Below are 252,906 nucleotides of genomic sequence, written 5' to 3' on the forward strand. Positions count from 1 at the left end.
GATAATATTTCTCTGCAATGAGGAGTTACTGTTTTTGAAGTTACTAGGCCTCATTGCTTATAGTGAAAGATGCACAGATGCGGGTTCACACACATGTGTCCATCAGATAATTCTTAAGAAGGTGATAGCAAAACAACACTGGCAACAGACAGCAACAAGCAAACATATTTAATTTTTGTATATGAATATATGAAAATGAGACTGTAATGTATAAAATCTCAGTGTATTCATTATTTTGTTTTCATTTACAAAATAATAAATTACAACATATTGAAATAACCACATTATTTTAATATTTATTTTTGAGTTGAAAATATAACTAATTGAAAAAGTAATGCTTACACTAAAGCACTAAATTTGCAGGCTAAAGACAAAGTAATTAAACCCATATAGCTATTCATACAATAGGAACAATTGTCATTCAAGTGTTTCTAAAATTAATAGTTTATATCTTAAAATAGAGTATAGTATACATACTGTAAGAAAAATTCAAAAGACAGCTGAATATTTTCTCTTGTGTGGATATTATCAATGTGGCTGATATCAGACAAAAATGGTCACAAACTGACACCAAAACACATTTCCTGGCATGTAAATCATGTTTCAAAGTTCTGCGGGAACCAAAGCATCTGTCATTTAGATGAAAATGACTGCAAATAGATCGATCTTTCCATGTATTGTAGAACTAAATGTGGCCTAAAGTCCCGTTATATGATGTTGTGTTGAGAAATATTCCTACTTGACAATCACAAGAGCATCAGAACTTTAAAATAGCATTGAATATGCTTTACTTTACACCAACAGTGACTCCAAGTGTATACAATGAAAAATACATAGATAACATGCATAACTTTTCGAAAAATGGAAAATAGACAGATTTTTTTGCAATTACTACAAACAGTTTGATCATATAAAATTGGTATATTAAATGAATTTTAAGAAAAAGAGAAAAGCATTTTAATAGAGGGATAAAAGGGCAGGGCATAATATAACAATCACCATTTATCAGTTTGATATAGAAAAAAAGGAATAAAAGAAAAATACAAGACATGCTTAGATTGCCTAAATCGCTGTTTGTTTTTGATCACCAAGCTGATGTTTTCTTTTCGCACTGCTTCTCGCATTTGTTGGTAACCTCTTGGCTAGCAGTCATTCCCTCATGAGTACATGGTGAGCCCTATCCACTAAAACACAGATACACAGAAACAGGTTGTAAATCTAGGAACTATTAAGCAAGTGCATGTGTTTGGAAATATATAATATATAATATATATAATATATAATATAAAAAAAGTATCACTAGAATTACCTCACTCTCATCAAGAGTAATCTTTCCATTTTCACACAGTCTCTGGAATATTCCTGATAAAAAGAATAACGATTCATTATTCCCAGGAGTATGTAGCTCATGAGCATGAAAGGATGGAACAAAAACATATATGTAGTTTCTGTCTACTACATGGAGTCCTACTCACTGGCCACACAATTCAAACGCATGACAAGGCATATGAAACCCTCCAGAGAGATCTGTTCAGTAGCCCCACTGTACCGCACAAACATCAGATTTAGGATGTCTTCATTTAGATGCAGTCCTAGGGTATAATAACCATGGCATACAGTAAATACAGTATGCAATGTGTGAATGAACATGTTATATCAATATCAATATTATATTGATACCACTGTGTTCAGTTTTATTGTTCACTGGACACAGAGGGTGGCTATTATGCAGGCTGTGATTATTTATTTACTGTGATATTAAAGGTAATGCAAATATTGAATACTACTAGGAACATTACAATATTTTCAACAACAGTTCACCAAAGCAAAGCATAAACTGTCTCAACCTGTTTTCTCTAATGCATTTTGCAGTTCGCTGAATGACAGAACACCATCTCTGGAAGAATCCATGCTGTAGAAGATATTCTGTGAAAAAAAAAAAAAAAACGCTTTGAAAAAATGTTCTTGATAAAAATGTAATAACTAAATACATAACTACATTACTTTTCTAAATACAATAAAAATCCATAGCTAAATTCTGGACTCGAATCCACTCACCTTGTATGTCAAAATACGGTTCCAAAGACGAATGAACTCTGGTCCGAGGAGTCTTCCAGTAACATTTAACTATTGTTATTGTTACAGTCATGGAATATTTTTAGAGTTTGTAGTTTCTTTACAATGACTAGAAATACAAGCTAAACCTGGATATAAATCATCATCATTCAACAAATTATTTTTATAATAATATTACTTATTATTAAATGACATTCTTAAAGAATAAAGGATACATCTGACATGGCTATTATACTTCTACAGGAATCCAGGCCAAATCCTTCAGGGTTTTTATGCCCTAAAAGGTATAAGCCACAAAAGATACATTTGTAAGATTTTTAAAATCTAGCTACAGACAGTATATTTCACATAGAATGGACAGGGTTTTTAAAACACTCACCTCCAAGTAGGTTTTCATGGAGAAGCCTTTGAAGCTTCTCAGCATCAACAACTTGATACTGTTTCCAAAGAAGACATTAAAGAGCTTGAAGCTTGTTATATTGCAAAGCACAGCAGCAGTGGTTTTTAATGGAATTTTTGATAATATATTAGCTTCATATTTACTTGATCAGAATATTGCCGAAACAGTGCTTTAGTTTTTGATCTTTCCTCCACATCTTCAGTGTAATGGACCTGGACGTGTGAAAAGATAATGAAGAAAAAACTGCTAAAATGGCAACTGGAACTGAACTGTTTCATAAGTTACATACACACACACACAAATGAATGAATGAATGCATAGTTTCGTCATAAAACTGTAGATGGTGCAGGCTGATGGGTTGCTAATACAACTGATGATATTCAGAATGGCACAAGTTGATTTGTTCATGTTCCATATGCACCCAAAGAGCTTACTGCCATGCATTTATAAGGCTGGCTAGTGATCACTAGAGATTCCTGCAGCAAGCTTTCTCTGAAACCCTCCACCTTCCCCAGTTCCACCTGTATAGATCTGCTATGGGTTATTTTATATGCCATTTGTGCAGCCGCAGTATTTCTTAAATACTCATTGCACCGTATCGCCATATCCAATGGCAGTAGCATGTCCCTGTACTTGTTTGCAGTAGCAGCAATATTCTACAACTACAGCAATAACCAACAGCAGCAGCGTAACAGATCTATATACAGTACATTATTATCGTCATATCCAACATCATGCTAGAGTCCTTAAAGCAGAGTTATAATAGATGGTTTTATTTCCATCTTATAGGTGCAATAACAAAAACAGGATTTAGCTGCCCATAATTGCAGATTTGCTGAAAGATCAATTATTTCAGTGTGTAATTATCTAATTGCATTTTACACAATGATTATGTGTATTATTACCTCAGACCCGCCCAAAAGATCCACAAGAAAATCTTTCTCAATTCTTTCTGTGTCCTTTCTAAAAAAAAAAATACAATTAAAAAGTATTTTTTCCAAGCATAAGTAAAAAAGGTCAGTCTATCAGCCCTTCATGCAACTTACTGAATGTGGATCTCATTTTTGCAGAGAATGGACAGGATGAATTCTCCTTTCATTTTGGGCTGGTGTGTGGATGGCACGATGAGATACTCTCCGGGCTCCAGCCTGAAGAATTTCATCACCTGTCTTGCACGTTGAAAGGGCTCGCTTGTTACCACAGGCTTTCTTCCATGGAAAAAGCTTGATCCAAACTTTCCCTCAGATCGCATCTAATAGTTAATGATACAAAATGTAGTTTCCTTGAACATGCGAATGGAATGTGTCAGAAAGGTATAACAAATGATCTGATATGTATTGATACAACCTGAAATACACAGTGCATTTTTTTTAAACCAATGTGATTAACACAAGAAACTTTGATATCATTTATATTTCACTTGCCTCAGGTGGAATCTGTGAAAGTTCAAAATAAAAAGAAATAAAGATTACACTTCAAACACAAAAGAAATCATACACACACAATACAAATATATTTATTTTTTGTTGTTAATACTGACTGCAAACACGTAGAAGCCGATGCCATGGTGTGCAGAGCGGCGTCTGTGTCTCTTGTCAGGTTTCTGTATGAGAGTCACCAGAACATTATTCTGGCCCTGTTCACAGGCCTTATCCAACTCTTCAATCTTCAGCCAGAACTGGGGGTTTTTACAGAAGCTGTCTAAAGTCCCAGAAGAGTGGTGTTAGAAGCAGATTTGATTTCATAACCAGCTTCATAATTTAGGAAAAGCACCTGTATAACTTATGCCGCCTCCGTCTGTGCTCCCAGAAACCCAGCTGCCATGGTGGAACTTGGAAATCCAGTGACAAGCAGACTTCCCCTCCAGAAAATCAGGACAGGTGCAGCAGATATCCATGTTGTCAAATGTTCTACGGAAATCGTTCATTGACATCCTGCAAAATATATATATATAAATTAAAATGATCCTAGACAAAAAGTGTATTTTGTGTTTTAGTACAGTAAATAAAAACATGGTTCATGCTCACCAGAACTCTCCATTTTCAATCACTTGGAGTTGTTTGTGGTCCTCATTGCTCACGGTGTTCCACAAAGGTGAGCTGAAAGATTTATGCAAAATAAACATCAGGACAAAAGATAACTTTGACAATTATAAAATTATAATTGACTGCACGTCTGCTTCCCTTTGCTTTTTGCAGAAAAAGAAATGATGTTTTATATTTTTACTGTCAGTTGTTCTGCTAGTTGCTTATCTGCAATAATGTTGAATAAAAGCAGAGCTTACTTGTCACTCCAGTCTCCGTTCCATTCACTGTCTCCCCAAGGGTTGAACAATCTAACCAGTTTAACTGGGTTTCTACCACTCATGACCTGTTGAGCATGATTTCAACTGCAAATTTGTAGTGGTTTATACATGTGACAGACATTTGTAATATTTGTAATTGCATCTTTAATAGACTATAAAAAAATTACAATTTTGCAATAATTAAAAGTAAAAGTAAAAACTGTAAAGTAAAAAATGCTTATTTTTTATTATTTGTACACTATATTCAGTGGATGATAAAATATTTTTCCTAGCAAGTTCCCACACACTTTGTAACAGGAACAAGCTTGTGAAGTCTGGAAAGGATTGAGAAAAATTTATCGGAAGCAACCTGTGGTTAAAGTCCATGCTTAATATGTTCCTCACACAGTAATAATGAATCTTAATACATAAAAAAATAAAGCTGAATAGAGTCAGGGTTACCTCCTCCCAAATTTTAATTAAGATTAGCCCATTCACACTCATAAAACAATTTGTATTATTATTATTTTTTTTTTTATTGTGTAGTCTTACCTGGTAAACCTTTGTCACAGTGTAAGCGTGGCCCACAACTATGCCATTTGGTAATCGCTCTTCATTCTGATTATGTAGAAACATAAACAAAAATTACCAGGAGACAGATGGCACTGTGTAAGTGTTAAAGATGGCACACAAGTGTTAAAGTTGCTGGATTTTATTTTATTAGTAGTATTATTACTAATAGATATATAATATATATATATTTTTTTTTTTGTCTAGGCATACAAGAGAAAAGATATTGGAGGGGTTTTGCAGAGAGTGTGTGTGTGTGTGTGTGGTTGAAGTAGGGGAATTTGGGGTCTAGATAGTGAACATCTAAATAACAGCATCTTTAAATGTAATCTATACAATCAAAGGAATCACAAAAATAATTTGTACTAATGTTTTTAGTTTAGCATGACCGTGTGCTTAAGATATAATTACTCTTTGCTTACCCCTGCCGGAGTTTCACATCCCATAAGGACCCCTGACTGGTAAGCACGGTGCATTATGTCCCACAGATCAGTAGGAGCTGTTTTCAGTTCATAGTGCATATGAACCCCACCAGTAAAGTCCAATAGGGCCTCAGATACTCGACCAGCATGCATGTCAGCGTAGGAGCCGCACAGCCTGGAACAGACATTATAACTCAAAATCATTTACCATAGTGTAACAAACATATATTAGAGGACGATTACAGCACATGAAGCACAGGCCCAATTACAGCCGTGCTTGTATTGAACACATCAGCACAGTTGTTTTGCTTTATTGATGAGACTTTATAAAGTCACAGAAAAAGATGTACATGCACTTACTTGGCATAGGCTTTCTCCAGCAAGGCAGGCCAGAACTCATTAAATGTTTTTGATTTCACAAAAATCAGCTGGCGGCCGATCGTCGGCAGTTTGTCATCAATCACAACATCGTACCAGTTTCCAAACCGCCAGAACTGTAAAATTCATGATAGCAGAAATGTGATAGAACAACTGATACAATGAAACACAAAACAGGAAGTGCTATGGCTTGCTGTTTTGATGCTGTCAGTTATGTCATGGAAAAGATAGGAACTTACTCTGAAGTGAAATAGACCAGTATAATTGTGGCTGAATGATTGTCCATCAGGAACGACCTTTTGTAGTAATTTGGTTTGAAATGTTAGAGCCCCAACAGAGGCCAGAAACCAACAATTACCTAAGAAGAAGAAAAAAAAAACACCAGTTACCTCAGTGAATTTGATGTCTTTCTTATCTCAACTCACATCTGAATTTTTAGCTTGGCAAGTGAATGGACGTTTTTCATGACTGAGTTTACACTTGCTGTATAGGTTTAAAAATAGAAATACAGTACTTAAAAAGTATCAAAATGGTGTAAAAATTTCCCAGGGCAAACAAATTTGTATTTATAATTTGTCTGATCGCAGGAGTGTCCAAACCTCCTCCTGTTTAGCTCCAGCCCTAATTAAACGCATGCACCTGAACCAGCCAATCAGTGTCTACAGATTCACTAGAAACCTCTTGGCAAGTGTGTTGCTGGACATGTGAGTTAAAACATCAATTTTGTGGTTACCCAGACATACCTACTCTTCCTTGGGCATAGTCAAACCTGGACACTGTCTCTACAATCAATTCAGCTGCGTTTGGACACAATACCTGAAAGAAAATAATACACCTTCGTTATTGGTCAACTGATCCATCCTGTGAAAAGGATATTTTCAATGATGGTGTTTTAATAATTCCTTTCTCTTTTTCATTTTTCTGAAAAGGACCATAATCTGCAGTAACATGTAACTACAGATCAAGTTTATTATGTTTTTTTAAGCATTTAACTTGTCACTGTCAACTGACTTAAGACTCTGAAATAAGACTCTTTTAGCTTTCAACAAAATATTATGTTTCACACTCCTTCTACGATGTTGAGCAACACTGTCAGAACACACCTGCCAAATGCCTCAAGCAAAACACAGGTCTGCCTACATACCGTTGGTCTTATCCACTCCACCCTGGCCATATCATCTGGCTCCAGCAGCCCTTCACCAATAGAACGGGGATCAGGTGGGAAAAAGTCGTCAACAAATCTCTGTTTTGTCTTTAGACAGTAGTCTTGTAAAACGTTGCAGTCCTGATCCATGAACTTCAGAGGATTTGTTTCAGAGCCCATGCCACCCTTCATGTTGCGGTTGTTTATAACTTTTAAGCACATGCCATGGGGAACCGCTGGAGGAGGCATTTTGAAATCTATCTGGATTCATTATTTTTTTAAGAGGGAAAAGACAATAACAGTACAAATATATTATATGTCCAGCAAATTTGCCACATGACATTCCCTGTCGTCCAGAAATCCCAGCCCCAATCTGTTGATCTTCATTTTAAAATCATTTAAGAGGTGTTCATACCCTGACAGCAGACTTGCATGTCTTGCATGTTGTAGTCTTTTGTTATACAGTGCCTTGCGAAAGTATTCATATATCTTAATTTTTTTCACATTTTGTTATGTTGTTGCCTTATGTTTAACCGCTTTTTCCCCATATCAATCTGCACTCATACACCATAATGGTAAAGTAAAAAAATAAATAAAAAAAAAACATTTGCAAAGTTATATAAAAAAAAAAAATGATTCAATTGCATAATTATTCATACCCTTTTCTGGGACAGTTGAAACTAAGCTCATTTAAATTTAGCTCATGTTATTATACTTTGAGTAAAGTTAACCCATAGCAAGTTCTATTGAATTAGCATGATTTGAAAAGGAACATACTCCTCAATAAAATGTTTGTGTCAAGCCACACATGGGGGGGAAAGTTCAGGCGAAAATAAATCTGTTTCACTGAAGCATGTAGTTATGTTACCCTCAAAGGAAGAAGTTTGAAATAACTAGAACTCTTCCTAGAGCTGGCCTCCTGGCCAAACTGAGCAACTGATGGGAGGTTGGTTAAAGTGGTGAAAAAGAAGCTGATGGTCTCTCTAGTTGAGCTCCATGAACATACGTGGAGAAAGGAGAAATCTACAGGACAAACATCATTCCAACACTCCACCAATCTGGCCTTTATGGCTGTGTGGCAAGACTCAATCCTCTCTTCAGTTAATACACATGAAAACCCACTTGGAATTTTAAAAAAAAGCACCTAAAGGACTCACAGACTCTGAGAAACAAAATTATCTGGTCTGATTAACCACAATTCTAAGCATCATGTTAGAAGTAAACCAGCTCTGCTCATCACCTGCAGAGTACCGTCCAAAAAGCAAAGTGTGCTGGTAGCAGCCTCATAATGTGGACTTGTCAGAGTAATGGAACGCTTATTGCAGATAACCTTAATGAAAACCTATTCCAGAGCATTTGGAAGCTGAAAATGCTCTGGAATAGAAGGAGAAAGCTGAAAATGTGCATCTGCCCCCATCCAACCTGACAGAGCTTGAGAGGTGAAGAGGTGAGGAAAATAATTGCAGATAATTGGCAAATGCTGATGTGCAATGCTTGTCGCGTCATACCCAAAAAGACTTGAGGCTGTTAAAGTTCTTCAGCTAAATATTTTGTGTTAAGGGTATGAATAAGTGTAAGGCAGTTTCACATAAGGCTGCTTCATAACAAAAAAAGAAAGAAAGAAAGGGTATGAATACTTTCACAAGTCATTGTAATCATCTACATTTTCTATTAAGGCTAAAAAAAAAACATAATATTATTGATTTTCTGTTAACATTTACATTTCACTTACATTTGGCATTTGAAGCTTTTATCCAAAGCAACTTACACTGCATTCATACAGTAGTATGCATTTTATCTACTGTTAGTTGCATATTCTAATGTTTATGCTTCAGGTATGCACACACTGTGTAATAACTTCTTACAGAAATTTATAGTAAATTTACACAAGCACACAAGTATTTTACTTTGCAAAGATTACAGAATAATAATAAAAAAAAGTAATTCAATTAATTCCAGCATTTATACAATTCAATCAGTTTTCATTAGTATAAAGAGTGTTTTTAACCAAGTAGTTTGTATCTACAAGTAAAATATATACCAGCCATTCCTATTAGGCTAATGAACTTAAACTCATTGCACTGAAATTAATAAAATGTAAACGTACCAAATGACTGGAACAATAAAAGTTTACCCAAAAGCCTGGTTGTCTTCTCTGTCTGTGAGTGGCTTTTACATACGTTTGCCCTACTTCAATCTTTTAAAAAAGCAGAAGCCCCACCCAACTCCCATCTTTTGGGTTTATTAACAAAGAAGTGATTGGCAGCAAGTCTTTGTCATTCTGAGAAACTAAAATCCTTCACATTTACCACAGAAAAAAAAAAAAGAAATGTTGGCCAACATGTTTCACAGCATGCACATTATTATATTCCCCCTCAGAAGAAACAAAAATTGGCAAGATGTGCAGAGATTATATCTGTGTCAGCATTATAAAATGTATGCAGCTTGTTAGGATACAATCACAGTTTAATTTTTTGCACTCTTTTACAGAATGGGTTTATGTACAGCCTCCAAAAATACATTATGTGAGGCACATAGCGGTTCATCATGCCTGGACTTGCTTTGAATGTTGTCTTCTACTCACGTTTCATCATTATAATGATCTTGAATTGCAATTGATATTATCTGCAAATAATTTATGCATGATGTATATGTCTATAAATTATGTCCATATTGGCCCGTTTTATTGTTGCACTGCATAATATGCTGACATGGTTTAACTTGGCCCCAGGTAACCTTAGAGTGTTTGACATTTTCTTGGCAAGTGAACACTTGTGACAGGTAGGTCTACTTAGGTATGTAAATTCTTGCCATGTCAGTGCAAATAAAACCCAGTAACCTCAGATCAAGTATGAATACTGAAAGATGAAATACAGTTTGATAGATCAAGTATGATTACTGAAAGATGAAATACAGTTTGATATTGCCAGGCAGTAAGAATTTGAAACTGTGCACTGCACTGCAGCACATTAAATCTTTATGCATTTTTTGAGTAAAGTTTATGCATATTTGGCATGCTGTCCGGGGAGAGGGCTCCGAGCTCGTTAATTACTCAAGCCTGCGGTACTTTCCCTGTCTGGGGAGAGGGGTCTGAGCTCGGCTTTTAGACCACACTCAGATCGCTCCCCAAAAAGAAGCAATTAGTACAGGACAGCAGCCAGAGAGGGGTTTGCATCTGAAGAAAAGGTGGCTTCTGTGAAAGAGGGCACTGCTGCATCTAAAAAGAAAACTCCTGTGGGAGTGGGAACTGCTGCGGCATCTGAAAAAAAATTTTTGTGAGAGTGGGAACTGCTATAGCAACTGGAAAGAGAAAATGGCTTCTGCGGTAGTGGGGACTTCTGTAGCAATGTGGGAATTTAGGTAAGGCTCCTGAGGGAGTAGGACCAGCAGCGGTGGTGTGGGAATTTGGTATGGCTCCTGTGGGAGTGGGAACTACTGCGGCAGTGGGGGAATACAGAAAAGCTCAAGCGGGAGTGAGCACTGCTGCAGCAGTCTAAAATACAGACATAGGCTCCTACTGGAGCGGGAACTGCTGCGGCAGTGGGGCAATATAGAAGAGCTCTTGCGGCAGTGGGAAGTGCTGCAGCAGCGGGTAAATGTGAAAGAGGCTCCTGTGGGAGTTAGGTAAGGCTCCTGCACGAGCGGGATGCTGCTGCGGCATTGGGGAAATATGGAAGAGGCTCCTGCGGGAGCAGGCACTGCTGTGGCAGTGTGGGTTTTAGGTAAGGCTCCTGCCGGAGTGGGGTGCTGCTGGGATGGCTGGAGTTGGGATGGGCCATTATAAATGGATTAGGTGATGTTAAAGGGGGTTAGCTATGGTGGGTCAGGAGTTCAAGTGACTGGTGTTAAAGGGGTTGGCTGATGAGGGTTTGGTGAGCTTCTTTGATATGGAGGTGGTCTGAACACATATAGATCTTGAAGGTCTCTGGCTTCTCAAGGCTTCTGACAAGATCTGTGTCCTGATGTTGCATAATTTAGTTACAATGTTACTCCCCAAACACTGCAAGCCTCAATGGGGAGCTCTCTGAGCAAAGATTTGCCTTTAATGATTATACAGTATGTTCTGCAAATCCAAATGGATTAAATAGGATGTTAATTGTAGATAAGATTTCATGTTCTGTGTATGGTTTCTCATCAACTCCCCTGCAATGATGTCCTTGCGGGGCCCATGCTGGTATTTTGCGGATACAATGAGCCTTTGTTGCCTAAGACAAAAATTGATTGGACCTAGATTGTTTTGCACATAGAAATTTTTGATGGTTTGTTTGGAGTATGCAAGCTAATTTAATTTATTCTTCCCTTTCTGAAAACATCTCAGTCTATCTGTTGGTAGAGTAGACAATGCAAAAGACCCTTACCAGGGTCTGTATTGTGGCAGCCCATCCAGATACAGCAGCTCCACCAGGGCCTCCCTGCTCAGCTGAATGACAGTGTACACAGAAATGTTTTGTTAAGTTTTATATACTCTTCATTTAAAATGTTGTTAAAATGTTGTTTTTCTGAAGGTTCTAAGTTATGTTGTTAAAAGTGGTTTCAGTAATGTTTTGAATGATTTGAACTTAATTTTCAAGACAAAAATAAATGTATTTGAATGTTTCTATTAAAATAAGAATGTAAGAATTATAAGTTGCAACAATGTACAGAGGAAACTTTTTTTTTGCGTGGAAATAAAAAAAATACAAAATGTAAAGTACTCAGCCTCATTTAAAAAAAATGACATTACAAATGTAAATTCATAGAACTTTTAATTTTTTTATTTCATGGGCAAACTGACTTAAAATAAGACCCATTTTTCCATTCTTTTCTCTTCTTGAAAGAATGGTTAATAAATAATTTATTTGATAACCATTCTCTCAAGAAGACAAAACAGTTGGTCCATTCTCTCTCTGCTCTCTTGGGCTCTTCTCTCCTCCATCCCACTCTGGAACTTGATCTCTTCTCAGAGTAGCTCCACCAGCTCATCCTCACGGCCCTGTTTTTTCTTGACTGGTCTTGGTGCTGGCTCCTCCTCATCTTCGTCAAGATCACCCACTGCACCGTTTCCTCAGTGATGGAGGCAATTAGGACAGGGGGGTTGCTTGAGGACCTCTGCCCTAACACATCATCCATGGGATTAATTGGTGAATGAAAAACAGGCTTTAATTTAGATCCATGGAACACCAGTTGAATTCTCCTGTATGCTGGAGGGAGTTTGAGGCGGACTGCCACCAGACTAATAATTCTGGTGACAGTAAATGGGCCAATAAATTTGGCCTCAAGCTTATTACTGATGGATCGGAGAGAAATATTCTTTAATGAAAGTCACACTTTTTGCCCTACGACGTAGATGGGAGGATCCCTCCTGTGAGGGAGGGATACCCGAAAAGAAAACTAGTGAAATGTGGGACCAGGGTCTCAAAGGAACTAACATCGGTTGAAGGAGTCCAGCAGGGGGTTGATTGGAAGACTTCAAAACAGCACAGACAGAGCAAGCCAAAACAAAAAGACAAATGTCATGAACCATGGCTGGCCACCAAAACCGCTGTTTAACAAGAAATATGGCACGATTAACCCCAGGATGGCAAGCTACTTTGGAATAATGACCCCATCGGATAACTTCGGACCTTAAAGCCTCTGGCACAAACAACTGACCCGGTGGGCATCCAGGCGAGGGCATTACCCCTTGCAAGGCTGTGCGAACCTTCGCCTCGATGTCCCACATGACTGCAGAAATAATGACTTTCTGCGATACAATGGCTTCGGAAAAAGATGGGCGATCCGAAACATCAAAAATACAGGATAGCGCATCCGGTCTGATGTCTTAGAACCTGGACAATAAAAAATAGAAAAATCGGTAACACTTTAGAATAAGGTTCCATTAGTTAATGCTAGTTAATGTATTAATTAACATGAACAAACAATGAATAATACATTTATTACTGTATTTATTCATCTTCGTTAATGTTAGTTAATGAAAATACAGTTATTCATTGTTAGTTCATGGTAATTCACAGTGCATTAACTAATGTTAACAAGCACAACTTTTGATTTAAATAATGCATTAGTAAATGTTGAAATTAACATGAACTAAGATTAATAAATGCTGTAGAAGGATTGTTCTTGCTTAGTTCATGTTAACGAAAGTAGTTAACTAACATTAACTAATGGAACCTTATTCTAAAGTGTTACCGAAAAATCCAAACAACTGAAAAAAAGAGCCCACCGAGCCTGCCTAGAGTTTAATCTTTTAGCGGACTTGATGTATTCAAGATTCTTGTGATCAGTCCAAACAATAAAAGGAACCCCCGAACCTTCCAACCAATGATGCCACTCTTCCAAAACGAGCTTGACTGCCAACAGCTCTCTGTTGCTCTGCGGGGGGACAAACGGTGAGAAAAATACGCACAAGGATGCACCTTACCATCCGTGAGGGTACGCTGGGGTAGAACCGCGCCAACCCCCACCTCTGACGCGTCAAGGGGCAATAAGGATGGGTGCTGAAACGAAACAGCTTTTTAGTTTGGAAAATGCAGCATCCGCTGTACAAGACCACCTGAAGGCAGTCTTGATGGAGGTTAACCCTCTGGTGACGGATTGGGCGGTACTGCCCAAAATGGCATACTTTTACAAATGTGTAGTTATCTCAAAAAGTATTAATACTAGAGAGATGTGGTGTATATTAAACACTTCCCTTATTGCGCAATACCACTGCGTAAACAGGCCAATGAAAACGATTGACTCTGTAGCTCTGCTGTAGCCTTGTAAAAGCTGGATGGACTATTATAGTAAAAGACATAATCAATAAGTGTTCGGAGAATCAGCATCAGGGTGGAGAAAGCAGAAAGCGATCGGAGTGTTACAGAGAGCGATCGGAGTATTAGCGAGCACAAAGAGCTAAATTCGAGAGAGATACAGCATTATTACAGAATTGTTTTATCAAAATGGCAAGCAGTAAAAGATTTACGGCAGAACAAGCTCAGGAACAATTACTGGAAAGGCCTGGGGAGGCCTTGCTTTGCTCACTGGCATGCCTAGGACTGTTTTAAAAAAAAGTTAATTATTTAATTGTTCTTTACACATTTGATTAAACAATAACACATTTCTGCCAAGCAAAGAGTTTGAAAAATATTTACTTTTTGTTCAAAAACTGTTCTATATTGTTTTTCGGTAATAAATGACAAAAATCTAATTTTCGTTTTTGAAATTCTCTAGTTTATTGTACAATTTTTCACTCATATTTCCTTTATAAACATATTGCATGCATGCTTATGGTAGCTTAGGGTCTTCTGAATCCATAGATACCAAACACAGGGTGTTCCATCTCCTTTACATATGATTTATAAGCCCAAATATAAAAATAGAGAAAACAGACCAAAAAGGGCTTAGTCCCAAAAATAAAAAATAAAACGCCTAGGACTGTTTGTAAATAAAGTTAATTATTTAATTGTTCTTTACACATTTGATTGAACATTAACCCATTTCTGTCAAGCAAAGAGTTTGAAAAATATATTTTTGGGTCAAAAACTTTTAACTATTGTTGTGAGAGGTAGGATTTTCAGTAATAAATGACAAAAATCAAATTTTCGTTTTTTAAATTCTCTAGTTTATTGTACAATTTTTCACTCATACTTCCTTTATAGACATATTGCATATTATGGTAGCTTAGGGTCTTCTGAATCCATTGATACCAAATACATGGTGGTCCATCATCATTACATATGGTTTATAAGCCGAAATGTAAAAATAGAGAAAACGGACCAAAAAGGGCTTAGTCCCCTAAGGGTTAAGGAAGTCAAAGGGGCCGCTAGCTGGCTGAAATTGCAAATAAACCATCGGTAGAAATTGGCAAAGCCCAGAAACCTCTGCAGGGGGCCTTACGAGACTCTGGGGTTGGCCAATTTATCACAGCCTGAATCTTGTCAGTTGATCTTGGCTGCAAGAGAATCAGAAATATATTTCTCCAAGACCACCCTCTCCAGATTGGAAAGCGAATATGATTTGCCTTTAGGCAGAGATGTACCTGACAATAATTCTATAGCACAGTCATAGGGACGATGCCGAGAGAAGCAGCCCGAAAACTTACTGAACACTCTCTTCGGATCAAGGTACTCACGTGGCACCTTAGACATGTCAGTGTGATCATCCTGAAACACAGAACAAGACACAGGAGAACATGCAGAAAAAAGACATGACGCATGACAATGTTCACTCCAGGATAAGTCAGAATTCTTTCCCCAGTTTATGTGGGGATTATGGAGCACCAGCAAGGGATGCCCCAAAACCACAGGAGCAGCAGGAGTGTCAGTTAAGAGAAAGTCAATGTTCTCAGTGTGTTGTCCAGAGATGATGAGTTTAACAGAGACTGTGGAATGTGTGATGGAGGGTAACGGCTGACCATCTAGTGCCACCACAGAGATGGGTTGAGAGAGTTCTACCATGGGTATCTTAAGTCTTTTTGCAACAATAATGTCTAGAAAATTACCCTCCGCCCCCGAATCCACCAAAGCCTCACAATCAAAAGTTAGAGAATGGAGTGTCAGCCTTACCGGTAGCAACGTGACAGAAAGAGAGGTCCACCCGTCAGTAACCTCTTACCTACTGGCAGGCACCGGCTTTTACTGGACATTGCTGAACGACGTGACCGGTGGCTCCACAGTACAAGCACAAACCTCTCTCTCTGCGTCTCTGCTTCTCCTGCTGTGAAAGGCGAGACCTGCCCATTTGCATGGGTTCAGGATCTGGAAAAGAGAACTCACTCTCGCCAGTGACTGATGACAAGTTACTATGATGAGTGACGTCAGGGATTCTCCGTAGCGTCTTCTGTTGACCACACCTCCTTAATCTGGCATCCACACGAATGGCCAGTTCTTTGAGTTTATCCACCCCCACAGGTAAATCCAAGGTATAAATCTCGTCTTTGATGATATCCGTAAATCCGTGTAAAAACAGGTCCAACTGTGCCTCAGAATTCCAACCGCATTCCGTGGTTAAAGTACAAAATTCGATAGAATAATCGGCTACAGTGCGTTCCCCTTGTCGCAGCTCCGCGAGAAGTCTAGTTGCTGCTCTGCAATAAGCAGCGTGTTCAAATAACATCTTCAGCTCCTCCGAAAACGTTTGAAAGGAGGTGCAGCACGGAAGTCTATGTTTCCACACGGTGGTTCCCCAGCTTGCCGCTCATCCTGTGAGCAGAGTTATAATGAAGGCTACTTTAGATTCCTCGGTGGGTAACGATAACAGTTGAAGAGAAAAATAGAGGGAGCATTTAGAGGTACACAGCTGGGGCTCCCCGAAATAAAAGGCTGGTGGTGGTAGACAAGGCTTAAGAGAACGGGTGCTTTGATCCATGGCAGCTGGTGGATTGGACACAGGTAGTTGCTGAGAAGAAACGGTCTCTAACTTGAAGTGCTGAAACTGAGTGGTAAGTTCCCGAAACCTGAGGGACCAGGGCTCGGACAGCATGACCCGTAGCCATCATCTGGTCCTCTTGGTGTTCCATGCAAGAGTTACTACTGGTTAAGAAGTCTCATAATTCTGCCAAGCTTGCTGGATCCATTCTTGGTTGGTTCATTCTGTCACAATGATCGAGTCACGAGATTCAAGATAAAAAATGGTTTATTTGTAACTCAGATAGCCAGTAATGAGAACGTAGGAAGATGATGGCATAATCCCAGATGAATCATGTCCAGATCGCTCAAGCTGCAGTCACTCAAACCCAGCTCAGGAATCCCAGGCGGGCAAGGAAGAATCCCAACTGGATGGACAGGAACATGACTAGACAAGAAAGACAGACGAGAAATCAACGAACCAACAACACAAACAGGATGCCAGCCAAACTTAAAGAGACTTAGGTCTCTGCAGAGCAAAAGTGGGCGTTTATCAACATGTGGGTGTTTTCAAACTGCTGGGTGTTTCTAAATCATGCAATCTAAATGATGCCCCTTCCCCAACCCCACCCCTAAACCTAAGGTCACTATGATGTCAACCAATCAGGTATCATGGTGTAAAAACACCCTGATCTGTTAACTCCCATTACTTTCCTGCAGAGACCTATATTTAAACTTAAAGGCAGCGCAAATGAGCTGCAGCTGGTGCTAGTTAACAGACGCACACAATCAGACAGAGACACAAGATGAGCGCACTGACCCATGAACCTTGACAGTTATAGATCAGGGGTGGATTCTATCATGTTGATGTAACTAGCATCAATGCGCCCAGACTGAGTTACTTTAATAACCTATATAAAACCACATATACTACACATCCTGTTCCTAAAGATCTATCTTCCTACAGAGTTCAATTCCAACCCTGATTACACAAACATGTCTATAATTATCAAGTGCTCCTTCAGATCCTAATTAGTTGGTTCAGTTGTATATGCAAACAAAAGAAGTTCCAGTAGTCCTCACTGACAATGAAACATTTGCTAGATGTTAGCTGCTATATGGCAACTTGTTATTTCCTGAAGTGCAGAAACACCCCAAGATAGCCATGAACCCAAGAATCTTTATCATCTTTATTAGTGGTTGTTTTTGTTTCAGCATATGGGTTTGTGAATGGAGACATTACTTGTCTGTTGTCTGTTATTAGGAGGTCTTTGGTGAGGACTGCCATTGTTTCAATATTCTTTGTGCATCATCTTCAGGAAGGCCAGATCTTTCAACAATGGAGCCAGTCTGATGATATCCTTTGTAGACTGGAAGATCAAGTCAAGTTGTTGACTCGAGTGAGGTGAATGAAGCCATATGTTCATTGTAATGGCAAAACTTCTCTTTGATTTTGATATTGATAGGGCACAGTCTCATTTGGCTGTGGCGCCTTTTCATGAAAATACTTGTCTTGAAAGCACAAACCTCAATTGGTTTGTACTACTATTACCCATACCAAGGTTAATTTCAGAGCAAAAGGAGCATGTGGAGGTCCAATGCACTTTTCCAGTACTTTGTGCACCTCAATTATATCTTTTTCAGGAATAAGGAGAATCTCTTCCTTAGAATAATTAGAGCTAATAAATGTAGGCGCAGCCCATGGACGTGTGCCAGCAACAAGTTTACTCCCTGACTCCACCACAGTCTCTCAAAAGTACAAAGAACTGGCGACTGCTAAGAGAGGGGACATGGTTGAAGAAATCAAGGGGGTCATGTCTTTGATAAATGTGGGCATGACAACTGACATGTGGACGGATGATCACCGTAAAATAAGCTACATATCAATCACATGTCACTATGTCACACCACAATTTGACATGAAGGGCAGGGTACTCACCACAACAAGCTTCCCAAATGAGGCCAAAATAGCAGACAATATTCGAAAAGAGTTGCAGCAGCAATTTGTCTCAGTCCTTGGATTTCAAGCCTCAGTGATGAATTGCGATGTCTGGGTAACCGATCAGGGCGCTAATTATGCTGCCACTCTTCGCCCATACCGGCACCTGAACTGTCAAGACCACCTGTACAACACTGCCCTCCAACATGCCCAGAAGTAGCAGAGACCCTGCTAGCCATCAAGGCTTTAGTCTGTTATTTAGGCAGTCAGGTCTGACAAGCCGATTGTCAAAAACTGTCAAACAGATAGCAGAAACCAGATTTAGCACCGTATTTCTCACCCTGGAGTCAATTGAGTCAGTCTACGCAGAGTTACAGGAGATACTTCAGAGCTATGGTGAGAGCCAGCAACTACACGATGTGTCCCCTGATATGCTGGCTTTCCTTGTGCAATTTCTGCGCCCGTTCTACGACGCACAAAGGGAGTTGGAGGGGGATCAATTCCCAACACTGAACCTCGTCGTGCCCTGGCTTCACAAGCTGAAACACCATTTATCCGCCAACTACACCTTGAGTGGATAATAAAGAAAGTCCACATCCAGCCACTTTACAAACTGGCCATATTCTTATAGCCAAAGTTCAGTCAGGGATGAAATCTTTCAGCTGGCCAAACGTCAGGTAGCCTTCTTCAGAGAGGAGGAGACAGCAGTGCAAGATGCGGATCAAGCAGCCGGTGAGTTTTTCTTTTAAGTATGTGTATTATTATTTAATTATTATTATATTTTTGTGATTGTTGAGGACAATAATCCTTGATTTTGCAATTTTATGCAATGAAATTGCATGAACCTCCAAAAACTGTGGTTTGATGAAAAAGAGAAAAAAAGGTGATTCCCTCAACACCCTGTTTCTCACTAGGCTACTACCTTAATGTAAAGAGTAATTTCTGATAAATTCCTATGATAACCAAGCATACTAAATCACAGAATAGTTAAATCCTCGTTGTGTTTTATTTCAGACCTTAATTAACACATGGCTCAAACTCTGTAGCTTTACAAAAGGAATATTCAACCACTTCTGTAAAAATGGACAGATAAAATATAAAAAAAAAAATTAAATGTGTGCTTCCTGTTTTACAGAGGTAGCTATACAAAACAGACATCTTCTGGTAAATTACGTGCTTCCAATGCAGAAAGTGCAATCTCTTACTGCAATGTAAATTATGTTAGATACTACTAATATACTTACAACTGTAAGATTTTGGTACTGTTCTGTAACAAAAAAGTGCAATCTTACAACTGTAAAGTTGCATCAACTTCTGAATGAAACTACAACAGTCCAATGTGAAAATGAAAATTATAACTGCGTAGCCTCTAACACTGTTAGTAGCCTAGTGAGAAAAGGGTGTGGGGGAATCAACTTTTTTCCTCTTTTTCATCAAACTGCAGTTTTCACAAGTTCCCGCAATATAATTAGTAACAAATATAATCTGTAACGAATATAATCATGTAACAAATCAGGAAACTGCTTCGCGCGGTCTTTTGCACTTACTTTTGTCAGCAAAATGAGAATGATTTGCGTGCTTCAGGTTTCACAGCAGTATTTGCAGATGAAGTGACATTCAGCCAAGAATGGTGACCCATACTCAGAATTTGTGCTCTGCATTTAACCCATCCAAAGTGCACACACACAGAGCAGTGAACACACACCCAGAGCAGTGGTCAGCCCTTTATGCTGCAGAGCCCGGGGAGCAGTTGGGGGTTCGGTGCCTTGCTCAAGGGCACCTAAGTCATGGTATTGAGAGTGGAGAGAGAACTGTACATGCCACCCACAATTCCTGCCAGCCTGGGACTCGAACTCACAACCTTTCGATTGGGAGTCCGACTCTCTAACCATTAGGCCACGACTTCCCCAGATGATGTTCACGTCGCGTAATTTCATCACTTAAAAAGGTATCCATGGGGGAAAATAATAGCGCTTTACTTGAGTGAAGTAAACGCAACATTTTTCAACTCTCCGCTAAGATATATGCGAAATACAGGGATTGTGAAATCATGCTTACACCGCATATTTTGCTTGCTGAAATCGGCAATTTATGCGGCGAAAGTGCATTGTATTTGAAAAAATGCAACCCCGCATATATATGCGGTGTTTTTCTGATTATGCATTAAATCATGCGATCGCATAATCGCGTTTTTCCGGAGGGACTGTTATTTTCGTTTAACTGTTGAAAACTACTGATGTTTTTAGTTTGGTTGAACTTTATTTTCGTGTAACTGCTGGAAACTAAATGGAAAAAAGAATGGCCATGTTCTGTGGTGCATTTTTGAGGTAAGATAACCTGCAACTTTGTTTTTAATCGTTTAAACATTTGTCTAAATTAACTTAATAAAGAAATGAAAAGAAACATAACTAACAAAACTGACCTATTTTAATGGCTGCAAATAGGGCAGGCTGTCACTGTGTAATAAAAAAAAGAACGGGCTCGTGTCGGACTCGGGCTGATAATTCTGATGAGCTAACGGACACGGGTCGGGCTAGGGCCTGAGCGTCTCGGGCCAGGGCCGGGCTCGGCCCAGATTTGAGGCCTGTTTAGGGCTCTTAAATGTTTGCCACTGCACAGTTCTGACAGCAAGCCAGCCAAGTACAGTAACATAAAATAAGTCACACAAAATATTCTGAATAATTTAAAGAGTGTAATTAGAAAATGTATCAAGTGAGTCATCTGACTGAATTTATGAACTGATAAATCTAGCTTATATGAAGTACAAACAGTAGGCTGTATGTTGAGCATTTCTTTTCTTCTTCTTTTTTTTTTTTTTTTTTTTACATATTTTTATTGAAAGACATGGGCCATAACAATAACATTTCCAAAAAAAAAACTAAACATTTTATATATATTTTAACTATCTTCCCACTCCCATCCACAGCATCCAAAAAACAAAACAAAACAAAAAAAAAACTGTTACACAGGAATAGTTATTATACAAAGGCTTAAGACAGACATGTCCACATATTTTCAAATAAGCACATCATATATACACATTTGCCCTTTATACTGTAGGTTATTCTTTCCAATGGAATACAATGTGACAGATCTTTTAACCAATGATCAATAGATGGACCTTCTATGTTCTTCCAGTAAAATGCTACTAAACGTTTTGCAATAATGAGACAAATGTCAATCATTTTAGTGTGATAGCCTGATAATGATAGGCTTACAGGAATTAAACCCAAAGCACAAATTTCAGGGGTCATTGGAATTAGTTTTGAAATTATTGAAGAAATTAGTGCTGTCACTTTTTTCCAGAATGTCTTGAACACCTCACATTCCCAGATGCAATGGAAGAATGTTCTCTTATGTTTTTGCCATTTAAAACAGATATCTGGGATTTCTGAATTAAACCTGTTTAACTTTTCAGGGGTGACATATGTACGCATTACCCAGTTGTATTGGATCAGCCTAAATCTAGTGGTAATTGACAAATTCTGGGCTTTAAGACATATCTGGCTCCATTCTGAATCTGGAAGGTCATATTGCAAATCTATACCCCAAGCAATTCTCTTGGAATCAGATGATTCCTTAGAACTGTTTACAAATTTGCAATAAAACAGTGAGATTTGGTTTGTACTAAGTTCCTCATAAAACATAGACTTTTCTAATTCTGTTAGTAGAGGTCTAGGTAGTGAATGATTTTGCTTGACATTGAAATAACTGCAAATTTGCAAATATTTAAAAAAGTGTTTCATTGGGATTCCAAATTTTTCATTTAGATCTTTAAAGGACATCAATGTATCTCCCTCAAACAAATCTCCAACCTTACGAATGCCCTTTAGTGCCCATTGTTTAAAGCCAGAGTCATTTTCTCCTTGTCTGAAGTCCCTATTGCCCCAAATAGGAGAGAGGTAGGAAAGATTTTGGACTACTCCCAATGTGTGCTGAACATCATTCCATACTATCAAAGTATTTTTAACAAAGGGATTTTTTAGATTTTTAAACAAGTCAGAGTACATAAACATATCCATCCCTACACCTTTTGCAGCTATAGATTCTATTTCTACCCAGGGTAATTTTGGCTGTAAGGAGAACCAATAAGTGGCACAAGTCAACTGGGCAGACCAATAGTACCACTGCAAATTGGGTAAACGTAAACCTCCTATGTCATAAGGGAGATATAACAATGTTAGGCAAGGCCTTGCACGTCTGTTATTCCAGATGAATTTGGTTAATTTTTTTTCATATAAGAGAAAAAGACTAATGGTGGAGAAAGTGGAATAGAACGAAATAAATATACAAATTTGGGAAGAATGTTCATTTTTATAATGTTTATACGACCAATTAATGAGATTGGTAAGGAGGACCATCTGTCTACAGTTTCCCAGACTTTGGTTATAACTGGGTTGTAACTGGCAGAAACTAACTTGTCAATTGTGGGGGTCTATTCCTAAATATTTGAAGCCATTAATTGCATTTATAAATGGATGTCCAACTGGTGGTTGATGTCTTTCCTGGGTATTTAAAAACAGTATTGATGATTTGGTCTTGTTAATTTTATAGCCAGAAAATTTTCCAAATCTATCAATCAGTTGGAGCAGTGCTGGAACGGATCTTTCAAGCCTTGTTAGAAAAAGAATAGTGTATTCTGCATATAGTGCTATTCGGTGATCACGATCTTTAATTTGAATGCCCTTGATGATAGAGTTACTTCTGACTGCAATTGCTAAAGGCTCTAATGCAAGAATAAAGAGCATTGGCGACAGTGGGCATCCTTGACGTGTGCCCCTATATATATTGAAAGGTCTTGATACTGTATTATTAGTCCTAACTTCTGCTAATTGTTTCAAATATAAAATATTGACCCATCGTAGAAATGAATCTCCAAAACCAAAACGAGTCAATACTTCATTCATATACAGCCACTCTACCCTGTCAAACGCTTTTTCCGCATCAAGTGATAGGATACATGTGTCATGGGCTTCCCTTTTTTCATACAGAATGTTTAAAATGCGCCTAATATTATGAGTAGCCTGACCATTTTTAATAAATCCATTTTGGTCTAAACCTATTACAGATGGAAGACATTTTTCCAATCTTGACGCCAAGATATTAGCAACGATCTTTATATATGTATTAAGTAGAGAGATTGGTCTGTATGACTCGCAATTGGTAGGAGACTTTTCAGGTTTCAAAATAAAAGTAATTAGGGCATTTCTCAAAGTTAGTGGAAAATAACCATTTTGAAATGATTCGGCATAAATTTCATTCAGGGGGCCAAAGATTTTATTTTTAAAGAGCTTATATATGTCAATTGGCAGTCCGTCAGGGCCAGCTGATTTGCCATTCTTCAGCTTTGATATAGATTCAATGACTTTCTTCAAATGTACGGTCTAAATAATTTTTATCTTCTTCTGATATAAGTGAAAACTGGAGATCATTGAGAAACCGAGTTTGGTCTTCAATAAAATGTGCGTAATCTTTATAAAACGAAACAAAGGCATTATTAATCTCTAAAGGATTAGATGTTATTTCTCCATTCAACATTTGAATACTATTAATGGCCATGCTAATAATTTCCCTGCTTTTTCTCCATGTTCATAGAAAGATGGTTTCAATCTTATTAAACTGTTTTCAGCTTTGTTATGGAGAGAGTGTTATACTGAGCCCTAAGTTTAAGAAGTTCATGATGTATTGTATTTGAAGTGTCTAAATAAGCCTTTCCCTCTGCAATCTTAATTTCTTTTTCCAATAAATCTAATTAAAAAATTTTCAATTTTTGAGCTTGTAAAACAAATGATCTGACCTCGGATATATGCTTTGAATGCTTCCCACCTTATAGTAGCTGTCGTTTCATTTTTATTCTCTTTAAAAAATATATCTATCTGTTCTCCAATAAATTTGATAAAATCACAATCATGTAGCCATTTCGGTTGGAGGGGCCATCTGCGAGTTTCTTTCATATCTTATATTGATTTGTAAACTAAAGTCACTGGTCCATGATCCTTCTTCTTCGTTTTTAATAAATTCTACAATTATCAACAAATATAAAAAGATTAATTACGTATCCCCAAGAAAAAATGCTGCACTGTGTTATTTCTTTGCTATAACGAACGTGTTTGAATGATTTACAAACTGATGTACACAAGCCCATGTCTCCAGTTCTCCAGCAGAGGTCACTGACACTAAATCATTGATATTAAATCCCATCATTATCAGATGTAATCGTCATATCTTCATGACAGTATCCTTTAATGTGACAGTATACTTTAACTTTAATATTTTGAATATTTATGAAACATCGAGACTTGCTTGTTTTGTTTTTGTTTTTTGGAATGAACGTTACTTAATAGTTCCCATTATAAACTGTTACAGAAATCTAACAATAAAGTTTGAAAGTAATAGCCTATTTATGCTCGCTTATATTTGTACACCATGAATTGTTATATGAGTTTTTGGTTAGTTTTTTTTTTTTTATTATTACAACAAAAATGAAGAGTGTGTGATACTTTTTTGTGCAATCATTTTAAAGAGGTTATGGATCCCTGATAAATAAATAAACACCAAAAAGTAAGGAAACTATTAGACTACTAGAATCAGAGCTCATGGGACAAAAGCAAATGTTTCTTTGTCAATGGAAGATTTCTGTTTTAAAACAGAGAGAGGGAGAGAGAGAGATTTGGGGAGAGATAATGGTTAATCTGTGTTCTAACCCTAAATGTGTACTAATTATGATTATGAGCCTGGACTTCACTGCCGTGACTCACTAATAGCATTCACATCCGTCCATCACAGTTTAATATGCGTATAGGCCTATATGCTAACATAGCCAATTCTGTAAAGACAATGCTAGGAAAGCCCACAATTCCCAGTGACTAAGAAAAATAAGCCGATTCTTTCACGTTGACATTGGGTCTAAAGTGCCCACCGGACGGGTGTCTTAGGTCATTTCCTGCCATTCAAACACAGGCGTTGTCCTGCTCAACACAAATACAGGATGTGATAGTTAGCGAGATTTATCAGCAACGGGCAAGCAACAGACATGACATGTTGCATGTTTGTTCCCGTGTGAAATACAGGGAAAAGAAAACATAACTAACTTTTGTGCCATGTAGTCCGTCTTCAATCTCAGTTTGGGGCTACTTGTCACTAGGGCTGTAAATACTAACAATGTTTTTTTATGTTGGTTTCAAACATTTAGTTCATATTTTTGTATGTTATCCTTTTAAATGTCTTTGGTATTTCACAAGTAATTTTGTTTCATATTAGTTTAATTTCTAGAGGTTTCTTTGATGTCTTTGGTATACATATTGTTATATGAGATCAGTAAAATAATTCATCAAGAAATATGTGCAATATAAATACACTGACAATATCATCTTTACAACAGCAATTGTTCCCACTATGTCATAACTTTAATTTGTGAATCATAATCCATGAAAATACATGCTTTTCTACATGTTTCATGCTTCTCTCTTGGTCTTGTCAGGTTCCAAATGATCCTTGTTATTGTTTAATCTTTATTTAGAATGCTATTAACAGAAGAACATCAATATTTCTTTGTTAAAGACTCATACTTGCCAGCTTTTTAATAGGTTAGACCGGGCACTTACAGTAGGCTATATGACTTTTAATAATGTTTCTGTAGTCTCTATTATATAGTAGGTCATCTCTCATGGTTAATATAATGTGAATATGATTCTTCATGATAAACTTTAGCATTGTGAAACTTGAGTATCGTAAGATGAGCTACTAAAAGTATCTGTCTGCTCTATAAAATACGCTTATCGTAAATCAGATTATCAGTGTGCATCTAAAACTGTACTGGTGTGTGTGTGTCACTTCTGAAACATCTGGGGAAGTACTGAAAACAATAAGCAGCTTGGACAGTTGTTTTTTGGTTAGAACTCCTCTGAGAAGAGACAAATGAAGCCTGCTGCTTAAAATTGATTTCCTCTGGAGGTTATCCACTAAACAGGATGCATCAGTTCGAGTCCTGTTCTGACACGAAGAATTTCTTCTCCATTCTCTGAGATGAACTGAATATTTTCTCCTCAAAGCGAGTAGTTTTGACATGAATGATACTGACGGGATGATGCGCCTACTGTTGGTGATGTTGTCCTGTTATGTCGCTGGCGGGACCGATCGAGTGAGCACAACGTGCACCGAAGAGGCTTGCCTTACGCTGCATTTGGAGGAGAGACGTTTTGATAATGCTTCAGAAGACTGCATCAAAAATGGCGGCAAATTGGTTACTATGAGAAACGAAAATGAACTTCAGAGCATCAAATCGGCTCTTTTAGCAGCAGAGGAATTCAGTATCCTCAGCTCGAAACTTTGGATCGGACTTTCGTTGCAGAGAGGACACTGCACTGGTTCCTCTGAGTTACACGGCTTCAGATGGACAACAGAGCCGGCAGATTCCAGATATTCCAACTGGAAAAGGAAACCTTTTAGCACGTGCACAGAAAAAAGATGTGTGTCGATTTCACTGGAAGATGATCTCAAGTGGTCAGATGGCTCCTGTAGAGACAGCTCGTTTTATATGTGTAAATTTCTCTTTAAAGGCATGTGCAAACCGGTAGTGCTGGAGAACCCAAGAGATGTCAAATACAGAGTTCCCTTCTTATCTAAACCGCTCGATCCTAATGAAAGGTTAGCGATGTTACCACAAGGCACAGTGGCTGAAATACAGTGCGGCGGGTCGGAAGATGCAGAAAATGTTTTATCAGTTTGTGACAACAAAAACGGTCTTTTCGGCTGGACAAATTCAGAGAGTTTTTGCGCACGAAATAAAACCTGCAATAACGGAGGCTGTGAACACGTATGTTTTGAGACTGCAGAAGGAGGTGTTCGTTGTGACTGTCATGAAGGTTATTACCTGATGGATGATAAAGTGAGTTGTGCGCTCAGAAATAACTGCGAAAATTCACCTTGCGAATCAAAGTGTGTACCGACTGCCACTGGCTTTTTATGCGCATGCGCGGAGGGATTTTATTTGGCTGAAGACGGCGTCAGTTGCGTTGATATCAATGAATGTCAGCAACTTAAACCTATCTGCGGTGAAAACAGGTGTCACAATACGCCAGGAAGCTATTTTTGTGAGTGTAATCCCGGCTTCAGGTTTGTCGCTGGCAAATGTGAAGACGTGGACGAATGCACTGAACTCAGATGTCAACAGGGCTGTCTCAATTCACAGGGTTCTTTCTACTGTTACTGCCACGCAGGTTACAGCCCAGCATTAAACGATACCGATATATGTGTAGATATCGATGAATGTATCAGCAGACCGTGTGAAGACATCTGCGTTAATACCTTGGGTAGTTTTAAATGTTCCTGTAGGGAAAACCTCATTTTGGCTAAAAATGGCATCAGCTGCGTCCCGGATCCCGCTGAGAAACCACAAAACTCTCCATCTTCAGATCACGGAGAAGCGTTCATCACTAAACTGAATCAGTTTCCGGTCACTTTTGGACCGACAACAGTCTACCCCACTCCAGTTGCAAAAACGGACTTTAGTAAACGCAAAGAAAGTTTTCTCGGAAGTCCTTGGATTTTGCTGTGCGTCTTGGGTTCGGTTATCCCGTTGACTGTGGTCATTGTGGTAATGTCAGTCTTTGTCGTCTACCGATGGAAACGGTCAAGACAAGCCGCTTTAAAAAAATCCACTGCTGACAACTACTGCTGGGTTTCATCTGGATTGGACAAAGAGCAGAAAAAAAATGCAACATTCAACTGAATGATTAAATTAAGCCCAAATATCAATGTTCATTTTCTGTCAGCATCCAATTAAAATGTTATTTTATCCTACTCGAATGCTGTGTTTTCCCGTTGACTTCTAATGTTGGACAGATTAGTGAAAACAATAAAACCACACTTGGATACTAAGTTGTAGACTATTTGTGTTTATGTAGTCGTTTTTTACCACCATTTCTGTTTTATAGCCTTTTGTTTGCTGTTAAACCAATTGGTTTGTTTCATAATTATTTAGCTGATAATGTCAAGATGGGCCCATGTCACATATTATCAGAAAAGGGCAACGTTTGTATAGTAAACATTGTAGCTTATTTCTTTCTGGTAATGGAATAATGGTGGAATGTTACAGAATGTAGGGGAGTGGGGTAAGATGAGCCCACCCCCTGTATGTTGCCAACACTTCACTTTTATTGTCATGTGACCATATATTTTGAAACCACCCATAATTTCTGCCAGACTATGAAAAAAAGAAACACACAGGAGGCACCCAGTTACTTTAAAACAGTTTTTGGCTTGTCGAAGTAAAATTTTAGTATAATGGCTGTTACATGGGATGCCTAAAAAATACCGTAATATAACGGCACATTAAATAACAGTAATTTTCTGTAATTCAAAAATAAAATTTTTACTGAGATTTTCTGTATTTTCTTCCATTTTTAATGTTCAATAGGATTTTTTAACTAAATATCGTGGAAAATTAAGTAAAAACCATTTAATTAACATCAAGTTTGAAAGGTACTTTAATTCAAATAATCAGCCGTTAGTGAAATATCTGCAAGAATAAACCATCTTGACTGCAAAAATATACCAATACAGTTTGTTCAGGACTGTAATTTACTAATATTCTTTGTTCAGAACTTCAACGATATTCCAGTAAATAGATTATAGCACAACTGCAACAATATTCCAATAATTTGTCCATAACTGCAATAGTATAAAAAATATTTTCTACAAACGATCGTGACTGCAACAATATACCATTTCAGTTTGTTCATAACTGCAACAGTATATATATATATATATATATATATATATATATATATATATATATATATATATATATATATATATATATATATATATATAGAAACATAACTGCAACAACACAAAATTAAAATGAACTGTTCAAAATTCTAACAATATAGAAGTTTGGTAAACAAATTACAAATAATAATTAAATTGTCCTTAAAACTGAACCACATGTGAACAGATTAATTCATCTTGACAGCAGATGAGGCATGACAAAAAAATTATTCAACCATGAGACCAAATAATCAGCAAGTATTTTAAGTCTTTGACACTGCCAAGAATTTCTGCTTGGCAATATAGGAAGATCTGACACTCTGACAACCTTTGGACTGACTGCCGATTTCTTTCTCAAAGTGGACTTCTCCACTTTCGATCCCTTCTCAGGGTTCATCTTAAATAGGCATCTGTTGAATGGAAAAAAATCCTTCATGGACTGTAACATATGCTGTGAATATATAAAAATATAAGCAGAACAATAAGAAATTGCAAAGGGCATGTTTGTGGTGGACGTTTGCTATAAAGGGAAGTCGTGGCTTAGTGGTCAGAGAGTTTGACTCCTAACCCATGTGGGTTCGAGTCTCGGCAATACCATGACTTAGGTGCCCTTGAGCAAGCCACCGAAACTCCCAACTGCTCCCCGGGCACCGCAGCATAAATGGCTGCCCACTGCTCTGTGTGTTTGTTCACTGCTGTGTGTGTGTTGCACTTAGGATGGGTTAAATGCAGAGCACGAAATCTGAGAATGGGTCGCCATACTTGGCTGTATGTCATGTCACTTTCACTCTGAAAACGGTTTGCAATGGGGTTTGAGAAGGGCAACATTTTCTCTTGTTCAGTGTGTGTGTGTCAAGCATGTCAGCCCAATCAGCAGCAACATGTTTATAAACCATGTGGTATTAAAGAGACAGCTTGCACAATGTAATTAACATCAAAACAAATTCACAAGAGCAAGTATATTGTTTGCACGTTTATTTACGTTAAAGGCAAAATTTAGAATAAATGCCAATTTAATTAATTTGTGCCAATCTAAATATTTGTTGCATTAACCCATCCAAGGTGTACACACACACACACACACACTTACACACACAACTGGAACAGTGGGGAGCCCATTTACAGTATTCTGTGGCACTCGGGGAGCAGTTGGGGGTTCAGTGGGTGGAGAGAGCGCTGTACACCCACTAAGACTAAAAATCACAACCAGGGGCGACGGACTGGGGGTAAAACCAGTACTGATTATCGGGGGGTGATAATTTGACAGTGAACGTTAAACTGTTGGGACCACAACCACTACTATTCACGCGTCCTTTTCGTCGAGATCATTGTGCGTTTCAGAGAACGCGCAGTGCGTGCATCATCAAACTGTCATCAAACTGTACGTGACCAGTCACTCGGGAGTAGTTCTTGGCTCCCTCGCGCGGAGATTCCTGTTTACCTTTATGTCCGGAATGGGGTTTCAAGCTGTAGAAATATTCGAAGCTTTCAACGCCATATCCTCATTCAGTTCAAGTTGATGTAGCTACCACTTAAAAACAAAATATTATGGATTTTCATAAACAAACGATTTTGTGCATCGTGATCATTTCGTCGTGCGTTGGAATGGTATATAGCTGTGCTTGTTCACGAGATCTAAAACACTGTGCAAAAATTTACCAAATGTCAGTGGACTTTCAAACGGCTCAGCAGAATTGCAGACAAGAGGGCGGTCAGTTATTTAAGCATATCCAGTCGAATGCATCAAATGAAGTTGTCAACTATCTCCTTAATAACCTGATCGGACACTTCTGGACCGGACTCCGTCTACCAAGCGACAAGTGTTTAAATAATACGAGCACATTACGCGAAGGCGAACAGATCACGGAATTCACCAACTTGGAGACCGAAGAAACATGGTGCGCCCCACTCTGCGTGTCTGTCTCCAGCGACGGAATGCGGACACCGAGACCATGCACGGACAAACTGGATGGGTTTTTGTGCGAGGACTCTCAAGGAGATCTTTGCGAAGGAAATGCGGTCGTTCTGGATAATGAGCAATGTATGCTTGGACCCTGTGAACATACATGTACTCCTCTAGAATCTGGATACAGGTGTTCGTGTATAGCAAGATTCCGTCCAAATGCACGAGATCCACGCCGCTGTGATTTCTATTGCTCCACGAGAGTTTGTGAAGCGATATGTTATGCTACGTTGATTGGAAACTCGTGTTGGTGCCCGGCTGGTTTCATTAGAAGCCAACAAAACTGCGAAGATATTGATGAATGTGAATCAAATCAAGGCTGCGCACAGATGTGCCTAAATACGATAGGAAGTTATAGCTGTGCTTGCTACGAGCCGTTCATCCTCGTTAATGGAACTGAATGCATTCTTGCTTCTAGTCGATATGATGGTGAAGTATTCAGAAAATCGTCACATAATTCTATAGCAAGTGGGACACTGTCGACCCCAGGTGCTGGGCTGATAATATTCATATTAGTGGCTGTTTTTGCTCTAGTAGTACTTGTGAATTATCTGCACAGTCGTAAAGCAACTGTACAGGAATGCAATCCACCAGATTATAAAGAGTTTCAAGAAAGTATACCTAAGGAAATAAAAACTGTTACATAAGTGTTTTCTTAAAATAGATAGCTGGTGGTAATGTCTCTGTGTATATATCAATATGTTTGTGACTGTATAGGCCTACATTCTGTGAATAATTACACTTGTTTTTTAGTATTTACTTGTTTGGTCCCACTTTATATTAGGTGGCCATAACTACTATGTACTTACATAAAAAATAAGTACAATGTACTTATTGTGTTCATATTGTATTGTAAAACACTTTTGCTGCTATTGAGGTGGGATAGGGGTAAGGTCAGGGAGAGGGTTGGAGGTATGGGTAAGTTTAATGGTGGGTTATGGTGTAAAGTGTAGGTCAACAGTGTAATTATAAATGTATTTACAGAAATTAAATACAGATGTAATTACATATCGTTTATATATATATATATATATATATATATATATATATATATATATATATATATAAGTACAATGTAAAAACATGTATGTACACAATAAGTACATTGTGCTAAATTATTAATTAAAATGTAAGTACATCTTAGTTAAGGCCACTTAATATAAAGTGGGTCCAATTGTTTATATATTTGTTTATATTTTTGTATTTTCTATGTGATGCCTTATGTTTGTATGGAGTTTGTTATATGATGCTACTACAATACTTTAATTGCCCCTTCTGGATTTTGTATATATAAACTGATCTGGCAGTATTGTGCTCATAATTTAAAATTAATGTATTAATTGATGTATCATTAATGTATTAATGAAAATAAATTATATGATGCTGCTCATTTAGGCCAAATATTTGTGTAGGATGTTGGGTGTTACTAAACACACACACACACATACACACACACACACACACATACACAAGCAAATCTTGTTTACATATGTAACCCTTGACTACAAAACCAGTCATAAGTGTAAATTTCTCGAAATTGAGATTTACAGATGATCTGAAAGCTGAATAAATATACTTCCGATGTATGGTTTGTTAGGGTAGGGCCATAGTTGGCTGAGATAAAATTATTTGAAAAAAAAAAAAAAACCTAGCTATTGAGAAAATCATATTTGAAGTTGTCCAGATGAAGTTCTTAGCAATGCATATTACTAATCAAAAATTAGGTTTTGATATATTTACGGTAGGAAATTTACTTAATATCTTTACTTGATATCCCGGTGATTTTGGGCATAATCCATATCTACAAGGTTGGTTTTTATTTTGTTGGTTTTTTTTGGGTGGGCTATTTCGAAAAATATACCCCGGTGACATAAGACTGATTTTTGATCTACAGGGTCACATATGTTCCCATATGTTATCCTACATATTTTTTCTTAAGTTTTTATTCCTTGATATCTGACAAGATTTTTCCAACTGAATAGCTGGTTTAGCTTTGTTTACCTAAATTGTTCTGGAGTACATTACCAAGTTATTGAATTTTAAAGACAATACATTTGAATGGATGAGATAAAAATATATATATATATATATATTTTGCATGGTAAACATCTTTACTAACAGCTGTTTTATATTTTTGTAGGATGCCCCCTAAATAAACGAGATGCATTTATTATGGGAAATTTTCTTTGCAAACCTTGAAGATTGATCTGCTGCAGAACAATTACGTGTGGTGCCATTAGTTATTTAACTGTCAACAACCTTAATGACGTTACAACTAAACACTGAATGCTTTTTAGTTGTGTGATATATATATAAAGTTCTCTAATAGCCTAAATAATCACAGTATTTATGTTTGCCAGTGATCCATTCTATTTCAGTGGCTAACTATCAGGTGATTTGTCTGTTAATGAAACTGCACCATAAAAGGAATAGGTCTGTATACTTGCGTAAAAAAAAAAAAAACCCCTGAAACTGTCCCTAAGACACTTAGGTGGCAATATAATAACTTAGAACATTAAAGAGACCTTTCTACTGCCTCTGAAAACACCAGAAGAGATGCCTATGGATTCTGATTACCTTCATGAACATGTCATATTACTGCTGCAGATGTGGCCAGAGCAACAAAACTGCAGTGTCTGTAATGTAAGAGGCCTCAGACAGTGCTACAGGGATTAGAATTAAACTCTGCAGGAAAGTGGATCTCGTGGTCCAGATTCAAGGATCCCTGTCTCACAGCAAGAAGCTGCAGATCTGTTTCAGTCCATGAGAATGAGATGCACTCTATATGCTACTGTAGCCTATTTTAAACACTGCAACTTTCAATGTGGACTGCTCCAATAGGGACAAAAAGTTCTCAATTGTTGTATATTTTCATACAAATATCTACCTTTTACTTTTTGTGTTGTTATGCTTGCTTTTGGCAGGTACTCCTCTGTCTAAAAACGTTGTTTCCCTGTTACTCATAATAGGCCTACTTCAGTACATTAGTACTTTGACCTGTATAATAATTCATCAACACATCACGAGATAGCCATGCAGCACCAAAGGCGGGATAATTTTGCTTTCAATACTTTCCAGTGAAGAACGGATCTACAACAGAAGTACGCTATTATTCCATTTATTATCAAGATCGGTTCGACTATCTTTTAAGGAAAAAAAGAGCGAGAGAGACGCCGGCAGAACTGATTTTTAATGCACAGCATCAGTGGGTATAGATTTAAGAAGAAATCATGTGTGTGTGTCTAGAAAACAGCGAGCACTATTTTTAAAACAGCAGCATAGTGTTAGTGGACCTTGGTTTTCAACGGGGAAAGGTAGACCAGTGACGCATATGACGCATTTGACATCATCATCTTGATCATCTTACATTTAGACAGCATCGTTATGTCGCGCGAGCCTTACTCTGATCTGGCTAAGACATTTGAATAATGCTTAATAATGCGTGCTGGATATGTGATACACGCGTTTCCGACAAGACTGTTTTGGTATTTAGGAACTGAAATGGGGATTTACTGCTCATCGTGTCCTGTGCGTCGGCGAGGAGATTCTGCAGGGCTGAAAATCCATGATGCAATCCTAACAGATTTCATATTTTCACGTTTTACATAGCTTTTTTGTCGTTGTCATCATCATTTCAGAGCATTGTGACCCGATGAATTTTATTCAGTGAAAGATGGTTCATCATGGTGATAAAGAAGGCAAGAATTCTGCGTTTGGACATCCTGTCTACATCCAGATTGTTCTCTCGATTATCCTCCTCCTCCTTCCTTTTCTGGTCACCGCCTTTCCTGTAAACACAGTAGGTAAGAGCATAAAAACTGCAATTATAGAATTGATACGAATATGCGGGGCTTAATTCCTTTGTGGTTACACGCTGAAATTGGCTGAAGAACCTGGCCCATCATCTTCATTAGAGGTTCTGTTCCATTATGCCACAACTGTTCCTCCATGACGATGCTGCTTTACAGTAGCTAGGCTATATAGAATAACCTTTGGTCATGACTAAGCAGGACATTTAAAACAAGCGAGAACAACACTCATAAAATTCCAGACATCATCTTTAGGGCACCTCCAGTCTATAATAACATTTTATAAAGGTGATATTTATGTAACACTGAGTAAAACTAACCTCTCAGCAGAAAAGTGTTTTGAGGTAGAATGCAAATGCCATATTGAGTGTGATGTTGGAGAGACTACAGTGACAGTTGTAACACTTTCACCCAACAGAAATGAGCTACGGGTGACATCACTATCATGCGCTCACCACCTCCTGAGGTGATAGTAGTTGCAAGACTGTATGTAAAAATAGAAAGAATAATAATAAAACAAGAAAGAACACATTTCCATATTCATTATGGATTTGATTATTATTTTGTGATCATAATGCATGTTAAGTTACTGAACTGGTAACTTATATGAATAAGCAGAATCGCCATGACTGACCAGACAGGGAGTGTTTTCATACCTTTAGAAGTTCATTAATAATAATAATAATTGACATTTATAATGTTTATTAATTGCTTAAAAATAAATTGAGGATGATGGGTGGCTAAACAATTATTGTGAACAAGTCTTTTTTTTTAAATTCTCCAGAAATATATATCAAATGTTATTTTATTATTAGTATTATTGTTTTTTTATTATTATTATTATTTTTTTTTTTTTTTTTTTGCCGTTTCATTTTTTGTTCTCAAAAATAAGGACTGTCAAACATAAAATAAATAAATAAATAAAAATTAAGACGTCAAGACGTTTTTAATCATTTTAATAAAAAATGACAGAAATGACATAAATTACATAAATATCTGTTATGCTGAATTACAGTGGACCATTATTTCACCATAACATTTTTTTTTTTTTTACAAACGTTAACATTTAAGTAGACATTTTGCTAGCATTTAATATACTGCCTATGTTTATAAAATCACTCAATTCTATTTAATGCAGTCACCAAAATGGGATGTCTTGTCAATTTAAAGTTTTGAGAGGCATGGACCAAAGACTATACCAAGATATTGACACAAGCTTTGCTTTAAATACATGATTTTGTTCTTCCCCGTGAACTTTTAGTGGAGCAGTTCTGCAAGGATCCCGGTGTTCCTGAGCATGGAACCAGAACTCCAAGCAGTGGTGTGTTCTTTGAAAACTCTGTGGCCAGGTTCTCTTGTGTGGATGGTTATACTTTAAAGGGGCCAGCCAAGATTATCTGCACGCGCTTCCATAACGGATCAGTAGGCTGGAAACCAAGCCTTAAACCAGTGTGCCTTTCAGAAGGTGAGGCTACCCCATCTTAACCTTTTAATTATCAGCGTCCTGATAGCGATAAATGGTTCTTTAAATCCTTTTAGCAGGCTCCTACCCCAGTAAATGGTGTCAAGTGTCACATTACCAAATTTGCTACAATATTTTATCATCAAAATATTTTCTAATCTTTTTCAAAACCAATATTGTTGAGTCTCAAGGTTTCATATTTTGGTGCTTAGATGTATGTATTTGTGACAGAAAAAAAAACTGCATCAAAAAATTTAATAAAAACTCTGTGTCTATTTTTGTTTTAATGCCTAAACAATATCAGTTTTTTTTTGTGATGTCAACTTCAAATTTGGAATATAACTTATTAAGACACATGGCTTTGATAGCAATTTTAGATTCCAAAATATTTGGCAAAATATTTATTTTAAATAAAAAAATAAAAAAAACATACCATATAGTACTTTTTTACAGTAAACTTAAACTTTTATAACTTTTTAAACGTAATTTTTTTAAATGTTTGTCTTCAGCAATAATCTGCTGATTGTCTTCTTTAAAAGGAGATTAAGCCTAGGTCTTCCAAAGCATTCACGAACCATAGCAATTTAAGTCTGGATGCATTTTCACGGTTAAGAGGTTATAAATGTTTAAATTCTTTAACTCTTTAATAATTGCTTAACTAATCGAATTACAGTGTCGCAGCATTTTTTATGTAGCTACTCTATCTTTCAAAGATTGTCTTCCTCCATTCATCGAGGATGCTGATGTCACAAATAAGATGTACAGGCCTGGTGACAGCCTCATTATTAGCTGTCATGAGGGATTTCAGATCCGATACCCTGACACAGAAACTATGGAATCAGTCTGCCAGGCAGATGGGACATGGGATAATCAGCCAACCTGTCAAGGTTTGATACAAGCCATTTTTTGCCAATTATGTACTGTGTAACTGACTGTAATTCAATAAACTCCACACTCTTGAGGATAGTTTACATCTGGAGAGGGTTTCATGCACTGTCCTCTGTCTCAGCAGGCTGCCTCCGGCCGCTGATACCTCCACACAGTTATATGAACATCTCGGAAACAGAGTTCTCTGTGCCTGTTGGGACTGTGGTCCACTACCAGTGTTTTCCTGGTTACAAGTTGGAGGGACCTGAACTTCTGGAATGCATGTATAACCTCATCTGGTCGAACACACCACCCCGGTGCCTTGATGTTGAGGGTGAATAGAAGTATCATTTAGCAGCTTTAAGTTAAAGAAGACATAATTTTGTAATTACAATATTTATTTATTTTGGTTTTTAATGTTGTCTATCTTTAATATTATCTTTTATAGATTCATTTTATAATTACAAATCTTTTTACAAATTTTTTATTATTGCACCCTGAAAACTACTTATGGGTAAAGTTTATATACTTTAGTTTTCTCTTAACGAAAGACACGTAAAAAAGCTACAATTTTGCGTAAACATTTGAAATCTACTTATAAAATCTGCAAAATGTAATGTAAAAAGAATATTACTTAATTATGTTATTTAGGAATGTGTAAACAAGTAAAGGGACGAATATTAAAATGTGGTCTGGGATTCAGGGAAAGGAAATCAATAATCAGATTTTTCTGTGTCTCTGGTGTTTTACAGCATGCTCTTTACCCCCGATGATAGAACATGGAGATTACATGTGCCACCCACAGCCATGTGACCGCTACATTCATGGGACGGTCGTAGAATATTACTGTTATCCTGGCTACTCTTTAGCGAATGACTACAAGTACATCACTTGCCAGTACGGACAATGGTTTCCACAGATGCAGTTATACTGCATCAAAGATGGTAAATTAGCCTGCATTCTTTTCAATAAAAAATTACAAACAATTTTATATCATAATCAGATGAACCTTGCACATTAGCGCAAAGACTGTGCAATGAGAAATAATAATCATTTATAATAATGTCGTTAGATTTGAAATTGATACCCCAGTTAAATATGCATAAACTATTTCATTTTATATATATATTAATATTATTTTCTAGTATCCCTTAATGAACCTATAAAAAGTGACCTATTTACTGACCTTATTTAGTTTTATGCACACTCATGGTCTCTCCCTCTCTCTCTCTCTCTCTCTCTCTCTCTCTCTCTCTCTCTCTCTCTCTCTCTCTCTACATATATATATATATATATATATATATACAGACACAATTAAATATATTTTTTACATTATTACAAAATGTTTATATTTCAAATACTAATTTCTATTCTCTTAAAATCCTGAAAACAATCACAAATACATTCAACTGTTTTTAGCATTGATAATAAGGTTTCCTGAGCACCAAATCATTATATTGAAATTATTCCTGGTGTAATGGCTGATGAAAATTCAGCTTTGCATCACATAAATATATTACATTATAACATATACTGCATATACAGTTTTTTTATATAATAATTCACAGTATAACTGTTTGTATTTTTTTATTAAATAAATGAAGCATGGTTGAGCATAAAAGACTTTCAAAAACTCTTTAAAATCTTCTATATACATTTTTTTTTTTTTTTTTTCAGAAAATGTGGGGGTCAGTAAGATAAATGTCTAAAATAATTTGATTCCTTCATATTAAAACGAATCGTATCTCCTATCCTAGACAGAATGTTAAACTTAGCTGTACGAGTTAACAAGCAGAGCTTTATTCCCACAGAGACAACCTGGCCTGGTTTTCAAGACTCTCTTCTAACCACATGGAAAGTAGTGGCTTGTACAGCCACTAGTGTGCTGCTAGCTCTGCTCTTAGTGATCACAGGCAAGGTGTTCCACTTCAAATGCAAATCCCAGCAAAGTCCAAGGTACGGCCAACATTAGAAGCATACACTTTAGATCTACTCTTAACTTAATCAGTAAAACAAATTTCTTGTTTTTTCAGTGAAGAGCAGGATGAAAGCCGTGATCCTAACATCTTGGTTGTAGATGGTGTTGCTGTGCCACTTCCCTCTTATGAAGAGGCTGTTAGTGGTACCTTCTGTCAGCCCCCAAACGATCTGTCCCCTGCTGGTATGGGGAGCTCACAGCATTCAGAAGAACAAAACCCACCTTCATATCCAGGGCATACAGGGAGTCAGAATAGTGTGCCACTGGACACTGGTGAGGCTGAGACCTGTGATAGCATCTCGGACACATCAGAATGTTTTCAAGGCATACAGCCATCTTCCTCCCATGCTGGTGGACTCAATAACATGTCTGAGAAAACCAATGCCATCACCTCTATGGAGGAGACCGCCTCCACAAGCCCCAGCATCGACATTGCCGATGGTAAGGCTGTAGGCTGCTGCCACCTAGTGGTAGAAACACACACTGATTTATCATATCATTTGTAGCATCTATAAATTCAGAGATCCTTACCAATTGTATTGCTTTGAATTTCCAGAAATTCCTCTCGTGGAGGATGGTGAAGCGGACTGCTGATTGTTACCTTTAACTGAAAATGGGACACTTGAGATTGTTTCACTCCACTGTTGGTTATTTCATTGTTCGTTTCTGATTTTGTTGAACAACAAAAAATTACTGCTCATAAGGAATTATTGCACATTTATATTTAATGAAGAGCACACCAGGGAAGGATAGGCAATAAAAAACATAATAATAATAATCAAAAACTAAATAAATCCCCATTTCCTGCTCATGAAAGAACTATGCATTAGACCATAGCATATTGTTGATTTAACTTTCCCACAATAATGGCATCTAAAGTATTATAAATTATTTTTCTTGTGACTTTCACTTGGCAATCGCGCTGCATTCTGGCCAGCTTTCAAATGGACTGTAACAATGATGACTATTTCTTAAATAAATAATATGTTAACTTTACATCTGGGTTTATTTTGATTTAAGTTCAGTGCATTCATCTAGGTGAACCTTGGATGAACCTAGGTACAAGCCAAAGGCAGGTGCACAGCATACATTACGACAAGCTGACAACATAGCCTGCAACGTTGGACTATATACCTTAATGACAAACATTTAAGCTTATTTACTTTTAACAGACCATAAATATAGCTCAAAGCACAGCCCTAACAAGATGACTTTTTAAAGTAATTTGGGAAAGGAAAAAAGCCCCACTGCTAACATGAGCAGATAAAAGTTACATTTACATTTGCATTTTTAGAGGCAGATGAAATACAGAAGTAGAAGTCTCTTTAGGCGCAGCAGCACATTAGACTCTTTCCAGTTCAAGTGGCTGGATTGCTGCATGGATGGATTATGAGGAATGTCATAAACTGAAACTATATCTTTTACTGTGCCTGTCATTGAAGAGCAGCAGATGGCTTATGCATCTGTGATACAGACTTTCTTCTAAAGACATTAGCCTACACAATAACATTGTGCAGCTTTGAAAGTTAGCCAATTAAGCAAGCAAGAATTTAGACAGCTATCAGTCAAAAAAACTAAACATTTTTTTTACTATGCTCCTTATTTTAAAGATCAAGATGGTGAAATAATGTTAAATAAATATTTGTTTAACGGCTGATATCTATAATAGTCTTTCATAGTTTTTGGCCATATATATATATTTTTTTTTTTTTTACATATTTTATTATACTTAAACTAGACACCTAAATAAATGGTGATTAATTTAATAGTTTTTACAATTATTTATTTATTTATTTATTTTGGACATTACTGCGCATAATTTTTTTGCCACTAGATGTCCCACATGAGTTTGTTTTCAGGGACATAAGCTTCAGTTATTGACATAATTAGTTCTCAACATAATTAGCTCTAAATTTTATATATTTATGTGTGAAAACGAAATCTATACGATTTATTCTGCTCATGTTTTGTAAATTAGCACGTTTTTTGTTCAGACGCGAGTTTATACAGTAGCCTACCAGAAGTTTATCGAATTTACCCAAAAGAAAAAACTAAAAGAAAAAAATAAACTTGATTGTATTCAACCAATTATTAAACAAAAATATGATATCTTTATGTACAGTATTAATATTGCATCGCTATATTTTCATATACGGCAAGTACATGGTATCCTGTTATCAAATAACTAACGCGCTCAATAAATGAAGAGCGGGGCAAACGCGCGCACGAGCGCAAGCACGCACTCACAGTGTATGCTTGCTTAACCAGACACACACGTTTAATAGCAAACACACTCCACTCTAGGCACATGGCAAAAATGCCGAGAGAGCCGGATTCACTCACTTACCATCGTGCAAAATGCCCTGAGGATAGATTCCTGACCAAGAGGACAGAATGGCTCCAAGGACCCTTCAGATTCCTCATAATAATAATTTACTTCTCTAATTTGAAACATACTTCGGCACATCCTCAGTGTCTGGACTACCAGCCACCTTTTAAACCCCCTTACCACCTTGAGTTTTGCAGGCACTATGAGAAGTTTGGTTGCTGTGACCAAAAAGCAGACAACAGTATTGCAATGAGATACTGGGATATAATGGACCTGATTGGTGATGAAGCATATGCAGCGTGCGGTGATTTGGTAAAAGATATTATGTGTCAGGTATGTATGATCCTTTATTAGAAAAATAAGCTGTAGTAAACTGCATTTTTTTTTTAAATGTTTGAAATATGTTAGAAGGTATCTGAGAAGTTTCATATTTTCACTTTCATATTTATATTATAATATTACAGAACAACTTTAACAATTAGTAGTCCTCATTGTTCTCTTACATTAAACAGCTTAATACCATATCTAAAATGGAAAGGATGTAATTAGTATTTATTTATTTTTAGTAATATTTTTGAGGAGTTTGCTTTTGACAGCAGAATAGAGTGTAGTCTATATGTCTGATGTTTTAATAGATTTAAATGCTTAAATGATTTCTGTTTTCTCAGTAGCTGTCATTCTCTGATGTTAATACATTTGCAGAAATTCACAGTGTATTATTTTATTAGTGGTAAAATATTCGTCAGTCTTATTTGCACATACATTAGATTATTAGATGACGTGAGAGCTTTTAAAAAACTGTGCTGCAGATTAATGATATCTCAGATCAGGCTCTTTTATAGTGATGGGATTTATGGCTCTTTGAGGGGATCCGGATCTTCGCGATCCGTTCCTTTCAAAGAGCCGTTCAAAAGAATGGCTCTTTTGGCTCTTTTTAAATATTTAGTCAGTTTTAAGAAGCCAGCTTGGGAGCATCTCAGTTTATCCTGGAAATAATCACTGGGAGGTATTATGAGGTGAGATTTGTAGTCAAATAATTAAAGCTCAGATATCACACACCAATATCTGAGTTTGAATTATTCTGAAATATTGATTGTTACCTCATTTCTCATGTGTCGACTATATTCCATAGGGTTGCACAAATCCCTCTGCTTAGACAGTGACATCATTATTTTGATTTACCTTTAGTACAAAGTGTGTGTGTGTGTGTAAAACTACGTTGACTTATGTTATTCATACAATACCTACTCACAAATAAACATAAAAAACAAAGCCGGCTGCAATGAATTTCTGTGCAAAACAGCTTTTACTACAAACACTTCCACACAAGAACATTGTTATCACACAAGAACATTTTGATAGAAAACTAATTTTTTTTTTAAGTAGATAAAATTAGAATAAATAAAATGGAAATGTCTACATACTACATACTATTACTACTGTAAACTTTGCAAATAGGACATCAGCCCCTTCAAGTCAATGAACAATAACAAAGTGGGCTGCAATGAATGTCTGTGGAAAACAGCTTTTAGTGAAACATTTCTATACAAGTACAGTATCACAAAAGAACATTTTTAATGATTTTAAAATAAGTTTTAAATGAACACAAAATGCAATGTAAATGCATGCACAACTAATAACTAATATCATCACGCTATAAAGGGTTGGCCTGCGCTGGGTGCGCCCCTCCCCCTATAACTGTTCTGTCTCCTGGCGGAGCTCATTTGTATGAACACGCATAGGAAAAAAGAACGATAGAAAGAACGGCTCCTCTCCAGTCGCGACTCGGCTCCCATCGTTCATGGTTATGAGCCGTTCAAAAGAATCGGTTCGTTCGCGAACGTCACAACTCTACTCTTTTAAAAGTTGTACAGTTACATTTTGTAGTGATTTTACATGTAGTTTTCACTGGGGAAGATTGAGTAACTTACATTTAAGGATGAACCAGATGCATATTATAGGGCAGGGGTCCTTAATTCTGCACTTGGAGTCATACCTTCTTGGAAAGTTCAGCTCCAGTCATATTTAAACACACCTGAACCAAGTAAGTTCTCCCAGGAACACTTGATAATTACAAACAGGTGAAGCAGGGTCAGAACTAGTATTGTTAATCCAGACCAGCTAATTCAAGTCAGAGTTCAGGTCAAATCTGAAAAGGTTGAGTCAGAGTCGGAGAGAAAGTCATAGAGTCTGAGTCGAATTATAGACCCAAAGAGCAAGGATGTCTGATTCTGCTCCTGGAGGGACAACATCCTGCTGAGTTTAGTTCCAGCCAGCTCCAAAACACTTGCCTGGAAGATTTAAGTGATTCTGAAGACCTCCATTAGCTGATTCGGATGTGTTTAATTAGGGCTGAAGCCAGCTCTTGAAGCGGAAAAGAAGTGCCTGTACACCAACCCACCCAATGTCCCGCAAGGTTGCCAAGTTTTCACAACAAAACCCACCCAATTGCTACTCAAAACTCGCCGCATAAGGATGACCCTCATTAAAAATCTGGGGGGTAAAATACATGTTTTTTGACAGGATTCCCTGTGTAAAATTTACATTGCAGCAGATATATATCATGTAATTGGGGTAACTTCAACCTGCGGACTTGAAAAACAACCCGTGCCAACAGTGTTATGCCAACATCGAGGCAATGCACGAAAGCGGCTATGAGAGGATGCCCCCTGTAGTATTTCTCTGTGGGGGAGACGTCCTCTCTTGCTTGCCATCTAAATGGCAGGGCACACGCAGCAGCAGGTCAGGCTTTTGCTTTGTTGCACATGATGGCGGTGCTTCAGGCTTATCAGGCTGATCTGCTGGAGGACCTGGATAAAGGCGAGGGCCTTTTATCTGATCAGGTAGCCGAGCTGCACCACACCACAGATCTCTCTCTCCGTGCTACCAAGCAGGTCGCTCCGCCATGGGAAGGTCTATGAAGGCCATGGTGGTAACGGAGAGGCATCTGTGGGTGAACCTGGCAGACATCGGGAAGAAAGAAAGGGGCTTTCTTCTCGATGCTCCGGTTTCACCTTTCTGAACTTTTCAGTACCTCAGCTCATACCGTAGTCGAGAAGTTCAGGGAGGTGAAGGCATGCTCAGCTGTCTTCAAACCCTTCATTCCACGAAGGTCCAGGTCCGAGCCTGAACAACATAGGGGTCCTGGCCTGTCTCGATCTGAGGATAAAAGACGGGCACAGAAGGCTAGTGTCACGATTCGCGCTCCTCCCCCACCTGTGGGTAGGGGTAAGAGGAATGGTGAGTCACAAGAGGGTAGGCAGGACCTAAGGGATGTGATCCAGAAGAGGCAGCGTTCTCGTCTGAATCAGAGCGATACTTAGGTATCTACTCATTCCCTTTGGTTTTTTTTTACATCTGCTCTTATCCTCCCCTTCCTAATTGCCCTGTAACCACCAGCTCTCCACCTGACTGAGGTTAGGTGGGAACTTCTTCCATAACAGTGTCCTGTGCTGGACCGGTGATGTTTTTGGTTGGTTCTATGTTCATAGCAACCACCTTACTGATGGTCCGGACTAAAATGAGGCACCCCTTGAACGGGGCTCCAGCACAGGAACTAGGGTGGGTGAGTATGAAGCCCATTCTCTATATACTTATATATGTATTAAATTGCTGGTGGTTATGTGTGTATTAACAACTTTTGTGAGTTTCCTTTGCATTGTTACAGTTACAGTGTTTACTAAACACTCGTCAGCATTATGTCCAGCCGGTATGATTTCCTTCATACCAGCTTCATGTTTCCAGTATCAGGCGGCGAGATCACAGGCACTGCAAGGAATTTTAGGGGTGCTCCGATCACGATCGGCCGATCGTTAAGCGCATCTCGTCAGTAAAGCCGGTTTTCTAATGAGCCGTTAATTCCATCAGGTGCGTGATTTCACATTGAGCAGCTGTTACTACACAGAGCCATTTTTAATAGAGAAGATGCGCAAATCCACTTCATTTTCAGCGTTTTTTGGTGCATCTTCTCTATTAACAACAGCTCTGTGTAGTAACAGCTGCTCTATGTGAAACCACGCACCTGATGCAATTAAACGCTGATTAGAAAACCGGCTTTACTGACGAGATGCGCATTAACGATCGGCCGATCGTGATCGGAGCACCCCTAAGGAATTTCATGGATATCCGGCCAGGACACCCTTAGGGGCTTCCTGGCCGCCTAGTTGTTGTTGTTGCATCAAGCGGGAAGTGGATGTGGCAGTTAGAGAAGTCTTCTTGTATATGCTGCCTCAGGTGATGCTTCCCTTGACAGAGGTTTGTAGAGCTTGCCTCTCCTGTGCAGTTCAGCGCCTCTGCGATGCTTAGGAACCTATAGTTACAAACGCTAAGCTCTGTGTATTTTCTGAAAACCACATGGTGGTGAGTGTGCACATGAACACTTTGCACCCCTTCTAAAATCCACGTAAGTGGTAAGTGTGCAAGCAAGTCTTTGCGCACTTTCTGAAATCCTGTACGGCAAGGGTAACGCGCTCAGCTTCATTGCCTTTCTTGAGATAGTTAGACCTTGGTTCCTTTGGCTCCACTCAGCCAGTGTGTATTTATTTATACACTTCAAGCATTGCTTCCCTCAACATGAGGGGCTATTTTGGAGGTTCTCGTGGTAGTTTAGCAGTGCTCCCACTTTTCCAAGAAGGGTTGCCTATGAGTGCGCTATTCTCTTTCTGAATTTGAAGTTCTCCTCTCATGTGAGATTGAGTTCTCTGTTCTTTCCCCAGAGCGCTCCAGTATTATTTCCACAGATCGAGTTGATGACTCTCAAACATATTGTTTTGAGGTGCACCATTCCATCTATGAGCTGCTCTATCAGAATTCCATGAGAACCGCCTCCTTACAATAGTATCTTAAATCCATGGTATGGTAAGTGTGCACGTGAAGTCTTTGTGCACTTTCTGAAATCCACACTGTGTTAAGTTTGCACGCTTCCTTCAAAGGAATATTTCTTGATTGCAAGCCTTCAGCTCTACCCTGGGCCGAGGCCCTAACAAGAAAGTTGGGTATGTAGCTGTAAGGGGTATGTCACGGACAGCCATCTAACATCCCAGGGGCAACTCCCATGCAAATATTATAGTTGGTACTTAGTGTTCACCATGATTCTGGCCTGCACTCCACTCAGCATGGCGACATGGGTATACTGTTCCCCATAGCAACCCCTCGAGGCCGCAGTTTGAAGTTCCCTTGAAAAGGAACGTATCAGGTTACGAATGTAACCATGGTTCCCTGAGTAGGGAATGAGACACTGCGTCCTCTAGCTCCATGCCTGGCTTCGGACGCAAGCTTCAGACGAATAAGTTAATGACACGTTTTCGTGGCACCTTATTTAGTCGCACCGGTAGTGACGTCAGGGGCTGTCGCTCGCCATCTCTTTGGTGTTTTTTCAATGTATGCTTCAGACATGGATCACGACGAAGTGTTCCCCATAGAGACATGTGTGTACATGATAACACTGCAACCATAGTTTTTGAAAATCATCACATCATCAAATCATCACTGGCGAGCATTTTCAAAAATGTTTCAGTGACTTGGTGCTGCGTTTGAGTGTGGATGAATGGCCAAACCGCATAGAAAAAGCTGCAGTTTTAAAAATAACTGCGTTCTTGTATACAGGGCCGTATAGTGTAATTTCTAATCACCCAGACAGTGATGCTTTGACTCTGAGTACTGGCAACATGTCAGAAGTGCTGGTACTAGGGGTGTAACGTTATATGTATTCGAACCGGACCATTTCAGTACAGGGCTTTCAGTACGGTGCACGTGTGCACCGAATGACCGAATGCAATATTTTGTGGTTGGAACATAGGTGCATTTTCGTATTTCCACACGAACATATTAAGTGGCGGAAGCCTCCGCGTTCAGTGCAAATCCCGCCCTGCAGCTGATTCTAGAGTTTTCAAAAGACATCACGCGAGTGTGAACATCACTACAACTAGGAAAAAAATGACTATACTTCAGCTCCCGTCTGCATTTAAACAGACCTTTGCTCTTAATTCCAATTGGGCCAACCCAATATCTGAGCAGGTCTAAAAACTGAAACTGTTGTTGCTGCACTTTACACTTTGGAAAAGTTATATATATAATTTAAGTTAATAAACAACCTGCAGTTTAATGTTTGTATTTCTTTCCCTTACTGTACCGAAAATTAACCGAACTGTGACTTTAAAACCGAGGTACATACCGAACTGTGATTTTTGCGTACTGTTCCACCCTTAGCTAGTACACACAAAAAAGTGGTAGTAAGCTAAAGACTAAAATATAAAACTGGCGGGACGGCATTTGCATTGCTTTGGGGATTGGCAAATCTGGCCCTCGAGATCCATTTTCCTGCTTTGCAGGAGTTTAGCTCCAAACCTAATAAAGCACACCTTAACAAGCTAATCAAGACTTGCGTTTTACTTGAAGGTTTAATGAGGGCTAGAGCTATACTCTGCAGGAAAGAAACATCAGGTTGTCCGATCCTAGTCTGAATGATTCAGACAATATAAATATGCTTTTCCTTGGGGTGATGAAGACGTTTTTGCATCAGTGTTACATGAATCTCTGCAGCACACACACAGTGTTGTGGTTGGTAGTCTACAGTGTTTTAGTACTCAAGCCTGGACTCGGTCTTGACTCAGACTCCAGATTCTCCACGAAAATGGTTTTGGAGTCAAGGAGTCCTTGAATACTGGGACTGTTCTACAGTAGGGTAGAACTCCAGGAACAGAACTGGGCCTCATTATAGACTAGAACATCAGAGACTTGTGAGTTGGGATGTTTGATTGAAACCAGTTAGCTTCAAAAATGTAGTTAATTGTAAGACTTGTTTTGCTCGTTTGCAGGAATGTTCTCCATATGCCGCACACTTGTTTGATGCTGAAGACCCATACACTCCAGTACGTCACTTACCAGGACTGTGCTTCGCTTACTGCTCAGAATTTCACATCAAGTGCCATTCTGTGGTCAAGTATCTAACCAACAGCCAGACACTGCTGGAGACGTGCGAGAAGGACCGCTCTCATTTCTGCAACCTCATTAACCTCGCTGACCAGGACTACTGCTACCCCAACGTCCTGGGGAACAATGACCTGTACAGCAATCTGGGCAAGGTGGTGGAGGACACCAAAGGCTGCCTGCAGTTGTGCTTGACAGAAGTGGCCAATGGGCTGAGGAACCCTGTGCTGATGGTCCACAGCGGAGATGATACCCACCGCATGTTCGTGGCAGAGCAGATTGGCTTCGTATGGGTGTATCTGAAAGATGGCAGCCGCTTAGAGCAGCCCTTCCTGGACATTAGCGGGGAGGTGTTGACCACACAGTGGCTGGGAGATGAAAGAGGTTTCCTGGGTCTCGCCTTCCATCCAAAGTACCGAAACAATGGCCGCTTCTTCATCTACTACTCTATTTTGATCAATGGCAAGCTGGAGAAAATTCGCATCAGCGAGATGAAGGTCTCGGCTCATGACATGAACGTGGCAGACCCCCACTCAGAGAGGTTAATAGGTTTGATCTACTATGTTGTGCACGTGTTGTCAAAAAATATATGTGTTAAAGAAATTGTTCACCTAAAAATGAAAAATTTCTAATCTTCTCCCGTTCCATATTCGCACATTGTTATTTTTTCTGGGAAACTAAAAAGATTCTTTCGTCTTAAAATTGCGTAAAAATTTAATTGTCAACATGTCAGTCAAGTCCCAAAAATGCTTTAGATTTCAGGATATGTCTTGTCAAGCTGCAAGTAAAACCTGAGACACAATGCATGATTTTCGGCTGTCCCAGACGAAAGATTGGCATCGTGAAACAATTGTGGCAATTTCTGTGATTCCTAGCTCATAATCGGTGGTCTTGTGTCACACAGTGAGAGAAGTTCAAAGACATTCGTTGTCACGGTCTTGCGACCAAAGATAGACTATACAATAATTTTCTAACAGTGTCAGAAATTCGGCATGCTCATCGCACAGTGTGTTTGCTGCTACAACCCATGTTTACTGACCACATGAAATCAACGCGACATGGCGCTTAAACTTAAAATTATTTTCCTCAAGCTTTATCCCTTCCTCTTTTGCTGCTTCCACTTTTTTCTGCACACATAAAAACAACTTCCAAAGTGCGATTCATCATGCTCTTTTTGTTTCCAGCTAGCGGATGCTGATGCGTTTTATTCTTCTATAGGAACGTTCATCGTAACATACTGAATTTCTCAATAGGTGTCATCATCTTACAGTTACATGCATGTCTCTACCCAAGTTTATTAGATCCATGTCACACTATGATCTGCAATGATGTTATAGGATTGCTAAAATAGGGCAATGTGTAGAAAACTTTAATGGCATTATCAAACATCACTGTTTTTTTGGAGTCTCGTGACCAAATGTTATTGAAGTCCAAACTCACGCCATAGTTGATTTCAGAGAAAACCAACTGTTCTTTACACAAAGCCATCATTTGACTTCGGAACATTTTGGTTATTGTGGTACTCACTTTGTAATGGTGCTTTTATGGTTTTGGATAGTAGGCTGTTTTATGTGTTTCCTCCTCAATGTCTTCATTTACAAATCTGTATCCACAGAGTTCTTCTTGAGATTGAGGAGCCTGCAGCAAACCATAATGGTGGGCAGCTTCTTTTTGGTCTAGACGGATATCTGTACATCTTTACAGGGGATGGAGGAAAAGCAGGAGACCCTTTTGGAAAGTTTGGAAATTCCCAAAACAGGTAAGGACAGTTCCTTATGAGTGTCACAAATTATGCATAGTGCTTTGATAAAACTCCAGTAACTCCCTCTTAGACAGTTTTATCACAAAAGCTTTACCTGCTATGCAAATATGTTTCAGATCAGCATTGTTAGGAAAAGTGCTTCGGATTGATGTGGATGGTAGAAGTATAGATGGGAAACCCTATAAGATTCCTCCAGACAATCCCTTTCTTGGAGAGCCTGATGCAAGGCCAGAGGTCTATGCCTACGGTGTGAGGAATATGTGGCGCTGCTCGGTGGATCGAGGGGATCCACTCACTGGTTACGGGAGAGGGAGAATATTCTGCGGTGATGTGGGTCAAAATCGATATGAGGAGGTTGACATCATTGTGAAAGGGGGAAACTATGGATGGAGAGCCAAAGAAGGATTTGAATGCTTTGATATGAAATTATGCCAGAACTCTTCTCTAGGTGAGCTGGACAGTAGAATAATGACAAACACATTTGGGTCAAAGAAAATGACAGATCAAATGGAGCATTCCAGAAATTTTTACTGTTCAGTGAAACTGGTCACTGGAGAACTTCATACCACTGGCCAGTCAATAAATTTGTGCTCCTGATTTCTGGAGATTGTTCATTTTGAGCATTTCAAATGATCTTTAATGAATAGTTACTTTAAAAAGTCATTATTTACTCCCATGCCATTTTTGAGCAGCTTGTGTTTTTCATGTAAAAAAAGTTGATGATTTACACTGCCAATCTCCCAAATGAGAAAAAACATGATATAAAAAAGGAATTTAGAATTTTAATAGATTTTTGATTTCAAGTCTTCTTAATTCCTATGATAGATTTGTTTGAGAAAATCTATTCATACATTAGATATCTTTTCCTCTGCATAGCTCTCTGATCTTATTTAATTTAGCATTTTTGAATCTAGCTAATTTGCAATTGGTCACATGACACAGAAGAAACAATAACATTTGGTGACAATGCAATGAGCCTACATTTAATATAAATAATTAAATAAAAGCAAAAAATGCCTCTAACACTAGTTCGCTCTATTATTTTTCTATTCTATCTGGTTTCTTTTTATTTACTATATAATAAAAAAAAAAAATCCTTGCTACGTGAACTGCGTTAAGCTAACTGAGACTTGTTATAGCACTTGCGTATCATTGCCTTTTTGTTGTTTTTGATTGCTTCCATAGTCCTCATCTGTCAGTCGCTTTAAATAAAGGTGTCTGCTAAATGACTAAATGTAAATTCAGTGTAATAATGGCTTAAATTTTTGTCTTTTCCTCAGAGTAAAGCTCCGGTAAGACATAGAATATAATGCACAAGTTACATGGATCACATTTATGATTTTTCTGTCCTTTTTAGAGCTTGCCAATATCTTAATAAATAGGAATAGGTTGGACATTCTGGATTCATAAAACAATGTAGAATTTTAATTAAAGAAAGAGAATAATTTAGGATCAGAGCAACACAAAGGGTGAGAAACTAATAACAGATGGTTCTTTTAGGATGAAATGTAAAGAAACTGCTAAACTTTAAGTATTTAATGACTGCTATAAGTATTTAATTTAAATTCTGTATACACGTTGTTTTAATTACACAAAAACATTTGTTGTTTTTATAGATGACATTCTGCCAATATTTGCCTATGGACACCATGTTGGGAAATCGGTAACTGGAGGTTACGTGTACAGGGGATGCGAATCACCAAACCTCAATGGTCTTTATATTTTTGGAGACTTTATGAGTGGGTAAGGACCAACTCTCTTTCATTTTTTAACAACTAAATATAACTGTCTTTCATGCCCAATCAACTCTCAATGAGGAGTATAAAATGTACAGCTCATGAGAGTCATTTTTAGGTCAATCGGTCACTACTTTTTTCTTAAAATATGTCTGGAAACAATGAAAATTCAAGCTTTCGTTCCTATTCAGACGATTAATGGCTCTGGAGGAGGAGAAGAAATCTGGGAGTTGGAAGGAAAAGAATGTGTGCATGGGTGACACTAAAACCTGCTCTTTTCCTGGCCTTATAAATCATCACCACAAGTTCATCATCTCATTTGCAGAGGATGAAGCGGGTGGGCTTGTGCACAGTACACTATAAGGCACAATACATGTATAAATGCAATTGTGCAATTGTGTATATATAATTGTATTTTTTCCTGAAGGAGAACTTTATTTTTTGGCGACCTCCTACCCAAGTGCAATGTCTCCCTTTGGCACGCTCTACAAATTCATGGATCCATCCAGGTAGGTACAGTTTGCTACATTTGGTTACATTTTCTTCTGAAACAGTCTTAATATGCACACGCGTGCAATACAGTAAAAATGAGATGGCAGATGTTTTTTTGCCTAATCTGTCTATACTGTATAACCAATTATATTTAAATTCCCTATTAAAAAAAAAGAGTTCTTAAAATGTAATGGATAAGTGTCAGTTAAGACATCATGATGGGAGACAGAAGGACTACAGGACGTGTCAGTTTAAGGCATGCGGTCTACAGTATATTCCTTTGGAATCTTGGAATCTGTTGCACATGCTTCCACCAAATGGGTTCCATCCAGACTTCTGGAAATCTGCTATCTATCACAGATCAAAAATAATTATCAGCAATAACTCAAAGATGTGTTCATGTTATTCTGCGTGATAGGGGGTCAGATATATTAACATGTTGATTTTACTATATTTTATTTTATTACAGTGCCTTTAAAATACGTTGAATCTAGGAAAGGATAAATTAATGACTTAAATAGAGACTGAAATAACAATATAAAAAATCCAAACATTATCTTTCGGATGTTTTAAACAATCAACCAATAAAAAAATCAAGAGTCATCCTGTTGCAATCAGCAAGACTACTGGAGATTATCAGCACATCTGAAATCACTCACTAATAGAAATACCATACATTAGTCCCAGCTGTTCTCGATTCTTTATCCCTCCTTAAATATCTAAGTGTGGGGGGGGGGTAGTGATTCAACACTAATAGGAGCAGTAGAAGGTCATTGTCCTCACAAACACACACAGCCTTGTATATACATTTATACTGAAATAATTATGATGCCATTTGAAATAAATTTTTTACCTCATGGCATTAAATGAGTCCTACATTTTTAAGGTTAATGAAGTTATTTTCTCTGTCTCGCTCTATTCACAGGAGGGCACCTCCAGGAAAATGCAAATACAAGCCACTTCCTGTAAAGGTCAGAGGGAAGAAAGTGCCATTCACACCTAGAGAATGTAAGAATATTTTACATCCTTAAAAAAAAAAAAAGACTGAAATACATTTGACAAGAAAATAGTACTTCAGTTGATCTATTTCAAAAGTTCACATTTAATTCAGTGTTACTTGCTATTTCTTTGTAATTGTTAATGGAATTTTCTGTTATTTATTTATCTTCATTTTTTTAAGATTACCAAAGAAAATCAATTGCATTATGTAACAGAATTGCCCAAAGACTATATATATATATATATATATATATATATATATATATATATATATATATATGTGTGTGTGTGTGTGTGTGTGTGTGTGTGTGTGTGTGTGTGTGTGTGTGAGAGAGAGAGAGAGAGAGTGAGAGAGAGAGAGAGAGAGACCCTGTCTTAAGTCACAGGGGAATATTTGTAGCAATAGCCAAAAAAATAAAAAATAAACACTGTATGGGTCAAAATTATAGATTTTTCTTCTATGTCAAAAATCATTGGGATATTAAATAAAGATCATGTTCCATGAAGATATTTTGTAAATTTCCTACCTTAAATATATAAAAACGTTATTTTTGATTAATAATATGCATTGCTAAGAATTCATTTGGACAACTTCAAAGACAACTTTCTCAATATTTTTTATTTTTATTTTATTATTTCATATAGTTGCATCTCGGCCAAATATTGTCCTATCCTAGTAAACATACATCAATGGAAAGCTTATTTATTCAGCTTTTAGATGTTTTGTGGTCCATAAGTTTTGTGGTCCAGGGTCAGACACACGCACACGCACACACACACACACACACACACACACATATATATATCTGTGTGTGTGTGTGTGTGTGTGTGTGTGTGTGTATGTATGTATGTATATACATTTTTTATTTTATTTTTTTTAGTGACTGTGCTTGACATAAGTGAAACACCTACAAGATCACCACTGGAAAAGATCTTACTCCCCACTAAACCACCAGGCACACGCCAGCCCACAAGGGCCAAACCCACCACATCTGGACCGAAGAAAAAAATCCCGGCCAAAACCACTACAGCAAAGTTGAGCCAAGAAAAGTTAAAGAAGACGACTCAGGCAAACGAGAAGCAAATAAACACGAGCACAAAAACACTAAAGAAGGTTCCTCCTTACAAGAAGTCATTGTTACAAACCAAGAAGGACAAGCAAGCCACAGGGAAGTCATCTCTCAATCCCAAACTGCCCATAAAAGGAGCTCCGGAAAAAAAGAAACCCAAACCTCTCAAACCAACAAAACCTAAAGTTGTGACAAAGCCCAAGGTCTGGCTACAAAAGACTCAAAAGACTAAAAAAGCGGTGAAGAAACCCGTGAAGAACAAACCTAAGGTGACTGTTTCTAAAAAGAATCAAGACAACAGAAAAAAGACTAAAAATATCCCTTTCACAAAAAAGAAAAAACTGTTTAAATAAGCCATGCGTGTGTGTAGTAATTAGATGGTAGTAATGTAGAGCAATAAAGAGAATTCAAAGAGATCCTGTTCAGACAATGTATCAACTGAATTGCAGTTCTGAGGTCAGTCAGATGTGTGATATGAAAGACCATAGAGAAAACCACAACAGTCCTGCGCCAAAAGGATTTTGTTGAGCATGCAACACAGAAGCATTCTTCAAATGTTGGATTTATTTCTGGAATGTGGTGAAGTAATTAGTTTGGGGCGACGATCTCTATTTTAGACCAAAACTAAAATTAAAAGGAGAAATAAAAAAATGCAAAAAGCAAAAATGCTTTTAAAAGACTTTCTGAAACATAACTCTTTGAAACTAAAATACATTGAACTATAAAATGTGCTAATTTTATGACATACCTAAGAAAGTCCAAAATGCACATTTTTGAAATGTAAAGCCAAAGTGGCACGGCTTTTGCTTTAATTGACACAGGCAAAAAGCAAACTTATATATACCAAGTCTTTCTTGGTGCAAGTAAAAATGGTTTATTCAGTAAAGTATTTTGTCGTGCTTACAATAAAATTATTTTTAATGCAGATCCAAGTCTGTATGAGGGTTTAAATGAGGGATTGAATGAAACACCCTTGGTGTTTGTAGCACTAGGTCAACTACAAAAGTCGTTTTGTGATTGAAGATTTAAGGGGAACCACAATTGCTGAACAGGCCTTTAGAATTTTTTCTCTTTTTTTAAACTTTTGCTATTGTACATGCCCATATTTGCATATTAATCCAAAAGTAAAATGGAATTTGAAAATGGTACTCCTTTTAATGCCAAACAACTGAGCTTTTGCTGTTATTTCACAAAACATTTAATAAAACACTTCTAAGTGAACATGTGATTTGCCCTTTTTTCATGATAAAGTCACCCATAAAGTGCCAAGGAAATATATATATATATATATTTTTTTTCAATACATTTGACTTCTGCAACATAAAAGGTGTTATCTCTTAACTCATCACTACTGTGTAGTATGTCAAAAACTCCAAGCAAGTTATTGCAATCTGCCAGCATTTACCTGACAACTCTTTTTATCCTGTCAAAGCAAAAAACAATCCATCATTCAGGATCCTTATTATTTTCAGCCAACAGGCTCTTCTTCATTTTGCGTTCAGGTAAGCTTCATCACAGCGTGAAAGCAGAAGCCATTCATTCCAAGGACAATCTGAACTATGCATCTTACATATTTGGTATGAACAATTCTATAACAATTCACATATTTGTCTATACTGTATTTGCAGTGTTTGCACAATACTGTGATGAATCTAATAATCTTGCATTTATAAGATGAAGGTGATTAAGAAATTTACTGTATGGCACTGAAGTATTTAAGGTGAAATGGGAGATTTATATCTGAATATGATATGATTTAAAAAACAAAAAAGGAAGTTCCCTTTAAAATAAATAAAATGTACCTTGTATTTTAAGAAGGGGTCCCTACAGGGAATCATATGTGCGTCCTTGACATCAAAATGCTTGAAACGCCTAAAATGCTTATAGTAAATTAGATATCATATCATTAAAATGTTAATTCTTTAATTCTATACTGGTCATTACTTTAGTCATTTTTAAGTTTGGCAAAAATTTTGTTGCTGGTTGGAGAAAAAGTAGGTAAATACTGAAAATAAATAATCATTTTTATACCTGTAATGCCTATCCTATATGGTATACATATTATGTAAAAACTTGGAAGCTGCTTTCCAATTTTATGCTATTCATAATATATATAGACTATAAACTTTTTATAGATTGTGTCATTTTCAACTACACTGGAAAATAATTTTGTCATTTTCAGCTACACTGGGATGCTGATGAAGAACTGCAACACGAGGATCACAATTTTTTTTTTTTTTTTACTTTAAAGGTCTATATTCTCACATACAGAGCTCTACTGTATCCTGTAATTAAAGCACAGGTTATGGGCATACCATTACGAATGCTTCGGAGGACATGCTGGAACTAGATTATTTGTATTCATGGCAAGCAGTAACTAATAACTAGGTTTCAAAAAGCCACCGCACGACATGTGTTTGACAGAAATCCTAAGGACTTGTCTAGGAGATTGCCCAAAGGTGATGACTTGTCGGACTGGTAAAAACAGCACTTGTATGCAACTCTTGCACTTAAGATCTTTGTAGTTTTAAAGGGGCCCCCAGATTGTGTCGACCGGTTACAGTGAGTGCCTGAAGCACGCAAGAAAATATTTTCACCTGGTTCTCTGCTACTCTTACATGTCTTTTTAGTCTATATTTTTCTAGCACAAAGCTTGTACTAACATGTATCTTAATTAGGTTGCCTCTCGGGGTACCCATATTTTGTCGTTGCTTCATCTTTATGATAATCTTAAAGAATTTAAAGGTAGATCACACAAGTTGTTTGCTATATATATATGTGCTGTGGCATCATCAGATAATGTGCACCTGTCTACACTCAAAAATGATGTCTACTGTACAAGAAAACATGGAAACACCAAAACCACTTTAATATGCTATGCATTTTATTAGACAGCAATATAACAGAACTCTCAAATGTATAGTAGGATAAAACAGCACTGCTTTACACCGGAAGGAGCGGAAGCGGTCTACAGTGGCATAATAAAAGCTCTGCTGCTTTAAGCCATGTGTCACGTTCATTCGGCGAACTTGTTTCGCTTCGACAGCTTTCAGCCTCACCCTGATTCTTACTACGACATTAATAAATCATTAGCTTATCCATGAACATGATTTCTGCCCGAGTTGTGTTGGATTGCGTCGGCTGTGGGGATGAAGAAGACAACTCCCATGATTCCACACACTCAGGACGGCGTCATCAAACTACAGCTTTCTTTGTTTGTTTTGAATATGGGCCTTCTAGCGGCAAAAACGTACATATTGTGCCTTAAATGCCTTGAATTTTATGCGAGCTAGTGCAAACTGATGAACAGAGGTGGAACATGCCTTTAACGCTTGGGAGCAGCTGTGGCCTAATGGTTAGAGAGTCGGACTTGTAACCCACAGGTTCGAGTCTCAGTGCTGGCAGGAGTTGTAGAAGGGGGAGTGAATGAACAGTGCACTTCCACCCTCAATAGCCATGGCTGAAGGGACTTTGAGCAAGACACTGAATCCCCGATTGCTCCCTGGGTGTTGGAGCAAATAGCTGCCCACTGATCTGGGTGTGTGTTCATGGTGCGTGTGTGTGTGTGTGTGTGTGTTCCCTATCACTGCTGTGTGTGTGCACTTGGATGGGTTAAATGCAGAGCACCAGATTCTGTTGACAAAATGTCATGACTTTCACTTTTCTTTTCTTCTTTTCGACTGCGTTCTAGATTAATTGTAAAGGTTTGACAGAATTGGCTGGAAGACCTGCCAAGAGAGCATTGCAATAGTCCAGCCTGGACAGAACAAGAGCTTGAACAAGGAATGTGCAGCATGTTCGGAAAGAAAGGGCCTGTGAAATGTGAATGTGAACAGACATTTGCTTAATCATTGGCTCTGTGAAGATTCCATAGCTTCCTAACATTTGAAACAGGGCAGTCTGAGCTTTGTATGTATAACCCACCACTCGCAGATGGGGGGAGCATCACATTAGGGAATGATTTTGACAGAGGCACCTTCTGCATTCTGTCTACCAGCTTTGTCAAATCGTACAGAGGAGCACATTTTAGTGTCGACCTGTCTAAAACACTGTACGCTCCTTTTGTATATTGTGAACAGGTGGCATTAATGCCACTATTTTAGTTCCATAGCTGGTTCAGGCTCAGTGCAAGAGGATGAGGTTAGGGTAAGGACAGTTACGCATTAAAGCACCGATCATAAAGGAAGAGTGCTGTAAAAAGTGGTATTGTCAGTAAGAGAACACAAAGTGTGCATTTTGTGCTTATATGAGGCAGACCATGTTATATGACAGTGCAATGCTCTTGGGTGAGGAGCGTGCTTTGAGAGTTAGTGGACGCCGAAAAACATCTTATTTTATGCTCCGAGACAGGGTTGCTTACACTGGATGGGAGTGAGAGTGCCCAACATGCTTTGCACATAAGAAGGACGCAGCTGAATCCGGGCTGCATACAGTATAATGTGTGAAAGAGTAAGCAGCTAGAGCTTACTGCGCTTACACGTGATAGACTGCTGCTCCAGGCAATCAAAACAAATAATTGATATTTGAAAGTGAATTTTGCATCTGATGTCCCCTTTATGGCTAATACATGGGCTTGAACTTAATTACTGGATAAGAGACCTAATTAAATCTGCAAGTTTGTAGTAAACATTTACAAACTTTCTGTTGAATCTTTCTCAACAATTATGGTAACTTTTATTGTGTTGAAATGCAAGTTGTGTGATATTTCCTCAGACATCTGGACACAGACTCCTCTTTCTGTTTTCTAGATCCATTATTGGTTCTGTTCTTGAGTGTTTGTGGTCAGACATGGGGACTTGTGACTTGGTGACTTGGACTCGAGTCGACTCGAGTCGCTATTTTTAGGACTTGAGACTTGACTCGGACTTGGAAGTTAAAGACTCGGGACTTGACTTGACTTGAGACACGATAACTTGAATGACTTGAGTGTTAATTACATCATGTTTTCAGTTTGAATATAAAATATATAAATTATTTTTTAAAATAAAGTTGATTACTCAGCTGGAGCGCAGGCTGAGAATAGCGTCGTGACTGGATCAGGACACTATCATCAGTCATGCCCTCTCTACCTTACACACACCACGCCCACTTAAATCAGATATCACATCACATCAACATGTCAGCCTGAGAGGTACCGAGGGTCATCGCTTTTGTCTTCAATAGTTCGCGCCTAAAAACGCGTGGAAAACGCTAGTCGCGCCGCTTTCTACTTCTTTCCAAAGCGCTCGTGCAGAAGTTCTCCTGGGGCGTCTGTCATTGCTAAGCATCCATGACACGCTCTCTCTCAATGAAAACGCGGAAATTTCAGCAAAGGATAAATGGATTTCTTAGCTGAGCTTTCAACGTTGATACGAGAAAGGATGAAGCTGATTGGTTAGTTATTGTCACATGACCTGCGGTGCGCTTGCGGCATTCTGAAAAGTTTAGATGTTGAGCGCGTTGCTTCCATAATGAGCGTGCATACCGCGCGCCTACATTGGAAATAACGAACTTGCGCGCACAGAAGACGTGATGTGAACAGCCCCTAATGATCCGCTAGCAGGCCGTAAAAAAAACGTATTCCAGGGGCGGCGCTAGGGCTGGGCTAAGGGGGCATAAGCCCCGAATATTTTGTTACCTTGTCTTTCTCATAGAGCAAAACAATTAATCAGAAAAACAAATGTAGCTGCCGCGATTACCCAATCATGACAAGTGCATATTACATACATATATATATATATATATATATACAGTACAGAATATAAATATGACGTATTTTCAGTTGTTTCATACTTTTTTGTTATGTACAGTACAGACCAAAAGTTTGGACACACCTTCTCATTCAAAGAGTTTTCTTTATTTTCATGACTATTGACTATTGTAGAGTCACACTGAAGGCATCAAGGGCTATTTGACCAAGAAGGAGAGTGATGGGGTGCTGCGCCAGATGACCTGGCCTCCACAGTCACCGGACCTGAACCCAATCGATATGGTTTAGGGGTGAGCTGGACCACAGACAGAAGACAAAAGGGCCAACAACTGCTAAGCATCTCTCGGGGAACTCCTTCAAGACTGTTGAAGACCATTTCAGGTGACTACCTCTTGAAGCTCATCAAGAGAATGCCAAGAGTGTGCAAAGCAGTAATCAAAACAAAAAGTGGCTACTTTGAAGAACCAAGAATATTACGAATATCGAATATTCGGTTGTTTCACACTTTTTTGTTATGTATATAATTACATATATAATTCCACATGTGTTAATTCATAGTTTTGATGCCTTCAGTGTGAATCTACAATTTTCATAGTCATGAAAATAAAGAAAACTCTTTGAATGAGAAGGTGTGTCCAAACCTTTGGTCTGTACTGTACATTAAAAAAAAGTATGAAACAACTGAAAATACGTCATATTTATATTCTATACTCTGAGAGAGAGAGAGTGTGTGTGTGTGTGTGTGTGAGAGAGAGAGAGAGAGAGAGAGAGAGAGAGGAGAAATGTAACAGTTTAATGTTGTATGTAAACTGTGTTTGAGAGAGAGAGAGAGAGAGAGAGAGGTGTTCAGAGAGGAGTCTGTTGGATGTTTAGTTTTATGGACTCAATGTTGAAAATGTAAAACATTTCAAACACTGTTGGCAGAAGTGAAAAATAAATAATTTTAGGAAGTTACAATTTTGTTTGATTCCATGATGTATTTTACTGAACATGAGTATTTACAATGCAAATCCAAATTATTTTAATTTACTGACAGTTACTTATATCTTGTCTTTTAACTTTATTAAGATCAGATTCTGCAGGTAAAATAACAATATTAAGGTGACTTGACTTGGACTTGACTTGACATAGCTTGTGACTTGACTTGACTTGACTTGCCCAAGAAAAAAATACTTGGGACTTACTTGAGACTTGAAGGTTAAGACTTGAGACTTACTTGAGACTTGCACATGTGTGACTTGGTCCCATCTCTGTTTGTGGTTTTCTAGGTTTGTGCTGAGTTCCACATATCACAGAAAGTAACAAGCACCAGCAAGATTTCAGAGACCTTGCGTGACATTTTAAATGTTGATGATCTTAAGGCGAGTTTTAATTTGTCAACACTAAATACCTCCATCACTATCTATAAAAGAAAGTTAGCTTGCTTGTTTAACATGTTCATGTTTGCTTTGTCATTGAAGGATGTACAGTGTTGCCCTTTGTGCTTCCCTGGTGTGTGAAGAGGACCCACAGTTCTTCAAGACGTGAAATGTGAGGATTCAGTGCATTAACAGAACTGCTAATCAGTAAATGCAATTGTCTAGTTTTAGTGTAGTTATGGTTAATGTTTATTCCAGGTAACAAAGAGGTAGAGCCTGACTTCATCTGCCATTGCTGTCAATGAAAGCAGTAGAAGTCCTGAAAGCACAGCAGCTGTGATGGATGATCTTCCGGTCTGTTTGACATGTTCAGAAGCACTTGTTCAAACACCCACAGTGTTTAAAAAAAAATACAAATAAGACTGAATAAACAAATTATACAGCTGCGGTTAGTTAGTTTTTTTTTTTTTAAATGCTGAACTTAGCCTCATTAACCTGAGTGAAGCATACAGTAGGTGACTTTTTTTAAGGTAGTATTTGTATTGAAGTACTATTGCATCAAAATGATTGAAATGAAAAATATGTATGGTAAAATAAGTACAGTGCACTTAAAATAACTTGTTTTAAGATAATTGGTTTCCACCAAAGTTTTGAGTATTCTGAACTTTCCAGGTTTTACAGTGTACAGTGATTACATTTCTCTGGGGATAAAGAAACCGCTCAGGACATTAGGTTATGACAACTGGTTGAGAGCTCAACAAACCCATGAATTGGCCCTGGTTGTCGAACTCAACAAAAGGCTCAACTAACTTGTCCTTTTAACTATTTACAGAGCATCACTCAAAACAGGTTTTCGGCCCATTGCCTGAAAAACAACAACTACAAAAACAACAGAAGACCAACAGTATGCAGTTGCATTCAGTGTCAGTGATTATTTGTGAGTCTGTAATTACCTGTCATCTATGCATTTTATCATGTCTTCCGGTTCACTAATTACAGAGAAAGCCCCTAAAGAAACCTGTCATGGGCCGCTGTTCAAATTCTAAGGCGCAGGACAACATTTACATTGGAGGGACTCCCTCATCACAGGACATGAGAAAGCGTTCTCGATCAACCCCCGGGGATGGTTCTGCCTGGATGATCATGGATACAATGATGATGGAAGAAGATTTATAACTCAGAGTAGTGTTATTTTAACCTAGTAACCTGTTTAGATACACTGCCAGGACTTTAGAACTGCTTAGCTTTTCAAAAACTGTCGAAGGCACTAAATCAAAGTAGAAAAGAAACAACAGACGACTTTGAAATGAACAACAGGAAAATTTTAGACAGAACTGAGTAAAGCCCAAATATGACTGTCATTACCCTGCTCACTGAGTTTGTCACGTTAGTGAGATATTTCACGTGAATGTGCTACACTTCCGTCAGGAAGAAAACAATGAACTCTCTTTCCCACTTAATTTATGCATTTATTTTTATAAGATGCAGATGCTTTTACAGGGCATTCAGGCTATCAATGCTCTACCAATTGAGCTACAGGAACACAAAACAGACTGTATTAACAAATGACAATGCTCTGATAGAACAGAATGCATTCTAAAATATTAAATAAAATATTTTTGAGAATGATGTACCTAGAAAACCATTGAAAAGCTCCTCATTAAAATTAATTATTGATTAAAACATCATTTCCCTTATTTTTGCATTATATGTAGCACATAAACACTGTAAATACAGAAAAGCAGAGGGTTAGTTTATGTTTTACTGGATGTTCACAACAAATTCAACTCTTGAAATCACTGAAATGGCACCATCTATTGGATGTTTTCCAAATGAACACTGTACCAGTTAGGTTTCCAAAAGCTTTTTTTCAGTATGACTGGTTTATTTCAGAATCACAGTATTAGTAATTCTGTTCAATAGTTCAGTGTCTGATAGTTGGAATCCTTTTAATATGTTTAGAGAAATGTGACCTGGACCACAAAACCAGTCGAAAGGGTAAATTTTCAGATATTAAGATTTGTCCATCCTCTGAATATATGCACTTTCCATTGATGTATGGTTTGTTAGGACAGAACCATATTTGGCCGAGATACAACTATAAATCTGGAATCTGAGGGTGCAAAAAAATCTAAATACAGAGAAAAATTGCCTTTAAATTTGTCCAAATTACATTTTTAAGAATGCATATTACTAATAAAAATTACATTTTTATATATACAGTAAGAAACTTACTAAATATCTTCATGGAACATGATCTTTACTTAATATTCTCATGATTTTTGGTATAAAAGAAAAATCAATAATTTTGACCCATACAATGTATTTTTGTACTATTGCTACAAATATAACCCAGCAACTAAAGACTCAGGGTCACAAATCAATACTGGGAAAAAAAACAATGTTTTGATGACTGACAGATTCCTTATATGAGTCACAGACTCATGTTTAAATTAAGGTACTGATTTGAGCGGTTACAAACCAGACCATTACTACAATAAAACAGAATTCTCTTCCCAATCCATTGGTAGATTCTGAGGTGTCTAAAATATAGAATAGAGATCACAGAATTCATATCTTCTGATTTCACATTAAAGAATAAGTTCACTCAGAACTTAGAATTGTCATTATTTACTCACCCTTGTGGTGTTTTGTATTCCACAAGAAATGATGAATATTAACACTTTGGGTAAACTATCCTTCAACAGTACTAAAACCTAATGGTTTGGGAATCTGTAAGACATTTCATCTATTCCAATCATAACTCATACAGCAAATATAGAACTCAAACCATTTTTGTATCATTTTATTTTTCTTATTCAATGAAAATGTATGAAAAGAACACAGATTCAGACTAACTTTATAAACTGTGTATATAAGCAGTGGCAGGTGGCATGTCCACTTGCAAATTAGTCGCTAGATTTTGAAATAAGGTTCTGGATTCCATCCTGTCTGGTCATTTCAATAGGTGATCTTACAAACAGGTTCACCCACATGAAGCACACCTGTTTTCTTCACCGTGTAGTACTGTCCCAATATTGGTGCGGTTTTCTGCATAGGGTCAGTCAGTCGATAGCTATAAAGTAAAAAAAAATATGAAATTAACCTATGCACAGAGGAAGTGCTTCTTACGTGATTAGAGTTTTTGCACAACTGTAAGTAATACTATTTTTTATTTTTTATTTAAACTAAACCATGATTTTCCTATTTATGCAAACACAATGTATGACAATTCAAACACACACGTGTGTGTGTGTGTGTGTGTGTGTGTGTTTTAATTTAATAAAATATTATGCCCAGAATTAAATTTTTGCTGCTCTACAATCTGTATTCTCCTGCTGTTTACACTTTCTCTCAGTCGCTTTGTTGCATTTCTCAAATCAGAAATGACATTTTCAAAACTACTTGTTCAACCTCCACATCATCTTGTCACTTGCGCACATCACAAAACCAGTTTCTCATTATTTTGAACTAGTTGCGATTGCTTTTGTACATTCATGCAATAGATTACGCACATTTATCTGCGGTTTCCTACATTATCAGTTGCTAATGTCATGTTGCTCAAAATGTATAGTTATCTGTGCAACAGTCTTACCGCTCAAAACATCTAGCCTTTAGTTCATCATGTAAGTCATTAAAAAAATGGTTAATCTAGTTGTCATAAACTGCCAAATACACTTTGTATTTTTGTTACAAATTGTTATTAGACTTTTTGTATATTTGTCATGAATTGTGCAAGTGAATCTTGACTAATGAAGAGATTGTAGAGCAACAAGTGATAAACCATTTCTCTGAAATAGGTCAAAGGTTAATTTCATGAATCTTCAGTTGGAAAGCTTATACTGTATAGACAGAGGACAACACAAGAGTAACGAATTGTGAAAATGGACTTAATTTTTTATTTTATTTTTTATTTGTGCCCATAATTCTTTTCTCTTTTCTATATCACAATGACATTGTAAAGGTTTTTGTGTTTTGTTTTTTTTGGGTTGGACCACTAGTAAATTTAAATCAATATCCCACATACTGTAATGTGTAAATATGTACTTATGAAGTGGATATATGGCATACATAAGCATATGGCATATTGTTCAATACAGTAACTCATCAAGACTGTGCACTGTAATATCGACAAACTGACTAAGCATTTTGACTATCTTGTTTGTGTACAATGACACAAGGACTTTTCATTCTGATGGCACTGATATGTTTATCGACAGAAATACTTGCTTTTGATAGATGAACTAAAGATTTTGAATAAGTTACAGGCTTTTGCAGCTAATCCATCATGTGGTGCTGTTTGTACGAATTGTTTTGAGAAATGCACATACTTTTTTGCAAATATTAAGGATGAATCGAGAAATGCACCAAAGCAACTGAGAAAAACTGTAATAATGTGATTCTTTTCCAGATTCTGTAATAATAAACAGCTTTAAGTTTAACATGCCTGATAACATGTAACTGATTAACAAAAGAAAATGTTTAACTGAAAAGCCATGAACCTGTGTGCATGTGCTCAGGGTAAATCTTAATTAGTGAAATTAAATGCAATGTTTCTGTCTGTGTGAGCTTACGTTTTGAGAGTGTCCAGTGGTTCTTTCCGGGTGATGATTCCAGTCTCCGGGTCAACCGTGGTAAACAGGCATCTGAATATTAATGCACAGAATTAATTATTTTACATGAATAAATAGTGTTAGAGATCAACAGGGCTTTAAAACAAAACAAAAGTTTACGCCGAGCAGGATCAATTGTGAAATTTTTTTTTTGCCTACAATAGGATAATAATAATAATAATAATAATAAAGTACAGCGTTTTCTTTACTCTTTTCTTTTAAAAAAAATACAAATAATCTGGTATTTTATCCCTCTGCGTTTGTCACTGCCAAGACAGCATCATCTTTTCTAGATTTTGGCCAAATGTAGACTACTTAACAAAATAAAAAAATCTATTAACACTTTAAAGACATTAAAGTATTTTTGAATAATAAAGATTTTGTGCATTGTTAAAAAAAAAACACTACTTGTATGAAAGATCGCATTTTGAATAATTTAGGCTAAAATGCCAGTAACGCAAAATGTTTACAAACATTCCAAACAAAGTTATTAGTTTCTCTCCACAACAAATCCTCTAAAGTCGTATAAAAACGTAGAGCAAAAAAAAAAACGAATTAATTTAAGGTGAAACTGATGTCTACCTCTCTCATTCAGCACAATTCGAAATGTTTACATATTTGCAATGTATCTGGAGGCTATAATATTATTTATTATAGGCTAGGCTTTTTACTTCACACGCATCAATGCGAAACATCATCCTTCAGATCATCCATATCAGCACAGTGAGGTCTTGCTGAACGCAACAGATTGCACAACGGAGAAGATTAACCATTTTATACATACATTTATGTATAATACAATACATTCCTGAATTTTATTTTGATAATGAACAGGTGGCAATGTTGCAAAAATATGTTGTGTCTGTGTAAGGCGCCGCTGCAATATGGTCATACAAGCAACACATCATTCAAATCTTTTGCAAGATAAAATAAATTTAATAAAATTGTAAAGCTTTTGTAAAATAAAGAAAACTACTTTCTGCCATCTAGTTTCTGAGAACTTCGGTTCACGTCAATGAACATGAAACTAGCACATTGTTTTCTTTCGTTTTGTTAATCTGTCAATGATCAAGTGAAATATATTTAGTGTATATGCCTATATGTTCTTTTTTATGTGAGCCTATCATTTTATTCTGTTTTCTCCATTCACAGAAGTGATGCAGGTGTGTGTGATCTGTTGAATCCATCTTACACTATCTTCAGAAAAACTAACGCCGGATGAGTTTACAGCTGAGCAGAGGCATTTCACTTGTTAGATCTGTCACAGTCACATTTGCAGACCGTACCGTACCGTACTTGAATTCCTGATTGGTTGACAGCAAATTTCAAATATTAAATGGAATGATAAAATAACATTATTAACCAGTTATTGGCCATTTCAAATTTTGATTCTGTTTGATTCTGTCTGTTTTTGATTTCGTTTTTGTTCCTTGAACCGGTTCAGATGCCTAGAGAACAGTGTATATTCTACCTTACCTTCCACAGCCAACGACTCTCTTCAACTCCACTTGGCCAATCTGAATATGATCCCATGTGTCCTAGTTAAGAAACAACATAGTTTTATTTTATATCATAACACCCCTTACATTGCATAATACTGTATTATATTTTGTTTTACCTCGGTGAAGGCCTCACAGTCACTGACAACAATACTGGGACGAAACCGAAGGACAGTAACATCCTTATCCAATCGGGTATTCAGGTCCCTAACTGAGGCCTCTGACATTAGCATGATGGGAGCAGCATCAGGATAGGCCACCTGAAAAATTGTGAAATATATTAGATAATAGCAGTGACAGATAAGAAGTAACACAAAGAAAGTCACAGGAGACATAAGATCGTGATGGCTATTTACTAAAATTGTGATTCACAAAATAGTTTTGGTTTTGGTTTTTATTTGGTTACTGATTTTTGGGACATTTGACAATGCTAAAAAGGCAAGGAGACTGGAAAAAAATAGTTTAGCTTTCAAGAATCTAAGAAACATTTTAAAATTAGTTAAAAACAGCTGTGAATACTCATGAAAAATATATATTTTAAAAATAAATTGCTATCGTGTCTAGATAATTTTGTGGTTAAATGTCTTTACTTTTTAATCTTTATTTGTAGTATGAGACGTGTACAGTGCTCTCCATCAAACCTTTTCATCCTTAGGAAAGAGGGGCTCTTTCTCAGAAGGCCTTTGGGCCTTCAGATGAGGTTCAAACTGCACCAGACGAACGGTGCTGTCTGATTCCAGGTATCGTGTGAGCCAGTTAGACACATCGTCCCCACAGTCCCTGCCCTGAACGTCTACACTAAAGACTCTAGGCACACAAGCACATTTATTTTCAATTGTCAACATGCCACTCCGATTTCAATCAAAAAAGGAAATTATGGCCACACATGCTACTGTGTTACATGGCAAAATACAATACTAGTGGAAGTTAGCAAAGTCAAAAAATGTTATGAGTTTGTTAGATTATAAAACTAATATACATATTAAAACTAATATATGTGTGTGTGTGTGTGTGTGTGTGTGTGTGTGTGTGTGTGTGTGTGTGTGTGTGTGTGTGTAAGAGAGCTGACTGAGTACTGTTTAAAAATTAAATACTGAACTAAAAATATTTTTAGAATTGAATTAAATGTAAAAACGTAAAAATGAAATGTTGCTTTGATAATGAATTTAAAATAAGTTTAATACAAAGTTAAAATAAAAAAAATCTAAATAAATATGCTAACTAATAAAACATGACAATAGTACAAAAAATGCAATTATGTAAAACGAAAAAATTTCAATATTTTGCTATTATTTATATTTATATATATATATATATATATATATATATATATATATATATATATATATATATATATATATATATATATATATAATAAAATAGCAAAATAACACTGCTTCATATATCCACTGTAATCATGCTGAAGCCAGTTACACTGACAAAAGCACAGAAAACTGCTCAAATAAAAAATACACAATAACAATATAGAAATATATAATAAATATTAATAATAAATATTCATACATTATTATGTAAATATAAATACTTACAGTGGCACTTAATGTAAAACCTAAGTACCTGCAGTCCACAACTGCATTATTGGGCTGGTGAAGAGGAACCCTCAGCTCCTCCATCTGGGGTCCCGTGAGACACAGCTGGCCCCCTTCACAGGTCAGAGACACCAGCACCAGACGAGGCTGCTGTCTGCCCGACACCATGTGTCCGTCCTCCGTGATCACCAGCCAGTGCCTGTCACAAACACACACTCCCTGAAGAATTAACTCTACTGCTGATAATACAAAAACTGCCAATGCTAATCTGGACTGTAACGTTACAAAAGTCTAGGCCTAACGTTACGCGCAACATCTTACATGTTAACATGCGTAACGTTACATGTGGGGGTTTAAGGGGCGTCTGAACCCTCTAAATAAGGCTTGAACCCTTTCAAAGAATGTCAGAAACAAAGCCAGACAATAGTACGCATTCTGCTAAATACAACTAATTATATATTTTACGTTTTCAAAGTAGCCACACAAGTTTTCAGCGCGCTAATAACTTATACAAACTAGCAGCAACAGATCGCTCGCGACACTTGTTTTGAGTTATCATCTTTATCAGACGGTATTTCATCAGAATATAGATACTGCCATTGTCATAGTGTTGTTTGACATTAATATTTTATAAGACATATCGAAAATGTGTAAAAACGACTTAAGACATATTGGCTAACGTTAAGTTACCTGCGTTAGGGGCTCCACAAGACAGTTTGCTTGCACGAGAAATTGCACTTGCACAACTTGTGGTTCGTCACATAACGTTACCGAAAATAATAATAATGTTTTAAAGAGTATACCTCTTTTAATTCGCACAGTTTATTTATGAGCGTATACTGATATATTTGCGTTCAGAAACTCACCGATCCCGCAGTTCGCCATATTTGAGCCCCATTCGCAGACACTCTGCCGTCTCCACCGACACTGCTTTCCCGGACTTCATGGGATGCACCAGCAGCTGGGAAACGACTCCTACTTGAGTTAACTTCTTCTCTGGACAAGTATATTTATATACGAGACCGAGTCCAAGCAGAGCAACTGCTGTGCCTGCAGCGCATAATGCTACTTCACGATTCTGGCCCAAGATTTTTGCAAACACCTCTTTGAAGTCCATACTTAATTTTCTTAAAATAATACCTGCCTGAGATTGTAAAGGTCTGAAACGTTTGCAGCGCTCGGGTTATCTGATGGAGTGTTTTTATTGCAGCCAATGAAAAGGCGCGTTGCTACCGGGTAGTTTTAAAGGAACAGTACTCGCTCTTTTTTGAGTAAACATCAGAAAACGTTCTTTTCCAAAGCACATGTTGGGTTTCATCAAAGAAATAATAACTTGATGACCCTCTGAAACAACTTTTCTTGGCACTGGCAGCTGACATCACTTTTTTCACCCTCTCCGGAAAAAAAACGCCTGTCATTCAGACTTTTCACCTAATTGAAAAAATAAACAATTAAAGAGAAGAGACATTTACACTCAAAAATGAACATCCTGTCATCATTTACACGCCCTCGAATTGTGCCAAACCTTTATGAGTTTTCTAATTCTTTTTTTTTTACCAAACACTTTCTGCTAACCATCAACTTCCATATTATTTCATGTATTTATTTTATTTTATTTTATTTTATTATTATTATTATTTTCATATTGTAAAAGCAAATAGGGACCAGCAATTGTTTATTTACCCACACTCTTCAAAATTTATTTCGTGTTCAGTTGGCTGCTGGCTCCGTGTCTTATCTGCTTGAGCAGATGCTTTCCTGGTCTTCCAGCTATCTTCAGGTATGTGAAGGTGTTATGGTACAGTATAGCATTCCGAAGTGAACCCATGAAAGGGAACATCTTGGTTACACATGTAACCTTGGTTCCCTGCATAGGGAAGGAGATGCTGTGATACAGGCCATTCTGTACCTTCGATAGCGCTACCTTCATCATGTAAAATCAGATACAATGCGAAGCATGCTGATATAGCATACATTGTATGCACGGGGTGGTGCTAAAGCACTATTGGCCAATGAATTGGCGTGATGGTATAACGATTGTATACGCTGTTGCATCTTGTTCCCTATTCAGGGAACCAAAGCTACATATCTTTTTACATAAAGTTTTTCTACAAATACCGTGGTTAAACTATAGTTAGTGTAGCAAAATCATGGTTAATTTGCATGGTTTAATTATAGTTAGCATGTTGTTTTTTTTGTTTTTTAGTTTTTTGGTTAAACTATAGTTAGTGTAGCAAAATCATGGTTAATTTGCATGGTTTAATTATAGTTAGCAAGTTTTTTTAGTTTTTATTTATTTTTATTTTTTTTATTTGTGGTAAAACCTTGTGATTTAGTTTGTCTTGGAAAAGGGGGTTGCTAACAAATGACCAAGTGTCAAATCGAACAGGTAAATTCATCTAACTACTAGTCCACCACTTTTATTCTAACTCAAACTTTCAAATAAAATGTTTTTAAAATTCAGTTTGTAAGAGTTGCTAACTGAGGGTGTCAAAGTCATGTGACCTTGGTAGGGATGTAATGATTCACTACACTCATGATTTCACGATTTGATTCAATTCACAATTTTTTTTTTAACAAAATTATGTTTATGACAAATTATGAATTAAATGGGTCCATGTATTATTGCTTCTACAAAATGCTGTACATTTCTTTGTGAAGTTTAAACGTAACTATAATAAAATACTAATATAGCACTTGCATATTATTGCTCTTTTGTTGGTTTTGAGTGATTATATTGTCCTCATTTGTAAGTCACTTTGGATAAAAGCATGTGCTAAATGAAATAAATTTAAATGGAATGTAAATTTAAATAACAAAACTAAGTAGAAATGTAAAAAAAAGCCCCAAATCAAACAAAGTGTTGAGAAACTATACATAAAAATATCTGGATGAAAGAGCAGATGAGCTGAATGAGACGCAGATTCACTCTCTGCCAGCAGGTGGCGCTTAAAGCATATCCTTGGTTTCTGCTGTAAACGAACCAGCGCTGCACTTATGAACTGTAACATGCATTATACAGAGGCAAGATGAAAAGAAAAATACCACATAAAATTTTCCAAAGAGAGTAAGTTCCCTTCAGATATAAACTCCTACCCCTAAATGAATCGCAATTTGTTTAGCATCTCAACCAATTTGAATTGTCATATATATAAATTGATTTTCAACCGGCTCGCGGTTAATAGTTTACGTCCCTAGCTTGCTTTAGTTGATTAATACCCTACATTTAGCTTTTAACTTCTGACTTTTGTATTTTGTGTGAAATTTATCATGATAAACAAAACATGTAAGAATCATAAACGTTTGTTGTATGAAAAGTTTTTGTAATCCAAAAGCCAGGGTGGCCTTCAAAAATATGTCACCAGCAGTCTAGTGCTTTACTAACACAGACAATAGTTTTGACTTGTCATTTCATCTGGCAGAGTAACATACAACACATGCAGAAAGTTATAGTAATTGTGTAAAGTGTTTCTGAAAGGGTTAATTTTGTTTGTTTACAGAAACGGTTTGGAGAATCAAAATTATTTTGCCTGGTAACTGATAGCATGTTACAGATTCTACAATCGAACTTGGAATATATTCCTTATTAAACATTTTACAGTATTACCATTGTGAAAATACATCCCCATGAAGAGTTAGATCGGCATTAGACATGGATAAAAATAAATATTTTATTCTTTTTATTTTATTTTTATTAGCATTCTACTCATCATTCTACTTATTTTGCCCTGTTTCCTTTAGTAAGGACAAAAATAGAAATAGAAATAGAAATGTACATTCTGTCCTGCCCCCACTGACCTGCTGGTCAAAGATATTTTTTACCTTTCACATGGATGTAGATGCCAAACAAGAAAAAAAAATCAAATCTAGAAGCAAAAGCAACAGATGCCGCCACCGTGGGGAGGCAATACAGGCATTAGTTGTAATGGTGTTCCTTCTGTCACTGTGTCATGCAGGTTTAATAGCTAAAGGCAAAGTCTTGGGCACAGAGTGCTTTCTCCTTGGCAGGATGTGAAGATGACACACACTCCTGTGTGGGCCAAACATAGCCTGAGCAGCAAGGCCTCTCTGAATCATGGAGGATACACAGGACACGATGTCCAGATCAGTGCTGAGAGCACTTGGGGGGTCCGTATGCGATAACTGCTGTTTTTCCTAGAGCTCCAGCTCAGATCAAGGTCATATTTATACTTTATCTTCAAAGGAATTTTATGTGCTAAACATCAAGAGTAATTAAATACCTCTGGTTCAAGAGTCTAATAAACTTGCCGTGCCGAGATGTTGACTCGACAACTCTGTCCTAGTCATCTGCTGCCAATCTGAATATTGTTTTATCACTCCGTGTGACCTCCATCAGGTTAATATACTTCAGGAGCTTTCAAAAGGTCAGATTATTCCCTTAACACACTGTACAGAGCTGGGCAGAAAGCAGGAGTCATGTCGGTATCCCATCTGGATCAACAAATACCTGATGGGTGTTTCATTTTGCTGGTTACACTGAAGTCTAGCACGTTGTATTATAAAGGACTCATTACATTAATGGAGTGGCAGTCTGGTAATAATATCAGATCATCGTATTCTTAATAAAGAGTGTCAGATGTGGTTTCTCAACATTGCAACAATGCAAAAACCATTGATCCAACAGGGTTGTGCAAATTGCAGAATTGCAGAGCTGGCTTCTTTTTAAGGAGTTAAATTTGAGTTGAATTGGCCACACCCAAGTTGAATTGATAGGAAGAGGAATGTATTGAATTGTAATTTAAAGAATTTCAATGCATATCATTTATCCGCCAAAGAGATGAGATGTGAGGAAAAATTATTTATTATTTAAAAATTATTTAAAAAAAAATATTTCCATCATCAGTTTAGAGACTGCATGCAAAATTTTGTGAATGAACAGAAATGCACTGCAATATATTTTTTTCCCTTCCATCTCATATTTGTTCCACAGAATGAGATTTTTTCTTGCACCCTCACCCACCAAACTTAAAATATCGAACTATCCATTTATTGTGAGTCTGTCTGTTTGTATTTGTATGAATGTTTGTATGAATGTTTGTAATGCTTTAGCTCTACTTTCTTGAGTAAAATTAAGTGAATTTCTTTGAATTTCACTACATTTTAAGCCTACTTCCTTGTACAAATTAAAATTGCAATTATGCATTCAGTTTGTTATATCATTTCCAATTCAACTCAAATTCAAGAATTGAACTGAAATTTAAAAGCTGTTCTCAGTCCAATTCTGAATAGCACAAAACCCTGAAATGCAAAGCCAAAAATGACTTGAATTAATGAAAGTTAAAAAAATCACACTTCTTATACCATCTGAACAAGATAAAACAGCATTGCAGATCAGACTGTTTTGGTTAGACTTTGTAAAGAACTACTGTCTATTGCACTATATCCAGGTGTAAATGAGTGTTTTGACATAGAAGACCATATGAATTCTCAAAATAGTTATCAAAGTGTTGAATGAGTATAGATGTGTTTATGTAAAAAGACTCCTGGTGGAGCTCTTTCACCAGTCCACCTAATCTTGGGTGGTCCATTCAAGCATCTTTATGTGAATGCTATGAAAATAACACACATGACTCATTGAAGATCTACAGTAACTGTATAAGAAAGTGAGGTGGTTCAAACAGAGCTGCGTCTCTTGGAGAAAAGCCTAAACGGTGAGATGTTTCCCAGGTCAGCAGACACAGTGTTAATAGCTGAGCAGCGTTGAGGGTTACATACACAGCCTGTGGAGCCGGGTTCGAAGAAGTGGTGGGGCGATACGTCTCCTTGCTCCATTAGCGCATCAGTGAAGGACATGTCCTGTGGGAGGATCACCATTTTCTCACGGCTTTTGTACCACAGGCAGGAGCACACCGTCTGGAAGTGGAGCACCTCAGCGTAGACGCTCTTCAGCCCCCGCCTTTTATCTCGCCCAACGGCGGATGGGCTCGGAGGGTCCGGACGCCGTGAAACCAGACATTTTGGTTTATCGTTGGAGAGCAGCGCCCTCTGCTCTGCATCTCTTCTCTCGTCCTCGGTGTTCATCGTCATGAACCGTAGCACCACTAGATTGAGGAAAGCACCAATTACTGTGAGGCCCATCAGGATATAGACAAAACTAAAGGCCACGTAATGAGGGTCGTTCTGGAGAGCGTTGTCCTTCTGTAGAGCTACGTAGTCTCCAAAACCGATGGTGGTGAGGGTGATGAAACAGTAGTAGAAGGCATGGAAAAAGGTCCAGCCTTCGTAGTGGGAGAAGGCAGCTGCTCCTATGCACAAGGTGCTGATGCAGGAAAAGAAGCCGATGATCACCATGTTGGCCATGGAGACTTCCGGCCGCCGCAGGCCCATGCATTTCTTGGCTTTGTGCAACAGGAAGCGGACGAAGGTGTTGATGCGTTCGCCCAGGCTCTGGAACATTACCAGCGTGAGGGGGATGCCCAGAAGTGCATACCCCATGCAGAACGCTTTCCCAGCATCCGTACTGGGGGCAGCATGGCCATAACCTTGGGAAGAAGAGCAGGACAAGATAAGTGTTTCCAAAAAAAACTATGTTTTCATAGATTACTTGATTTGATGTTTTATGCTTTGATGTCTGCAGACCTTAACCCCTTTAGACCCTGCATCAGTTGGAATGGTTTAAACCAAGAGTGCCCCTGTATCTGGAGATCCACATTATTTTAAAGTTCAGCTCCAACCCTAATCAAATGCGCCTGAATCAGCTAAGTAAGCTTTTTAGCAACACTTGTGACAAACACTTTGTAAAATAAATGGATGCTTGGATGGATGATTCAGCTGCAGGTGAGATGCAGCAATTAATTTGGTGCGCAGTTCTTACAGTGTATTACGGGTATTCTCTCGCCGCTTAGCATACATCAGTTGTACACTCGTTATTGCTGTGCATTGTGGGATTGAATGAGTAAACTTGATAATGTCCACTAAGGTTTCAGAGACCACTAAATATGGCTGTCCCCTCAAAGAGTGCCCTATTTAAGGGTATAGGGGGCGAAAGCTTAAGCAGCTGATTTGTTGCCTCGCTGTCCTTTCCAGCAATGATTTTGCAAGCAATATTTGTGCACAAAGGTACCTCCCGAAACTGATTTTGGAGGCAGCATAATAGTGATCTACAATAAGATAGAAAGAGCTTTGGGGATAAATAAGCAAATATTTAATTACTACAATGCTAATTTCTTGCTAGAAACAACATCAAAAGTGGAAATTTGGTCAAAAACATATATCCACACACAAACTGATCACCAACCGCTACTTTCAGACACCATCTTTATTCATAGAAATAAAGGCAATGGCTTTATAGGCAGCATTTGCGCATGAAATCACCTCACAAAATTCTTCTGAGGCAGCGTAATGGTTTAATGATATATTACACAACAAAATAACATGAGCTTTGGTGATAATCATGAAAATATTTAATTTCTCACTAGAAATAACACCAAAAGTCCAAAACACTGATCGGAAACACATTTACACAAACTGACCACCAAATGCAACTTAAAGACACCATCTTTAATTTTTTAGCTCAATCTTCATGGAATGGAATGCACAGGATTGTGGGATATCAAAGACCTTGAAGGATACATCTATGCTGCCTTCAAAAATTGACCGAATGAAGGCAGCTCAGGAGGCAGGAAGTGAAGCTGACATTGGATTTGGATGTGCCTTTGAATGCATCCTTCAAAGGCAGCATTTTTCAGCTTTCGGATACAGCCTTGATAATTACAGACACGTTTGTTGAAGCAGGGTTGATATGGATTTCTGCAGGAAGGTAGATTGGGATTGGAAATGGGATTGGACACCCGTTTAAACAAATAGAAATGTATATTTTTTATAATTTGAGTAATGCGTCGCCAGCTAGACAGGAAAGCTCCTATTTTACCATTTTATATGCTAATTTATGTTCATGCTAAACACATCAAGTTTTACCTATAATCTTATCATCTTAATAGTATCGAGTCATAAATTAATTTGAAGATCTTTCAGATTTGTAGAACACTGGATAGTCAAGAAGACTATACCAGAGTAAGCTCCCATAAAATGTTAGTAGGTCTTCAGTGTCACTCTGCGTGAGATTTACTGGAATGATTCAGCTGAGTATAGAATTATGTGTGATCTTTGGGGGTGGATGTCATTTTAAACAACCTCTTAATAAGTCTGAATAAAATGTAATGTAAACAAGCCTTTCAATAACACACACACGCTTATTTATAGTAGATGTTCTTTAAAACCCTGTAAATATTATTACAGTCATTCATTACACTTAGCCATACCAATTTTGTTATGATGATGCTGTAAACTCTCCAATGAGGGCAGACTTATAAGGCATTAGCCTGGAGATTTGTGAAAGCTATGCACATAATTGTCAGTATTGGGATACCAAACTCATGGATCAAGTTTTCATTGAGCAAATTAGGACAATGAAGTTCAAATTATTTAAGAATAATCTACCGTTATGTAGCTAAAACATTACAGAATCACTGTTCTTACTTTTATCCAGACAAAGGCAATGATAATTATCAACCAATACAATGAATTACCATTATCTTGTGTGTGACAATACATTTTTTTATGTACACGTCACAAACATGTAAATGATTAATAATCATAATTCCAAAATGAAAATGGTAAAGATCTAAAAATGGTAGCATCAAAATTAACTGGTTCATTCAAGTCAATTGTTTTTTTAATTATAAATAAAAATAATAATAATACATATTAATACCCAAATGGTGCATATCTGTATACCATAAATTGTACATAATATTAGTACCTTTTAAAAGGGAACAGGCCTAGTGACAGCTTTTGTACCTGTTTTAAATCAAATTATGTTTAGTTGTATATAATCACTTGCCCCAAGGTTTTTATTTCTTTATTCATTTTTACTCTTAAAAGCTCTTTTTTGTCTTTGAGGGAAATACAGTTAGTTGTCGTTCACACAAGCAATGTAATATCATTGTCTTCAGCTCGTGAAAGCCCAGAGAGAAAACATACATTAGCATTTTGTAGGGTGCTCTTCTAAAAATAACCCATGCAAGACCATATTTGAATGAATTCACCGGAAGCAGTGATCACCATGAACAGTAACACAGGATTAAGCGCTTCCACCAAGATTGAATTCGAATCTGACTGAATTACATTTTTATTTTATACACAAAGCACACAGTTAACTGTTAATTCTACGTAAAAAAAAAAAAAGAGAATGAAATAAAAAAATAAAATAAGAAAAAACCTCCAGAACTTACCTACAGTGTTTATGGGGATTTAGGTGACTGTGTCTATATTTTAGAGTTCCTATTATTATAAATATACTAATTAATTTCACCTTTTGTTTTCCATGCTGATAATAACACAGGTGGCGCAATGGAAAACCAAACGATGCCTTTAAATTAATCCAAACTGTCCCTCGGCAGATGATAACAATGTCGCCCACACGAAAACAAAACATAAGACACTAAAATTATGCTATACTCTACATAAAAAAATCAAATACATCTAAGTAATTTATGTAACACATCATAAAAGTATACGTTTTGTCTTATTCACACCTTAAGAGAGAAAATTGTAAAACAAAAATGTGCATAAAATTAAACGAAACAAAAGGTTTTCTAAACCTAAAGTTAATTGTATTCGCTTATATGCAAGGGGTAATAAAAGAAAAGAAAAAAACAGGCTACTAACTGTCTTCCTACATTAAGTTCGTCAGAATGAAAAATATAAAAATTACCTATGGTCGTTATCACAGTGATGGCGAAATAAAAAGACCCGGCGAACTTCCACTGGACTCCGGCTTTGTGAGGCTTCAGAAGCAACACGACCTTTTCAATCTGATCAAAGTCAAGCCTGGTGAGATTATATTTAAGCATAAGTAGAAATTTTCGATAGTCGAGTTTGCCCTTCTGGCTTTTCTCTTGCTTTGACTCGAGAGCGTCGAAGACTCCCGCTCCAATGAGCAAATAGGACAAAGTGCAGATAATTAAGGCGAGTGTCCGCACGTTTTGTCTCTTCATCTTCTCATAGTGGCCTCAAAATATCCCTCAGGTTTCAAAGCTCCGGACCGGCATGTGAACTTTTCTGATTCATGGCTTGTCATAGCTCCCTTGTACCCCTAAACAGCAAGAATCCGGCTGAGGGTCTCCTGAAAATCTGCCACAAGTGACCGCTATTAAAAGAAGTCGTGTTTAGTGGAGCTGTTCTTTCAGCACCACCCCCAGAGACTCACACACGCTCCTTATATGGGCATTTGTTCCTTCCAGTAAGCATCACAGATCATTTTACATTGTAATTATTACGTAATCACTAATTGTATGTCACTTTTTGGAGCTGTTTAAAACATTTGGGAAGGCCAATTTTTGATTGAGCGGTTGGCGTACAAATCATTGCTTATAAATATCTTATAGGTTATATTAGTATTTAATATTGTATTCAATTTATCAACTTGTTTTCATTCAATTAACACAGGTTTTGTATTTCTTTTTGGAACTGATCATTAACCGGCCTGATCTGAATTCATGCATCTCTCTTTTATTTTATATTTTTAAAACATTGTCTAAATTATCTACAAATAATGTTTGTTTGTTTTTTTACTCAAAAAAACTGAGGTGCATGAGCTCAGATCAACAATGAGTATGACCAATCAATATAAAAAAAAATGCAAAGAAAGCAAGATGACAAATAGCTTGAATCCAAAATTTGCCATTAATAAAGCATAATGAGAGATTTAAAAGCAGTTTCAATAAACTAGCCATTTTTGGCCAGAAACTGGATTTTCAGCACATCACATAGGTTAAATCCAGCTCTGCAGATAATTTTTGCTTAAGAGTTTGCTTATGCCTTATTAATGCCGAATTAATATCTACTTACAACATACTGCACAGATTCCTTAATTGAAAAAAAAAATATATAATCTAATAATCAGTCACATAAGGTATCTCCAATAAAAAAAGGATCATAAAAGTCGTCTTATTAATATAATTCACAACATTCTGCACATGCACAGATTCCTGAATGTAATAACTGTATCTAATAACCAGTAAGTAAGTTGGTAATGTCTTACCAATATAATTTGTGGTCACAACACTGCACATGTAGTCTATGGAATATTTTTTATGGGAGGCTTTCAGGGAACTAACCCACTAATTAAGACTGTATCATTTTCCAATGGAACACAGTAATCCTGAACCCGTGCACTGTTAGCTGACCCTTTGCATATTTCAACAAATGGTTTCCAGGCTTCATAAATTGTTGTCTAGCAACACAATTAACGCTCTAGTCCTTGAGTAAATATCAGTGGTCCTTTCAGGCTTTTGCAGGCGCACCCTTTGCATAACAATTTGTCTTTAACAGCTTCTCTGTGCATCACTGCGAATGAAACTGTAGCTCTTTTAATGGTCACAGCATAAGTGGAGGACATCTGGGTAAACAGACAACGCAAAGCTTTCTGCTATTCTGAACAATCCCACTGTCAAGACATCGTGCTCCTGTCTTCCTAGATTGCTTTTTTTATTTTATTTGAAAAACAACCTTTTTACCAAAAACCTTAAAAAACAACAACAGCCATACATTTTACATCCCAGAGTAACCAGACAACAGAATTCATCCAAATCAATATATTTATTTTAAAATATTACATAGAAAATATACAAATCTAATTTACTATGTAGCATTTCTTTAATCAGAATTGATTAAAAACCATTGACTTGTTTGTTATGGCCACTATTTGATCACATTCATCTTTTAGATAATTATCCGTAATTCTCTATCATAACATATTTTCACTTTTTGTTTTTGGATTTGTCCTTTTCAGCCGTTTTTAACATAAAACCTCCATCTTGTGAGCGAGTGATGTCAATGTTTCAGGACACAACATAAAGCTGCACCACATTTCGAATGCAAAAGATCTTAAGTTAGCACTAATAAAAAGGTTCCCATATAAGATGACATGATTCCTCAAGCCAAAGCCTTTGGCACAATTAGCATAAATAAGATCTCAAGAGTGTTCTCAAGGCAAACTCGAACAACATACACATATCATTTTAGTTCCTTGAATAACTGTGTTTTCCATGTTTGTCAGAAAAAAAGAAAAAAGAACCTAGACTACTTGTGTAGTGTGTACAGACTGTGTAAATAATCCAGTCTTTTCAATGACAAGGACAAATGAGGCAATTTGTGGCAATTAGATAAATTCACCTTCGGACAGCAAGTGCTGCTGGTACTCAAGGTTTATTGGAGAATTTATCAGCCATTATAAGGCTTCGAATTCATCTATTCTCTGCTTGGTGTTGCCCATGCGGATCTGACGCAGCGTCTTGTACTTGTCCCTCCCGGCTTGTACATTTTCACTGTGCAGAATGTCGTTCTTAGTCTTCTTCGAGTCATCTCGCGCCTCGGCCAGCTCAGAGCTCAGGGCCTAAAAGCAATTTAAGATACAATTAGTCACAATGTATGTCCCAAATGGGACAACTGAAATAAAAAATTTAGATATGTGACCTGAAAGTGTTGATTTGAGGTCAGTCCACTGAACGAGTTATGTTGTTCATTAATGAATCAAATGAATGTCGAGTGTTGTTCATATACACACTGTGCCAATAAACCATGTCTTTTAACAAAGACTAATGTAAGGCTAGTAAGGGTGGAAATTTTAAACAAAATGTAAATCAATGAGAAAAACAAAACACTCAGCTTTCTGAACAAATCTGACTTTATTTTATTTTTTTTATTTATTTTTAGTCGCTGATTTGAGTCACTGAGAACGAAAGGATAATAATGAGTCCTGAAAGACTAATAATGAACGAATCTATGTTTTTGAAGGAATCCCTACCACCGCCTCATAAAAAAAAAGACTCATAATGCTAAAAAAAGGGAGAAAAAAAACTCACTGGTTACCACCTATGTGATTAACAATGTAGCCTACAGAAATATAACTAATCTGAACGAATCAGTTTTCAGGTTTTCAAAAAACAACAACAAAAAAATATAATCTCCTGAATGAATGATATAATGACTCAATCTTCAGGAAACGAATTCACTGGATGCCATCCTCTGGTGTAAAAATGTATACTCTCTTGAATGGTTTCTGAATGAATCAGAGAATGAATTTTAGTTTTTCAAAATATTTAACGAATCACTGAGATGAATCAAAATCCCCACTGCAGGTAAGTGTAAAGTGTGTACGTATATGAATGTGAATGAACTTAAAAAGGATCAAATCATGAACACCTCTGTTTTTAAATTAATCTCCCGAATGAATGAAATTACTCAAACTCCTAAAAAAAAAAAAAATATAACATAACCTCTAGAAATAGTTACCGAACAAATCAGTGAACCAATCTGGATCTGTTTTTAGGTGTTCGAAAGATTCAGTGAATCACAGAGATTGATCAAAATCCCCAATACAAGTGTTATGTCTGTAACTCAAAATAAGATAAGACCAGTTTTAACTCCAAACGTCTCTCTGTGTTGAACAAATCTCTTGAATGAATTCTAAAATAAATCATAATCCTCAAAAACTGCAGAACCTCCAGAAGTATTTACTGAATGAATCAGTGAATGAACCTGGATGTGTTTAAGTTGTTTTTCAGAATTCGGTGTATTGGAAAGCATCACAATCCTTGCTACTAATCCGTATTCATGCTTGAGGAAATGTGACGGGCATGTTACCATGAGCTGTTTCTGCACGCGCTCGTTCTTCTCTGCCTCTGTGAGGCGCTCCTCTTCGTTGCGGTGGTCCTCGATGCCCTCCACCTGCAGCTCAGCACTGTAGGTGCTGTTGTTCTCCTCCTGATCATCATGATCGTTCTCCAGGGGTTCCTCCATCACGGCCCGGGCCATGGGCGCAGCCATGGGGGCAGCAACCACAGGAGACGACATAACATGCTGCAACTCCTCACGGGTCTTTTCCAAATCACCCTGTACCTCTTTAGCCTGAGAGAATTGAAGAGGTCCATTATAAGACGAAAAATCCACTTTTATGAATAGATACATTCTATACAAAAAAAAAAATCTTCATTAACCTACTGTAGTAGTGTATACTGTTCAAAACTCACCCTGTTCTGCCATTCATTGGCTTCTTCCTCCTTGACTCTCCTGGCTTCCTCCAGCAAGGCAATCTTTGCAGTGTATTCTGCCAGGTCTGCCGCCTATGTATTAAGTAAATCAAGCTTCAGTTCACTATAAAAAAAAGAGCTTCCACATTACATTACACAATTGATCACAATATATGCAGAGTGTGACTGTTTAAGGTGTGTTCTGTGTGTGTGAAAGTGTCTCCCGCTCACCAGCTGCTCCTGAGTTTTCATCTGGTCCTCAGCTTGCCTGGCCAGCTCTTCTTTAGCCATCAGCGCCGCCCGTCTCTCAGCCTCCAGACGTGCCGCCTCCTCCTCCACCCGCCGCCTCTCTTCCTCCAGTATCCGGGCCCTCTCAAACTGCTCTCTCAGATCTGAACAATACACAAAATCAACCGTAAGGGGGCAGCAGTCATTCAATTACGCAACATCGTTTATTGCAAGCATGCACTAGTATATGGTGGTCAATTATAGAATTCTGCAGTGAAACATTTTGTATAAAATATGCAATATACATTTTTAACTATTAAATATAAAAAATTAAATTGTATTAATTATATATTTACATACAATAAAATGTGCAATGTAATAATGCAATCTAAGTATAATTACAAATAATAATTATATTTTTAAATATAAAAAAAAAAAATATATATATATATATATATATATATATATATATATATATATATATATATATATACAAACACATATTGGGATTTCAGAGTTAATTTCAAACAAGACCATTTGAGAAAATATGTATTAGCTTTTTAAATAGATCAAATATTACCAACTTACCTCTTTCAACCTTTTTGGTCTGCTCTTCAAACTGAAGAAGCTTCATCATCATCTCCTGCTTCTCTCTTTCTATCCTCTCCTTTTCTCTCTCCGTTGCCTCCCTTTTCTTTTTCTCATTTTCTAGCTGGGCTCTGGGAAGGAAACAGGTAGCAAGGCAGCAAACACATTTAATAATGTAACCTTAATGGGGGGGGGATCTTAGAGGATCATTCAAAAAGTACAAAATATTTATTTATTTAATTTAGGTATTTATGTATGTTTACTGGCCAATAAAATGAGTGCCCTGACTTAGGGCTGGCTGGCAGCTGGTCATCGCTATATAATGGCTCACTCTGGCCAATGAATATTGAGTCCTCACCTCTCCATCTGTCTCTGGTGTTTCTCCTCCCTGGCTTGAGCCTTCATCTGCTGCACCTCAATAGTATCAGGTTTCCTGCGCTGCATGTAAAGTTCATGGTTTCCCATGCACAGCTGCAGGATGCGCTTATTGATGCGCAGACGAGATGCATAGAACACAAAGTCCTGTAAGAACAAGAGAGAGAACAGAATGTGTCATATTTCATAATGCATAAATGTCAAATATATTCCAACCAGCTTTCTTGATTAAAAAAAAAAAGGTCACCGGATGCCCATTTTCCACAAGTTGATATGATTCTTTAGGGTCTTAATGAAATGTCTATAACATGCTTTTGTTAACAAGTTCTTATTGGTAGTTTAAAACAATACCCTTTTTATGCTGTCAAAAACCGCTCTGCAGACAGCATGCCATTTTAGTGCATGTTCCTTTAAATGCTAATGAGCTCAGCTGACCACGCCCCTATCTTCCGTGGGGTGACTATTTGTTCTCTGAGAGACTGTTTACTTTAGCTGTGGAACTTGCTAATTAGCACGTTATTTGGAAAGGCGATTTTACATTTATGTAGATCGGGGACGCATTCCAAAAACAAAAGTAATCCTCTGCTTCTTCAGCGGCTCAGATGTCGGGAGTAAATGACTACTGCTGTATTCATTATTACATCCAACAACAAAACACCTCAATCGCTATAGAGCCATTCTTGTCTACCCCTGCTCCAGCATCGAAACAATGGCAGACTGTGGCGAGCTCACTCAGGGCAGGTCTAAGGTTTACTAGCAACTAGTAAAAAGTGAAATTTAGTCCCTATACTGAGGTGTTACCAAAAAAACATACATTTTAATACACATTTTAACAATTAAAAATATTATTTAAAATGTTTTGGAAAATAATCCTTAAGATATGTTCACTAACATGTATTCAAGGCGTTAAGAAAATTATTTTTGTAATTTTTTTACCGTTGATGGTTACATCACATGACAATTATCATTTAATCATTTAAATTGAACTTTTTACGAAAATGAACAAATGTAAAAAAAAAAAATAAAATTAACCATGCAAAACCAGCATGAATACAAAGAGTTTATTTAACAAAACTTCACACATATATATTTTTTTAAGATTCAGTCCTGTTATTTGCCATTGGCCCACATGCAATAATTTCAGGTTTGAAAATGCATAAAATCATTCATGCAAAGACTTACGGGAGCTTTCTTGTCAATGGGTTTGATTATGAACTTCTTGTCATTGAATGAGATGTTCCTTATTTCACTCCAAGGAAATCCAATTTTGGGAGTCAACCTGAGTAATAAAGAACAGCCGAAATGTATTTCATGCATCTGACAGTTTTGTCACTCTTTTACTGTAATTGTCAACAAACATCGCAAAAATCACAGACCTTTTGGTCCATTAGTCCTTAGGTGCAACGACCTCCCAATAGTAAGCACTATGTGTTCATGTTGACTTGTTTGGCTTGTTGGGGGTTTGGAGGTCATTAACCCCACAGTCATGACAGCTGACCCCAATATCCCCAACTAGCCTGACACTGTTTCTAAACAATCAGGCCTGGCTCAAAAACAGTGCTTACCTGTCATCTTTTCCATAGATGTTAAGTCCCAAAGCATCTACGCCTAACCACAGGTCTGTTCCTTTCTTGTTCTTGATGTCGAAATAGTTGACGCCATACATTTCCAAATCCTGTGAGATCTTTAGATACTCCAGCACGGCATCTTCCCTGGTGGCACAAAATTCAAAGAAATGATAAGCTTGTGCAACGACATGAAGACGAGCTGAATGGAGAGTATACAAGTCTGACTCACTTGAGAATGCCTCTGTGCTCCTCGTGCCAAATCTGGATCCTCTCCTCCCATTGCTCTTTAGAGAGTTTGTGCTGGTCAAGCACTCTGAAAACACAGAACATCAAATCAACACACCTTCCATTTCGAAAATTAACCATAGTTTTACTACAAATAAACAGTGGTCACCATGAATTAACCACAGGTTTGCTACACTAACCATAGTTTAACCATGGTATTTGTAGTAAAACTGTGTTTATACAAATGCTAATCAATCCAACAAAAACCATTGATACTACTTTTATGATAATAAAAGCATGATTAGTTTTCATGTGAGTTGTGGTAGACTGACTAAAATGTAGTGACCATATTACATCAATATATTAGAGGGCTAAAATATTATATATTATGAATATGAATTACATTTTCAAGATGTCACATAATAAAAAAAAACTGCACAAATTTAGTCTCAGTTTTCTTTATCAGTAATTGAAAGTGGTCAAAACATACCAATGCATTTGCAATTTTTTTGTAGATTTGATAAGATTATTATGCCCCCCACCCCCCCACCCCCAAAAAAATAAATAAATATATATATATATATATATATATATATATATATATATATATATATATATATATATATATATATATATATATATATATATATATATATTAATCTTTTTTAAAATAAATAATCTTTTTTATAGATAAATATGCTTGTTAAACTTGCAACTTTATGTATTTTAAGTGTTTAATTTAGTTTGTTTAATAGGTTTGTGTTTATGTTAAGGAATAATAAAGCTGAATAAAAGTCTTTCAAACATATCTAAAAATACTATTTTAGATTGTTAGAAGTAGCACCAACAGTAAGCATAGATAAGCGTATATCTATATGGTTATTTTTATTTTTACTGGTTATTTTATTTTTATTTTAAGTATTTTATTGTAACAAGTTACCATTAAATCTTGTAAAATTATGTTCAATTCTGATAATTTTGTTTGAGTCAGGTTTGGCATTTGTAATGGAAATATGTTTAGCCAACTTGATTTTAATCTGTGCTGATTTAAAAATATAAAAAGGTTTAAATTCTTCTTTACTTAGTAACCTATTTAAGCGTGTGGTGCTCAATTATATTCCTAGATCTTCAGTAGACATTCCAGCAAAGATCAGGACCAAACCCAATCAAATACATCTAGCCCAGCTAATTGGGATCTTCAAGACCACTTGATAATTACAAACAGGTGTGTGTGTGGAAAGTACAGGAAAGTAGACCTCCAGGAACGTGTAGAAGCACCTCTTATGTGAGTCATTTCAAAAAGGCACTGAATGAATGTTTTTAGAGCAGCTTCCCCACTCACCTCTGAGGCAGAAGCCGCTCGGCCGCTAGGTATCCAGGTTTGTGGGTTTCTGGTGCGTGGTCTCCAAACTTGGCCTGAACAGAATATGAAGCCAGCAGAACGGCTGTCTCTGGAGGGCAGTAGATCTCATCGCTCAAGATGCCTTCCTTCACTTGCAGGAAGAAAAGCTTCTTTGTGATGTCCTGAATCAGCTCCTCAGCCACATCTTCAGGGTAGTACTTGGCCCGAAACTTAAACTGCAGAGGGTTCTCTTGCTTCACCTCTTGAGAAGACACCTATGAATTCACAACGAAGAATTAATCTAGGGCTGTGGCGCACAAAACTTCAGTGAATTCAAAACTGGCAATGAAAATAATTCGAGATGGTTGGTAAAAATTCTGTTTTCGTAACTTTTAGGTTCCCCCAAGAAACTATGTGTTTGCTCACCAAAACATTCAAATACAAATTTTCCCCCCATCTGATTATAACATGAACATTTTGTGATATTAATATACAAAATCAAGGACTATATGGCAATGCTCAGTATTATGTTTATTTAGATACTATGATACAATGCAGATATTTTAGTCACAACACATTATATGTATTACTATAGGATGATTCAGTTACAATTAAATATTAGCGAAGAGTGAATTGTAATTAATAATTTAAAGGCAAACCATTTGAAGTTTTAGTGCCCCAACTGCATTACAAGCAACAATCATAATCTTTTGAAATGTGTCATATGTTGCAAGCATTCAACAAATGCAATCACATTTTAGAAAGAGAGTAGTAAATGTAAGAGTAGTAAATTAACACTAACACCTACATCTCCACCCATAGATAACGTGTTCTTCAAATGTCCCTGTGCTGTTTCTATGGTATTTCGGATGGTTGCTAGGGTGGTTAAATACTGACTCAGGTCAAAAAAGCCCACTCCCACATTAATGATATTTTAGTCTGCAGATATGGTTTGGGTGCCAGTAAGTCTTTGGGATTATTTTGTCTATTCTTTAGTCACAAATGCAAGCTATATCAATTCCCTCATTAAGCTACATAATGTGTGGTATCATTCATGTCAAATGGGTCAAGCATGTTATGCACCAAAGTTTAATACTTAATAATAGTTGTGATAATAATAGTGATGCTTGGTCGCCTTACAAGTGCTACTAATAAAATGCTTATGTGTGTGTCATGTATTATATTAGAAAATTTACCACTTTAGAATCGCCTGTGCATATCATTATTGTTAACACATTATTAACGTGTTATTAACATATTATTAACGTTAATCCAAGCACTGTTAATATTTAGCATTTTTTCTTGTCTAACAATATAGTACAGGATATTTTCAAGTATATAGCTATATATTCTGTACAAAATCAAGAATACCTTTTTTTCCAGTTTCAGCCATGTCAGGAAGCCTTTGGTGTCTGTGTATTGCAGGCCAAAATACCAGATCTCACGCAAACCCACCGTCTTCACCACCTGAATGCATCAACACAGAAGATAAAAATCCCCTAGTTATATGCATGCTAAATGTATGAGTGTAAACTGTGATATTGACTATAGCGTACATTGAAAACATTTAGCTTATCACCTCAGCACTTGATAATCATGACGTTATGTTGTAGCTCAAATGACGGGAGTCTCTAGTTTTAGTAGATTAGAAAAGGAACTCTACACTAAAGGTTCGTGCTATCAACAGGGAGGGAAAATACCACCCATCCAGACCTCTTATCAGTTAGGTGTGTGCAAATAAGCAGAGACGGTGTCCTCCACCTTGTATGTCCTGTCATACCATGAGCCTCACCAATCACCATATAACAATGTAGTTTAGCATTACTAATCTCAACAGTATCTGACAAATGATTTACACCCAGTGACTATGAGCATGGATTCGGGTGTGACTTAGGTAAGGAAAATGCTTTGGCAATTAGTTACAAAGTTTCGTTACAGAAAAAGAGAGTTGTATTTCCAAAGAGATACAAGTTGCTACAAGCTGATGAGTCATAGTGATAGAACAAAAGTAGTGCATTTAGATTGCATAGTAGTGCAAAGTAGTAAAAATAGTATGCAATTACTATGCTTATACAAGTGCATACCGCTTGTTAGGAGTTTTTCATAGTTTGGTGAGAATCAACCCTTTACTACCCCTAAACCTACCCTTAACCCATTTCTTGTAATATTAAGTACTTTCCAGGGTAAGTACACTGTACGTATATGTACTGTAAAATAACATTAACAGTTACTTCCAATAAACATCATAATAAGAAATGTTCAAATAATGTTCCACAAAAGCCTGCAGCATCATATTTGATACTCACATGGTTGTTTTCTAAAAAATTACTGTATGGATAATTAAGTAAATATAAAGTTGCTTCAGTCCAGTAAGTGTTCATTTAGAAATATTGCTAAAAGTAATTCTAGTTGTTCCTACATTTCAGTCACACTTCATTTTAAGGTTCTCACCATTAACAAACCATTTGCTACGACCCCAGTAAACTCCAAACTTGCTGCTAGTTAGTTAGTAAGGTAGTTAAGTTAAGTTAAGTTAAGTTAAGTTACGTTAAGTTACGTTAAGTTAGGTTAAGTTAAGTTAAGGTAAGGTAAGGTAAGGTAAGGTAAGGTAAGGTTAGGTTAGGGTAAGGTAAGGTAGGTTAGGTTAGGTTAGGTTAGGTTAGGTTAGTTTAAGTTAAGTTAAGGTAAGGTAAGGTAATTTAGGGTAAGGTAAGGTAAGGTAAAGTTAGGTTAGGTTAGGTTAGGTTAGGTTAAGGTAAGGTAAGGTAAGGTAAGGTAAGGTTAGGTTAGGTTAGGTTAAGGTAAGGTAAGGTAAGGTAAGGTAAGGTAAGGTAAGGTAAGTTAAGTTAAGTTAAGATTAGGTTAGTTTAGGTCAAGTCAAGTCAAGGTTACGTTAGGGTAAGGTAAGTTAAGGTTAGGTTAGGTTAGGTTAGGTTAGGTTAGGTTAGGTTAAGTTAAGGTAAGGTAAGTTAAGTTAAGGTTAGGTTAGGTTAGGTTAAGTTAAGTTAAGTTAAGTTAAGGTTAGGTTAGGGTAAGGTAAGGTAAGGTAAGTTAAGGTTAGGTTAGGATAGGTTAGGTTAAGTTAAGTTAAGTTAAGTTAAGTTAAGTAAGGTTAGGTTAGGTTAGGTTAGGGTAAGGTAAGGCTAGGTTAAGTTAAGGTATTGGGTAGGAATAGCAATGTAGAATATGGTAATGCAGAATATGTACTTTAACCAATATGTGAATAATAAGCATGTTAATAGGCAACTAAATAGTAGTTAGAATTGGTCTCTATACTAAAGTGGTTCCCAAGATTTCACAACAACAGGACACTTTTGACACCTTTGAATTCTTGATCATAGTGCTCATTTAGAGGCCTTATTTCTATATCAAATATGATGCAGTAAGGTGTATGGGGTTAAAAAAAAAAACATAAGACAGGTGATTCTTCACATTCCATTTATTAGCTTTAATAAACAATCAGGAGGATTTCAGGAGCCTTTGACCATTCCTCACCTGCTCAAACAGCTGTTTGCCCGTTGTAACCGACTGGATTGCAAATTCCAGCTCGGCATCCATCGTGGTGACACGAACATTGATCTGCAGAGAACAAACAAATATGAGTATTTTGTAATGTAACTGAATCAATTATTGGAGTCAATTACAGCAAAAATGTGTTGGTATTTGTACAGAAATATAACATAAACTGTACTATTACAGCAGATTAAAATATTTGTTGGGCAAAAATTTTTCAATATTTCACACACTAAACACCTTAATTCCATTACACCATTGTCATATCAGTTTTTTAATATCACAGCAGTTGGAAGATCAGCTATCAGAGGCATGTTAACTATAATCATGGAATCTTATGTTACCTAAATGTCATTCCATTCTACGAAGCCACTATAACAATAAAGTCTTATAACAGCTCTGCATTATGTAAAATCCTCCACGTGACTGACAACAACGAAGAGGATTTCAACAGATTCACTGGGCATTCACAGGTGTGACATTATTAATCCATGTTAACATAACATTTTTGATAATCTAAGAGGTTTAGGTTTAGATTCTGTACAAAGAAACAAATGAAATGTACTTTTGCAAACACTTGTACTTAAAGGAATAACAAGCTAGAATCCGGTGTCTAGAGGAGATTCCATTAAATCTAAGGTAAAAAATCTCTTCAAGTTCACGCTTCAGTCCAGCACACTTTACACAAGCTTTCATAACAACCCAGTGAACCTTGACAGAGCCTTACAAGCATTGTCAAAGTTGCACAACCTTCATGTGAACTTACTCTAGAGCTGTAAAGATAAACCTTTCAAACTTGTGCAACAAACGTTCATTTCAGTAAGCAAGACCCATCGACATTTCAGTTCAGCGCTTTGTTCCTGTTACTCGCAAATCTTAAACAAATGAGCTTCATATATCCAGGATTAGCACATTTAGTGGCTCTAATCATGAGAAGAGTGACAACTGATATAATACTCACACTGCAGTAACTGTTACACCCTGGTGTTAGTATTTGACCACATCAGCAAGTTAATGATCTGCATGTTTAGAGCAGAATCGCTCACCCACTGTAGAACTTTTGGCACCTGCTTCTGACAATACAAAGTTGCAACAATTTTCACTAATTAAAATCCTATTAATATCTGCGAGCAACCATCAATGGTACACTGTAGAAAATATTTTTAATTGTAATAAAAAATTATAATAAATTATATGAAATGTGTTGATTACCTTGGATAGGGCTTAGTTTAATATACACTATACTGGTTAAAAGTTTGGGGTCTGTCATTTTTATTTGATTGATGCTTTTGAAAGTCTATTATGCTCACCAAGGTTGCATTTATTTTAAAATAAATTAACTTTAAAAAATATATATTTTACAGTTATTTAAACTGACTGATTTCTTTTATATAATATTTTCAAATGCAATGTATTCCTGTGATGGCAATGGTTACATTTTTGAACAGCCATTACTTCAATCTTCGAATGATTCTTTACAAATTCTAATATGCTGATTTTCTACTCATTACTACTGTATTATTATAGTCAAAACAGTTGTGCTTCTTAATGTTTTTGTGAAAACCATGATACGTTTTCATAATACCAGCATTTATTTGAAATGAAAAACTTGATTTATACATTATAAATGACATTGTAAATGTCTTTACTATTACAGTTTATCAATTGAATGCATTCTTGACGAATGAAAGTAACCTATTCATTCTTTCAAAAAACAAATCTTACTGACCCAAATTCTTCTGATTATTTTGATTGATTTTTTAATGATTTGATTATCTTTTATTTTATCCCACTTAAAATTACAATCCATTACATTTTACAGCAACAATTTAATTTAATTCTGAATAACCGCTGCAATTATGGTGAAAATCTATTACATTTAAAAGACACATGTACTTTCACTGCAAAATTTAGATATGTTTTAATTAAGTAATATGATTCACCTTGTAGTTTATACTGGAAATCAATAAACTTGCAAATTTGTCAACTTAAGATTCTCAACCTCATATTTAGTTAGTAATCATGTCTAAAGATGTTAATACAAATTACAGTAAAATAGAAAGTACAAGGTCTCCAGTCTTCTGAGTATCTGCCACAATGTAAATGAACCTTTATCAGCAAGCCCTTAGATAAAGCACAATAGCTTGCAACTCTGTCAAAAGTGTTTAAATCACTGCTGCCACTATGGGATCTCTATGATATCAGCACTATACGTGGATTAACACACACTTTCAAAAATCTTTGGGGTCTTGTCAGTAAGAGGCAAACAAGCTGCTTATTATTGGCATTTCTAGAGAAAATAAGGATTAATCCCAATGCCAGCATGGCAGATATAATCTATAATCTTCAAAGCGTGTCCTCTCGGTTGGATTTGTCCTAACAATGGAGCTGACTGCGTGGGTCCTGCTGTTTAATCCAGCAGTCACCATCTCCATGAGCAACCATCAGAGCTGCAAATTTATCTAACAGGAAGAAAGACCCGATACGTCATAACACAGTGTGACGGCTAAACCTTGCATGTCTCATTTGCCTGATAGGTACAGGCTCACAAGCCAGTGCTAACCCACTCTCCTCAAATCACAGATAAGTGTTTGTGCTCAAGTACTTCTTCACAGGCTTAAAGAAGCTTTGGGTCCATATCAGATTTAATTTAATCTATTTGGGTAATTCACAAATGGAACTAGACAAGAACTTTCTGGTTAAAATATATATGTTTGTATAACAGAAAAATAAAAATTGTTATGGTCACAATTTCTTTTAAACTTTTAACCACATCACGGTTTCTTTAAATGGCTTTGCAGTGTCACATTCATTTTAAAAAGTACAAATATCCCATCCCCCAATTTATGAGTTCACGAAAGCTGCACTAACAATCATTTCCATAAAAAATGAGGTTTAAAGTATGTTTTTTTTTTACTTTTTTTACATATTTCAATATATATATTTTGGAGGGCGACTTTAAATGAACTCCAACAATTGTAATGTTTGATAATAGACAATAGATTTGATTTTAACAATTTAATTAAATTTTAATGTGCTATTCAACCATGGGGACTACCTCAGGAATTATATATTTCCATATTTCTCTCGGACCCTTATTGATAAGGGTGCTAATTACATAACAAACATAAGAAATACAACAATGGTTGCAATATTATAAATTATTTGTACACTGTAGATAAATATGTAAAAATAGGGCACAATATAATGCATTAATATAAAGGAATCGTCCGTATATGTCTTTTTTATTTATTTTTTATTTATTATTTTTTCACAGGTGTTTTACCTGTATTTATTTTTTTATTTTTTTTATTACATTAATTTCTGTAAAATAACAGAACATTTCATTTCACTCTTACCAATAAGATATCGTAAACATTTACAAATAAGGAAACAAAAGACCTTTTTGAATAAGCTGGTTTACCAGCTTTATCTCTCTTGAATGTTAAGGGCAATAATTAGAGTGACGTTACATCCTGGTATTCAAATAGTCAAAGTCAAAAGTATGTTCAGAGCAGAACAATCTCCATCGAGCTAATCTTTTACTTTAGCCGCATTCTGCGCACATGAGCATAGCATAAATTCATCCTCATTGTCTAAGTCTAGTTAATGTGTAAAGACTCATACTCAGGCATGTTAACCATCAAATTAATAGTTAGTATCCTGCTAAAGAGATCAGAGGTAATCCAAACACCTCGAAATATACAAAAGGATAAAAAAAAATCCAAGTATAACCATCAATAAGGCTACACAATGATACTCCTCAACATTGTAAAATGAGGCAATGTAGTTATAAATTCCTGCTTTATCTTGATTTAACTCTTAAAGGTTCTTCTTTCTTTAAACACTGTGGATTTTAAAGTCAATCAGAACACATTAAGAAAATATTGGTTTTAATATGAGAAACTCAAGTTAAGCTATGAAACTTATTTTGTAATGTGAGTCTTTATGACAGAGGCCTGCTGTCAAGTTACATTCAAAACCACTAAACAAGACAGAATTATACACATTTATCAACAATAAACATACATTAGGCATTGTAGATATAAGCAAATGGATTAATATGAGATACTGTACACAAGAAAGACCACTTGCGTAACACTGATAATTGACATATCTGTTCCCTTTTTATGACCCTGTTAACCCGTTTTATTCTTTATGTACTAAATCTTTGTGTTTAATGAAAAGTAAAGTACTAGGCTACTTACAGGCTTAGGCATTGTCAGTCTTGTGTTCGGACCAGGAGAAGAAGAGCTCGCGACCGATCTGAACAGCGAACGCTAGAGACTCATTTCTGAGTCATTTTCGATAGATGGTGTCAAAGCCTCGCCCCAGCGATACCCAGCACGATAAGTGAGTTAGCCCACTGGAGTTAAAGAGTGCCAGCAGCTCTGCTCGCAGTGCACCTGCGCTGTAACACCGACCTTTGATCGGCCTCGCGTCCACAGCTGCGGCGCGTTCACAGATGCAGCGCGTTCACAGCCTCGACGACTTCGACCGGAGGATCCTTGACGCGTCGTTACCAGTGATAGAAGATCTTTTACAGCTCACTGTCACATTACAACATTACACTCTGTATGCATGCACTGCGCGGAGAAAACATGGGCGCGGCTGAGGTTGAAAATCTACTGCAAGGTGGATATCTGGGCATTTTCTGTAGGCTACTTTAGTAGGCTACAGGTAGGCTAAGAAACAAACATTCATCCCCAGAAAGTATTTGAACACTTAGGAGGATTACAATTGTTTAAATGTAATATGTATATATATATATAGAGAGAGAGAGAGAGAGAGAGAGAGAGAGAGAGAGAGAGAATATATATAGCATAGGGACACCTTTCAAGCAAAACTTTATTTTAAATGTTTTTATTATTTTTATTTAAATGCTAAACCAATAGACTGTTGAAATAGCTTACTCTTTAAAAAAGAAAAAAGAAATAAAAAGATTAATAAAAAACGATTAATACTTCTACAAAAAATTTGCCTAAAATAGAAATTAGGCGACGCTAGATTGTTAAAAGTAATTGCAGTGATGTAAACAAACAAAAAAAATCCTTTATCTCCTATCAAATTTCTATCAAAATTATGTTTTATTATTTTATTTAATTTTCTCTCTCTCATCCGATGCACGAACAAAATGACTCTTACGATCCGGTTCGTAGCCTATAGGCTACTGAATCAACATATGACTCACTGAACTGCAAGTTCCATGTAAATACATCATTACTTCAGTATAGTTATTATTAGACTGCTCTTACTTGCCGTTTCAAGTTTGCATCGTTTACTCCGAGTACTAAAAAAAACTGTATTGTACAAAGCTTTAAACAATTTTGATTCCAATAATATTGAAAAATAAAAGTTTACTTGACTGAGCCACTAAGCACTCAAAACTATTTAGCCTGTACATTATCAGTATAACATACAGCCATGTCTTTATATGTTTATTCCTATTTTTAATAGTATTTTTATTAGACTTGTTGTGGCAATACAACTGAAACATAAATCTAATATAAGGAAATACAAATATTGTTTCTCCTAATATTTCTTAAAATAGTTTTTGGTGGCTCTCAAGGTGCTGGGTCCTAACATGAACACATTGCAACCCCCTGATCTAATGTAATGACATTCATACATTTTTTGTTTGTTTGTTTAAATAGGCTACATTTTGGGGTCACTGTATGCCATGCTAATTATATATATATTTTATATTTATTATATTATTATTGCTTTAAATTTCATGTTCTTAATAATAATAAAATGAAACATTTTTCCTAGTGACTCAGAATGCATAAGGTGAATGGCAACACCACTTTAGCTTTATTTCATGTCTTTATTTCAAAAGAAGACTTATGATTTACATTGTTTTTAAGCATGTACATTAGTTCTGCAAACATTGCACAAAAACCTAAAATCTTTGTAGTGAAATTTTCTCAAAGTGCCTTTTAGTTACATATCCAGTTTTGGGGTGATAGAGAATCAAAATCATATAAAAAATATATATATATATAAAAAAAGGACTAAAATGAAGAATTAAATTCAACATATTCAGCACAACTCTATGTCTGAATTGTACTTGAAGCCCTGAAATGTTCACGCCTCATTATGAGGTCACATGCAAAGACATTTTGCCTCCACCAAAAAGTAGCAACAATAAAAAAATGTGCAGCAAATCAAACATATGTCTCTCTGAGGTCTTCCGGATTGCACCAAACTTGTATTGATGCTTCATATCCAGTTTCAGATGTGGTCCTCTGTCTCAACTCTGAGGAGGATCCACTCATACTATCACAACATGTCTCTGAACTGTCTGTGTTGTGGATATCAAAATGTTCACTCCCAGAAGACAAATCCAATGTCTCTTCACTTGAAGATCTCGAGTGCTTTGACAGACACCTGGCATCCTGAACAGTCAACGATTTACAGCTCGAGAGAGCAACATGGGAATTGTCCTGAACAGCTTGCTGATAACTTGGAGGATCGCTTGGTATCCTGCTGTCCACCTGCTGGAAAATCTCCTCGCTAGACAAGCGTCTTGGCTCCTGTTGAGGATTCAGTACCTCAGGTAGGGTCTGGCTGTGGCGTAGGGTTCTCTCAATGGCCCGTTTGGTGGAGCCGCTTCGCCCGAAGACAGTCCTGCTTCTGATGTGTGCGCCCTTCATGGATTGCGAGCGTCTTTTTGGGGTTTCCGAGCGATTCGGTGCAGGTGCCGATTGGCGGGTAGGGAAGGAATGTTTGCGTTGAAGGGCCTTTCTCTGAGTGCATAAATGCTCAATAAGTGGACTGTTGTGAATAGAGCTCTCTGAAGCACTGGAGAAACAACTCTCAAGTGAACTTGAAGAACAAAACGAGCAGTCTTTAGAGGTTGTACTGGCCCCAAAGCTGTTCCCCAAGCTGTTGCCTGCTCTAACCGCAATATAGTCATCAGAGATCTGCTTTGTTAAATGTTTGTCATAAAAGTCCATTTCCGTCTGGCTCCTGGAGAGGGAAAACTGCTGCTGAACTCCCCCTCTTAAGTTGATGACTGGTTCTGAACGTCTGCGAGTCAGTTTTTTGGTCCAAAGTTCCTCTGTGCTGGAATGTTCCTGCGATTTCTCTTCAGCGCTGGATTTGATAGAATCCATGTCTGAGCTACTTCCCTTGTAGCCGTCTGCATCAGGGTCATTACTGTCGTACGCAGAGTCAAGATGATGCGAGGAAATAGAGTCTGAAGGAGAAATCATGGACAGATACTCATTAATTATCAAATCGTTGAGTACTATTAGATCATGTCATGCTGCTTACATTTGCTTCGCTAAATCTGTGCTATGTAAAGAGTGCCTATGCATTGAAGAAACCTGAATAGATGCTCAGTGGGACCTAACTGGACCCACCTCTCTCAAATACTCATTGGTCAATGGATTTCTACATCAGAGTTCTATACTTTATCTGTACTTTTACTTACTTTATGTCAACAGTAAATATCTCATTTGTATGTTTTCTTTAAAAAAAGTAACATCTGAGTCTGTTTTGAATTGGATCTGCAGTGTAAACTCCAGTGCATAGGCATCCTAAAAGACTAAATATAAAAAAATGTACCTTGGTTATCACTGAGTTCATCTTCATCAGAGTCTCCAAAGAGCGCCAGCGCATCCTCACCGAATATTTGAGGGCAGTTGTCAATGAGAAACTCAGTCAGTTTCGTCACCTGCAAATACGTTCCCAGAAAGACACGAGAGTTAAACAAAGGGCACTTCCACAACAAGATCACATGGGTTATGAAATCCCAGAAAAATAGGTCAAGATAATTCTGCATATGAAACTAGTTTGATCTTTTCTTCCTCTGCTGAGTTTCAGTTTTACTCAGCCTTCTGGCTCTTGGCCACATCATGTGAGGAGTGTTTAAGGTCAGGACTTTCAGAAGTCACTTTACACTCACCTCTTCCATTTTTTCCAAGTTGTCTGTTTGGAGCAAGTTGGGGGAAACGCATGTAGCCAGATTGCTGGAAACCATCTTGTTTGTATCTGCATTCTCACTTATGTGGTAGAGCAGAACCATCAAGTGCTTCAAGAGCTGAATATTTGTCTCGGGAAGTGTGTTGATCACCCTAAAGAAAATCAAAGGAAACTTGGTCACAATTACAGTTCATTTACACGAAACACTTGCTATTCAACCCAACTGCATCATTAGATAACTTACATTTTAATTTCAGCACGCTTCTGATCTTCCCCTTCCTTCTCCATTGCAGTCATCCAGGACTTGTACTTCTCCTCCATTAGCAAACCGCCAGGCAGCTGTCTAAGAAAATCCTGCAAATCGAAATACAAAAGAGAGACATTAGTGATCAAATATCCATATTTTAGACCTAAAAACGGTTAATGAGTCAAATCAAATCAAATCACTCAAGCTTGTCCCTTACCTTGACAAGATCAGCAAGCAAAAAGACCGACTGCTCTTTCAGATCCACTTCTATCCCATCGTTGAGCTGCGCCTTGATCTCTCTGAGAGCCCTGGCGTTCCCGGCCCTCCTGAACACCCCCTCAGTGTACAGACCCTTTCTCAGCAGCAAGATAAGGATATCCTGCAAATGAAATTAAGACATTTCAATTACTAAAACCACATACACATAATACCAAATGTGTTTGCAATTGTATAACAAAATGACAATCCTTACCATAATTGCTTTGGGAGGACACCCATCTTTTTGACAGATATCAGACAAGGGTTGCCCAAACAGTGTGTTTTTGGGATGTTCCGTGTTCTGCTTCTGGACACGTCGCAAGATGCTCTTCCAGCGCCTTTGGTTGATGTTTCCTGTTAAATATCAATAAAGAAACAATGAAAATCACTATATTCTGGTGTTTTAATTGACAGTAAACTGCCTTTACTTTCGGTTGCTGTTGTTTTTTTGTTTTTTTCAACATCAAAAAGTCCAAAACAACATTTTAAAGAGCAATGACATTTAAAAAAAAAAAGAGAAGTGAGGCTTTGAGCTTACCAGTGTGGGAGATGCTGGTCAGATTGGGTTTAGTCTGCTGACTAAAGGAAATTCCTGTATTCACTGAGACCTAATAAAAATGAAAGCAATTCATGAGATTGAGCAATGGACTACACTGGTATATCTCTTTTAAAAAAGCAGAACTAAACATAGTAACTGGGGGATTCTTGGATGGTGCAACGAGCCTAACAGAGCAAGCTTTGTAAACATCAAGACTAAACCATGTGTAGGTGAAGTTTATTGACATTTAACAGGACAGGACTTTGTAGTATCCCATTGTAGGCTTTGTTCTCAACAAAGAATCCATAATTGCACTAATCTATCAATCAGAAAGTGATAAGGAGCGCTGTATGCGTAAGATCTTTGGATCAATGTACTTACAACTGTGGCTGGCATGCTGATTACGTCCATGCTGCTTTGGGTCAATGATTTAGACTGAAATAGAAAGAACAAAAGATGTGTTTATCCTGTCAGTGAGATCTAGGGAAGTATAGTAAGTCAATTCAAATACGTACTAATCAGTTTCCATGATGATTAAGGGACAATAGGTGTGTAAACACTTACCACGCTGTGACCACTCAGCACCTTCATAGATTAGCTGTGATGTGAGGACCAATAGATGCAGTCCAATAGATTACCTAAAAATGGTTTCAGATTATATTAGATTATAGGACTATAGCAACTTTATACAGAATGTATCACAGAATCAAACTTTGCAAATCCACACCTGGAGTTCATGGCACAAAAAATGCCTTAAATTAAGTTAAATTAAATTTGCATCTTCTAGCACATGTAACAAAAAATGTAAGCATTATATGTATAACTTAATTAGCTAACAGCTTAAAAACAGAAAAAAAAGTAATAACACAAAACTATAATATAAAATAAATGTAAATAAAAATGTTTCTTACCGCTCTAAAGCATTCAGTCCAGGTGTCAAACGGTGTGGGTGGCTGGAGAAAGCAATAGTCTACATTGATTCAGGAGTAGAACAGACTCTACCAAGAGACTCAGACAGACTGAAGTGAAACAGCCCACAGCTCTGCACAAAATCAAAGTGGGCGGGCAGAGGGGAAATTTTGATGTGCAATGGAGACAGGAAGCAGCATCACGGCTCCCACCATTAACACCTTTCTAGCTACGAAAGGCAAGTTGTTGTGGCAGAGGGTGGAAAGTGTGAAATACGTCACACGTGAACAGGAACATAACAGGTAGCATGCGGATGAAAGAGGATATGGCAATCAGATCAAATTACATGGCAAGCAGACTCAAAAACATGCATATCATGTTACATCCTTCTGTATTAAAATACAAAACTGAGGTAAAGTCATAAATAACTTATTATCTTTAGGCAGCAATCATTCACATTTACATTTCACCTGTTAGATAAAATGCATGACAGTTATTTGAGTTCTTTCTTCAGTTTCTGGTAAATGGGAATAGAATTAAGCTTGGCCAGTGTTTACAGTAAAAGCACTTCTATAATGATTCACTATTTTGCTGAAAATGCTAATTATACCCCGGGAATTTTTAGAGTAACAAAAACCATCATTTTGAGACTCAGAATCTGACAGTGTCTGCCAACTGACTCACTATCGTTCATGAAACCTTCCAGCCCCCATGTTTTTTTTTTTGTTTTTTTTTATACATGAGATGCATGTAAATTCATCAGGAAAATATAAGAACTGCATTTGACCAAATGCACTTTTCAGCATACCCACCTACTGCGTACAGTCTCCATGGAAATCAGGTCACTGGCTTCTCATCAGGAGCTCTTTGATGTTTATATTCAGTATCTCCAGTTTAAACAGATATTCTCTCTTTACTGGGCAGAACTGCAAAGCTTGTCACACTTTTTATTCATTAGGTTTGATTTTGAAAGTTTTTCCTATAGGTACATGCCTAACAGTCAAAAATATATCATATAATGCTGTTTTGTTTATAATTATAAGAAATGAGCACTAAATAAGCTTTGCATCACAGGTTTATTTAAATGTTGTTTTTTTATTCATACATATTTTCAAATGTAATTTATTCCTATTTTTAATAAACATGTTTAAAATTTTAGTAATATTGATGTTTTACTGTATTTTTGCTTAAATAAATGCAAAAAAAAAGTTTAAACAGTTGTATAGATATTTCAAACAATGTGCATTTGGAATTTATCTAAGATCTTTACCGCTACGGAGTTATAGTCTGTGTGAGATCTAGCCCCGGTCTACATGTTGAACAGCCATGTTCTATTTTCCTGACCCACATGAAACTTTATTTAGACCAGATGACACCTGTTTGTGTGTTTCCATTGGAAATCCATAAACACATTGCATTTAGATTGCTTAGATGACTCTAATGTGATATAACAACAAGTCAAAGTGACAAACATCTCTCTCAGAGAAGTGTGAAACATTTCTGGGCATCCAGGGCTTTTCTTAAAGATTAGACACAAACACTATAATTATGACTGAGATGGCGTTTGAGTAAAAATGTTGTTGTGGAATGATATTTTAACTTTTAATTTGTAATATGAAACCACGACCACAGGCAATTTCAATTTCTAAGCGCAGTGTGAATCACCAAACTTTCCCCTCGTTTACAGTGAAAGAAACCCAGAGATTTAATGCTTTTTTACAATTACAGATACTTCTTGCACAGCTTATACATTTAAAATGATTATTTATCATCATTTAATACATGTAAAAATGCCAAACAACCTAACCTATTTCTTTTTTTAAAAATCACACCTGTAGGTGGCCTAATTTGAATGACATTCAAAACAGCCCACCAGGGAAAAACCCACGTGTGACCGTATGTATCATAATGTTTTCTATGACTGTAGGCTAAAAGACCACCAGACAACCTCAAATTTACACATGCCCACTAATAGTAAAGTAAAAGGTCATGAACAACTATGATTCAGACTTTGATTGGACTTCTGGATAGCTTTATTATAAGACAGTTATTATCATAATTCATCCTTAATGGTGAAATTCGGTTGGTCTTCAGGTTTGAAGTCTATATTGGGGCTGCCGTCCTCATTGAGAACACGTCTGCTGGTGTATCCCACGATGGGGTACTTTGCTTTGTATGTGCCTTTGAATATCTCCTCAAGAGACTGTAGTTGACTCTCAGTGAGGCCCGTCTAACAAATAGCAACCGAAAGATGCCATGTGTAAGTTAGTGCTAAAAAGTCAGGTGGAATCCAAATAAGAAACTGAAACGAATGTTTGTTTGCTGGCTTACAGTGTCATGTGTGAGATCTGCTGGCTCAAGGGACATTTTGGCCACAGCTCTGGTTGAGTCTTTGCCCACAAGGGCATTATAGGGTGCTCCCTTTCTGTAAAACTCTGAAAATGAAAGAAACACAACAGGATTTCCACATACTTTGAACAAGGAGCTCCCATGCCATTCTTGATTACATATATAGACTGTCATCACAATTTCTAGCTAATGAAATAGTTTCGGACTCAACATAGCCGCAGAAATTTCCATAACTCTTGGAACTATGCTAAATAGCATAACTTTTCCAGACCTGGAAATCCCAGCAAAAAACAAAAACAATTTTTTTTTTTTCCACAACTGGAAAGTTCATCCATTAAATGCAAATAGGGATGTGGTTTCCAATACACTGCTTAGTGCTATATGATATGGGAGCAAAACAGGGAACAATGCATATCTATTAAAGACAGATCTCTCAAACTGACAAATGTAGTTCCTCAAACAAGTCAATAGCTAACACCAGCACACACAAGACTGGAGAACGTTATGATGAATACAATATCTAACCTTTTCCAGTTGTGACGTCAAACACTACACCTTTAATGGCCATGTAAATTGGTTGTCCGTCCTGTAAAGTGGGAGGGGGACGTTTAAAGGTCTTTAGTAAATGCATTTGGCTTTTAATCTTGAAAACGTCGTCAAAAATATCAAATAAGACTTGTTTTTTGTGACACAGCACATAGCCTACCTCAGTGCCATCGTATCTTTGCAACTCCTCCTGGGTGAACAGACGCACCGGTCTCTGTGCGTTTTTTATTTTACTCTCATTTGTGGAACAAATACTTAGTAAGCCGTATAATACAACAATATGTGCATAAAACATCGTGGACGGTCGTGTTGAGGTTTATATGTTGTAAGAACCTAGTCTGCGGCGTCAGTTTCCTTGTTGTCATGGGACTTTGTTTCCACTCAGTCTTTCAGATGCTGATCTCAGATCAGCTTTCACAATCTGAAGTGGAAATGCTCCATTTGTCACGGTACAGAATCTGTAATGACTGCTTTAGGACATAATGGTTTAACATCAATGTGTCGTTATTTAGGATCAAAGAGATAAGTTAGTGGACTTGTACGGTTTGCAATTTATATGAAACAGACTTCTGCTTCGGGAATTTTCTTCTAAACATCCAGCCGCAAGTTTCTGTTTCTCCATTCACGTGAGACGAACCGGAAATGACGCCGACTACTGAAACTCCTCCTTCAGCACGTTCGTTGGCCGAATGGCCGTTAAAATCTTTTAATGTCTATGGTTAAAAAGAGACTGTAGGTGAATTCCCACAGTTTAATAGGTATTATCTACAAAGTTTGGAACAATAATAAATCTTTTGTTATTATTTACTGTTTGTTGAAAGTCCATATGCATAAATAATAATAATAATAATAATTAAACAACAAAGTCCTTTGTATGTTATAATGCAGATATTAATATTTAAATATATGTCTGACATATATTTCTACTGTCAAGATATTATTGTAGCCTATATTTGCTATATTTATATTTTCCATTGTACAAGTACAAGTTTTGTAAGAGACAATTTTAGGTAATTTTGAAAATAACTCAAAGATGCTAATCAGCACGTGGTTAGCTAGCACAGTTCTGAAAGGTGGTATACATTTTAAAACTGAATGTTATGAAATAACTCTCAAAAAAAAGTGTGCTTGATTGCAGAAAAAGGGGTTTACAGTATGTCCTATATTTATTAGCCTATATTTCATACTTTTATGTTTGGTCTATGGGATTCTGTATTTGGCACATGTATATTGTCACTTTCCTTACTTGCATAAAAAAGAAATAACAAAAAAAAGCAAAAAAAAAAAAAAAGATTTCTAACACATTTAAATTTTGAGACCTATCTCTTCCTGATCATAAATTTATGAGTTTAGTTCAAATCATTCTCGGCCAATAGAATTAAACGTTTTCAGTAGAGACTCGAAAAAGACACATTTATTTTTTCTACATAAAGTTTCATAATTTACAAAATAAAAAAACTATATATATATATATATATATATATATATATATATATATATATATATATATATATATATATATATATATATATACACACTCGCACACAGGACTGTAACTCAAGATGTTTATGAATGTAACATGCCATTTCGGGTTGATTCTCACCAAACCCCACAGAACGCTTGGATATATGCCACGAGATTAGGATTATTTTATGACAGATTTGCATCCGCTTAAAAAGTGAAAGTCACCATCTCTGTCAAGTGAGAGCAGGATATTTGTATGTGTGTTTGAAAAAGGAAGGTAATAAACCTTTAAAATAACAAAGTGAGTAGTTACCCCATAGTTCACACAGTTCCAATAAATTGTGATGGGCTAAATAAACTCAGTAAGCTAAACAGCAGACAAATGCGACTACAGTCAAGTGCAGACCAGTATTGAAGTGTACAGCAAATATGCAGCCATAAGACTTTATGTAATTAATATTGAATAGGCTTATTAATTAATGTACATTTGGATTTTTATACTGTCATTCTTGGTTGTATGGTAAAAAAGTATATTTTTATTTGTATATGTTCAAAATGACAACTACCGTAAATGTCATGCCTTTGAAAAATAAAGTGAACAGCAAAATTTGCTGCTTATAGCGTGTCTCGGTCTCATTAAACATCTTTCTGGTGCAGGCCACAAACATAAACCAATAAACAGGAAATAGCCTAATTGAAGCACCTGCTAGAAATCTACATTTAGATTATTTTACATTAAATGCATCATGTAAGTCACTTTGGAATAAATCACAGCATGTATGAAAACTTGAAAATATGGTACGGTATAGCAATTTTTCACAGACCCTCTCCTTTGAGAACTGCTGGTACATAGAATAAAGCACTGTTTAGGCTCTGCCCCAGTACGAGCTGTGCAAGCTATTCATTAATCTTGTTGTTTGATGAGAAAACGATGAAATGTATTTAGAATAAATGCTTTAAGAATCAGTACAACTGCAGCAATGGAGGACTATTATTTTACTGCGTGGAACTGCGGAAGAACTGATGATGGCACGGTTTGATCTTTGGCTGACCAAACAGAAAGGGCCATGTGTGGTTTCCACAAAAAAAAAAAAAAAAAAAAATGTAAACAATATGAAAGTATTACAACACAGATCATCACTTAATTAAATTAGCCTATAGGCTACACTTTAAATAAAGATCATATTTCTTATCAATATACATTTAATGATTAACAATAAAGATTCAAAAATAAGGAAAAGATGCACATTACAAGTACATTGTTGAAGCGTGTCCTAGATAAACACAACATCCCCACATAAAGGTGTCATATGATTCGATTTCAAGTTTTCCTTTCTCTTGGGAGTGTTATAAGCTGTTCATGAAAGATCCTTAAAGCTGCAAAGACTAAAGAGATATTCTTTATTAAAGTTAAGGCTCGTCCACTCTCTCCTACAACGCCTATAGTTTAAACATGTCCTCACATGTAAACGTCACGATGTGGGAAGATATGCATAACTCCATCCAAATGTTCACAAAGAAAGAAGGCATAACTTTATTGTTGCTGTCGCCACAGCCATGTTGTGAAGACGCTGTGTGTTTCGTTGCGAAAGTGAAAATACTAAGTTTGGTCTTCCAAAAGAGCACACGACTAGAAATCAGTGGTTAAGTTTTATTCACAACACTGTTCCAGAACAGTTCAATCCAAATACCAGATGTGTGCAGCGCATTTTATAGAGGACTATTTACTGATTCTGGGAGAGTAGACTACAATGCCATCTGTTCTGACTCACAGCCTGTAAGTACGTTTACATGTTTAAAGAATTTGCCACTGATGATTCAAATGTGAGTTTTGAGCAGTATAGTAGCGCTTGTTTGTCGTTTTTCCAATCACAAATGCAGACACAAATGCAGACAATCTCTAAGAAAAAGATCAAGGATAGAAGGCTATCCCAAGCCCTCCCCAAACTAACAGCTGTTCGGTGATGATTGGCATGTTTTTGGCTCTTAGCTGTGCCTCACTCCAGCTCGAGAGAGAGAGAGAGGATCCGTAAGAAACTCCTGCTTCAAGTTGATGGCAATGTTTAAATGCCCCAAATATTTGGAGGCGAAGCAGAATGCTGAAGAGAGACGTATCCCAATCTTATCAGGAGGTAATGAAACCTTTGTGTGAAACACGGTGAAAGGCAACTCATTCATCTGCTTGAGCTTGCGATCATAGTAACACAAGAAGAGCAAATGAACAACTGCAGTCATGTGATAACAGCTGACTGCTGCTCTTTATTGTAGAAGCGTGAACTACTGTCTTATATAGATTAACTGTGTGTATCCCTATATATGTTTTATTAAAATGTCACTTTTTGCACTGTAGTTTAAGTGAAAGTGAAGTGACATTCAGACAAATCTGGTGACCCATACTCAGAATTTGTGCTCTGCATTTAACCCATCCAAAGTGCACACAGACACACACTGTGAACACACACCCGGAGCAGTGGGCAGCCATTTATGCTTTAGTTGGGGGTTTGATGCCTTGCTCAAGGGCACCTCGGTCATGGGATTGCCAGCGCGTGATTTGAACCCACCATCCTAAGGTTAGGTGTCAAACTCTGTAACCACTAAGCCACGACTCCCCTAATGGTGAGGATTGTGCTGGGCCACTTGGGTCTTTCCAGAACAATGTTTCTGAAGTGGAGCAAGATCAAACCAGCTGTGACCCTTCACCAGGTCAGAAATGATTGCCTACAAATATGACTTATCTATGCAAACAATACAATACACTGTACTGTTTTCACAGTCATCCTCGTCCTCATTCACATGCTGCTCAATACGGTGGCTGTGTTCTTGTCCTACCAAACTATTTCAGACTTCATGGAGAAGCTCAACCATCCAGTCATGTCTGATTCATACAAAGAGGTAGAGGAGTTTGCTGCACCAGGAAGAGGATTTCAGTGCAATCAGTTGCAACCATCACATGGTTTTTGCCAAATTTAGTGAAATGCTTGAAAGGTAGAGCTATATTGAAATGTTTAACAGGAATTAGATTTGTTTTACTGTTTGTGTAAATATCTTTCTCTCACCAGCTCAGATAAAGCTGCTTTTATGGTGGACTGTGAAAGTAATTACTCAATGTGGACCTTCTCTGGAGGCTTTCGGACATGGGTCAAAATGTCCAATGTGGTGAAGTACACTGACAAGAGGCCTCCACAGGAGCAAGCCAATGAGCTTTTCTTTGCTGTCTTCCAATGTCAAGATCCATTTATACAACAAGTCAAAGATGTAAGTGTGCATGGACTATTATTTACTAAATTGTCTGAACGTTAACCTTGAATGCTTTATAGAGAGTCTAATTAAATGTGCATCATGTTTTTGAACAGATACACCATAGCCATATTGTGTGGCGTCTTCATGGCTCTTTTTAAGGCTGCAGACTTTGCCAAACTCAGCATTAAGTGGATGGTCAAAATTCATAAAAGACACTTAAAATAAGCTAAATCCTTTCCAGTTCATCACTACAGCATTTTTAATTATGAACATCAAACACTTTCAGAGCAAAGAGTCTCTTACACTTACATAAGAATTGTGCTGATGTTGTATTGTACATTTTGTTTTAACTGGACGATATATTTTAATTTGATATTGTAAAGGAAGTGCTCCTAGTGAAGAGTGAATGCTGAGGCATGTGTTCTGTAATACAAGGGCAAAGTGTATTCATGTGGTCTGGACACTGAAATGTTAACTATTCACACCTGTTCTCTGATTTTAAGCTAGTTAAAATTATGACTAAGAAGGGATTTCACTGAAACGAAAAAGGCTTTTAATGACAGGGACCTTTGGCTAAGTTGCATTTCCCAACGATCAATAAATAACTACTGCAGGGCATACAGTGACAGAAAATCTCTGAAGATGGGGAGCTTTTCTTACTACTGTTTTCTTTTTTTGCTATCAGTGTGAATTGGATAAGTTTGATCAATATGACACATGTTGTATAAACCTATACCAGTCATACTAAATTATTTAATTTATCTAAAAACCTTCGGAATTTTTTACCATGCTGAAAAAAAAAAAAAAAAAAAAAAATTTACTTGTAGGCCTATTTCAGTTTCTTTTATTGTTAAGCACAATTATGGTGCTTTCTAGTGATGAAATTACTTCTTTTTTATGTAATGTAAATATATCTGTCAGGACGAAACAAATTTTATGTTGTTTAAAATATTGTTTGTGGTATATTTTAGGATATGTTGGGAAATGCATCAGCCCAAATTTTACTGACCCATATGTTTTATTATTATTATATTATTTTTTTAAACCAAGTTACTAGAATTTTCTTCCATGCAGCTGAATCAATAATGTTTTTGAGGGATTAGGAAATTATGGGTTTGACTGTTTTAAATTCACGTTATTTCATAATTATTTTGTGGAACTAATTAATAATTCAACAAGAATATGCATGTATTTTTCAATTGTTTTTAGACTTTAAGTTTAAAATAATGATCAACACCAAGTAATACCAAAGATAACATATTTTTTTCTACTCGAGTTTTACTGTTAGAGGTCGTTATTAAACACTTTATTAAAAACCTCTAAAAGGTATGTTGATTATGAATTACTTCATTGAATATTTCATGAGCACATTTTGTTAATGAGCTTTGTTTTTTAAACAGACCGTTGTTTGATGACTTTTACGCTGAAATGTTGGCGGCCTTTTTGAAACGAATCTGTTGTTTCCTTTTTCACACAAACAAAGCACCTCCATAACGTTACTAAGAAGCGTGGATTATCATTAGAAATGTCGTGTTTATGTGGAAGTTGGAAGAAATGCATTCTCTGCGTGAATTGAGAGGTACACACGAAACCGAGCTTGTCTTTATCCACCTTGTTTTGTCGCTCACTTAGTTAGTTTCCAGCCCATGCAGTGTGTTGGCCTGAACGCTAAACATCTGCACATCAGACACACCGCTGTGTGCACATTTAACCCTTTATTTATTTTTTATTTTTTTTAGTTTAACCACCTGTCAGCTCACAGTAGTACCCTCCATTGATGTTAGCTGTATTATTCTTGCAGATGTACTAACCAATGAACAAATAATGTGTTAGCAACAAGCAGTCTAATGATAGATTTCAGAAACTCAAACCTGGTTGTTAACCTTCAGTCTGTTTTATGTCTCACCCCGTCATTATATCACCAGACTGTTTTTCAGGAGAGGGCAGCAGGTCTCTGTTTCTGTTGAGGACATGCAGACTGACCTGTGGTTGAGGGCTATTTAAAGCATTGCTGTTATCACTGACACTAATGGAGCATCATTCTCAGGTTTGGTCTCTGACAGCATTAAGGTTGTGCCGTTATCAAAGAGTGCAAGTTGAATCTTTTCAATGTGGCGCAGCCTAATGTCATGCCATTTTTTAGAGCAAGAGGTACTTGTTCTTTCAGAGCATACCAGCTCATAGTAATATATATTAAACTGTTAGTGCTACGTGCGATCCTACCATCCTACCCTCCCAATCAAGAGTTTAATGTGCTTAATTCCTAAGTTACTGAAAGCACAACTAAAATATAGTGATATTTTTTGTAATAACAAGATTTGGGCTCCTTGAACCAAGTTTGTTTTCTACATTAGATTTCTTTCCCCCGTAAATGGATGGTCTGAAATAACTCATTATTTACTGAATCTCATGCCATCCCAGATGTATGTGGGTCTCTTTCTTGAGATGAGCACAATTTAATTTCATTAAATAATCCATCTCTGTGAGTGTAATGCAAATGGATGAAACCTTTCTCAAAAGCCACCCAAAGTAAGCACAACTGTAATCCAGTATTCCTTTAATGCAAAAAAGAGTCACAGTGTGTGGCCAAGATGGACAAATAGTGTGTCAGATTGATTTTTTAAAAGTTATTTTTAAACTAACAATGCTATTTTCTTCTATCTCTCTTTCTGTTCACCTTCTGTTTCTAATGTTTTATGTTTGCACTACCTACAACAACAGGAAAAATGTATTTATTCGCCTTGTGTAGACAGCTTTTGAGGGCATTCCCCATGCATTTTTGCATTTCAGTGCACTGCTGTTCCATTGGTTATTATATATAAACTTCCATTAAATTGATGTGTTTGACCACTGCATCTCGCAACACGGCGTTCTAACAAATGTCATATGCAAAATACTGTGTAGAAACAGTTTCTGCAGTGGGTTTTTCCAAACTCAGTTTGTGGGTTGAACATGCTAGGACACGACCCTGCTGTGGTTTTGTGGTTGGCTCGTGTGCTGCACTCCCAGCATGCTGCATTTAGCTTCTTGCCTTGAGTGCTGTCCCTGGTGTGTGTTCTCTGGCATCCTGCAGCGGAGCCAGAGCCACTGACCCATTTTCTCTCCTCATGGAGTTTGTCCAGCCTCATGCATATTGCTGATACACCACAATCTAATGAAAGATTTGGCAAACCCTTACACGAGCCTCTGCAGTATGAAATAAACAAGAAAGATCATCTTTGAACGATATGCTTGGTTTAGTCTGAATGCTGTCACTGGCTACATTTTAACCAGTGGTACATATTCAAGTCAATGAGAGTCTTAAAGGGTTAGTTCAGCCCAAAATAAAAATTAAGCCATAAATTACTCACCCTGAAGTCATCCTAGGTGTATATGGCTTTCTTCTTTCAAACGAATCCAGTCAGAGTTATTTTTAAATAGTGTTTGATCTTTCAAGACGTTTGATGCAACTGATGCAAGCTAGTGTTGGACTCCATCGGTCCATGAGAAGTTTAATAAAAAGCTCATCCATTAAAAAAAAAATATCTCACATGGCTCTAGGGGGGTGAACAAAGGCCTTCTGTAGCGATAGTGTATGAGAACTTATTAACCTTCAGTTTTTGATTCATAGTAAAAAAAAAATTTTTTTTTTACTTATATATCTTTAACATATGATATAATTTATTAATCCAGTATTTTGTATTCTTTAATAAATCCAAATCCAATTTACTTTTTCAAAGCTATTTTTTTTCTTTTGATGCATGTTGACTGTTTTAATGTGTTTGTGTGTATGTGTCGGGATGAAATGAGAAGTCAAGAAAATTATTCTCGGCAAATGATTTGATTTAGACACTTTTAAAATGCTACCTGATGTGATCATTTGATGTGTCTCTTCATGCAGAACCTTGTTTATTTGTGGTGGCCTGAGATACAATAATCATTCAACATGGTTAAAGAACAGAAATGCATTCTTTGTGAAACGGTCTACAGCTCCAAACAGGTAAACCTGGCGATTACATGCAAATCACTGTGCTCTCCCAGCTAAATTAGACGCCTATATTTCTTCAAACATTCAAAACGTCTGCACTCCTTAAACTTTTTTTTAGTAGCAAAGCAGGTGATTTAAGTATGCATTATCTCCCATTTCTGCTAGAATGTGACAATTTGCCTTGAGTCCTTGTGTGACTAACTGTAATGTACTTGTTCATGCTGGCTGGCTGTAATGTACTTGTCTATGCACTTTTGCTGTTCTTTTGAAACTTTTGGTCGCTAAAAACATTTGTCTTGCATATAAGAATAAATTTCTATTTAGAGTTATTTATTGAAATTACTGTAATTTCACAATGCTATATTTTAATGGTAACTTTATTTTTTTTTTTCATTTTTAGGAGATGGAAGAGCACATGAGAAGTATGCTGCACCACCGGGAGCTGGAGAATCTGAAAGGACGGTAAGAGCCCATGTTTCACACCAGTGTTACCAACTATCATGTAATCCACCTTTTTGTCAGCTGACTTCATAAAATATTTATGTTTTATGTTAAATTCTGTAAAATGTTGTATGTTAATATTTCAATAATTTAACAGTACTTTTGCATGTTCATGGTTTTCTGGTATTCTAATGTCAGAAAATGGTCACTTGAAAAGCAGATAAACAAATATTGAATCTTTTTTTATGTGTTTAATTTTGTTTTTCATATATTTTTGATTAATTATTAGCTTTTCATCAACTCACAAACAAAAGTTTTGAAACTTATCTCTGCACTATTTTTTAGATTGTACTGTTTTTAATGTAAATATACAGCAGTTTTATTCAGAGGTGTGTTTAACTGATTTATTTACAAATGTTTCACCTGAATGTATTTTAGAATTTAGTGTAGATTTGAAATGTCTTTTTTTTTTTTTACTTTTTGTTAATTGTATACCTTGTGAAATTCATTCTGAGATCACCATGAAAATAGCTTTGCTGTTGGCATGACACTAAATAGTGAATAAATAGATAAATATACATTTATTATAAAGGCAAAACATTTTTTAGCATAAAAATAGCTTTAAAATCTTTTATTTTAAAATTTAGAAATCCACCCAAGAATTCTGTTTAAATCATTTTTAAAACATCCTTATGAAGGAAACATAAACTTGGAAGTTCATGGAAAATATTTGTGAAAATTCTTTGATGGAAAATGGTTGTGGACAAAGATGAAAAGCATGTGTATTGTAAGGCACGTGCCTTCTTTGGTCAGTGGATGATAAGCCGAGGCAGCTGCCTTAACCCGAGAGTGTATATATATTTATAGGGACATTGGAAACAACTGGCAAGGCCGACAAATGACAACTGCCTCATGTGACAATTATGTACATCTCTGGAATGTGAAAAGTGAGAATGACATTCTCAGATGAGGAGGGAATTGAAATCTAAAGTCCAAACACACATAACCATAATCATGAGAGGTTTTAGCTAAATGGTAATAATGCTGCTTATAAGATCAATGTAGCTTTATGTTTAGATTGAGAAATAACCAGAGCACTTATTTAGAGCAGTAAATAATAATTTGTTTCATCAAATGGAAATAAGCCGGAGAATATTGAAACAAATCATATAACTGTCAATCGCACAAAAACTTTAGAATTTTCAATCAGAAATAACAACAGACTGCTGACTGCAAAATGGCAAGCTGCCATGACACCATTTTTTCGGGGGATAGACCATCTGCCAACAGCAAGAATCTATCAGCTCACGAGTTTGGCATTGAAGACAGCAACTATGGCAGGGAGAGGCTTTCAAATCGGCAACTGTAAGCAGCTCGCGTTACAGCTAGCCAGAGAGTCCCACCCTTGCTGCAGCCCTAAAGAGCAGAGGAAGGTGGAGACAGAGGGTGGGGGGAATATGATCACACACCAAAATCCAACAGCTCTCCCAACCCTCGTCTCAGAGCACAGCGGACTCCATCATGACAGCGTGCTAAGGCTCAGCAGCTGCTGAGAGGGTGGTCGCCCCTCTGAGCTCAAGATCTCCCAGCACCTTCTTTTCTTGCCTGTTCCTTTTAAATCATTTGTGAAGCCCCTGAAGTTGAACCAAAAGATCAGGAAGATTGCGTTTTCTTTTCCCCCAACTAGTTGGATTTTATTTTATGATTGAAGTCAGTTTGCCTCCTGATCTCTTAAAAAGACCTTAACTCATTACACAGCCACTCAGAAGCAGTAGCCATGCCTGAGGGAAGTATTGAGCAGCCTATGTACCCCTCCGTCCCCAGGGACTGTGGACACGAGTGCCGGGTCTGCGGCGTAACGGAGGTGAGCCTCACTGACTATGCCAGTCACATCTCCAGCCAATTACATAAACAACGCGTTGAGGATCAGAAGAATTGGCCCACAAATGAAGACCAAGATGAAGAGTACTTTGACAAGGACACTGTGCAGCTTATCGAGAAACGCAAGGAAATTATCAGGTAAGTCTATGCTTTGTTTTTGTAGTGTTTAAGTCTTTGTCACTGGAGTTTTTTTCTTAGTGTTTTAATCATTTTTTGGTTACCACAACACTTCAACACTTGCAGTTCTATATTAAACTATTCTGCATACAGTTCTGAAACTGGAGTCTGGTGTCATGTGAGGCCAAAAACAGCCATGACTGCAACACTTGCACTCTCACACTCTTGGATGCATACAACACCATGCCTTTCCAGCTCAACCCTTAAACAGTATGGGCACTATGTCTTTAAATAGTCTGACCTCACCAACTATTTTTATGCACTATGCTGTTTAAGTGAAGCGTTAGACATGAATTAATGACAGATATCCATTGCCGTTTTGCCCTAATACATAATACAAGTACCAAATACCTAATACAAGTAATACATTATTTATATTTTAACTTTTTTACTTCAACTTTATTTTTGATGGTGTTTTCCCTTGAACTCACGTAGGATAAAAAAGACTGTTCGTCACTCACCATTTCTATGGTCAGCTGTGAAACATTTTGATATCTCAAGATCTTTGATGTGTGAAGAATACAAAATAAAAGTCATGATCAATGCAAATCAACACAGAAATAACCATAAATGAATAAAAATATCAGTAGTTCCTCATTAATAAAAGTTTGATCCAATAAAATGAGCTTGATATTGAAACAGTGAAAGTTACACAGATTTCTTTCATGGAAGCAGCATGTGTGGTTTAATCATGGGGACAATAAACAAACTTTGAGTCTGCAATTTGGTTTCTTCTGAGCAGAGTAAATGAAGGTTCTGAATGTGGGGAATTTCTGAGTTTTGGTGGGGAATGCCACAAACAATAGAATTTTCACAAACAGTGGGGCATCAGCAGCTGTGATCCTGTTACATGCCAAACTGTATCCCATCCCCGGAAGACAGGGAAGGCAGTATTCTTAGCGGGTTTTAATGATCTTATTTCCAAATGTAAAGAAACATGCTTTTGTGTTTCTTCCCCATGTTTGAATTTACATGCATTATTGTTTAACATATCCATAATGCTGTTCACCTGTCTTGCTTGTTGAGTTGTAAGTCACCATTCTATGCCGAACTCTATTAGGAATGAAGAGGCTTCTGCAAAGCAGGCTAAAGATGAGCAGGAGCAACGCAGGAGGTGGCAGGAACTTCAGACTCAGTGGCCTGGGCCAAGGCCTTTGATGTACCAACAGTGTGGCCCTTGGGACCGGCCCTATCCCAACTTTACCCAGACTCCCAAAAGGGACAGAGGTTCCAATTGGCAGAATTTGAGATTTTCATCCCCTGAACGTGACAAAAGGTTCAGCCGAGATGTTAGGTGTGCCACATGGCATGCTGAAGGACCACCTGACTTGCAGAAATGGGAATCTGTTGGACGTCAGGGAGGGAGTTTGCACAACCAAGGAAACTTCTGGGTTGGTAGACAAGGTGGATATGGAGTCTGCCCTCCACAGCTGAGAAAGCAATTTACCTGGAGCAACAATCAGTTTAATGCTCCTTGGAAGAGACAATATATGTCACCACCTAGGTTCTTTAAACCATCTGCCAAAGAGCCTCAGAAGACACCAAGCAGCTCTGAGAATCAGACACGGGGTGAACAGAGTCTAGAAGAATCTGGTGGAGAGCATGATCCTAACAAAGGTAAGGGTCAAAAGTCAGAGAAGGCTCACAGATGGGCACCATATCCACCAGCCAAACTTGGGGATCCTTCATCTCAGACTGACCCTCAGCCAATGTTAGATAAGTCAGATGTGGGATCTCCTCAAACCTTTAAGGCACAAAGTTTCAAAGAGGGCATGGAGAGAATATCCCTGGCAGACCAAACAAATTGGCAGAATAAACCCACAGAACCTAAAGCGAGTGATTGCAGGGAGCAGAAGAGTTCCTTCAAGATCATTGGCGATACTAGCATGGATTGTTTTATCTACCCCTCCACCTCCACAACTAGGAAAACAGAGAAGCCCAGGATGCTTGCTGAAGATAGTTCAAAAATGTATCTCAGACAAACAGGAAGTCAAGGCTCCATAGGTTTTAAGCATTCCCATTTAAACTCTGAATTCCCACAACATGCCACTTCCAATGCAGAGCAAGATAGTCTGCTGTCAGAGATGCTGCGAAAAGCTAAAGAGACATTGCTTAATAGAAATAACCCCAATGATGTATCTGCTACAGAGAGCTGCCTCAAAGCATCAAAGACTGTGATGAAAGAGCAAGTAGAGAGTTCAGAATTAATCAAGAATCAAAAATTACAAGAGAGTAAGAAGAAACTGAACAAGAACAAAGGTCAGGAAAGGTTGGGTTTTGTGAGACATTTTAGCAATGACAAAGAGCAGTTAACCAGTACTGAGACCTCAGTACAGTTTGGCAAAGTGCGCAAAGACTGTAGGCAGTCTCTGCAGTCCTTACAAGTAAGTACCTCCACTATAGACCACAAAGATGAGGAGGAGTGTGGTGAAATGGAAGAAAATCCTCACTTACCAGTACAAGATCAAGTCATGGACACACTGGATGAAGGTTTGTGCTCGGCTGGTGAGGGGTCCCAACAAACTGCAAGTGGCTCTGTGCCCTCTCTAAGTAAGCTTGCATTACCTGCATGTCTCCAAAGGGATCTGAACCGTCATATGGGCCCCAAAGCAGCATCCCATGAACCCAACTTGAATATTGCCAGGCGTATTAGAAATGTGAGTGGCACACGAAAAAATGAGACTGAAAAGGATGCAGGACTTAAACCCACCTTGCGACAGCTGATTAGCTCTTCTGGCTCAAGGCGAAATGTGAACTGGGACCAGGTGTACCAGGAAGTCAACCGGAAGAAGCAGGGCAAGGGCTTACCAAGGTACTGCATGAGGATTTCTTCATTTTCTGTTTACTTGCATAAAATTGTTACTTCCTTCATACCTTAATTTTTTCTGAATCTTTTCAGATTTGGTATAGAAATGGTGCCCTGTGAACCAGAGGGCCCGAACCAAATGGATGAAGATGAAGTACCTCTTTCCGAGGGCTTTCATTGGGACTCTCTGTTTGAATTAAGTCAAGTGCCTTCCCACAAGCAAAGCTTGTCTGAAAGCAGTGTGGTCAAAGAAAGCCATTCTGGGACCAGCTCCATCCCCAAAGCTGTAGAACCAGTGAGGGACTCTTCTGAATATGGCCCCTCACAGCCACTGAGGAGAGAGGAGCTGCAGTCCACAGGGCTTCTGGAGAATCAAGGTTTGAAAGGGCCAACTAAGGGCCCTGAGGAAGTTGAAGAAGATGCTGGTTGTATATCTGAGACTGAACTGATTGACACGCAAGGAGCTGGGAAGAAACGCAGAGCTCCTGGGGTTAGCTTCATACTTTCTACTATGGTTTATGTATAGACACAGTTGCTTAAATTCTAATATAGTTAGCAACCTGCTACATTACACAGCTACCTTCAAAAGCAGCATCCATTGTAATTTTTGCGGTGCACAGCCCTGTTCCTTGAGATCTAACTTCCGGCAAAGTTCAGCTCCAAACCTGATCACATGCAACTGAACCAACTAATTAAGATTTTCTGCAACATTCGAGATTGGTGTGAGACAGGTGTGTTAGAGACAGGTGTGTTTGATCAGGATTGGAACTGAACACTTGCAGGTAGGTTGATCTCCAGCAATAGAATTGGGCACCTCTGTTCTATATAAACATTAATGCAAGAAGACCGTAAATGAAATGTAATTCTTGCCATTACCTAATTGTTGGATCTATCCACTAGGATGTTGTGTCTCCAGGGATTCCTTATGAAGATAGGAAAAACAAGAGGCAAAAAATTAAGGCTAAAAAAGGTAACAAAATTATTTTATGCTATTTTTTTGTAAACCAAAACAATGCAGTGTCCTAATTTGGGTGTTTTAATGTTTCTATGTATTGTGTTTTGCAGAACGCTCGCAAGTGGATCAGTTGCTGGCTGTGTCTCTACGTGAGGAGGAGCTTAACGTCTCTCTTCAGGCTGTAGACAACAGTCTTATTCAGGCACGTGCTGCCCTGCAAGCTGCCTATTTAGAAGTACAGCGCTTGCTTATGGTCAAACAACAGGTGAGACGGTAGTGCTAACAGAAATATATTTAATTGTTTTCAGCTCTCACTGGGCTGCCACTTGAATTTACAGTTTCTTTTATTAACAATTTTACAGGCGACGAATGAGGTGAACTCTTTGAGAACCAAGCGTATTGAAATTCTTCAAGGAATGCAAGGTAAAAAAATCAGAAAGCAGGAGTCATGTAATCATATTTATTAACTATATAAATCTAAGGTAAATGAAATGGAAAGTCAGATTAGTAACACATATCCTTTCATACTGTACAAATTACCTGTAATGATAGTTTATGGACAGTTTGTAGTATGCATCAGATATGACAGTTATAAAATCTTATTTGTTACTGATAATAAAATAAACATTGACATCAAAATAATTTTTCAGGTGAATTTGAATCAAAAGAAAGAGAGAGGAACAGTGAGAGTATCTTAACGTCTTCATCAGCCCATGTTTCTCAGATCACCAATCCTGTTCCCTCAACAACAGCTGCTCACTCATCCTCTTCAACCTCATTACTGCCTGTTACCATCAAACAGGAGCCCATCACTCAATCTAACCCCATTTCTCAGCCAGATTTAGTCAAAATCCCCCTCCCATCACCTCAAAGTACCACACTTGTCCAAACTGTGTTTGCTGCTTGTCAAACAGGTAGGTTCTTATCACTAAATTGCAGCTTAGATGTTGCTATTTCTAACTGTACTGAATTGTATAATGTTTTCTTTTTGTCTTAAACAGATGCTAGGTTCAACACTAAGATAAAGGCTTCACAAGGTGACACAAGCATGGCTTTGGCAGCAGCTTCCTCAGTTCACAGATTACAGCAGTCACCCGTCAAAGAAATTCATCGAAATTCGAGCTCTCAAGAGGCGTTAGCCAACCCATCTTCCTCATTAATGTCTGTAACCTTCTCTCCTAAGCCACTGTCTCCCTCTAACCACCTAGAAACTAATCCAGTGAAACGTGTACGAAAGCTAAAGAAGAGAAAGTGTCTAAATAAAGCAAAGTTGAATGAGCAGCCTGAAATCAGTGAATCTGAGCTTGACGCAGAGCAGTCTGCTCCTCGACCTACCCGCAAGTGCCGACCTCATCGGCGATCCAGCAACATAAATGCCTCACCTTCCACACCAGAAGAGAAAGATGAAAATGAAGAGATGGTGGTGACCGACGCTTCAAAAGCACAACAACAGGGAGCCAAGCTAGCAACACCGCCAGTGAATGGAGATCACTCCGAATCGTCTGAACTGGAGATGGTGGAGCTTCCCCCACCTGATATTGACATTGTCAATCTAGATTCTTCAGATGAGGAGATGCCTGAAAAGAAGGCCAAGGGGTCATCCACTGCGGACACAACAGACCATGCTGTCACAGACCCTCAAAACTTTGCCTGCAATGAAGTCACCTCAACTAGTGAAATTGATACTAGCAGTATAGTCAAGACTTCCGAAAGGTAAATCTTGTGGTTTAAACTAGGATTTTCTAAATAATTCTTCTTAATATCTTATAGAAGGGGTGTCCATTCCTGAGCCTGGAGGGCTTGCATAGTTTAACTCCAACCTGACAGAGCACACTTCCCTTGTGATTCTCATAATCCTAAAGACCTTGATTAGGACCGGATCCAAACTCCGGTATAGTGTATAGTGGAAAGCGCTGTATAGTGGCCCTCCAGGAGCAGGAATGGTCACCCCTCTCTTACAGCAATGATGGTAATCTTGTGAAGTAAAAAGGAATCTTTTGAAAATGGACTTCTATATGAGTGCTACAAATCTGAACCAAACTGAGTTTATTCTACACCTGCAGTGTAGTTTTGGGCAATATGCTCCATAAGGCGCTTTTCCACTGCATGGTACGGCACAGTACAGTTCGGTACGGTTCACTTTTTGGGGGTTTTCCACTAGGTACAGTACCTGATACTTTTTTAGTACCACATCGGTTGAGGTTCCAAGTGAACCGTACCATTACCAAAACGTAATGTGTAAACTCTGCTGATCACGGATTGGCAAGAGAGAATCGTCACTACCTGCGTCACCGAACGTGCGACACAAACACAAAAGAACCACTAGATGTAAATCCGCACAGCCAGCAAAGGAGCGAACGCAAGTGTTTTGAACGAGCGCACCTCTAAAGTGGTACTACACTGCAGTGAAAATGCTGATCAAGCTGAGCCGTACCATACCGTACTAAGCCATACCGAGCCGAATCCACGCAGTGGAAAAGCGCCAATAGTCATATCATCCTATCTTTAGCCTGTGATCTCGCCAATACACAATATTATCATGCTAATTTACTAAATTATTTACTTGCTTCAAACAGTGAACCAACTCCAGGGTATGGCATCTATTTACTACACATTATATCTTTTTAGTCAAGTAGCAAATGGATGTTCTAAAATATTTTGAATATTTGTATTTAACATGATAATGAATTTATAGAAACGTTGTAACATTACTCATTTTAATGCTTACATTTACATTCAGCTACATTAAATGAGCAAAGAATATTAGCATTATCAAAAAACATTGTCACTGACTTCAGTCTAGCGTCAGTTTATGCACTTAATGATACAGTGTATGATAAATGAATCTCTTATACTTACATTGCACATACATGTGTAAAACAGTGTGATTAGAAAGTGAACTGGATCACAGTGAAAAATGCTAATAAAACAAGCTGTAGTTAGGACCAGAGTGTGAGAACAGCTTAATAGTTTGTCAGAAAAGCAATATGGGATTTCCAAAAAGTGTTTTTAATCTCTAAGATTAGTAACCATTCTGAAAGATACTGTTTAACAAGCATTTGGCTTTTGGGCTTTGAAGATGGTAGAAAACACAGCAGATTGTGGTGGGCGAGAGTGCACATACATAACAGATACAGCTTGTTTAATGTCATGTTCACTTACAGATGGTCTTGGCCTTTTGGCACCTTGACACTTTCTGTTTATTGTCACCTAAGGTTTCTGTTGCAGGATTGAATTTTCTCTTTTTTATTGTTACAGTGAAATAAAATCAGCCTCAGTGTTGGAGTCCAAGGTTCCTTCAGGTATGTGTTATGTTCAAAAACATATTTGGAAGCTGTAGCAAATGTACCATTAATACCACTTCTGCATCAGCAAAAGGTTTTGCCTTAAAGGGGTCATATGACATTGCTAAAATGAACATTATTTGGTGTTTTTGATGTTATGCAATGTGTTTTTGTGGTTTAAGGTAAAAAAAACAAAAGAAAACATTATTTTCCACATAATGTACATTATTGTTTCTCCTCTGTGCCCCACCTTCCCGAAACGTGTTGATTTTTACAAAGCTCATCGTTCTGAAAAGCGAGCTGTACGTGTTGATTTTTACAAAGCTCATCGTTCTGAAAAGCGAGCTGTACGTGTTGATTTTTACAAAGCTCATCGTTCTGAAAAGCGAGCTGTATGCTGATTGGCCAGCTATCCAGTGCGTTGTGATTGGCTGAATACTTTAACCGTTGAGACAAAACCACTAAAACCAATTACAAACAAGACATTTGTTGCATCCAGTGTGGACATAATTACTGATTATAATGACTTATACCGCCTTTTACGCGTTGCATATCGTATTTGGGTTTAACCCTTCTGGAACAGTGTTGGAAAAACAGCTTATCCACGGATTTTTAGTTCTAAACAAAGTAGTTTCGCTTTCATAACAAAACACACAGCAGCGGCAGCAACAGCAAGGATCAACGTTACACCTTCTTTCTTTGTGTGAACATTTGGGCTGCATTATGCAAATCTTCCCACACAGTGATGTGGACGTGGGCGTGTTTAAATTAGCCGTTTTAGGAGGGCATAAAGAATATCTAATTTGGATTGAGATTTTAGTCTTTGCAACTTTACAGATCTTCTTCATGCACCAATAGCTTGTAATACTTCAAAGAGAAAGGAACAATTTAAATCGCATAATATGACCCCTTTAAACTTAAGACATGTCATGTGCGAATCCCTTATCTTTCATTCATTTTATTGTTTTATTTTCTTACTTCTGGTAGCAGTGAGTACATTTATATTCGTCTAGTTTTGTGTTCAGTGCAGTCGTTGTAGAACGACCAAATTAGAATACACACGATCAGTATACAGAAATAGTTCAAGTCCCCAAATTACTTTTTAAGGGCAAGGTATTCTTAGTGCCTGTTCGTTTTATAGTTAACCTGTGCCTCTGAGAGTTACTGCCCAGATGACAACCTTGAGAAATCTGCCAACCCATGTACAAAATGAGAGCTGTGCCAGTGCTGTTTTTTTTTGGGAACTCCATTATATAACTAAAATTAATCACATTAACTCACTTTCCCAAAGGAGAGGTTAAAAAGGCTAAAATTTTGACTATGATCAGTTTTGATGATCAGTCCTAATTTCACATTATGGTGGCAACTTCAATCCAAAGTATATTTCAATTATGACACATCAAGTATGTTTAGCGAATGTCTTCATCTGAACACGTAAGCCTTTAAAAGTACACTTTTTTAGAAAGGGCATGACATTTTTAACAAAGCAGACTTCACCCACAAGTTGGTAATGTAATTATGTTTGTTGCGTAACAACACACACATTATCTAGACGCACATCTCTTTCAGAGTGTTAATGTTGGTGTGTGTTTTATCAGATATATCAGATCCTGGGGAGGAGGAGGGGCCTACAGAAGGGGCGTTTGAAGGCCATCAAGAGGCTGTGAATGGAATGCAGATCCATAACGGACTGCTGTACACTTGCTCAGGGGACCGCACTATACGCGCTTTCAACCTGATCGTAAGACTTTGTAGAAATTGTCTGAAACATGTAGTTTAGGAAAAGCATTTCAACACGAATATCATGATCGATGAATGTAGCTCACAGTCTCCTCGTTGGTACAGAGCCGGAAGTGTGTGGCGGTGTTTGAAGGTCACAGCAGTAAAGTGAATTGTCTGTTGGTGTCATGTGGAGGAGGCCTGCAACAACGCCTGTACTCGGGATCAAGTGACCAGACCATCCGCTGTTACAGCCTCAAGGTACATCATTTATTCAGATTGATGTTGTTTGAAACTTTTTTTCTTTAATAGAACATGAAAGTTTTCAGATGCACTTTAGTAGAGAGTTATTCACATGGTCAGATAGTTCATACAACTTTTTATATCAGGGGCGGACAATGCAAGGCTGTGTAATTCTAAACTTTAAAATATACATTTATATTTATTTTAATTACACATTTAAATTAAACTGAAGGAAATTATACATTTAACATGCTTTAACAAGGATTATTTAAAACAAACGTGAAGTGTGCTTGTGTGGAAAGGAAATGGTCCTTTTTGGGTCCTTTACAAAAACAAGTGAGCGCCATTTATAAAAATTGAAATAGGCCCTATGTAATAGGCACTGTTGCTTATTATTAAATTAAAGCTTCAGATGCATGATATTTGTAGGGCCCATGACATCCATTTTATTTTTCCCAAAGTAGCCTAAGTTGTATTTTTTCCTAAATATTTTTTTCCATTTTTATTTTTCTGGATCCATTTATTATTTATTTTTTTTTCTGGAAGATTATATTAAATCTAATCAAAAAAACATGTCTAATTAATTAAAAACATGAAACTTGTTTCATTTGACAGCAATTTAGGCCTATTCAAAGTTTAACAAAAATTACATTCTTAGGTCCCAAATTCTGTGCTTTCCATTTTAATAACTTTTAAATAATTGAATTCATAAAAACAACATAATTTATTAAGCTATATAAAATAATAGGGCCCTATGAAATTTTAATTTTATTTACTTATTTTTTAGAAATTCTGTGTGTATTATTATTTTTCTGTTGAAGGCCAAACATTAATCTATCTTTCATTATAATGAATATTAAACAAACCCTTTAATCTTTGTACATTTAAAGTGCTACACAACAGAAGTTTACTGTGTAATAATGTCACGGAATTCGTCAAACATTAAATTATTAAATCAAATGCAATACAGTACACTTTAATCAAAACGCTATAGGACTAGTGTATGTGAATATATTAAATGACAAAAAATATTATTTAGCTACTACAGACATCAGACGTTTTTGTTTTATAAAGCTATGAGAAGTTTTAGTTAACAACGGTAACTTTGTTTGACTTCCTGCCTTACATCATCTCTTTTTTTTCGTGGAAGAAAGGACTTAACATGAGTTTTAATTATAATGGCACCGATGAAAGATTGACAGGAATTACGAGTCCTTCCGTTTTGAGCGTTTTCTTAATAATCTTGGTATTTCATGGCTTTCTATAGCACTGAGAATATTTCCAGGATTTCTGTTGTTTTTTCTCAGACGACAGAGTGTGTGGAGCAGCTGGCTCTCCCAGACCGAGTGCTTTGTCTTCATAATCGTTGGAAAATTCTCTATGCCGGTCTTGCCAATGGCTCTGTGATCACCTTCAGTCTTAGGGTATTAAGTCTTTAATCAATCAGAATTCAGGGTTTGGGCTAATATAATCTATATTTAGCGAAGATAAGCTTATGTAGTCCTCTGTTCCCTGATTGTGTGTTTGCAGAACAATAAGCAGCTGGATGTGTTCGAGTGCCACGGCCCGAGGGCTGTCAGTTGTCTGGCGACGGCTCAGGAAGGGGCTCGCCGAATCCTGCTGGTCGGCTCTTATGACGCCACCATCAGCGTTAGAGATGCTAAGAGTGGCCTGCTCCTGCGAACGCTGGAGGGCCACAGCAAAACTGTGCTCTGCATGAAGGTTTGTGTCTAATCCCATTTTTCCAAATGATTATGCTTAATGCAGTTACTCGAAACATGCTTTTGCATCGTGTTTGAAGCTTGCCAGCCCCCGTCCTCATTCAGTTTCATCATATTAAAAAGAGATATCCTGTGAAAATACTAGGTTTTATTTGTTTCTTCTCTTCAGGTGGTGAATGATTTGGTGTTCAGTGGCTCGAGTGATCAGTCTGTACATGCTCATAATATTCATGTGAGTACATAATGCAGTGCTTCTCTCTGAGATGTGAGAATGAGGTTTCTTGTTTGTATCTTATTCGGTTCTTTGTGTCTTGGTGTCCAGACAGGAGAACTGGTGAGGATCTATAAGGGTCATAGTCATGCTGTCACTGTGGTGGCTATACTGGGAAAGGTGATGGTCACCGCGTGCCTGGACAAACTGGTCCGTGTGTACGAGCTACAGGTAGAAATTACACATTTGCATTTCATATACTCATTTTACAAAAATGTAAAGCTTGTCAAGAAACATTACGTTATTATTTGTGTTATTTTAAGTGATTAGCACATTATTTTTACAGAATTACTGTAAATCGGTACTGTTCAGTGTTTTTTTTTAAGGAAGATTAAAACTATTTAAAATGGTTTTCATTAATTAAATGCCAAAACCTTAAACTTGAAAAACATATTTGCAGATCATTTCCAAGGCATCAATTCTAATTTTTATTTAAATTAAATATTCAAACCGAAATAAAAATAAAGCTTTAAAAATAATTGACCTGGTATTCTCATTTAAAAATAATGATTATAAAAATGACATGAAATAACTACATTTAAAATGCTAAAATCAAAGGTAAAAAATATAATATTCCATAAATAATACAATAAAATTATTTTTATTAAAATCATGAAATATCACTATGCTGTATGAATGCTGTAAAGTAAAAAAAAATGGTAATATGAATGTGAACAAGTTTTTTTTTTTTTTAAACGGTGTTAATGAAAACTTGTGAGATCAAATATTTAATTGTAGGGAAATTAGTCACAATGTAAAAAATATCAGTGGTCCATTTTCTTGGATTCATGAATTCATTCACTCGTGAGTGGGATTAAAACGCTATGGTTGTAAGTTGTAACCTATTTTTTGTGATATTGACCATATCTCTGCTGTTTTCAGTCTCATGACAGACTTCAAGTATATGGAGGACATTCAGACATGGTGATGTGTATGGTCATCCACAAGAGCATGGTGAGCGCGTCTTGTTAACACCCTGTTGGGATCCAAAACCAGATCTCATAAATTATTGAAGTAAATGCTTTTAGAAATGAAGCTGGCGGTGGTTTGTCTGTTGCAGATCTACACAGGCTGCTATGATGGGAGCGTGAGAGCTGTCCGATTGAACCTGATTCAGAACTACCGCTGCTGGGTAAGAAACTGAGCTCATGACAGACTCATTGAGACTGAACGAGATTCCCGATGCGTGTTCATGTGTTTCCTGCCTCCTCACAGTGGCACGGATGTACGCTGATCTTCGGCGTGATGGAGCACCTGCAGCAGCACCTGCTGAACGATCACACCTCCCCAGCACAGCAAATATTCAAGTGCCGCTGGAGGAACTGTGACACCTACTTCACCACCCGAAACGGCTCCAAACAGGTACGGCAGACCACAAAGATGTACTGCAGAATTTGTGTATTTTGCTGCATGTACCACAAATGAAGGCTTTCTGTGTTTGATACTTAAAGCTACCATCAAACATGCATTTGTCATAAGTTATTCAAGCTGCTGCATCAGAAACTAGACTAGGGATGTTCATTTCGGTTATTTTTCCCAACCGACGCTCATTAACCGATTATTAATCGTTAACCGACACGATTATTTTAAATTATAGTTGAATTAAAATAGAAAGGATAAGTTTCTGTGACCCCTTAAAAATACTAACATTGGTTTCCCGGGGATTCATTGTATATGAGAAATATATTTTTACTTGAATAATAAATTATAAAAATGAAAGAAAAACACTGTTTCGGTTTATTTTTGTGCTGCGCGAAAGGAAACAGACGGCAGAAAGTGGCATCCTATTTTGATTTAGGCTTATTTTACGCAAAAAGATTTGTTTTTATTATGAATGTACATAAAGGCAAACTGTTTACAATTCCGATTATCTTTGACTAAAAGGCGAAGTTGCTTCCAGTGTTAGAAGGAAAAAACTCAAGTGATTGCTGGCGCCGCATGCACACACACAGTTTAGCTTTGCTACATTGACAATGCAGCCCGTTCATTATCATAATAAAATACAGTCAGTCAGACATATGGAGGAAAAAAACCCTGCTCAGCTTAAATATGTAATCAGATCTGTGCCGGTAAGTGTTGTCACCGTACCGCCGTGATGTAATGCAAAAATTTAGTTTTACGTGGATATTGGAACGCGAGTGAAGTAGGCCCAAGCTATAACAAATATTCAAATACATTGCGAATGTGGAAACATTTGATTTTGTGTCAAATGAGAGACCCTACGTTGGTTTCAGTTTTGTTTTAGCCTAAATAAATTTGTTCTGGCTTGTTGTTTATGTTGCTATAACTTCTTATAGGCTATTTTTTATTCTTGTTATTTTTTAAATGGGCTATTGTTAATTGAAAGGATTTGTTGTGGAGTGAGGGGAACAAAAAATGGCAAAGCTATGTTTACAGTTTTTATTATAATGTTTGTAAACTTTTCTCATCAGCATTAGGCCTATTTCTGAATGAAATAATGACATGCGACTTATTAATAGGCTGCGCACAGTGTTTTTTTATTAGCCTATTTTAACAATGCAGCAAACCTTTTTTAAATATTTTGATAAATTACTGAAAATAAATAAATTACTTTTTAAACCATTTAAATGATTGTATTAATCTGTAAAAAGAATTAACGGTTGGTTAACGGTTAACCGGTTAAAATGAACATCCCTAAACTAGACTATTTACTTTCATGAGGGTTAGCCACCTTTTCTGCCCAATTCTCATTAGTTCAGTGCAACAAAAATTATTATTTTATCATGTTTTTATGTTTTCACAATTTAAAAACATGCATGTTTTAACTCTAAGTTTCTGTTTATCAAAGAATTAAAAAATATTGTAGAATTGTTTTTTTAGCAGAAAAAAGCCATCACAGGAATAAATAGTATTTTAAGAAATATATTAAACTGTTTAATTGTTTTCATTTTTAATAACCTTTCACTATATTATTGTTTTATTGTATTTTTCATCAAATAAATGTGGTAAGCATTAGAGAATTAAAACATAAAAAAATCTTATTGACCCCAAACCTTTGAATGGGTCTGTGTATAGTTACTTATAGATAAAACTTTAGATTTTTTGTATAAATGATAAAATAACGTTTTTTTTTTACATTGATGTGACTCTTGTCTTTGTAGGCAGTGCATTGTCACATGCAGAAACATGCTGAGGACGACAGTAAAATGGAGCCATGAGGGGCCAAGGCAATTTGACAGACATTGTCTCCTCTTTTCCCATATTGGGAATGTCTCGTTCAGCCCTCGCCAGAGGAGCCCTGTTCATGGGCATATTTTTAAATGATCCATCAGATACCAACATACTGCCACTTAGATGAAACCGATGCCACAGTTTAAACAATGGTGGTTGATTTTATGCTCTGAGAAATTGGTTTAAAGTTAAAAAAAGACTATTATTGTAATTTCAAACAAAAACAAAAGCATTTCTCTATAAGTGGATTAGATTTGTTGGTATTTTGACGAGAGGAAGTTTTTTTTACATGTGCGTCCTCTCTTTCACTTCTATCTGAAGTGTGGAATATGCTCAATTCTTTTATACTGACGTGGCATTGCTCTGATACTCTCCTGGAAGGGATTGATTTCTGTATCAGACTCTTTTCCAAGTCTCTCATCTGATCATACACTGTATCGTATCGTCAGCTCTGAGATTTACTGACCAAATAAAGACAGAAACTGTGCGAAACATTTGGGTACCGGTGCAGCAAAAGAGGTGCTGCAGCTCCCTCAGCAAACACGTGTAGCTCACCGTTGTGTGTGCCGTATGACTTTACCGATCTTCTGATGTGGAGTGAATTCAGAAAGCATGAGACTTGTCGTGTCGAGCAACCAGGTTTTAGTGTTGTAACGTTGCAGGCTTTTGTGCAGGACAAGGTCAAACAATTTTCCAATGACATGGTATTAAATACCAGTCAACGCAATCTGTTATTATGGGACATTTACATTTCAGTATGGTTTACGAATACAAAAATCTGTTTTAGACCAGTTGTGTCTGGTGATTTTATTTGGTTTTCTTTTTTAAATCTATTTTCTAGTCATTTTTTTGTTTTTGTTTCTCTATGGTTGCTCACCAAAGGTGAAGTTGAAGGATTCAGGTTTGCCGTGACTCTTACGTCTGCAGTTGAAATGTTTGCTGTGCTGTTGACAGAGACTATAAAGTGGCAGTTGGTTGAGAACAAATGGGAATGTGTTTTATGGGATAGTGTGAACGAGAAGACAAGATAATCTTATTTTCCTTTTTTTTTTTTTTATATATAGTGAAGAAGTTTGGTTTTTTTTTTTCTTTACCTTTACATTATTTTGTGGCATTTGTGACAATGTGATTTGTAGTTTTATGCAAGTCCAGGAGGGTCCTCACACAGGAAAGTGCCTTTATTTTGCTGCGTGAGAATGAAAGTTGTTGGGGTGATAAACATGGGACGTGTGTTTGTGCAGTTGCGAGTGTATTACTTCACTTCCTACAATCCTCAGTCCTGTTATGCACACACAAACCAAAACCTAGTGTAACCGTTAACTACAAACATCTTAATAAACTAACTTTGTAGGTTTCTGATGTAAGTTTTTATACACAGTAACAGAACTCTCATGTTAAAAAAAAGAGAATATTTTACTACCCCTAAAGAGTTGTAATTGTGACTATAGATGGTCACTTTTGTCCGGTTTTTAGTTCTATCATAATGGATAAATTCAAGGTTTGTTTGGTTTTGGGTTTTTTTTTTTTTTTCACTAAGGCATAACCTTTGAATGCATCTTTTGCTATAGTCGTGTGTTGCTGAGGAGAGATTTGCAGCCAACCTCTTACCTGGTATTCCCAAGTTTCTCACACTTATTCATTTCAAACACTGTTGAAATCTTTATAGACATTTTGTACACAAGTGCTATTGAAACAAAAAGAAATAAAAAATATATACTGTGCCACTGTGTGCCTTTCTTTTATCCGAAGGGGAAATCTGGTTTCATGGAGATTATATTCCAAATAAGCTACATTACCATTGTGTTTTGAAAGCAATAACAAATTTTGTTACAGGGCTGAAATAGATAGTGAAATATACTGCTTATATACTGTAAAGCTTTTACAGAGCCTTTAAAAAAAGAAAACCATTTTGCAATTGCCACTTATGTTTGTGTAAATAATTAGGCTTTGTTTCCTGCTGAGAAAGCACTTCAACCAAGAACTTCACATTTATTTTGTTAAACGGCTGAAGTCCGTACACTCATTTGAAAAAATGGTTAAATGTGGGTCAAGCACAAAAGAAAAAAAGCCTGTGTTCGACCCATGTCTACACCCACAGTAATGAAATAAAAACCCTGAATGTTTCCATCCATCATGAAATCTGAGATGTTTCCTGATGATTCTCCTCTAGTGGTTTTTGATATTCATTTCCTTACCTGGTTCTTCGTGTTAACTTACAAATAGAAATGTCTCCCAAACAACCAGGATTTGAAACAATGGGGACCACCTACAAGGTCCTTTTCAATGGATTTTGCTATTACCAAATAAAAATGGGAGGCTGGGATGTATGTAGTGCATATCTGGAGAAAGATGGAAAGACACTTTGTAAGAAATCTGAATTGGAAAGAATGGCGATTTGATAAGAGTTTCCAAGTGTTTTGCAAACCTAATGCATATGTGGTGTGAAACCAGAAATGAATCTGGATTATGTTTCAGTGTGAATGGTCAGAACACAGTTCAAGTAGTTTTTCTCATCACTTTAAGGCATTGCGTGTATAATGTAATAAGAAGTGTGCAATACTGTCAAAATTCAAATCTGTTTCTTTTAAGTGTTATGTAATATTAGATAATCAATTATATATTAGGTCCTTCAGCATATTGCAAAAGTTAATCTGAATCATTAGCATCTTTTGAGGAGAAATTCTGTCTGTAACACCAGTGTAGACGAACTGAATGAAGTTCATGTGAAAAGCCACTTTGAGGAACAGAAAACTAGCAACTATAACATACCTTAAAGTTGCTACACCCCCAAAATGTTTCCTATGCAATCTGACTAAAGAAATGTGATGTTCTGTAACACTAACACTCATTTCCCCCTTCTTGCCACCCCATATAAAACTGCAATGAAGAGGAGGAGTAATGATGTATGAAGTTTCCAGAGCTGGTGTTCAGTGTGGCTGAGGCACAGAGAAAGAGGTAACAGTAGTCTGGCACGCTGAGTGTTGAGGTAAGAGCTGGTAGTTCTGGTCTTTGCTGAGTCCGGGCTCACCTGGATCCGTAGCTGGTCTATGCATACATGGTTAGCTGGAGCCACTGGAGAAATTGAAATTCAACACTGAAGTTCAACATTTTGCAATCAGCCAACCTACAGTTTTAAATGGCGTCGTCCTGATGCTAAACGTTAAATTACGAACTGGTGTTAACTTACCTCCAGTACATTAAGTATGATGTTGCCATCTCCACATTGATCAAATGCCTGAAATGCTCCTAGAATGAGAACAGGTTCACTTCAGACAGTACGCATGTTTGATTTTAGCATACACAGGCCTTAAATCAACCGTTGGTGTAAAAAAAAAAAAAAAAAAAAAAATTAACATGAAATTTTAACCTGAACGCACTGAAATATTTAGTTGTTTACATTCTGTATATACTGTTTGTCGGGTCATTTGCAGGAAGCGGTTCTGTATGATTTCCCCCTGAAGTTTAGTTTGTAAAGAACTTTAATTTAAAACATTTATAAACAAATACGTACATTTTCTTTGTCGCCACACTTTCCATTCAACCCTGTTATGCTGAGATTTCCTAGTTTTAGTTCAATTTTTGCCGCATTGTAGTAGTTCATTCCATCGTGGTCAAAACATGGGAACAATTTAGTACAAAGTGGCCACTATTTAACTAATTAATATATTTAATTTAATTAGCTCTTTAATCATTTAATGAATAAATTATGGCCACAAATTAAGTTGTGGAAACAAGTTCTTAATTTGTGGCACAATATAGATTTTTTTTCTGAGTCATAAGCAGAGCTCGGTTATTTATTTATTTCTGAAATCATTAATAGAAACATTTATTGGTATTTTATTGTTAACCTTAATCTCAAGTCAACTCTGTTGCGATCAGCCAGCAAATTTTTACGGGAAAAAATTACCACCCACAAAAATTCTGACTGCCAATAATATTGTGTGATACAATGATATTTGCTCGCTACTTATCTGAAGACTGAATTTTGAATGTAACAGGGTTGACAAATATGGGGTTTGCCTTTTTAATGCAATTATCAATTAAACTGTGCCTTGTAAAAAGTCTATAATTACTGTAACAAAATTTATATTGTAGATTCAAAATAATGTAGAAAATTTATTTTATATATATATATATATATATATATATATATATATAAAATGGCACCACTTCCTGAGAATGATTCAGTGTACTAGCCACTATATACTTTATTTTAAGGTGTCCTTGTTACACAAGTTAAATGTATAATTACACTGTAACAAGGATACCTTAAAATAAACCGTAACCCTATTTGTTGTACTACTTGCTAAAGCAAAAGAACTTACTGAACATCCCCTCCAGTCGCACAAGGCAGCTGACGAAACTGTCAAAGTCCACGTTCATGTTTTCGTTGGCGTAGCGCATGGTGATGATGTCATAGAGCTGGTTATTCAGACGGAACCCTGAGTGGAACACAAAACAGTGACAAGACCATTAGAGAGACAGACAAATGTTCTTCAGTGTGAGAACAGATGAACAGGAGAAACACATGAGAACAGTCGAACCTGCATCATTGATGGTGTTTCTCATCTCGTAGCTGCTGATAGTGCCGGTGTGATCAAAGTCATAGCGCTGAAAGATTCCCTGCGGAGAACATTCAAGTCAACCTAAGCCTTTTCAGTAGTAGTATTGCCATTTATATAGACAACAGTGAGGAGACTTCAAACCTGCCACTGTTTGATTTTGTTCCACAAGTGTCTAAACTCTTGTATATTAATTCTTCCTTTTCCATCCATCTGTGTGATTAAGATTAAGAAAGATTTGCATGCAGTATTGTACACTGTCTATCACATCTGCTAAGAAATTAAAGCGACTGTACATGAAATGAAAAAGTTATATTTATTATTTGAAAACTGTCAGAATAAAAATAGAAGTGGTCCTTTCCACCCTGTTATGCTGTGAAATTTCCTTCTTTTAGTTATTCATCATCATGTTCCAGGAAGTGACATCATATTTATGCCACCTTTCAAACATCTGGTGTCAGTAAGAGTTTTTTTTTTTTTTTGGCAAGAAGTCAATAAAGGCTGTATTTATGTGATCAAAAATACAGTAAAAGCAATACTATTCTGAAATATTACTACAATATAAAATAAACTTTTTCTGTCTAAATGTACTTTAAAAAGTATTTTATTACTTTGATGCAAACTGCACATCATTACTCCAGTCTTCAGTGCTCAATAAATATTATTATCAATGTTGAAAACAGTTATGCTGCTTAATATATCTGTAAAACACCATGCTATGTTTATGTTTTAACCCCTTAACTCTCATTCACATTTTTGAACATAGACTTTGTAGTGCATGATCCAAACTTAAATTTTTATAATCCATGAAAACATTTAGTAACATGATATTGATGTACCATTTACATGGTAATGCAATGCCATTTTAAAATGGGTTTTAAAGGATGAATTTTGAGATTTTAAGTTTTCAGTTTTTGATTTTTTGATAAAGAAATGTCAAAACTAGTGATAATACCTGAATTGACATTTCTATTGATTGACATTTCTGTTAATAAGAATATAAATTCCTAACTTTAGGGAGAATGTGAATTCCTAAGCGACATGTTTGAAATAATGTAGGCTAAAAACGATAAATATCTATTGGAGCATTGCAAAGCTGTAACCACATATTGGCTGCTGTAAACAATAAAGCCACAAATGTTTTGGGCAATACCTTTAAAGCTACTTTAAGAAATCATGTAATTTTGATACAAAGGATACATCCATGAGGGCAATCATGCTTCTACAGCTCTCACGACTGAAGCCCTCAGTCTGTATGTCCTTGTCTGTAAACGGCAAGAGTCTTTCTTGAAAACATTCTACAGAAAAACCACAAACATTCAATGTAATAATCATTCAAAGAGAGGCCTACGTACCTTTCGACAACACCTTGTTCAAGACATCTTTGAGTTCATTAGCTGAGACCTCCATCTGCTGCAAGACAGAAGAATAAACAGAAAGTCAGGTGGGGTGTTTGTTACGTCAACATAAGCTTTTAGGCTATGGCTGTTACCACTGTTACCACTGGCATGGCCAATGAGCGGCCCCACCCCTCCACCATACTCACACTCCCCCCAGCGCTACTCACGTCCCCCGCGATCTGCTGGAAAACAGACAGGAACTGCTGGTCCTCCTCGCTCTCTTCCCCAGTCGAAGCCGGAGCCGGCTGATCAGACATGGGAGTTGTAAAATACACGCGTGAGAACTGATCTTAATTTGTGAGAAACCAAAGAATCTGATCACTAGTAGATCTCAATAATTAATGCAGATTTTACTTGGACAGTTTGTCCTCCAAAGTAATAGTCAAATAAAGTACTGAGAAATGACAGAATGAGCTGAAAAGCCTGCCAATTGGTTGCAACAGTGTTGATAAAGTGTTCAGGGTTGTTTTCGTTACAGCAAGGTTGCAATCAAAAGACCTCGCCATAAGTCCACTCCAAATCTCCATTATATTTTTTAAATGGATTTATGTAAACCTTTTTAAGAAAGTTTTAAGTGCATTTCTTGAAAAGTTAAAAACAGATTTCAACCTAATAACCATAATATTTGTAACAAAATTTAATTGTGAAAATAGCACTTGGCCTCATGTTTTTTAATGCTCTATGTATTTTAAATAGTCAAGTTTAAAGAGCCTGTTTGGTGCTTTTAATTGCATAAATTGTTCTTGCTCTAGAGTGAATGCACCCTATGTTTGGCTGCTCAGATTCAGTTTTTCCAAATTAAAAACATTAAAACTGGGTCCTTATTTGACTCAATTTTGTAGAGTTGTGTTGTTACGAAGTTTATTGTTCAGAAAAAAAATAATGTCACACATAATCATGACCGATCACTGTTTACATTATCGTTCCATAGTGCTACATGAAAGTACTCATGCACATCTCTAGTAATTATAACGTGTATTAGTTTTAATTCGTTTTATGTTGTTAGGGGAGAGTGGTTACGTTGACCGACCCCTGTATCTAGGATACTGTACACTTTTACGGTCATGTGACCATATATTTTGGAAACCACCCATCATCTCTGCCAGTAAAGGAGTGTAAAGTAGAAACATGTGGGAGGAGTGGAAGACACTTATTTACTTTAAAAAAGGTCAAACTTTATCATGTCAGATGTCATGGCTTCTACATCAAAAAAGATTCATCCAGGTCTCAAAAATTTTATAATGCATATACATCATATTTAGCAACAAAAAAACATGCAAATCATTTAGCTAAATATTAGCCTGAATGGTTAAGCTAGATGTTTTTGTCGCCCAAAAATGTCAGCCATAGGCCAAAGTGAGCAAAGGACTGTGGGGTAAATTGAGCCAGTGTTTTAACTCATCCCACCTGAAGTTAAGGTTATAGGTTATATGGTTATAACTTCTTGGGAAGCCTTTAAAACGTTGTTTCAGTGATTCCAGACAGAGAAATTGAAACCTTATTGTGTTAATGTTAAGTTAGCTTAATAAAAAAAATAATTTAAAAAAAGAAATATAACTATTAGTTTTAAAAGAGGTAAATTATTTTTTAAAATTCACATGGTTTTGAATCAGATTCAATTAGATGGTCAGTTTACACCCAGATGGTGCACTTTACCCACTGACTCGGGTCAACTTACCCCTAACCTGGGGCAAATTGAGCCACGAGAAGACTTTTTTTAAATAGAACCCTTTTCATAAATACACTCTAATCATTTAAGATTTCAAAGTACTACTTAGTTAGGGGTAGTAGTTTGGTACTATATGTAATAAAGGCACATCTTTGTAGATGATCAAGTACTTACCACTGGATGATCAGCTTCAATCCTGTTCTCTATCTCCCTGAGAAGAAACCAACAAACACTGGTCATCAAAGAGCTTTCGGGGAGCCTTTTATCACGTAGGTTTTCCTTCATATTTGAGCTTAAATATTTTCTGACATTTTGATTGTCAAATAATCAACTGTTATTCTGCTTACAGTATATCAGCCATATAACCATACTTTTTGTTTTAGTATGAATTACTCAAACGTACTATGTGTGAATAATCCTTAACGTATAATTACTTAAATGTATCACTAAGAATTTATTATCTGTATCATTTTATAAAAGGTGAGAAGTTTGATTAATAGTTACAATGACTATCACAGGGCCAGTGGTTAATACAGTGTTAGGTCACATCAAGAAACTGGACATGATCCATGTTAAAATACTCTGATTCCTCGTCCTTCTTCAGCATTCCTCAGAGAACCTCAGCACTCCTTTATGTGTCCATGTCTTTCTTGCAGCTGAAGTGTAATTGTGCTAGGAAACTGAAAGGAAATGTTTACCGGAGGGTCCCAAAATGTGCTGGTGCGTGTCCTAAAAAAGATTCCATTACAGCATCGAACTGGGGCCGATTTCTTCTAGCTCTACAAATCAAATTGTTGTTAAAATGTTTGCCCTCGTGGTTTTTTCCACCCATTTTCCCAACTGTAACCCATTCCCCTCTTGTATAGAGAACTCAATCAGGTAACAATTATGCTACAGTCATGGCCAAAAATATCGGCACCCTTGGTAAATGTGATCAAAGGAGGCTGTGAAAATTAATCTGTATTGTTAATCCTTTTGATCTTTTTTTTTTTTTTCACAAAAATCTAAACTTCCATTGGATATTAAGAATTTAAAATGGGGGGAAATATTATGAAATGAATGTTTTTCTCTAATACTCGTTGGACACAATTATTGGCACCCCTAGAAATTCTTTTGAGTAAAATATCTCTGAAGTATATTCACAATTTTGAGCACTTCAGTTTATACACGGCTGAATATAAACATGAAATTATCCAGCCATGGCTAACTGTTTCACAGAAATATAAAGAGAAGGGAAAACAAAGCCCAAATTCCCTTAATCATCCATCACAATGAGAAAAACCAAAGTATATATTTCTGATGAGAATTATATTTGATATAAAATTGAGCTTCACAAATGAGTGAAGTGGCTTTAAGAAAAGAGCTAGAGCAGTGAAAATTCCCATTTCCACCATCAGTGCAATAATTAAGAGTTTCCAATCAACAGAAAATGTTATGAAACTGCCCGGAAGAGAACGTGTGTCTATATCGTCCTAATGCAATGTGAGAAGGAGAGTTGAGTGGCTAAAGGCTCTCAAAAGATTACAGCTGGAGAACTGCAGTTAATAGTTGAGTCTCTGGGTCAGAAAACCTTATAGAAAAGATGGTCAAACCGTACCTACATCACCACATGTTGTTTGAGAGGGTTACAAGAAAAATTCTCCTAAAACCATCCAAAAACAAACTAAAGCATATTCAGTTATCAGACACGACTGGAACTTCAAATGGGACTGGCTTCTATGGTCAGATCAAACTAAAAATGAGCTTTTTAGCAGCAAACACTCAAGATGGGTTTGGTGAACACAGAGATAAAAAGTCCCCGATATGTACAATGAAATATACTGTTGTATTTCTTATGTCATGGGCCTATATTTCCTACCTATAAAGTTACTTACTGCAGCTTTAATTGTGGCCAATGTGTATTAGAGAAAAACATTTATTTCATAATGATACTTCCCCGCCATTTTAAATTATTATTATCCAATGAAAGGTTATATATATATATATATATATATATATATATATATATATATCATTTTTTTTTTTTTTATAAAAGTTCAAGTATTAACAATGCAGATTAATTTTCACAGCCTTGATTATATTTACCAAGTGTGCTGATATTTTTGGCCATGACTGTACCTTGGTGTTCATGTGATAATGTAACCATGCCCCTTTGTGCATGAAATAATGCCCATTTAATGATTTTGCAGCCAATTGAGATGAGTAGCAACTTCTGTAACAGCTGTTTTCAAACCAGGTGTTTCAGACGTTCTTCAGTGGGCAACCATACATACATTTTCAGGGGGCATTTACACAGAATGAGTTTTTGAAATTAGTGCTACATTCACAAAATGTTACAAAAGACACAAACTGCGAGCGCAAACAATGAAACTCATCTGTATAGCACATTTTTACATTAACAAACAATGAAAAAGCAGCGCACTGGAATCCAAAAACACATTCTTTGCGAACTGCCCCTTAACCAATATATATGTATGTATTATTTTTTTTTTCAGTAACAATTTTATTTCACTTAAAAATAAAAAGTATGAAAGTGTGAGGAAAAATCAGATATCATTGTACATCCCTCCCCTCCCTTCTGCTCTCACTCACTCAGACGTATTTCTCTTTTCAGAGAAGACGCGGAGGATGAACTCGCCTTCCTTGTGGGGCTCGTAGGTGGAGGGAACGATGACATACTCCCCAGGGCTCAGGCGGAAACGCTGGGTCACCTCGCGCAGGTTAATGTAGGCCCTGGAACGAGCCTTAGAGGTGCTAGACATGAAGAACTCCTTCTGCATGTGCTGCTTGTTTCCATGCATCTGACAGAGAAACACAGAATTCGATCAGTCATAAAGAATATATTCATATTCAATCTATAAAGCAGTGGTAAATGCCAGTAAAAGTGCAAATGAACTAAAAGTGCTAAAGAGAAAGCACTGCAAATCCTCGAGCCCAAACATTTCTGATCTTCACATTTCCATACCTCCTTTGGAACCTATGGACAAATGGAAAGAGTAAAAAGAGTGTTGGATACATTATCAAGCGGATGAATATCTCTGTGTGTGATTAATGAATTTCACACTGTTAATGACCGAACAAAAACACGATCTCTATATTCTCTGTTGGATACCTCATAGATGGAAAATCCAATAGTGAAGAGGTTTTCACCCAATTTGCGTTCTTTACGCCTGTTTTTCTGCATTAGGGCAACAACAAAAGTGCAAGCCACTTCACCATCCTCTGCTTCATCATCTTCCTCCAAGAGACGCAGGCGGTATTGTGGATTTGTCCAGAATGTGTCTATAGGAGGCCATACATATTATATTAAAGCCAGACTTCTTTTTTCTTTTTACCTGTGAAGCACTTTTACATGCATTTTATGAATAAAAGCTGATATACAATTTAATCAAAGATTACTGTTATAATTAAAATAGAAAATAAATGATTTGCTTATACTGTAGTTGTTTTTATTCCAGTTTCAGTTCACACCTGGATAATTCCTGCACCCTCCAGCAGAGCATCCTCTTACCCAGGATCCCTCATTGACAGAAACTGTCCATTTGTGTAATTTATCTTCCTCCAGAGCATCAGGGGTCAGGTTGCATATCTCAATTTTGGTGTAATTTTTCTTAAAATCCTCGAATGACATCCTACGGGTTGACAGTAAGAGTTACAACTTTATCTCTCCTTCTATTTCTATTTATTTCTAAGTGAATAAAGACAAAATATCCTTTATAAGCAGCTTTTGTACTATTTTAAATCTCAGTGTTGTAGCTAAGACTAGCTCATTCTTAGTCAAGATTAAGTCAAGACCTTATTTTGTAACCACAACGCTGTCTACATGACTGTCATGATTCATCATTAGGATATGACTGCGTGCTTGTTTCAACTCACCAGAATTCTCCATCTTCAGCGTTCTGATGCTGAAGTTTCTCTTTTTCCCCTTTAGAGAGCGTTTCCCACTCCTTTGAACTGCAGAAAAACAAAACAAAAAATATTGTAATAACTGTATACTAACATCTACCTTGTAAATACTAACAAATTACATTTTAACTGGAAGTTTATTGACTGAAGTTTACAGAATAAAATGTAAAAAAAAATTACATTGCGTATAAAATAAGCAAAAATAAATAAATAAATAAAAATATAAGATGTCACTTTATATCTCCCAATAATATTTAAAATTTTAAAAGCTTAATTTTATAATAAAAGCTCTGTGGTTTTTTATTGGTTGGGCAGAAAAGAATATACATACAGTACAGTGATTATTATTGAGATAAATACAAATAAACATTCCACAGAAGACTACATTTGTTTGTCTTTGATTATAATGAACTAAATAATAAATAATAAAATTCATCCATACAGTACATTTTAGATTAACTGAAATAGTATTATAGATTTAGTTAATGTTTTTATTTTATAGGTTTAATTTCAGTTAAAGTTGTTAACATTTTGTTGTGTGTTTTTGCCATTTTTATATATATTTTTTTACAACACTGAAAAACAAAAATATGTATGGTTACTCAAGCAAATCCAAGTTGCTTCAGTCCATAAAGTGTTAATCATGAAATGTTACTGACAAAATAAAAATGTATTCTAATGTTTACTCTAATACAGCTTTATAAAGAATTTAACATATAAAAAAACATGATGGATATTTTTTACATGAAGATGAAGAATTATTCTAAAATGCCTTAAAAGTATAAACTTTTAAGCAAAACTTCTATCAGATGACAGAACGCATGCAACAGATTGTGTGCAACAACTTTTGAACATGTTAATAATTAAGAGGTCTTAGCAATATGCATATTAAATAGGGCTGCATGATAATGACAACAATCATAATTGTTGATTATTCCCTTGAAATTGTAATTGTGATTATTAATTACGATTATCACAATTTACATTGAATGATGTTTATACCATGGTTTGATGCAACTGCATGCTGTATATATATATAAGAAAATATATGTATATATACTTAAGAAACCCAACCTCAACCCATCTCTTTTAGAGAACTACAGACCAGTTTCCCTTCTTCCTTTTATTGCAAAAACACTTGAACGAGCTGTGTTCAAACAAGTCTCTACATTTCTCACACACAACAATCTCCTTGACAGCAACCAATCTGGCTTCAGAAGTGGACATTCAACTGAGACGGCCTTGCTCTCAGTTGTTGAAGCTCTAAGACTGGCAAGAGCAGAATCCAAATCTTCAGTACTTATCTTGCTTGATCTGTCCGCTGCTTTTGACATGGTTAACCACCAGATCCTCCTATCAACGCTACTGGCGAAAGGCATCTCAGGAACAACACTTCAATGGTTTGGGTCTTATCTATCAGATAGGTCCTTCAAAGTATCTTGGAGAGGTGAGGTGTCCAAGTCTCAACATCAAGCTACTGGGGTGCCTCAGGGCTCAGTTCTTGGACCACTTCTCTTCTCTGTCTACATGGCATCATTAGGTTCTGTCATTCAAAAACATGGCTTCATACCACTGCTATGCTGATGACACTCAACTCTACCTCTCATTCCATCCTGATGATCCGACGGTAGCTATTTTGAGAGATTGTTGTAGACTTCAGGAGAGCACACACTCAGCACGTTCCTCTGACCATCAACGGTGCGACTGTGGAGAGAGTGAGCAGCACCAAGTTCCTGGGTGTGCACATCACAGAGGACCTCTCCTGGACTGAAAACACCGCAGCACTGGCCAAGAAATCACAACAGCGTCTCTACTTCCTCCGCAAACTGAGGAGAGCCAGAGCCCCACCCCCCATCATGTACACATTCTACAGAGGCACCATCGAGAGCATCCTGACGAGCTGCATCACTGTGTGGTACGGCGCCTGCAACGCGTCCTGCCGAAAGACTCTACAACGCATAGTGAGAGCAGCTGAGAAGATCATTGGTGTCTCTCTACCCTCCCTCCAGGACATTTATGGAACACGTCTCACCAGCAAAGCCCTCTGCATCACAGGTGATCCCACCCACCCATCACACAGCTTCTTCAGCCTGCTGCCATCAGGGAGGAGACTGCGGAGTCTCCAGGCCAGGACCAGCAGACTGAAGGACAGCTTCATCCACCAGGCTGTCAGTAAGCTGAACTCCCTCCCGAACCTGCCCCCCCCCCCCCACTAATTATATGATGACATGCACGAGTCACTTGTGCAGCATTGGTCTGCTCACTCACCGTGCACTACCTCATTCGGCATGGAACTACCTCATCAGTCAGTTAAATAACTGCTCTTGGTCACTTGTCACTTGTCACTTTAATCAGACTTAAGATATTTTTAATAAGTGATTTTTTTGCACTAAAAAATCTTTTAACTGCACTTGTTCACTTCATTGATTTGCACTATATCTGTCATTTACCTTGCGCTGCTTTATTTAACTTTATTTTTAACTTTTATTTTTATTATATGTCTTTTTTTATAATTCCCTTATTGTATAATTGTATCTACATTTTATATTTGATCTAGTTATTGTTTTAGGCTTTAATGTTAATGTTATCTGTATGCACCGGGGTCTGAGAGTAAAGCAATTTCGATTCTCTGTATGTATGTACTGTACATGTGGAAATTGACAATAAAGCAGACTTGAACTTGAACTTGAACTATTCGCATCTCAGCTTGTCTAACTGACATTTCTTCCTGGATGATGGACCATCACCTTCAACTCAACCTTGCCAAGACAGAACTGCTTGTGATTCCAGCAAACCCATCGTTCCATCACAATTTCACCATCAAGTTAGGCACATCAACCATAACTCCTTCAAAAACAGCTAGAAGCCTTGGAGTTATGACTGATGATCAGCTGACTTTTCTCAGACCACATTGATAAAACTGTCCGATCCTGCAGATTTGCTTTATTCAACATCAAGAAGATCAAGCCCTTTCTTTGGGAACATGCTGCACAACTCCTTGTTCAAGCTCTTGTTTTGTCCAGGCTGGACTATTGCAATGCCCTCTTGGCAGGTCTTCCAGCCAATTCTATCAAACCTTTACAATTAATTCAGAACGCGGCAGCAAGATTAATTTTTAATGAGCCAAAAAGAATACACGTCACACCTCTGTTTATCAATTTGCACTGGCTTCCAATAGCTGCTCGCATAAAATTCAAGGCATTGATGTTTGCCTACAAAACTACCACTGGCTCTGCACCCATTTACCTAAATTCGTTACTTCAGACTTATGTGCCCTCTAGTCACTTGATTGTGCCATCCCAAAGAAGCACAAAGTCACTTTTACGGACTTTTAAATTAAATGTTCCCTTCTGGTGGAATGAACTCCCCAACTCAATCCGAGCAGCTGAGTCCTTAGCCATCTTCAAGAATCGGCTTAAAACACATCTCTTCCATCTTTATTTGACCCTCTAACTTTAACACTCACTATTCTAATTCTATTCTTTAAAAAATCTAACTACCTTTCTAATCTTTTTGTATTCTATTTTCTTTTCATTTATTATGCAATTGCATGTGTATGTGTGTGTGTATGTGTAAAGACCTCTAACTAGCTTGCTCTATTCTTTTATTTTTTTTATTCTATCTGTTTTCTTTTTATTTATTATATTAGTTAAAAACCCATCCTACGTGTACTGTGTTAACCTAACTGAGACTTGTTATAGCACTTATATATCATTGCTCTTTTTGTTGTTTTTGATTGCTTCCACTGTCTTCATCTGTAAGTCGCTTTGGATAAAAGCGTCTGCTAAATGAATAAATGTAATATAAATGTAAATATATATATATATATATATATATATATATATATATATATATATATATATATATATGTATGTGTATATATATATATATATATATATATATATATATATATATATATATATATATATAAGCTGAAAATGCTCTAACTGAACCTTTAGTGTTTTTCTATAGTATTAAGCCTCAAATATCAACTATTGATAGATCTTGAAGATCACCAGTGACTTGACTCTGTCCCTAAAGATCACCAGTGACTTGACTTGACTCTGGAAGGTCAACGGTGACTAGCCCTGACTCTGGAAAGTCAACGATGACTAGCCCTGACTCTGGATGTTCATCGGTAGCTAGCCCTGAGTCTGGAAGGTCAACGGTGACTAGCCCTGAATCAGGAAGGTCAACGAGAACCTAACTCAACTCTGGAGGGTCAACGGGAATATGACTCGACTCTGGAGGGTCAACGGGAATATGACTCGACTCTGGAGGGTCAACTGGAACCTGGCTCGACTCTGGAGGGTCAACGAGAACCTTACTCTGCTCTGGAGGGTTCATGGGAACCTGACTCAACTCTGACAGCTGTGGCTGTCATCCTGTGCAGAGGCGCTGGGCAAGCAGCCATTTTGGGCCATGACTCTGGACGGGCGGCCATCTTGGGCCGTGACTCTGGACCGGTGGCCATCTTGGGCATTGGCGCTGGGTTAGCGGCCATCTTGTGCTGTGGCGCTGGGCTAGCGGCCATCCTATGCTGTGGTGCTGGGCTGGTGTCCATCTTACGTCGTGACGCTGAGCTGGCGGCCATCTTGTGCTGTGGTGCTGGGCTGGCGACCACCTTGTGCTGTGGTGCTTGGCTGGCAGCCATCTTGGGCCATGACTCTGGACGGGCTGCCATCTTGGGCCGTGCCTCTGGACCGGTGGCCATCTTGGGCATTGGCGCTGGGTTAGTGGCCATTTTGGGCTGGCTCAGCAGCCGTGACGTGAACACTCTTGGGAATCTCTAGGATCTTGTTCAGCATGGAGAAGTAATCCAAAAATGTCTCAGCGGCCATCTTGGGCAGTGGCGCTGGGCTGGCGGCCGTCTTGCCTCGTGGCGTGGGGCTGGCGACCACCTTGTGCTGTGGCGCTGGGCTGGCGGCCATCTTGCCTCGTGGCCATCATGGGCAGTGGCGCCACCATGGCGGACATGTGCTTCTTCTCCCCTCTCTGTCCGCCATGGTGAGACGGTGGCTCTGATCCGTCCCACACGAGCCCCGGGTCGAAGGGGGGCCATGGTTGAGAGCGATGCTGAGCCTCCTCTCGACCACTCCCTCCTCGGCGACCTCCCCTGGTCCCACGGAAAACCACCAGGCGGGTTCCCTCAAAACTATTCCTATCCCGATCGGTGGCTGGGGAGGAAACATGAACAGACATACCGCTGGATCTCAGAGATGACAGAGTCCTTCTGTCACGACCGGGATACAGGAAGACAGACACCATGGGGAAGGAGGACATCTAGTGGTTACCCAGGGGACACAACCCAGACACTGTGACACGGATTGGTTTCTTCTTTAAATTATAAAAAAGTAAAAAAATATGAATGTAATTAGAATGTTATACTAAAACTAAAATGAAAATAATGGGAAAAATCCTTAAGATAACTTGTAGAAAGAAAAACTAAACATCTTAAGCTCGCAGAATAACATAAGTGGACTTTGAACGATTAATTGCCCATTTTTAAGTCGTGGGGAAGTTGTGGCCTAGTGGTTAGAGAGTTTGACTCCTAACCCTAGGGTTGTGGGTTTGAGTCTCAGTCCTTCAATACCACGAATGAGGTGCCCTTGAGCAAGGCACCGACCCCACAACTGCTCCCCGGCACCGCAGCATAAATGGCTGCACACTGCTCTGAGTGTGTTTTCACAGTGTTTGTGTTCTCTACTGTGTGTGTGTGTGTGTGTGCACTTTGGATGGGATAAATACAGAGCACAAATTCTGAGTATGGGTCACCATACTTGGCTGAATGTCACGTCACTTAATGATTTTGTAATTGTGGCATGCATAATTGTAATTGCGAATAGAAATTTGATTAATTGTGCAGCCCTAATATTAAATTTGATGCACTCTGAACTATAGTCTTTAACGGATTTAAATTCAGGAATAAGCAGATACTCACTTATCACTCCAAGGTCCATTCCATTCTACCTGACCCCAAGGGTTACGCAGACGCACCAGTCTAACTTTAGACTCCTTCTGCTGAGACTGTTTACACTGCAAAATATCCCAAATACCATCAGACTCTCAGAGTTAAGTTGAAAACACGACTATCATAAAATATATAGTGCTGGACACCGATTAATTATGATTAATCACATCCAAAATATAAGTTTTTGAGAAATCGCAAATAATCGTTGCCCAGACTAAAAAAGAAATAATCATAAAGGTTCTGAATATCAGAAGGTTTACCTCCTCTACAGCAGTAACAGAGTAGGCATGACCCTTCACAAGTCCTGTTGTAGTACGAGTTTCAAAGCGGGCTGGAACCAGGGACTGTGGGTAAAAATTGATTTGCTTTATGGAAGGATTTGGACCAAAAGTTATTGTTTTTATAAAAATATATATATCTACGATCAACAGTGTTTCAAAATAAAACAGCAGAATATAATCCATAAACGCAGGTCATTAAGCTTCCTTTTTCCGCTTGACTCACATCAATGGAGCAGCCCATGAGTGAGCCTCTCTCCACAGCTTTCTTCATGATCTTGTACAGCTCTTTGGGAGCCTCAGTCATCTCATAGAATTCAGTCACTCCACCAGTGAAGTCCTCCATCGCCTCAGCAGTGTTTCCACCTTTAAGAGCCTCATAGGAACCATGAAGCCTTAATAGGAATACACAAATGACATTGAGACATCTTACTGGCAAAGTGTGAAAGTGCCGGAAGAGTATCCCTCACTTCTTATGTGCACTAATTAATGATAATATATTCCTGCTGTACTTCAGTTATTTGTACATTTACTAGTTACTTACTACTTAAAAAAATAGAAAAGAGAAAAATTCTAATAAAATACTACAAGAACAGTGTTGATTGTGCTAAACAGTAATATCTGCTACTTGAGAATTATTATTATTATGTGCCATTTGTGTTTATGCTTTTTGAGGACGTTTAAACTAAAATATCAGCATTTTTATCTAATGTTTGTTTCCATCCAATAATTATTCAATTTGCATGTCATCGTGCATTTCGTAAATGTAAAAGGTGATATATTTTGTGCATTAATATGAATAAGAAATGGAATGTGCCAAAACATTTATTAATATGAATTTTGTGGTACAGAGACATCATATCGTTCATAAAAATTTGGCACCCCTTAAAAGAAGCATAAACTAAGAATTCTAATTTAGAAAGTCAGAATTAGAGGATGTTAATTCAGAATTACAAGACATAAATTTGACTGACAAAATAAGAAATGTATTATACATCAGAAATGTATTATAAACTTTGCAATTCTCAGAACAAAAGTCTGAATTGTGAAATTAAAAAACGTTAATTATTTTTGGTAACACTTAATTTTTATAATTAATAATGTGTTATGATTATTACTAATAATAGTAATTTTTGCATAATTACAAGTAATTAACCCAAAACTAAACCCTTACCCTAAATTTAACCCAATATTATGTACCTATATTTAATTAATTACTCTGTACTTATTTGTGTTATTACATATTAATAATATTACCTGAAAATAAAGCGTAACCGTATCAATTTATTTTGCAAGCTGTAACTGTATTTTTAGGATTGGGGGTATCGACAATATGATACTCACTTACTAATCACACAGTTCCCCCAAAATGGCCCATGCATTTATACACTTTTGCATCAATAAAATTTTTTAAGATATTCCAGCTTTTAAATGTAAAGGACTGACCAATTCCAGAATAGATTAAGTAAATGTCATGCATACATACATACTTAGCATAAGCTTTTTCCAGCAGAGCGCTCCAGAATTCATTCCTTTCAGCTGATTTGGTGAACACCAGCTGGTTGTTGAAAGTGGGAATGCGGTCATCAACAACAACATCCACCCAGTCGCCATAATGCCAGAACTGAGTTGGAAAACAGAGAGACACAGGAACATAAATCAGATTTAAAGAAGATATAAATCAGAAGCTATTTTTTTTCAATGTCACTGACCTGGAAATGGAAAATTCCAGCATAGCCTTCAGAGAAGCTCTGCTCCTGAGGTACAATACGATGTAACAGCTTGTCGTTCAGAGTCAAGGATGCAATGGCTGCAAGCATCCAGCAGTCTCCTAAAATGAAGAGAAAATAATATCTCACATCAATAGGGAATATATTTTATATATTGTACTGTTTGCAGTAAAACAGGTGCCTACACTGCTGATCACAGCATTTTTACACTGTCCAGGGCAACATGCCAGGTTGGTAATCTACTCTACGTATTAGCAACCTTTGTGTCTTTGGTCTCTTTTATTGCCCATGTGGGGTCACAACAATAGGAAGCGCAGCTAGCTGGATTCCCTTCCAACAAATTAAACACAATGGAGGGTCCCGATGGACTGTAGGTCTGCATATGGGGGCCAAAGAGAGGAGCTCACTGCCATGAAGTTGTGACCCTAAATACACTCCCCAATGATCAGGTAAACAGTAACATATTATGTTAATATGGTAAAGTGTTATCTTACCCAGGTCTCCCTGGCAGATATCGGTCCTGCTAGCACCTCCGACAATGAACTGTGGGTTATCACATATCTCCTGCAGGACACATATCATTAAAGAGTTTGCTTATGACTGATACAAGAGCTTTAAAATGTTACACACAGATTCAGAGATATGAAGACTGATACTGTTACTGATTATTTTTGATGTTTTGAATGAATGGATAAAATCAGTGGATGGACAGACTAGTCGTCACAAAGTTTTAAGTTAGCAGTATGGAAACCTGTTTCCACCTCAGATTAACAATAATAATAACAATACTATGGTAAGTGTATTTCTTTGTGAATTTTATTTGTTATAATTTTGACTTTATAATGATTGTACATTTATTTCTAACAGTTATGAATTACTCTTTCTAACAATGTGACTTTTCTCATAATTATGACTTTGTATCTCACATTTTGACTGTTTTTCAAAAAATTTAGATTTTATTTTTCATTCCTAAATTTATATCTTACATTGTGATTTTTTTCACAAATTGTGACTTTTTAGCTTACAGTGTGACTACTTAAATACTACTTTATATTGTATCTAACAGTGTGACATTTCTCTATTGTGACTATTGTGACTTTATATTCTCATATGACTTTATTTATCACAATTGCAATTTTATTTCCCACAATGTGAATTTATTTTTTGCATTACTTTTTATCTCACAATGCAACAGTTCTTATTTATTTGCGACTTTATAGCTGTCACGATCCGCTGGAGCAAGGGAAAAAGGAAACAAGGAGATGTGTAGATTTCTCAAAATAAGAGTCTTTAATGATCCAACAGGGAAAGAGAGAGCACAAGGAAGACGCTCAAGACCTTACAAGGAAACATGAGGCAGACTACACATTTACTAAACTTAAAGGGGGGGTGAAATGCTCGTTTTTACTCAATATCCTGTTAATCTTGAGTACCTATAAAGTACTACTGCACCCTTCATAACTCCAAAAAGTCTTTATTTTTATTATATTTATAAGAGAAAGATAGTCTGTAACTATTTTTCCCGGAAAAACACGAGCGCCTAGAGGCGTGACGTGTGGGCGGAGCTAAAGAATCACGAGCGCCAGTAGGCTTTTGTGTTGAGAGCGTTTGGAAGCTGTGACACAGATCCAGAGGCTGAAATTTAACAAGAGCAGCATCAGCAAAGGCGTCTCTATGTGGTATGTACTGAAACTGTATATATTTGCTTAGCGGTTTTGGAAAATGACCAAATTCCACATTATGTCATCTTTATTTTTTTTTTTAAGCTGTACATGTGGAAAGTGCAGTTTGATGACAACATCGCATGTTGTTTACTTGATGTGCTTACGCGCCGAAAGCTAAGTGAACAACACAGAGATATTTGAAGCAGTTTTACTCACCGCATGCGTTTCCAACACACGATCGTGACCCTTTTTCGTTGCGACTGCATTATCCTTAAGAAATAAACGATGTGCAAATCCGGCGTCAAACTGGACCTTGTTTGTAAAACAAGCATCTTCGAAATGCAGGTAACAAACAAAAACACTTGCACAACTCCGTTGATGCTCTGTAAAAATAAACTCCATCCACTGGTCCCTTAATGCTGTTTCTCTTTTGGTAATCTGTGCAGGGTTGTCTTGCCCTGGCAACCAAAAACACACTTCTTTTGTGACTTTTCGCGACGCTCTCGCTCTGATCAGTGAATCGCTCTGATCAGTGAAATGTTTGTGCTCAGCCTCGCTATACGGGAGCGCGCGCTCTTCCGGCAGAAGTGCCTTAGGACCCATATAAGGAAATTCCGCTCCATCTAACGTCACACAGAGCCATACTCGAAAAAAACTTTCCGAAACTTGTGACAAACTGGAAGAGGTTTTTTTGGAACAAAAATACTCCTTCAAACGTACAACTTAATTTTTGAAACTTTGTCCATGTTTAGCATGGGAATCCAACTCTTTAACAGTGTAAAAAACTCAGTATGCATGAAATAGCATTTCACCCCCCCTTTAACAAGGGATAGACAGGTCCGGGCAATCAACTAATAATGAGACAATGAGAACAGGAACATAAACAAATAAGGGAGCATTGAAACAGAAACAGGGCAAAACAGGTCCATAATCCTGACATATGGCCTCCCTCCCAGAAGGTGAGTCCTTGCACAGTACAACAATTGGGGAGGGTGGCGGGGGAGGTGGCTAAGGAGGTGGCTCGGGATGAGAATGGGCAGACAAAGACTGGGGAGGCAACGAAGGAAGGAGGAGCCAGGGAGGAGACAGGAGGGGCCCAGAGCAGGAGGAGAAAAGCAGGACCCAGACCACAGCCATAACGGTGGCCCAACGTGGAGCTGATGGAGGGAGGAGCCATGGAGGAGGAATGGCTGTTGTCTCCAGGGGGCCAACCAATAGTGGCAAAGCAAGTGGTGGAGGAGGCGGAGAGATGATGAGCCAGGATGATGGGGAGGATCCTAACATCCTAGGTGGAGCAGATTGGGCCGGTGACCGACGCAAAGGCATCGGTGGAGCTGGAGCAACAGTGGACTGAGGAGGAGCTGAAGGCTTGTCGATCGCAACGGGCTCCGGCTCACCGTCAGTGGTGGGCTCTGGCATGAGCTTCGCACAGCGGGGTGATGGTGGGCTGGGCACTAGGTCTGGAGTGGCATCTTAGGACGACGGCACTCTGAACTCGATGTTAAGACTGGCATCTTAGAATGGACAGAGCGCATCGTCCAGGTAGCTGGTGGTGTTTGCTAGTAGCAGGAACAGTCTAGTATGGTGCTCAATAGCTTTATCCCCCTGCTCCAGCAGAAGGAGGTGGTATTTGGGGCGAAGAAGGGCATCCATCCAGGGAAACACAAAAATGGACGGTAGACACACGGAGGTAATGGTTTGGGTCTTCTGTCACGATCTGCTGGAGCAAGGGAATGAGGAGATTTCACAAAACGAGAGTCTTTAATGATCCAACAGGGAGACAGAACACAAGGAAGACGTTCAAGAACTGACAAGGAAACATGAAGCAGACTACACATTTATACTAAACTTAACAAGGGACAGACAGGTGATGGGGAATCAACTAATAATGAGACAACCAGAACAGGAACATGACCAAATAAGGGAACACTGAAACAGAAACAGGGGCAAAACAAGTCCAATCTATTTCTTACAATAACGACTTTATATATCCCACCATGTAACTGTCACGCTGTCTGGCCTCTGTTTCCCTGGGTGTCCACTAGTGGGCTCAGTTCCCCTCAGGCACCTCAACGTAGGCACTACAATTCCCACTAGCCTTGTCCCTTCATCACAGTAATTGCACTCCTGCTAATTGCACCAGGTGCCTTCACTTATTTGTCATTAGCCTCCCTATATTTTCCAGTCTTTTCCTGTTGTCTGTATGGAGTCCTTTCCTCATGTTTCATTCCGTTTCCTTTCGTTATCCTGTTTTCTCGTCTTCCGAGATTCCTCGCATTCCGATTTCCTGTTCCTCTTCCCTTCCTGTTCCTTCCCTGTTTGTTTTCTTTTTGGATTATTTTCTGGTTTTGACCTGGCTTGTTTTGACTACGATTTGGATTACCCCAATAAAGAACATACCTGCAATTGGATCTCTCTCTCCCTGTGTCTCACTGGGTCGTGATCGTCACAGAAGGACTCCATCAACTAAGATCCAGCAGTATGTCTTTTGATATTCCCTCCCCAGTCACCGAGCGGGAGAAAAGGTGTTTTGAGGGAACCCGCCTGGTCGTGTTTCGTGGGACCAGGGGAGATCGCAGAGGAGTGAGTGGTCGAGAGGAGGTCCGGCATTGATCTCCACCATGGCCCCCCTTCGACTCTGGGTTCGTGAGGGACGGAGAGGGGAGAGGAAGCGCATGTCTGCCGAGCCAGCGCCACTGCACAAGATGGCCGCCAGCCCAGTGCCGCTGCACAAGATGGCTGCCAGCCCAGCGCCACTGCGCAGAATGGCCAGCAGCCCAGCACCATTGCCCATGATGACCGCAAGTTCAGCGCCGCTGCACAAGATGGCTGCCGGCCCAGCACCCCTGCCCAAAATGGCCACCGGTTCAGAGTCATGGCACAAGATGGCTGCTTGTCCAGCGCCTCTACACAGAATGACAGCCACAGTTGACCCTCCAGAGTCAAGTAAGGTCCCCGTTGACCTTCCAGAGTTGAGTCAGGTTCCCGTTGACCCTCCAGAGTCGAGTCAGGTTCCCGTTGACCCTCCAGAGTCGAGTCAGGTGCTCAGTGACCCTCCAGAGCCAGGTCTAGTCACCGTTGACCTTTCAGAGTTAGGGCTAGTCACCGTTGACCTTCCAGAGTCAGGGCTAGTCACCGTTGACACTCCAGAGTCAAGTCACCGGTAAAATTCATGGACAAGGACAAGTCACCATTGATCTTCATGGGCAAAGGCAAGTCACCATTGATCTTCATGAACAAATGCATGTCACCAATGATCTTCATGAACAAATATAAGTCACCAATGATCTTAATGATCAGAGTCAGGCCACCAATAATCCAGTATAAACACCATGGGATTACCAGAGTCTCTTCACGTCTTTGTGGAACTACCAGAGCCTCCACACGTCTCTGCTGAAATAACAGAGCCTCTCCACTCCTCTGCTGAAATACCAGAGCCTCTCCACGTCTCTGCTGAACTACCAGAGCCTCTCCACGTTTCTGCTGAACTACTAGAGCATCTCCTCAGCTTGGCTGAACTACCAGAGTCTCTCCTCACCTCTGCGGAACTTCCAGAGCCTCGTCACGTTTCAGCCGAACTCTCTGAGCGCTCGACTGATCCTGTCTTGGCCGCGGAGGCTACCCTTAACTTGTTCATGTTCTCTGTTTCAGACTTGCCTAACCAGTCTTGCTCTCCTGTTAATTCGATCCCACTGTGGTGGTCTTCTGCGCTGCCCTGGTGGGCTTCTGTCTCGACTGCATGGATGTGGTGGTCTTCTGCGCCACCTTGGTGGGCTTCTGTCTCGACCGCAGGGATGTGGTGGTCTTCTGTGTGCCCTGGTGGTCTTCTGTCTTGACCACACGGATGTGGTGGGCTGCTGCACCGCCCTGGGGGGCTTCTGTCTCAACCGCAGGGATGTGGTGGTCTTCTGCGCCACCCTGGTGGGCTTCTGTCTCGACCACACGGATGTGGTGGTCGTCTGCTCCGCCCTGATGGACTTCACGTTATGCCCTTCCTGGACCTGTCTGTTACCATCTATGGACCCGGCCCTCCGTCCCTCCACCTGATCCTCCGCCTGTCCACCTCCCTCCTGGGTTTCTTGTCTTTGTCTTTCTTTTTGTTTCCCTCTAAGGACCTGGCTCCCCGTCCCTCCCCCTGATCCTCCGCCGGTCCACCTCCCTCTTGGGCTCCTTGTTTTTGTGTTTGCTCCTCTTGTCTCTGTTTCCCCATTTTACCTGGTCGTCTGGTCTCTGTTTCCCCATTTAACCTCCCTCCTGGTCTCTTTGTGTCTTTGGTCTCTTCTTGGGTTCGGGTGGAGCATCTGGTATCTGCTCAGTGGAGGAGGGGGTAATGTCACGCTGTCTGGTCTCTGTTTCCCTGGGTGTCCACTAGTGGGCTCACTTCCCCTCTAAGCCTTGTCCCTTCATCACATTAATTGCACTCCTGCTAATTGCACCAGGTGCCTTCACTTATTTTTCATTAGCCTCCATATATTTACCAGTCTTTTCCTGTTGTCTGTATGGAGTCCTTTCCCTCTCCCTGTGTCTCACTGGGTCGCGATCGTTACAGTATCTTGCAATTGCAACTTTATTTCACAGTGTGACTATTACTTGTAAATATGATGTTATATAGCAAAATGTGACTATTTATTGTAATTGCGACTTTATGTCTCACAATATCGCTATGTCTCGCAATTTCAACTTTATGCCGTATCTTATAATGTGTCTTTAATCATAACTGTGACTTTATATCTCACAACGTGATTTATATCTCACACAATGAATTTATTTTCTCATTTGTGATTTTTTGTCTCACAATGTGACTATTTCTCGTAATTGGCACTTTATAGCTCACAATGTTAATATTTCTCACAATTGCAACTTTATCTCACGATGTGACTCTGGCAATTGCAACTTTATATGTCAGTGTGATTATTTTTTTTAAACTGCGACTTCAATTCACAGTATACTTATTTCTTGTAAATTTGATCTCACACAATGTGACAATTACTTGCAAATGCGACTATACGCTATCTTACAATGTGACTTATTTATCTTAATTGTGACTTTATATCTCTCATTTTGACTATTTTTTATAATTGTGAATCTCAAAATGTGACTTTGTTTCAGGCAATTGCAACTTTATATCTATATCTCACTGCTGAATTTATTTTTCCGCACTTGATATTTCTCGCAATTACAACTTTATATCTCACAATATTAATATTTCTCGCAATTGCAACTTTATCTCATAGTATGACCCTTTCTGGCAATTACAACATTATATTCCACAACGTGACTGAATTTTTTGCAATTGCAACTTTATTTCAAAGTATAAATATTCAAAATGTGTACAATGTGTTTATTTCTCACAAATGTGACTATTCTTTATCTTACAATGTGACTTTTATTTCTCTTAGTTTTTATTTATATTTCATTGTGAATCTTTCGTGCAATTTTATAACTCACAATTTGGACTTTATTTTCATGTTATATAATAATTTTATATATTGTTAAATGATTTAAATATTAACTTACACCAGCAGCCGGTATTTCAAGGAAATATTTTTGGTCAGAGGGGTTTGGTTGTTAATAGAAAAACATTTGGGAATGCTTGGTATAAGAAATGTTAATTTCAAAAATTCCTTTGTGCTTCAAAATTAATTGCACTAAAAACTCATCAAATACCCTTTAATGTGCAAATCTTTTGTAGTCACAAAGGAAAAGTGTTTAAACCAGCCTTCCAAACACACACACATTAAAAGTGATAGCTAGCCCCGGTTTTACCCAAATTCTCTCTGAAATCTTTTGTCATCTAAGCATTTTCATTGGCTATGAATGTGTATATTTACAAGCAAATAATTTTTTTTTTAGGAAGGTCCAATTAGTTGAGCTGCTTTATCCATCCTTGTGCCATTTCCACATCCCACTCACTATAGTCCCAGTCCAATCAAACCAACATACGCCCCTATGCCTCCTACCTTGGGACGCTTCCAGACAATGTTCTTGACTTTGTTGGACTTATGGCCCAGGTCTTTGAAGCCAAGGGAGTCCACAGTGGGAGGAAAGGATTCATCTTCAAAAAGGGCCTTCTTCTGGAGATACTCCTGCTTGAGGGTGTTGTAGTCCTGGCCGCTGAAATGAATGGGTTTGCTAAGGGATCCTTCGCCATCTCTTCTCTCTCTTTCACGGATTAACCGGTCACAAAAAAAACCAAATGGCGTATAGGGCATCTTGTCTCAATGGGACAGTGTTTTTTAGGGATTGAAAATATTGGATTTTTACACCACAACTTAAGTCTCACAAGTCAAAAATCCTTGGCATAAATTCAAACAGCTGACAACTAATTGGATGCACCTTGGTCAGGGAGTAGAAACCAGAGTAAGAAGAAAAAGACAACGTGTGAACACTCCTTTTACATTCACAAAAACGTACACACAAACACACTTCCATACATATACATACACAAACTCTCTTTGGGTTGCTCCCATTGGTTGATGAACAATGCGTATTGGGCGACAGTTGCGCTCTCATGCCGCCATTGTAGGTTGACACAAAGAAGAGCGTCCCGCAAAGAGAGGCCAGTGAGATGGCCTACCTCAGCAGAAGGCATTCACAGACATTAAACCTGTTCTCAATAGAGTGCAGCATTAAGCACTCACAGCATGACGACAGCAGGCTTAACCTAACTTAACAAAACTCTCTATATTATGACACTTTATCAATGTAGATAATTAATAACCCTCTTTTGTAACCACAATAGTTGAATGTTCAGCTGTCTCATACAATAATTTTCAAAAGTTTGGGGTAGGTAACATTTTCTTAAAATGTCTTTTATTCTCATTAAGGCTCAATTTATCTGATCAAAAATACAGTAAAAGAGTTACATAAATATTACAATTTAAATTAAATGTTTCCTATTTTAATATATTTCAAAATATAATTTATCCCTGTGACGGAAAAGGTGTATTTTAAATCAGCTTCAATCATAAAAGACATTTGAATCATAAAAAACATACTCTTTGAGAATTCTTTATTTAGAAACTACGATTTTTTGCACAATGTTTTGTATTTTGAAAACATATTTCACCTCCATCATGTCAACTCTACAGTTTCACGTAAGTATGGCAAGGGAAAATGGCTAATAATTCATGTTAAACGAACCTAGCCATTAAAATCATATCATGTTATTAGCTTTCTTGAGGTAGATGAGCATTGTGGAGGGAATCTTTAACATTACATTCAATTGTTAAAGTGCTGTTTTAATTAAACAAATGTTTTATTGCAACTGCAAATCATTTTGACTCTTTAAGGCAAGCATCTGAAATACTGTAAACCAACCAAATCTTAAAAAGTTTAAAATAAAAAAAATAAAAATGGTAATTTGAAAAATTACCATCCACTAAATTTCTATTTCCCAGTCTTTGTGTATTTCTAGGTCCAGTCCAGTTAAAGTTAACACATCTCGCTTTGCATCAAATTCAAATGTGACTGTTGTCTTCGGCGCACCTTAAAGAGAGAAAGAGAAGGTTTAGTGACTAACAACTCTCTGGTTTATATCTAACAACACATTATTTATGTATAAAGTATTCCACTAATAGTTACCACAGACGGAAACTTTTGGCCTCTTCATACTTGGCCTGAGCTTGGGTTTTCTTTTCAAGCTATTCAGACCAAGAATGACCACTGATTCCACTTTGTCATCCGAGACAAACAAGCCTTGATCATCAGCACAGCTAAAAACATCAGCACAAGGAGAATGAACTGAATACACTGAACTCACTGAAAACACACGATGCAAGTTAACCTGTTCCAAGGTTTTTGTTTTTTCCATCACATTCCTAGTAAATAGCCCCCAAGGAACGGACAGACAGACTGATTGACTAATTGAATGATTAAATGATTGAAGGAAATTAAAAGCAATGTTGATTCATTACCTGTTGACAAGCCTGCCAGCTCGCATGGTAAAACGCCGCAGACAGAACTGCATCTGGTCTCTGTAACTAAAAGAGTGGCCATCATCTAGATAAAGAAATCCATCAGCATTGCCCTATAATGCAAAACATAGGATCAAAATCAATAGTCTATAATTTGGGTATGCATGTGTCTTCAAATCTCATTTATCATTGCACAGCTTAAAGATCTGACTATGAGCCCTTAACAAAACTTTTAAACCATGTACAGCCATGATTCTTTTGAGATGTACCTCTGTAATACTATGTTTTCTGGATATGTCTTGTTTCAAATTACTTAGAGCAGTAGTTCCAAATCTTAAAGTTTAATATTCACATATTAACAGCTCTCTGGTGAAAGTACACAGTAAAAAAAATTAAAAAATAAAATAAAAATTATATATATATATATATATATATATATATATATATATATATATATATATATATATATATATATATATATACTTGCATTTATAATTCAATTTCTTCAAATGTTTTATTTTTCTTATTATTTTTACTATTATCTATATTAACTCTAATTATAAAAATGAAGACAGAAACGTATATATGTTGTTAATTACAACTGTATTGCAAAGTTGTAAAAATACAATACTAACGTTTATGTCTCAAATTCATCACTTTCAGAATCCTCAAGATAATAACAATTCAAATCCTTGAGCTTTTGTTGGCAGAATACTGGTCAAATATTGTAAACAAATATTATATTAAAATACTGTATGCAAATTAGTGCTGTCATACGATTAATCACAATTAACTCGTTTTTGTTGACATAATATATTTAAGAAAAATATGTTACGTTTATATATTAAATATACAAACATATGATATTATTTATATGAATATCGAAATGTACACATTAATACATGTAAATATTTTTTACATTTATACATGCATGTTATATATACATAGCAAATAAACACAGTTCACACACACACACAAATATATATTAAGTGTGTTCTTGTTATACATAACATACTTACTATAGTACACTTAATTATCCTTAAGTAAAAGTAACTGAACTCTAACCAACATATTTTACAATTAAATCTATTTTTCTATGATGGCAAAAGTGAATGTTCAGCATAATTCATTACTCCAGTCTTCAGTGTCACATGAGCCCTTCAGAAATAATTATAATATGGTGATTTGATGGCCAAGAAACATTGAGACAGTGATTATTATCAATGTTGAAAACAGTTGTGCTATTAACATTTTAGAGGAAACCATAATATGTTTCTCTCAGTAATCACTGATAAACAGAAAGTTAAACAGAGCAGCGTTCATTTGAAACAGTCATCCATTACTAAACTGACACTTTTGATCTATTTAATGCATCTTTGCAGAAAAAAGTATTACAAATAGTACTAACCCCAAACTTTTGAACGGTAGAGTTTATAAAATCCCACCCAGTACTTTTTGTTGTATTGTTATGTGGTCACCTTACTGTCCAGGGCCACAGTGAGAGTGATGGGATGCTGCTGTAAGTCTGCAGTGCTGGAGCCACAACCTGCTCTCCTGGGCACCACTGTCCCCCCACGCTGGAACACAGGCACCTAACACAGAGGATATAGCGTAAGTGACCCTGTAAGAACACTAGTACTCAGTTGACTGCTGTATCACAGATGCTATGGGAATCACTCACAGTGTCCAGAGTCACTGGCAGATCCAGAGTTATCGCCGCATTGTGTACCGCTGCTGTGTTTGTGTCATACCACAGCTTTCAAATAAACAAAACATCTCTTATGAATGCACTCTAACCTTCAGTACAGTCAACGTATTCTCTTAAATTCATATGGAACATAGGTTTACCTCATCAGACCCCGGGAGCAGAACCTTGACCTCTGTGACCCCAGGATCTGTCACAGGGCACACAAGGAGAGCACCGCCTGTAACATATCTGTTAGTTAGAATGCTGTTGGACATTGGGCTGCTATGCTTTAAGAATTATATAATTATGCGATTAAATGAAAAACACAAATCAAGTGAAAAAAAAATATTAGCACTCCTTTTCCTTTTTTTGGAGTAGAAGAAAGATTTTTAATGTACTCATAATAAGTACTGATCGATAAAACATGTTTATTTATTTTATATACTTCAGCCTACAATAAATTAGTAGATGAAAACACTGAATATGTATTGATCTGCAAGTAAGCAAATATTAGATTTTATTACCAAAACACACACACATTATCAAAACATTACATTTTAATATACAAAAATTTTAATTTAAGACAATTCAAGTGAAAAATTGCACTGAATATTTTAAAATAAGAAATGCTCACAAATCATGCATCACTATATTGCATCTAGGAGTAGATGTTGAATTCTGGTGTTCAAAATAACAAGAAATGATACACTTTTGGGTAACACTTAGAACATATTCACTATTCACTAAGAGCTTTCCCTCTATAAAGTTCTAATGTGCTGCTTATTAATAGTGAAAAAAAATGTAATGTGGAAAAAAAGGGATATTATTGCTGTTTGTTCCATTTCTTATTAATTTGTTCCCTCATTTTAGTTAAATTGTGACCATTTAGACAAATTCTTAATTCATGGACACAATAATTTCTTTCATGTGGAGGGCTCCATAAATATTTGTACTTTTGTGCATTAACAGTGTTAAAAAAAAAAAGTCCACTGATAATGGCTTTATTAGCTGTATTACACTGCTGATCTGGTCATGTTTACCAATCATGTACTGGTTTTCCACCGCAAACATGCTTGTATCGCTGGGAAACTCTACCCAAAGAGGTCTATGAGGAAACACACAGAAACAAAGATTGGAACAGGCCTGAATACAATATGCATCTTTATCTCAACCTGTCTCCTGCACTACCTACCAGCTATCTTCTCTGAGGTAATAAGAATTTATAAATAAATAAACATGTAAATCTATTCTTCTGTATCAGCACATGATAGGAGTCATTCTAAAAATGCAGTACCTGATGGGAGGCAGGGCTGACGTGTGTGCTTGGTGAAACAGAGTGTACCAGTACGGCAGGAGACGGTATCTGTCCTGAACAGCAGAGCGGATCGCAGAGGTCACATCGTCCCCAAACAGCCAGGGCTCACGCCTCTTGGTCATCTTAGCAGAGTGTCCCCTGAAAAATGGCTGCAGAGCACCTGCTTGGTACCAGCGGACCAGAAGCTCAGGGTCTGGGTCCTGTACAAAGCCGCCTACATCAGCTACACACACACACACACACACACACACACACAAAATCATATTCAGTCAGTGATTCTGAACTGTATGCCTGATCAGAAAAAACATATACCTTTCGGAAGCACGGGGTCACCAATGCTGTAGTAATATTGAGCAATATTAATACAAATTAAAATAAATGTTTTCTATTTTAATATATTTTAAAGTGGCATTTATTCCTGTGATGGCAAAGGTGAATTTATCAGCCATTACTCCATTATTTAGTTTCAAGAAACATGTCTTATTAATTTGAATGTTGAACACACTTTAATATTTTTTTGTGTGAAAAAAATATTTACATATAAATTGTATATTTAAGTTAGGGCCGGGACTTTAACGCGTTAATTGAGATTAATTAATTACACAAAAAATAACGCGTTAACTAAGATTAATTAATTACAGAAAAAAAATTCCCGCATTTTTAATAACTTATTTTTGCACCGCGGAACGTTTCTCACTGGATGAGTTTCGGCGGACCGATTATACTGAAGCACCAACTAGCGTTCGCATATCACTGCAGCACATCGAGCCTCAAGGATCACCTCAACGCAAAACATATAGCAGCTAGCGTGGACTTTACACTTTATGTTGAACTATGTATTATTTTGTTGGTGCAACAGTTTATGTTGAACTCTTTATTGTTTTGGCCAAGGTTATTGAGAGATGGACTTAGTATGTTATGGCCTCTGAAGCAACAGAGAGATGTTTTCTAATAGTCAGTGTTTCCAATGTTCTGAATGTAATTGACAGTATTGTGTTTTACTTAAAAAAAAAAAAAAAAAAAAAAATACACTTTACAGAAGGTTCCAGCACCTATAAGCTACCTGAATTTCTGAAATGTACTATTTCTAAATTGTTTCAAAATATGCTATTGCTACACTTCATGGCAAAAATTGCACTGGTCTGCTAGACTTGGTTGAACAAAAATAAACAATATTTTGTTGCTTAAGCTTATGTATTCAGTCATTATTCAATGGTATACTATAAATCCATGTGAAAAAAAAAATTACTTTGATCTGTTCTCAGGTCAAATATTTATCTGCAAATTAAAATGCGATTAATTTCGATTAATTAATTACAAAGCCTCTAATTAATTAGATTAATTTTTTTAATCGAGTCCCGGCCCTAATTTAAGTATATATACATATTTCTCTAATATATATTAGTGCTTTCAATCGATTAATTGTGATTAATCGCATCAAAAAAAAAAGTTTGTTTATATAATATGTATGTGCTGTATATATTTATATTGTATATTTATTATGTATATATATATATATAAATACACACACATGCATATATATATTTCAGAAAAAAAATATGTTTATATATTAAATATATTTATTTATAATATAAATTATGAATATAAATATAGACATGTAAATATTTGCAAAATATACAGAATATATATATATATATATATATATATATACAGTGGGGCTCGAAAGTTTGGGCACCCCTTGCAGAATCTGTGAAAATATGAATAAATAAAAATAATGTGCATTTAGTATGATCTCTCTTATTTATTCAAAATTACTCGCATTTTCACAGATTCTGCAAAGGGTGCCCAAAATTTCGAGCCCCACTGTTTATATATAAATAAAAAAATTTGTAAGATAAAAAAAGTGTCATTATTAGTCGAACCTCCACAAAACTGTATTCCTGTCAAACTCAGCGACAGCAGCATGGGGATTGAAATCTTCAAGTACTCCCAAGTAGCAACATTGTCCCCAGTCCAGATGGCACCTGTGACAAACAGTTCAGTGTTGTTAGGGGTCCTTTTGTTTCCTCTATCAACACAATGGGCATAGCGTAATATCATCTGATTTTGAGATTACCTAATCTTTGAGACCCAGCAAAGAAAGAGCGTGAAAGGATAAACGGCCTCTCTGTGCCACCTGACCGGGTTAGTAAGCCCTCAAATGTAGCCATATGCTGTGAAAGAGGAAAACACATTATAACCATAGTCTGTATCTGTATTACAGGCCTGCTTTGACTGAGCTTACCTGATAAAAGCCATACAAATTGTGCAGTTCCCTGTGTTCCCATCCTCCGTGGTGCACTGCATCTTTGGGCATTGTCTGCTCTGGCCCGTTAAAGACCGACGGTTCGTTCATGTCATTCCACACAAACAAAGACTCTGTTGAGCCCTAATGCAAGTATGGATAAAGAATAAACAGTCATCTATAGGACTATAGAGACAATTCGTATGTTTTTAGATCAAAATACACTCAAATAGTGTTCAGTAACTTTTAGCAAGCAGCACAGTTAGATCAAATCTTAATAGTGACCACTTAATACTCACTTCATATTTGCTTAGAGAGAACCGTCTGGCATACCATGACCTTGTCTTTGAGCTACTGAAGTCCAAATAACAGGATTCACCTGATGGAGCAGTAATCACTTCTTGAAATGTGATTCTCAGTGTAAATAATTCTATAGGATTATTTCAATGTGTGATACTATAAACAGTTTTGTAAATCTGGGTTTGGAACGGAGTATTCATGTATATTGTCTCTTACCGGGCCAACATGTTCCTTCATAAACAACACCTTCTCTATTCTTCACGAAATGGCCCCCTTCTTTAGCCTCACAGTAAAGCGGCCAATCAGGATCAATCTTGATGTGCGGATCACTAATAACAACCAGCTAAACAGGCAAAGATTAAATACTGAATACTGCATTGTTTTAGGCATGTCTCTTTATAACCCCATTCTCGTACCTTCCTGTTCTTCTTCTGAAGGTGCTGCTGTAATTCGGCTGGGTTTGGAAAAAGCTGGGAATCCCAGGTGAAGTAGCGCTTCCCATCGGTGTGCTCTATGTCCAACCATATGACATCATACGGGATACAGTGGAGGTCAAATCCAGCATCCACCGCTTTCACATCTGCCTCGTCCTCGTAGTTCCAGCGGCATTGGTGATAGCCCAAAGAGAAGAGTGGAGGAAGAGCCTGGTAGCCTGGCGGCAGAGGAACACCAACGGAGCTTCTCAAATAGAACAGAACAAGGTCGCTGCCTTCTATAGAATTCTTTGTTTAAACTTTGCTTTCTGCAGTAGCTCTGTAGCACTGCTGTTGAAGAGTAATTAACTGGTGACGTGGATTTAGAGCTAACCGTAATGCTTATAACAAATGTCAATACAGTTAAAACAAGGGGCTCTTTCATAAATTAGTACATCTTTGCCTTTAAATGGGAAGGCGCTGAAAAGGGGTGGATCTACTAAAGGTCTCCACATTTATATCCACCTTATTATTAACATAAGAGCAGGTGCAGCCATTTCTTGAATGTGTGAGACTTCCTGTGTCAGCGGCTTCAGTTATTTTAGCTGTAGAAGAACGGTCCATTATGCTGCTTGATACGGCAAACAGCAATTTGCTTTCCTATAGTTTTGCTTTATTATCATTATAATAATCACACTGGTTTGTAGTGCAAATAGATTTACTTTCACTGTGCTTTGTTATTCTTCTAGTTCTTAGTATATCTATAGCAGCTAATGAATCAGAAGTTAGGGTTAGAGTTACATATTTGAAGAAAATAGCTTATTTTCACGTTGAAAAATATAGTGGATAGTCTTATATTACATATACTTGAAGCTGGAGTCCGGAACCTTTTTTGTGTTCAAAATTTACTCAATTAATATCATAAGTGCGTACATCATGAACCCAGGATTGCACAAATATATATATATAATAGAGTAAAATATTAGAAAACAAAATCACAGTGATATTATTTTTATTTTTGTAATCAAATCAATGAGACACAACACCAGAAGTGCTAATGTTAGCTTTCGGTTATACCCCCACTGACAGTGTTTGGGGGACGGTCAGTACCTGTGAGTTGAGCATACTGAGAGAACACCTGGGCAGCTGTGGGTCCCAGCAAAATGAAACAGTCGATTGTGCCGCTCTCTGATATCCATCTCACATCAGTCTGTGGTGAGATCTTGCTTTTCTTCCCTGGAGGTTCATCCTCACCCTGTTCAGACAACCAAAGAAACGAAGCATGCACATTTCCCCTATTTTATTCATTTTAACTGTTTTCTGAAAGCTTTGCAGTATGTAATTTCTGCCACATTACCATAATTGTTTCCAAAAAATAATTGAACCTGCACCTCATTTGGCTCTGGGTTGTACTTGACATCAACCAGCGTCTCAGAGGCGTTCAGCCAGAACACCCCAGCTGTCCTCTCCAGCTTGTGAGCTAGCAGGAAGGGGACAGATCCATAAAGACCCAGCCTGCTATTGATGTCATAGCCAAACACGTCCAGGTTGTACAGCCGATACGCCTCCGTGACACTGTGAAGTAAAACCACATTTGTGTTTGACTGCATTATGCTACTGTTTAGTTTGTCTTCTAGGTATAGTTCTCAACCACACTAGTTTTTGAATGCGTCGGAGATATTTTATGAAGTGTACTACCTTGTGTCCTTCAACACCAGAGTATCAGCATGTTCAGGAAGACCATACGTATGGCTGAACCCATGGAGACTTAAGTCCATCCCCACAGAACTAGGACCTAAATTAAAGACAGCAGCAATCATACGTTATAACATAACTACACAGAACCAGAAAATGTAGATTGTGTTTTCTCATGTAACTCGCAGGCGTGATGTTAGGGTGTCTATTAGTCAACGTGTCAAATTCATGTAAAAAAAAAAAAACTCGAACCAGGTGTGAAATCTGCATTGGGAATGTTTTGTGCCATTGCAAAATTCCCAATCACACCGTTTTCTATTGAAATGACTGGATTTTGCCTGCTAAATTTTGCCAAGAAAAGGCAAACTTGACCCACCTTTAAAGTTAAGGTCTGTTTAAATAAAGAAAGAAACTACCTATATAACATGACCATTTGTGACCCTGGAGCACAAAACCAGTCTCAAGTTGCTGGGGTAGATTTGTAGCAATTGCCAAAAATACATTATATGGGTCGAAATTGTAGATTTTTCTTTTATGCCAAAAATTATTAGGATATTAAGTAAAGATCATCTTCCATTAAAATATTTTGTAAATTTCCTTCTGTAAATATAACAAAACTTAATTTTTGTTTAGTAATATGCATTGCTAAGAACTTTAAAGGCGATTTACTCAATATTTAGATTTTTTTGCACCCTCAGATTCCAGAATGTCAAATAGTTGTATCTCGCCCAAATATAGTCAGATCCTAATAAACCATACATCAATTGAAATCTTATTTATTCAGCTTTCTGATTATGTATACATCTCAATTTCGAAAAATTTACACTTAAGACTAGTTTTGCAGTCCAGGGTCACATATTAGTGTCCACACCAACATACGATAATATTCGGTTTATTATAAGTGCAAGCTTCAGTTTTGTCATCTGCATCTTAAAACGTTCAAGCTCTTTAAAATCGAGTGTGTTCTGACTGGCAATACTTTCATCATTCATCAGATGGGAAAAAATAGTTATGAAAGTGATAACGATTTCACTCCTCTGTGTTGTTATTGTTACACCGTAGCTGGGGTGTGGACTTCACTATTCGTAAAGAACCAGAACGATTATTAAAACGTCATAGATTTGGTTATCTTTACAGTTATTGCCTTGATATAAATGGGTGTTTAAGGGTTTGTTGTTTAAATCCCTATTCCTCAGTATGCATGATTGATTAGTAAAACAAACACGCTTAATAATAATACAAGTTTCATTACAGTTTGAAAATGAACTATGGCGGTGTTATGTTATGGCGATTCACCATTTGCTTTGATGTCCTCAAACTGTCTGAATGTTTCCTTCCACAGCCCACATCGATTTTCATCGTCCTTTTGAGATGGAAACACAGGACTTGTCACGCAAGAAAGCTCTCTCAACAACACATTTTTTCGTTAAAGCCTAAATTCTCACCTGGCATGAATCTGAAGTTGACCTGGAACAGATTTATGTATGGAAAAACCAACATTAGCAAACATTTCCAAATGTGATTTTGTGTCGGTAATGAAACAACAGTATCATATATTGTTCCTGATACCTAGTCGGATCGCGCAGAGTCTCAAAGTAGAGTTTGTTTTCTGGGTTGAGAGTGACGATCTCCTCTTCATCACAGGAAATCTCTAGTTTGAAAGGAGAGAAGGAAACCAGCAGCTTGTACTGTCCCAGACCCCAAGTTAGACAAACGCAGTCCTCTCTCTTCCAATTAACTCTCAGCCTGCAAAGAAGTAACAATATTTAACTGGCAGAAGCAGATCTAGAAGAGAACTGATTTACAGCTGTTGAGAAGAATTTTAAAGTTAATGGCTTACGGCTCAAATCTCAAGTCTGGGAGCAGTACATCTGAAACATGGTAGCGTGGTTTCACCGGCTGTAGCTCATCAAGAGACACCCTGACCGCTCCACTTTGGGTTGCCCGTATTTGAAGACACAGCCGATCCTGTGAGGTGCAAACAGTTTCTTTATTTCTACTACAAATATGAATATAATGTAGGTTCACTTTGTAATATTTTACACAAACCTTTACAAGTGATGGTATACGAAGCTTATACTACGCTACTCTGATATACACTAACATTCAAAAGTATGGGGTCAGTCATTTTTTTATTTTAAAGAATTGTTATTCCAAAGAAACATTTTCAATTGGTCATGTGACAGTAAAGAAATTAATAATGTAAAAAAAAAAAAAATTGTATTTGAGATTCTATTAAAAAAACTAATCAAATCAGTCATGCATGATCAAAATAAATGAAACCTAGCTGAGCAACAGAAACTCTGAAAATGTTTAATAACCCAAAACTTTTTTAAATAGAGTATGTTACCATGGTACTACTGAATGACCATATTCATGAATAATGTAATGTACTCTTTAAATGGTACCGAATCAAAAATAATTTTTTACTTTTGTAATATATATATATATATATATATATATATATATATATATATATATATATATATATATATATACAGCACAGACCAAAAGTTTGGAAACATTACTATTTTCAATGTTTTTGAAAGAAGTTTCTTCTGCTCATAAGCCTGCATTTATTTGCATTTAATATATACATATATATTTGATTTTAACTAATGATTATGTCCCAGTCTTAAAAAAGCAGAATGAAAAAATAATAATATCAAATTCAGTTAAAGTCATAAAAATCATACTGTCTCAACAGGAAGCAAAATAGTGAGTGTACATGGAGGGAAAAAGCAGTCTCAGTGCACCTGAGAGTCCCGTTCACAGAGCTCCAGACTGGCTCCTCTCTCTGTGAGTACTAAAGTTTCGAAGGAGGCAAAGTACTGAGACACTGCTTTATCTCTCTGTCTCCTGTGGTAGAGTTCAAAGGTCAAAAATAATAAAAACATTTAACAATTCAATTTATTTAATATGTATTGACTAAAGAGACTTAGTGGCAAAATAATGTTCAATATTTAATAATAATAATACTAACAACAACAACAACAACAACAACAATAATAAAAATAATAATAACAATAATGAAATATACCTGTAGAATATTATGTCATGGTTTTTCTTAAACTTCTCTTGAATCTCACCCGGCACGAGGCTGTAATATAATATTGTATACAGTAGCTATAACATAAGCAGTGCATATTACGGTTCTGGTTTAATACTTCTTATACAGTGATCTTCAAACATATGCTACATGTCCTGGAAGACAGAAATGACAACAATGACAACACATATCGCAAACAAATGAAACACCGTGCTTTTAATCACGCTTTGTGTTCCAGCGTGGCTTTATTGTAATTTACCTCTCAAAGGATTCAGCTGAAACATTCACCTCCATGATTCCGCAAAAAAGAAGAGGAAGTTATTTGATAGGGCTAGAGGGGCGTGTGCTTTCCATTGACCGACAAACTAGTTCCTACCAATAAATGTGATAATGTTCCCCCCAGGGGGCGCGTGATGGCTCAGATGGCTCATCCGTTCCGCGTGCACGTTTCAGTGCGTTTCTGTGTCTTGTGGTACTTGAAAACGTTTGTAATATTGATATTAAAAATATTAATTTTCGCGATTATGCAAACGGGAGCTTGAGTCATCAGTCTGAATGTAAACTTCTTGTGTACATTAATCACTAACGGCTGTGATTGGTGCTTCCTGAGTAGCGTTGGGAAAAGTAACAAGTATCAGACCATAACACCACTGATGCTACACTGATGCACTGATGCCTTATTACTATTTATTGGACGTCACATCTCATATAGGAAATATACACAGGACACATAAAAAGCTAACTTTTTCCCGTCTGCAAGAAAGACATTTATTTCTGGATAGCAAATGTCCTAACCAAAGACTGTATAAAAACAGGTCCTAACTCACAAGCTGTTCTGATTGCATTTATGTCGAATGATGTGTGTGTGTATATATATATATATATATATATATATATATATATATATATATATATATATATATATATATATATATATATATATATATATATATATATATTTATAAAACAGAAACATAAAGGTGTAGTTCCCCCCAAAATGAAAATGTAATTCACTTATCACTGTCATTAATTGCTTATCCTCATGCCGTTTCAAACCTGCAAGACCTTCGTTTATCTTCAGAACACAGATTAAGATATTTTGGATGAAATCTGAGAGCTCTTTTTAGACAACACCACTGTTCCCAGTCCCAGAAACATGGCAAGGACATTGATAAAACAGTCATGTGACATCAATGATTCTTCTCAGTGGGAGAAGAACTGTGGTATTTTATTTTTTTATGTTCTTTGCACACAAAAAGTATTGTAGTTTCATAAAAAAAACTGTTTTACCGATGTCCTTGCTGTCTATGTAGGGTCAGAGTGTTCACATTTAATCAAAAACATCTTAATTTACAGGTTTGGAACGACATGAGGGTGAGTGATTACGACTTAATTTTCATTTTGGGGTAAACTAACCCGGTAAACAAGAGGCCAACACTAACGTTACTGTGAAATCCCGGGTTTAAACAGAAGAGGGCACCTTTCTCCCAAGTTTGAGCCATTCTCGAGGACGCGCTCTGAAGCTCCACGTGCACTCGCAGAGTGGAATGCTATAGTTCACGCGCTTTCTGTTGCGAAGGGCGATAGCGACGCGAACGAGCGCGCACGCGAGCAGACGGATCCGAATCCGATGAGACGCGCGTCACGAACCCGCAGAGATGCTGAAGCAGCCGCGATAATTGAGGGACATTTACAAAAACACGGCGTTGTTTGTGCATATATCAGAGAAAAGGATATCTCTCGCCGACCTCATGGATGAACACACCGCATATATACACCATCTGACGTCTTCGCGGATTTTAAAGCGCATTTTGTGAGATTTATAAACCACACCCGGCGCTGTGGTTTATAACAGGATTGAGGTGAGTACCATGGACACGGACACACGGCACTGTGACATGCTGCAGTCATATTAATGCAGTTATATGACTGTTTTCAAGGTCATAGCCACCGGAATGAACGAGATGTACTAACGTTATGTGAAGTGTGTGTGTGGATGTGTTGTCGGTGTTGACTGGAGCTGAGCCGATCACATTTCATCAGCGGGCCGACAGATTACTCATATTAAATATGGAAGATACCAGCATGTTTAGTTTATTAAGAAGTAAGCATTAGTAAATCCAGCAATGAAATGGTAATTACTTAAGCTCTGCAAAATGCAAAAAAATAAAAATAATAATAATAAACATTAACAGCTAATAATGTTACATACAGGTTTTAATTATTATTATTATTATTATTATTATTATTTCTATTTTTACAGTGTGCACATCTCGCTCTAATACATTACTTTCATTGATCAGTCCTTTAGTGCTGGTGTGCTGTTAAAATGACAGCTGCCAATCACTAAGCTCTGTAAAGGCAGGAAATGTTTATGTCATTGGACACCATGTTTTTAATGGTGTGTACATTTACATTTGCATTACGTTTTTATCCAAAGCAACTAACGAGTACAAGAGCCTTTTTTTTATTATATATTTTATTCATTTTTTTGATTGGTGAAATAATGTCCCAAGATTGACATATCGCTGGTATGCTCCACTGTATGGCTCTACTTGTCCGTGTTATCCAAGTTCCAGAACATAGGGCACGAGCGTGTGTGTGTGTGTGTGTGTGTGTGTGTGTTTGTGTGTCTCATGGAAAACCCGGAGTGGAGTCGGATCAAGGTGATCACGATGTTTCAGTGCAGGAATGGACTCTCTGTGTTCCGCTTCACTCACATACGCTGTTCCAGACCGCTGTCTCGCAAAGCTTGATGCTTTGGCTTCTTTTGGAACTATTTTGTCTGGCAGAGAGAAGGTAGCTATACTAATTAAAGGAGCTGCAGTATTTACTTTTATTCTGCAAAATTTCGCAGACAAAATCCGGTCATTTCTAAAAGTATCCTTGCGATCAGGCGTTTCGTAAAGGTGAAAAAGTTCCCTATGTAGATTGCGCTTGTGGTGAATTCGCACGTTGATCAACACAAAGCTGCTTGCTTTGAAAGTGACTATTATATGAGCTACCCATTATATATCCATTCTCTTGTCTTAGTTAAATCGTGGCCACTTTGTACTTATTCATTCCTATTTTAATTTAAACACATTTTTAATTCTTTGCCATAATATATATTTTTTCCCCACATGGTGTGCTATGGTTGTTATAATTCATCAATATCCATTTCTAAGACAACCAGATGGGAGTATGATGTGTCCTTGCAATGTTTTAACAATCAATATATATTTTTATGATTAACACCTTTATTTGGACACTTGGGCATCCAACTTGCTTAATCGTGGGGAGTCGTGGCCTAGTGGTTAGAGAGTTTGACTCCTAACCCTAGGGTTGTTGGTTCGACTCTCGGGCCAGCAATACCATGACTTAGGTGCCCTTGAGCAAGGCATTGAACCCCCAACTGCTCCCCGGCGCCGTAGCATGAATGGCTGCCCACTGCTCCAGGTGTGTGTTCACAGTGTGTGTGTGTGTGTTCACTGCTCTATGTGTGTGCACTTTGGATGGGTTAAATGCAGAGCATGAATTCTGAATGTCACGTCACTCAATCAAATATAAAAAATGTTACTCTGCAGTTTTGATTACTGATTATGAAGCCAGTGATAGTGCTGTCACAGTGCATCAAGCAATACTAACACAATGTTCTTCTCTCCTCTGGCTCCAGTGGGCACCACACGGCTCCAATGCCAGACCCAGACCCCTGTCGCTGGCGTTAGGGGACGAGCCCAATCACAGACAGGATGAGCGCAGGGCAGGAGCAGACAGACATCCTGTCAGCAGGCATTCTGGTGAAGGACCGATGGAAAGTAGTAAGTCTGCAGGTTTTATCTAATGCACATCAGCGTAGTGCTTGGCTTGTTAAATAACCAGACACTCTAGTTATTGATTTTAGACAGTTGCTCACAAAAATAAAATCCTGACTTCTGAAAGAAACAGAAATCTGCTTTCTGTGTGAGTGTGACTGTTTTTAGTAACTGTGCAGATAGTGGCAGGTAGTGACTCACTCCTCACACTGATCGCGTAGTGCAGTGTGTGTTCATCTGTTGTAACACACACACACCGACCAGCTTCTTTAATGCACTGATCAGTAATACGTTGCTTCCTCTGACGAAACATGTTGTATAAGCCTGCCGCTGAATCAACCGAGGATAATCCCCAGAGAAAACTAGATTTGTCACCGTACAGGAAGATCTGAGGGGGAAAAGGAAGTTGCACAAGGGTGCAGAAGAGATTGTGGCACAAAGGGACATGTAATGCCAAGAGAAATAAATATCAAAATATAGAAAATGTAATCTGATTGCTGTGCAGAATATACTGTGATGCCACTCGAGAGGACATGTGCTTTATTGCTGTACAACATTTAAGGCGTCATGTCAATTATTTTAGTTATATTGTTTTTTTTTCCCCTTACTCAATATATTTTACACCAAAACAGTCAGATTTATTGTTTTAGTCTTTGACTGAGATGCATTTCCTATTTTAATGCGGATGTGATTTCAAACCAGTTCAAAAACTGTTGGGATTAGAACTGAATTGGCTTCATTACATTTTGAGATAATTCAGTTGCTAGTAATTACTACGATTAATCATCTGTAATTAACCATTCATCTTTCAGTTCAAAGATAATACAGTGATATCACTCTGTTCTTTGTTTCTTGCCTCAGCTGAAGAAAATTGGCGGTGGCGGTTTTGGCGAGATCTACGAGGCCCTGGACCTGATGAACTGCATCAGCGTGGCTCTGAAAGCAGAGTCCGCTCAACAACCCAAACAGGTTCTGAAGATGGAGGTGGCGGTGCTGAAGAAACTACAAGGCAAGTTATTAAGCAGAGTAGATAAATGCCATTATTATACATTTACCAGTGGCATACTTGAGTACATTTACAAATTAGCATTAGCGAGTTTCATTCAAAAGTGTGGGGGACTGTAGGATTATTTAGAAAGTAATAAGTACTTCTATTCAGCAAGGATGCATTAAATCGCTGAAAAGTTTTCTTTTTCTATAGTAAAATAAATGTTGTTGTTTTAGTCTTACTTTTAAGTTGCTGAAAAGTCGGCTTTGTAATCACATGATTAAATGGCATTTTAAAATATAGAAGGCAATTATTTTAAGTTATAATAGTAATTCACAAATATTACTCATTTTACTGTATTTTTGGATAAAATAAATGTGTTGCATCAATAAATGCAAACATAAAAAATCGTAGTGAATCTAAACTTTGGAATGGTAGTGTATCTGATGTCACTTTGTTGAAGGTAAAAACTTCTGTAAATACTGCTTTATCATTATGTTACATGCTTTTTTTCGTTTTAGTTTTACTGGTTGTGTATAGTATGCATTTCTGTGTTCAAGTTTAATGCAGTCTCCTTCATTGAAATTCGCATAGTTTTGCACCCCTGAATTTTGGGTTTCAAAGAGAAAATCTTAATAGTTACGAATAGAGCAAAATGATTGTTAAGCACCTCTTGGACTGTAAGGATCAGTAGGCAAGCTTGAAATTAAACCGTGTCTTCTTTTCCTCTGGGCAAAGAATCAACAAATCAATTAGCAGAGCCCAGCAATGACAGCACCATTATCTTCCAAAAAAATCAATGTACTTGTATCATGTTGGCTGTAATATGGCTGGATGATAGGACAGATTGGTTTTATCTCTTCCTGAGGGAAAGACTTGTAACTGGAGATCTCTCCATCTACTCACCACCCCGTTAGCAGAGAAGTAAACAAACACATGGCATGATACTGTTGCTTTTTATTTTAAGTAATAAATGCAAACCTACTTGAATTCTTCATACATAGTTATGTCATTTTTAGCATTATTCAGTATACAAATACTTTGCGCATAATGAAAATAAACATCAACAAAGCGCTCAGAATAACAGAGGACTCGAGGGAGAGGCATATTAGTAAGAGAGGGTCTTGCGGGGGACTGTAGGGTGTGTCAGGGCAGAAGTCAGGAGTAGATCAGAGAAGAATATGGCTGAAGCCAGTCTGATCTGCTGCTGCGGCCCAGAGAGCGTCCCAGGAGAGCTGAGCCGCACTGAACTAAAGCCATAAACCCCCCTCCTCTGGAAAGACCTTCATTATTATTGGGAGGAGGAGGAGTGGAGCACATGAACGCGAAAAGAACCAACGTACTGTTTACTATTTGTCTTGTGAAGTGGTCAAATTCCAAACTTTTTTATCATTTTCTCTTTGCAGTCCAGTTACATTTGTGTCATGGTTTCATGCACCAAAACATCATTTTGCGCCCCCTCTTTGATCTTTAGAATTAAATCGGCTTATATGCGACTGTACCTTTAAGACTTCAGTGTGTAAACGACTTCCTTTATGACTGCTTGCCATTAAATGAATTCCAATGATATCTAGTCTAATGGAGTGCCATCTCGTTGTTTCAGGAAAAGATCACGTTTGTCGGTTTGTTGGATGTGGCCGCAACGATCGCTTTAACTATGTTGTCATGGAGCTTCAGGTGAGGTCTGATTGACAGGTTGTGCATTTATTCTAAATTAATGTGTGCCTAATATTACAATTTATTTTTGATGATGTTCTTTGATGTGAGAGTGCAGTAATGTACTGTACGTAGAAAGCTATGAAGATAAATAATAGACAATAAAGATGGTTAAATCAACTTTCTTTCTTGTCGTGAATAACAATATGACAACATCAGCTGTTTGACCTATAAAAAATTAACCTGTGAATGTATCTCTTAGCTGCAATATAGATACATTTAATCGTGCATGTAAGATGTAGATTTGTCTTTTTGTTTGTTGCAATTTGTTTGTGAATTTGAAGACCTCAGACTTTGCTGTCTGTGCATTTATTTATGACTTTATATTAAACCTGTTTTTCAGTTAAATGTTTGCAGCTAAAATGATTCATTGTTGCCTTTTTTGGCTTTTGCAGGGCCGTAATTTAGCCGATCTGAGGAGGAGCATGAACCGGGGCACTTTCACAGTCAGCGCTACACTAAGACTGGGTCTGCAGATGCTGGAGGCCATTGAGAGCATCCACTCTGTTGGCTTTTTACACCGTGACATCAAACCGGTAAGACCTTTAAACTCCTTTTAAACACGCGATCCTGATATATGCATACACACAGAAAAGTATTTAATCCGTCTTGGCGAGTACTCATGCAATCATAATCTATTATCTCTTAAGTAAAAGTAAACATTTCTGACAATTTACTTAACAATAACAAAATAATAACTCATTCTTGGCATTTTGCTCATAGTGACTCATTTTGCCAGTACGTGTGACATATTTCTGTGTTGTAAATTAATAACAGTATACTTAAATAGTACACTTAATATAACAATAGGATGCTTAAAGGTGCCATATAATGCAAAGATCATTTTAATAAGGTGTTTGAACACAGTTGTGTGGCCGGAGTGTGTGAAAACAACCGGCCTATAATGGTAAAAATCCACCCACTCATTGTTTTATGATTCCAAAAAGACATACACATAAACAGTGCGTTTTGGCTCATACTCTAAAAGTGGCAATTTCAAGAAGCTATAAAAATTATCTGTGGGGTATTTTGAGATAAAACTTCACATACACACTCTGGGGACATCCGTTTACAAAAACTGTTACAATGCATTCTAAGGCACCTTTAAAAATGTTGCAGCCTTTTTGTAATGTTCACTTGTTCACACTCTTTTCAGTCCAACTTTGCCATGGGTCAATTTCCTAGCACATGTCGAACTTGCTACATGTTAGATTTTGGTTTGGCGCGCCAATTTACAAACTCCTGCCAAGAAGTCAGACCGGTCAGTATCAATAGTCATTTCTAATGTAGTCTTTCTGACTGCACTTGTTTATATGTTTGTGAGAATTTATTTTGTCACTGGTATTTATGTATATATGTACTGTACGATTCTGTTCTCTCTCAGCCCCGTCCTGTTGCAGGGTTTAGGGGTACAGTACGATACGCCTCAGTCAATGCCCATAAGAACAAGGTAAGAATCCCTCTGTTGTTCCTGCCCAGTCTCAGCTGTTGTTGATAATGTTTCAGCTACCAGGATTATTCTGGTCATATCCGCTTTGTTTTGGTCTTACTCTCACAGGAGATGGGAAGACATGATGACCTGTGGTCTTTGTTCTACATGCTGGTGGAGTTCTTGGTTGGGCAGCTCCCCTGGAGGAAGATAAAAGACAAGGTGCCGATCAGGCAGGAAGAAGAGGTGTTGGGAAAAGCATTTTCTTGTTTGTTGGGAAGTGATAATGAGATTTGTGTGTTTATGCATTAGGAGCAAGTGGGGAAGTTAAAAGAGACATACGATCATCGGCTCATGTTGAAACACCTGCCCCCAGAATTCAGTGTTTTCCTGGAGCACATCAGCAATTTGGACTACTTTACCAAACCTGACTACCAGGTAAAAAATTGATATTTTAATAGATCAATGAAATATCTATCAGTGGTCAATCTCATGTGAAACTTTTTTTCCCCTCTAGCTTCTGAGGACAGTTTTTGAGAATAGCATGAGAACCTACAATGTTGTGGAAAATGACCCGTATGATTGGGAAAAGATGAGCTCAGATAGCCCACTGACAATCACCGCTGCAGCAAACACGCCACAGCACCATACGCGCCTCACACCAGCTCAGATGGGGTAAATCAAGTGACTGCTTTAATTTCATTTGGTTGAACTCTCTTAAACATTTGCTTTTACCAAGTAGTGGCATCACCATGAAGGGTCCTCTGGTGCTCTGTTTTCTTCCAGCATTGTGAATGCCTCACAGCTGCCTGGAGATCTGAAGGAGAACACAGATGAAGTTCTGCAAGATGAGCAGCTCAGTGATGGGGACAATGCTCGGCCCGAGAACCTGCCTGGATCTCCGAACCTTCCTCTCAGGAACCAGGAGACTGATGTCTGGGAGGGCCTGGACCGCAACCGGAACCAAATCTGTCCTGCTGTCTGGAAGGTACCAGAATACGTACCATGGACTGAATCAATCCTAGACATCTTTGTCTATTCTTGGCGGTTTCATATTCTGTTGTCATTCTCTTTTAGATGGGAACAGATGATGAGCATAGCAACCAAGGCAATCAAAGCCCCCATGCCGGGCCTAGCATTGGCTCACCAGTGCGAATCCGGTCAGAGGTGGTGCCCTCAGATAGAGACACTCCTCTTCTGAGGAAACTGCGCAACATCCATAGCTTTGAGCTGGAGAAGAGACTAACTTTGGAGCCCAAACCCAACACTGAGCGGTTTGTAGAGGCCTGGTAAGTGACTCCTACTCTCAAATTCGAATTCTTTCAAGTGTTTAGCAACTATTCAGTATGTTCTGAAGACCTAGTGTGCATTCTTTTGGTTTCTGTGACCAGTTCTGGCAAGCAGCCACCTGGTACGGCAGGTCACACAGAGCGAGTTTGGCATTATGACGAGGAATTCCGCTCTGGTGGTGGCTCGCCCAAGCCTGCTTCACCGGGATCTCCTGAACAGGGCGACGGTGCAGCTAACAGTGGCTTTGTTGCTCTAAACCTGAGCTCAGGCCTACAAGATGTTGAGTTGCATGATTGGGTGATGGTAGAGAAAGGCTCTGACCTGCCGGTCTTCAAAGGGGCAGCAGGAAGTAGCCCAAGTCGTGAGCCTAAACTCACTAGTAGCCCATCTGATGAGTGTGAAGAGGAGCCAGAAGTTTTGCAGCCAATGGATGAATCACCAGATAAAGAATCCACTCCTAGTCCCGTACATGTAGGTGCCCACAGACCTCACACAGTCCAGGGCCCACAAAGGATGGATCGGTTGGAGCTCAGTGTATTTCCCACTGCTGGTGGACCTCCTGTTACCCCGACCAGCCCTGGTGAGGCACTGGCTGAAGGAGCACTCACACAGGTGACTATGGCTTCCAAAATGCAGTTTTTTGCTAAATTGTCTACAATTTAAAATTTGGTCAAATGGTCTTTGCACCTATACTCAGAAAAGGTTTCAAAACAGCTCTTGAGTTACGACAAAGGTGCCAAACCAGGGTTTCCGTTGTCCGGTAATTGCCGGACATTGGCCGGAAAAAAAATGAAATGTCCGACAAAATTAAATCTCTCCGGTCAAATTGTCCGAATAAAATTGCCTAATAATCCCGCCCCCCCTAACACAATCTGAATTTGAGAATAAGCCTAAAATGTATAAAGCAAAAATACACCGAACTTTGGCTATGTTATGAAGGAACATGCTCTTTCGAAAGTTATTAAACATTATTACATGGCTTGGTTGAATTCCAATGAGGAATGCGGTCTGTTATTTCTTGATATCAGACCGCTGCGAAGCACTAGCGGCGCCAGGATTTTGATTGTAGGTGGGCCTCCAGAAAACTGGATGGGCCAGTTAAAATAAGCCAAAAAAAAATAAAAAAAATAAATAAAAACGAGTTCCCCTTTCATCTCCGTTTCAGCGCTTTTCTGGGCACTGAGGACAGCGACTCCGTAGCCTACCTGAATTTAATGTGTAATTAGCAAATTCGTTTTAAATTGTTAAAAAGACATTTCAAGATATATTTCATGTCTGTGAGGCCTACGCTGAGTTTCGTTAAATTAGGATGAGATGCACTCCAGTTCACTAGCAATGCAAGTGGCCGCGAGGGCGCCTGCATGATTAGGCCTGTCGTCTGCTATATTTGCTTCTTATGTATTAAATCCAGGCAATTGGTTGATAAAAAAAAAATATTAAAATTAAGATACAATTTATACAAAACGAAATTCACTTCAAAAAAGTATTTCTACTAAACAAAACTTAATTAAGTGGTCAAAATCATGTCTGACCCGCTCCATGTCTCTCGATATTGCGCATCTTATCTTACTCATGCGGTTCACTTTTCATAATCAACATAAATTAAAAAATAACATTATAATATTTTAACAAATATTAAACTAAATAAGCTTATTTAATGTCTACAACATGTATAGTAGACCTAGAATCTCTATTTGTACAAATTGCTGCATATTCATTTCATTCTGAATTTTGCACACATAAGTTGAAAGGCATTTGTTTGTGCATGCATGTAAAACATATCTGCAACTTTTATCAAGTTCACTGATAATTATGCGTGCATTTATGAATTATTATCTTAATCTATAATGAAACAAGGACGAAACATATGCTTTGTTTGTTTAGAATGGAATGGATCGCAAATAGATCCGAATGAAGAAATGAACCATAGTAGAAAATGTTTTTTTTTTCCGTCTATTTGAAAGTTAAGCTAATAAACATGTTGCATTTGGCGGCCTGATTATGTCATTTTTTACGTTACATAGCCTGCCTCCAGTTTTCCTCACCTTGACTAATTAAGAGGCGATACTTGACTGGCATATCATCAAAATGTCCGGAAAAGGAAACCTCTGCCGGTCACTTTGACCGGCACCATTTTTTTCTAGCGGAAACTCTGTGCCAAACATAACATGAGGCTCTATCCTGGCAATGCTTTAGCTTATCAAGACAACTTTTGGAAGGTTTTATCGGTACTGTGACCAAAGGGGACCTGAACAGTAGGATGACAGTGCCATCTAGTAGTTAGAAATGTAGTACAAATCAATTTTCACACATATTATATTGTAGACGATAATATTTTATATAAAACCTTTTCTCTCTTACAAATACAAACATGATCAAGCCAGACAGGAACGAAGTATGAGCGAACACTTTGCCAAGCATCCTGGCAACATTTTAATCATATACAAAACAACACACACACAAAAAAAAAACTAGTTGATTAAATGCATGTGTGTAAGGTGCAGTGTTTGCTACAGGTACACAATATAAGGTTACTTAAAAGTTATAGTTCACTCAAAAATGTAAATTACCCCACGATTAATTCACCCTCAAGACATCCTAGGTGTATATAGCTTTCTTCTTTCAGACTAATACAATCTGAATTATATACAAATGTTCCTGGCTCTACCAAGCTTTATAATGGCAGTGAATGGGTGTTGGTATTCAAAAGTCCAATAAAGTGGGTCCATCCATCATAAATAATTGCTCCACACAGCTCTGGGGGTTAATATTGGCCTCCTGAAGTGAATCAATGTGTTTTTATAAGAAAAATATCTATATTTAAAACTATGTGAACTATAATCTCTAGCTTCTGGTAACTATGTACAGACGTTCATGAGTGAGTGGTGTCCAGCAGATGACGTGTGAGAAGTGAGGAACGAGGAAGTGCAGAGAAGAGAACAAAACACTGGTCACAAATTAAAAGTACAAAACAAGGATTTGTAAAGAAAAATGTATGATAATTTCGATTAGGCATGCACTATCATGATTTTTCATGGCCGATACCGATTTTTTACAAGCAAATTGGCCGATTCCGATACCGATTTCCGATTTTTTTTTCTTTAGTATTTAATAGGCCAAACTGGCTTTTGGCTATTGAAAACAATAACCGTAACCATCTGAAATTAACAGCAGTAACTGCACAGTAATTAACCTACATTCAGTACAAACATAGATGATACAGACATCAGCATTTAGCTTTTGTTTTTGAATTGGGTTGAAACTACATAGAACTGGCCTTAAATGAAAAGATTAACTGTAATCATGTGAAATTAAAGTCAATAACTGCATAGTTCTACAGTCCACACAACACAATCAACACACATTCAATAAGATGTTTCTTAATCAAGATTCAGTATTTGCTTTAGTTTTTAAATTTGGTTTTTAATAAAAAATGTATTTAAAACCATTGCCGATTGCGTATTTTAAGCAAAAACCGTCCTGTTCCGATTTGCGGCCGGTCAACCGGTGGATCCCTAATTTCGATATAAGCCAAGAGGAGGCTGGTTTTTCTTTGCTAAACAAAGGAAATTTTGCTTCGTTTGCTCTTGTAAACAAAACTTGGTTCTTGTGAGACTTACATATTCTTACACTACCCCTACATTTTGTCATCCGCTGGAACGCTATTCTCTCATGTACACACATACAACAGTTAGAGGTTATTATGGTTTATAAAGTTTTAAATATGGATATTGTTCATAAAAAATGCATTGATTAATTTCAAGAGGCCTTTATTAACCCCCCAGAGCTGTGTGGAGCATTTTTTATGATGGACTTTATTGAACTATTAAATACCACCAGCCATTCACTGCCATTGTAAAGCTTGGAACAGCCAGGACATTTTTAAATATCTTAATTAATAAACTCTGTTGTATTCATCTGAAAGAAGGAAGTCATATACACCTAGGATGGCTTGAGGGTGAGTAAATCAAGGGGTAAATTGACATTTTTAGTTAAACTATCCCATTAATCTCCTGTGCTTTTTGATTTATGTGTTAGTAAAAAAAAACATATACATTAAAGTAATTTGTATTTTTTTCACTTAAACAGCCCTCATGAAAGTTTCCTTTCTACTGTTCTTTTCTTGATGTCGTAAATAATGTTAACACTTTCTAAGTCACACTCACAAGTGTCAGCAGGATAAAGGTGGCCTCGGAGGGCAGCTCACCTGTCAGCCACAGTAATGAGATACAGACCGCTCACCCTTTAGGTCTGTGATGTAAGCTTACGGTAGTCTGAGCTAAGCCGATCTTGTTACCTGAGCTCTTGTGTCCTCACGGCCCAGGTTAGGACACTGCCTGTGGAAGGAGTGTTTTAAAACCACACAAAGCTGGCTTCATTTATTACAGTGTTGCAGTTTCAAGCATATTACTGACCATTTGCAAGTTTGATTTAAGTGCTGCGGTCTCTGGAAGATGTCAGTGAATTCTTTCTACAGACATAACCATTCACTGCCTCTTTTTTTTTTTTTTTATTAACTCCAACAATTTTTTGGGGCTATTTTAATATCTTTTACTGTACTTTTCTTCCAACTTCACTACCCATTCACCACCCCTGGCTCACCTGATCCACTTCACTAAACGCTCTTCGCCTCCCTTCCACTGTTCCCCACTTTCCTTTTCTAGCTGCCCACCTCTCCTGCATCCCAACCTGAGGAGCTTGTGGCAAGGACGTGCAGCCCCCTGCTCCTGCGCTCCCCTAGCCCGCTCACCTTCCTGACCACCCTGTCGGACCCCCTCCACCAGCGCGCCCCGCCTGGGATTCAGCGCAGCCAATCTGCAGACCACCCTTCCTCATCCACTTCCTCTTGCCATGCCTGGCTGCCACTACCTTCCCAGCCCCGTGCTGCCCATTCGCCTGGACGCAGGAAACTTCCTGCCATTCCAGCGACTGCTGCAAACTCCAAGTTCCCCTCAGTCATACGAATCACCCGCGCTCAGCTTCAGCAGGTGAATAGGCTCTCCCATTCCGTGCTTCCCATAACTTCGACCATCTCTGCCCACCAAACATGTCGTCTCTCCAGTCTTATGCTTCCTGTGTTCTGTATGAACTTGATTTTCATTGTTGTATTTGACCTTAGTTTTATGTGCGCTCTCTCCTCAAAGAACCCCAGGAATACTGTTCTGTCCATTATGCATGCCCAACATTTTTTTCTGTCAAGGTTGTACTTAAAACTGTGTACTTTGTTAATAGTTCTGTTCCTGGTAAACCTAGTGAACTAGGTTTGGGTCTACCTAGTCACATGCGTCCTAGGATTGTCTGGGATAGAGTTTTTAACTGTAGCAAGTAGGCTTTCTAGTGTTTTGCAGTGTAAATAAACAACTGTAACCTGGTGCATTGTACAACAGGTTATATATTTTTTAGATATATAGTAGTTTTTGTTTCCATTGTATTGTTTATGACGGGGGTTTCCAATTCTGCTCCTGGAGGGTTAGCTTAGCATCATGCTAACTGGGAATCAGTTGTAAGTTAAGTCCTCTGCTTCAAAATATAATTTTGTGCGTTGTTTGTGCCATACAGAAGTAATGCTTATTTAGAGAGTTCCAAATCAGTCACTAGGTTTTGGAACAGGGCTTATGTGTTTTTGTTCCTCTGAATATGTGACTAACCATCTCTTATCCTGTTTAATTCAGTCAGGTTTTCATTCAGGATGTCTAGTCCTGCTTCTGGAGTGCAGCTGTACTGCAAAGTTTAGCTTCAACCCTAATTTAACACTAGCCTGACTACGTCAGACTTCCTACTTCTGCTCAATTTCATTTCACTTCTGTATTCAGTCTGATACAGCGTCAGAGCTTTCTGTTTGCCACCGGTCTGGAAACAGCCGGGCCAATCAACGAGCAGAGGGCGGGCTGAGAGCCGTGACGTAGATGCTAAGCACCGAGTTTTACATTGTAGGTTAGAGAAATCGAAAACCGAAACGACCGCGGAAATGGGAAACGAGACACGGGATGCAATTCGCTCTGTTATGGAGAACATTCAACTCTTTTTCAAACTGAAGCCAGAACAAGAAGAGTGTTTAACAACAGGTTTACAGTGGAAGTTCAATCATAGATTTGAGTTCGATGCATGATGTCTGTGCTTCGATGCGGCTGTACAGGCGCATAACATACGTCATAACTAAAAGTATCTGATTGGATTACGGGTAACCAATGATTTTAAACTTCAGACAAGCGCCCCCTAGCGAGAGAGAAAACACTTCTCTATTATGCCATTCCAGACTCTGTCTACGAAGCAAAGTGAAGTAGCAGAGTCTGGTATTACCAGGCTAATTTAACACACCTGAACCAGTTAATTAAGTTTTTCTGGATTAAGGCCAAAGTATCCTTCAGCTGTCTGCGTCTGCACACCGTTACAACATTGTTGTCGTCAGGAGGGCTCGCAGAAATTTGCACACCACATCCACATTCAGGCATTTTTTTTGAGACCGCACAGACTGTGCGCGTACAACACCGCATGTGCGAGGTGAATGTTGAGACAGTGCAAGTCAAGCAGGTGGTACTGTGCATGCATTGAACTCATTCGTCTGCGCTCATCCACAGTTGAGTATACTTTGAAAGTTGTGTGAATGCGGCTGTGCACAAGACAGAATGGAACACGGAAGTGAAGTATACTTGGGCCTTTATTAGAAACATCCAGCTTGCTGTTTTGAAACCAATTAGAACTGAACTCTGCATGATGTTATCCCTCCAGGAGCAGGATTGGACACCCCGGGGGACTGTTTCGTAAAATAAGTTTACCAAACAAGCCAGGCTTATTTCAGTTAGTCTGACTTATTTTGAACCAGATCAGTTGACAACAAGTCAGGCTAACTGACATAAGCATGGCTTAGTTGGTAAACTTGTTTTATGAAACAGGCCCTGGTATGAAGGATATTATAACTTATAGAAATTCTCTTTCCACTCACATAAAGAAGTTGTGTGTGGTTTGTCAAATAACAGTTTATATCTGCATGCAAGCATGTTTGGTTACCAATACAAAAATTCATATAAAGACTGAACCTGAATTTGTGACCCCCAGGTGACATCAAGAACATGAACATTTATGTAACCTATAGCTAATTTTCTCTATTCCTCTCTCAGCTGACAGCTCAGCGTCCCTCTGTTCTGTCCTCCCAGTCTGCATCTGACGTGAGACGTGATACTGAAAATGGCAACAATGAGATGCATCCACATGACAACACAGCTGACATCAACTCCCCACAGGAGCAGGTTGCCTTCCAGCCCACCAGCCCCTCTAATGTTGAGGGGGATCCTTTGCTAAATGGGAATGGCTCTCTGAAACCTTCAAGCCCAGTGCCAAACCTGGTCCCATCTCCATGCACACCTCCCTCTCAGCGTAGCCCAGTTCTCATGAATGGCTGTCTAACACCTCCTTCAGACACACAGAGAGATGGCAACGAGCAGCCTCCAAAGCTAAAAGACCCCAAGAGGGAGTCTCCCATCATTAAACGCTCTGTCGAACACAACCAGTGCACTCTGGAGGAGGGAAAGGAAGATGCTCCTTCCAGAAACGGCACTTCTTCTCCAGTTTCTGCTCCCAAACAAGACCCCAGTCGTCGGCACAGCCGTATCCCAGTGTTAGAACCATCTAGCCTTGTGGATCCACTGACTGGATCTGCTAAAGAGAAGTTGCTGCAGAGGAGGGTTCACCAGATTCCTATTTCACCCTCCGGTTCCCCATCATTATCCTCTGACAGGCGTGTAATCGTGGCTGCCGTGCAGCGGGACCAGATTTCTTCTGTCTCTTCTGAACGCTCCCAAGATGAAGAATCACTTCTGGGTTCTCGTTCTGATCATCATGGAGATGATGCTCCTTCACTGTCCTCATCCTCTAGTCCACTTTTACGGAAGAGCAAGATACCACGCCCAATCACACCCACAACGAGCGGGGAAGCCGTTACTGAACACTTCATGCCCCGTCCACCATCAGGAAAACCTCCTAGCCGCTCCACTTCGGATGGAAGGTAGTTAGCAAACATATAGCCAACATATTGTTATTGTGCATACGAGGTCAGAATCTGTAGCCCTAGACCAGTGGTTCCCAATCTCGGCCCTTCACATTTTAATGTTCTTCTCATCTGACACACATTTGAGTACTTGGAGTGTTTACTAATGAGTCGATGAGTTGAATCAGGTGTGTTTGATTTGGGACGCTTATAAAACGTTCAGTGTTGGGGGTCATTGAGGTCCATGAATGTAGAACCACTGCCCTTGACCTAAAAAAATCTGAAATTCTAGACCAGTGGTACCTGGTCCTGGAGAACTGATGAATTAAATCAGGTGTGTTAAATAGGAAGGCATCTAACGTGGAGTTTTGGGATTCTCCAAGACCAGGACTGGAAACCACTGTTCTCGAGAAAACAAAATTCTTACTTTCCTCTAAGAACTTTGGGACTACAGTATGTCCACCAAACATGGCACTGTTCTTCGGGCTGCTATAAACAACTTATCAGCTTCCTGTCAGTTTTCTGTCTACTACCAAGAACACCTAAGCAAATATCCAGAATGTTTTATAAATAGTAGGATAGTAGGATAGTTCACCCAAAAGATTTTAACTCTGTCATTAATTACTCACGCTCATGTCATTCCAAACCTGTAAGACCTTCGTTCCTTTTCAGAAAACACAAAATAAGATATTTCTGATGAAATCCAAGAGCTTTCTGATCCTGCATAGACAGTAACATAACTACCACGTTCAAGGCCCAGAAAGGTAGTAAAGACATCATCAAAATAGTCCATGTGACATCAATGGTTCAACCTTTATTTTATGAAGCTACGAGAATACTTTTTGTGTGTAAACAAAACAAAAATATTCAACAGTGTCTTCTCTACCATGTCAGTCTTTGACGCACATTCATGAGAGGATCACAATGTCTGTATGTAGTGCTGTCGATGCAGGAACACAGATGCAGGAACACTGCTCTGCTGCAGAGTAAAATGCTGTACATAACACAGCGTGTTTATGTCTTCGTAAACAGAGAATGAACTGCAATTTTTTGCCCAGCCTTACTTATTTGAACCAGAATATTCAGAAGATGAACTAAACGAGATGGACGTTCTACAGCAGGATGTCAGCTACCGCATAGCTCGTAGCTCTTGTAGCTTCAGAAAATTAAGGTTAAACCATTGATATCACTCAGACTATTTTAATGATGTCCTTACTGTCTTTCTGGTCCTTGAACGTGTTAGTTGCGTTGCTGTTTATGCAGGGTCGGAAATAGGTATTGCTCTGATACTTGTTTTTTCTGCTGGATCGGGGTATTGGTCAAATGAGAGCGATCCAAATCTGATATAGCGCGTATACTATTCTGTGTAGTATATCTGTGGAGAGCCCCTTTCATACTGTGATTCGGGAAAATACTCTGTTATTGTGTCCCGGCAATTGTTCCCGGGTCGCTAGAGTTTGCTTTTTTCACACTGCCAGTGATTACCGGGAATATGTGCGTGTTCACACACAACCTGTAAAGGTCTCGTAAAGACATATGATATCAGGTGTTACGTATAATGTACGAGTCGAAAACGCTAGGCACGTTAACTTTCACTTAAGCTGGAGAACGATCTCAGCTTCAGCACGGAAAATGAGGAACTAAGTGATCTCTGCTTCATTACAGTTTGCACATATTTTTTTGTTGCGAGCGCTGATCTGCCTTTAAAACACCTGATAAATGATCACTATGACATACCCTTTACAGCATTAGTTCTGGCTTTTGTTCACACAGAGCTCGTTCCGGGATTGAACCCGGCAAAGTTACTAGGTCCCAAACCCAGGATCGATCCCGGAATCAATCCCGGGACGTGTTTTGTTCACACAGAAGGCAACCCGGCAATTTTCCGGGTCCAGCGTGCAGTTTGAGGCTTAGGCCTACCAGATTTAGTCCTACACTTTTTCACTTTTATTTGTAACCCACTAAATAATGATTTTTTTTTAACCAAAAGTTTAAGATTTTATAAAATTGTGCACTCATGATTTTTCTAGAGTAACTTGTGCTACTGAATTATTCATTAACCTAGTTTATAATAGTTATTTGTCATAGATTATGATTATATATATATTTGTTTATTTGTTATTCTTCTTTATAATGAAACTGTCTATATTTAGTAGATTGTCTGTAATATGCAAAAGAGTGATGATCGACCTACATATTTAGATATAGAAATTCTACACTGATTCAAAAAAACTGTGCTGTTATTGGATCGATATCAGCAAATACTCAGATCGGATTGGTATTGGTTTTGATTAGGGATGCACGATATTGGATTTTGGCCGATATTCGATATGCCGATATTTTCTAAATAATTTTGGCCGATGCCGATACCGATATCGATATATATACAAATATATACTGATATATTTACAAATATATACTGATATATTTAAACTTTAATTTTACTGAAGAGAAATCCATGTATCTCTTCTGTACTGATTCTACCATAAATTTATTATTTTACAAATGTAGACAGACATTCACATCTGAAAAACAGGTCAATTATTTCACTTGGAGAATATCGGTTTGGCTCATCGGCAGAAATATTCATATCGGCCGATACCGATAATGGTCATTTTAAGCTTTTATCGGCCGATACCGATGTTGTGCCGATATTATCGTGCATCCCTAGTTTTGATAAACTGTTATCAAGCCTTTCCTAGTCAGAATGCTCTTTCTTTAAAAATTTGTTAATCTGTGTTCCGAAGACAAAAGCCTTATGGGTTTGGAATGACATAAGGGTGAGCGATTAGTGAGAATTTTTATTTTTGTGTGAACTAACCCTTTAATGCCTAGCGATTACCTAGAATAAATTTTGCAATCATATCAGTGCAAACAAGCCTGCACTGGCCCTTTACGGGCCCACTTAGGTCTAGCCTAAGGGCCCCCATTGGGCTGCCAGAGCAGGGCCACTGAGAATTTGCTCATTAGCAAAACATTGTACCTTTAGCACTGGCCCTGCACTTAGCCCCCAGGAAGCCCTCACATGGCCCACACTATTAACCTACAACAATATATCTGTTTTACTATAAATACTTTTTAGCTACTATAACTTTGGGAAAAACAGTTATTATACAACTGAAATGGATGCAGTTACCACATAAATAATCTCTTTATTGTCAAAAATGTTCAGTAGTCGAAGGACAGAGTCTGGTAAGTGTTAGATGTCCAGGTCAAAGGTCACAGAACAGTTCACTTACAGCAGTGGTTCCCAACTATGTTCTTGGAGGCCCCCAACACTGCACATTTTGCATATCATCTCATTTGTCTGACACAACCATTTCAGGTCTTGGGACTCTCTACTAATGAGCTGATGATCTGAATCAGGTGTGTTTGATTAAGGAGAAAACCTGCAGTGTTGGGGGGCCTCCAGGAACGTGGTTGGGAACCACTGACTTACAGCATCCACCATAGTGTGATTTCCTGCTAATGTCTTCGAAATCTTAGCAGTTTTTAACACATGCTATTCACCAGAAGAGGGTAACTTATTAGGCTTTGTTTATTTCTGTAGTGGGCTGGCTCTAGCCCACTGTGCCTGCATAAAGCAGGTATAGCAGTGACCGTAACTAACTTATTACGTAACCTCTTACAGTCCTTGCCAGTACCGAGACTCAAACCCACAACCTTCAGTTACGACTCTCTAAGTATTATGCCATGACTGATCCTTTTTTTTGTGTGTCATAGCAGAACGCCCTAGCAACTTTCTGGCATTCCACCTGGTACCCCAGTAGATCACCTGGAAAGTTGCTAGACATTAAACTGATGGGGCTAAGGTGTTCTGAGTGGTACCTGATTGAATTGATTAATGGTTGCTATAGAGCTCTCGATGGTTACTAGACAGTAGCTGAAACCTTTTTTTGATCGTAAACGTTTATCAGGTCTGTTATTTTCTATCAGTTGCATGCTATAGCATAGTTTGACTTCATTTGACTTCTCCTCCAGGCTAAGGCGGTACAGGATTCGAGCCGGCAGCACCGGTGACTCAGATCTGCTGACCTGTCTGGCCCAGCTAATGCACACCAGGTCGCCCTGTGACTCTCCACACCCCTGCTGCTCCCCTCCCCAGCACATGAGCACCAGGCACGTGTTCGGCGGTCCCACCGCTGTTCACCACCTCCACCAGCGCAGCTCTAGCGCCTCCCCCCGCAGCTCCTCCTCACTACAGCGCTCCGTCAGCTCTTCCCCGTCCCGCCACGAGCACCGTGGGGGCTGTCTGGGCCGGAGCCGTTCTCCTCCCAGTTTATCGGGCTCACCTCCTCTGCGCCGCTCTCATCCTCACACGCAGGAAGGAGGCTGTGGGAGACAGGCCCACTCTGTCACCGTACACATCCAGCGGGGCAAAGCCGGCATCCGTGAGGTCAGGTGCTCAAACAAGCTGAGCAGATAGTCAACCACAGGTTTCAGACACTAGTGGAAGATGTGAACGAGTGAAATTGTGAGCAAGTGAAACTTTCCACAATAGCTAACAAAATATGATTCTCATTCCTTCGCACATCAGCAGCTCCATTGCTTTCTCTGCATCAGTAGCCTCAATTTTAACACGCTGGCTTTTGGGAACACCAAAGTCACTTTTAGAACATGGGAGGTTATACATGAAGGTGATTAGCTGGATCGTTAGTACTTTATAGTTTCTTTTCTTTCAAACATTCCAGAGCTTTCATGAAGATGATTGTATGTATCCGTGATCTACACGAGTTTTGCATCAAGATCGGCTGTACTACAGTATTTATTACATTATTTATTTGGGCTTTGATGAATTGCAGCCCTCTCTGAGCAGTGGCAGGTACACTGATAGATCATGCCATCATTAACCCTTTTTTGTGCTTGTGCTTTGGGAACTGTCAGCACTTAGACATGGCCTGAAACATTGTACGCAACTGAAATGCTTTAATTGGCATTAGGGCTGTCAAAATGGCTAGAAAACTAAATTTAAATTTTGTCATTTTGTACTTTTATTAATATTCAAATTATATTCAAATTTAAAATGCATAATTTCGTTTAGGGTGGAAAAAAAGCATTTGGCTTTTCTCCTGAAGCCACAAGAGGGCGTCTATAGCAAAATACTACCAATGAATGTTTATTCAAAGCAATAAATAACATAACCATCTGTGAAAAAAGTGCATACTGTTTAAAATAATGTTTATAAACCAATTATTAATTAAGTTACTTAAACAACAGTGTATTTTTTCATTTAAAAATATGAGATGCAGTGGGATGGGGGAACCCCCCCCCTACCCCCACCCACCCAGCATAAAGTCTCGAGATATGTTTTTTCAAAGTTGAACTGGAATTCATTTTACATGGCTTTCTACACGTTCCTCTCTCTTGATGAGAGACACGAGTGCAACGGTAATAGATGTCCCTCTAGAAAATGCGCGAAACATGCGGTTTCAGTTTTGATGTAAACAAGAGCTTCTCCCCATTGATGTTCTCTTTTTCCACAATATTTTTAATGAACAACACACCAGCGACACATTTAGTGGCTTCAACTGGATAGGCTAATAAAACATTATAATGCAATGATACATCATCATCGCATATTAGGCACCAGTTAAAATTTTTTTGGAAATTCATTTGAAATTTGATTTTTTTTTTTTTTTTTGACAGCCCTAATTAACATGTTGCATTCGAAATCTCTGAAACAAAATCTCAGTCATTCGTTTTCTTAGACCGTAAAGCCCAAAGTATACTTTGGTTTTTGTTTGTACGCGAGAGTCTGTGAACCGTGTGCATGACGCAAATTTAGTCACCAGTAGAGTAACTTACACATGTACTGTATGCGCGCCACCCAATTTTTACAATAAGGGACAATAAGTAACTTTTTAGGTATTTTATTATCTAAAATCAATATTTTTATTCATAAATATGCCCTCAATGGTGTACAAATACCTATGCCAATGTTTAAATTAATCCTTGTAAATGAAGAATTTATTATCTTTATATACATGGGATGGGTAGGTCGACGGAGGCTTCCATGTAGTTCCGCCATCTTGCAAAACTATAATAGCAGAGAGGGACAAAAAGTACTAAGCCAACGCGTTTCCACAGCGCGTTTTCGGTCAGAGCCAGAAACGCAGGTGCAGAGCAGTGAGAGGCGCTTGAAACTGCACCGGCAAGTTTAAAAGTCTGGATTGCATTCTTATTATGGACCATACATATGCCGCGCCACAGGAGAAGAAAACATCGTCGCCAAAACAGTCAAAAATAGAACGTAAAAGGAAACGTGACCGTAGATTACAGAAAACAAGAGTTAATGTCGGGGAAGCTTTTTCTAGATGGAAAGAGCTAATGCTGGATAAAGATTTCAAAAGAGACGCTGAAGTGGCCAGTTTTCTTCTCGACAGGTAAGTCAGTGTTACAATCTATATTACAATATTTTTTTTATATCTAACAAAGCACATTATTCAGAAAATATAACGAATAAAGAAGACATAACTACTAATTACAATATTTCATGTTTTCCACAGTCAGTAATTCATACTGTAACATTCGTTTGTTAGTTGTCATGTTGCAGTTTGTTTGAAATAACACACCTGTTCACCTGAAGGAAAACTCGACGAAGTGCTATTAGAAGACATCCCGTCAAAGCTTTTTGGTACATATCGCCTACCGTAGATGCAACGCGCATTTGAAAAAGCGAGGCGCTGGAGAGCAAAATTAGTTTGAATACAAAATACAATTTCACCACTAGATGGGAGTAATTCCTACTTAGTGTCCCTTTAAACTAAACCTAAATTAAAAAATGCAAATATCGGTGATTGCAACAACAACACACCAGCATTGAGAAGCGTATGTGTAAGGAGTTATGAGATTAAGCAGCATCTTTAGATTAAGAGTACAAATATATTTTTATCGGTTATAATAACTTCTGGAGAAAAGTAGTGCAGACACTGGACTAAGATGCACCTATGTTTGCGTTATCTATCAAATGGAGTTTACTTTTAAAGGCTGTGCATTGGACTGTACGCATACGCTAACGTACACATATAAAAACGAAGCATACTGTATACTTTGGGCTTAAAAGTTTATTTTTAGCTCAACTAATATCATGAGTGGAGCAAGAGTTAGAATATTGCCGTGTTAGTTCACACCTAAATAAAAAATACTGTCATCATTTACCCACGTTCATGTATTATCACTGATTAACCAAATCTGTTTGGTTACCAACATTCTTTAAAAGATCTTCTTGTGTGTTCCGCAGGAAAAAAAGGTTTTGGAGTTACATAAAGGTGAGTAGATGATGACAGAATTCTCATGTTTGGGTGAACTATGCCTGTGTTCGATAGGACCATGTGCTTGTACTTGCATAGACTGTTTCTGACCTCACTGAGTTTGCAAGAGGAAGAGTTTTTCAAGAAATGGTGACCACTGAAACAATCATAAAAAAAAAAAAAAAAAGTGTTCTTGCGCTTTGACGTGCCTAAAGAAGTTTTGCTTGGAAATGGAATATAGAGTATAGAGCAGTGTCAGTCTTTCAGAAATTGAAGACACTAACTGTGTGTTAATTTTCATTTTCTGTAGAGCCTCTGGTGTTCAGCAGCTATGTACTATTTCATGCAGAACACAATGTCATACAAGTCACACTTATTTTTACAGGCCCTCATATAAACTATGCCTGTTATACTTGATACTGGACCCCCCCCCACCCCCATCGTGCATTTTCTAATATAAATATTTTAGTTAATGTGATTTGTGCTTTCAGCTACTAATATGATTGACGTACTCTTAGCTCTGTTAAACATTTACCATTGTGAATCCATTTTACAGATTCCAAGCAAATTCTCTCTGTGTGTCTTGAAATCTAAAATCTAAAATCACTCACCTTGCATATGACATCAGAGATCTGTCAACTTAATGTTAAAAGGGAAGGTTTTAAAATTGCAATACTTTTACAATTTCTTATTTCATGGGAAGGGTTCTGAAATGATAACAGTTGCCAGTTATCACTGATTAAACGTATAGTTTTATTATATGTGCCACACGACATATCCAATCAAACAAAACTGAAGAAAAGTTAGTTTACATTCCAGAACCTCAGCATTTTTGGCTGCTATTTGGCATTTGTCAATCAAATCAGAGTTTTACATGTTATAGAGTTCATAAAAAAAGAATAATACCTATTTTAAAAAAGCATGCAGCTAATTCCCTTCAGAGACTGGAACATTAAGTTACACAGTCGTCTTCCTTCTCCGCCTGTACAATGCTGTAATATAGCTTCCACTTCCCATAGAAGGCCAACTCTTTGCATGAGCTACAGAAAAATAACAAAACGCTGCCATGTACAATAAACACAGCTTAAGTTTTCATATACCAGGAGTTTATAACCTGATAAGTACTGTCAGCTTGTAAATAGGGACTCCATGTTTGTTTTTCTCTTAACCTCATTACCCATTTTTAACTTTATATCAGCACTTACAGAGAGACAGTTTGAATACTTACTCAATCCTCAACTGGTTTATATGCGTTTATGTGTTTTGAGGATGTGATCTGGTTGGTGATTTACCAGAGCATGTGGGATAGCAGCATATGGCATCAGAAAAACCCTAATATTTTCTAACAGTAAGAAATATTGGGATTAGAGAAAATCCATACGTAGCAAGATTTATTTATTGATTTATTTGAATTAGTAATATAGCATCGCTTTAGTCAGACACTAATTACAGTTGCAATCATAGCCTTGTATAATATATAGTCAGTTATTGGTATCAATGGGTCAGATTTAAGACACTATCTGGCTAATCACCTTAAAACACAGCTGTTTTCTATCATAACGGCAATAAATTCTTTGGCTGAAAGAAATTACAAGCAGTTTTCACTGGAGACAAATTTTAATTTTATCAATTTGCTGTTAAATAACAAAGAAAAAAGTGCAGAATTGTCCATCTATTTATTGATTAGTAAAATACCGTTTACTATACTGGTTTTATCCCATACAAAACAGACTATTCTAATTAAATGAACATGTCACTGAGGTTGTTGTTCTTTGCTTGTTGGATATCTACCTATTTTATTCCATGCATTTTGTCAGTATATCGAACACTGAAACTGCACAGTATTGTTTTGACAATGGACTGAAAGTTAATCTGTAGTAGTAGCTAAAAATTAAACATATCAATTTTAACATTACATTTTCTGTTACTGCATATTGTTGTTCAAAATTTGTGAAGTGAAATGTACAGTGTACAAAAGAATGTTATGGGGTGGGACATTGTACATTAATGTAATTATTTGTGTTATTTTTATTTGTATCATAAATGCCTGTGTACAGTGTTATTTTTTTTTCGTTTAGTTTTTTTTTTTCAGTTGTAATTATTTTGTATTTTATTTTTATAAACTTGCTACGAATAAAATTTTCATTCAGCATGCCAACATGAAAAGTCTGAATATGTGTCGGACTTTTATTTTGTAAACGTGACGTAAAGCGGTTTTTTGTGTGTGTTGTTGATACTTTGTTGGTTGTTGTTACCATAGAAACCTCACTTCTGCACGCACAATCTAAACATCCACGATTAGCGACATGGACTTGACAGTGAATTTAACCTCTCTCGGGTTTGAGGCTGGTCTCAGTGCAGATGAGAGAGATTTGTTATCTCTGCGCAGTCGGTGCGCGAGCTTGACTGTCGCTGGATGCGCGCATGCTGTATTTGCATATAAACTTCTCAGTTTATTAAGGTAAGTCCAACATTGTGGTGGATCTCACACGACTGTTAATTCCCACACAGATGGTATTCTTTACTACAGTCATGAACATTTTCACACAGAAAGAAGGTGAACGCTGAGAACACACATCTGTGTGTTGGCGTAGTGGGAGCAGGACTCATGGGCAAACAGCTGGCAACGGCTTTACTGAGCGCATCCAGACTCGAACCTCGCCACATCAACATCTCAACCAGAAGACCCGAGACACTGGGTGACTTAGTTTATATCTATCTATCTATCTATCTATCATCTATTTAGTATTATTGTTATATATAATTATTGCAGCTTAATAAGTTGCTGCTTAGTTATGTTAGTTTAAGCAACTACCTAATATGTTTCAAAAAGAATAAAAATAAAGAATGCCTAAAAATATATATTTGTTCAGCTAAGATTAATCATGTTTCATTTGACTCTTATTAAATAATTTATTTGGGACACAAAATAGATCGGCTAGATGCAACCAGATGCAGTTCTACAGTTTTTAAAACGATTGCTTCTGAGTGCATTTAGATTGCCGTTCAAAAGGCAGCATTTATCTGATCATAAACACAGTAGAAACAGTAATCTCACAGCAATCCGTTGTGATAGTCCTCAAATCACAATCCTTGAAGGCCCATCAGTATCCCCACCATATGCTTCATGAATCATAAAAATGCTCTTTTCTTTCATTGACCCATAGGAGAATATTCAAACATGGGTGTTGCGTGTTACTTTGACAACATTAGACTGGCTAAATGGGCAGACATGCTGTTCCTGTGTGTCTTGCCCTGTCAGCTAGCTCAAGTCTGCACAGACATCGGCTGTCATCTGTCTTCAGGCTGTCTGGTGTACTGCTTCACCTCAGCAGTGCCACTCAACAGGTGCAGACTTAAGATTATTAGCCTTAGGTTTGAATTGCCACTGCTATTTATTATGGAATAAGAAGAACTCTTATGTGCTTTGTTGTTATGCTTTGTCATCTTCATTTCAGGCTTGCTGTGCTCCTTAACCACAGTTCTGTTATCAAACCTCAGTATGAGTTTGTGGCTTGTGATGATGTCAGTAGAATTTGGCTTCTTCACGATCAGGTGACCGCAGCTTTACAGGATAAAGAAGTGATTTGTGCCTCAGATCCTCTTTCAATGAATGGTGTGTGACGATTGTAGATGTATCTTTGTCAATACATTTTTATTTCCTCTCAAAATATATCAGTATCCATCTGTCACTGTTATACACGTTAATATAACTAAAAAGAAATAATTATTAGTATTAGTATTCACTACAAAAAATTGGGGTCTGTATTATTTTAAAGAAATTAGTTATTTTATTCATCAAGGATGCACTGAATTGATCAAAAGCAACCGTCAGGAAAAAATAGATTTAATATAAATGGTATTTTTTTTAGCTTTCTATTTGTCTAAGAAAATGAATCAAGGTTTCCAAAAAATTTTTTCTTTTTTATGGTATGTTTTGGTTCACAGTTGTTGTTATAAAACTTATAAAAACTGTATTGAACAAAACAAAAATATAAAGCAGCATAACGTTTTTTTTTTCTTCTTTTTTTTTTACATTGACAATAATAAGAAATGTTTCTTGGGCTGTGAATCAGAATACTGGAATGATTTATAAAGGATCATGTGATACTAAAGACTAGTAATGATCTGAAAATTCAGCTTAGCATCACGGGAATAAATTACATTTTAAAATATATTAAAACAAAATAACTGGTTTTAAATTGTAATGTTTTACAATATTATTTAATTTTTTTTATTATATATTACATGTTTATTAAAACAAAAAAAAATATTGCAATAATGTTTTTTTAATTTTATTTTTATTACAATAATGTTTTTATGAAAAAAATAGAGACTTTGTTTCACAAAATGTAAAAATCTTACCGACCCCAAAGCTCTAAACAGGGTTGCCAGGTTCTCAGCAAAAAACACACCTCATACCAGGGGGTAAAATCCACGTTTTCCAACGGGTTTCCCTTGATAAAATTTGCATTACAGTGGATAAATATCATATACTGGGATTGCTTCAACCTGTGGACATGAAAAACAACCTGCAGCAACAGTGTTAAAGTAGCCCAATTCCACAAACTTGGCAACAATGCTTCTAAACAGGAGTGTAAAATCACTAGGAATCATTTTTTAACATGTAATTGCAGCTAGGCCATAGGTTTTTTTTTTTTTTTTTCCTACACAAATTATTTAAAAAATTCAGTGAAACATGATTAATCTTATGCACAAATATCTGTTGTAGGAATTCTTTATAACTTTATAACAAATATACTAAATATGTCTGTATGCATCTGTTATGTGAAGTCAATATGGTTTTTGTACGGTGAGCCGTTACACACATTAAGTAAACTTGCACTGTTTGCTGAAGGTGGCCTCTTCCTGGATCAGAGATGGCTATCTGCTGTGCTCTACAGTCTCCTCAACATGTGCACGGCTCAGAAGCTGGGCTCCGGAAAGACTCTTCGGCTGCTGAACGGGCTGTTCGAGACAAACACATTCACTTATCACAGTTTTGTTCATTCACCCAGTGCATCTGATCTCAATAACCCTGATGAGTGAGTCTTGTTGTAGATGTTCGAAATGAATTATGACCATCATTCAACCTTGCTTTATACGGTTATAATAGTTTGTCTCTGTTGTTTGGCAGCCTTTTCCCGTGGATCAGTTTGGTTGGTGCACAAACTAGAGACACTCCATTGACTGATTTGGTGTCGAGAGATAAAGGTTTGCGAGACTGCATTTCAGTTATGTACTACAATATATTCTCAAACTTAGCAGAAAGATAAGATATCATTTTGTTCCGTTCAATGAAACAGCAATTAAACTATGCAACATTTAGTTTCAGTGTGTAAATGTTTGTGTTCATCTTGAATCTGTTTATCTTTAACCCGCAGGGGTTTGAAAAGTGAAGTCTAAAATAAGTGTTAATTAAACACAGGGGGAAAGTTAGCATGTCAGCTGGATCCCTTTGAGCTGCCGAGTGTTATATTTGTGTTTTATCCTCTGCAGATTTATGCCACACGTGGCCAAATGACTTTGAAATGTTTCCCAGTATATTTGACTGTGCCGAACCATTTACATACACAGGATATATGCTGCTAATAAACAAAAGCACTAGAACTGGAACTACTTAACTCACATATGTTGTAATGCTACCGATAAAAGCACTTAAATGCAAGAAAAATAAATGTAAGATAGGTAATAAATATTTTTTTGTATTGTGTTTTATATTAAGAGATGTAATTTGTGTGTGAATAAATAGTTAAGTGTCATTAAAAGAACAAGAATGACAGAAAAATAAATTATATTATATTTTTATAATGTAATATATAGTAAAATAAAATGTATATATATTTGGCTGATCATAAAAAAAATACATTACTGTGAATATTATTACTTTTTTGTGCTATTCTATTGTGTAATTAATTTGACTTCTTTACTATATTTTAAAATATAATTGATCACTGATCAAAGCTGAATTTTCAGCATCATCATACCAGTCTTCAGTGTCACATGATCCTTCAGAAATCATTCTAGTATGATGATTTGCTGCTCAAGAAACACATAATGTAAAAAAAAAGTTATATTACCTAATATTTTTGGGAAACCCAATATATGCAGTATATATATATATATATATATATATATATATATATATATATATATATATATATATGTGTGTGTGTGTGTGTGTGTGTGTGTGTGTGTGTATATATATATATATATATATATATATATTAGGGGTGTAACGGTTCACAAAATTCATGGTTCGGTTCGATACGATACACTGATGTCACGGTTCGGTTCGGTTCGGTTCGATACGTTTTAGATACAGCAAAATGTAAAAACATCTCAACTTTTCAGAATGCCGCAAGCGCACCGCGGGTCATGTGACAAGAACCAACCCATCTGCTTCATCCTTTCCCGTAACAACGTTGAGAGCTCAGCCAAGATGAAGGAACAGCTGATCATAGTTTTATATGGATTGCAATTTTGAAATAAATTCAGTAGCAGAGCTACTGCAAGCGATTTTTAGAGCTGTAAATCCATTTATCCTTCGCTGAAATTTCCGCGTCTCATGGAGAGAACACGTCATTGTTGCTTAGCAAAGACAGACGCCTCATGAGCGCTTCTGCCCGAGCGCTTTGGAAAGGAGGAGAAAGACGCGCTTAGCGTTTTCCATGCGTTTTTAGGCACGATATGTGAACGGCCCCTAAGCCACTCGCTCACTCAGCACGCGCTGAAGGCTCGTTGCAAAATGTCTAATGCATTTAACAGACCAGAAATATAAGATCCTAAAATAACCAACAGGTCTGGTGTTTGGGTTGGATTCCCTGTAAGCTATAGTGTCTAAATGCTGCAGGGATAGTTTGCTGCGTGCATGTTTCTCCTTTTTTTCGTCTTTTCCCAGATAGTACTGACGCATATATCCCAGATATTCCCGCTGGTTTTTTTTTTTTTTTTTTTTTTGTAATCCCGCTGGTGTACCCTGTCATGTTGCAGATGCGACATACCGTTGTTTTTTTATCCACCACTCTCTTGCCATCACCATTATAGCTTAAAGGGAATCCAAAGTGCACCCAAACACCAGACCTGTTGGTTATTGGAGGATCTTCTCATTTCTAGTCTGTTAAACGCATTGGCTATTTTGCAACGAGCCTTCAGCGCGTACTGAGTGAGCGAGCGCCTGCTGAGTAGCCTAACATAAACATATAAGTTGGTGTTTTTTTCTTCTTCGGGAGTGTCAGGGGCGTTGCCTGTTACGTTGTTTGGGTTATTGGGCTACCTTGTTGAACGCATATCATTATATTTCTTTCTCTCTCTCTTTTTTTTTTTTTCAAATATAATTAATTACTCCAACGAACCGTTCGGTATACATAATGCGTACCGCGTACCGAACCGAAAGCGTCGTACCGAACGGTTCAATACGAATACGCGTATCGTTACACCCCTAATATATATATATATATATATATATATATATATATATATATATATATATATATATATATATATATATATATATATATATATATATATAATTATTATTTTTTTTTGATTATTTGATTACTAAAAAGGTCAAAAGAACAGCATTTGGTTAAAACAGAATTAATTTATAATATTCTAAATGTCTTTACTCTCACTTTTAATCAGCTGAATGCACTGTTGCTGAATAAAGTGTTTGTGACCCTGGAGCACAAAACCAGTCTTAAGTCACTGGGGTATATTTGTAGCAATAGTAAAAAAAAAAAAAAAAAATACATTGTATGGGTCAAAATGATTCATTATTCTTTTATGCTAAAAATTATTAGAATATTAAGTAAAGATAATGTTCCAATGAAGATATTTTGTAAATTTACTATCGTAAATATATCAAAACCTAATGTTTGATGAGTAATGTGCATTGTTAAGAACTTCATTTATATATATATATATATATATATATATATATATATATATATATATATATATATATATATATATATATATATATATAAACCTTTCTCGAAACAGAAATAGCTTCTTCTTGGGGACTTTTATTGTGTAGTAGTGTGTGTTTGGCAGCCATTCAGAAAAGGCTTTACGCTCTGAACACGTATTTACAAATCAGCGGACTTCCTGAGCGTCAAACGTTATCTGTCAGGGAACACTGTTGCATCGACAGCATCACGCGCTCGCCTCAGGTACGTGTCTGTGTGTACATTATATCATTAAACTCTACTGTACGTGTGGCTTTAGCGCATAGGGTTTGGTTCAAATGCAAATGTCTTTTTTCTTGTGCTGAGATTGATGGTTTAATGGTGAATTTCACTTTAGTTTCTCGACGTGTCAAAACTGATTCGTATGTGCTTCACGTGTCGGTTGATGACGACCGCGCACAACAGCCTTACTTATATATTGACATGTCATTACATTTAATGTTAAAGTACAGTATGGATTATTTTATTTCCTCTTACAGATTTTGTTTCATTTTTTAATGAGGTTCATTGAAAGCCACCTCTGAGTCAGGTAAGAGTTTTCAGCTGATGAACTGAATCTTTGATCAGACAGTGATGAATGTGATGATGGTTTATATATTCCATGTGTTTGCTGCACTAGAGATGGAGAAACTAGAGACATCAGAGCTTCAATCTAGACTGTCATCCCTGTCTGTTTCTTCTTTCCCTGGTATAACGTCAAACAACTGTGAAGCAAACCCTTTAAACAGGTTTGTGCAGGGATTTTTTTTCTTTCTAGAGCTCAGCAATGCTTATTTTCTATTTCAAAGGTATGTAAACCTCATCCTTCCCACTTTCATTTCGAAGACTTCAAAGCACAGACCTTTCCCAGACGGTAATCCAACCGGACAACCAAACTAAAATGGATGATAACAGCAATAACCGAGAATCTGCTAAATCCACCGAGGTACAGTGTATTGAAGCCTGTCAGATATTTGTGAGTTTTAGCTCTGTGCTTGTATGTACAGTATGTAATGTATTGTGATGTTGTCAATAGGAGCCCAGCTCATCTCTGGGGAAGGCAGAGGCGGGTGACTCACAGGAGAGCAGTACTTCACACCCTGGAGAGAAAAAAGGTCCGTAACCCCCCCCATTAGAGAGGTGAAGCTCAGCTCAGTAAGCCTTCTCATCATCTTTCATCATTGCCTCTCGAGAACAGAGCTGTCAGAACAAAAGAAGGATGTCTGTGCTGTTTGTGATGTGCCATTCACAACCACAAAGACTAGTTTTTACCATCCAAAACCATGAGAATCTTTCTATATATTACGCTGCTTTTTCCGGATAAGCGCGTGCATTTTCTTTCAAGTCGCTATTGGGCAGGACACGTGACTTTCAAAAATAGCATGCAGTGTACATTATATAGGCCAAGTTCTGTAGTGTGCAGTAAAAAAGTCGACTTATATAGGCTTAGCAGATATTTAGGTGCTGATTGTATCAAGCATGATGAAACCTGCTGTAAAATATATTACAATACAATACAAACTGCTTATCAAATGATTTCATTATAAATGTGCCAGGTCTGCATATCACTAATAAGCTGAAGTTATGCTAAGTATTTTTTTGTTTTGGTGAAAGAGTATTTATTATTATTAGGGCTGGGCAAGTTAACATGTTATTATTGCGATAACGCATTAATTAACGCGACAATTATTTTATTGTGCGTTAACGCAGTTTTTTTTATTATGAAAGTCCGTTGCTCACTGTCTCTGAATACACATACAGACAAATCATGGATCACATGCAGTAATGCACGGGTTGATCCAACATGAGTGGGTGCCTGCGGTCACCCGAAGTTACGAGTCATCCAAAAACTATTTTTAATGATATTCAGGTCATGGTCGGTCGGGTCGTTTGAAATAAAAATGCCAATGAAACCTTCGTAAGTTATATAGTACTAGACACAATTTTGAAATACAGATCTATCGCTTTTGTCACTCAGAAATATTCATGCAATCATGCAGCAGGTATCAGAAGATCTGCACTCTGGTGCGGTTAGCGCTCACACTCACTGATCTATATATAACTGAACCACGCTTTGGCCCACCTCTTCCAACCGAGCCAGGGAGCGATCACACTAGTCGAACGAACCAGGCTTCAGGGGTCAAACGTGCTCCCGCATGGTTAAGATTGCCTAGTGTTAGCACACCCTTATTATTCTCCCGCATCAGGCACACACGAGTCTCTACCGGCCCATCAAGTGTGGTCCCGCGCCACACTCTGCTGCGATGGGTCGCGCGATCATGTAGGACTCTGTCTGTTATAATGTTATGGTCGAGGCTCTGGACTCTGAACATAACTTGTTTTTCTATTACGAACTATAAAATATGTTCTATTAAAACTTTAATGTCCCGGCAGTGACAAATGGCTTGTTTTATATTTCATTTAATTACGTTAATGTTGAGACTTAGGCTACAATAAATATTTAAACTGCGATTAATTGCAGACAATGATGCCATTAATCGCGATTCCCCCCAAAAATTATGATTATTATTAATAGTAACACAAAGGTCATAGGTTTGATTCCCAGGGAATGCATGAAACCAATAAAATGTATCAATTGAATGCAGTGTATGGCTTTGGATAGAAACAAAAAGTCTGCCAAATGCAAAATGATGATATAATAATAATAATACATTTTGAGTGATTTGAATGCATGCACTGCTGTGCAAATATTCTCAGCCATTTCTACTCAATCCAAATGTGAAATGAAAGAATATAAATCGATCAATTGTCTCTTTGCAGCTCTTCCTCCGATGAAAGCAGCATCCACATGGACCTCCGCGGCTCTGAAGGAGCTGAAGACGAAGCTGCGTCAGGAGAAGGACAGCGTGGTGACGGTGTATCGTGGAGACATAATGAGCGTCCACGTGCCCACTGTCCCCGAGGCCAAGCGCGTGTGCTGGGAGTTTGCCACAGATGGCTATGACATTGGTTTTGGGGTTTACTTCGACTGGTCACCAGTCACTAGCCGAGCCATTACTGTCCACATTAGCGAATCCAGTGACGATGAGGATGAAGATGATGAACTGGAAGGTGAGGGAGTACTTCCTGTCCTGTTTCCTGCTTTTGTTCAGACAAATTGATAAGAGTTGCTTTGTCTTCTCTTGTCTCTTGAATGCTTAGTCTATCCACACAGTTGCCCTGTGTAAGGGTAACAGGTCAATTTAGCTCAGAGGGAATCATTTCAGATTTTAAAGGGAGTTTGAACAGAATCACTGTTTCACGGCTGATCACTGAGACGCCCTGCGATTCACCGAACAAACCGTTTAACATCAAATCTGCGCTGGATACTAATATCCAAACTATAGTGAAACACTATCAATTAGCACAGTAACAAGATCGGCAGTTTAAGACATTAACTTGTAAGCAGAAAACACAAGATACTTCTGTTTTCAATATGAATAAGGCTTTATTAGATAAATCTAAGACATAAACTAATCTAACACTGAGATTGCTGCTCCTGTGTAAATTTGTCATTGAAAGGGGGTTTCCCGATGTTGCTGATTGGCTGGACGTTCAGTAGTCACTGAAGTGATGTCTTGGGAAGCCCTTGATTGGGCGTTGGTTGAAGACTCAGTTGTGGGCTGGTTGAAGTTGAACGGGCACTCGAGGTCAGACTTGGAGACATGGCATTACAAAACTTAACTCAGAACACGAAACTCAAATGGAAAATAAAAGAAGTAAAGTTTGACGAGACTAGGTGGTGTTTCTTCTCATCGTGGTGAAGTAGCAGCAGGCTTGCAGGCCCAAGCACGCTGGAACCGCGCTCAAAGAACGTTAACAGTGATGACTAAAAGCATGGCTAAAAGCTAAAGCTGCAAGCAAGCTAAAAGCTGCCATAACTGATAGCAAAAGCTAAGAAGCAAACACTAAAAGCTAAAAAGCAGAATTTGATGGTGTCATGAGTATTTAAAGTGTAAATACACCTCAAATGTTGTCTTGACCAATCAGATATTGTCTTTGCTTGGGGTATCATAAATCATTTGTTTATCTTATCAAGCACATAGTCTGAATTTTCCCGCTCTTGAACGGTATAATTTTGGACATGATTCCTATAACAAGAGTATGACACATTTGACAAATAACTGATGGTCAGAAACATTTCAAGCAAGCAGATTGAAACCCATACATACGAAACATGAATATGAATCCTTAAGCTATCCAATAGTTATTAAAAGACAAACATAATAAGTGATTATAAACATGATAGTCAAATGTGTGGGTTACATATAATTGAATATAGAGTTAAGAAATGGACTGATATTCATTTATAAGTCCTTTTAGGTTCATTTTGGTCCATTTATATCTATAGAAGACAGTTTCTGTGCCATTCTCTAACATGGGGATGTTCTGTGGAGAGACCAGAGGTTAAAAGGTCCCCTTAGGAATCTCAGTCTGGCTCTGCAAGGTGGGGGGGAAGTCACTCCAAGGATCTTGTATATTACTTTACATGTGAGGGTCAGACTGTGCATCTCTTTGATTACTTGCCCCAATTTGACAATCTCTTCTCTGAATTGAAATCGTCAATGATTGTTCTAGTGGTGTTAAAGCTGCAGTAGGTAACTTTTGTAAAAATATATTTTTTACATATTTGTTAAACCTGTCATTATGTCCTGACAGTAGAATATGAGACAGATAATCTGTGAAAAAATCAAGCTCCTCTGGCTCCTCCCAGTGCTCCTATTGCCATTTGCAGATACGGACCGCTCCCGGTAAGAAACAACCATTCAGAGCTGCGGTCCGTAACTTTGTTTGTGTTCAAAATGTAGAAAAATGTATATAATAAGTGAGTACACCATGAATCCATTTTCCAAACTGTGTCTTGTCCTGAATCACTAGGGTGCACCTATAATAAGTGTTTATATTCAGACTATTTCAGATTGCTTCGGGGGTACCGCGGCGGAGTAACCCAGTACCTTTGTGATTCTTCATAGACATAAACAGAGAGAAGTAGTTCCGGCTACAATGTTCTTCCGCAAGACGCAAGCAGTTCTGTTTATTAACCACTAGAGCATCAAAAGTTACCGACTGCAGCTTTAATGTTGAAAGCTGTTCTGTGAAAGAGTTGGTTGGTTATCTTGCTTCTGACTTGTCCGAGACTCGAACCCACAACTTTAGGGTTAGGTTTCAAACTCTCTAACCACTAGGCTACAACTTCCCCAAATTATGAAATTATTTAAATATTAAATAATAAACTAAAACTGCCAGTAGGTGGCAGCAAGTCACGCTTGATTTATTCAGGAACGAAACGCAATCATGCTTGGAGACACAAAGCAGCATTGTAGCCAGTTTTGGAATTGTTTTTGTTGTCTAAATAGCATAAAAACAGGTGATATGGTGTCTAAAACGAATGTCTCTTAATAGGCTGTACGATTAATCGAATGTGATTAATCACGATTGTCATGCACATTTAGTCAGTAAAGCCTGTTCTGTGGTTAGCAATAAATCTCCATCACCTGCTTTCAGGTGGAGCAGCATTTAGTACACAGAGCAGTAGTTCTCTGACAAGCTATGCAAAATCACATTTGTAATCCCAGACGATATATTTACATTTGCATTTAGTCATTTAGCAGACACTTTTATCCAAAGCGACTTACAAATGAGGACAATGGAAGTGATCAAAAACAACAAGAGAGCAAGTCTCAGGTAGCTTAAACACCGTAAATGTAGCAAGGGCTTTTAAATAATATAATAAATTAAAAGAAAACCGATAGAATTGAAAAAAATTGAGCAAGCTTGTGTTAGAGGTCTTTTTTTTTTTTTTTTTGCTTTTGTTTTTTGCTTTTGGTAATTGTATAATATATGAAAAGAAAACAGATAGAATACAAAAAGATTTAGAAAGCTAGTTAGATTTTTATTTTTTAAGAACAGAATTAGAATAGTGAGTGCTAAAGTTAGAGGGTCAAATAAAGATGGAAGAGATGGGTTCTAAGCCGATTCTTGAAGATGGCTAAGGACTCAAGGATTGAGTTGGGCAGGTCATTCCACCAGGAGGGAACATTTAATTTAAAAGTCCGTAAAAGAGACTTTGGCACAATCAAGCGAGGTTCACTTGCAGAACGCAAGCTTCTAGAGGGCATAATGAATTTAGGTAAATGGGTGCAGAGCCAGTGGTAGTTTTGTAGGCAAACATCAATGCCTTGAATTTTATGCGAGCAGCTATTGGAAGCCGGTGCAAATTGATAAACAGAGGTGTGACGCATATTCTTTTCAGCTCCTTAAAAATTAATCTTGCTGCCGCGTTCTGGATTAATTGTAAAGGTTTGATAGAATTGGCTGGAAGACCTGCCAAGAGGGCATTGCAATAGTCCAGCAGAACAAGAGCTTGAACAAGGAGTTGTGCAGCATGTTCCCAAAGAAAGGGCCTGATCTTCTTGATGTTGAATAAAGCAAATCTGCAGGATCAGACAGTTTTAGCAATGTGGTCTGAGAAAGTCAGCTGATCATCAATCATAACTCCAAGGCTTCTAGCTGTTTTTGAAGGAGTTATGGTTGATGTGCCTAACTTGATGGTGAAATTGTGATGGAACGATGGGTTTGCTGGAATCACAAGCAGTTCTGTCTTGGCAAGGTTGAGTTGAAGGTGATGGTCCATCATCCAGGAAGAAATGTCAGTTAGACAAGCTGAGATGCGAATAGCTACCGTCGGATCATCAGGATGGAATGAGAGGTAGAGTTGAGTGTCATCAGCATAGCAGTGGTATGAAACGCCATGTTTCTGAATGACAGAATCTAATATAATATATTATATTTCTGTTATTTTTCCTAACCGACAACCGATGCTTGTTAACCGATTATTAACCGATAACCAATAAGATTATTTTAAAATTATAATTGAATTAACTTCGAAAGGATAAGTGTATGTCACACTTTAACCAGTTGTTATTATAGGAAAGATAAAAATATTTAATGTTAAATATTGTGAAACTTTTATTTGTACAAAGCTGAAAATAAGCAGATGCATGTAAGGAATACTTTCAATGATATATGGCCAATTGTTTTGTCGAACAGGCCCTGTGGTTCCTGGAGATGTTGAGAAGGGCTCGAAATCAGTTGCCAACTCGAACTTGGGCGAGATCCTGCCCGTGTACCGTCAGGACAGTCATCTGGCGGTTCAGAGCGGGAGCCACGAGTTTCCAGGAGAAGGAACGTACCAGCTGAAGTTCGACAACTCGTACTCGCTGTGGAGGAACAAGACTCTGTACTACAGAGTGTACTACAGTGCCTGAGAATCAAGGGCATATTTAAAACAAAGCTTTCAGTGATACTGGTTTTGATTGGATGTATTGTGCTTTTCGTTTTATCCAAGCCCTATCGTAGATCAAAAATGACTAATATATATACACACACACACAAAATGCTTTTTTATTAGAATGGAGTCATGAGGATCATGATGTGTCTAATGTGTTTTATGTAGCTTAAGATTTTATGTGCAAGAGGATATATTTCATATAAAAGGTCCAAATATGTTTTCTAAGTGTATTGTCTGACACCACAACAGAACTGTGGCATCGTATATCAGGGACTACAGAGTAATCAGGGAAAGTATATGGGTGGTGAACCGGGTCAAATACTTTTCAAACCGTTCTAAACAATTCAAGCGCAAACAAGGAAGGTGAGGAAGTGGATGTAGGTGACATGGCAGAGGTCACTGTTGATTCAGGGCATGACACATGAGTGTTTTCTGTTTGTTTGGTTGTTTTTTTGTTGTTTTATGTCATGTAATACTGCATTGAGCAGCGCATTGGAACAGGTCAGACTCACTATTTCTTACACACGGCTAATACTGGGCTTGTTTTCTCAGCCACAGAGACACTGGAAGCCACAGCTAGTTAGGACGATGTGTTTTAAATCTGTTTTTATGGCAGTTGTATACTGTACTGAGATGGCTATCACTGCAGTCACCAGGGTTACTACTCATGGAAATGGTCAAAGCCAGCTTCTTTACAACTTTAAACCATTTCCTGCCGCAAAAGCTAATTTGTTGCACAACTGATTCAATATTTGCATGTCCCAGGCATGATTTAGGGTTGTTTGACATCAGTTCGGTCTGTATAGATGGATGCAGATGGCCTGTTGAAGATGTTTTATTAACGTTTATGTTCTTGGCTGATTCCCTTTGTACCAAGGTAACTTACAAAAACTAACTGTAGCATCAGTTTTATGATTTTTCTTTCTTCTATCACGTGCAATATGCCACACTAAGTGCTGCCAGCAGGGGTTGAAGTAGTATTTTGTTTCATTTAAATACTTTGTTCTTGATTATATGAATACCAAATCACATTACAAATGTTTGTTTTGTACCTTAATTATTTGCATGTCTTGAGAGACTGTCTTGCATTGTGCTGCTGGGGTACTTGATTCTGCCATTGTGTTTTTCTGCTTGTCCTTCTATATATCATTTTTTGTATGATATACATATGATACATGTTTGTCATCCTTGTCTTGTTTTTTGTTTGTTGTTTCTTTTGCTGTTTGTTGTTCACAATAAACATTACTATGAGTCGAGTGTGCAGTTTGCAGTTGCTTAAAAAATATATCCAGCTTTATGGTTCATTTCTTTCAATACATGGCACTTCCTCCTCAGAATAACTATAAAAAGTGCTTTCTCAGCCTTAAAGCTGAGCATTATTTCCCTTGAAACTGTGGTCCATGTTTTGAATAACAGCAGAATTAAAAGTGCTATTGTTTCTTGTTTTAGATAGAGGGCGCTGTTAAACTGAAAAAGACAATATACATATATATATATATGATTTTGTATTTTAAAATAGGATGTTTGATTTGTGTTTATGGTAATATGTGATATTAATATTATAATCAGCTGTTTATGAGAGTACAATGTATTATAAAAGCACTAATGTAATGATCATGTTTTACTTTATGAACAACATAGTCAACTAGAAATCGAGAATCTGTTTAGCATTGATCAGCTTTCTTTCAAAATATTTTTGTTTTATGGCCAACTGCTATGAATTAAATCTTAACAAATAAATAAATTCAGGAATACATTTTGTGATATTACATTTTGTATAACACACCATTGCTTTTTTTCTATCTAGTATAAATGTGGCACGTTTTGCATCAAATAAACATTTGCATACATTTTTGTACAACTGTATATATTTTCTTCTAAACTTATTTAGCCATTCATGATTACTCCATTTTTATTTGCATATTTTAATGTATTTATTAACTAAAAGCCATTTTATTTAGTTCATTTTTATTTTATTTTGGCAGAGCTGTCACTCCATATTCCCAGTTTAAGATGTTACTTGGTAATGGCAGTGTTGTGCATGGTGTTATTGTATTGAAGAAATAAAACCAAATATATATATTACATGAAAATAAGAAGTTTTGTCTTGGCAACAAACTGAAATAAGCTTACAATTAGTACTACAATTACTAAAACCAATATAAACAAAAATAAATTAATGCTTGTATTAAAAACTTGTATTTATTTAAATATAATACTAATAAAATACTATATATATATATATATATATATAAACAACTATAAGAAAAATAAATTCGTTATTGCATTTTATTATTTTTTATTATTATTTTTCACAAAATGTGGTAGCTACTGTAGAGTTACTTTTTCTAAACCTTTTTTTAATCATTCCGTTATCAATTATTTTGTATTTATTTACGTATTTGTTTGTATGTAGTTTATTACATGTTTTCTTGTTGATATGGGGTTTGTCTCTTCTAAACTGTGAGTGTCGGATGTTGATTGGTCGTGGCGGAGCTGTGACGCAGAAGCTCATAAACGTGGCGCGGGGGATTGATCGGTCGCAGTTTTGCAGGCCGCACATCTCGACAGAGCGAGCACTGGAGGTGTTGGATCGATCCTGAATCAACAGCATGGGCAAAGTGCACTTTTATGCCCTCTGGTCTTTACGTGAAGCACCTCGACAGTTTATACGGTGGGCGCTTTCCTCTGAACTAACGTTACTTCACTTCACTGTATGACCTGATATTATTGTTTCACTAAACCAAACATGTAAGAGTTTGTTGTCACACTTTTAAGGAATGGGTGTATCTCAGGATAGAAATCTCTTGCTTACGAAAAAGTGTCTGAACATTATTGCATTATTAAAAACGTGACATTGATTTGAGGAGAATATGTGCTTTTGTTGTTTTTTTTTTTTTTTTTTTATGCGAATCTATTTTTGTTTGCCAGTTTTGGTGTGTTTGTGTTTTTATTTGAACTCCTATCTAATGTATATAAAAAAGTTTATCATACACTAAGGATATTTTCTGATAAATGAGACACACACGACCCATCAAACCAGTGAAATTGTAACTCACAAATGCAGCTTGTCCTAACCTTATATTTTAGATCAAAGCCAAAGCACAACCTTTCAGAGTAAACTCTACCTTAATAATATATACCCTTTCTCCAGTGTAGCTGATGGTGGCCATGTGTTTAGTGCATTGTCATCAAATGTACAACAGTTCTTAACAATTGCTTTTGAGTAAACAAGCTCCTACACAGTCTAATAATACAGCTGTCGATCTTGCCCTGTGTGACCATGTTTTTCGTTTTCCTCTGATTCACCTCATGCAGAAATGTCAACCGTACAACGTACCAGGTTCAGATGCCGTTACCTTTACCGAAGCAGCTGATCGTGTTCGGTTTAGGGGAATGGTCGTCCTTCTCCAGTGATACGGAGATCTCTGTGGAGGTTCTGCTGGGTGCAGAGGTCAAGTCACAGGTCATCGGGACGCTTTCACCTCACTCCAGGCAAGTGATGTACATCTGGTCTGAATTCATCCACATTGGCAAATAAAATAAAGTTAAATTAAATTAAAAATAACTAAAATGATTACAATTGTAATTAAAATAAAATTGATGTAAATATAAATGAAAAAATAGTACTTAAAATGGAAATAAATGCCTTTGCAACTAACTAAAATATATTTTTTAAGTATTACAAGTCCTAAAACTAAAAAAAAAAAAAAAAAAAATTATATATATATATATATATATAAAACCATAACCTATTAAAATTGAGAAAACCATTTGACAAATGATTAAAATGTAAACTAAAATTTTAATGAAAGCTAAAAGCCTATTCAAAATATTAAAAAGTACTATAAAGGCGCATAAATAATACAAAAAGAACACGGATCCTGATAAATATTAAAATAAAGAAACTAACACTATGACTTTAAATACAATAGATTGCAATTTGTAGCTGCATCTAATAGCACTTAAACAGTTCCAGAAAAGCCAAGTATAAGTGAAGTTGTCTTCAAATCAAACAAATCACCATCATTTAACTGTCAAAGTAAGTCAAACCCATATATATGAAATGAATTCACTAAATGAGACTGGTGAGATTTAAGCGGTGTCTGGGAAAGTCTTTCTGTGAAGGTGTCTGATCTGGCAAGGAGTGTGGACTCCTGAGCTTCTCGCTGAAGCCACACAGAGAGGCAGGAGAGGAGTTTACGCCAAAGTCATGCTCCGCATCCGTGGACAGGTATTTGAACATGACATTATGTTCTCAAACTTCTCTCACTAATATCTGCCATATGAACAGCATGCCTCGTTTTGGATTATTTTAACTTTCTTGTCCATCACAAACTTCTTCTTATTTGTAGCTGAGGTCCAGCTTTATCAGCAGCACTCCACGAATAACAAGGAAACGTCTGGCGCTGAACCACTCGTCCAATCCCTCCAGCACACTGCTCAGCAGCGGAGAGAGTCATGATGTGAGGCACGCTTTACTTATGACTTCAGTGAAATGATCCGATCTGGGTTCTTCAGGGGCCACGAGGTCAAAGGAGAGTTCACCCAAAAACCTCAGTTCTGTTATCGTTTACTCGCTCTCAAGTTGTTCCAGTCCTGTATGGATTTCTTTCTTTCTGCTAAACACGTAAGAAGATATTTTGAAGAAATGCCTGAACCAAACATTTGATCGTGAACCTCAATATTATAGAGGGAAAAAATACCATTGAAGTCAAAGGAGTCCACTGAACAAAGAGAGTAAATGATGACAATTATTTGGGTGAACGTTCCCTTTAACTAGATTTTTCATAATTCTAGGCATAAGGTTTATGAGATGCCTTAAGACATGGCTTGTGATGAAGTGAATACACAAAAGAATGACTTCTCCTTACGTCTTCGTGAAGATCACCCAGAGATCTGCTCCCGAGGGAAGCGTCAGCTGTGCAGAGCTGGGCAAAAGTCCTATGGAGACGCGAGAAATCACTCTTCTTCATGGTGTGTGGCCGATGGTAAGGAGTCTAGTTCTTCAGCAAGCAGATTGATCTCCAGGCATCAAGAGTGTCTCAAACTTACTGTGGTTTTTGAAGGACAAAACTCCAAGACGCTCCATTATAGGAATAAAGGGATATATCTGGAGCTCTGAAGATCCGGAGAGCCCTCAGAATCCAAACCTAGTTTCAAGCCCGAAGAAGCGTAAACTGTGTAAAATGTCTGCAGTAGATTTGGAGGACGAGATGACCGTCAAACGTGTGAAGAGCTGCAGGGCTGGTAAAGGCTCGGTCAAATGTTTCTTTACATGCTTGAAATCTTAATGTCACCTCTGATTATAAATTAGTTATTTATATAACTGTGGATAATATTGATTAGCTGTCAGTAATTATTACTGGTGTTTACGGTTTACTATTGCCAGTAAAAGGTTTTAGAATTTGTATCATCTTTTATTTTTTCCCGGAAGTGTGTGTGTGTGTGTGTGTATATGTATGTATGTGTATATATAAATAATAAATATACAATGGGGCTCGAAAGTTTGGGCACCCCTTGCAGAATCGGTGAAAATATGAGTAATTTTCAAAAAATATCTCAAAATCATACAGTCACTGCTGGAAAGGGTTAAAATATGCAAAGATGCTGGAAAACTGAAGAATCTGCAGGACCTTAAAGATTTTTCTGAAGAACGCTGCTCAGTTTAACTGTTCAGAACAAACAAGGGACTCATGCACAACCAACACAAAACAGAAAGACAGCCGAGGATCATCAGGTGACAGCACACAGTATTAAGAACCAAGGGTTCCCAAACTTTTGAGGGGGTTATTTTAACCCTCTCAAGGCAGGCGTTGCAGATTTGCAACAGTAAAGTAACTAAAAACCTTATTACTCCAGATGCATATTTTATGAATCTGGAGTACTAAAAACTTTACTATAGGTTACTAAATTTACTAAGTTACTAAAACTTAATTTGAGCCTGAGAGGGTTAATCATTTCAGCATTTTTTTTTTGTCTTGTGGACTAAATGTTAATATCTTTTATGTACAATATCTTAATCAGGACAGTACTAAATAAAAAATAACATGCATTTAGTATGAGCTCTCTTATTTTTTGAAAATTACTCATATTTTCACAGATTCTGCAAGGGGTGCCCAAACTTTTTAATAATATTTCTATATGTTTATATATATATATATATGTATGTGTTTTTTATATATAATTTATTGGTTATTCTCAGACTGTCCATCACAGCGCTGGAGTCATGCCATGTGTTTGAGTGATCCTGAAACGGCCGTTCTGATTGGTGGAGAGGCTGATGACCAGGCCAGTTGTAAAGATTATATATGGAAACTTGAGATTGGTGCGTATCGTTTTAAAATTCAATAGGAAAAATGTAAAGACATACTTTTAACATTCGATGTATAACTGTAATAATTCTCAGATAATGATTTCTGGTTCCCCGTGGACGTCTCATCGTCTGAGGTCAGTCCTCCGAGCTCTAAAGGTCACTCAGCAACCTTTGATCCGGAGTCTAAAGCGGTGTACGTGTACGGTGGTCTGAGAGACGCCCAGCGGTACAGTGATCTCTATATACTGGACACTATAACTTGGAAGTGGAAGCTTGTTTCTGTGAGTATTAGACCATTTGTTTCTTTATATGATTTGTGTGTGTTTTGGAGTAGGCTAATTACTTCCGGTTGCATACACGTATGATGTTTTGTAATTGGGATAGGCAAAAGGAAATATACCGTCCTTGGCGTACCACAGTGCCACGTTCTATAAGAAGGAGCTGTATGTATTCGGAGGAGTGCAGCCCAGCCGATGTCCTGAAGGCAAGGTTTGCAGTAATGCATTGTACATTTTCAACCCTGAACATGGTCTGTGGTATCAACCGATTGTGGAGGGTGACCGTCCTCTTCCCAGGTTTGGGTAAGAAGTATTACTTTGTCTTTTCATCCAGTTTCATAATCCCCATCCACAGTGTATGCAACTAAACCAGGAACGTGTCCTTTACTCATTGTCTTGTCATTCAAAGTCCCTTTTTTATTCTTCCTCTGCTGTTTTCCACTACATAATACAATGTGTGTTTTATTAAAGGCACACCACCACGCTGCTGTCAAACAAGATGATCATTTTTGGTGGGAGAAAAACTGCGACCTACCTCAGCGACCTTCACATCCTGGATCTTGGTAATGATCCTGAACATCTGGAAGTATTCACTGTCTGCTGTGTTTTGTCTTGTTTACCAAATCTTTTGTTTCTTGTGGAAAAGGCTTCATGGAATACACTGCTGTAAAATACGAGAACATGCCACCATTGGCCCGTGGGTAAGTCTTCAAAATATGTATCTTACAACTTATTTTTAAAGGGATAGTTCACCCAAAAATTAAAATGTCACCCTCGTTCCAAACCAGTAAGACCTTCGTTCTTTGGAACACAATTTAAGATATTTTTGATGAAATCCGAGAGTTTTCTGACCCTGCATAGAAGATCATATCAGAGCCACATGAATACTTTTTGTGCAAAGATAACAAATTTATTCAACAATTCTTCTTCCCAAGTTGCCATTATCGAGAGCACCATGATGTATGTGTGTAGGACTTGTGTAACTTGTGGGAGAATACTTGTTGAATAAAGTCGTTATTTTTTTTTCTTTGCACAGAAAAGTATTATCGTATCTTCATATACAATTACAGTTGAAATACTGATGTCACATGGATTATTTTAACAATGTCCTCACTGTCTTTCTGGGCCTTGAATGTGGTAGTCGCGTTGCTGTCTATACAGGGTCATAAAGCTCTCGGATTTGATCAAAAATATCTTTATTTGTATTCTGGAGACGAACGAAGGTCTTATGGTTTTGGAACGACATGAGGGTGAGTAATTAACGAATTTTCATTTTTGGGTGAATTATTCTTTGAATTCTTTTTAAAGAAAACTTTAAATAAGCTGATAATGCAGAATTTGTAAATACGGTTACAGTTCAAGAAGGAAATTGATTTATTTGTGTATGCATTTTGAAGTAACGTTTTTCTTTTGGTCATTGTGCTGTGCAGGTTTCACGCTGCTCTACCCGTGTCTGACAACAGGGTGCTGATCAGCGGAGGCTGCAGCGCTGTAGGAGCCCTACAGGACCTCCACCTCTTCAACATAGGTCTGTCAGTCCATCATTTACTACACCAAGTACCATACAACTAAATATATTATAGCTGATAAGAGTTGAAATACCTTAAAGACCTGTGAAAAGGTTTCACAATCATACATTTGAAATACTGATGGGTGTGGTTTTTTTTTTTTAATGGAATATAAGATATAGCCTTTTTTTTACTTGTTATTGCTAGTCAGTAGCAGGTGGGATTATGCCACATTATAAATGAAGAATTGACAGAATAAGAGCATTTTCTTCTACAAATATTTGATGCAATAAAAATGTATGGTCTGGTCTATTTACCAAAATAGAAAGATTATTCATTTTAAAGCAGTGTCTGACTCCAACAATATTCGAAACCCCTAGTTTAAGATTTAATTTAAGATAAAACTTATTTTAATGTAATCAAATCTATTTAAAAGTTACTATAGTAATTACAATTCATACTAAAACTAGGTTAAAAAAAAAACCTGTAAAGACAACGTTACTTTACCTGACTCTCCCAGTTTGTGATTTACTGGATTAAAAAAAAAAAGTTTTCCACTTACTCATTTTCTACCTTATTAAACACTTTACAGTTTAGCATAACTGTTGCAATGTATATTTGTTATAAAATGTCAATGGACTGTTTTTAAAAGGATAGTAAAAAAAAAATCCTAATTTTACATGTGCCAAAAAAAATAATAATCTTTTTTTACATTTATTATATGGACCAAAACAGTTTTAGCATTGCGTTCCACCAAAGAGAGGAAGTCATACATGCATGAAATAATACAAGGGTAAATAAACGATGACATATTTTGCATTTTTTATTAAAGTGTCCATTTAAGTGTATGACTGCATATAGATGGGCTCAAAACGAATAGACTTGAAGTCCCAAATCCTTGATTTGTGGGTTCTTTAAAAGACTAGTTTACAGATATTAGTCTGAATGGATTGTTAACACAAAGCATGTCTGCAGATACAAGCTCCTGGACATCAGTGGTGTCTCCATCTCTTTGCTCTAAGCCTCGTGCAGGCCACAGTCTGATATGTCTGGGCTCTACAAAGACTTCATCTTCAGACCCGAGGGATCTCCGTCAAAGCAAGAGCCTCTCTCTCCAGTGCACCATCCTAGTATTTGGAGGGTCCGATTGTTCAGGAACATTTTATAATGACACCGTTAAATGCCCGGTTGAACTTCCTGTTTAGGATCAGGATTTTTTCTTCGAAATTAATCAAGGGTACAGAAAAAAACTTGAACTTTGAACTATGCACTTTTAGCATATATATTTTTTTTAACGTTGCAGTTTTAGCATGAACAGCTGTTTTACAGCTACCGTTTTTATATTGATTTCTTTAAAAGCAAGCAAAGCCTTCACTCTCTCACGTGTAGTTCAGGTTTGTATTTAGTACATTCAGAGACTTAATGTATTTTTGTGCAATAAATGTTTTCTCTTATTTTGCACGTACTTTACCTGTTTTCACATTTGCATTTTTGTCCACTTTGTATGTTTCACATTGCACTCACACATCTTCCTTTAAGTCACTGGTATGTACAGCTCCTCTCTTGTTCATAGATGTCTGAAAGTTGCAAAAAGCGATTATAGTCTTTTCATCAAAGCAATAAATGCAGTACTTTGCTAAAAAGAAACTGAACTGTCTTATTAATGAAGAGTCTGACACAACGTTTTATCAAAGTGTTTTGATTTCATTATTCAGATTATAGCTGCAAATCATCAGGACTTAAAACCATTTTTTATCTGGTGAAAATACTAGTGTTCTAATAATTTTGGCCACCACTGTATAACCTAATGGCTTACAGAATATGACAGCAAGATATAACTACAATGAAAAGAGCTTAGTGGGAAAAACTCACCCTCGAATCCTCAGTTGATGAAATGTTGAGGACACTGTACCTTCTCTGCTCCAATTTTCTGAATCACACAACACATTCTGAAATACAGAATCATTGGAAATAATAGGGTCTTTAAAGTAATGTTTAATTAATATTCCTTAAATAAAGCTTTGATGCAAAATTGTTGCTTTTGGAGGACAAGTGTTAATAACTTTCCATGTGACTGCACATGATTTTTAAATTGCGGATGAAAACCTGATATTATGTAAATAACATTGAGACGTGGGCCCACCGAAAACCATTCAAACAACTTTTTTCTACAGTTGTAGTTGTTTTGTTCACCTGTAAGCACATTTCATGTTGAACCTGGAGGGGCTGGGTCCCAGACGGGATGATGTCACAGATGATGCGGACATGGGCCCGCTGCTTTGGGTCTGCAGGCAGAGGCCTGGCTCTGGACGAGTTTCCTCAATGTATTGGATGATAGCAAACTATATTAAGTATAAAATATTGTGGGAAGTTGTGGCCTAATGGTTAGACAGTATGACTTCTAACCCTAGGGTTGTAGTTTCGAGTCTCGGGCCGGCAATATCACGACTTCGGTGCCCTTGAGCAAGGCAAAATCCACTACTTATTCAACCAATGATAAGTACTACTAAAAATCCTCCTCCCGAGACTGGCTAAGCAACTTGACACTTGAAAATTATTTAGTTTGTGTTTTCGTTAGATGTCTTCTATCTCTCTATGGCATCAAGAATTCATACGGGATTGAAGCATTTACCTTGATTAAACGTGCAGCCCATTAGATTGTTGGTCCTCAAGGAGAAATGACTTTGAGATGGATTTATTATCTGCATACACAGTAGTGAATAGTCTTTTTTAAAAGAAACCGATTCTTGTCGAGGATTCAGTAAAATCTGATTCACGAGCCATTTGAGATGTGTGTGTTTAGGAATAAAAGAAAGCGGGAACAATACTGTTAACAATATTGGGAATTAAAATATATATGTTTAAAAATAACATTGTTATTTATTAGATTGTACGTTATTACATGTAAACTTTTTTAATAAAAATATGTTTGAATGAACAAACAAATAAACACATTCGTAAGCAACTGTTTTACAATATAATATAATATAAAATAAAATAAAAAAATAGTGAAACCGTGAAAAAAGGGAATAATTTTGAACGAACCGATTCCCTAAGATGATAAAAATTTACATGATCTTGCATCACAACTGGAAAGATTTCTCCCACCTAAATTATATGAAAAATAAGGGTTAATTATGTATTTATTTATGTATTAATTAAATTACATTATATATAAAACAGAAATTTGTCACATGCCTTTTGTCTTTGTAATTACTTATTGACAGATTTAATATCCTATCACTTCCTACGCAACAGCTCTCGCCAAGAAACGCGCACTACCATTGGTCCATCATCTACGAGGCCTAACCAATAGATAGCCTGAATTAGGGGGAGTATTTGGCTGTAACACATGATTGGCTGTTTGAACACGATATCCCGCCCATTCTTAAAGGCACAGTAGGAAAAGCGGTTCGTCTGCAGGGTGCAGCTCTCGATGAACGTCCTCTGGCGGGGATTGTACGAACATTAGGGGGTGAACAAAACATTAATCTACGAATTCCATCATGGCAGCGACATTAATGCGTTCCCTTGTAAAGAAGAGGGTAAGGAACACATAATCATGGCATTTCAAAGTCATATACACGTAGTATGAGTTTGACGTTACGTCATGTGGTCAAAGTATCAACTTCAGGGTCAAACAGCACGAGCAGATACATTGTGGCACACTAGCCACAATGAAAGCTACTTTATCTATATGCACTATAAAATTAGTGTGTAAGAAGTTGTAGTAATTGCAAGGCGTTTGTAGCCTAATCACCTCAAAGATACTACCTTTGTTTTTGTATAATTTCGCGACAGTTCTTGTCAGGTTCACTCATGCTAAGTGCTACTAGTGTTATCATAGTCCTAGAAAGCATTGGACATCATGCATGAATACCATATGAATACTTTTGAGCAACAACTTAGTCCTATATGCAAATCAGAAAAGCAGTTTTTCTGTATCTAAAGACCGTTTTCTTTTCATCGAAAGCTGTATAAACCATTAATTTCCTTTCTATGCTGATTAACAACAAAGTGCACCGTAGTTTTACACGAGGTTATAATATACTGACTGATATCAAATGAAATGATCTGCCCAGACACAATAATGGAGATTAATGTTGTATCTGTGACCTGTTCTGCAGGTTCCTCTTCAGATGGGACGCATGTGTTACTCCTCCTCCTCTGTGGTAAGTCTATCATATATCATATATCCCACTTATTAGTGTTTGGGGCTAAGAGTAATATGTGGATTAAGAGAAAGTTTATGTAATATGTTAGAAACATTGTAAACACAGTAGTTAAGTGATTGTGAGTCAAGCAGACAATGGACTTTGTATAAATGTTGCCTATATACCAGTTGTTCTAGTCGTCTACTGGTTATCAATATTGTTCCATAAGGTTTTAGTCTTTGCACGATGTAAAAATCACATGAGACTTTGCCTGCTCATTTCTGAAGACCTCCACACACCACTGCCTCGTACTGAACCTTGCACTAGATGATATGATCTGACAGTGACCAAAGGAATCACTCATTTATTCTGGACAACACTAACGTAGTCTTGTGTAAAGCCTGGAATACACTACACGATTGAAAATCTGAACCGCTTTTAAAACACTAGCCATCAAACACTTGCAGAATTTGGAGGAAAGTCAGGTAGTGTATTCTAGTCTTAAGATGCAATCTAACATCTTGTCAGTCTTATGGTCAGTTATGGTTGTAATCGTTAATGAATTGTGTTTTACATTTGCGTTTTACATTCATGTGACATAATTTTCTCTGTCCTCTCTCAGCCCAGCACCAAGTTGTTCATTGATGGAAAGTTTGTCGAATCCAAGAGTCCAGAATGGTTGGACATTCACAATCCTGTAAGTTCATACTGTACTAACAGTTTAACATACCGCAGTTTAACATTCACTGACAACACTGAGGCCGAGTTAAACCCATTAGATTAACATGGTTTAAGCAAATGTGATTTGTGCTGATCAACCTGACTAGACAACACATGAACGTTCTTCAGTTATCCCATTAATCAGCATATAAAACCGCTTCAGTTATGTTATTTTTTTACATTTTTAAAAATGTTTCCTTATTGATTATTTCGTACTGTTACCAATGTGCAAAAGGAGCAATAGAGGAAACATTGAGATTAACTGTTTTCTAAGGCTTTGCTGTAATCTGCTTTTACGGTAGATGTCATAATAATTGCTTGTTGGTTTCTTCGCTCTGTTTGCACTCTATATTTCAGAAACTCTGCTTAATATCTCATTAGAGTAGTTTAAATACAGTCTGGGTTTTTGGTGTACATTTGTCAGCAATCAGAGTTTTTTAGTTTTTTATTAATTTTTTTTTAACAAGTGACTGTAACAGTACTTTGCAGAGAAAAGGCCCAAGTCAACCGTTAGTTTCAGATGAACTGTCTCTGTGATTGAACTCTAATGCATGCTCATCCTCAGGCCACCAACGAGGTCATCGGTCGGGTGCCAAAGGCCACACACGAGGAGATGCTGGCCGCCGTGGACTCGTGCTCACGTGCGTACCACTCTTGGTCCGAAACGTCCATCCTCGCCCGCCAGCAGATCTTCCTTCGCTATCAGCAGCTCATTAAAGACAATATTGTGAGTGACTGCAGCACATCCTCAACTCGCTTGTTTTGATTTCCAATCAACACCAGACTTGAAAATAGTCTCATTTAGGTTTCATTTGACTAGATCCTGTTCTACACACTTGATGTTCTTGTTAAAAATGGATCCGTACAGTAACACGGTGATGGACCTTCAGTTGAAAGGTTTTCACTGGGCTTTCATGGCAATGGAAAACTTGGAAATATCAGGGATTTGTGATTCCTAGGTCTGGAAGATTTGTATGAAGCTGTGGAAACCCTAGCTCTGCGTGACAGTTAAAACTCCCGTCTCATTTCCTCCTCCAACTTCAGATTCGTCCTACATCGCTGTTTTGCTGTTTATTTGTAAAGGCCGTCTCATCTTCTTTGCACTTTTACTTTGTAAACACTGGGTCGGTACTTCTGCAGAGGACAATTTTGAAGTTGAAGGAGAAAATGAGATGGGAGTTTTTCATGAACCAGAAAACAGTGCTAGACAAGAAGAGTATTTGAGGTTAAAAAGTATACAAATTGTAAAAAAAAAAAAAAAAAAGGAAAATAACCGATAAGACCCTTCATTTAAACTGCATTTTGGAAGTTCGAACTCAGGGACACCATAGAAGTGCATTATATGGAGAAAAACCTCAGATGCACTGCATGATTATTTTTTTTTTGAGGAAAACATTTGTGTTTAATTCAATTCCAACCTTTTGATGATTGCACTAAGCCATATTTGACTAATTGTTCTGCCTTACTGCTTGCTAAATGTACATGTGATTTGATTTGTGTTTCAGAAAGAGCTGGCCAAGCTGATAACCCTGGAGCAAGGAAAAACCCTGGCTGATGCTGAGGGCGACGTGTTCAGAGGACTGCGTGAGTCTCTCATTCCTGAGACAGTTCTGGAGTAATGTTAAGAGCAATCAGTGCCGTGTTAGTTAATTCCTGAATGTAGTAGTTAAGACTCTAGAGTGTAGAACATTATAAGGAATAGTCAGTTACTTTCAACCCAGTGACTACAGTACAGTACCAACCCATAATGACTGCTACTACAGACTATCATTTTGACTAACCCTTTAAAATTTAGACAAGCAGGATGCGTTTACAGTAAATAACCTTTTAAAGGAGGCTTAAGCACCGCAAATGTGTGATATAATCAAATCTGTTAGTCTGGTTATGTCTATTCATAGATATTCTTTATAAAAGTGAAGAGTCAGCCACGCTCTCCTAAAACGGCTCGTTCTAACACGCCCCACATGTCTACGTCACTGTGTGGGAGGATTTGCATAACGGCGCCCAAATGTTCACACACAGAAAAGAAGGCGTAACTTTTATTCTTTCTGTTGCCGCCAGCACCATGTCGTGGAGACGCTGTTTCATTGTCAAAGCAAAAATACTTAGTTTGGTCTTCCTAAAGAGGACAAAACTAGAAATCAGTGGTTAAGTTGCTTGTACAACACTGTTCCAGAACAGTTCAGCCAAATATTCAGATGTGTGTGCATTTTATGGAGGATGAGGACTGTTTCCTGTGAGAGTAGCCTATAATGCTGATGTCAGTTTCTGTAAAGTTGAGCAATTCCAAATTTGCAAGGACAGTCTGTAGCGCTTGTTGTTTGTCTTTTCGTTACGCAGCGCGATACGCAAACGCAACATGTAAAAATACATTATAAGTCATTATAATCATTATGTCCACATTTTAGTGGTTTTGTCTCATTGTGCCGGGACACATGGCATCACAGTATGGTGAAGAATGTAACATTTCCGTCACACGCTTGAGGCATTCAGCCAATCACAATGCACTGGAGATAGCTGGCCAATCAGAGCACACCTCGCTTTTCCGAACGATGAGTTTTGTAATGCGGGGCATAGTGGAGAAACAATAATGTACATTATGGAAAATAATGTGTTTTTGAACCTTAAACAACATAATAAATACATTTCATTACACCAAATAATGTTCTTTTTAGCAACATCATATGACCCTTTTAAGGTAGCCTTACTGAACATAAGACACTTTTTTCAAAAACATAAAATCTTACCAACAAAATAAGCATAAGGATGAAAATAACTTGATGTTTTTTTTAGTGCTACGGATGAGGCATTATTTGCTGTTAGGACCTAAGAAAGTCTTTGGCCTTATAACTGTTTGCACATTTAGTTTGTGTGCCTTCACAGTATTTACTGTAGTTGTTTGTTGGTCTTGCAGAGGTGGTGGAGCACACCTGCAGTATCACATCCCTAATGCTGGGCGAGACCCTCCCCTCCATCACTAAAGACATGGACACGTACACGTACCGGCTGCCCATCGGTGTATGTGCCGGTATTACCCCCTTCAATTTCCCTGCCATGATCCCCCTGTGGATGTTCCCAATGGGCATGGTGTGCGGGAACACCTATTTGTTGAAGCCCTCGGAGAGAGTGCCTGGCTGCGCCATGTTGCTGGCCAAACTCCTGCAGGACGCCGGCGCTCCGGATGGAACATTAAACATAATCCACGGACAGCATGACGGTATGGAAAATTATAGAAGCAGAAGGGTTATAAATATTTTGACCAGATTCTGTGTGGAGATAACGAAGTGATTTTTTTTTTCATGTGTTGTTATAGCTGTGAACTTCATCTGTGACCATCCTGCCATCAAAGCCATCAGTTTCGTAGGCTCCAACCAGGCTGGCGAGTACATCTATGAGAGAGGCTCCAAAAATGGCAAAAGAGTGCAGAGCAACATGGTTGGTTCTGAGCATGAAGTTCATGAATTTCACAGAAAACTGTATTGCATGTGAAAGTCTTGTCAGTTAAGAGCAAAAAAATCAGGACAGTAGCTCAGATGCTTTAAAACAGTGTAACTAGTTACCATTGCTCAGTGTCCAGATGATGGCAGCATTTGGTTACAAATGAATCTGCATCATTCTGGTTCATTCTTAACCTCCATAATGAGGCTGCGATTTTAGACTCAAGATTCAGGAAATTGGAGATTACCACTTTCATTATGTACTGCCTAAAAAAGTCAGCATGAGAGACTCAAAGATGATGGACAGCAGTGTATTCAATTATACCTCCTTTGCTCCCACTGCAGATAAACTCACTTTTCTTAAACCCCACAACAACTCTCCAACTATTACAATCTCTTTCAGAGTATTGTAGTTTTGCAAAGTAACTTGCGTTTTGAATTCGAATCAATGCCAGTTTATTATGACTGTTTTCAAGGTCTTGAAGTCCGTCACATTTTCTTCCCCCACTTTCACTTTGCCTGTCTTCACTCATTGTGTTAGTGCTAGAATTCGTTGTTTGGTGAAAATGTGGAGCTGCTTCGTTACAATCTCACTTTCTGTCCACCAGGGGGCGAAGAATCACGGTGTGGTGATGCCTGATGCCAACAAGGAGAACACACTAAACCAGTTGGTTGGTGCTGCTTTTGGAGCAGCAGGTCAGAGATGTATGGCTCTGTCCACTGCCGTCCTTGTAGGAGAAGCACGAAACTGGTTGCCTGAACTAGTTGAACGTGCAAAGGGTCTCCGTGTCAATGCAGGTACTTGAGATATGTGTCTCTCAAATCTGATCAAGTTTGGGCTGTGGAAAACCGTGTCCCAGTCAGGCGCAATACAATAAAGGCCAATAATATTGCATGTTCCAGCAAGTTATCGAATATATTGAATATCACTTAGGTTGGTTGCATTGCAGCAAACGTGTCCATCTGCACTTACAAAGGCTGGCGTACTCAACTGTTTGTGAAATGGAGAAAAGAGAAATTTTACTTATACCTAGAGCAAATAATCCTAAATAGCTACAATGAAAGGCATGCTACTAAATTTTGAACCATTGGACCATTTTTTAAGTTAGTTGGTACACAGTGACAAAATATTGACCAATTTAGATATTTGCATTTCTAGAACCACCAAAACCTATTCCATAAATGTCACTTTAGACTATTTTTACGTGACATTCATTGAATAAAATCTCTCTTCTGCAGTTCCTCTCCATGTAGAGTTTCTCTAAAAACCATTCAGTTTGTTTTATCTCTCTTTTTTGGCCTTTTCGTAGACCACCCATGCCTTCATGACCACACCTCTCCCTGTGTAACTTAAAGCGTGTTCAGCTCACCCAGAGGATAGACGCACTATTTGTCTTGGTCATGCCACAAAGCAGAAGCACATTTTGTGGTATAAAGGGGACCAGAAATTAGTATGGGCCGATCAAATGTTAGAAAAAAATTCTGCCAATGAAAATTGTAATTGTAATCAAGAAGCAAAACCGCCGCAGCTATTCTGAAACCCTGTAACAGACCTTTAAGACATACTGCCTCAGGGTATATAAAATTGTGTGTGTGTTTGTTTGTATGTGTATGTGTGTGTGCATGCGTGTGTGTTTGGAAATGCCAGTACCAATCCCTTTGGTTGCAACCCAGTAAAAAGGGGTAAATTAAAGGAAAGTCAGTAAAAATCAACAAAACAAACGATACAGAAACCATTTCTCCAGATTTTAGGATGTCTAAACTTCTGGTTAACCAACTAAACTGTTGTTTGGAAGACAAACCGCGACGTTTTCTGCTAGCTATCCACTTAACTCAGTACAGTAATAATTCAGCAAATTGGTACATCTGACTTGAATTACTGACGACATGAATTAAACACATTTATACTGCTTGAGTATTATCATTAGTTATGTAGTGAATAATATGTTCATTTAACATTTGATGAAAATGAAGGATTTCGGAATGAATTTCCGTTCTGATGAAATATGTAATTGTTGTAGTTTAAGTGCATTTTGTAAAAACTTCTTAATCATGTCTTTTATTTTCCTGTTTGTTCTCTTGCTTGTTCTGTAAGGTGACCAGCCCGGGGCTGATGTGGGACCTCTCATCTCGCCTCAGGCCAAACAGCGAGTCAACAGCCTTATTCAGAGTGGGGTGGATGAGGGTGCCAAGGTGCTGCTTGACGGCAGGAACGTGAAGGTCAAGGGTTACGAAAACGGCAACTTTGTAGGACCAACCATCATTAGCAATGTCACGGTGAGAGACTCAATGCTTACAAGGATGTTCAAAAAGTGCTGTATTATGAGTGCTTTCTGGGTTTATTTGCCTCTTTATAATGAATCGTTTGTTGTTTTCCTCAATTTGGATAAAAGAGTCTCTTCTATTTTAATAAACAAATGAATCCCAATTACTCAACCTTATATCTTTCCAAATTTATATGAATTTCTTCTGTGAAACAAAATATATATATATATATATATATATATATATATATATATATATATATATATATATATATATATATATATATATATAAATATATATATCTTATTTTACATTCCGTAGACCTGAAGTCATATATGTTTTCAGCAACATGGTAGTAAGGAAATGTCTTTAGTTGCTGTAAGTTAGAACATGTCAGTATCATGCGAAGACCATGTAATGTTGTTCACTTGTTTGTTCTGCTTTAATTTCAGCCGGATATGAAGTGCTATAGGGAGGAGATATTTGGCCCTGTGCTGGTGGTCCTGGAGGCTGACAGTTTGGATGATGCCATCAAAATGGTCAATGAGAACCCATATGGTAACGGAACGGCCATCTTCACCACCAATGGTGCAGCGGCACGTAAATACACCCATGAAGTCGATGTTGGGCAGGTGAGTTGTTTTAAATATACATATCATAAACAGGGCTGGGTTTATAATACACATTTCCAATGCATCAAACTTTCATAACTTGACTAATGACTCGAAGCGATAGTTAACCAAAAAATGAAAATTCTGTCATTATTCACTCAACCTCATGTCATTCTAAACCTTTAAAGACTACCAGTAACTAAACCCTAAACCAACTTTTTTAAGTTAATGATCTGTAAGAATGGGGTTTTATTAGTGCTTTTTATTAATTCGAGTAACTTCTTTGACATTTGAGTATAAAGTGTTTTAATTCTACAATATCTGGTGTAAAAACGTCTGAGTGCTACCCTCTTCAGGTTGAACGGTGGCTACTGCAGTTGATTTTTTCCTATTGGATGTTGCGGTGGCAAGTGACATAAGCATTTTACATCTCACCACGCCCCTTGGTACGAGCTACCACGCCCTTGGCAGTATAAAACCATCTTGTTCCGTCAAAATCACTGTAGTGAGTCAGGAGTTGGAATTGCGAGTATTGAAAACGATCAGGATAGAGTATTTTAGCATCTATTTAGCATAGCATTTATATAGATATTTAGATTATTTTGTGTAGCCTATGTAGTTAATTAGCATAGTTGTTAGTGTAACGTTAGTATTGTTAGAAGCATAGTTAGTTAGTAGCATAGTATTGCATCAGTTAGAATAGCTTCAAGTTAGCGTAGATTTCTTTACAGTGGTCAGGATGGTATGTAGGTGTAGTGTTGCTGGTTGCGTCAGCACTGCTGGACTGCATAGTTTTCCAGCAGACTTGAAAATTAGGCGACAAGTGGTTGCATGCACTTGGCCTGGAAGACCGTGAGTTCCTGCCTAGAGCTGGAGTGTGCAAACTGCATTTTACGCGGGATTGCATCTCCAACGCAATGGAGGTGGAAATGGGTTTCTCCACACAGCTGAAAAGCGACGCACTGCCTTACTCAGAGACTGGCCCCATTCTGTCTTGCGCGGCTGCTTTGCTAGCATTGTCAGATGCCGATCGCGATGCGGGATTTAAGACCGCAGTTTGAGCCAGCGGCTTGAATTGATATGGCTCAGGCCCTGGCCCTGTGTCCACAGACACCTCGACATCATCCACTTCAGGTGAAGGTGGGAGAGAAAAGTCCTCTACTTCAAATGAACGCTCTTTTGCAAAGCTACTTGCGTCACTGCAGTCAGCGACTCTGACAGCAGCTGTCAATCAATCCGTCACTGCGGGTCTCAGGTTCACGCCCCACCCCCTCTATTTCCGTTGTGCTCTGTCCACTTTTCAGCATTTTTCAAATATTGCCAGTGGGTGGAGTCAGGCTCTGACCAGGAGTTTAGTTACCCTTTAAGACCTTCGTTCATCTTCGGAGCCCAAATTAAGATATTTTTGATGAAATCCGAGAGCGTTCTGACTCTGCATAGACAGCAACAGTTTTATGACGTTCAAGGCCCAGAAAGGTAGTCTTGCAAACATAGTCATAGTCTTACGGGTTTGGAACAATATGAGGGTGAGTAATTAATGACTTAATTTTTTTTGGTGAACTATCCCTTTAAAGGCACAATAGCTACCCCATTGGAGTATCTTGTTTTAGAGCATATTTGGGTGACCTGGTTCTTCACTGGACTGCAGGAAATGGGAATGCTCATATGAATAAACATTCATTATAAAACATTCATCAAACAGCGTTGTGACTAACAGTTGAATTTTTTTTACTTCACACGCTGTCTTAAAAACCCAGTACTATGTGCAAGACATAAGTGCAATGGTGTTACACGTGTATGTCGTACTGGGCTCCTCCACATGTCATGTAGGCTCTTGACAAGACCACTGTAGGTGAAGTGTTCCAGGCACACCTCTAGAGTAAATATTAGAACGTGATGTAAATGAAATGTGTAAAATCCCCTTGGCGCCACTCCCCGACCCAAAGCCAAGAAGCACGTTTTGGATGTAAGTCTTGCCTCATTAGTGGCCATATATATATACTAGGGGTAGCACAAGCCTTCCTTTAAAAATCTATATAAAAACAGTATTTATTTTTTCCATTTGGACATACCTTGTTTGCCACAGCTTCGAAAACGTACAGCTGCGACCAGAAAACATGTGCACTACAAATAGTTCCCAGCAAATATGTGCTTTTTAATCAAAACAGCACTATGCCAAAATATTTAGCTGGTAAACGCCGAAGTCTTAAATGAAACTCTTAAGGGATCCCTTGCAACCCGTTGATCTGGTGCTTATGCAAAAACTGTCCCCTTTTTACCCCGTCTGTTTGCCCGTGGCGAGCAGCTATGCCGTGTGTTTGCGATTCACATGCTGGAGTACACGGCACGGCCATGTGCTGAGCTGGCCTCCAAAACCCCCGCATACAAGAACCTCCTTCTGCTTTTTTTGCTCCGTCCACTCCCTCACGAGTCACCTTCGGTCAAAAGGCTCAAACTGTTCAACCGCATTTAAAAAAAAAAAACATTTCAAGATGCTCTGCCAGTTTCCAGCCTCACCCCACCCCAAAAACAAAATGTTTTGTTTAGTTATTCTCTGCATGCATTACTTTTCTCGGCTGGTACACAAATGATTGTGGCTTTCAGTTGTGTGTGGACTGCTTCGTCAACACATTCAATAGAATGAGCTGATTGTCCCACACTTTCCATGCACAGCTGAAGCCCCACAGCAGCTTGTTCTCAAAGCAAAGATGTGCAAGTTTCTTCAACTTCAGATACTTTTAAGTCTCAGGCTTTTATTTTTATTGGAACAAATTGAAACTACTTTTTGTTACATAAATATAATATTAAAACTTTTTACCATTCCGTCATTTATATTTGCTACATTTCAAATGCCCTTTGTGCATTGATGTAATTGTTTTAACTCTGTCACATAATCAGACTTTGAAACTTAAATTAGGCATGAAATTATAATTTTTTTCTTAATGTAGATGCTGAAAACATGATTCACACAAATGTATGTTAAATTAAATTTATTTACTTATTTAACCTCATTAAAAATGTAATTAATTGGATCTTCCATCGAAGCGGCAGACTTTTCTCTTGGGACACATGCCAGACTTCTCCAATCATTTCGTTCACATAAATAATGTCCTTTACAAACAGCTGACTGCAAGCTTGCATTCAAATTTGCTTCCATCCAGTAAACTAATAAATATAATAAATGATTTGCTCTTTTGGCAATTCTTTACACTCACGTGTGACATTATGGAAGAAAGATCTATTGCTTCTTCAATTTCATCACTGTTTTAAAATATAAAGATCCATGTCTTACAAAAAATACTCATTTTAAACTAGTTTTCTTAAACTGTCCTATTTCGGGACTTTAATTGCTACATTTACAGTGAAGCGCAGTGGACATGCTCTACAATTCACACTGGAAAGGCTGGAGCTACACGTGTATGGTGAGATTTCTAGGTTTACATTGAACAGGGAGACTGACGTGAAGTGGTAATGTACAGAATTTACAAACCGTCTCTCCCACATGGTGTCTAGAGACGTGGGGAAAGCATACAGCTTTCTGCGGCAGACAAAAATGCATTTGCGTCTGACGGGTGTGCTGTTGTCTTAGCTGTCATCAGGGTGTGAGTGTGTCAGATACGTGAGATGCAGAGAACATGACCGCTCAAGAGGCCAAACGCAGCTGACCTCGGAGACGTCTGTTAATGTACTGTTTGCTTTTTTTAATAGATTGGAGTTAATGTACCAATCCCCGTCCCACTGCCAATGTTTTCGTTCACCGGTTCCAGAGGCTCCTTCAGGGGTGACACCAATTTCTATGGAAAGCAAGTAAGTATTTGCGACTGGATATCAGGATATTTTGCTTTGCAGAATAGGTCTAAATTAAGGCCCATTCACACCAAGCACGATAACTATAAAGATAACGATAAAGATATAGTTCTAAAAATCGTTCTCAATATTAAAGATTAGAGCAGTCCACACCACAACTATAACGATAAAGGCACAGAGAAACGGTATCATTGGAATCATTTTCAGAACGATTTTTTTCCAGCTGATGAATGATACAAACATTGACAGCCAATCAGAATCCATCCAGCTGTTACAAGCTCGAGAATTTAAAGCGGTAGACGCATGCGCGCTTAGAATAAACAGATGATATCGTTCGCTGGTGTAGATGCTAATATCGTTAACTTTATAGTTATTGTTCTTGGTGTGAATGGGGCTTTAGACACTGAAATACAATAATCATTTCACTCTTTTGCCGCCAGTGTTTTTAAAAATAAATCTGCCAGCCACAGTCATTATTTTTATTTTATTTTATTTTTTTCACAAAATTTCTTGGCCCCCAGAATATTTTGTTGTATGAATGTCTGAACATGCAATATGTCAAAAAAAAGAACCGAGCTTCTGCATGTAAAAAAAACAACAACAAAAACACTTGAAAGTGGGTAAGTTTTATAAGGCCACATTTGAACAAAAAGCCAAGAAATATTTTTTTTTTTGTCAAAGACTGTTAAATACAGAGACTCCATTCAATTATACAATTAATAAAAATTTTAAAAATCAAATTGAAACAAAAAAAAATTGACTTATAACAAATAAATGAATAAACAAATGGTGAATTATTGGCCATATCTTCCCCAAATGTACCGGCTGACGTTTAAAATCAGGTCACATGCATGGTCCATTTGGCTTGCCATTTGAGTTTGGCTGTAAGATTTGTTTTGGTATAAAATTTCGTTCAGCTGTATTTTGTCATAAAACAATGACTGACATGTTTTCACGCAAGTGGTTTATTGTTCCCGCCAGCGCAAGTTTGCCAGCCACCTGCCATTTCTCATGTGATGTCATTGTCATTTTGAGAGGGTATTAAAAAGAAGATGACTAATCTTGAGTCATTGTTTAGTCTTAAGGATTTTGCTATTCTTTCCATCGCAGGGCATTCAGTTCTACACGCAGATCAAAACTGTTACCTCTCAGTGGAAGGCAGAAGATGCTACCCTAAAGTCCCCCGCTGTTACCATGCCAACAATGGGACGTTAAGTATTAATCTCCTGTATAGTTCCTCTCTGGTCCCCAAAATTCAATACTACTTTTAACTACTTTTGATATTTTCAAACGTGCTCTCATATGTAGTTAAATAACTCCAAAAATGTGAAGTTTTTTTCTTTCACTGTTCAATAAGTAAGAATTTGTTTCTTTTTTTAACAAAGAATTAATTGCTTTAGACCACTGGATGAAATGTTTTTTGTCAAATGGTCGTTCTCACCCTGATATATAGCCGAAGTTTGTTTCAGAAAATAATGACTCCTCATTCAACACTAAATTCACTTTGGGTGTTGACAAGCTCTATTAAGTCTGCAAAAAAGGTATTATCTGTAGCTAGCTGGCTCTTCTGAACTGTTCAACCAGCATTCTGTCTTGTTAAATATGATTGTCTATATAAATATGCAACATTTGTGAACTCTTGTTGAATAAAAGACTGTTTTGGGCTGTTTGTCTCAATAAACAAGACAATGAATTTGTTCTTGTAAATCGTATTTATTTTAGTGTACATTTACACAACAACAGTGTGCTTAAAATTTTAGTTTTACCTTCATTTTTCATTAAAAGATGACAACAACAATGTCGGAATGATCCGGAAAAACGACTTAAAATGCTGTAGTTTGCCAGGCCAGAAGTTGGCGATGTCACTATGTAAAAAAACACTACATGAACACGTAATATGTATGTGAATGATAAACCGTTTTCACAAATTTGTGTTTTGTAGGCAGTAACGGTATACATTTCAAAAACTTGTACTTTTTTATAACCTGTTTTCAAAATTTTAAGCGCCATTGTTGCATAAATTAATGACCAAAATGAATAAAAATGTATTCAATTTAACTTGAAAATGGTGTCGTGTAAACGTTCCCTTAGTAGCACCTGCTAAAGTTTTACTAATTTGTTTACGTATCCCCAACTTATCCTGCAACATGTGTACTTGTGCAACTATTATATACACTCCTGAACAAAATCTTAAGAGCAGGGGATGCTTGCAAATTTTACACATTTCGCACTAGTGGATCATAACCGGGTTGTAAGTGCTGCTTCAAAATGCCAAAAGAAGAAACAGGAGCAAGAGATAAAAAATAGAGAGTAGGCAATTTATTGAAAACTGCATTTAAGGTCAAACAGGTTGTTCATCAGCTGATCAAAAGTTTAAGACCATAGCCATAAAAAGGTCAAATCTGCACAAAAATATGGCTTTCATGTCATTGTTTTTCAAGCAGTCATACTGTCAAGATCTCCTGATGGCAAAGGCAAAAAGGCTTTCTCTTTTTGAACGTGGCAGGATTGTTGAGCTGCACAAGCAAGGTCTCACACAACGCGCCATCGCTGCCGAGGTTGGACGCAGTAAGACAGTCATTTTACATTTCTTAAAAAATCCTGAGAGTTATGGGACAAAAAAGTCAAGTGGTAGACCCAAAAAGATTTCACCTGCACTGAGCCGCAGGATCCGACGGGTTGTCCGTGAAGACACAGGTCGATCCTCAACCCAAATTAAGGCCCTTACAGATGCTGACTGCAGCCCAATAACCATAAGACGTCATCTGCTAGAGAAGGGCTTCAAGAACAAAAAACGTCTTCAAAGGCCACGTCTCCTCCCACGACACAAACTTGCCCATTTGGAATTTGCAAGGGAGCACCAAACATGGGACATTGAAAGGTGGAAGAAAGTTTTATTCTCTGACGAGAAAAAATTTAACCTGGATGGTCCTGATGGTTTCCAACGTTACTGGCATGGCAAGGAGATCCCACCTGAGATGTTTTCTACGCGGCACAGTGGAGGAGGCTCCATCATGATCTGGGGTGCTTTTTCCTTCAATAGGAAAATGGAGCTTCAGGTTGTGCAGGGGCGTCAAACGGCGACTGGCTATGTGGATCTGTTGCAGAGTGCATCCCTCTTGACTGAGGGGCCCCGTCTGTGTGGTAATGACTGGGTCTTTCAACAGGACAACGCTGCAATTCACAACGCCCGCCTGACAAAGGACTTCTTCCAGGAGAATAACGTTGCTCTTTTGGACCATCCTGCGTGTTCCCCTGATCTAAATCCCATTGAGAACATTTGGGGATGGATGGCAAGGGAAGTTTACAAAAACGGACGTCAGTTCCAGACCGTGGATGCCCTTCGTGAAGCCATCTTCACCACATGGGCCAACGTTCCCACCAGCCTCCTGGAAACAGTCACATCAAGCATGCCGAAACGAGTGTTTGAAGTGATCAACAAGAACGGTGGGGCTACTCACTACTGAGTCCTTTTTTGACACTTTTAGTTTTGTTGTGAGTTTATTTTTGGGCAATGGTCTTAAATTTTTGATCAGCTGATGAACAGCCTGTTTGACTTCAAATGCAGTTTTCAATAAATTGCCTACTCTCTATTTTTTGTCTCTTGATCCTGTTTTTTCTTTTGGCATTTTGAAGCAGCACTTACAACCCGGTTATGATCCACTAGTGCAAAATGTGTAAAACTTGCGATGCATCCCATGGTCTTAAGATTTTGTTCAGGAGTGTATATTTAAGTATTGTTATATTTTTTAGATATTTAACTCGTTCATTTAAAGTGCCCCTATTATGCCATTTAAAATATTGCATTTAATGCAGTGTGAAATGTTGCTATATGTGAATATAAAGGGTCTGTAAAAGTCGAAAGTGCCCAATACATTTTTTTTAATTGTATTGACTCTGAACAGCCTAAACAAGGTTTTCAATAATTTGATCACAGCACAATGGACTGGTCCATTTGACCAATCAGAGCAGACTCTTAGCAAGGAGGGGTTTAGAGAGACTAAATCTTAGAATGATTCAAACAAATTGTCTGTGAATCGTTGGAAAAGTAGGTGATATTAAATGCATATTTTGAAACAACTAAAGCATTTTGACCTTGCTTGCATGTAAAACTATTGTAGGAGACTCCCAAAACAACATTAGGAACCTTAAGAGTGGCATAATAGGGGCACTTTAAATGATTAAATCTAGAAATAGGTGATCTGCATATCTAGTGGGCCAATGACAAGAGGTTGATGGGTCGTGATTCTTGGGTTATAAAGATCTTATGATGTGATTTCTTAACAATCCTGTTTGGGAGACAGCACGCTGTAGTATGACATTAATTATGGCGAACCAGCATAGAGAAGATATAAAGCTGAGATAAATTACTCTGGATCTTCATCTTACAGCTTGACTGCTCCGTCCGCTAAACAACCAACCTCAGATGGAGTAAATTTTGAAGATGCTTTGTAATTTGCATGGCGTCCTTTGGCATGCTAAGTGTCTAACCCTGGATGGCTGGCACCCTTGGAAAAAGCTGACAAAGCCAAGAGATGGGCTGGTTTCTTATGTGGATGAAGAACAATGCAGACAACATAAAACAGTTTAAACTGTTACATTACCTGTTACCTTTTAACTTTGAAGTTATTTCACTGGATACTAAAAGTGAACTCTTCAACCCAATATCCTACTTAAGTTAAGCATCAATGACATTTTTAATGACCACAACAAAAATGTTTAAATTTCCTCTTTTCCTTTCAAACTTCCAGAATTACTTTCTATGAAATACTCAAAATAAAAGTCGGTAGGGTCCAGCATTATTTTGGACCTTGCTAACTTGCATTATACGGACAAAATATTTTGAAGCATTCTTCAAAATCTCTTCCTTTGTGTTCCACAGAAGAAAGGAAGTCATGACATTGTTAATAATTACAACTTTAGGTGAACTATTGCTTTATGAGTAAAACTAAAACTAGGTATAAAAGGATATCTCTTCACACTCATCCCACAGGATTTACATGGCTAAAAAAAACCCAGAAAACCCTCCACCTAGAAAAGTAGTTCCACCTTTAACTTCATTAACAAATGTCTTATTTACGAACAATTCATAAACATGCTTTAAACAATTACAAGTTTCACATTTCTGCTTCTAAAAGCTTTGGGTTACTGACCTGCTTTGACTGCTGCAAAGTACTGTATGACAAATGTGTTTTCCATTTGTTTTTACAAACTGAAGGATGAGTCAAAATTCTTTAGTAATCAACCACCTCCCACAAATTCTGGCCGCAGAATAACCAAAAATATTCCTTGTGTCTGTAACTCAGTATAATCTAATTAGGTTATCCTGCATTCTCTAGATAATCTACAAATAATTTGAAGGTACAAAATGTGCGTGTGAAGCTAAGTGGGATGTTCAGATTCTGCATGCAGATGTTTCTTGCGGTGCGTATGTCATGGCCAGTGCAGCCCTATTTTTACCCTTAACTCACGGTTTCATCTAAGTCAACTTTGCTTCATGTCACCCATACATTTACCCTTAAAAAAGAAAGTTACTTAAAGAGAACCAAGTAATAACTGGGTGCAACAGTACATTTACTAGTACTGAATTTGACGAGAGCTGTCATATGCATCTTTATGCATCAAAATGCTTTTGGCATTTCAAGTAACGGTACTTATATAGAACCTTCGTTCTTTCAGTTTTTGTGTTTTTTCCTTCTTAAACTATTGCATTATGTATGGTGCCATTACCCGAAAAAAGTGCACTTCCATAATGTATTTAGATATCACTTCTTGTACACTTGAGTGTACTAGTGTATAAACGATAGGTTCAAATGTACTACAAGTGGTAACTAAATAAATTGTTCAAATACATAGATAGTATGTTAAAAGCATGTTTTAGTTCTTATGCAAAATAGCACAGTTAAGTACACTTAAAGTCCTTTAATGACAAGTCATGTCACTCAGCAGCCGTCTTTGAAATGCCTCTCATGCATGTTTTGTGTGGAAGCATCAAATTCTCCAATGATTTAGTCATTTGTTACCGTGTTTTAAACACACACTGCACACAATTCACTAAATTGTTACCTCATTTTATGCAGATCGGTTCTGTTTGTTGAATTAATTGTGAATAGGAATTAGTAAAACGCGATTTTACTAAAATGAGGGAACAAAGTAGTAAGTTGTGGGAACAAATGGTTGATTCATCGACACAATATTAATATATTTATATCATGTTTGGAGCTCTGTATAATTCTCCTATAATTAAAAGAGTTGCACCATAATTGTGGCTACATCCAGATATGCATACTTCCCTACTATATAACATGCAAAACCAGTATGTGAATAATCGTATGTTCAAATTCACAATATTGATAAATCACTGGGCCTAAAGTACCTGGGACAGTAGGGTCACATGACACTGGCGTCATGACAAATGTTTAGTCAAAGTGTTTAGTCCCACGGACTGTTGCCTGAGCGTCTAATGCATCTGGCACACTTTACTGGAAACCCTTCAGGAGTGTCGAAGTCGTTACCTGATTGGTTCTACTAGTTGAATTCTACATGATTTCCGTCATGGAAGAACATAGCCGTCACAGTTACAACTGTGACAGTGAGTGCTTGTCAGGATAAACTAAATGCTGGATTTTCAAATGTATGTGAAATATGTCAAGTTTAAGGCATAGTCTCCAAGAGTTTTACACACGGGTCTGTAATTGTGGGGACATTTCCATTGGCCTTAAATATGATGCGGCACAAAAATAAACATGATTGGTTGCTTTACCTGTCAGTCATATGTCCTCTTGGGTGGTCCTTGGTCATTCAAAGTGGCCAAGGTTCCCAGACCTTCTGCCATCAGACTGAAGGTCTGGATACACGAGACCTAACAAATGTAGCATGTTCAGTTAACACTTATAAAACATACTTTTTTAAACAGCTGCTAAGTAATTACTAATTCTAAAAAAGTAACCAACTTGGAGAGCATGTAATTTTCCATTCATTGTAATTCTGTAAAAACTATGCCACACATTCAGGCAATGTACTATTACTAGGGTCTGTGGACATGATTGAATTCTCTAGTATTCTTGCATTCCAATTTGTATTCACAGAAGAATTTAAAGCAATTTGCATACAAAAAACATTGTGAATAAAACCTTAAATGCAGTGATGTCGTTTTCCCTCCTTTACATAATAGCAAAATGCTTACAGCTGGTAAAATATTTGGACTAGGAATGTTGTCAGTGGTTCTGAAAAATAGTGATGGTAACAAATTGAAATGTAAGAGGAGGAAAAGATGGGCTTGGATGCACATGACTATATTTAAAACTAATCTTAAGCAAGCTGTTTGTGAATAAGATTTCACCCTGTAAAAATATTTTCCAGCAGGATGCAGACCGCTTAGACATTTGAGATGAGGTGCAATGACTACCAGTAAGTCTCTGAAGAACTGCTACAAGTTTAGCCTCCTACTTCTATAGTGACACAAAAATGTGTATACATTTAACAAGAGTAATCTTTAAAACTCAGAGGCGCCAAGTTTTGCTATAAATTTGTCAGGGTGTTATAAGTCAGGGGTGACTGACCTTCCTCCTGGAGGGTCACCTTTCAGTAGTATAGCTACAGTGCTTATTAAACATACCTGACCCATCAGAAAGTGGTTCTCCAGGAGCAGTAGGTGGACACCCTTTATCTAAGGTATAGCCCATCACCATTTCTATAATATTCTGGTCTCACAATATGGCTCAATGTAAGCCTGTCTGAATTTCCAGTTCTTTCTTTCTTTCTTTCTTTTTTTTTTTTGAGAGGTGCAACCTTGTTTCATACCAGAAATAACCCGTGGCCTGTAGCACAAAGTGAGATGAACAAACTCAAAGTTCACCGGGCTTACTACGCTTGATATAAACGTTCTCTGTCAACTCAGAGCTTGAACCAGAGTTTGTGATTAACTCTGGAGCAAGCATGCCCCTGAAAGTGACATGTGCAGCCAACAGCCAATCACAGGGAACATGTGGAGAGCATCAATAAAACATCATGGATTCATTTCTTGTGAGTCAGTGCAATTAAATTTTCTGCCGAAGATTAAGAGATGTCGTTATTTAAAATGTAATTAATTTTACTGTAATTTTTCGGTCTTGAAAAGTACATTTTTAATTTGACAGTTATTGGGTCACGTTCTCTTCATTTTTTTCCAAACCACAGCAAACGCCAGTCTCCTTTTTTGCAGAACGCTATATATCCGCTCAACCAATCAAAGCGCACCATTCCACGCACTCTAGACCATAATGGCAGCACTTTGAATACACCCGACATTCTAGTTTTCCTCATCTACTGTACTTTGTGATCAACAAACAAGGGCTGCACAATAAATTGCATCTGATTGCCATGCGCATCTCATCAGTAAGGTTCCATGATTAATAGTACCAGTAAATCTCTATCACATGCTTTCAGATGGAAATTATTCAATTATTTAATACACAGAGCTGTAGATTACTGACAAGCTATGCTATATAGCGTTCATTTGATGAATTGCATTCGATTGTGAACGCAATATTGCGTAGCTTGTCAGTGTTAGTATTTTTATAAATGCCATTTATGTTTGTGTTAATACAGTACAATGCACTAGTCAGCTCAATGAATGTAACATGGCAAAGATGAATGCACTTTTGGAAGTTGAGTGTAAGGGAAATGTCATTTTGGAATCTCCGTGGTTCTTGTTCATGATGAAATTTTATTTTATTGCTGTAATTAATTTATAGCATTAACAAGAATTCATAAGTGGATCAACTTACTATGTTGTGCATTTTCATCAGTTTAAATATGAAAAATACATTTCATATTGATTCAATGGATTAATTGCATTTTGGGGATTTTTTTTTTTTTATAATAAATCTTTGAAAATCAAAACCTGGATTTGAATTGTTTATGTTATTATAACCTAAAGATGCTATGTAAAAGTTTAAAACAGAAAATAGTGTTTTTCATCTTGCCACTTTCTTGGTAAAGAAAACACATTTTTTACTCCTATGAATCAAAATACATTTATTGTGTTTTGAAACCAAATCTTCATATAGTTTCACACAGAGCTCAAAAGAAAGAACGGATAGTTCCAGTCCTTGATTCTGATTGGTTGATCTGACTTGAAGCTGTTGTAAATGACTCCACAAACATATACCTTTGTCTACATCTGTGTGTTGCTCGGCAACCACTTCGTCGGAACCACAGCTGTTTTTGAGGAACTACATTGTTTGGTGGAAGAATACTGTTTTTATTAATATCATTACACTGTAAATAATGATATTATTTAACCTCAGTACATACATGGAATATTCGGATAAAAAAAAAAAGAAGCTTTTTTTCATGCTTAATAATACCCCTTAGCTGTTATAAATTCACTGTAAACCACGGCTTCTTGGGGCTTATTGTCTTATTTAGTCATTTTAAAAGTTGGATATATTAAAGATTATCTATCTATCTATCTATCTATCTATCTAGTTCCCGTGGCCAGCTGTGTGCCAGTGTGTCCGTACCGAGAGTTCCCTCGGTCAGGGAGTGGAACAACTGGCAGTGAGAGGTCTCTGGAGAAGCAAACAGGTCTACCTGAGCAGCTCCGAACCGTCTCCAAATCAGCTGGACCGCCAGGGGATGGAGTCACCATTCTCCCGGGAGCTTTGTTCGAGACAGCTTGTCGGCTGTATGATTGAGCAGGCCTGGAATGTGAACGGCACGAAGTGACCTCAGAACCTTCTGACTCCAAAGGAGGAGGTGGCGAGCGAGTTGCGACATGCGACAGGAGCGCAAACCACCTTGTTGGTCACAGTGTTGTCCGTTCGGACCAGCACATGCTTGCCTCATAAGAGACCTTTGAGACGGTTCAAGGCAAGGTGTACTGCTAGCAACTCTAGGCAATTGATTTGCCACTGCAGCTGCGAGCCCATCCAAACCCCTGAGACTGCATGCCCGTCGTACATGGCCCTCCAGCCTGTGGTGGAGGCATCCGTGTAAACCATAGCATGCCTGGAGATCTGCTCTAGGGACACCCCTGCCCGGAGAAATGCAAGATCTGACCATGGGGTGAGGGTTTGGCGACAGGCCGGTGTAACTTGGACCCGGCGAGTGCCGCGCTTCCACGCCCACCTTCGGACTCGTCCATAAAGCCAGTGCTGGAGCGGTCTCATATGTAATAGGCCGAGTGGTATAAGTGCCGCCGCGGCTGCCATATTCCACAGGAGCCTCTGAAAGAGTTTCAGTGAGACCGCTGTCCTGCCCTTGAACATATTCAAGGGGCTAGCACCGACCGCACACGTTTCTCTGTAAGGCGTGCTGTCTGTTCGACCGAATCCAACTCCATACCAAGAAAAGAGATCCTCTGCCTCGGCAAGAATTTGCTCTTTTCCCAGTTGACCCGAAAGGCCCAACAATATTCATAAAATATTAAGGTGCCGGAGCACCAAATCCCTGTGCTCGCACAACTGATCCCAGGATTGTGCTAGTATCAGCCAATCATCTAGATAGTTAAGAATGTGAACACCCTGCTCTCTGAGGGAAACAAGAGCTGCCTCCTTGACTTTTGTGAAGACACGGGGAGACAGGGACAGCCTGAAGGGCAGGACCTTGTACTGATATGCCAGTCCTTTGAACGCAAACTGCAGAAAAGGTCTGTGGCGTGGAAGGATGGATACATGAAAGTACGCGTCCTTCAGGTCGAAAGCTGCAAACCAATCTTGGGGACAGACGCACCCGAAAATGCATTTCTGTGTCAACATTTTGAATGGTAGCCGTTGAAGGGCCCGATTCAAAACTTGCAGATCCAAGATCAGTCGTAACCCACCGCCTTTCTTGGGTACAATGAAGTAAGGGCTGTAAAACCCTGTCCTCATATCGGCTGGAGGGACAGTAGGACTGCGATCTCTTCCAGGCATCGGATACTTTCACTGTAGTGAAGCGGATACCGCGGAACTTGGGGGGACGCCGGGCGAACTGAATCTCATAGCCGAGGCTAATGGTCCACAGAAACCAGCGAGATGGGTTGAGTAGCGCTGACCAGGCGCTTAAAAACCATACAAGTGGGATCAGCGGGACCAGCGGGACCACAGCCATACCCGCAGTGAGGCAGCGAGGTGGAACACAGAGACCCAACTCGGGCGGCTTGTGAGCAGCCCGGAGTGTAGTGTGGGGTTGGTTCCCTGCGCGGTTTGCCACCACTGAGACCCTCAAACCACCCGCGCTACTGCCGGATGTGGTTCTCGTCTGTCGCCCACCAGGACGAGCCCCAGATCGCGGCAACGGGACTCCGCCCCCCTGAAGGTAGCAGAGCCTGGTTCGCAGCTCCGAGATGGTCATGTCCCCGCAGCGAGAACATGACTCATCCACGAAGTCCACCTCAGCGTGCTCGACGCCCGCACACGTCCAGGGGTAGTGCAACCTGAAGTGTGCAATCCACTCAACAAAGGAATGACCGCCGCTGAAGTGCCGTCTCGCCAAAACACGAAGCTTCCGAGAGTGTGCTGAACTCGTAGTTCACAGCAGACACAGTTGAGCAGAGTGATACTAACGCTCGGCTCCGAAGTGAAAAGCTGGTATGCATTGCACCTACTGCCTTCTTATACTCACACAGTGATCAGCGGCAGCTGGATGCAATAATTTCATGCCAATGTGCATTGGCTCATTTAGTTTACACTCGAAGTAGATTGGTCTATCGAAGTGGTATCCCAAATTCGTCGGTCACCGACGTGGCGTCGAGAGTGACCGACTGAAAGGGAACTGAAACCGGCTTCATGCTACAGGCCACTAGTGATGGGTCGTTCTTGAATGATTTGTTCATTTTGAACGAATCTTTAATGTGACTCGGAAAGAACAAGTTATTTTGGGGAGTGATTAGTTCAGTCGCGCATGCGCGATATTCTATACAGGTTCTGTTCTGGAATTATGCAGGCAGGTTTTTGAGCCTGTAAGTCACGATTTCAAACCACGACTAACAACTTTGTACGGTTCCAGGCAAGTCACGCCAAACTTCCTGAGCACAAGGAATTGTAGCTAGATTGTTCATTTTATTGCAACGTTACATTGTCCTTAAATAATTTTATCAACGTGTACCACTTGCATAAACACTGCATCCATAGGCAATATTATTCGTAGGGGCTGCCATCGTTGTTTCGCGTACTGTGTGACATCAGAACTCGGAGTACATCGATCTAGTAAGAGTTCACAGGTGGGAAGTCACGGGTTTGACTGCCCTTCCAGTGCTCTTTCTCGGGTTTAAGTTTGGAAGCACGGGTTGCGGGTTACCTGGAACGCAGCATTAGTCTAGTTGCATGGCTTGTACCTGTTTCAGTCAGCACAGTCTTGAGCTGGAAAGAGAATTGATTAGTTAATCTCTCGAGTCTTCTGGTTTACCGAGTTGTTTGTTCATCACGTGACAGACCCATAAGTTTTAACCAATGCAGTCTGAGTCAGAAAGAGAACAATAATAATAATAACCAACTCTTTATTACCTTTGTTACAACATTCATTGTTATGGAAAATAACCGTCATGACAGAAGTTCACACATTTATAAACTGTAAGAAGTAAAAGTCTAAAATTTGAGACCAGAAATGCAGTAACTGTAAGAGTATGATGATGATAATAATGTCTATGGTTTGTAAGGAAGCTTGTAAATTAATTTCTCTATCCAATCCTGTCACGTCAGATGACAAAAGAATGAACAATAGGTTAAAGTCTTTTTTATTATTATTAAACAAAACAAACATTAAAACATTAAAGCAGTACACTTAAAATCATTTAAAAAATAATAATAATAATATAGAATCATGACTGATTGGCTCAGACTACATTGGTTAACTCAAACCCAAAGACTTATAAGAGGTGAGGTGAGCTAATCATAGACTGAAGACCCAGGCAAACAATTAATTAATCTTTTCTGTTTCTTATAGCATTATATTGTTTGTAGTGTGATCAATGTTTGCGTTAACACAAAACACACATTTCTAAGCAGAATAACTGACTGTAGCATTGCTTTTGTTTTGTTTTTGAGAAACAAGTATGTGGACTTAGCATGTTTCCTAAATATCTGCAAACATATTATGGCATTTTTATGCTTTATTACAGTCAAAACATACAGTCACTACAGCACTTTTAAACATTTGCAGTCGTAATAGTGATGTTTGCCTATGCAAGGGATCCATATTACATAACACTGGACACATGTAAGCTGGATAGATGTCTAGGCTCTAGTAAATTCTGGGAACAAGATTATAATATCTTTGGTTTGTTTGTAAGGGTATTCATATCTCAGATCGAAGAGTGTGTTTGGTACCAGTGTGTCCACAATTATGGTCTCTCGCATATGCATTTCCCAGCAATGGTCCAAGGGCAACAAAGGGATTAGAGAACTGCCAGTTTGGAAAGCAAGAGCTTTGGAAAGAGCGCCAGGCTCCAGGCCACGGAGACAAGAGACTGCCTTCTACTGTGGAGGTGAAGGGAAAAAGCTACCACAAGCAAAACAAATACACAAGACGGTGCAAATAAATACCTTGGGAGAGAATACCATTCCTGCTGTCCCGGCAGAAACCTGGACATCCCGGAATAAAACAATTTAGCATAATATCACTTTACAGTATGTCTATAAGTAGGTTTGATGTACTGTAGCTTCAGCAAGTTTATTTTTTGTGCCAAGATGACTTCCCATTGTGCATTAGAGCTTTAAAAATTGACATTTTTCATTTCAGTTATCTTCTTGTGTAATCAAGAAGGAGTCTGGTCAAATAAATCCCATATTAGAAAATGAGAGGAATGTGGTTTGGAGTTAAAGCTTGCACACCAAGCTCATGGAAAGACTGTCAGTTATAGGGTACAGCTTGTGCTTCCAGGCAGTGTCTGTTCTCATTTCTTTTAATGGAAACTTTAGCAAATATTTAAGTTTCTTCATTTCAACATATGCTGCCTTGATCTCCCATAATTCTTTGTGATAGATTCTTTTAATCTTTTGCAACTCAAACAGCACCAGGGTGCCCTTAAAAAAAAAATTACTGTTTTCTTTTTTACTTCTATAAAGTGTGAAGTAGGGTGGAAAGGGCAAGTTTAGTAAAAAAATTCCATCCAATGCAAATTCAACTGGGTAAAAACACATTGTGAAAACATTTTGGGAACAAAGTAGCATTTTCATCTTTTGTGTTCAAAGGAACAAAAACATTACTTCTGAGAAAACTCATGTAAAACAGGAACCGAAATGTAAGTTGTAGCCATTGGAACCACTGTGGCTCTCTCTCTACATATATATGTAATAAACTACTTGCAAATTAAAATATGCAGACAAAACTGTGACAAACTTAATGTTATTAAGCAACTGGCAATTAGATTCTAAAGCAGATTATTTTTATAGAGCGTTTATGAACATGCAGGAATATATATTTGATTATTTAACCAAATTAAAACACACACACACACATATATATATATACAGTATATATATCAAATTTTCAGTGTGCATCTGCATATGGGACATTTGATTCTCATCTTGGTTTTTAAGATCAGCATTTTATTCCAAAAATCACATAAAAATATGTGGATGGAAAGCGTAAATAAGACTTTTTTTCTCTGAATGGAAATAATGCATTAGTGAATTATGCTAAATAACAGAAATACATATTAAGACAAGAAAATAGGGTCAGTTTTGATTTAATGTTGTCTAATGCCCGGCCACTGAGCGAGGAAAGACATTGCTGTATGCCTATCATCCATCTTAATTACCTTGGGCACTGTTAAATGTGTCAAAGGCGAGACCAAATGATGCAAAATTGGCAGGGAACTCCCACAAATTGCCTTTACATCCCACCAAGTTACAATTCTGGGTCATTGGGCTGGTCTTGGCTCCGCTTTCCTCTGACTCATCTAATTGAATTAGGCTAACCTCAAGTGCTAGGTTTGGGGAAGCAGGTGAAGGACTGCCCCGTGAAATACTCCCAATCTCCCTGGCAGGAGGCTTCCACACATTTCCACATAAATGAACTAGATACTAGGTGTTTTGCTGACAAAACTAATCATGTTAAACTAACATGGCTCTTTGTGGCTATGAAAAAATAAACACAATGACAACTGGTAACATAATCAAGCGTATGCCAGTGCTTCCCACACTGTGTTTGTAGAACAGCCCCATCCGGTGAAGGTAATCATTAGTTTAGGTGATATATACTGTCTCCAAGAGGGAAAATATAGAATTGTCAAAATAATAACCTTTTTTTTTTTTTTTATAGAGGTTATTTATTTTATTTACTGAATGACAGTGCAGTTTGAAGTGTAAAATTAGCCTATAATTGGAAAGAGGGAAGAACAGTGGGATGGACTGTAAAGTGCTAGCTGGGCGATCTTTGCTGCTTCCTTCTGTAAGCAAATTTCTATACAAAGACACCACTTTTGCAGTTTTATTTTCCCCAAAAACCCACTCGCTCGAGCTAGACTGTCTCCACATGTTTATTTTCAAGAAGAGGTATTCTATCACATATTATATGAAGGCTGAATGGAAAGGACTACTATAATGCTACTATTATATGATATTTATATGGCTGGCTCAAAAGTAGCTATTTCAAAGATTGTTGTTTTTTTGTTTCCTGAGCCTTCCTACTGTTTAATACTGTTTAAAATACATGTTACATTGACATTCATATTGTGTACCGCTAAAACAGAGAAGACCAAGAGGGTTTATTGCCTTCTCGGCTCATGAAGAACTTACAACAGCCTTGCTGTAGGCTTTATTTATGTAACAAGCTCAATGACAGTGTGCATCAGTGCAGTGTCATCTAACAGTCAGTCATTACAGAAAACATTAGAGTGCTCTTTCTTGCTCCACAACCAGAAATGTTTGGGAACATTCTGCAAAGCCAACATCACAATCTAAAGGGTTACTGGCAAAAGCACAAAGTCTGACCTATGGTCTTTTCTTGTGATTCCGGTTTGGAGAATACATAGTTCTTCAATAGCAAAGCACCGGCTACAGTTATCTTTAATTCCGTGCTTTATATTTTATTGACCGCATTTCATAAATATCACTTAACATTTCAAATGAGAAAATGTCCTTGAGTAAATTTAGTTTCTGCTTACTGGATCACCAATTTAATCAAATATCATGGCATATGATGTTATTTCATGAGTATCATAGAAATGTAATGCAGAAATGAGGTTTTGTACACAAAATACGGATCACTTTTTAAAACAATTTCCAACACATAAATCAGAAAGAATGTCCATGAGAACGGCCTATAGCCGAATAATATTTTTTGTGTCCAAGTGTGTGTTTTGGATTGAAAAGCTGACCCAAATTTGAACACAACTGCCAATGTCCTAAGGTTTTGACCATACTGTCAAACCGAATTAGGAGATGAATCTACACTTCAAAGGTCAAATATCCTGTGGTGGCAATTCATGCCTTTTCTCTCTTTCTTTGCAGTTTTTAATTGCTGTCAAAAATGGCCGGGTCACAAGGGACACAGCTGGAAAAGCCTTGATGAAATAACAGTTTGGCTGACTGAATTTCACTCTGTTTTTAGTCACATGTCAGACCGCTTCACTAGTAAAATAATAATAATAAAAAAAGAAGCAGACACTCACGTTCACTCGTTTTGTTTCCATTAGCTAAGCCCTTTCTCAAGTGTTTTATCACATAACGTGAAGGCCAAGGGGGGATGGGCCTGGAAATGCCATCTGAGTCCACCGCAACAATACATTTTCCAGGATTTTGCTAGATTGGCAAATGTGAAATTTCCATGAGAGTCTAAAAAGGGACGTTTCAAGGTTGTCCAGACCAGGCTTCTTGTTTTCTTTCTGTCGGACACTTACTGGGACCCTGTTTTTTTTACCAGTATGAAGTAAGGGACGGCAAATGGAAAACAGCTGTTGACCAAAACAGCACATTTTGAAACTTTAAAACGACAGTTCTATATGGGATTCCATGAAAATTATTTGCAATGCACGAAATACGGGGTTTCTAAAACGTTTGCATCAGCATAATAATAAGGTACAAGTTTCTTTGTAGTTTTTTCTCGTAATTCGCCAGTTGCCACTGCCAGCCCATTGAACATGTGAGGGCCATAAAAGCTTACACTTCAAATTAGACATCACACATGATGAGAAATTCATCTTCATAATGTAATCCACTACTGGCAAAGAAGCAGTGACCGAACATTCATGCTGGAACTTTAGATTGTGTAAAACAGAAATATACTCCAGATAAAGATAGAGTACAGTAGGAACGCAAATGATATGTTTATATCTAATAATACCTATCTATTTCATTTGGAAAAATTACATGGAAATCTGCCGGTTTCACTTGTTTATACTTTCTGTTGTCTTTTGGTAAATTAATAAAACAAAATGAATACTGTAAATGCCTCTTTGGTTATTATATCAATGCTTTATATAACATTATAACTCTACTATCTGGAAATAGTACATAAAAAGCCAGTCAGTGGTATTGTTGGAATCACAGAGGAATTAAATAATATATTATTTAAAATATATTATTGCCAGCATTAATTTAGCATTTTTCTGGGAACATTCTCCTGTAACTGGACATCACGTGTACACGCAACTCTATAAAATCTCCATATAGCCATTTCATGCATGTGATGTGAAGGCTGCAGTAATTTTGTAATTATGGACATGTGGGTCTACGAGATTCTTTGGTCTCATTATTTTTTAGATGAGTTTTGAGTTTCATGTTAACTCAGACCAGTATGGCATTAAAAAACAAATATATCCAAGCAAGTGGGGTACAATTTTGCCGATTCATCAATAGAAACAATAATTGCATTGTGTGTTTACATACTTAGACACTGTTTCGAGGAATTTTCGAAAACCAATCCACTACTATGCTATAAAGTTAGCTAAGATAAAACCTAAAAATGACAACATTAGCTTCCTTTGTTGAGGTTACTTCATATTTGAAGGCATGTTTATTTCGAAAGTAGGTCATGTATTGTGTTGACTTGCCAAGCTGTTTTAAAAGCAATTCATATTGTCGTCGTTTACTGATTTGTCAGTTCTACTCGGTCTTTATATAGAATTTTATTTTGATATTCATTGCTGTGATTAAAAGAGAATGGTTGCCATCACCCTATGATTTCCTATGAAAAACGGTTCACTCTGTGGGGACTCGTGTATAAAATAGGGGGTCACATAATGGTCGGTGTTCCCTGTTGTTTGCAACACCAGGGTGTAGCCTTCAGAAACCAAAAAATTGTGGGGTGAGCTGTAACTGAAGCACCATAAGGTTATGTAAGCAAAAGGGGATCACTTCCAGTTCTTCTAGAGGAGAGCAGCTTGAGCAAGTGATTGACATGTCATTCTATAAGCTAGAATTACATAAGATGCGGAGTAGCCGCAAAGCTTAAACAAAATTGTAGTTGACTTAGCAGATTCTCAGAGGCCAAGCTAAAAGACAATGTAAACTTAGCTCAGAATAATTTCGATTCCGTCCAGCAGCACCACCCTCGCATTGCATGCTTTTTACTCGAGTTAGTTGCCGGCTTCCCAGCCAGTCATTTCTGTTCTGTTTTTTGAGGAAGCTGGTGTGCATCCATAAAACATTCCACAAGCAGAAAAAGGCAAAAGAACATATGTCTAAATGTCAGGGTGTAGCTACTGTAACCTTATGGCGGCTCTTGTCTTTAACTTCATATATGTTGTCGGGCGACTAAATTTAAAGCTAACTGCTATGACTGAGAAGAAATCAGAGACACCCCCTTTCCACACCCCCATAAAAAGTATGATCTTTATAATCATGTTTGTAATTACAAGGTTCAACAGAAGGTCTTAGGCAGGGCACCTGTTATAATCCATTCCTGTGGCACATTATTTAATGCATTTATAAGATTAATTTACAAAGGCACATTAGAAGTAAACCCATTTGTTCATTAAAATCCCTTTGAAAAGACGTGATAAACTGTGAATGGTTTTACATTTGTTAGGTAATTTCCTTGAAAAGTGTAAGCATCCCAACTGACCCAACACAGCTTAACCAGTTGTATGAGATTGGGACAGGTAAATTTGCTTGTCCGACCAATAGAAGATGGGTTAGTGTTTGGAAAACCTGTCTGATTATATTTGCAATTGCATTTGCAATTTTGCTTAGTGACACTTGAAGCGCACACACCACAGGCTTAACCTTGGTCAACTAAAAAAAGTGATTCATAGTGTGCTGCCGTTGTATTTTAATTAACCAACGTTCATTAAGTGTTCTCATTTTGAAATTTTGAGGGTAAGTAAATTCCCATTTTCGGGTGAATTATCCCTTTAAAAACCAATGCATAATGAATAACACATTGAGTTCATTTGCGCATGGTCAGACCTCACAATTTTGTTGTCATATTTTGTTTTATGCGCTATAGAAGTAGTTTATTGTTTTGTAACTTTTCATTATAATGTAGATTCAAGGATGCATTTTACATTCTACTGGGCTGGCGAAAAAATTCTTCCAAATTATTATTGTTTCATTGTGGCAAAACATGTTATAGTCAACATCACACAAATGGTTTTGAATGTGTCAGGCTTTTGGCGTGCTTCCTGGTTTATTTTATTTTTTTGCATCAGCTTAAACAATGTACTATAATTGCCCTGCTTTATGCCATAAATACTGTTTATGATGTTTTGTGATAATTCCATGGATGTACAGACTGCCTTGTCAGTAATTGTCTCAGTTATGTGTGAACATAAGTAATCATTTAGCGACAAAAAGGGTGCATTTAACTGCTGCTGTAACATAGTCGCTATCGTGTGTAGTGCCATATAAACCTGTCCATCCTGAAAGCTAATAGCATAATAGGAAACCCCATGAAGCAATGATCTTTTGCAGGAGACTGCGTATTTTTTATTAAGCTTAAGTAGTCAGGCACCTATTAAATTAGCTCTATACTGTTGCAATGGCATGGTTGAAAGTGTTCTTTTAACTTGTCAGAAGTCAATACGAGGGCTTGCACATGCATGCTTGGCACGGGAGAAAAGACCATTATGGGGTACCGCAGTTTTAAAAAAAAGAAGAAAAAGAGGAAAGAAAGTGTAATATTTTTAGTTCCAAATTACAACGTTGGAACTGTTGCTTTGCTCAGCCGACTGTCCGGGGATTGGAATGGCATGATGGGAGCAAAGGCACTGCCAAACTCCACCCAGGTTCTCTCCCTCCTTCCCTCTGCCCTCTCTGTGCTTCTCATCTCCCCTCTCAACACTAAAATTGCAGACCAGCCTCCACCACCCCTTATTTCTGCTCTACACCATCCCTCACCCAGGTCTCATCTACAGTGGCAGTGAGAGCCATTCTTAACTCGCTGTGCGGTGAACCACTTTCATTAGTTGCAAGTAAAAGAGCAAAAAGACATGTCATCGTAATGCAACCCTTCTGTCAGGCCTGAATATTTGAGGATTGCACAAAACAATTCATCCGTGCAACCCTCATTGATGTGAAAAAAAAGGTTCACAGAGTGGAGAAAACCCCTGTGTAACCCTACTATTCAGTTTGTAGGAGGCTTTCAATTCAATGCTTACCAAAACTGTCACCTAAGAAAATGCAATTACTTATATGCTTTCTCTGTGTATGATCCTACATTGTGCCTTGCATAACATTTTTGTAAGGAAATTACTAAACATTTTGCATTTACAAATCCTATATTTTAGAGTAACTTTAAATATATATAAATATGTATTATTAAATGTAGCCATTTACCTCAAAAAAGGTGAATTGTTTTGATTCTAATGTTTGACCCTATGTGTCCTGGGTACAGGATCTTCCACTACTCTGTGGGCACTGAAGGTACACAGACACTGATGTTTACCATCTGCTGTGCCAAAATACCTGGCAACTGATGTGAAAACAGCACAAGAAATCATTTGTCTACCCTGCATTTGAGCTCTGAAGTTTAATGATAATAATGCAATTT

At 37.7% G+C, this 252,906-nt stretch overlaps 18 protein-coding genes and 1 long non-coding RNA gene across 37 annotated transcripts in view; 10 read left to right on the top strand and 9 right to left on the bottom strand.

Moving 5' to 3' along the window:
• Window positions 1-9,663, bottom strand: part of LOC113117053 (calpain-1 catalytic subunit-like) — a 9,707-nt gene extending 44 nt beyond the window's left edge. The window contains exons 1-22 of one of the 3 annotated variants that reach the window (XM_026285441.1): window positions 9,382-9,663; window positions 7,275-7,531; window positions 6,874-6,946; window positions 6,370-6,488; window positions 6,113-6,246; window positions 5,753-5,927; window positions 5,313-5,378; window positions 4,761-4,846; window positions 4,504-4,575; window positions 4,250-4,410; window positions 4,017-4,177; window positions 3,901-3,912; window positions 3,523-3,728; window positions 3,382-3,439; window positions 2,620-2,688; window positions 2,456-2,513; window positions 2,292-2,353; window positions 2,059-2,127; window positions 1,848-1,926; window positions 1,476-1,592; window positions 1,310-1,362; window positions 1-1,184 (exon numbers count right to left, since the gene is read on the bottom strand). The exon at window positions 1-1,184 is cut by the window's left edge and continues 44 nt beyond it. In XM_026285441.1, the coding sequence (XP_026141226.1) occupies window positions 1,158-1,184; window positions 1,310-1,362; window positions 1,476-1,592; window positions 1,848-1,926; window positions 2,059-2,127; window positions 2,292-2,353; window positions 2,456-2,513; window positions 2,620-2,688; window positions 3,382-3,439; window positions 3,523-3,728; window positions 3,901-3,912; window positions 4,017-4,177; window positions 4,250-4,410; window positions 4,504-4,575; window positions 4,761-4,846; window positions 5,313-5,378; window positions 5,753-5,927; window positions 6,113-6,246; window positions 6,370-6,488; window positions 6,874-6,946; window positions 7,275-7,523 (2,106 nt within the window). In that variant the 5' untranslated portion in view covers window positions 7,524-7,531; window positions 9,382-9,663 and the 3' untranslated portion in view covers window positions 1-1,157. Of the gene's footprint in view, window positions 1,185-1,309; window positions 1,363-1,475; window positions 1,593-1,847; window positions 1,927-2,058; window positions 2,128-2,291; window positions 2,354-2,455; window positions 2,514-2,619; window positions 2,689-3,381; window positions 3,440-3,522; window positions 3,729-3,900; window positions 3,913-4,016; window positions 4,178-4,249; window positions 4,411-4,503; window positions 4,576-4,760; window positions 4,847-5,312; window positions 5,379-5,752; window positions 5,928-6,112; window positions 6,247-6,369; window positions 6,489-6,873; window positions 6,947-7,274; window positions 7,536-9,381 lie in introns of all 3 variants that reach the window. The other 2 variants (XM_026285440.1, XM_026285442.1) reach the window with 2 other exon arrangements.
• A 16,497-nt stretch (window positions 9,664-26,160) lies between these two features.
• cd93 (CD93 molecule) lies at window positions 26,161-28,397 on the top strand. Its single transcript, XM_026285443.1, has one exon. The coding sequence runs from the start codon at window positions 26,584-26,586 to the stop codon at window positions 28,246-28,248; it is 1,665 nt and encodes a 554-aa protein (XP_026141228.1). The 5' UTR covers window positions 26,161-26,583; the 3' UTR covers window positions 28,249-28,397.
• Window positions 28,398-30,431: 2,034 nt separating this feature from the next.
• LOC113117057 (multiple epidermal growth factor-like domains protein 6) lies at window positions 30,432-32,214 on the top strand. Its single transcript, XM_026285448.1, has one exon. It carries the CDS (start codon window positions 30,837-30,839, stop codon window positions 31,896-31,898), a length of 1,062 nt encoding a protein of 353 aa, XP_026141233.1. The 5' UTR covers window positions 30,432-30,836; the 3' UTR covers window positions 31,899-32,214.
• A 2,030-nt stretch (window positions 32,215-34,244) lies between these two features.
• Window positions 34,245-40,362, top strand: susd4 (sushi domain containing 4). Of its 4 annotated transcripts, none has more exons than XM_026285445.1 (9): window positions 34,245-34,352; window positions 34,890-35,054; window positions 36,322-36,525; window positions 37,236-37,409; window positions 37,532-37,723; window positions 38,142-38,333; window positions 39,201-39,345; window positions 39,423-39,808; window positions 39,924-40,362. In XM_026285445.1, the coding sequence occupies exons 2-9, from the start codon at window positions 34,925-34,927 to the stop codon at window positions 39,959-39,961; spliced, it is 1,461 nt and encodes a 486-aa protein (XP_026141230.1). In that variant the 5' UTR covers window positions 34,245-34,352; window positions 34,890-34,924; the 3' UTR covers window positions 39,962-40,362. The 4 variants fall into 4 exon arrangements, with proteins under 4 accessions (XP_026141230.1, XP_026141231.1, XP_026141229.1 ...); XM_026285446.1 differs by lacking the exon at window positions 34,245-34,352 and adding an exon at window positions 34,374-34,456; XM_026285444.1 differs by lacking the exon at window positions 34,245-34,352 and having other exon boundaries at window positions 34,472-35,054.
• A 1,048-nt stretch (window positions 40,363-41,410) lies between these two features.
• On the top strand, window positions 41,411-55,867 carry hhipl2 (HHIP-like 2). The gene is made up of 9 exons (XM_026285449.1): window positions 41,411-42,029; window positions 48,512-49,164; window positions 50,239-50,382; window positions 50,502-50,833; window positions 52,002-52,128; window positions 52,313-52,458; window positions 52,549-52,630; window positions 53,539-53,621; window positions 54,494-55,867. Exons 1-9 carry the CDS (start codon window positions 41,676-41,678, stop codon window positions 55,033-55,035), a joined length of 2,463 nt encoding a protein of 820 aa, XP_026141234.1. The 5' UTR covers window positions 41,411-41,675; the 3' UTR covers window positions 55,036-55,867.
• An 8,652-nt stretch (window positions 55,868-64,519) lies between these two features.
• On the bottom strand, window positions 64,520-70,593 carry marc1 (mitochondrial amidoxime reducing component 1). Its single transcript, XM_026285451.1, has 7 exons — window positions 70,258-70,593; window positions 69,420-69,590; window positions 68,483-68,648; window positions 67,961-68,101; window positions 67,819-67,880; window positions 66,304-66,375; window positions 64,520-64,805 (listed from the first exon to the last, which is right to left on the bottom strand). The coding sequence occupies exons 1-7, from the start codon at window positions 70,506-70,508 to the stop codon at window positions 64,691-64,693; spliced, it is 978 nt and encodes a 325-aa protein (XP_026141236.1). The 5' UTR covers window positions 70,509-70,593; the 3' UTR covers window positions 64,520-64,690.
• Window positions 70,594-72,507: 1,914 nt separating this feature from the next.
• kcnk3b (potassium channel, subfamily K, member 3b) lies at window positions 72,508-79,602 on the bottom strand. Its single transcript, XM_026285452.1, has 2 exons — window positions 79,128-79,602; window positions 72,508-75,894 (listed from the first exon to the last, which is right to left on the bottom strand). Exons 1-2 carry the CDS (start codon window positions 79,408-79,410, stop codon window positions 75,026-75,028), a joined length of 1,152 nt encoding a protein of 383 aa, XP_026141237.1. The 5' UTR covers window positions 79,411-79,602; the 3' UTR covers window positions 72,508-75,025.
• Window positions 79,603-81,306: 1,704 nt separating this feature from the next.
• Window positions 81,307-95,796, bottom strand: LOC113117061 (radixin-like). Of its 2 annotated transcripts, XM_026285453.1 has the most exons (13): window positions 95,493-95,796; window positions 91,267-91,350; window positions 89,143-89,238; window positions 87,772-88,046; window positions 86,434-86,517; window positions 86,202-86,348; window positions 85,819-85,915; window positions 84,620-84,783; window positions 84,262-84,392; window positions 83,677-83,837; window positions 83,446-83,538; window positions 83,060-83,323; window positions 81,307-81,809 (listed from the first exon to the last, which is right to left on the bottom strand). In XM_026285453.1, exons 1-13 carry the CDS (start codon window positions 95,502-95,504, stop codon window positions 81,645-81,647), a joined length of 1,773 nt encoding a protein of 590 aa, XP_026141238.1. In that variant the 5' UTR covers window positions 95,505-95,796; the 3' UTR covers window positions 81,307-81,644. The 2 variants fall into 2 exon arrangements, with proteins under 2 accessions (XP_026141238.1, XP_026141239.1); XM_026285454.1 differs by lacking the exons at window positions 87,772-88,046; window positions 89,143-89,238; window positions 95,493-95,796 and having other exon boundaries at window positions 91,267-91,325.
• Window positions 95,797-97,275: 1,479 nt separating this feature from the next.
• On the bottom strand, window positions 97,276-102,240 carry LOC113117064 (T-cell activation Rho GTPase-activating protein-like). The gene is made up of 10 exons (XM_026285462.1): window positions 101,168-102,240; window positions 100,821-100,894; window positions 100,638-100,691; window positions 100,257-100,326; window positions 99,933-100,072; window positions 99,678-99,839; window positions 99,458-99,567; window positions 99,197-99,365; window positions 98,857-98,965; window positions 97,276-98,485 (listed from the first exon to the last, which is right to left on the bottom strand). Exons 2-10 carry the CDS (start codon window positions 100,845-100,847, stop codon window positions 97,452-97,454), a joined length of 1,875 nt encoding a protein of 624 aa, XP_026141247.1. The 5' UTR covers window positions 100,848-100,894; window positions 101,168-102,240; the 3' UTR covers window positions 97,276-97,451.
• A 605-nt stretch (window positions 102,241-102,845) lies between these two features.
• Window positions 102,846-104,688, bottom strand: LOC113117065 (neudesin). Its single transcript, XM_026285463.1, has 4 exons — window positions 104,221-104,688; window positions 104,040-104,100; window positions 103,497-103,600; window positions 102,846-103,395 (listed from the first exon to the last, which is right to left on the bottom strand). Exons 1-4 carry the CDS (start codon window positions 104,353-104,355, stop codon window positions 103,219-103,221), a joined length of 477 nt encoding a protein of 158 aa, XP_026141248.1. The 5' UTR covers window positions 104,356-104,688; the 3' UTR covers window positions 102,846-103,218.
• A 5,542-nt stretch (window positions 104,689-110,230) lies between these two features.
• LOC113117062 (zinc finger protein 106-like) lies at window positions 110,231-131,142 on the top strand. Of its 2 annotated transcripts, XM_026285456.1 has the most exons (23): window positions 110,231-110,343; window positions 110,690-110,811; window positions 112,645-112,743; window positions 113,132-113,193; window positions 114,997-115,191; window positions 116,291-118,042; window positions 118,130-118,526; window positions 118,937-119,006; window positions 119,102-119,256; window positions 119,354-119,414; window positions 119,642-119,905; window positions 119,993-120,704; window positions 122,250-122,293; window positions 123,874-124,016; window positions 124,121-124,255; window positions 125,545-125,661; window positions 125,768-125,959; window positions 126,128-126,190; window positions 126,281-126,400; window positions 127,112-127,183; window positions 127,290-127,361; window positions 127,445-127,591; window positions 129,352-131,142. In XM_026285456.1, exons 3-23 carry the CDS (start codon window positions 112,690-112,692, stop codon window positions 129,406-129,408), a joined length of 4,884 nt encoding a protein of 1,627 aa, XP_026141241.1. In that variant the 5' UTR covers window positions 110,231-110,343; window positions 110,690-110,811; window positions 112,645-112,689; the 3' UTR covers window positions 129,409-131,142. The 2 variants fall into 2 exon arrangements, with proteins under 2 accessions (XP_026141241.1, XP_026141240.1); XM_026285455.1 differs by lacking the exon at window positions 110,690-110,811.
• A 237-nt stretch (window positions 131,143-131,379) lies between these two features.
• LOC113117063 (calpain-3-like) lies at window positions 131,380-157,074 on the bottom strand. Of its 4 annotated transcripts, none has more exons than XM_026285457.1 (21): window positions 156,562-157,074; window positions 149,432-149,501; window positions 148,920-149,038; window positions 148,698-148,831; window positions 147,434-147,602; window positions 147,190-147,273; window positions 146,900-146,994; window positions 140,929-141,006; window positions 140,524-140,684; window positions 140,165-140,334; window positions 140,018-140,029; window positions 139,645-139,853; window positions 137,227-137,263; window positions 135,530-135,628; window positions 135,339-135,396; window positions 135,175-135,248; window positions 134,128-134,196; window positions 133,966-134,044; window positions 133,747-133,863; window positions 132,609-132,667; window positions 131,380-132,493 (listed from the first exon to the last, which is right to left on the bottom strand). In XM_026285457.1, exons 1-21 carry the CDS (start codon window positions 156,811-156,813, stop codon window positions 132,467-132,469), a joined length of 2,172 nt encoding a protein of 723 aa, XP_026141242.1. In that variant the 5' UTR covers window positions 156,814-157,074; the 3' UTR covers window positions 131,380-132,466. The 4 variants fall into 4 exon arrangements, with proteins under 4 accessions (XP_026141242.1, XP_026141245.1, XP_026141244.1 ...); XM_026285460.1 differs by having other exon boundaries at window positions 135,551-135,628; window positions 156,562-157,072; XM_026285459.1 differs by having other exon boundaries at window positions 135,184-135,248; window positions 156,562-157,072.
• Window positions 157,075-157,596: 522 nt separating this feature from the next.
• ganc (glucosidase, alpha; neutral C) lies at window positions 157,597-169,574 on the bottom strand. Of its 2 annotated transcripts, XM_026285464.1 has the most exons (24): window positions 169,481-169,574; window positions 169,213-169,272; window positions 168,929-169,031; window positions 168,013-168,140; window positions 167,742-167,918; window positions 167,618-167,639; window positions 167,469-167,535; window positions 166,176-166,272; window positions 165,869-166,052; window positions 165,588-165,732; window positions 164,481-164,716; window positions 164,281-164,407; window positions 164,064-164,143; window positions 163,765-163,908; window positions 163,597-163,693; window positions 163,403-163,504; window positions 161,499-161,742; window positions 161,245-161,309; window positions 160,366-160,442; window positions 160,199-160,273; window positions 159,996-160,109; window positions 158,518-158,630; window positions 158,186-158,316; window positions 157,597-158,089 (listed from the first exon to the last, which is right to left on the bottom strand). In XM_026285464.1, exons 1-24 carry the CDS (start codon window positions 169,513-169,515, stop codon window positions 157,983-157,985), a joined length of 2,730 nt encoding a protein of 909 aa, XP_026141249.1. In that variant the 5' UTR covers window positions 169,516-169,574; the 3' UTR covers window positions 157,597-157,982. The 2 variants fall into 2 exon arrangements, 1 of the variants encoding a protein (XP_026141249.1); XR_003294121.1 differs by lacking the exons at window positions 157,597-158,089; window positions 158,186-158,316 and having other exon boundaries at window positions 159,926-160,109.
• A 1,225-nt stretch (window positions 169,575-170,799) lies between these two features.
• On the top strand, window positions 170,800-192,327 carry LOC113117067 (tau-tubulin kinase 2-like). 2 transcript variants are annotated; one of them, XM_026285465.1, is made up of 16 exons: window positions 170,800-171,083; window positions 172,877-173,021; window positions 173,877-174,024; window positions 175,607-175,680; window positions 176,115-176,255; window positions 176,876-176,980; window positions 177,104-177,169; window positions 177,278-177,370; window positions 177,461-177,586; window positions 177,666-177,823; window positions 177,935-178,136; window positions 178,226-178,437; window positions 178,540-179,050; window positions 183,103-183,426; window positions 185,557-186,440; window positions 190,404-192,327. In XM_026285465.1, exons 2-16 carry the CDS (start codon window positions 172,953-172,955, stop codon window positions 190,846-190,848), a joined length of 3,558 nt encoding a protein of 1,185 aa, XP_026141250.1. In that variant the 5' UTR covers window positions 170,800-171,083; window positions 172,877-172,952; the 3' UTR covers window positions 190,849-192,327. The 2 variants fall into 2 exon arrangements, with proteins under 2 accessions (XP_026141250.1, XP_026141251.1); XM_026285466.1 differs by lacking the exon at window positions 183,103-183,426.
• Window positions 192,328-193,111: 784 nt separating this feature from the next.
• Window positions 193,112-199,410, top strand: noxred1 (NADP-dependent oxidoreductase domain containing 1). 4 transcript variants are annotated; one of them, XM_026285467.1, is made up of 7 exons: window positions 193,112-196,133; window positions 196,223-196,371; window positions 196,840-197,020; window positions 197,131-197,288; window positions 198,531-198,717; window positions 198,789-198,886; window positions 199,172-199,401. In XM_026285467.1, exons 1-7 carry the CDS (start codon window positions 195,979-195,981, stop codon window positions 199,294-199,296), a joined length of 1,053 nt encoding a protein of 350 aa, XP_026141252.1. In that variant the 5' UTR covers window positions 193,112-195,978; the 3' UTR covers window positions 199,297-199,401. The 4 variants fall into 4 exon arrangements, with proteins under 4 accessions (XP_026141252.1, XP_026141253.1, XP_026141254.1 ...); XM_026285468.1 differs by having other exon boundaries at window positions 198,810-198,886; window positions 199,172-199,396; XM_026285470.1 differs by having other exon boundaries at window positions 196,049-196,133; window positions 196,227-196,371; window positions 199,172-199,410.
• A 2,312-nt stretch (window positions 199,411-201,722) lies between these two features.
• Window positions 201,723-210,168, top strand: tmed8 (transmembrane p24 trafficking protein 8). Of its 3 annotated transcripts, none has more exons than XM_026285471.1 (7): window positions 201,723-201,846; window positions 202,122-202,171; window positions 202,262-202,370; window positions 202,468-202,567; window positions 202,658-202,736; window positions 204,403-204,693; window positions 208,672-210,168. In XM_026285471.1, exons 3-7 carry the CDS (start codon window positions 202,264-202,266, stop codon window positions 208,887-208,889), a joined length of 795 nt encoding a protein of 264 aa, XP_026141256.1. In that variant the 5' UTR covers window positions 201,723-201,846; window positions 202,122-202,171; window positions 202,262-202,263; the 3' UTR covers window positions 208,890-210,168. The 3 variants fall into 3 exon arrangements, with proteins under 3 accessions (XP_026141256.1, XP_026141257.1, XP_026141258.1); XM_026285472.1 differs by having other exon boundaries at window positions 201,727-201,846; window positions 202,145-202,171; XM_026285473.1 differs by lacking the exon at window positions 202,122-202,171 and having other exon boundaries at window positions 201,732-201,846.
• Window positions 210,169-211,336: 1,168 nt separating this feature from the next.
• LOC113117071 (rab9 effector protein with kelch motifs) lies at window positions 211,337-218,479 on the top strand. Its single transcript, XM_026285474.1, has 13 exons — window positions 211,337-211,586; window positions 212,231-212,407; window positions 213,041-213,146; window positions 213,268-213,378; window positions 213,799-213,903; window positions 213,982-214,162; window positions 215,118-215,240; window positions 215,322-215,509; window positions 215,613-215,809; window positions 215,978-216,069; window positions 216,153-216,207; window positions 216,937-217,034; window positions 217,990-218,479. Exons 1-13 carry the CDS (start codon window positions 211,525-211,527, stop codon window positions 218,217-218,219), a joined length of 1,725 nt encoding a protein of 574 aa, XP_026141259.1. The 5' UTR covers window positions 211,337-211,524; the 3' UTR covers window positions 218,220-218,479.
• Window positions 218,464-219,802, bottom strand: LOC113117073 (uncharacterized). 2 transcript variants are annotated; one of them, XR_003294124.1, is made up of 4 exons: window positions 219,647-219,802; window positions 219,208-219,356; window positions 218,887-218,963; window positions 218,464-218,591 (listed from the first exon to the last, which is right to left on the bottom strand). It is a non-coding gene; the product is annotated as an uncharacterized LOC113117073 (long non-coding RNA). The 2 variants fall into 2 exon arrangements; XR_003294123.1 differs by having other exon boundaries at window positions 219,208-219,802.
• A 595-nt stretch (window positions 219,803-220,397) lies between these two features.
• On the top strand, window positions 220,398-233,699 carry LOC113117074 (methylmalonate-semialdehyde dehydrogenase [acylating], mitochondrial-like). Its single transcript, XM_026285475.1, has 12 exons — window positions 220,398-220,559; window positions 221,142-221,186; window positions 221,791-221,865; window positions 222,454-222,615; window positions 223,394-223,472; window positions 224,803-225,105; window positions 225,202-225,323; window positions 225,934-226,123; window positions 227,421-227,602; window positions 228,043-228,222; window positions 231,910-232,008; window positions 233,119-233,699. Exons 1-12 carry the CDS (start codon window positions 220,521-220,523, stop codon window positions 233,221-233,223), a joined length of 1,581 nt encoding a protein of 526 aa, XP_026141260.1. The 5' UTR covers window positions 220,398-220,520; the 3' UTR covers window positions 233,224-233,699.
• The last annotated feature ends 19,207 nt before the right edge of the window (window positions 233,700-252,906 follow it).

The sequence above is a fragment of the Carassius auratus genome, chromosome 17, assembly GCF_003368295.1.
Source record: "Carassius auratus strain Wakin chromosome 17, ASM336829v1, whole genome shotgun sequence".
Classification (NCBI taxonomy): domain Eukaryota; kingdom Metazoa; phylum Chordata; class Actinopteri; order Cypriniformes; family Cyprinidae; genus Carassius; species Carassius auratus.

What these genes read in the sequence shown, in the direction of transcription:
- cd93 (XM_026285443.1), top strand. Translation starts at nt 26,584, where the DNA reads ATGAATGATACTGACGGGATGATGCGCCTACTGTTGGTGATGTTGTCC.
- LOC113117057 (XM_026285448.1), top strand. Translation starts at nt 30,837, where the DNA reads ATGGATTTTCATAAACAAACGATTTTGTGCATCGTGATCATTTCGTCG.
- susd4 (XM_026285445.1), top strand. Translation starts at nt 34,925, where the DNA reads ATGGTTCATCATGGTGATAAAGAAGGCAAGAATTCTGCGTTTGGACAT. An exon ending in ACCAGTGTGCCTTTCAGAAG is followed by an intron (nt 36,526 to 37,235) that starts GTGAGGCTACCC and finishes TATCTTTCAAAG; the next exon opens with ATTGTCTTCCTCCATTCATC. An exon ending in GTTATACTGCATCAAAGATG is followed by an intron (nt 38,334 to 39,200) that starts GTAAATTAGCCT and finishes TTATTCCCACAG; the next exon opens with AGACAACCTGGCCTGGTTTT.
- hhipl2 (XM_026285449.1), top strand. Translation starts at nt 41,676, where the DNA reads ATGGCAAAAATGCCGAGAGAGCCGGATTCACTCACTTACCATCGTGCA. An exon ending in TAAAAGATATTATGTGTCAG is followed by an intron (nt 42,030 to 48,511) that starts GTATGTATGATC and finishes GCTCGTTTGCAG; the next exon opens with GAATGTTCTCCATATGCCGC. An exon ending in AAATTCATGGATCCATCCAG is followed by an intron (nt 52,631 to 53,538) that starts GTAGGTACAGTT and finishes CTCTATTCACAG; the next exon opens with GAGGGCACCTCCAGGAAAAT.
- marc1 (XM_026285451.1), bottom strand. Translation starts at nt 70,508, where the DNA reads ATGGACTTCAAAGAGGTGTTTGCAAAAATCTTGGGCCAGAATCGTGAA. An exon ending in TATGGCGAACTGCGGGATCG is followed by an intron (nt 69,591 to 70,257) that starts GTGAGTTTCTGA and finishes TGTTTGTGACAG; the next exon opens with GCACTGGCTGGTGATCACGG. An exon ending in TCTTTCCTAAGGATGAAAAG is followed by an intron (nt 68,102 to 68,482) that starts GTTTGATGGAGA and finishes ACAATTTTTCAG; the next exon opens with GTGGCCTATCCTGATGCTGC.
- kcnk3b (XM_026285452.1), bottom strand. Translation starts at nt 79,410, where the DNA reads ATGAAGAGACAAAACGTGCGGACACTCGCCTTAATTATCTGCACTTTG. An exon ending in CACTGTGATAACGACCATAG is followed by an intron (nt 75,895 to 79,127) that starts GTAATTTTTATA and finishes CTTCTTCCCAAG; the next exon opens with GTTATGGCCATGCTGCCCCC.
- LOC113117061 (XM_026285453.1), bottom strand. An exon ending in GGCTGAAACTGGAAAAAAAG is followed by an intron (nt 88,047 to 89,142) that starts GTATTCTTGATT and finishes GTGAATTCATAG; the next exon opens with GTGTCTTCTCAAGAGGTGAA. An exon ending in GCGTGCAGAAACAGCTCATG is followed by an intron (nt 81,810 to 83,059) that starts GTAACATGCCCG and finishes AATTGCTTTTAG; the next exon opens with GCCCTGAGCTCTGAGCTGGC.
- LOC113117064 (XM_026285462.1), bottom strand. Translation starts at nt 100,847, where the DNA reads ATGAAGGTGCTGAGTGGTCACAGCGTG. An exon ending in GTCCTCCCAAAGCAATTATG is followed by an intron (nt 99,840 to 99,932) that starts GTAAGGATTGTC and finishes TTTCATTTGCAG; the next exon opens with GATATCCTTATCTTGCTGCT. An exon ending in ACTTGGAAAAAATGGAAGAG is followed by an intron (nt 98,966 to 99,196) that starts GTGAGTGTAAAG and finishes ACGTATTTGCAG; the next exon opens with GTGACGAAACTGACTGAGTT.
- LOC113117065 (XM_026285463.1), bottom strand. Translation starts at nt 104,355, where the DNA reads ATGTTTTATGCACATATTGTTGTATTATACGGCTTACTAAGTATTTGT. An exon ending in AAAGATACGATGGCACTGAG is followed by an intron (nt 104,101 to 104,220) that starts GTAGGCTATGTG and finishes CCCACTTTACAG; the next exon opens with GACGGACAACCAATTTACAT. An exon ending in TGACGTCACAACTGGAAAAG is followed by an intron (nt 103,601 to 104,039) that starts GTTAGATATTGT and finishes TTTCATTTTCAG; the next exon opens with AGTTTTACAGAAAGGGAGCA.
- LOC113117062 (XM_026285456.1), top strand. Translation starts at nt 112,690, where the DNA reads ATGGTTAAAGAACAGAAATGCATTCTTTGTGAAACGGTCTACAGCTCC. An exon ending in GTTTGCTGCTTGTCAAACAG is followed by an intron (nt 119,906 to 119,992) that starts GTAGGTTCTTAT and finishes TGTCTTAAACAG; the next exon opens with ATGCTAGGTTCAACACTAAG. An exon ending in TCCGCTGTTACAGCCTCAAG is followed by an intron (nt 124,256 to 125,544) that starts GTACATCATTTA and finishes GTTTTTTCTCAG; the next exon opens with ACGACAGAGTGTGTGGAGCA.
- LOC113117063 (XM_026285457.1), bottom strand. Translation starts at nt 156,813, where the DNA reads ATGCCCTATACGCCATTTGGTTTTTTTTGTGACCGGTTAATCCGTGAA. An exon ending in TCATGGGCTGCTCCATTGAT is followed by an intron (nt 147,274 to 147,433) that starts GTGAGTCAAGCG and finishes TTTTACCCACAG; the next exon opens with TCCCTGGTTCCAGCCCGCTT. An exon ending in TTGAAGCTGATCATCCAGTG is followed by an intron (nt 135,629 to 137,226) that starts GTAAGTACTTGA and finishes ATGTCTGATCAG; the next exon opens with CCGGCTCCGGCTTCGACTGG.
- ganc (XM_026285464.1), bottom strand. Translation starts at nt 169,515, where the DNA reads ATGGAGGTGAATGTTTCAGCTGAATCCTTTGAGAG. An exon ending in TCAGCCCTGCCTCCCATCAG is followed by an intron (nt 161,310 to 161,498) that starts GTACTGCATTTT and finishes GTTTCCTCATAG; the next exon opens with ACCTCTTTGGGTAGAGTTTC. An exon ending in TGCCAGTGACTCTGGACACT is followed by an intron (nt 160,110 to 160,198) that starts GTGAGTGATTCC and finishes CCTCTGTGTTAG; the next exon opens with GTGCCTGTGTTCCAGCGTGG.
- LOC113117067 (XM_026285465.1), top strand. Translation starts at nt 172,953, where the DNA reads ATGAGCGCAGGGCAGGAGCAGACAGACATCCTGTCAGCAGGCATTCTG. An exon ending in TACACCGTGACATCAAACCG is followed by an intron (nt 176,256 to 176,875) that starts GTAAGACCTTTA and finishes CACTCTTTTCAG; the next exon opens with TCCAACTTTGCCATGGGTCA. An exon ending in GAGCGGTTTGTAGAGGCCTG is followed by an intron (nt 178,438 to 178,539) that starts GTAAGTGACTCC and finishes TTCTGTGACCAG; the next exon opens with TTCTGGCAAGCAGCCACCTG.
- noxred1 (XM_026285467.1), top strand. Translation starts at nt 195,979, where the DNA reads ATGGACTTGACAGTGAATTTAACCTCTCTCGGGTTTGAGGCTGGTCTC. An exon ending in TCAGCAGTGCCACTCAACAG is followed by an intron (nt 197,021 to 197,130) that starts GTGCAGACTTAA and finishes TCTTCATTTCAG; the next exon opens with GCTTGCTGTGCTCCTTAACC. An exon ending in TTTGGTGTCGAGAGATAAAG is followed by an intron (nt 198,887 to 199,171) that starts GTTTGCGAGACT and finishes TATCCTCTGCAG; the next exon opens with ATTTATGCCACACGTGGCCA.
- tmed8 (XM_026285471.1), top strand. Translation starts at nt 202,264, where the DNA reads ATGGAGAAACTAGAGACATCAGAGCTTCAATCTAGACTGTCATCCCTG. An exon ending in GAAGCAAACCCTTTAAACAG is followed by an intron (nt 202,371 to 202,467) that starts GTTTGTGCAGGG and finishes TTCATTTCGAAG; the next exon opens with ACTTCAAAGCACAGACCTTT. An exon ending in TGAAGATGATGAACTGGAAG is followed by an intron (nt 204,694 to 208,671) that starts GTGAGGGAGTAC and finishes TTTGTCGAACAG; the next exon opens with GCCCTGTGGTTCCTGGAGAT.
- LOC113117071 (XM_026285474.1), top strand. Translation starts at nt 211,525, where the DNA reads ATGGGCAAAGTGCACTTTTATGCCCTCTGGTCTTTACGTGAAGCACCT. An exon ending in TGTGAAGAGCTGCAGGGCTG is followed by an intron (nt 214,163 to 215,117) that starts GTAAAGGCTCGG and finishes GGTTATTCTCAG; the next exon opens with ACTGTCCATCACAGCGCTGG. An exon ending in GGAAGTGGAAGCTTGTTTCT is followed by an intron (nt 215,510 to 215,612) that starts GTGAGTATTAGA and finishes TAATTGGGATAG; the next exon opens with GCAAAAGGAAATATACCGTC.
- LOC113117074 (XM_026285475.1), top strand. Translation starts at nt 220,521, where the DNA reads ATGGCAGCGACATTAATGCGTTCCCTTGTAAAGAAGAGG. An exon ending in GTTACTCCTCCTCCTCTGTG is followed by an intron (nt 221,187 to 221,790) that starts GTAAGTCTATCA and finishes GTCCTCTCTCAG; the next exon opens with CCCAGCACCAAGTTGTTCAT. An exon ending in AGCTCATTAAAGACAATATT is followed by an intron (nt 222,616 to 223,393) that starts GTGAGTGACTGC and finishes TTTGTGTTTCAG; the next exon opens with AAAGAGCTGGCCAAGCTGAT.